The sequence below is a fragment of the Pipistrellus hanaki genome (assembly GCF_964339955.1).
Source record: "Pipistrellus hanaki genome assembly, chromosome: 5".
Classification (NCBI taxonomy): domain Eukaryota; kingdom Metazoa; phylum Chordata; class Mammalia; order Chiroptera; family Vespertilionidae; genus Pipistrellus; species Pipistrellus hanaki.
In genome coordinates, this window is record NC_140507.1 from 57,874,545 (window position 1) to 58,118,337 (window position 243,793).

The following is a 243,793-nucleotide window of genomic DNA, read 5'->3' on the forward strand; positions in this document are numbered from 1 at the left end:
TGTTTCCCAAGGGCTCTGCTCTAACCATATATGTCAGCATTTTAATTTTGAAGAAAAAAAAAATGTTTGCCATATACTCAAATCTGAATAATCATAGTTATTCTTTTAGCAAAAAAAAAAAAAAAAGTGAATATAATAGAGTCCTTTTTATTTTTTTTCTACTAAATTCCAGGAAATATAACAAAAATACTTCTTTTGTTGATTTTTCTCTCATTATAGTGATAATTATATTGTCAATAAAGCTAATGAAGTCTCACCAGTACTGGGCAGAGTTATGAATGTCCTTCAACAAATGCATGTTGGCTGATTTTGATTGTCCAATTTATCTGTGTAATTTGGGCCCTCTAGGTATTTGATAAGCTATTCATTTATGTAACCCTTTATAATATCCCAGGCATTGTTCCAGGTGCTGAGAACCGAGTGGTTATCAAGAGAGAATACACAAAGAACAGAAATGGCTCTCCACCCTGGATTCAAGAAGAATAAGAAGAGTTCGCAGAGAGTTGCCCTGAGACTGGCAATTCATTCAGGTACAATAAGGACATCTCATTTGGTTGCTCCCTAAGAAATAGATGTCTATTCCACTCAGATTTGAACACTACTCCTACTTTGGATCAATCATTTTCTTGACTTCACAGACCCCCACTTGTTCATAACTTCTGCATACTCATGACTTCTACATATTGACTTCATTGAGTACTGCTTCCACTCTTCCTTGCATTTGCACAGAAAATCCCCAGAGGATGTGATGAGTTCAATCAAGATGGTTGAACTTCTCCTAATGCCTCTAGGCTCAGTTTAGGACCCTCTTACAGATTGCTGGCAAGCCTACATTGGCAACTCTTGGGCCAGGCATCTCCTTTGATCCAGCTGTAACCAAGGCTGCTGGATAAGATCTATCATCTTAGGGCCACTCGGTAAGTTTTCCCTACAGCCTGAGAAATGAGACACTCTGCCAAAAGAAGACTGCAATTTGAAGTTACCTCGGTTTACTTGAGGGTAATCAGTAAATATCCAGCATCTAGAAAAGTGTTATTATAGTATGTGCACAATATGAACAAAATTAGCTCATTAAACTGCATCTGGAAGTATTAGACATATTTTCATCATAATGTTACACTTAACACTGTCTTGAGCCCAAATCAATTTTGTAGTTTTATTTGAAATGTTCCAACGTACATAAATTTAAACTCAAATATTCTGATATACTGTTACTTCTTTGCTATTGAATACCCTGGACTAATTTTATTTATTATCCTTCTTCTATAAAATTGGTGATTTGATTCTAAAATTCACTTCTGATATTATATTCCATGCTTAGGTGATTTCTCCTATAATGAAAATTGTTATGACCTTATTGGTTGCCCATGAAATAAAGCCTTTTCTGAGATTCTTTAACCTTGCATGCAATGTTTTGATCACCTCTATAAATTTTCCTATCATGTAGCCATGACATTGTAAAAACTAACTGGGTGATAAGTATTGATATAATTTCAAACATAGGCAGACATTTTACTGTGTTTGTCTTGTATTTGGCTAAAATGTGAATGTTGAAATAAGTGCACTAACATTATTTCTCAGTTCCATTGAATATTTGCTCTCACTGTAAACTCGGTAAATTCTCATTTACTTTGCTGTCCTTCTTAGAAGTGTCATGTCGCCTCTGTTGTACTCTGCCCTACTCATTCCATTAAATTATTGCCTTTTTCCAACCTCTCTTGTTGACATTCTTAGTGAATGTTCACAAAATCATTTGCCTCACTAATCCACAACTTGACCCTTCAGTGGCTGCACTTCCTTTATTCTTTGAATAAACTATTTTGAAAAAGTTTATTCTTATTGATTTCAGAGAGGGAGAGATAGAAACATCAATGATGAGAATCATTAATTGGCTGCCTCCTGTATGCCCCACACTGGGGATTGAGCCCATCACCTGGGCATGTGATCTGTGCAACTGGGAATTCAACTGTGACCTTCTGGCTCATAGGATGACATTCAACCATTGAGCCACACCAGCCAAGCCTGAATAAGAACAGTATCATGGACTCAAGGATTCAGAGAGCTGCCTATGTTTCTTTGGCACATATAAAAGTGTAATAATGCACTGGAAATACACTAGTACACAGACCTAACACACATTCTCAGCAGCTTGCATCATTCAAGAACATTTTGGTATTATCAGTAAACTGGAGACAAATTATATTAAAGCCCAGATGAGCATAAACTCTATGCATCTTTATAGAGGGAAAAGGATCACAGTTGAGGAAATATTTGAAGGCCTTTAAACTGTATGTATGAAAACGGACATGATTTGGTTGGCCTTCTTGATTGGGGAGGAAACCTCAGATGTTTGCCAACACTTTCTACAACATTGCGAAAATACTTGGCAAAGTTCTGCTATTAACATGACATAGATTAAACTGTCACTGCTATTGACTACATCTGATGAGCACATATTTCTTGAAATCCTGAAACAAAGACAAGTCCTTTGCTACTTAAAGGTAATCTAAAACCTCAAAGGGGAATACTAGTAATCACGCCAATTTGACATTTTCTTGTTTTCAGCACAGAATACAAAAAGTGATGGCAAAGAGGTTATTGTTCAGAACATCAGATTCTTAATATTTTTCAAAACAGACAAGAAAATTAAGCTTTTTGAACGGCAGAAACTTAAATAGTGCATTGCATTAAAGAGAGGATAAGTTCTTTTTTTGTTAGGCGTGTTCCTGGTAATGGCTTTTAAGTTAAAAAGATGATAGAGGAGAGCACACAACACATACACACACAGTAGCTTCATTTACAAAAAGGTATGTTTGAAGCCACTGGTTTTAATCCTCTAATTGTCTTGATGGCCAGATTTTCAAAATTTACTCACCAAGGCAGCTAGCACAAATGCCTTAGAAAGATTCTGAAGTTTGGCCAGTGGCCACATTAGTATCAGGAGCCAATTCCTGACCCCTTTTTAGACTTCCATCCATTTTCTCCAGTTTGGTGCCTGTACTCCTATATGTTCCACTCCGACCTCTGAGGCTTTCCAGTGAATGATCGATAGTCCTTTCATTTAGGTCTGCTCAAGGCTAAAAAATGAGTCCTTGATTTCAAAGTGTACAATATTTTATGTACCCATTAGAAGTCCTAAATCATTAGCTAAATTGAAATAAAAAACTTGATTTCAAAGTGCAACTGGGAATCCAACTGATTTCTACTGATCAATAGGTTGCTGCTTAACAAACTTTTACTTTTTAAAATACAGATGCCCTTCTGATAGACTGAAATAGTATTCATACTTACCAGCCCTAAGAACTCAGAGACAGAACACTATTTTATATACCCAATAGAAATCCTAAATCATTAGCTAAATTGTAGCATTAGTGGTCATGACCTTGAACTCCTGTTTAAGTTCTCTGAGGTCCTTCTCAGAATGTATACTGGGGAACAAAATATAAGGTTCCACAGCTATTTTTATTAGAAAAGGTTGAGAAGAGAAAAATGCTCTGTAGATATACAGTGATACCATCTGCATTTTTCACTGAATCTCAAGAAAAACTGTAAATACCAAACATGGCTTGGCCTGTGTTAACATTAACGATATTAACTTCTTTTCTAAGAGAACAGGCTATTGGATAGTTTGAGGCTACACAGGCCAGGTCTCCTTAGCTTCCCAAGGATTTGACCCTACTGTGAGACTCAAAGGCTTTCTTGCACTTTGACAATAAAAAGCATGCACGATTCATTAAGAATATAGACAAGGCTTTATGTTATATTTATTTATTTTCCAGCTTATACAAACTGGATGTAGAAGCATAAACATAGTACATTTCTACCATCTTCAACAAAAATATAACCAATATGTACAATTATTGTATTAAAAATACAAAAGGGATACAGACTCCACCAATGTCTTTCTAAAAGACATACAGGTACAAGTAGTATCAAAAGTATGAGGAAATCACCAGTTAATTGTACATTCTGCACGTGACATCACAGAGCGAACTGAGATTAGCAGTCCTATGTTCTACGCTTACTTAATGCTTAGATAACATTTGTGCAACTTGTGGTAGAGTTAGATTTCTGTCTTTCTATATGCACATGAGGTCCATAGCCTATATAATAAAACTGGCAAAGAATGCATATTACATGTAAAATTACAAATGCTTAAATTGACAATGTAATATATAAGCAAGTAGACAATTGCCATGAGACAAGAGAATTATTAAATAAAGCACTGACATTGTTTGATACAGTGAAAAAACACTGCATTTTGACTCTTTTTAAAATTTGAAGCTATTTACGTTTCTCTACTGATCAATATGATCAGCTGAATTTAATGGAAAAAAAAATCCAAGACCAGCAGTTCCTCACATTTGAGTACTACTCGGATTGGCAGCCTTCACTTTTCCGGAGTCTGTGCAAAAACAACACAAAAATAGAGTGGAGGGGGTCATTTCAGTCATTATAGGGTTAATAGCAGCTGTGAGCAGGTGGTTGCTACACTTTAGGCCTTTTCTCTCCATCCTGTGTCCATTAAGCCACTTCCAGGTTAGTCTTCGGCGGCGACTAACTAACCCCCCTGGCGAAGGCTGGCATCTCCCACCAGGATTGGGATCTTTAGATCTTTGATCACGGTCAAGGCTTGTTTAGTCCCTAATGCCAATTCGGTAAAGGGAGGCTGTCTTGAAAGAGCAGTACTAACAGCTGGCATTAGCTCCAACATCCCAAGCTGCTTTCACTGCAATGCTATCCAGTTATAAACATTTCTCTTGAAAAACAAACAAACAAACAAAAAATTCCTAAAACTAAATGAACAAAAAATCAAAGAAACATAACTTAAAAAAAAAGAAAAAGGGGGGGGGGGTTGCCATCCATGTCAGTGGAGCAGGACACACCCTCCAACGACCCTGTCCCACACTCCATAAGGCTCAGACACAGGACACAAGAGTCCTAGTTACCTCCCCTGGCCATGTGCAAACAGTGTGACAGGAGAACCCCACCCACTGGGGAAGGAGTGGAGGGGTGTCTTGGTATCTGAGGGATTGGCTAACAGTTTATACTTCTCCGGGATAGGGCCTGAAGGACAGGGGAAGACAGGGACCCACGCCAGGTCTTCCCTTCTTCTTGCTGTGGCCACACCCTGTCCGGCATATTTGGTTTTTTTTTTGTTGTTGTTTAAGAAACCCAGGCTGGCAACCCTACTCAAAGGTTCAAAATAATACTGTAATTATTAAGTGGATATAACATTGACTCTGAACATAATCTTTAAATTCATTTAAAAAAAAGAAAAGAAAAGAAAAAGGAGGACATTGTAAACAAGTGGACAAGCACTGTCCTCAAAGGATTTCATTGTTTTTCTTTGTCGTCCTTGGTGGGTGAAAGGCCCCGAGAAGTTCGATGGCTAGCTTTTCTCATTCTCCCAATGAGACCAAGTGCTAGGACTGGACTGACATCTAAAAGGAAGATTTGAACACAATCGTTCCAGGCGTTGAGAAGTGCAGCTGGGGGTGCATCCTCGGGTGGTGAAGATCTTGGAATGTGGAATGATACTGTGTGACGTGGCAGGCAGCAACAGTGGGGACTTGAAGATTGCTGCGCTGTGCATTTCAAGCAACAAAGTCTGAAAAGTGCCAGGGCGATTTCTTCACAGTATTTCACATGCAAAGGGGAAAGGAAGAAGGGGAGAAGAAGCCCCACGCTGCTTTTAAGGCAGGGAAGGAGGCAAACTGGTCCACCATCCTCAGAATGGGAGTTCCAAGGCCCGGATGCTAGGGACGTCTTCTTGTGCTCTCCTTGCGGGTGGCTCACTCTGGATCCAGAAAAGCCTGTGCCTCAAACAGCAGATACTTGCTCATCTTCTGCAAACACAACCAGGAAAGAGAGAGAGAGAGAGAGTGATGAGCAAGTTAAGTCCTCCTGGTGCTGAGAGGACACGCTTGCTGATGCGCTTAAGAAAAATACCTCAGCTCTCCTTTTCAGTATACCTCACTTAAAATCCCTGCCTTTTTCTCTAGGCGATGATTGTTAATAGTGAACACTTTAAAGTATACATGAAGCCTATTTAAATATACACACACAGTATAGACAAGGAGTCTATTTAATAATGAGTTCTTTGACACGAGTTTTAAAACAGCATGTGGCTTTTTAAACAAAACACGCTTACATAAAAGAAGTCTAGAAGGATATATAACAAAATGTTAACAGTGGTTATCTGCAAGGGACAGGATTCTAAGTAATTTCCATTGATCCTGTCTTGCTTTTTTTCTATAACGATTATTTGTACACCAAAACATGTTCAAACCAAAACTTAAAAAAAAACAAAGGAGATCGGTGGGTGATCTCCCCTCTCCTTTTCAGTATAGCTTGAGGAAGGAAGGCAAAAGAGTTATAGAGAATTATATTTCTCAGACTGTCATTTGGAACTGATTAAAAGTCCAAGTATAGTGGAGGCCAGTTTGGCTCATTAGATAGAGCATTGGCCTGCGGTCAGGGGCATGTGCCTTGGTTGTGGGCACATCCCCAGTGGGGGGTATGCGCGAAGCAACTTAACAGTGTTTCTCTCTCATCAATGTTTCTCTTTATCTCTCTCCCTTTCTCACTGTGAAAAATCAATAAAATAAAAAATAAAAATAAAAAAAGTCCAAGTATAATCTTTCCATAGAACACTGAGAATTAGGAGAAAAACTCAGCCACATAGATACTTTATTCAATTGACCACTTATGCAATCTTTGGTATTTCTTGAGCCCTTTAGAAAACAACACACACACACACACACACACACACACACACACGTCAAAAGCTTAACCCTACATTTGGAACTCTTCACTCTAAAACGTGCAGACCATGGCTGAAGACACAAGTGATCACAGTGTCAAGAAAGCACAAACGCCTTGGAGCAAGCTTACAGGCAACCCAAGCGAACACATCTGACTTTACGGTTTTAAGAATGAGTATGTACCGTCCTCCTCGGTAGAAAACCCTTGAGACTGATAGGGGGCGAGGCGCGGGTCGCACTCGTTGGGCTTATGCCACTGGGGCTTGTTCACGGGCCGGCCGGCCCCGGGGTGCGCCTGTGGCTGCGGGGCGGGGGCCGGCCCGGCGGCCTCAGAGGGGCGGGCGACCATCCGTGACCGCTGCAGAGCCACGTTGTAGTCTGGAGGTTTCCTGGTCGGATGGGAAGGCCCTTCTGGGAAGTCGGTGATGGGGATCCCGATGTAGCCTGGAGGAGTGGGCGGCGGCTCCCGGTACCTGCCCTCCTTCCGCGCTGCAGTGAAGACAAGGCACCAGCCATTAAAAAGTACTGTGGAAGAATACTTCAGGCACCCATGCCCACAAAAACCGATAAATTAATAAGAGCACACACAGCCGAAACCGGTTTGGCTCAGTGGATAGAGCGTAGGCCTGCGGACTGAAAGGTCCCAGGTAGATTCCGGTCAAGGGCATGTACTATGGTTGCGGGCACATCCCTGGTAGGGGGTGTGCAGGAGGCAGCTGGTCGATGTGTTTCTCTCATCGACGTTTCTAGCTCTCTATCCCTCTTCCTTCCTCCCTGTGAAAAATCAATAAACTATATATTTTTAAAAAAACACCCAAAAATTTAATAAAACTGTGTGATATTAGATATAGAGGTGGGGGACATGGGAGGCAGGGGAGTGGATGTTGACTAAACCAAATATGCACAATGGTTATCTCTGTGTGCCCAAATAATGGGCTAGAGAAGCTACTAGGCAGGTTCAGATTCTTTAATTTTAAATGAACTACTTCAAAACTTGTCTAAACTATAAAAGAATAATAAGGTTAACACATAACACTTTGCTTACTGTAGAGATGAAGCAAGGAGAGGACATAATAGGTATCAGTACTATGCCTGCAGCATGTTGGCACACCGTGCCTGGAGCAAGTTCCTTCCTCTCTCCCTGCCCCGGGGACAGGCAGGCAAACCCTCTCTGCCGGGCACTTTCCTCACCAGGCGGAGCATCAATTCCCCATACTTCAGGTCTCGGGCCCACTTTGAAAGACAGTGAATTTAAATACTTTTCTAACCAGAGTCCCATTATGCTTATTTTACACTAGTTCAAGAAAATAATAGTTGGTCAGCAGTGGCAGCCAGGAGCTACGGGCACTTGGAAGCATTTCTCAAAGCAAAACACAGGGGCACTGGGCAGCTACGCCATCTACCTGTTGAACCAGGGCCATTGCTCTCGACAACTGTCAGATCAGCTTCTTCGACTTAGAAATGCTAATGATCAATTAAAAAAACAAAAGTTCTTTGTTTTAAAAAAAAAATTGGGAAAGTGGTACCAAAAATGATGCAAATTTAAAAAATGCTAAAACTATGTGTAAGGTATGTATTCCTCTTAAAATCCTGTTATTAGTATTATTAATGTCCATAACTTAGAACAAGAAATCTGTAAAGGCAAGTAAAATCAAAGTTTTATTTTTCATTTAAATTTATTTTTTTATTGTTATTGATTTCAAAGAGGAACAAAAAGGGAGAGAGAGATAGAAGAATCAATGATGAGAGAGAATCATTAATCAGCTGCCTCTTGCATGCCACTCATGGGGGATCGAGCCAGCACCCTGGCCAAGTACCCTAACTAGGAATCCATAGGTCAATGCTCAGCCACTCTGCAACACCAGCCAGGCAAAGTTTTATTTTCTTGAACTTTCTAGACTCAACTGTTAGGAACTACACAGTCTCTTTCCTTTGCATCAGCAAGTCAGAGTATTAGTTTATTAAAAGAAAGTGCTTTAAAATTTGCAACCTAAGAATAGGTATTAATAGGTATCTGGAAAGCATATTAAGTTCGACATCTACTCATGACTATTTACATGATAAATAATTACAATTTCCCAACTAATAAAAATTATGTCTATAATGACTACACTCCAGAGTTTCTCAGTTTATATTCTTTTTTAAAAAAACATGTTTTTATTAATTTCAGAGAGAGGGAAGGAGCAGGAGATAGAAACATCAATGACAGAGAAACATCAATCGGCTGCCTCTGCACACCACCTCTACACAGGCGATGGAGCCCGAATCCCAGGCATGTGCCCTGACCAGGAATCGAACTGGCAACCTACTGGTGATGGGCCAATGCACAACCACTAAGAAGCAATGACAGGACTCTCATTCTATATTCTATAATGTGTTTTTACACTTCAATTACTATCTGGGAGCTGTTCTAAGTGCTTCACAGAGAATTCCTTTAATCCTCACACCAACTATGTTAGTAGAAATTACTAAACTCATTTTACAGATGAGGAAACAGACAGAGTCCAGTGCGTCGCCCAATGCCACAAAGCTAGAAAAGGAGCAAAACAGTGATTCCAACCCCAATCTGCCTGACTCTTAAGCTCTTCCTCATCACGTTCTCTTAGCACCCTTTCCTTGGTTCCATAAAGCACAGGGAGAATTTGTTTAGCACAGAAACCATCTGTCTGCATAACAAAATCAATAGAAGATTTTTAAATATGCAAAGTATAAAATTTTAATTACAATTCAAGGGAACAACATATTTAAAAACTTCAATTAAATAAAAATTCTTCCTCTACAGAGAATGGCCACCCCTCTTGATAATTTTCAGATAAAAAGATCAATATGAGACCAGAATATAACCATACGATAACCTGATAGCCAAGGACTGAATGTAGACTGTGCTAGAAAATACAGATATGTATCCGACCACAGGACCCACGCTCTTAACCACTATTCATTTCAAACCCTATACAGCGATGAGGAAAATAAGGAAAAGAACCACAAACACGATTTCACTTTTGAAATAAGTCAGATTAAAGCCACGATCCAGACCGGACAAGCTCCCCAACAAGCTTACCAATAAGTCCCTTGGCAGTAGTTGGGGTCACAGCTATGTGGGCAGGCATGGGGACAGGCTTGGTTTCCTCTGTGGTCACAGGGGGCAGGCTGCTGCTCTCCGCTTCCATGGAGACGTCTTTGCCACCCCTCCGCTTTATGGTGCCCGTGTCCCCTTCTGAGTCTTCTCCCCAGTAGCCCGTGGAAGAGGCCCAGCTCGCCCGGGACTGGGCTTGTTCAAGACTCTCTCTACTCTGATTCTGCCGGTTATACTTTGTGCTATGATCAGAAAACATCATTTGGTCCATGTGGCTGCTTGAGGCCCAGACACTGGCAGGATCCCCTGAATAATCGAAGTGAGGGTGCCCGAATGGAAGTGTTTCCCAGCTTCTCTGGTGCTGGATGGTCTGGATGTTGTCATGGGAACCACTTGAGCATGAGGTCCAGCTCCCGCGGCCACTGTCGGCAGCATCGAGCGAAGCGCGGTCCCCCTGGTCTTGGGAGAGCTCCTCGGTGCTCGGGGAAGAAATTACTGTTGCTGCAGCATATAAGCCCCGGCTCTCAGACATGGGTGCGTAGGACCTGAGTGGTCAAAAGCGAGACTGTTAACTGACACATCTATGATAAGACCAAAATACCTTTTCCTAGAAAGGGGCTTTCTTTCATCCCAGGGAGAAGACGGAAGCACCACAGAATTGCTATGCACTACAATGAGGCCCTTTCTGCCACGCCCAATTTTCTCCCCTTGTCATTACCATCCAATAAATACAGCGGGAAAGAGCAAGTGCTTGCTTACAATAAAGGAACACATTCCTTAAAAGGCCCAATATAATCTGATTATTTCAAGAGGAAAGCTCATACAAAAAGAACTGAGATACGTCGGAAAGTCACCTTCTGCCTTCAGCACAGAACCACTATGTTCCAATAAGAATAAAGCTAACTCTGAAAAGCTCAGCAAAAATAACATGGTACTTACTAATCTAGATACTGTGAAAATTAGTAACTGGGATGGAAGAAAAGTTCTTAGGCATTATGCAAAACAAAGGGAAATACACAGAAAAAGGACTTGTTGTGAAAAGATGAAAGACAGGATGTAAAAGAACACTCAAGAAAAGGCGTCTACCCTAAGCTGTATTGATCGGGCTCAAGCAGGGTCCTCCTCTCCATCCTGCCCACGCCTAGGTTTGTCTCCACGATGCTGACAGAATGCCTCTGGCGCCTCTCATCATGCAGCGAGACGGGCACCGAGTCAAAGGAAGAATTGCTGACAATACTGGATCGTGAAGAAATCTCACTGTGACCAGAATCTGAAAAGTTATCCACAGTACCACTGGGAGCCAGAGTATAGCCTGCATGGGAAATACAACCACATTAATTAGACGCTATAGGTTTACAACATAAATCTGAAGTCTTCCAAAGAGAAGCAAATACCAAGTGCAGGCCAAAGCTATCACCACTGGAGTGGGGAAAATGCATTTTACTTGGAGAACAGGTGACTAAGACAAAGTCAATTTACACTCAAATGAAGCTTGACTTGCTTACCAAAGTTTAGAGAGGAAAAAAGAAAATACTGCTATACGAGCCAGGAAGTAATGCAGAAATCATGGTGCTGGTCAACTATTCTTAGTCAATATAAAAGACCATGAAGAATAACCATGATCAGATTTTAAAGTATATTTTTTGCAAACTCCAAAGTCAGTAATCTTATTTCAAAATTTTAGAACTTTATGGCATAGAATAATTCAACAGGAAATATTTGTAATTTTAAGCTGGTAAATAAGAAAAAGCAATAAAACCTGGAAAAAAATCTTTGGGTTTCTGTCATTTTTTTTTTTTTTTTTTTAAGATTAACAATATATTGGACAAATTGCATAAAAGCCAGTAGTTTTAGAAGATGTAATGTATAAATTTCCATTTTCTCCCTAGACCATCACTGTGAAATGTCTAAAACAGATGTCTGTTTTTTGACCTGAAGAACCCTTAACTTCCCTTTGTTGCTAAAAATAATTTTGAAAGTCACAAAAAATATCTTAGTATTTTTAATAAAAAACAAACCCAAATTTTCTTTCTCAGTACTCCTTTCTTTTACAACATCACGAAGGATCTCATATTATTTATGAGATCCTTAATATTAACTTAACTTAATATTGACTTTACATGATTATATGTATGCAATGCCATTTTTCAATGCCACTTACCTGATAAAAAGGTTAAATCTAGGATACCTCAATGTTGCTCATTTATTCTCTAAATAGTACTTCCCCATCCTTTCAGTAACTTGTTAATTCCTGATTTATTTTTTAAAGGTTGCACAGGTCTTGATAACATTTAATGTGTTCATCTAGGAAATGTCTTTTTATAAACCACACTAAAGTGCTGACAGACAAGGTATAAAACCTCCCCTAAACAGTCTTCTTAAAAAGATAAATAAAATATATTTTTTTAAATCTCTAGAAAATAATCCCTCAGATGGAGGGCTTGACATTCAGAGGAATGCTCCCACTTTCATTTACTGAGATGATTCCTCTTTCCCGCCCGTCTTTGGTTCTATAAACCCCACCTATCCCATAGGTCCGTGGTGCATTGTTATTCTTGTTACTGTTCTCACTTCCAAGAGAAGAGGAGGAACTGGTTAAGTCCAACTGCCCGGAGCCAAAAGATCTCAGCTGATTGCCACTGCCACCTGACAACAGGACGAGAAAAGAATTCAGATAGATCCATTTAACAAGAACAGCAGAGGCTGATGCCCACAGAAAATGCACAGATATCTGAAATATCTATAAACTAAAGCGGAAGAGGTATTTGTCAATTCAGTGAAATCTCACCATTTATTAATCTTCTTGGTCTCCTTCTAGGGAAAACTCTCTTAGCCATTTACTACTAGTTTATACCCATTCAATGAAAGGGTAGATAGTTGCTAAAAATAAAGCCTCTTTTGCAACCCAGAACTCATTGTTCAGTATGAGTTTTGATACATATGAGAAGGGGGGGTGGGGGGAGAAAAAGGAGAGAGAAGAAACCTGGGTTTTGTGGCAGATCTATTATTCTAATATAAGAAAGCATCAACTTAAGAAGAGACTGACTGCCTAAAAGCTAATCTTTTTAAAAATAAAAAGAGGTAGCAACAAAGAAGGTAATCAAGACCCGTGTTAATACAATGAAAAAATAAATCAGGAAGGTATTAGTTTTTCTTATGTTTTTAAAGCTTTCTACTCTGTAATTGTTATATAATCATATTTAAGTTAGAACAACTTTTAGTATAAAAAGAATTATTTCCACAATCACAATCCATAACAATTTTTAATTTATTTTTTGAAGGCTTTATGTAGTTACTAGTATAAGTTTAACACTACTTACTATAAGAGTAAACATACCAAAAAGTCTTCCAAATTTATAAACTGAGAAGAAAAAACCCATTGGTTGGTATATAGTAGATCATTTTAGATGACTCTACAATGTAAAAATGACCTAATATATAACTCTGAAATCTATTAGAGCTGAAATGTATAGATTGTTATAAAGGGAAATAAGAAGGAGTTTAATCTACCTTTCCTTGGAGAACTTTGTGGAGAAGTGGGAGGAGAAGAAAGCTGTGAGGATGCATTTGATATCGTATCTTCTGCTTGTTTCTTGTGTCGTTCCAGACTTCCTTCTTCAGACAAAGAAAGAATTTTCTTTAAAGCTTGTGGAGAGTTTATGCCTTTAAGAGAAAAAAACAAACAAATATGTATTTTCAAGACTAAAAAGAAATAACATTAATAACTAAAAAACTTTTTTGTGTTAAGATTTAATATTACATTTAGATTCAAGCTATTCACAATTTCACTGGTCTTTGTACTCTTCACAATATAGACAGCAAGCTTATAGAAGGCATAAGATAGTTTGGTTTCTGATTGACATCTGCCAGAGTCTAGAGATGGACTCTTTTTGGGTCTAAATCTTAATGCAATCACCATCTTTATTCAACAATATGTTAGACAATAAAAAAATATATATATTTAATACTAAGAAGTCAGGTGGGAGTTGGAATCAGGTATTTTGATGTTATTGGTTGTGTTAAAGCTCAGGTGAAGTGGAACGATGGGAGATAAGTCAAGAGTCAAGAGCTAAAAGGAAGCAGTAAGAAAAGCAAATAAAAGAGCTCTAAGGAATTCCATTCAGTTAGTATTTGCTCAAATAAATAGATGAAAGAGAATGGAGAAGCCGACACAAGAAAGTAGGAAAAGACAACAGTGGAAGGTTGACAGACAGTCAGAAGGGAGTGATCTAGTGTCAAGTGTGAACAAGTAAAATGAGGGTTGGTGGGGGGAAAAAGGGTAATATATGCCACTATATGATTTAAAGGAAAAAAATTTAGAAATAGAGTCACATTAAAATGTTTTATGAAGTAAATATTATGAGGCATTTTCAATGACCTTACTTTGAACAACAAAACAGTATTTGGGAAAGCATTATATACTGAAACTATCTCAGTAAAATGCTAGTTTTAATGTTCTTAACAGAATTCATTAAAAAGTCATGAAATTTAACAAAGATCTAATCCTTCATTTTAACTTATGTGTTTGATATTATTTGAACACAATCTTTTCAAAAATCACTTTGAAAGCAAGATTTTTAAAAAATGTATATTTTTATTAATTTTTATTGAAGGGAGAGGGAGATAGGCATATAAATGATGCAAGAGACTCATGAATAGCAGCCTCCTGCATGCCCCACCCTGGGTATCAAGCCTGCAATCCGTGCATGTGCCCTGACCAGGAACTGAACCGTGACCTTTTGGTACCTGGGTCAATACTCAAGCGCTGAGCCATACAGGCCGGGTGCTATCCTTTTTTTGGAGGAAAAAAAAAAAAAAAAAATTCCTTTTATTAACATTGTTTTCTTCCATTCATATATTTATTCGTAAAATGATTTGGCAGTATGGAGATACTTTTGAGCTTGCTGAGTAAACACCAGGAGCAAAGGTCACACTCCTGAGTGAAGAGCACGATTAAAGGAGATACTCTGTAAAATCAGTACCTTCCACTGACTCAACGTTTAACTTACTAAACACCAATGCTATATAAGAGATAATAATCAGGGGGAGACTCAAGAGTGTTAGACAAAGTTATCCAAGACAAGCATTTCCCCCTCATCTGAAAGACAGGAGAGTGAGAGGCACCGCAAGGGGACGTGAGCGTATCACCTACCGAAGGGTGGGAGGTCCTTGACAGGCACTTTCTTTCGGGAAGGATAAAGGGACACGGCGGGGACCTGCAGTCCTTGGCTGACTTTATGCGGTGGCTGCGGCTGCTGGGGCTGCGGCTGTGCTTTCTGCTGTGACCCTGCCCGCGGAGCCACTGGGGAGGTCTCGGTTTTGACAGGCTTCTTGTCACCAGGATTCTTAGGCACTGATAATGGTTTGGTTTGAAAATAGAACAAGAAATTTAAGAAGTTAACAGCTACATACAAGATAATTTTAGAACTGCATGAGCATTTCCTGCAGGTAGAATATTAAAACGTGTATCTTTTTTTCCTGTTGCCTACACAAAGGACAGGAAGAGGGTAGGGGAAGAACCCTAGTTATAGGAAGTATTAAAGGCATGACAGGGCAAAGGTGATTATACCTTAAGAAACTAGCTATCACAAAGGTGATTATACCATTAAAGACAGGATTAAAAATAAAAATAGAAAAATATGGATAGTTTAACACATCATGTGTGTGCATATGAAATAACCTAAGTATATCATAGAAACTATGACAGGAAAATTGTTAGAAATTATTTTTATAAAATGGTGTCTGAAAGCATTTGGCATATATGAGCTTAGTTTTTACTTAATAAATGTATCTTTTTACTATCAAATTCTTTCTTCTAAGAAGTAGAGTTATGTCAACTAATAGCAGCCGATACTGCTTGAGTGTTATACTAAGTGTATAATCCCGTAGTAGATAGAAAGCAAACCAATTTATTAAGGCAATTAAATGCTGTATATATCATATGTTAATATTAAAACCAACTCAATCATATATGCATACTTCCTGCAATGTACACATAAGGGAGCTAAGGACTAAGGAGCTCAAGTAGCTTGCCTAAGGTGACCTTGCTGGGCCAAGGAACAGACAGGACATGAACTCAGACCCATCTGACCTCAAAGGACAAGCACTTCATCATGACGCACAGAGCTTCTGTAATGTTAGGGGTAAAGCTAAGAACTTGAGTTTTCTCAATATAAATACTGTATAACATTTATATTCTACAGAACATTTATATTCGTTCAAACTTGCCCATACAAGACCCAGCCATGTCCTAAATAGAAAATGCCTCTGTCTTACAGAGTCAGATGCAAATAAAGAGAAAAGTGTCCCCCGTTTCTAGCCTAGCCAGGTTTTTAACAGCTGGGACGCCTCACATTAGTCTGAGTTGCGCTTCGCTGTGCAGCACAATTAGCAGAATTATTGCTTTCCATGGTAGTAATGCCCGGTTCTGTCTGGGCTGAGGGGACAAAGGGCAGCCAGCATACCCAGTTGAGCCCTGCTGGGACTTGGTGTACCCCTCACCCCTCACAGGTTGTCCTTCACTTTGGAGGTATCTATGTGAGAATGTAAGGGATGCAAACGGGAGACACATCACACACGTGGCCCCTGCCTGCACACTGTCTGTGTTGGGATGAAACCAACACAATAGGCACCCTAACTAAGTCTCCGGTCATCCTCCCCACACTAACCCAGTTGGACACGAGGCCTAGCCTAGGGCAGTGCTGTATGGTACTCAAGAGTAGCATGTAAGGCGTCCAGGGTGCTACTTACCCCAGTGCACTAAGCCCTACTCTGTCACCACCTGTGCGATGGCCCAGGAAACACGCCTGCACACAAACACACACACACACACACACACACACACACACACACCCCAGATCCCACAGCCACCTGAAGGGAACACTCACATGTGTTGGTTGCTGGCTCACACTGCAGAGATAATGTCTGAAGACTTTCCTCATCCATTTCGAGCTCCAAATTGGACAGGTACTGCTTCACTTTCCGAGCCATCTGGGCATCTTCATAAAGCTTTTTGGCATTGAGAAAGGAACTACGACGTACCCGCTTTTTATGCCCACCTGTCTGAGCAACGTCTAGCACCGTTGCGTTTGTACTACCCTGGCTGAGGGACCTGGAAGATGAAAAGGCAGATATGCAGCTCACTCTAGCATGGGATTGCTTTATCTCTTCGAGACGTGTCAAGACTTAGAAAAATACTCTATGTTCAAAAGGTCACATGCTTTATTCTGGTAAGTAAGCTGTTATAAAGGAATATAGAATAATAGGAATTACATTTTTTTTTAAAGTTAAAAAAGAATCCCGCATATATATATATATATATATATATATATATATATATATATATATATATATATATGGTTTGGTGCCTGTTCTGTGCCAACGAGGGAATTCTACTTTTCATTCAAGGCAGTCCTCTCACAGAAGCCAGTATATATAATAATAATGTAATTATATGTAAAAGCTCATGCAAGAACACAGCTATAATTGGGATTTACATTACATTTATTTCTCCTAAAAAGGATGTTGTTTTTTTTAAAAAAAAATTAGCTAAATGTTTCCAATTATTTTCTCATTCCTTGGGTTAAATGTAGGGAGTTTCTAAAGTAATACGATCAAATTGTTAATAAAATGGTCATGCAAATGTAAACATATGTTCAGAAACTAGTACATGAATTGTTAAGAATTATTTTTCAAAAGAGTTGGCTTATAGAATGAAAACAGTAGTTAGTTGAGCTGTAAAAAATTTAGTTTTAACACGTAGGGGCAGTGTTTATATTACATATATTTACTTCTCAAATATCTGTGCAATGGAATTAAAATTGCACAATTTTCTCATCTCATATGCCCCTTCCCCCCTTCCCCACTTTAGGCTTTTCCTATTCCAAAACACAGAAATTATATTAATGTAAACTCTTTCTGAAAGCTTCCAAGTATGTCTGACCTACAGTCCCCAGAACAATCATCAATCATTTCACAGCTCTCATGGATCATGACCTCAGAAGCAAAAGCCCCAACAGATTAAACTGGAAATCAGTTTGCCAACTGAAATGCTGCTAGAGCAAGAGGGTTAAGAAAAAAATGCAAAAATGCGAAGCATCAGGAAGTACAGCAGGTAAGGAAACAATGCAATGAGCAGAATAAGAACTGGGTGTGGGTATGCCAGTCTCCACCACTTACCCCAGACTCCTCCATTTCTTCTTCCTGTAAGTGAGAGCCATGGAGATTGAAGCATGGGTGTCGAAGGAGAGACAGAAAGATCACAAGCTCAGAAAGAAAGGACTAGACTTCTGAATAAGCAGTATAAGAAGCCCACAAACATTAAACTGCATAATCACCTCACACACACAACTTGACCAGAAATATTTATGTGGCTCAAAAGAGACATGTATTTCAATTTTTTTGTTTCAAAAGGAGAATGACTCCTGTTCTCTCTTTCATGGGATTAATCATTTTATGCTATGCTGACAGCTAAATCCACCGTGCGCATATTGAAATGATGCTGTTTGGGTTATTTACATATTTTAGTTCATACCACCAGTCATGAGATTTATCTCTACAAGTGATTGTTCTGAAAAATAAGGAACAAATAATTGTGCCTCTTGTTAGATGAAAAATGTTTGAAGGACAAACTGTTTATACCGTTGATACAGAATAAGGTATTTATTCCACATCAGAGCTCAGTGGAGATTCTTTGCATGACCTAAGAGAATTTCCGCCAAGCTACAAATATAAATAATTCAAATTTCCCTCATTTATTAGCTAAACTCAACCTTCTCTAATCCCACATGTGACGCTGAAGTTGACACACTCACCGAGTCCTGAACATGAGAGCAGGGTCCATGTTAACCGAAGCCATTCGGCCAACGTGACGAATTTCTTTTGCAATCATCCTTAGTTTCTCAAAATTAACCAGTCCATCGACTTTTGAGTCATTTCCTACAATTGGCAAAGGAGAAAAAGGAAACCACTGGCATTTATTCTTTTTTAAAAAAATTCTATTTCCTAAATTTTATTTTTCAATTACAGTTGACATTCGATATTATTTTATTAATAGTTTCAGGTATACAGCATAGTGGTTAGATGATTATAGATTTATAAAGTGATCCTACCAAGAAACTTTAGTGCCCACTTGGCACCATAGACATATAGTATAATACCATTGACTACCTAGGCTGTACTTTACATCTCCTTGACTATTTTGTAGTCACCGGTTTATACTTCTTAATCCCTGATGTTTATTCTATGCTTCTGCAAGTGAAGGAAGAAATTCTCTACTTTGCATTTACCTTCATGAAGAAACGTGAGATCCTTCTTAATAACTGGGAATAGAGGGATTATGGGAGGTTGTAGGTTTTGACTATTGAGGACATTGCGATATTTGGCCATGTTTCTGGAAGGATCAAATAGGTCTTGAAGATCCTGAAATAGCTTTTCATACTTATTGGGAAGTTTTTCCCAGGTGGTTCGCAGTCTTGCTACTGGTGCCAGGTTTAGGCCACTAAGAAGGAAAAAGGAAAAGTGGAAGAAAATTAAATGACTCATCCTTATGAAGTGAAGTGAAGTGAAACAGTGCATTGTTGATTAGCGTATAGCACCTATGTGTGTATCCTAATTATACATAACAATTTACAGAAAAATTCCTAAGAAACTATTACTAACTCCAGGTGATGAGAATGGAAGATGGAAGCAGGATCAGCATTGGGATTTTGTTTCGCTCTTCTTCCCTTTGTACCCTCCTGATCCGTTTACTATGAGCAAAACCACTAAAATGCAAGTACCATGAGGACAGAATTTTGTTTCCTTGTTTATCTCTATACATAGAGCAGTGCTTGGCCAAACATCTTTTTTTTTTTTTTTTAAATATATTTTATTGATTTTACACAGAGAGGAATTGAGAGGGATAGAGAGTTAGAAATGTCGATGAGAGAGAAACATCAACCAGCTGCCTCTTGCACCCCCCCCACTGGGGATGTGCCCGCAACCAAGGTACGTGCCCTGGACCAGAATCGAACCCGGGACCTTTCGGTCCACAGGCCGACGCTCTATTCACTGAGCCAAACCGGTTTTGGCTGGCCAAACATCTTAACAGTAATAAAGTAAAACAAAAGCCATAATAATAATAATGAGAATATGGTTAAACTCCTAGACAGAGAAAATGACTAATAATCACCATCAACATCAATATAAACTGTTTCAGCTTATGGTTTCCTCCAGCCTCAACCTAAGCAATCAAAAGGGAAAAACCATGCACATTTCCCGGGCATCTTCATTGTGCTGGCTGGTGGAATTCCACACACATGACAGCATTCCACCCCTTACCCACTGCTTTGCTTTCCATGGTTTCAGTTACCTGTGGCTAACTACAGTACAAAAATACTCAATGAAACAATCCCAGAAATGAACAATACGTTTGAAGTTGCACCCTGTTCTGAGCAACATAATATCTGATGAATTCTGGCTCTGGCTCTTTGGAATGTGAGTCATCCCTTTGTCCAGCCTGCCATGCTGTATGTGCCCTTTGCCCGTTGATCACTTAGCAGCCCTCTGGGTTATCAGACCAACTGTTGCAGCATCGAATGCTTGTGTTAGGTAACCCTTATTTCACTTATTAATGTCCTCATGGCTATTCACATAAGTGTTATTACAGCGTCTATATACATAAAAGCCAAGAGACCGGAACGCCAAAACCACTGGAACGACTAGAACAACCAGTCACTATGATGTGCACTGTGGCCGGCCAACTGGCATGATCGGGTGTGTGTGTGTGTGTGTGGGGGGGGAGTGGTGGCCCTTGAAACCCCGATTGGGGGCAGGCCCTGCCCCCCGCCAGCCTTGCCCAAACAGCTCCCATCAGGGGGCAGGCCAGCCAGACCCCATGTCTGCACGATTCATGCACCAGGCCTCTAGCACTGTTATAATTGTTCTATTCTATTGTTAGTTATTGTTGTAAACCTCTTACTTTGCCAAATTTATAAATTAAACTTTATCGTCGGTATGTAGGTACAGGAAAAAACATATGTAGGGTTTAGTACTAGCTATGGTTTCAGGCATCTACAGGGGGTCTTGGAACGTATTCGCCATGGATAAGGGGGGCTACTGTATATCATTTAATCTGCTTCATAACTCTTTAGCAAACTGTTATTTTACAGAGAAATAAACTGATGTTCAGATAAGTTCAAGTAATTTTCCCAAGGTTACAAAGATTTAAAAAAAAAAAAAAAAAGTAGATATAAATATTCTGGCTCCAAATCAGCATATAGAACATTTTTAAAATTAAAGATCAGGATCTGGATTCTGAGAAAAAGAATTGTTCAGTATAATTCAATAAAAATGTCTACACTTAGACAAATTATATAGTGTTCCTGGTTTGATACATATTTCTAACCTGCAAAGTGAATTGAATCTTAAGACAAATATGTTCTCTTACCTGATGATTGCAAACATTGAGTTAAAATTCTTGCATTCCCTACAGTGCAGTGCTATCTTGATGAAATGCTTAATGATCTTCATCCTCTTCAGCTGGTTTGTCTCTCTCAGAATTTCAGACGCTACCCAAAATGTTTCCTGGTTAATGACTTCTTCAAATTTCTTCAGGTTGGCACAGCTGGTTTTTGATTTCAGTTTAAATAAATCATCTATGTATTCAGTAGGTTCAATGTTGCGGAAGAGTTCAAAATTTCGCATGGAGAGTTGTGTGGCAACTTCCACAGTACTGAGCTGCAGTAGGGAAATCTGACTCTCTCTCAACAACTCCTGAGCATCTTCATCTGAACAAAGGGTTTCTGTTTCCATGTTGTTTTTCAAGTAATATCTATAAAAAAAAACCACATAGAATTCAAAGCCTAAGCAACAGTCTCATGACATTCCTTAAAAGAACATTGCTATTTTTTATAGAACATTTGAAAGAACACCGAATCGAATGATGGAAGAATTATTTGACTATAAGAATGTAGCTGGTGCCCTGGCAGATGGCTCAGTTGGTTGGAGTGTCATCCTGTACACCAAAAGGTTGTGGGTTCGTTAGCAGCCTGGGCGCATACAGTAGGCAACCAATTGAGGTTTCTCTCACATCAATGTTTCTCTCTCTCTCTCTCTCTCTCTCTCTCTCTCTCTCTCTCTCTCTCTCTCTCTCTCTCTCTCTCTCTGAAAAATCAATAAAAACATATCCTTGGTGAGGACAAAAAAAAAGAGTATAGTTGCTGCCTCAGTCACCAGATCGTAGAACCACTTATTCAGAAGTCATTGATGAAAATTAACAAATCACATGGACTTTCATGTGCACCCGCTGTAATTCCTTTTACTCTTGTCCTTCCTTGATTTCTATATTATTTTACTTTTTTTTTTTGTTAAAAGTGACAGAAAATAATTAAACTAAAATTTTCAGTTTAAATAATGAAATAGGCTCTAAGGAAGAAGCAGGAAGATCAGACACAGGTCATGGTTCTACTTTCCCAGAGAGAATCTGTGGCTATTGATAGGTTCATAATGAATCAATCCCAGTTTATTTATTCAAATGCCAAAAAAAACCTATACGCTATTTCCCTCCTCTTTGATCCAACAAGTAGAACAAAACTAAAACAAGATTTTAACTGTTAAATATTGGATTTTCACAAAAACCCTACCAGTAAGTAGGGTAGACATTACTCCTATTTTTCATATGAGGAAACAGAGGCGACCAAAGATTAATAACTAATTAATACTGGTTGCAGAGACAGGAATTCAGAGATAGTGCTCCTTTTGCAAGTTGTAAGCAACTTGTTGAAAATAGAATCCAGATGTTTGATTTTTTTTTTTTTTTAACAGATGCTTTCCCTAAGTCAAATTTCATAAAAGAAGCAATAGAATGAGTATAGCGGGAATTCTGCCAAACTGGTGTTTTGTATATTTTGCCAACCAAACGTGGCAAAGAGCACATACCCTGAGCCACTGACATGCTGGTTTTGGCTACTGATGAAGCCATCTCTAACATGACATCTCTCCATCTCTAACTTTCCTGAATAAAATGTGAATCATGAATCTTCACCTCAATGGGGATTTGTAGCACTCCATTATGGTTACAGATATATCAATGTATCAATACATTGAAATTATAGTGAGAAAAAACTGACCTCCAAATAAAAGAAACTACCTGCTATTGGCAGGGTTGGCAATGAAAAGTGCTGAAGAGTAGAAGGTTATAGGTGTTAGCAAGAAAACGAGTTTTGAATGAATCTTATCAGTGTTTAGATGCGTGAAAAATTCAAGGTACAATGAAACACTCCATATGGTGAGTAACATGGAAAAAAATGTGATCTTTAGAACCACATGATTTTCAGTCAGGGCAGAATATAGTCATTAAGTAAGAGTCAAAACTTAACTACTTTTTCAACTTTTTACTAATCTATGCTTTGAGAATACAAATTATATTAATCTATCAATGGAAAGAAATATCATTCAAAGGACTGACAAAATCATGTACAATGTTTTCTTGCCAATTGCATGTGTTACATAAGCACTTATTCAGCAGCGGACCAAGCTTGCAGCAACTAAAGTTTGGTGCCAGAGTTAAGGAGTGTTTTTTCACAGTATAACATACAATACACAGCATAAGCCAATTACATTGTCATAGATGTCTCCGCCTCCATAAATGAAGCTCCTACAAGAGGCACATAGGCAGGAGCAAATGGCAATAGAATGTTATGAGAAAGCTTTTTTGTGAACGCACATTTCCAAGAATAAGGGAGAGCTGTGACTCTACATCAGGCTTTCTTTACCATTCTGCCAGCCCAGGGCCCTACAGAGCGAGCATGAGAAGTTATTGCTTGCACACTGGTGTGCAGCTAACAACATGCAGGACACAGTGCCCTTGCTTTGAACAAGTCCTTCAGAGAGATCCCTGTGAGGGTCAAACTCTACTGTGTGCATTTACTTTGATAAAGCAATTCCCGGGGAAGGGGGAAAACTTCTTAATCTGAAGGGATATTCACCCCCCCTTCCCTTTTATTTTTAAAGAAAGTTTTTTTTGGGGGAAAAAATTTTTTTTTATTGATTTCACAGAGAGGAAGGGAGAGGAAAGAGGAAGAGAAACATCAATGAAGAAAGAGAATCATTGACTGGCTGCGTCCTGCATGCCCCCTGACCAGAATTGAATTGTGACTGCCTTGGTTCACAGGTCAACGGTCAACACAGAGACAACTGGGAGGTACTTACTCATTTTAAAAATCCTTTGAAAGTGTACATCTCTTAGACTTTGACGTGGGTTTAAAGGTAAACAAACCCAAAAAGATAGACATTGAATACCTTCCACTCAGCTGTATTCTGTCAGCAAGTTTGGAAAGCTGATCTGGAAGCCTTCTCTGCTTGATGACGCCCTCAGGTGTGACGGAGACCTCACACAGCGAGTACTGATCAGGAGTGGCAGTCACAGCGAACTCCCTGATGGCCTGAATGACCACTTCCTTCGCCGTGGTGTCCTTACTGATCATGATGTATCGGCTTTGCTGATCAGCTTTGAAGACCCTTAACACCTGATCTGGCAAGTCTGGGGGTGGGGTGGGGGGGGGGGAAGCCATATGTAAATAGAAAGGATTTTAATACATGGTAATACAATTAAGTGAGGTAATCTGAAAATAAAATTTAAAAACCCTCTATATTAAAGAGAATGCTAAAATTTCCCCTCTCGTTTACTATAGCTCTTCTTCAAACATGCAACCAGTCCACATGCTGATAATATGCCAGGATGCATTTTCCCCTATAGAGAAACACATGATCTACAGACAAATGCAAACTCATCAGTTCATAGCAAAAACTAAAAAAATTAAATCTAAATTTCTTCTGTATTATATACTGAAAAGCTCATTATTAAGCTGACATAAAATAGGCCTTGTATTCTATTTACTTCATATGACCTAATAATGCCTGCATGGTATGTATCACCTTCATTTTAGAAAAAAAGAAAACAAATTTCAGAGAGATTAACTTGCCCACAGCAAGTTAGTCTGAAGAATAAAAAAGAGCTGGTTCCAATTGTTCGAAGGTGCACCCCGACTAAGCGTCTGATAAAGCCAGTAGCAAACCAAGAGAGATACGTACAGCGCTACCACCAATGCATTAGAAGAAAAGAGATTTGTTGCAATTAAACAAAAGCAGCATGGGTAGTGCTCACCAGGAGTAGTGCTGAAGTCTAAAATGCGGTGGTGTGACTGCAGCAAGTCAGGGTTGCTGGATGACAAGGTGCCACTGACGGGCAGTGCGGTCGGGATATGCTTTGTCTGCCTTAGTCCCACGATGCTGTCGTCTTGAGACTGACCAATCCCAATATCACTGAACAAACAGGAAAAATAGAAAACAAGCCGTCAACCAGGTAGAACATTTAACTCATCAAGATATTACAGACACAGACCATAAGTAAATCACATCTCATAGAACATGCAGTTGATGCAAAAATATAGATGACTTTGGTTGAGAAGTGCAAAAGTAACTACTGCTTGAGACTGTATCCAACTCCATTTGTTTTGCTGTTTCTTAAGTGTACAGTGTGTTTCTCCGAAACCTGTCTTTTAAATAAGACAAATCATAACAAATAGTAGTTTCTCAGTACAGAAATACCTTCAAGAAAAGAGAATCTCTGGTTTCTGATGGAAACAGACTTTTTATTATTATTATTTTAAATGTTTTTTATTGGTTTTCAAGGGAGAGGAAAGAAGAGGGTGGGAAGAGAGAAATATCTCTGTGTGAGAAAAACATTGATTGGTTACCTCCCACATGCACACTGACCTGGGATTAAACCCACAACCCAGGCTTGTGCCTTGACAGAGACCCAAACCTGTGGCAACCTTTTGGTGCAAGGGATGATGCTCAACCAACTGAGCCACACGGGTCAGGATGGAAACAGACCTTTTTCAAAACACATTAAAAAACATATAAAAAACAAACTTAGTTCTCACTCAGCTGATGGCTTCCACATCAGAATGATAAATTGTTTTAAAATCTGATCTTTAAGAACTGAAGAAACTGAGTGAAATGAATAGAGGGGGAAAAATCCAAACTGTCCCAATTTCATTCTTCAGTGTTTCAGAGAAATGAGATCACTACGGAGTCAAATGTAAATGAACCCTGACACAGACATTATTTCTTAATCACACAGAGCATAAGAAAGCACTGGTGCAGAGTGACATTTCTTGGCATCAGAGAAGAGGCAATGAAAATCCAGTGACTCACTTTTCTCTACTCAAATTTTCTAGTTACACATTTAAGTTCCCAGAGAAATACTGCTTTTGAGTAGCTTTGAATTCATTTCCATTTATAAAATACCTGCTACTGTGGACAACTTTACAAACAGAGACTTGAAACATGATTTAATAATAAAGATTATTTCTAGATCTGAAGAGTCAACTGTTTTTAAAACATCAAAATACAACAATATGCATGCACACACAAAAAACAACTAGATCACAAGCAAATGGTTAGAGCTCTATGCAGTTTCTATAAATGCCTTGAAGAAGAAAAAATAAAATTATACTAAGGTTGGAATGTCATAAATAAAATTAAGGCATTTAGCATCAGTTAGGTTTTCAGACATTAGAGCTTGACCATAATACCAACTAGCATTCTCTCTCTCTCTCTCTCTCTCTCTCTCTCTCTCTCTCCCCGCTCCCTTCCTCCCTTTTTCTCTTCCCTCCCTCCCTCTATCTCCCTTGGTAAAATAAAGATTATAAAGGTAAATAAGCAAGGGCAAGAGCTTTCTGTTGAAAAAAAATTAAAGATAATTTTAGTGTAAGTTCTTTCAAATTTATAGGCAAATCCATGCCAAAAGTTCTATTTATTAAGCACATAGAGGCATGCATATAAAGACTAAAAGTGTTAATGTTCTGTGAAACATTTGAACTTTTACATTGTTAGTCAAGTTTTAATATTCAACCACACAAACCAATTTTTACTGCCAAAAAATATTAGATGTAATACATGAGCTGAGATAACTACTATGGCTCAGGCCAAAGATATAGCTGACTGGGCCACCCCTGGCACAAATGGCTGTAAATATTAGTATACTCCAGGCACACCCAGAAGAGATGCCCTCTTGAGAAATGTTTCCTTTTGCATTTTAACACCTTATATGATCTAACTCTCTCCTCTTGCCTGTATCTTTATTATCCACAGACATGGGGATGCTCCAGGATTGAAAACTACTTTATATTCAAGACAATTCGGAAACGTCTTTGAACACATCTTCTAATTGTTCAACCATTCCAACTCTGTCACTGTTACTGATATTGGTTTTTGGCCTTAGTTGATTTTAGACTATTGACTTACTCCCTCTTTTCTCTGGGTTCATCAGTATCTCTCTACTTTCCTGACAAAGAGTTCTGAATCCTACAATCCCCTTGCCTCATCCCTTCCTTTCCCCTCTATTCACATCTCTCCCATGCCTATCCTTGGAAGTCCACCATCATTCAGCATCTTAGTTTCCATAATATTTATAATTTTTTTTTTTGGGGGGGGGAAACAAAACAAAATGGCATATCTAGATTTCTCTAATTGATTAGTTTAGTGTCATTATAAAAAACAAAAACAAAAATCTTTACAAACACATGCTGATTTCTAAGAGAGAAAAGTTTTAGTAGTAACCTGTATTAAATCAAGACTATCAGACCAATATACAGATCCTAATTTAACTGAGTCTTTTTTAAAAATATGATTATTTCTTTCTACTGCATTGCAATATAAATTATAGCAAATAATTTTTACATAATAAAATACATAAATGATTCATACTTTTTTAAAAACTGCAAACCAAGATGCTTCCTCAGTGTTCCTAAATTCAATACCTCTCATTATTGTCTTTCTTTCCCCTTCTCTAGCTTTTGAGTACCTTTCTAAGTTCACAGAGAACAAAATTATACATAGTATTTTCATACTGTGTACCTTGTTAACATTCTATACTGTGAATGGATTGCATCCCAGTTCTTACATGTCACATTTCTATTAATACTTGCCAGGGTCATGCTGACTTTTTTTTTCAGGTTCATATTTAACTCACGGTCAAAGATTACTCTGAGGCCTTTTATTATTATTGTGCTGCCAATAATTCTACTAACAATGTGAAGGTTTGAATGTTTCACAGAACATTAATACTTTTAGTCTTTATATGCATGCCTTTCTGTGCTTAATCAAGAAGGGTCACTTTCAAAATCGACTTCTGTTTTCTGTAACGCAGACCTAATCCATGGCCACTTGGAAACTTACTCAATATAAATACTCTCTCAAATCTATATATAAAACCATCTTACTCATTGCTTATCCTTAAGACTCTATTACAGAACTCTTTTGTAGCTGATACAAAAACATCAATCATCATAATTCAATGGGGACAATACAAGCTTGACACTCAACCCATCAAAAGTATATTCTGGACCATATCTTTAATCTGTGGATAAAATTTTTAAACTGAAATGGAATTTAAAAATAGAAATGCTTGATATAGTCCTAAATCTCTGTAACTACTGCTCCTCTAATTATAAGTGAAAGAAAAGAACATGTTTTTAAGTTATCTCTTACACCACTGTAGTTTGAGGAATATATAATAAATAAATTTGGTGCACCAATGTTATTTAACATTAAAAACTTTTTGACTGATGGTAACAGTTATATAAAACATCCTTAGACTGAGAAGCTAAAATGAAGATATAACCAAGCAAACAAGCAAAGCTAAAAAAAAAAAAAAAAAAAAAAAAAAGTGAAAACAATTACTTTGTCTAGTCTGAGCTCCTGGCATGAATAAACAGCCAAGAAGAGATTTGAGAAATTCAAGATATACCTGACATTCTGACTGTAGAGAACATTGGGAAGAAGAAAAGGATTCTGTGTTTGGTTGGTGATATACTGGCAATGGTTAGGTAACTGCAAACAGAAAAGAAAGGAAAGAAGAGAATGCCAAGGATGAATAGTAGCAATGGGAAGAAGCAAAGACTTGGTTGGCAAAGAGCAGATGCTGATGGTAGAGAAGACACTCAGAAACAAAGAAATGGTAGCAAAAAAACCCCAAACAACCCATTTCCCAATTATAGAGGATATGGGAGCAAATGCAACATTATATTTTTAAAGACTAAATGAGAAATAAAAAAAAAATAGTTCAAATGAGGAAGTGCTATAGCTCTCTCTAATGAAGATTGGGATGGGCAAGTAAATGGCAAAAACGTTATTAAAACAAACTTGATTGTTCAAGATTTCTTCTAAGATAGCTCAAATGTCAAAGCTTAAAGTCTTTTTTAGACTCGTGCAAATATTAATTTCATCATTATCATTGCACATTATTATAACAAAAAATAATGGACACAAAATTTACACAGACACTTACTTATATGGTTTCTGTGGCAAGATACTGATCCGAGTCTTGTCGAGTATCTTCTTTAGCTTGTTCCTTCCTCCAACAGTATTGGCTTTACTTTTCTTATTTACCTTTTCAAGTCCTATCACCTGTTCCACATCTACAGCAAGATCTGGAATGGAGTAGCGACTGGCCTTTTTGATGTCTCCAATTTTAGGAAGGTGAGGGGCACCATTTCTTTTCTCTTCTGACAATCTTGTCAGAAGTTCTTTAAATACTAAAATGGAAATAAACACCACAGAACACCCATTATAAGAAATTGGAGCAATTCAAAGGCAACTGTAGAACTTGGAAATAGATGAGTAGTATAGACTTCAGCTATCAAAACTGTAATCTTATAGGAAAACTCTTCTCCAATGAATGAATAACAACAGGAATCTGCTTTATAATGTTTCCTATCATTTCCACTCAGGATAAGTTAAGATAAAGCAGCTTTTTTATTTTATTTTTTTTAAGATTTTTAAAATTAATTTTTAGAGAGAGAGGAAGGGAGAGGGAAAGAGAGAGAAATATCTATGTGTGGGAGCAACATTGATTACTTGCCTCCTGCATGCCCCCTATCAGGGAATGAAGCCTAATGTTTAAAATATAACATATAAACTTAATTTTGTGATTAAGTTTATAAAGATCAAAAGGAGAAAAATGAAAATATGTGAAAATACTTACCAAATAAATTGGTTTTCACAGTGATAGATAAATGTGTGTTATTTCTAAGAATTTCCATGGCTTTTGACAGCTGAATATTTTCAAAGTTTTGACCATTTACTTCTAGTATCTAAACATAAAATTATAAAATTAATTATCAATATTCCAATAAACCGAAGAAAAAAAGACACCAATATTCACCCTTGAAATCTGGATTTAGAAATAGCATACCTGATCCCCTCGTTTCAAGCCAGCTTCAGTTGCTTTGCTACCCGAATCGACACTGTCCACAAAGATCCCAAATCCCTTCTCTGAGCCTCCAAGTAAGATAAAAGGCAAAGGAGCTTCTCGGGACGGTTTTGTTAATGTCATCAATCTCCTTTTTGCTTTAGCTGCACATGCAATATTTAACAGCCTTAGATGTCCACCCATTTTCTGTAAGAGTTCAGAAAGTGGTTTCAAAGACAGGCTGAATAAAATGAACTTAAAACCAGTGGTTTTAAAAATAATCACAACTATTACCTCTCTTTCCAGATTATTTTCAAATTCTTCTAGAAATCGAGTCATTGCAGGATCTCCTTCAAAGTCATTGAAGTGATTATTTACCCACAATAATACTACCCGTGTAACCTGAAAAATTAATTGTTTTCAATAGGTTTTCTAAAAATTCAGCACTAAAAATTTGCAATTAAAGTGATTTCAAATTAAACATTTAAACAACATAGTAATAACAAATAAGACAATAAACTAAGTATAAAAAGCCTCAGCAATGATTTTATTAATAAGGAAATGACCTTCTAAAATTTATACTCTGAATATTGACACTAGATTGTTCCATGAGTACAACTTTATGCTATGTTCTAAGGGCATCCTTAATAGTTATAACAATGCTTGGCATAAAGTAAATTCTCATTAACATTTTACTAAATGAAGTAAATTGCAAACTTTAAATGTAAAACCACTTGTTTTCTCTTATATGAGTTTAATTTCTAAATTTGAATAAAAGATCAAATAAATTTTCTATAGAATTGTTTTCAAATATTAACCTCTTAAAATGAAAAAATTAAGCACGCTATTCTACCAGTAAAGAAAAAGAGATGATGATATATAGCTCATTTTAACCATAGTTTAAAATATTATTTATTGTTAATATACTGTGATAAATTATAGTATAAACCTAATCACTCATGGGTCAAATCTTGATATTTACATTAATTTTATGTCATTTACCATAACTACTGCCCAATTTTTCAAATGTAGGAAACATATGATTCTTGACTTTCTAATAAAATTATAGTTTTGTAGCTGAGAAGCCAAATTGAAAGTCCACTAGCCATATTGCACATTAGAAAAACGAGATTCATAAATCATAAAGTGAAAACTACCACCAACAGCAAGCAATCTTTAGGATGTGCTGGCTCTGAGCAAGGCACTACATGAAGAACTTTATTTTCTATTATTCATTTTCACAACAGTCCCAAATGGATGTTGATTATTCATTTTACAAGTAAATAAATGAGTGTCAGGAGGGTGAGATGGCATATAAGGTAAATGACAGAGGCAATACTACTCAAATCAAGCTTTTACAACTGAAGAGCCTGGCTGAGATCTAGGCCTGTGGCTCTCAGAATATGAACTGAACAGCAGTTCTGTCCCGATGATTCCCTAAGGCCACACAGCTAGTGAGTAGCAGGACCAGCACTAGAGCTTGGGCTTTTCTCCTGTTCTGGATTTTCCCACCCTGCCTCTCCCAAGTCTGTCTCATGTAAATCAGACCGCACATGGAAAGTACAGACTATGATTAACTTTCAAACTTCATGAGAGTATGTAGTTTACCATCCAATCTAGCCTTGACACAGCTCACAAAGAGATGCTGAAGAAGGGCTGTTTAGAACTACATTACTGAGACCGACCAGCCAGCAATGGTTGTCCTACAATGCTGCTATGGTGCCAATTTAAAAACTGTAACTTTTCTTTTATCTGGTGTACACTGACCCTCTACTAGATGATACAGATTCCTATGAAACCCAGATGTTTGGGGGTTGTGCTAAAAGAACTGAAACTTAAACATTTGTCAATAATTTACTAACATTTGAATAAAACAAAAGGTAATTTCTAGGACTGAACCTAGCAACCCATAACAAGAACTAACATTTGTATCACTTTCGCATAAAAAGTACACTCTTATTCCATTAAAATGATTTGAACGTAATTGGCATGACAAATATACTAAAGTTTATATACGAATATTTCATACTTAAAAGTCAAACTAGAATATATTTTCCAACCTTATCCCTGAGGCTCGGGTCATTAAACCACTCCAATAACTTTTTGCCCACTTCCATTGGGCTAGAAAGAAAAGTCCTGTAGGTCAATAGGAAGTCTTCTATGAATGTTGGATCCACCACCGAATGCTCTTCCACCAAATGCATTGTTAATCTTTCTGAGGTGCCCTGTAACAAACAGAAGATTTAATCACTATTCTGCAGAAACAGCATCTGTACAGTACCCTGAGATACTCAAATCTTCACTATAAGGCAAACTGGGTAGTGACATATAGAATTAACAAAACTGCTGTTCATCAGGAAATATAAAGACTTTTCACAAGTGATAACTTTTAAGAAAAACTAGTATGCCTAAAAATCGGGTGGAGGAATCTAAAGTTGTCACACCTGATAACTGCCAATAAAATAGAACCATATTTGTCTTACCTTGATGACGATGTGTCCCTTTCTTGTTCCAGTTCGATCAAGTTCTCGGTGTTCTTTCACCATAACAATTTCTCCTTCTTCCTCCACTTTTTGCATGTTCTTCTCTACTTGGTTGAGAATACGGCAATAATCTTGCTGGGCTATGCAGACAAACTAGAATAAAATATAAGTCACATGTTAATGATTAAGTGCTTGCAAGAGACAGCAGTACTAATAACTCAGTGTTTTAATTATTTAACTGACATTTTTATATGTCTTTCCCATACTTTCTAATGAGTGCAGTAATGAACCTTAATCAGAATTCTCTACTTTCTAATGTAGTTCTTCCTTGCCCAAGAAAAGTTTCATTTTTTAGAATATTTATGTGCAGTTTATATTAAAAACACCAACAATTTTAAAAATCAGATGATAACATTAGGAGTCCTTTCTCATGCTTCTTCTTTGACAATTAAAAAAGCATTAGTGGAGGGGAGTGTAATCTTAAAGAGGATAGACATAAAAACATAATCACCATTTAGTGGGTTTTAAAAGTTTGAAAAAAATCTTAAAAGCAAGATTTTAAAATAAAGATGGTTTCAATAGAAAGACGTTGAAATTCCATACATGGATATGTGGAATAGATATTAAAAATTTGCTAATTATATTGATAAATCATTTTAGAAAGTCTATTTAAAAAAAAAAAAAAAAGGTCACAAAACAAGCCATATACTTGCTAAGCTCAAATCGTTATTCCTTATAACAGGCATTAAGGGTGATCCCTGCTCTTAAAGAAAAAGTTAACAATACACACCAAGCCATTACTCCTGCATCACACACACACACACACACACACACACACACACACACACAAACACACACACACACATATGTCAGGATGTCAGGGCTTAGGGCTCATACTTACTTACATTTCTTTGCGGTTTTAAGGAAAGTTAAGAACAAATTATAGAAATCACTTATAACACAAATTAACCAAGGCCAAAGTTGCACCTGAATTTTGAATGATTTATTCTTATTTAAGAAATCATGTTGGGATAAAAAAACATGAACATTTCTTTTCCTCTTTTAATGTGAAAAAATGAAAAAAAAAAAAAGGGGGGGGGGGGATGGTTGAATTATAGCATACGTAAGATAAAATATGAAAGCCATCCAAAATCCTATTTTCATAGGACATTTAGAGTTCTGGCTTTATGTTTATGATACTACATTAAATATTTTAAGGTGAAAAACCAAATATTGTAATATTTATAATGGTACCCTCCTTCTCAGCATTTTGCAGTAACCTTACAAGGCTTCTTCAATTTTCCTCCAAACCATCCCATAAAGAAGGCACTATGATTGTCCCCGTTGTACAGATGAAGACACAACTGTAGCATCGGCTACTAATTTACCCAAAGTCCCATAATTACATGCTCACCGATTTAGAAAAATTGTATATGCATATCAAAATCTTAGAAGGAAATATAACAAAATGTTAATTATTTGTAAGCAATGCAAATTATAATTGACTTTCAATTTTTAATATACTTTTCTATATTTTCTTTTTTTTTTTTTTAAAGAAGTTGGAGGAACAGTTCACATTTGAGAAATAGCATAATACAAAACTATTTCTTCTACTGAGTTAGATGATATCACTAATTTTTCTATTAAGACTTTAGAATCAAAAGTTAAAATTCAAAAGACATAGGCTCTCCTTGTAAGTAATTATACATAGCTTAATTCATTTTTTAAAATTCCTTAAAAAAAACCCATTTCCATTACACTAACCCCATATATGGTGCTTAACCTTTGGTCTCAAAAATATTTTTATTTTTTAAAACTTTTACAGGGAAGGAAAATTGTTTCCACCATCTCCAAATAACCGTGTTCTTTCTTATACTTAGTTTTAGAGAGCATAATTCTAGCATTTTCTCATTCATCTCCTAACAAAGAAATATATTCCTGAGTTAAAATGACTAAGTAGGCAGAGAAAAAAATGTATTTTGAAGAGAAATGTACTAAAATGAATCTTCATGACTAAGAATTTAAGAAAATTAAAATAAGTTTGATTTTAAATTCTCAATGTCTAGACAGACAGTTTGGGCATTTTTTCCTTTAGAGATATAAATGACATTCTCCAGTTTATTCCATATGCTTTTGTCTGCAACTATCAGAATATGTGATTCAAACTTCCACATAAGGATTCACATCTGCATTAAACCCAAAGCTAAGGGTGGGCTTAGCACTGGCTGACTCAATGAACCAAATACACGGAGTGGCCAGGTTATTATGATCTCTGAACGCATAATCATCTGGCCACTCAGTGTATATCCTATATAATAAAAGGCTAATATGCAAATTGTCCCCTCGACCAGGAGTTTGACCAGCAGCCAGGCTGGCCAACAGCCCATTGTTCCCTCCCCTGGGCCAGGCTGGCTGGACCCCATCCATGCAGGGATTCATACACTGGGCCTCTAATACACCCCCCCCCCCACACACACACACACTGAGTGTCCAGATTATTAATTGTTCAGAGATTACAATAATCTGGCCACTCAGTGTATATTATTAAGGACTCAGGCTCTTTTGGTTTCTCTATCTAAAGTTTGGACTTCAATCTAAAGCAAATTCCTCATGACTCTACGATGCATGCCAGTGACAACAGAGCTTCAAGCTTCCTCATTCACATGCAGGAAAGTGAGAGAGAATATTGCTTCTAGTTTGGGCATTTCTTCAGCAAACTAAAATGCCATAAAAAAAGAAAAATCCCAAACTGAATTTCTAATATGGCCATATAGAGCTGATATCTAAAAATAAATTTAAGATGGAAACATTTATCTACATTTTTATTAGAGTTATTTTTGCTTTAAGAAGTTTACAAATCTAGTGAGAAATTCAGGTAAAACAGAATTTTAACTGGTATAACAAATTCAATTTGTGAATTGTTTTGGTGAGGTTTATACTTTCAGACAGCTGTTGAAACATAAAAGTATGCATGATGATCTTGGCATTATGATATAAAATAAAAACCCAAACAAGATTTTGCTTCTAAAAGGCCAATGGCAGTTTATGTCACAGTATTATTTTCTCTTGGGTACATGACATCACAATTTATATTAATCAAATTAATTTTCACATTTGGTCTCAATATTTTCTCTAGTCTTTAATTAAATGTTTTTAAATAATGAATAGTAACATAGTCTCAGCATTGACAGGTTAGCTATTAAGTATTTTCCTTATGTCAGCAATTAATTTTTACTGGCAAGTCTTTTTACCAAATCTCACTAAGATTAATTTTCATGACTTCTAAAACTAATTTCGTATCTTGTTTATATTAAATAAAAACACTGTATAACTGTACCAGATCATCTTTATTAATCTACTTATACAATTTATTTTTAGAATGTGAGTTTTACTCCCATATATTTTGATGAAATGCATAGATTATCAATTATTAATGGAAAAACTTAAAATACCATCTGTACAGAACACTCTGTTTAAGAGAACATATTTCTAGAACACTTAGTTTTTTGTAGTTCAAATAACTTTAATAAGATTTATTTTTAATTTCCTGGGGCAGGATAACACTAAAAGCACTATAATTATCAGCTCTACTTTAAAATCTTACTAATAAATCTAAAAGCTGACCTATTTATTTAGGCATAAAAGTCTTACCACAACTACAGATATATGTTCTTTATTAAGCATAAAATAAACTTAAAAAAATGATATTTTATACCTGGCAGTCATCCACCTTTGTTCTCATTACTCCTTTCATATATTCTTTGTCCATGGTGGGAGAGACACCAAAACTATTTCCCATACATAGTATTTCTGCTTTGCCATCTGGGTAAGTCACTTCTACAGAACCATTGAGAATCACTGACCAGGAATCCAGCTAATTCAAAAAATAAGTACAAAACAGAAAATAACATTATGATCATGTAGTTGTAAAAGACAGAATACTCCCTACACATGATTTATCTGACTTTTCATTCTAAAGATGGAACAAATAAGTAAAGTTAACAGTTTACTAAAGTTAACAGTTTACTAAAGTTTACTAAATTCACAGAACAAGGAACAAAGCATACCATGTATGTAGTACATATTTTTTATATCTAGCAAAGGGTGTATGTCATTCTGCTCCCTCAATATAACTTTGCATATTATTCTCTAAAAAGACATAAGGGGTCCTAGCCAGTTTGGCTCAGTGGATAGAGTGTCTGAATGTGGCCTGAAAGGTCCCAGGTTCCATTCTAGTCAAAGGCACATGCCCAAGTTGCAGGCTCAATACCCAGTAGGTGTTCAGTCAATCAATGATTCTTTCTCATCACTGATGTTTATCTCTCTCTCTCTCTCTCTCTCTCTCTCTCTCTCTCTCTCTCTCTCTCTCTCTCTCTCTCTCTCTCTCCCTCCTTCCTCCCTCCCTCTCTGAAATAAATAAAAATACATTAAAAACACAAGGGGAAAATTTCTTTTGTTCCCCAAAACACATGCCGTAAATAAGAAAAAGTGATCACCACTGCTTGAATAAGAACATTAATTTCTTCTGAAAAAAAGGCATATTATAAACATTTAAGTTGCAACATCTGTAAAGTTAACACATAACAATATCTTTATCAGTATCATTTGAAATATTGTAAATAACTGAAAATAAAACAATGGATTTGGACTACTTTGACATCATAATGAGCATATCGTAACTCTTGACTTACTCAAACTTCTTTATTGGTTTTTTAAGGGGGAAAAAGTTCATTTTCTGTATTGACAGAACCTCAAACAGAAACTTTCTAAGTGGAAGAAATATTTACTAACCTCTTCACCATCATTTAACACTATGGTCCCAGCTCTTTCCACCACTGCAAATACCATCACAGCACAGAGTTCCCGTCTCACTGACATCGTCATATTGGCAAAAGCAGGCAACTGGTGCATAAATTCCAAGAGTTGTTCTGAAAAGGAAGGATACTCTGTAAAAATCACATTGTTTTTTTTAAAAGAAGCAATAAAAAAGAATGCTCTAGGGTTCTGTATTTTCAAATGCCCTAAGATTCGACCTATTGAAAAATGTAATTACCTACTTTAAGGATCTTTAGTACAAGTTGGCTTTCTTGCAGGTCTACAAAGATTTCTGTCATTATGAAAATAGTGTCATTTCCTTGTTGTGTCAGGAGCAATGGTATACACTGTAATTGAAATTCTAATGGGAATGAATAAATTAATAAACTTCAAATGGGAAATTTCTATTGAAAACGAGCTGTGATTTTATTAAGGCTTATTAAGAGGTGAAAGGATAAGCTGAAATGAAATAGAGCTCTGAGAATTCTCTGAAAGCCATTGCAGTCCACTCCAATGCCTTTTGAGCAAACAGATGCCCAAAACAGAGAACAGAAATAGCTGCCTTCAACCTAAAGATATTCCAGGATTTAGGAACCAAGGAATGGGTGTTTTCAATGGATCAGACAAATCTATGAAAACTGGTCAATTAAAACTTTATACTGTAACATGTAAGTGACAATATATGATCCTTATCCCACAGATGGACAAAAAAGAAAGACATGTTTGATCCCCTAACAGGCGATACTTTGAAGAGCACTTCTACTTTGGTCTAGCTGTTGATGAGATGAATGACTTCACAGTATTTTCAAGTCCTGTGGTCTCGATTTTTAATTTTCGGTATTATTAGGCAGCTTTACTAATTACTTACTAAATTCTTTCCTTACTCTTCAATATGGCTCTATGAGGTACATGATTGTTGCTGTTTTTGTTGCTATTTTTTAAAAAAATATGTTTTTATTGATTTCAGAGAGAGGAAGGAAGAAGGAGAGAGAGATAGAAACATCAATGGTGAGAGAAAATCCTTGATCACCTGCCTCCTGCATGCCCCACACTGGGGACCCAGCTTGCAACCAGGGCATGTGCCCTGACCAGGAATCGAACCGTGATCTCCTGGTTCACAGGACCATGCTCAAACCACTGAGCAATACCAGCCAGGCTTGTCCTTTTTAAAAATCTCACAGGGAGAAAACAGAGACTCAAAGCCATATAATGAGGTGGTGGCAGTAACACAATTCAGGACCATCTGCCTCAAGAGTTCACACTGGACATCACAGGTAGCGATGAAGAGCAGAAGGTGTGTGCCAGACATCATTTGAATGCTTACTAGTTATATTATTTTGGGCAATTTTATGTAATTTCATTAAGGCATATTTCTCTCATTTGTTAAAAAGTAATATACATGTCTTTACTGGACACTTGTGAGGATCAAATGCAAAAAAGGTTAAGTCCTTAACACAGAGTAAATCTATAATTATAAAAGGGTAATACGCTGATTACAGTAGACTGGATGTCTTCTGGATGTCATTCAGACTGACAAAGCCAGGGCAGGGGGGAAGCCAGCCCAGGGAATCCCACCCAGGCCTCAGGTGCCTGCCGGTGGCCAGAGGAGGGAAGCCCGGGTCCCGGCAGCCTGATTCCTAGGTGCTGGAGGGAAACCGTGCCTGCAGCTGGGGGATGGAAGGCCTACTCTTGCACAATTTTTCATGCATCAGGCCTCCAGTATTTAATAAATGAAATAGCTACTAATGTCTTTGTTAATATTCCTTCTACCTTATGACAAATTTTATGTTGCTGTATATATACAGTTTGTTAATTGCAAAAACAATGTAGAATAGAAAGATATATTCTACATATGAATGTATATTACACATACATATACATGTATATTACATTTCCAGGTCAGACTGGGTGATTTTCTTTAGCTCAGCTGGGTAATGTCTGCTCTGATTAGACCTTACGTCATCCCTCCTGTATAAGACTTTTCATTATATAGGGTGGCTTTGGTGATCAGGCGCATAACAATCATAGGTGGTATCCAGGGACTCTGTCCAACAGGACAGTGTTCTTCAACTTGACCCAGACTGACTGATGTGCCAAGAATTTAATTTACTGTTGTAACCAGCTGTTGTTGTTGTTGTTGTTTTTTTAATGAAGAAGAAAGAGCATTAAAGCACATCACTTACAGAAAGGATGATTTGGTGTATTTATATTATTTATTTCTGGGACAGTAATAAAGCAATTTTGAAACCACTGCAAGTGATAACCCATATTTATTATATATGCGAGGTAGGAATCATTGTTTACAAATACACTGACCTTCTGGTTTAAAACATAAAGGCAAATGAACAAGTTGTGGTCCTCTGACTGACACATCGTACAGCTCTGCTGTTTCCAGCCTCTGTTTCTTTAGCTCCCACCCTCAACCAGCTCATCATAAGGTCTGAAAGTATCACCTTTAGACCACCCATTTTTTAAAATATATATTTTTATTGATTTCAGAGAGTAAGGAAGAGAGATAGAAACATCAATGATGAGAGAGAACCATTGACTGGCTGCCTCCTGCATGCCCCCTTCTAGGCCTGAAACCTGAGCATATGCCCTTGACCAGAATTGAACCTGGGACCCTTCAGTCCACAGGCCTACGCTCTATCCACTGAGCCAAACCGGCTAGGGCCCATTTCACTCTTTCCTTTCCCTGGGTAAGAAATCAAAGATTCATGGACTTAAGAAAAATATGAGACTGGAAATCACCAGAAATATTTTCAACTTCACAGAATGTTTAGACAATAATATAAGTCAAATTACCAACACAAGTATGATGGAACAATTTGAAGTATCTGAATATGAAGTATAAAATATAATCACTAATACTTGCTATAATGATTTAATGCCTTGCACAGACATTTTTTTCTTGCTTTTTGGCAGATTTCTACTCCATTAGTAGATAATAAAATCAATCTGTGATAGAGTAGTGACTAACATTAAAAAAAATACAACATGATGTAAAATTTGTGTGCATCACATATATTAAGGATAAATAATAAAGGAGGATGAAAGTATCTAATAATAGAAAATGTCCATAATTCTTCAGGCTCAGTTGAAAAACAAAAAATAAATAAATGGTTAACCCGATGGCATCTAAGAGTTTTTAAGACTATCAAAGATTTATTAAAGGAACGGAATATTGCTTTTTGTGAAAAATATTAGCCATTTTAAAAAACTTTTTTCCTAGTAAATGTGACACAGTGGAAAATCAAATAATCAACTTACAAGATCAGAAACTGAAGCCAATTCAGAAAATTAGCTTACCTTATTTGCTTTGGCTTAATTTTATGTAAGAAACAATATTAATATGTTTTGTTTTGTTTTTTAAATCTATGGAGCCAAAACCAGTTTGGCTGCTCAGTGGATAGAGCATCGGCCTGTGGACTGAAGGGCCCCAGGTTCGATTCTGGTCAAGGGCATGTACCTTGGTTGCGGGTACATCCCCAATAGGGGGAGTGCAGGAGGCAGCTGATCAATGTTTCTCTCTCATCGGTGTTTCTAGCTCTCTTTCCCTTTCCCTTCCTCTCTGTAAAAAAAATCAATAAAATATATTTTTTAAAAATCTATGGAGTTTTTGGTGGTATATGATTAGGGAAAAAGAAATTCTTTGAAAGGGACCAAAGTCCTTTTCTCTATCTTAATGTGTTAAGGCCTCAAAACAAAAGATCCAATTAATAATCATTCAATCATTAGCTACCTACAAATTATGAGTTGGGAGACTAAAAATGAATAAAGTCCCTTCCTTCAAAGTAATGAAACAAAGGTACACCTAAAAATCTAGGGAAATCCAAAGAGAAAATTGCAATTCTTGCAGTTTTAAAAATGATAAAATATTAGCAATTTAATTTGATTCAATACTCCTCCCTTCTCTCCTCCCCCCACTCCCACCATCCCTTCTTTTCTTGTGTGGATAGGAAGAGAGGCATTTAGAGAAAATATCTAAATTATCCAGATGTTTGTAGTTCATATGAAAGATGCCTGTTTTAATTAAATAATGGAAGATGAACTAGATTTAGTAACAGTAACAGCAAATGATAAGGCTAAAGAATTCTAATGTGTGGTTTTATTTTGAGGAGATAGATACAAGATCTAAGATCTCCTGTGTACCAAACAACATACATTAGGCCTTATCTTTAATGATTTAAAAGTATATTTGATAAGGGCAAGCATCAAGATCATTGCTGCTTGCAAGAAAATTGGTATTCAAGGAAATGTTATTCACTGTAGAGATTATATCAGCAAGTACATTATTTTGTAGGAATCAGCATAGTTCTTGCTTTCCAGAAATGCTAGGAGAAAAACCTCAGATATAAAGTAAAAGCCTTACATTTTTAAGAATGACATGCTACATATATTTTGACACTAGTCATCGTTTTCTTCCATAACTATACTAAAACAGACATATTCAAAAAGAGAAGATACATTAGCTCACAAAAGGGTAACTTCCACATCAGTCTGCCCATAAGCAGTGTTCAATCTAATTTAAAACATGCTGTGAGCAAGGATTCTGGAACATAACAGCAAATAGAATACACTTTAGTCTTATTCTCTCTTTAAAACTACAATAAGGAGATTTTTAAAAAGAAGTTGGCAAAGACAAAGAGGAGAGTGAAACATAATTTTGGACACTGGAAATCAGATGAACATGTGTGGTATCAAAGAAAGCAAAGCCCTGTATTTTCAGGGGGTAAAACAAAACTACTCCAATGTATGTGCAGGGCCCTCAAAAGACTTAGAAACCACCAGCACCTTTGGAATGAGGAGCAGTGACTGTAGAGAAGGAACTAGAGGCGTGTATTTGAGAAGCAGTCAAACCCCTCACTCCAGCAAAGATATAGGCGATAATTATCCAGAAAAGGTTAATGCAGAACTCAGTTCATATCAGAGGCCACTTTCTTCAATTCTGAGCCCTTTAAAAGGAATTACTGGCTCCACCTTCCTTAAACAGGCTCCTGTTCACTATACTGCCCCACCTCCATCACCCCCCGAATTCCACTTTATTCTTCAGACTGCAACGGACCAAGGACCTCATCCGCCTTCCTACCCACTGATGCCAACACCTGGAAAAATGCTCAGTACATACATAGAAGGTGCTCAATCTAATCCAATGGTTATCACCATATGACATTCATCTAGCAAGCCCTATATGTGGCTTTATGATATTTTAATATCTAATCCCAGGTTTTGCTTTTTCATCTTTAATTTCCTAGCCTATGCATATAGCTTAAATGATAAAAAGTGTTTTTCAGACATAATGTTTGTCTCCCTCAAACACACATGCAACCAGCCACTCATAGTTATGCCTATACTGTCTTCTAAGCAATCTCAATAGATTCAGTTCCTTGACTTTCTCTTCAAATACGTACTGGCACAAAGTGAGTTGGGGGAGTGATAGGACAGATACTCTGGACTCAGGTAAGTATGGTTACAGACTCTAGACCTATGGTGGAGAGAAGACTCCAAGAGAAGTTGCTCTCACTCTCAGTAGGCTGAGGAGAAACCAGAATGCAGAAGGTACACTCAAAACACTAAACCCCTATCACACAATCCACTGTGGCCTGATGGGAAAGGTGGGGACAGGATACCTCAAGGAAAGGGAGAGTGGCTTTAAACTACTTAGCTTTTTAACCTTAGGGTGTGTTTTAAAAAAAGACAACTCCCAAAGCTCATATGCTGCAATCTGACATTCTGCTGAATTCTTCTCCTCAGTCATATGGAATCAGAGCAGAAGCAAAGTCCTCGACGGGACAATTTCCCCAAGTGCCACTTGACTAATGTTTATATAGAGAAATCATGAGCTTATGAGGAACAGTGTCCACAAGAAAACTAATAGAAGTAATGTTATTTGCAATACCTTTAATTTTTTTTTTTTTTTTTTTTTTTTTTGGTCATATAGTAAGCTAAGAAAAGGCTTAGGTGGGAAGTTTGTTTTATTTGTAGATTCTTAAAGAAATTGACTGAGCAAAATTGATTGCAAAAATACGTTTCTAAGAAATGCTACTGTTTACACAAGGAAACTGATAAAATTAATGGCTTTTCAAGCCTGCTATTCTTGGGTTTTGTTCTATTGGATACTTTTACTTCTAAAGACTTTGAATTGCTCTCAGATTCGTGTTCTCATCCAAACTTACCAATGTCATCGTCTGTCCTGTCAATGGGGTCCTTCTCCAGGCAGTCTCGCACAATGTCCCTGCTCATCAGAGGATCCGATGCCCTCTCAATGTCTTCTTCATCGTCGTCGTCCTCAGAATCCACGGCTGTTTCTGGCAACCCACTCAGGTCCATATCACCAGCCTCACTTTCTGTGGCCTTAACACAGAGCAAAAAAACACACCAATATTTAAGTAAATCTTTTGTATCCAAAAGAAACAAGAACAAATCTAGTTTAAAATATTAAAATGTTTATTATATCAATTTTTCTGTAACAAAGTCACACGTATCAACATCAAGTAGTTATATACCCAGCACTATGTAAAATAATTATTTCAACAAAATGAGTGATTTTATTCCCTATTAAATTTTTTGTTGGGATTAATAACTTTCTCTATATTTTTATTTCTTATCCAAGCTATCTTATGATAGTTAAAACATAAAGGGGGAAAAAAAAGTTCATGTTTTCACTTCATTTTTAAAAGAGAGAATGACTTAAGCTCATGTTAACATTTTCTAAAGTTTGACAAAAAGAATTTTAATCACATTTTCACTTTGTTAGGTACCATTTCCTGAACTAAAGTACATATGTACATTAAAGGAAAAACCCAGGGGGAAAATAATTGAAGACTGAGTATCTAATGAACATAGGACAATTGAAAATGTCTGTAGGACAGCTCTGCAAGCAAGGCCTTCATAAATACCACTTAACAAACATGAGCAGAGGTACTCCAGTTGGGAAAGCAATAAGGCCATGGCCGAGGCAGAGAGAACCAATTGTGGCACACTCAGAAACAAATCGCCTAATTTAAATTCAGAATCCACAGAATGGTTTCTTAATTCTAGAATGAAAATGGAGTAGAGCTTGTTGTGGTACAGTATGCCAAGGCTGCGAGCACAGAATCTAAGCCAGCATTGGTGCTATTGGCACCTTATGGATGACGTCTAAAAAGGCAACCGATGGGTGTTTCTCTATCACAACAATGTTCCTCTCTCTCCCAGCATGTATTCTGGTGAGAATTAAAGAAAAATAAAAACTACTATACAAGTTTTACATTAAGTACTTAAAAATCATTTGTGAAAAAACTTTTTGCTTATTAAATATCCCACACATGGATACCCATGTTTAAGAGGGTTGTTTAATAGAATTCTTGATTTAAATAAATTTTGTGCAGAATTTCAAACATTCATATTTAACTCAAACAGTACCTAAATTTAGGCTAGATATATATTTAAGCTTCAAAGTTAGAGTGAATGCTAGTGCTGATACTAATTTAACTGAGACCAAAGTGAGTAGAAACAGCAGACAAAACCAGTACGTACAAAGTATGAAAATACATTTCAAAATAAATATAATGCTTGCATTAATCTAGTTTGTGTATCATAATTTATACTGTTCCTAATCTATACTACCAACATTTTTATTTTAATATAGGGTTTAAAAAATGTGTATACCTAAAAGAAAATAATTCTTTAAAGCTCTTAATGTAAATTGTTAGGTTTCTTTAAAAAAATTTATGATCCTAATAGGTATAAGAATGTCTATCTGTAAATATTTATTATAAGAAAGTTGCTAATTTGATAGAAAAAAAGTTTCATATTTACAGCCTCATATACTCAATTATTAATATTTGAAGGTATAGATACTTGCATAATCTCTTCTGCAAATTACCTACACTTGCCCTTTGAATATTGTTATATTATGTGCTGAGTATTTTTCTTAATATTTTGCATAAGTAAGTTATAGTCTAACTTTACAGGTCTCACTTGATCTTATAATTATTATTTTTTTGAGCATTCATTATACCATAAGAATTTGATAATTCTTGGAATTTAATCTTAATTATGGTATAAAGTGAGATTATAAAATGACCCCTCCACCCCAAAGACCATTTATTGAAAAATCCACAACTTTTTTCATTGATTTGCGAGGTTTCCTCTAATATTACAATCCTTACACACAAGTTCTGTTTTGCTTGAACTCTCTGTTCTATTGATCTACTTCTGTACAACTATTTCCAGTCCACCTAAGTCACTGCTCTGCTAATCACACCATTTAGCCAGGACCTTATCAAGACTGAAAACTGTTTTGTCTCATATCACCAACTAAGCCATTTCTGCTTTCTATTACCAACAGCCTCCTACTTGTTTTGCTTCCATCCATCTTCTATCTGCTTCCACCTGCTTTCAAGGTCACCTTGCTTTAAAAAACTGAAGCATGATCTTCAAGACTCTATTACTTCCTATCTCTAGTTCTCACACCTTCAGTTAATATTTCCTAGTTTAATATTTCAGTCACATTCATTAAACGCATCTGCCCTGCATGGCCATGATTTTCTGGCAATATACTAGGCTCTAGAGCACATGTGTCAAACACAAGGCCCGCGGGCCAAATCCAGCCCGCCAGGCCTTGCAATGTGGCCCGCACCGCGCTGTCATCACTGCACTCCGCTGTCAGTTTATGACATTGTCAGTTTATGACTGTTCAGTAAACCATTCGGCCCGCGATTTAGGCTGGATTTTAGATTTTGGCCCCTTCTCTGATTGAGTTCGACACCCCTACCTAGAGAGAAAACAGAGACAAACAGAGAAGTCTTGACTTCTTGAGGCTGTCATTCTTGTAGGAAGACAGAAAGTAGTAATACTTTCAATTAAAAATCTAAATAAAAGAACTAGCCAGGAAGGAACCAAAATATAGGACCTGCTTTTTAAAGGGGAATTACATTTTTTTAAAACCCACTGAAAAAATAGTACTTAAAAAAGAAGACAAAAAGAAAAGGATCACGTTAGGAGAAATCATGCCAGTCAGAAGGCAAAAACAAAGCTCTGCAGCTAGGAAGAGCCTGGCATGTTGCTCCATCCGTCTTCGCATTGCACTCATCTAACAAAACGTCAGTCACGAGTGAAGCCAAATCTTTGCTTTCTTTGTGTGGAGAAAATTACTTAAAAGGGCAGAGGAAATTCGTTCTGTCTTTAACGGCACCAACTCCATTGAGCTGCAGTGCCCTGGTCAATTTGCTTGCCTACTCTCTAAAACTACTATTTCAAAACTTCTCTCCCCTTAAATCTCTCTATCAGCCAAACCTCTCACCCCAACAAATGAGCTCAATTCTCCAAGAGAATAACAAAAGCCATCAGACTGAACCTCTTTCCAAACTTCCCACTCCAAAGCCACCATGGTATGTCCCTTTTAAAACAAAGGAGGGTTTCTTTTCTTATAGCTAGTTATTCCACTGTGCTCTTGAATTCTCCTCCTCCCAACCTCTCAGAAAAATTATTCTCCACTTTCCTCTCTTGTACACAGCATTCAATTTCAGCCTCTCTGTGTCCATCTCATGAACATTCATACTCGCTTTAACGTGACAGCTTTCTCCTAAGTCAGAACTGTACAAAGATTAAATGGGCTGCCATTAGAGAAAGCTGCCCACCTCTGGAATTGTTCAAGAATCAACTGGATGCTTGATTGACAGGAAAGTAGTAGAGAATTCAAATACAAGACTGGTTACTAAGCCAGGCGCATTTGTCAGGTTTCTTCTCAGCTTTAGAATTTATAACTTAAAGATGATAGATGGGGTCTATTGGGATCTCTATTCAATGTTTACTTGTGAATAGTCAACAACTAAATCTACATCTATGGATTTATATCCTTATGAAGGATATATAATCTTACAGGCGACACATACCTGCCATCAAGTTTGAAATGAATAGCCTATAAACTCAACTGTAATGAATCAAATACATGGGGATTCTCTTTTCCATTTACACCCCAAGATAAAGTCAGACTGCAGGCTGCAAGTTCCAACCAGATTAAGGCAATCTGGAGTTCTCACCCACATTCTGGATACTGAGACATTCTGGTGGTAGCTCAGTATAGCAGAAGTGCCATCAACATTTTCCTTATGGTATTGCCCCAGCCTACTCAAGGTTAAGAGCACATAAAACAAGCATTCCCCTCCAAATGTGTCTTAATAAATTATATACACATCTTACTTCTTCTTCTTTTTGTTTTTTTAAAATAAATTTACAATCTTTTTCGTATATATGTGAAGAAAGCTGTGGTAACTTCTACAACCTCAAGATGTTACCCACTATAGGTACTTAAAATGTATAATCATCTCTAAGTTTAGAAGACAATTAATATAAAGTACAGCTTTTACTTATACTGTTTTCATTATTAAAACTTTAGTGACACTCCTGAATAACTGTTAAAATATATAAACTTCTAAAAATAGGTAATATGAGGGTAGGGGTGGGAGAGAGAGTAAATTTACCCTGATCCCCCACCTTTTCCCACTCTAACATTTGAAAATGGGATTACTTCCTAAAGATTTAAATACAAGCTAACAATTCACTAAAGTGAAAATTTGAAAAGTTACTTTGAAGAGCCAGGTTAGTTATATATTTTATTGCAAAATAAGAGAAATTTTTAATCAGTCAAGAAACTTCAAATAATTGCATTTGTAAGCTTTCTATAATACCCTAGAATTATAGAAAAGTGTGTACCTAAGGCATTATCTCCTTAAAAGAATATTAATTTTCTAAGATCTATTCAATTTAGGACTTAAAAATTTTTTGCCCTAATGGTATTCTAATTGTTGAGTTACTTTTGGTGTTTTGTTTTGTTTTTTAAATAGAGACTTAGCATTGCCTAATTACATCAATGACCCTAAAAACTATGTTTCTTTAAAAAAGTACTTTAATCAGTCTTATATCACAATTCCTAAGAAGCCAAGCACCATACTTTGTAAAGTATGTATTATTTTCTTTTTGTTTCAAACAATCCAAAATTCCATATTAGCAAGATATAAAGACCCCACCAAAAGGGCTTTTTTTGTGTGTGTATATTTCAGTCACTTTTCCTAAATTTGCATTTTCTAACTCAATTAATTAACAATTAAATAAAATTTAAATTATTTTGCTTTTAAAATATATTTTTTTAAATTACATAGTTCCAGTTCCTTTTCTATTCATTGGGATCATAAAAATTTATTTTGAACATGTAACTACATCCATAAGTAAGAAAAACAATGATCTAATCTTAATAATCTCTTCTTTTTTTTGTCATTCCCAAGACTTCAATAAGAAAAACTCACTATCAGAGCATAATTATGCAGTTATCCCTTACAATTTTAGTATAAAAAGTCACAAACCTAATACACCTATACTCAAATTAATATTTAAAGTCAAGATTCCTCTTAATAAAGTCAATATTAATACAAAGATTTCCACTGTAACAATTCCATTAAAAATTCTAATAACTGGTAATAGCAGCGACAAATACAATTAGATAGTAGTTCTACTTCTTAAAACAAACTATTGTACAACATACTATACTGTATGTCTGTGTGAAGCATAAACATTAACACTTTATGTCTGTGGATGCACACAATATGTACACATATAGTTATTTTGTAGGTTCTATCAAATAAACCATACTAGGGTAATCATAAAGCTCCTTAGAATGCATGAAAATGAAGGAAATGACAAGAAAAACACCTTCTTACCTGGTAGATATCAGAAAGACTGCTGCTTCCAGAATCACTAGTGATACTACATCCTGAGTGGCTAGAAGAAACGTGGGTCACCTGTGGGTGGAGGCTATCAGTAAGATGGAGTTTTGTGAAATCTGCAGGAAGCTATGGAAGGAGCAGAAAAAAACTAGTATTACAATTTGAATCAAGAATTCCAAAAATTCATTTAAAAGTGATATTATACTGTACATTATTTAGGAAAGATTCTTCATTTTTTAAAATTCAGAAACTACTGAAGATTGTCTTATTTACCAAAAATCATAAAAGAAAATTTGAAAGTTCATTGGCAGGCAATGAACCTCAAATAATTCCAAATTCAACGTGTGAATAGGTGGGTGTGGTGATTTTAGATGAAGTCAGGTAAGCATTTAATTCAATTAAAATAAAAATGACAAATTACACACCAAGAGCAAATTAGTCTACTACTACTACTACTACTTCTACTACTACTACAACTACTACTACTTGTTAGCCATCACAAATGCAACTTTGTGACAAGAGAAGGCTTAAATAAGAAAAAAGACTGAAGGTTTTTTTTTTTTTATAGCCCCCCAAAATATTTGAAGATTTAAAAAATGAAGCATCTTAGAATTGATGAAGTATATTATTAAAGAAGTAACTGCTAGTCTCCATGGATAAGTCAGAAAAGAATGCTCTCAAAGAACGTAGAAGTGAATAAATTATAGACAACATTTACTTATCTATACAAACACACATAAATATCAATTTTCTACTTGTTCATGTTTAAACCATAAATAAATGCTGATCAGATTCACTAAGCATCCCTCAAGTGTTTCCACCACTCTCCCATAAAACTGAGAAAACGCACTGAAAACACTCATACATTTGCCTAATGAGCAAATATTTACAGAGTCCTCTTCCTCTTATTATGTGCTAGTCAGTGAATGAGACACTAAGAAAATACTACCCTTAAGTATCTTGTGCTCTTATACATTATTACCAATTCTTTTGAATTAAAAAAAAAATGCTATCTATGATACCACACTTATAATACTACTGGCCAAGAATACATATGGCATTTCAAAATATATGCTAACTTTAACATCATGCTATCCTAATAACATTCTCTTTCCTGCCTGCATATTGGTCCTATTTAGCTGTTGAATAATAATAAATATACAAATGAATTGTCAAAATAAAATAACAACATTCCCTTTTTTCATTTGACCTCATCTCTTCTCCCCCCTCAAAAAATACAATGTCATTCCATAGTTCAGAATAAACCATACTAGGGAGGTGATTCGGGTTTACAACAATGACCAATGGGTTGGACACCTCCAAGTCCCAAACAAAGAGGCAAAATGTATTTACATCCCATAATCATTCAGACACGACCCAATAAGCAGATTAAGATAGTAACAGTTCGTATAGTCTATACAGAGTATTTCTGAACTTCATGAGAGACAAGGTATCCAAAGGAAAGATTTAAATATGAATTTATTTGGGGACATAAGATGATATGCCAAGTAAATGGATAAAAACACATTTGTTGGAGAAGCTCAGAGAAGTAAGACATTTTTTGAAAAGTGTGAAATCATTACAAACATGATGTATATCACTAAGAGTGTTTTTAAAAAAAAAAAAATTAAATAATTAAAGATGTTGTAAAATGTCAGATAAAGTTTAGGAGAATAACAATTTCCCTATAAGGAATAGGTAGGCATATATCTCTAAATTAAGAATGTATATGTTTTATTCACAATGTGGGCTAGTGAAATATTTGCAGGATTTCTACAGGAATATTCAAAAATAGAAATTTGCAGAGATGCATTAATGATTACGATTTTACATGTAGGTCAGTAATAAATATCAGATATTAAAACAATGTGTTCAAAGCCAGGACATAAAGCCTTCATCTTTCTACCTACATTTGCATTTAATCCAGCCACTCACTGCAGAAGGCCAACTGGGGAACATTACTCAATGGCTCAATGATTTTAAAAAGCATCAATCGATACATGCAATTACTGAACACCAAAATGCTTTCTACTGATTATCTTTTATAGACATGAGTCAGGTAGATATGTGCCACATGGTATGATTTTCAAAAATTAACTTAAATACATCAAATGAAAATATAACTATCTAATGAATTTTCAGTCACTAAATAAGTATTTATTCAAGTCTCATAGGACTCTTCTGTTAAGTACCCATCAGCCACTCATCTGTCCTAAGAATTCCCTCCATGAAAGGCAATAGCAGTTAGAAGAGCTCTAAATCTAATAGAGGGACATGGATCCAGCCTTTTATATAGACCACAATCTATGTCTCTATGCCTATTTCCAACCACAAATACCAGAATTATAGCTATGTTAAGCTAAGAACTGTAAAGACTGCTTAAAAGAAGAAATATTTTCACTGTTAAGATTTCAATTCTAATTTTATAAATACTTACTAAGTACCTGCTATGTCAGACACTTTGTTAAGAACAGGGAATATCAAGGTGAATAAGGCTTTCCTAATTCCAAATGTAATTTTTACTATCCAAAAAGTCATTGAAATAGGTTTTATGCACAAGAGGGGAAAAAAATCAATTTTTCAAACATGGATTTTATTTCCCCAATAACCTCCTATGTTTTTTGAAACGATACTACATTAAACTTAGAGTAAGCAGATGCTATGTTTACAAAAGCTTAAAAAATTGCCCATAAGTTGGAATAACAGTATCATTATTAAATTTTATTGACAGTACACATCGGCCAAGGTTACTGAAAGGGGGAACTTGGAAGTTGTTCCATTAGGGGAAAGAGCCTGACATGCACTGACGTGGCCCAGCCACAACACTAATGGAAAAGAGATGGCATGGAACCCGTGCCTAGGGAAATTGGGTCTAAGAGGCAAATGAGCTGCATAGGGACTGGGAGTCAGGGGCAAACGCTAGCACAAGCACCCATGTGTAAACCTGGGGGCAATACGATAACAGAACCTAGGGAGGCAGTAACTGATGGTCTGAGTAAAATTTACCAAAAAATACTACACAAAAGATGTAAGTCATATACGAACAGGCATTTGATAATCTTTGATTTATTAATGATTAGCATTTATAAAATTATTAGCTAATCAATAAACTCTATTTTGAACAGAAGTACAACGAGTGTGGATGCCTTGATGTTTCTGATACCACTCAGTAAATGTAGAGGGCCCCCTTGGGAATGCACATGGATGACCTTTAAATTAATGCCAGCTGAGTCCGTCCTCCCCCACCCCCCCAAAAGTCAGAGACCTTAATCAGTACAGATTTCTTATCTTTATCCATGTGCTTGGAATGAGGAATGAATAGGTCCTTGACTAACCCCGGTCTTGATATGCTAAATCCCAGGAATGAGGGAATGAATAGGACCTGGGCACACCCAAAACTTCTATGACCTTAACCCCCCCTCTGGAAATCAATAAATGCGCTGTGTTGTCTGTGGTGGTTCTTTGACTGTCTCTCCATCAGAGTGGCAGCCCCCAACCCGGGTCCGAGCTTGATGAATCTATTTCTGCCTCTTGATCTCTTTCTTTTTCTTCTTCTTTAATTTCTTAATCCCCAGCTCCTCCACTCAGGTACCTGTCGTTTTCCCTGCGGGTCCCGGAAAACAGAGAAACAGCCCCCTACAAGTAAATACTTTGTTGAACTGGTAGTAGAGACTAGCCTGGTTGCCCTTCTCCCCCCAAAGATTTTAAGGTCATGTTTTCAAGCTCAATGGGAAAGAGTCTGTATGTTATTGGACATGTAATAGAAATATGTTTCATGTTCCATAGTGCATTATTACCACAATGCTGAAAAATAGTTAAAAACAAAACAAAAAAATACTGCCACCATTAGTTGAAATTTATTTAACTGAAAAATTTCTCAACTAACCTTAGAATCACTTTATTTTGAGAAATAGTTACAACAAAACTCACAAGGTTTGGGAGGATTGTTGGAATCTAACCAATCATCCCTGGCAGTTAACACTGATGAACACTACCTAAGGTAAATTAAATACCACACTTGATGATTAAAAACTAAGAATTTACCCAAATGAACATTCTTTTCCCCATATCATCACATTATACTCATGTTTTCAAGCTCTGCAAGAAATTTTCTACTTTTCTTTGAGGTGTTAATGAAAATACAGTCTCCTACATTTTCCATTCACTCATCATTTATTGAAAACCTGTGTTGTGAGGATTCAATGAATGACTGAGCCTAAGCACTTGGCGGCCTGACACGCAGGAATCACCACAGAAGCATGTTAGCTATAAATTATCATTTGCTAGACTCTGTGTAAGACACTGGTCCTTTCCAGCTCCAGAATTCCTGTAGCTGGAATCTCAGACTAGATGCCAGTGGGTTATTGAGTTACTCCCAGAAAGAAGTTTAGGTCAAAGTCACCCAGCCACAGACACTATTTTCTTTCCCATTTCAGAACGCAAGTTATATTTTAAAAGTTCACATTTTCTTTCTCTCTGAGTGTACACACACACACACACACACACACACACACACCACTTTTGCCTTTACTACTGATCTTTGTAGATACTTTTAGTTCTGACATTGAGCTATTCCTACAGATAGCTTGAAAAGGCAGGACTTTTATTTAGCAGCTCATTAAAAAAAAACAAAAACATTTTATAAATAATACAAGAGATCTGGTGCACAAAATTTGTGCACTTGGTAGTGGTGGGGGGAGCCTCAGCCCAGTCTCCGTCCTCTTGTCGTCTAGGAGCCCTTGGGGGAATATCCAACTTAGTGCTGCTGTGAAGACAGGGGAGGCTCCTGCCAGGGCCCACAGCTACTGGCTGAGTGGCACTCACCCTGTGGGAGTGCAATGACCACCAGGGGGCAGCTCCTGTGTTGAGTGTCTGCCCCTGGTGGTCAGTGCACATCATAGTGACCAGTTGTTCTGCCGTTCAATTTATATGCATGTTAGCCTTTTATTACATAGGATGGTCAACCTTTATTTAAATCAAAATATTTCTTTAAGTACACCAGACAAAAAACAAAACAAAACAAAACAAAACAACCCCACCAAAACCACAAAAAAACCAAAACCACAAAAACAAAAAACACCAGACAAAGTAAGTATTTGAACTCCTGAATGCTATTCATCAGAAATAATGTATGTTTCCCTTATACCTTCTTAAGATATCCTCTAGATCAAATACTCTTCCTTGAAGACTGCATTCATCAGTGTTCCATAAAGCAGAGAGAAAGATTTTTGCACTACATACAGTTTCTTTTGTGTATAAATATATATAAAGGCAAGAAACAAAAGTTTTGCCAAAAGTGTCATGAGATAACTTAATAAACTGAGAAATCTAATAATATTTCTCATTAAAATTCACGTATACATTTAAAAATGTTGATATGACTAAGCTTTATAAAAATGGTTCTATAAAAGCTTGCTTTATATCTACTAAAGAAACCTGCCATAATTAACAATTTTTTAATTTTATTTTATTTTTTAAAATATATTTTATTGATTTTTTACAGAGAGGAAAAGAGAGGGATAGAGAGTTAGAAACATCGATGAGAGAGAATCATTAATCAGCTGCCTCCTGCACACCCGCCACTGGGGATGTGCCCACAACCAAGGTACATGCCCTTGACTGGAATCGAACCCAGGACCTTTCAGTCCGCAGGCCGACGCTCTATCCACTGAGCCAAACCGGTTTTGGCCATAATTAACAACAATTTTTTAAAGAATTTAACACTTTCCCAGCTTCCTGCCAGCCTCAAAAGACATACGCCTCATTTTGGACATATATGGAGTTATCTTCTGGCCAACTTCCTCCTAAGTCAAATTAACCATGAGCAAGTTAACTTTTTTGCACCTTAGTTTCTTCCATAAAATAAATATAACGACCAAATGATTAATCATTAAAACCTATAGAAATGACCTTATAGATGACTTTCTCTTCTTTTTCATTCCCCGTCATTTGTCCAGTCATCTTATATAAAATCTTTTTCAAATTTGATGGAAAAAAACAACAACACACCTAACTTATTTTTGTTAATTATCACCCAAGGATAGTTTTTCCATTGATTTTTAGAGAGACTAGAAGGGATGGGGAGAGACAGAGAGAAACATTGATGTGAGAGAGAGATATCAATTGGTTACTGGAATCAAACCCGCAATCCTTAGTCCGAGGGCCGACACTAATCACTGAGCCAAACCAATGAGGGCAAAAACTAATATATTTTTGACACTGTCATACCTAACACAATATTTATATCAGTTTATTTATATACATCCCTCCCACATTTTAAATAAATCATATATTTATATGGAGGAGCTCATTGTTTAGAAGAACTGTAAATTTCCAAAGTAAACAACCTCATTTTCCTGATATGCTCAGAATGCAATTTCTTTGATAAATCTGAAATTTTCATAGCTAAGACTACTCTCAAAGTGGTAACACCTTGGGGAGTTTTGCTTTTCTGTGCAGACTTATCATGTTTTACTGCAAAAGTTTCCAAAATAGTCATTTACTAGGCCCAGGCATATGCTGCCAGCTAGATGTGGTTTAACCACAGCTGTTCATTCTAGCCATCCTGGGCACACCTGCTGTTGGAGGACCGTCTGAACAGCAACATCCCTGTGCAGGTAGAAAGTGCAAGTGTGAGCATGTTTCACTTCAAAAATTCCCTGCTACTTTCGTACCTTAAAAATAATGTTTTAGCTCAGCTGGCATGGCTCAGTGGTTGAGCATCAACCTATGAACCAGGAGGTCATGGTTCGATTCCCAGTCTGGCCATATGCCCAGGTTGCAGGATCAATCCCCAATGCGGGGTGTGCAGGAGGCAGCCAATCAATGATTTTTCTCTCGATGAATAATTTTTCTCTCATCATTGATGCTTTTCTCTCTCCCTCTCCTTTCCTCTCTGAAATCAATAAAAGAATATTTTAAAAAAATTTTTAGATGGAACTGTAACAGAGATGATTTGATATTAAGATATAGGTCATCTACATGAATTTTGCACAGGACTTTCTGTCCATAGTCCTTTATGTGTCAGAAATAGCTACTAAAATGTGGTAGTGACCTAGCCTTCTCCCCAGGGCAAAAAGGTCACCCTCATAGTATTTTTTAGGGTTAGTAACAAATAAATAAATCAAACTTTATTGGCTATTAGGTGTGGTTTACAGATATGGTTAGACAAATTATAATGCATCTAAAATTTAATTCCTACATTTACGAAATGGGGATATTTGAATATACACAGAACACCCAAGCCTACAGTTGAGGAAAATACACAATCAGAACTAATAAATTGATTGAAAGGTTATCAGTTAAAAAAAATTGATGTTTTCAAGAAAGCAGTGTTAGAAGGCCTTTTCTATAAAGAAAGCACTGACTAGAAGGAAATCAACACAAATGTTACTTAAAACAGAAAAGCAGATTCATTTAGTATGATGAGAAAGTGTATGATCTTATTTAAGTACCATATATTCCAAACTGTAAAGCTATGATCGATTTTTCTCAAAGAGCAGGACATAAGATCACCTGTATACGTTAATATGCCAGGCTCTGTTCTAAGCACCTGTGGATATAATAGGTCATTTAATTCTTATAACAATCATATCAAGTAGGTACTATTATGTCCATTTTGGACAGGAGGGAACTAAGACAGAAAAGTTCAGTGATTTGCACGGAGACCATGCAGCCAAAAGGTGGCAGAGCTAGCTTCCAACCCTGGATGTCCGGCTCCAAAACACACATACATAAGCATGCAATTGTAACACATTTACTAATCTACTAGTTTACTTGAAAAGTCTCATGGGTATTGATGAAATGGTCAAAAGGCTGTTTATATCAATGTATTAATATAGCTGCTTACACGAATGTCAAGTATTAACTTAATAAAACAAGTTAATTAAAACTATAATTCGCATCACCAACATCAATGTGTTTTGACATCATGAAGCCACTTTTAGAGGCGTCCACATGTGTTCATTCTTTCTCAATTATTAGAGATACATCATTTTTTTTTAATTGATATGATACTGTGCAACATCAGTAAAGACAATTTTGCATCTGTCTTGCAGATTTTTTTACAAAACCACCTACTATTTCCTTTATGAACTAATCCTTGAGAAGTTACAGCAATATTCTGTACTGGCAATGTTGAGGTCACAAATCCAGGAAGCATCATTAAATCCGTGGAAACCATAAAACTTCTTTATACTCGTTCCATCATGTGACCCGCATTCCAAGCTAGCATTGCTTGAGGTCATTTCTGCTTTATGTTCCTTATTGCAGAGTATTTTTTAAATATAAAATAGAAAGATAAATTATGCACACACATACACGGAGCTATTGGGTCGGCAGCTAAGTAATTGCGGATTTTTTAAAGAAAATCAAAGACAATTTTTTCATGGAACTAAATAACTTTATTCTTTAATGTATTGCCCATTTTGATCAATGACCTTTTGCCATCTTTCAGGCAGCATCATAATCCCACGTTCAAAAAACTTCTGGTTTTTATTAGCAAAAAACTGAATCAGGTACGATTTGACATCATCATCATTATTGAAATTTTTACCATTCAAGGAGTTTTGTAAAGATCGAAACAAAAAGTAATCAGATGGTGCAAGGTCAGGACTATATGGTGGATGTGGCAAAACATCCCAACCAAGCTCCATTAATTTTTGCCGAGTGACCAAAGATGTGTGTGGCCTTGCATTGTCATGATGGAATACAACACCTTTTCGATTTGTCAATTCGGGCCACTTTTCTTCAACTGCATTGTTTAATTTCATTAGTTGTTCAATGTAGACATCAGAATTGATCGTTCGGTTGGGTGGTAAGAGTTCAAAGTAGACAATTCCTTTGTAATCCCACCAAACTGATAACAAAACCTTCTTTTGATGAATATCAGCTTTTGATGTTGTTTGAGTTGGTTCACCTGGCCTGCTCCACAATCTTTTCCGCTTGATATTGTTGTAAACAACTCATTTTTCATCGCCAGTTATCAGTCGTTTTAAAAATGGATCATTTTCATTACGTTTCTTTAGCAAATCGCAGCTGCTAATGCGTTGCGTTAACTGTGATTCTTTCAGTTCGTGAGGAACCCATGTATCGAGTTTTTGAACATAGCCAAGTTGTTTTAAGTGATTTTCAATGCATGTATGTGATACATGAAGCTTCTCTGCAATCTCACGTGTTGTACTGTGACAGTCTGAATTGATTATTGCTTTGATTAGGGCGTCATCAACTTCAACTGGACGACCAGAGCGTCTTTCATCTTTGAGTGAAAAATCACCAGAACGAAATTTGGCAAACCAATTTTGACACTGCCGTTCTTTTAAGGCTTCGTCACCATAAACAGCACATAACTTTTTATGAGCTTGTGATGTGTTTTTCCCTTGCGGAAATAAAAAAGCAAAATATGACGAAAATGTTCCTTTTGATTTTCCATTTTTCAACGAACGCCAAACAAAAACTACAAAACAGATCAAAAAACTTTTTTTACTGATTAACAGCTGAATAGCCAACTATCAAATACAAAATGTGTTTTACATTTGTACTACTTCTGCAAACCTAAAAATTCAACTGAAGCCATATATGTGTGAAACCCGCAATTACTTAGTTGCCGACCCAATAGTTACAATATAAACTAATCAACTAATTTTATCACCCCACGGAAAGACACCTGGCATAGTGAGAGCAGTTTTATAATTAAATATCGGAACCAGTGAAAGTTAGTCATCTGAAAAACAGTTGTGTGTTTTTTCAAAATAAAAATATTTACATGGAACCTAAAATAAAACAAACTTTATACAATTTTCCACAGAAATATTGAGGTCATTGATTAATGATCATGTACACATGGCCAAATGAAATGTCCTGTTTCCTGTTAAGAAACACAGTTTTATGATGGTTTTCAAATGACAGCTACTCCATCTCACCCCAAACACACACAGCACATAATCCCTTTTTCCTTTTCAATTTATTTGCGGCCATCAATAACCACTGATCTGAAAAGCACACAGTTCTCCAAGGGATTCCAAAAAAATTTTGAATCAGTCAGTCCAAGAAATTTTCAATAAAATACATGGCAACTGTTGGCACTGAGTCAGGTAATTTAAAAATCATCTTCTGGGTAGCATTTCATCTATTTAAATTCTAAATGCTTTTGTGCATTTTCTCTATATGTTAGTAATAATTACTGCCATTATTTGGGGGACAAGTACTATGTAACAAGCAATGTGCTGAATATTTGACATCTGTTTGTCCTACTACTTATAAAGAGCCCAAATGCTGCACCTAACTGCTGAAGAAATGGAAACTCAAACAGCTGGCTCAAACATCTACCCCCTTTTTACTTTGCACCCTGACTCTAGATATTGATTGTCTGGGGTTATATTCTAACCCGATCTGTGCACATGTCTTCTCCCTTATTTAAACAGTATGCACTGTATAGAAACATCATACTAATAATAACAGTAGCTTCATTTCCTAAAGCAAAAATGGACACCATACATATATATATTTTTAGCAAAATTTATGATACTAAAATTTGAGTTCTTAAGTCTCTTGTTTTCCAGGACCAAGCGAGATTGGTACTATGATGTAGCTGTCCCTGGGGAGGTAAGGGAGTTGCTGGCAATACCAGAAGCAGCTCTATGACCTATTGGACAACAACTTTGATGAGCTCCAAAGGGACTGTGCTTAGTTATCCCAGCTGCACAAATGCTCAGGGGAATATGGAGTTAGGGAAATAAGTGGTTAAAGTCAAAGAAAAAAAGATTCCTATGGGATCCATGGAGGATCCAAAGGTGTTTTCTTTTTGAACAAAAAAATAAACAGTTGGTTTGGGAAGAAAGCCTCACACAGAATTAAAAACATTAACACACAAGTACTTTTGAATTCTTTAAAAATTATAAAAGCTACCTTATGCCCAAAGGCAAGTACTAGTATACCCAAGTCTCTACACAATAAAATACCACAAAACAGAGGAGAGTGGCTAGCTCTTCACCAATGTCCTCCTCTCCATGGAACAGGGCTGGACTACATTTCCCAGCCTCCCTTACTGTTACATACTTCCTATATAATAAAAGCCTAATATTGATCGAATGGCAGAACAACTGGTCACTATGACATCTACTGACCACCAGGGGGCAGACGCTCAACCAACAACCAGGAGCTGCCCCCAGCCAACAGTCCCCAGGCCAGCCAAGGTGGGTGCCAGGGCCTTCCCCCTCCCCCTCCATCACGCTGCAGAGGGAGCTAACCAGCGGCAGCAGGGCCAATGAGTGGGCGGTGTCAGGGTTGCCCCATCAGTTGCTCCACAGATCAGCCCTGATTGTCCACCAGGTGTAGGGACCCTACCCTTGCACGAATTTCATGTACTGGGCCTCTAGAGTCAATATAATTAAGCTCAAGGTTTTGGAGTGTAAACACTGAAGTGACAACTGCCATTTCTACACTTCATTTATGAAAAGCTTCCAACAAGACCTGCTATGACCTATCTCCTATTATTGAGACAGTCTCTGTTGGAAGACAACAGAGATTTGCATTGAATGTTAGGCAGCTGAGCTACAAAATGGAGAGGCGTGGATCCCTGAATCATTGTCCACTAAGTGACTAAGTGCTAGTTTTGGATTTTATGCAAAAATGGTATAAACTTTTATTGTGTTTGAAGAACTATGTATTTTGTGTTTTGTTTATTTGGTACAACAGCTAGCATTATCTTAACTCATACAATCATTGTAATAACTTTTGTGACCTATTTGTGAAAAATCTTCCATAGTGAAATTCTAAATTGCTTAGGGAAAGGTAGGTAGGACTCAGATTAACATACTGATCTCATGGTACTGTGTGCAATTTGGATAAAATAAGCATTGGAGTTCCTTTACTGATTCAATCAGACATATACTAGTTTATCAATTAGAGAAACTCCCTTTCTCATGGATCTTATAACTAGTGGGTGGAGACAAATAATAAAAGGAAAATAAATGGTCAAATAGTGATATGTACTTCATTAGACAAGGATTAAAGAAGATTGTTGTGATCTAAGATTCGATACTGAGATGAGAAAATTGTTTTAATTCTCAATTATTTTCTAAAAGGATAGTTCTAATCATACCATATTTACTGGACACACACACATCATATATATGCAAATGCATATATACACATACTTTACATATAACATATATCACATTTCAGATATATTTTTAAAAAAATATATTTTATTGATTTTTTACAGAGAGGAAGGGTGAGAGATAGAGAGTTAGAAACGTCGATGAGAGAGAAACATCAACCAGCTGCCTCTTGCACACCCCCTACTGGGGATGTGCCCGCAACCAATGTACATGCCCTTGACCGGAATCGAACCTGGGACCTTTCAGTCCGCAGACCGATGCTCTATCCACTGAGCCAAACCGGTTTCGGCACATTTCAGGTATTTATAAAGCATATGTTATATTTATACATGTCTGTGTAAAATTGAGATAAGTCTAGTATATCACTAAGCCAAAGTAATATAATTACTAAATATTTTATGAACCAAAGCGTAGTATAAAATATATTCAAAGTTGTTCAGTGTCCTGTGAGTTGAAGAGCCCTAATATCCACTCAAATTTCATGATCCAAATATTCTATGATGAAAATATAAGGCTTCCAAATAATTATTTGTTCTCAAAAAGTACTGCTTAGTAGGTTAAATAGGAAACTAAGTGTAGAAGCCACCTAACTTAGTCAAATGTTTTTGAGTACCGAAACATTCATTAAACAGACTGACTGCTTGAGAAAACAAAAAACTTCTATTGAAATTTATCCTGTTGTCTTTTTTAAAATATGAGTTAATGAAACTTAATTTCCCTAGGAAGAAGCTTGAATGTATTAAAATCCTTAATTTCATAGACTTTATGTCTTAGTATTTATGTGTGACGGTACAAAGTTGGGAGGGGAGGGAAGGGGGAAGAGCATTAAACAAATAATATGTCACATAGAAATAATTAATTTGAAAATTAATATAGTAGAATATGGGATATAGAGTGGAGATAGTCTCACTGTTAAGCTAACATTTGACAAAGACTTTAATGGAGTGACTGGCTGAACCCTGCAGATACATAGCGGGGAAATAGGCATTTCATATGCAAGGTCATCAAGAGCAAAAGCCAACGATTAGGGGTGGCCTTGGCATGTTTTGGGAATAGCTAGGAGGTCAGCACAAGCTCTGAGAAGACCAGAAGGAATGAGGAGAGAGAGATATTCTACAGTGAAATCATGGAAGAAGGCTGTGGTAATGACTTTGGACTTCATTCTGAATCAGATGGGAAGCTATTTGGATGGGTTTGAGCATTAACGATGCATGCATCATGAATTTAAAACATTTTTCTAAAAATGTTTAATATGAATATATATTACTTTTTTTGATACACATTTAAGAGTAATTTCACATAACTTAAACAGAAAATGATGTTTATTACAACTTGCATCAAGACACTGTCAAGTAGATATCATAGCTTGTCTTGATGGATGTACCATAGGTAATGACTCAACTGTGAAGCTGTGTCTATTATAAGTTATCATTTATGGGTACGTTGGCTATATAGCTTTATTACTGAAAATCTCACACTAATCCTTTTCTATATCTTGCGTGAACACACACACACAGGAAACTACCCGAATTCTAAGATAGCTCAGATCTCATCTCTAATAGTTCATTTCTAGATTTTATTAAAACACTTCCACACATCTACTTTTCTCGTGATGAGTATTACATCTTAGACAATAATCTTCAAATCAAAATATATGTTATCCTTCTTAAATTACTAACAAAACTAATAGCTATTAATTCTACGTCTAGCATATCAGTTTTTTCTTTTACTTCAATGATAAAGATATTCATTTTAGCATTTATTTCCAAGGCCTATTTAGCATTTGTTTTCAAGGGCTTTCTTTGTCAACCCTGGCACACCAGATAATTTCATCACTTTAGCTTGTCCGGAGGGTACAGTGGGAGAATTTACTAAACACTTGTGGTGCATCACTCACTGCCCAGGGCCAGCAGCAAATATACTGCATAAATGGCAAGGAGTCTTACACATTTTTCTTTTTCCTTCATCTTTCCTTTTTGTTTGTTTATTTTGTTTAGAATGGTAAACCTTAGACACTGTATCATCAAATGAAAGCTTGAATTACTAAGACACAATCAAGCACAAATTACCTCATAAGAAGACTCCTTCCTAATACCCTCACTTCTGCCAATGCTCCAGTATTTGTCATGACCTTCTCAATCATCTGCAAAGATTTATTTACATAATCACTGAGCAACTCTCTTAGAAAGCATATTCTTCCTAAAGTTATACCAATATTTAGTATTCTATCACTCTATTAAGCTCAAATGCCAACTATTTTTTCTGAACTTTTCCGTTAAGTGCATATGTGTATGCATATTAATTACATAAGTTAAATCAGGGTAATAGAATAGCATTAATATACACTTAGGGAATCTTATGACTGGTTTAATATAATCTGTTGGGTCATATAATATGTGCTTGCGCAAATGTGCGCACACACACATGCACTAATAACTTGAAAATGTCTTTAGATAGAAACAGTTTAAATACCATAACCTTGAAGTTACATAGCTTCAACTCACCTTCAGCAAAAGTGAGAACTTACAACATTAAGTAAGCTCACATTACAGGTGAGAACACTCTAATATGGGATTGGCAAAGATTATTCCACTTCGTTCTGATGCTACTGCACTATCCTTGACTTGCTTCTGTAAAACTATTATATTTCCAAAATATAAAAATTCCATCTACCTAAAGTCCCACAAAGGTGATTAGTTATCTGTCACTGATTCCTACAATACTTTAATAATTAGTTTTGGCCTTCTATGAGTAATGTGTGTGCCTAACCAAATTCCCAAGGAACAGGGGGTCAAATTATACAAATACTCAAGTTATTACAGAGTGGTAATTTATTAAGTATCTTAACAAAATACTTATTTTGACCAAGTACCTAACCATAGATTAGCATTAGGAGGTCAGAGATTATAAGAAACTATATAAAGAATGCATGGCTAGTTCCAACCTGTGTGAATAATAAAAAAAAAAAAATCATTTTAACTTCTTGCAGCTCAATTTTTTCACCATTATAGAATAGACACAATAAGGTTGGTCCTACTAACCTTATCACAAGATAGTTTTAAGAATGGAGGACAAGCCCTAGCTGGTTTGGCTCAATGGATAGAGCGTCAGCCTGCAGACTGAAGGGTCCCAGGTTTGATTCTGACCAAGAGACATATGCTGGGTTGAGGGCTCGATCCCCAGTGGGGGGCGTGCAAGAGGCAGCCAATCAATGATTCTCTCTCATCAATGATGTTTCTATCTCTTTCTCCCTCTTCCTTCCTCTCTAAAACCAATAAAATATATTTGAAAAAAGAAAATGGAGGACAAATGTGAAAGAAATCTAGTAATATAAAGCATTATACAAATGCAAGTTTTTATATAGAGACCTAGAGAGATTTTTAGGAATTCAATCAGCATAATCTCCTCATTTCACAGTTTTAGGAACTTATGTCCAGAAAGGTGAACTAGCTATGGCACTGCTAAAACTAGAATCCAGAATCCTTTATGAAATAGAAAAAAAATAATAACTTGAATAGTTTCCAAACTTTCTATAGCATAAATTATAGCATTAATGTTTTAAACAACTAGTCTGAAAAAAAAAAAAAAAAACCCTAAAGAGAAACTTGGATTTCAATGTAACTTTAAATTATCACTCAGAATTCTTTAGTAATGACTTATTATGTTGTATAAACCAAAATTAACACAGGATTAATTTTAACAGCAATTTCATGATACAAGTACAGAAAGACAATGATTGCTTTTAGAAAAGCCTATCACTTTCAAAATGCTGGATGCTCAAATTCTCATGGAAGGACACACACAAGTACCTTTACCAAGTTTATGGCATTGAATTACACTGAAGGATATTAAAAAAAGATAGTTTGCTCTTCAATATAATCCATATTAATATTCTTTCTAAACAGAATGTCTTAATGTCTAAAACTTGGTATCATCCAAAATTCCAAAGCAGCTCACACCAGAAAGCTTGCTGCTTAATAACAGCCATTTCCATATTTTAAATGTTAAAGAATTCCATGACTCATTATAACAAAATTCTGATAGTTAACAATGTTAATCCTAATGTAAATATTCAGTGGTTGATGTCCAAGGCTCCTTACTGCCTTCATTCTTTATACCATATTCAGTGTCATCTAGGTTTATCTAGCCATGGGGGATAAGAGGTATCTTCCCAACGTGAAACAATTATTTACTAACTCTGAACTTAATGGCATTTGCCTATATGTGTATTTTTAAACTTTTTATTGATTTAGCTCTCCACATTCATGACTTTAACACATCCTAGATATTCCAGACAGAGTATTGAATCTAACATATGACTTCCCTACTGTTATAAGCCTTACAGTTCAATGGGGAGAGACATAATAAATAATCAGTAAAAACATGAACAACAATAACAAAAATATTATAGTAAATGCTAGGTGGAGAATTTAAATAATATGGCGCAACAGAACTCCCTGAGTGGCTACTTTGGACTGGCCAGCCAGGAGACCTTCCTATCCCTGGGATCTGAGAGTCAAGGAGCCAGCCAGACTAAGATCACAGGTCAAAAGAAACAACTACAGGAAAGACTTCAGACCTTGGTCTGTTAAATAAACTAAAGGGAGGCCAAGGCAGCAGAAGTAGAGCAGGTAAGAAAAGTTGTGCAAGGTGAGGTAAGAAGAGCAAGTCTGAGCTATTTCACGCATAGCTTTGTAGGGAATGTAGGTTTTACTCCACATCAATGGAGAGTTAACTGGAGAGTTTTAAAAGCACAGAAATGACACAGTCCAAGTCACATTTTCTAAGATAAGTCAGGCTGCTCTGTGAAAAATGGTGTGAAAGGCAAGTTTAGAAATAAGTGGAACACTGGGAGTCAATTGGGATAGTTCAAGAGAGTACATGCTGGTAGGCTGGACCGGGTGGTAATAATGGAGATGGTGAGATCATGAATTCATGATAAGGAAGGTAGAACAAATAAGATTTGCTGAAGAATATAGCGTTTGGGGCAACCTGAAGAACCAAAGATAACTCATAGGTTTGGGGTCTCAATATCTGAATAGATGATAATGTCAATTATGATAGGCAAGGAAGATTGGAGAACCATAAAAGTTTGTTGCCTGCTTGGTTGGTTGGATTTATTTCTTTGGTGGTAACTGGAAGAACACTCAGGAGCTATATTTTGGCCATGTCAAATCATAAGTGACAATATTCACATTAAGATATGTAGTGGGCAGTGAATAAACATACGGTCTTAAATTTTATTATAATCAACCAATGAATGTCTGGTTTTGGGAGCAAAATTTAGTTAACTGTTCACCTGCTCATTAAGTGTTTACATGATTATATGTACAAAAATAATAATAAATGATGATCAAGATGATTATGATGGTGAGGAAGAGGATATTTCGAACCACATTGTGATGGGATAGGAACTCTTGAGATCAATAAACAGATGGGGTAACAAGAGGTAGAAGGCCTCAATTTTTACCCCCCTTTTGAGCAAAGCCCTTAACATAAGCAAAAAGCAAGAGAAAAAAGCCCAGAGAAGTGTAAAATAAAAATGCATTCATTATACAGTAAAACTTAAAATAAAATTAGATTAAGCATCTAGATTTTGCTTATGTACTCTTTTAAACAACATGAGAAGTTGCTAGTGCCTCCTCCAAATGTATAAACTTAACAAAAGTTCAAGTGAGATATGAACTTGGCTATGTGTTTGTCCTTTGACTTAATGGCCTTCATAAATAAAGTTTATGTTCGCCAATGCTTTCAATTTTATCAACAGAATTAAGATATCTCCTGAGATAAAAATCTCAAAAATCTCCTTTTCATATCTTATTTCAAAGAACTCACTTAGAATAAACTCCTAAGAAACCATGCACTATATACATATCCCAGGAGGACACTGCTTCGTTTATCTCAATGCAAATGCCTGGCTGGCGCACGCATGCGTGAGGGTGTGTGTGTGTAAGTGTGTGTGTGTGTGTGTGTGTGTGTGTGTGTGTGTGTGTGTGTTTTGGGGCAGGAAAGCAAACATTCAGAACACCTTAAATATTTTCTCTGGGCATTCTCCAGGCTTGTTAGAATCACCTCATATCTCAGGAAAACTAGTAGCATTCAATTTCACAATAATACCTACAGACTTCCTCAGGGTTAAGTACACAAGAAGCTTGTCTGTGTCTCCCTCCAAGTCAGTGGTGAGACAAGAGAACAGCTGGCTTGCATGATAGCACGCTTACTGAAATGGTTAGAACATTACCAGCCTGGAAGAAGGTAGGTGCCTTTCTCGATTGATTTGAGGAAAACAATTCTGAAACTACAATGGCTATCTGGCGGAGGTGCTGTGAGAAGTAGGGAGCCAATAAAGCCAGATATTTGGAGCGTGTATGCCACTCTAGCCTAAAGTTGGTCACACTTCTTAAATTGAGATACAGCTGATTTCACTGAGAAACAGCCTAACATAAAATATGTTACACTTAGCATATAAGAATTTCAGCACTAACACCTCTTTTGGCACAGATTCTCAATTTTTATTGCATGCAAATTTTGCGAGGAGAGAGGATGAACTCATGACTTAAGAATCTGGCAACTGCTTGAATTTTCACTGTAAAGAAGCATCATTAAGAAGCTAAGAATCTGAGTCACTTAATATTAGGCTTCAGCTAAATTCTTAAATGGTTACATAACACACTAATTTTTAAGAACAAGAAGGTTTTGTTTGCTTTAAAGAAGTATCTTTAAAATTTCTTTTGATTTTCAAATGTCCTATCTCACCCTTTCATACATATGTATATATATTTATACATATATATACACATGTGTAAAACATATTGCTTTTTTTGCTTACAGAATGAAAGATCTTCAAAGTGATGCCCATAATTAACCTGACTCTCCGAGATCATGCCTTTCTTTAGGTTAAGTAACTTACTTCCCTACGATAATGTTTTATGTTTACAAAGATAAATTCCAATTGGTTCACATAATATCAAATAACTGAATTAAAATTAGAAACCACATGTCACCCCTACAACCGACCAATGAATGATGCACGCATCATTAATAGCACTTGACAGACCAGAAAAGAAATGGTTCCGGGCATTTGAAGTTACCTGCTTAAAGTCATGGGTGCTTCACACCATGCAGATAACACATTTGAATGAATAACCAAAGTTTTCACTCAAGCTTCTGCATTTTGAAGTAGATATAAATTTTGAATTTTGGAAAAACGAATAAAGAACATGTATTTGAAATTAATTTTTAAAATATTTTGAACTTCTATATGGTTTCCCAAAATGGGCTCTAGTAAAATCAGAAAAGCACATGTATAAGTTCTGTGTTTATTTTTAACTAAAGGCATCCTTTTGTGAGAACAAGTGTCACAAATAACTAACGTTAATTTGCTTAAGCTTTAAGAGCTTCCCCCCGCCCCAGATTTCTAAGAAGTAAACAGAACCAGATAAAAGAAAATATTATCATAACTTTACATGTAACACTGTGTTTAGAGCAACCAGAAAGCAAATAACCATGCCCCTCTTACATGCTCAGCATTAAATTACCTTTCATAAAGCAAAGGCATTTTAAGAGGTATAGAACTCCCACATCCTGGCCTTTAAATTATTCTACTTAAAAGAAAGCAGCATTTATAAACCACATGACTATTTTAAATCCCCTGAATCACACTGCAATAGAAAAACACTGTGTGGCATAATGTATAATGGCATATTTAAATATGACCCAAAATTCCATGCTTCTATAAATGTGTATTAAGATGTGAGCAAATACAGGAATTTCTACCTTGATCATTTCTCTAAGCAAAGGTTAACTGGAAAGGCCAGCCTTAGGAAGAAGCAGAATACATACCATGATATAGTCTCTTTCGTTGGAAAAGGCAAGAAGGGATTTATATTGACTTGCTGTATAAAAGCCAAAAGCATAGAATTTGTATCCACATAATGAACTGATATCTCCTCTGAAGACGTCAGATTGCTGCTGTTCAGCTAAACTATCTAAAAATACCTCCTTGCAAACACACACACACACACACACACACACACACACACACACTCACACACACGCGCACGCACGCGAAATGACTACAAAGACAGGTCTTACTAAGCAGCTCTGCTTGCACAAAATCACTTAACAAGTGGAGGAAATTTTTAAAGTACTTAGGGAAAATTTAACAGGCTTTTCATAGGAACTATGATCTTTTATGAGCTATTTTGAAAACCAGTACCAATTTGTAAAAAGTCGCTAATGAAGGACCTTAAAGCAAATCACAATTTGACCTATGATGTCCCACAGAGAATCATGTTAAAATTAGAAAAGGAAAAATATAACTCGAAATCAGTGTCAACATCCTATTTAAAAAACAAGAAAGGGGGGGAAAATTTCTAGCTGGAAAAGCAGGAATCGAACTCATGGATGCCACTGTGTGCTGGACCCTGTGCCAGACATGTAACCCTTATGAAGCACACATGGTTAACAGCACTTGACAATGGAAATAGGACACTGAAGTAGCCCGCTTAATGCCACAGGGCTACAAAAGAAGAGCTAGGATTCCAATCCACATCCGAAGACTCTAAAGCAGCGGTTGCCAATTGGTAGTCCATGGACCACTGGTGGTCCATGAAGTCTGAAAGGTTGGCACAGCGGTTGGCAAACTGCAGCTCAAGAGCCACATGCGGCTCTTAGGCCCCTTGAGTGTGGCTCTTCCACAAAATACCACGGCCTGGGCTAGTCTATTTTGAAGAAGTGATATATGAAGAAGTTTAAGTTTAAAAAATCTGGCTCTCAAAAGACATTTCAATAGTTGTACTGTTGATATTTGGCTCTGTTGACTAATGAGTTTGTCAACCACTACTCTAGAGCATATCATTTAACATCGATAACTGACATTCACCAAGGCTTTACAGTTTGCAAAAAGACTGAAACATTAACTCCTTACATTTCCTATTTAAACCTCAAGTTTTAATCTGCAAAACAGAGAATCTCACACTTCGCTTCTTGTATTGTTTTGATGATTAAAGAAAAATAATATATGTAAAGCATCTAGTAAAACTACTACTGTAATGATTAATAGTGTTCAAAACAGTATCGTGAGAAAGATCGGTATTGTATTCATGATCTGGACCCTGAAGTGAGAAAACAGAAACTTCAAGGAGTTTCATGGTAAGAGTTGCACAGCTAGTCCAAAGCAAGTTCCTTGTACATAAAGGATTGCATTGTGATACTGCGCAACAAATCTAGTTGGTATAGTCCTTTTCTATGACTATAAGGAAAGGTTCACAGAAGAAATAAAGAGGACTTTGCTTTAAATATCCCTATCAGCATGCTTGAGGATGATATGCAATGAGCGCAGTTAAGAAGCTACATCACTGGTTTGCTCTCAGGTTCAAGGTAATACTTCAAAGCCTCTCATTTACTTTAGTACAACCAATTGAAGGCAATATCCTTTTCCATAGCATCTTTGAATAACACTTAAAGTCAGGAACAAAATGGGGGGGGGGGGGGAGTAATGTATACTCCCATGGCTGACAAAGCCAGTACTTGATATAGAGCCTTCAAAGAGGTTCTCTAATCCTGCCTGAGGGAGCCTAGGGCCATTAGCACCACCAAGAAAAGACTTTTTAATGCAGGACCATGATCATTGAATGTCAGGTCTCTCTGTCCTGGCCAGGTTAAAGTGTGTTTTATAAACATAGAATTATATTCCATAGTCCTGTTACAGTGCTGAAGGTTAAAGAAACAGTGATAAAGATGGGCCTAATTATTACTCATTTTTCTGTATTTTAAATGGCTAAGACAATGTTGCTAAGTCTGTCTGTCTGACAAAACTCTTTATTTGGCTATGTCTAATATTAGCCCTTTATAAATTACTTATCTAACCGAAAAGAAATTAAGAGAGCTCTTATATCATCCAAACAATAAGTCAGAAACAGGATTTTTTTCTGTATTCAAGTCTAGAAGCAGGGCCATAAGAAAGATCTCTGGAGAACCACACAGATGGGAATTCTCCGGTAGACATGGTGCCCTCCCCATAAAAGGTTCAAATAACAAGAGAAACTTTCATGTAGTGTTGAAGAGTATTACTCAATACAAAACTATATTTTTGCAATTCTGACCAAGCTTATAAAGGGATAAAATATATTGCTTTTATTTCAAGATCAAGGTAAAGTTACCTTCCCTTTTATGATAGAAATAGCAGTTACTACATCATGCAAGCGAAATCCCTTTGAAACTTATACTAAGAAAAATCACCACTGGATGTAGGGGGCAGAATAACCTGTTCTCAATCTTTTTTCTTTTTTTAATTTATTTTTTTTTTATGAGAATTGCTAGGCGTATCGGTTAATAATGCAGATTTTTTTTCACTAGATGGAGATGCACATATGTTGATATATATGCGATGTGATATGTATGCTATTTTGTTATAATGACAGCAAGCTTCAACACTTTATATGTCAAATTTTCTGAAGGTGTTAACATCATAGATATTTTTACACTTAAAAAAAGCATTTGCGGGAAGTTTTAATTCATTACTTTATTTTGAAGAAAAGTGCTGCTGACAGTTATTGTATACTTCGGGAAGCTTATGGTGAACATGCTCAATCTCGAGATACTTGTGAATGCCGTTTAAATGCCTTTAAAGTGATAATTTTGATGTGAAAGACAAAGAATGTCCAGGTCAATTTGAACCACACTTTGATAATAGAATGACCAGAATGGGCCAGAAGACACAGCAAAGTAATTTTGCTTCATTATAACGCACCATCACACACTTCAAAACCAGCTAAAGACACATTAAAAGACCTTGCCTGGGAAGTATTAACCTACCCACTGTATTCACCAGACCTTGCTCCTTCAGATTGCCACTTGTTCTGATCGATGGCACACGCACTTTCTGAGCAGCACTTCAAAACATGAAGAAGTGGAAAATTGGATCTCTGAATGGTTTGCCTCAAAACAAGAAAAGTTCTATTGGGATGGTATTTACAAATTACCCGAAAGATGGGGAAAATGTGTATCTAGCGATGGAAATTACTTTGAATAAGGCACTTTTCATGTTTCTCTTGAAATTATCATGTTTTCTTTGATTACAATATCCTCATTATTAACCGGAACACCTTGTATAATCCATGGGACACATAGAAAACAAGAAATGGGTCCATCAGTGGAACAATGTATTAGGAGCAGTTAAGATACCTCACACAATTCCCCAAAATAGATCTGCATATGCACGTGTGTGTGTGTGTACACAAGAAAAGACTGCCAGTGGCTCCAGCATGTGTCAGTTGTGTAACTATGGGAAGCTGCTTTACCTCTCTCTGTCTTGATTGTTTTTTATTGTATAAAAAGAGGACAGCATACTTATATTGTGAGGAGTGAGGATTAAGTGTGATGATATCTGAAAGAGATTAAACATTGCCTAGATTACAGACTGGAGCATGTCCAGCCCATAAAATCATTTGGCCTGGCTCTGCCAAGGCGTTAGGGGTGAGTTAATTAAATAGTTGACCAAATATAGCAGGCCAATTTTTAGGTTGATAATTTTGTATGGCCCTCGAATGATGTTACAAATAGCCAAATGGCCCTTGGTAGAAAAAAGGTTCCCCACCCCCGGCCTAGAACATAGGAAGCCAGAATATAAACCCAAGTTCCTGCTCTGAACCGACCACTAGGCTAAGGTTCCTACTACTACCTTCTATTTAACTAACTTTCTTCAAAAAGGTTACAAGTGGTCATACAGTTTTCATTATCACATGTACAAACTATTTCCAAAGTTACGAGATTTTTACAGATAGCTACTAGCAATAGTTTCTCTTTCTAAGAAAGACTGAATCCCCACCCCATTCACCAACCCCCACTGAGTTCCTGTAGCTACCTAGGTAGTTATTTCAGTATATTGTTTTCAATTCCTTTGGGGGTAGGAAAATAAGAGCATGTAAATTAGAATAGTACAACACTGAGACCAATATAGGAGTAGGGCATCTTCAACTCTATTTCACCCTGGGTTTCTTTAAACCCAATATTCTAGCTCTTCTGGATGACTCTGGTGTGTTGCTTAAAACCTCCAAAATCCATCTGTCTGAAATTCCCTTCTTCTCTATGTGCACCCATAGCCACCTGGTGGGCCTCAGCTGCCCCTGAACATCCCTCTAGTAGACCCCATACATAACACTTCATGCACCCATCAGCAGGTCTCACTCCTGCTACTATTCTGTGAGCAACTCTAAGTTAGAGGCAGTCTTATTCACATATAACCAAGACCAAATGTAAAACACATTTTCTTTAAGTAATTTTGTGGTAAGAAAACTGGCAATACATAGCATATCTAGTTCCATAACACTACTATTACTGTCACAGACAAATGTCATTGTATTAAACACACAAATACAATATATTAATGTGGCTAACAACACATTTTTAAAAAATATATATTTTATTGATTTTTCACAGAGAGGAAGGGAGAGGGATAGAGAGCCAGAAACATCAATGAGAGAGACACATCGACCAGCTGCCTCCTGCACACCCCCTACCGGGGATGTGCCCGCAACCAATGTTGCCCTTGACCGGAATCGAATCTGGGACCTTTCAGTCCGCAGACCGTGCTCTATCCACTGAGCCAAACCGGTTTTGGCATAACAACACATTTCATTGTTTCTAAGACCCACAATTTCTGTTTTAACACCTTTGAAACTGGGATCCATCTTGCAATCAATGAAAGAAAATAATGGGTTATTTAAAGTAAGGTGACTCAATCAGTGGTCTTATATTTAGTGAAAAATGATTAATTTCATTAAAATACATAGTTAAATTTTCAAGAACAGTATCCCCAGGAACTCTTGATCCTTCTCACCTGCTCACATAATATAGTTAGAAGTGAGAAATGATTCATTCAGCTACTAGTGTATCCAGATCAAAAGAGATGGTTTGTCTTGACCAGGTGGCTCAGATGGTTAAAGCCTCACACCAAAAAAGTTATGGGTTCCATCCCTGATCAGGGTGCATATGGGAGGCAACTATCAATGTTTTCTTCCCCCATTGATGCTTCTCTCTTTTTCTCTCTCTCCCTAAATAACAATAAACATATCCTCAGGTGAGGATAAGAGAGAGAAAAAGAGAGAGAGAGAGAGAGAGAGAGAGAGAGAGAGAGAGAGAGAGAGAGATGATTTGACTGCTAGCCACCCTAAATGAAGACCTAAACCATGTTCTACTGACAGCTCCCCTAGATAAACATGTAAAGGGTTAGGGTTAATTTGCATACGCACTCTGATTGGCTGTGGGTGTACAGTCAATTTCCATGTTTATCTATTATTAGGTAAGACTAGAGGCCCGGTGCACGAAATTCGTGCACAGGGGTAGGGGTGGGGGTGTGCCTCAGCACAACCTGCACCCTCTCCAATCTGGGACCCACTGGGATCGGGCCTAAACCTGCAGTCGGACATTCCTCTCACAATTCAGGACTGCTGGCTCCTGCCTGTCTTCCTGATTGCCCCTAACCGCTTCTGCCTGCCAGCCTGATCACCTCCTAGCCACTCACCTGCCAGCCTGATTGATTCCTAACTACTCCCCTGCCAGCCTATTTGCCCTAACTGCCTTCCTTGCAGGCTTGATTGCCCTCAACTGCCCTCCCCTGCAGGCCATCTTGTGGTGGCAATCTTGTGTCCACATGGGACAGCCATCTTGTGTGTTGGAGTGATGATCAATCTGCATATTACTCTTTTATTAGATAGCATTAATAACTTTCAAATTATTACCTGAATCCACAGTACTAGGTCAAAACTCTTTAAGCTAACACTCAAAAGTTCTACTGCCAGACCCCTCTCTCTTCAGCCTGTGTTCCTCCAGCTGCCCTCCACCTCAGCCCAGCTGATCTACTCAATGTACACGAATACTTATAATTCAATGCTTTGGCTCATTCTGTCTGCCTTGCAAAAATTTCTCCCATTTCCTTTTTTCTTTACATCTTGCTGATTTGTGACACAACTCAAGCCTTACTTCCTTCTCTGTGGACTAATCAGATTACACATGACATTCCTGCCTGTGCAGTCCTATGTATTTTTTTTTTGTCCATAGTGCTTACCCAGCATGTAAATATGTGCTACTTCAACCAGATGCAAAGTTTTCAAACCTCTTTTATGGGAATCTGAATAAAACCCTCAAGAAAACAGTCATGATATATGGTTTCATTATTAATTTTCTCTTCTCAAAAGGCAAATAAGCAGAACACATAATTTCAAAACATAACTTCTCAGATGGAAAAGCACAACAGTTATATAAATAACATTGGTGTCTTTTTTTTTTTTTTTTTTTAATCCCAAGGTATGGTTTAATTTTTTCAATGGGTTGGAAATTATCCTGCAATAGTTGATGGTATTCTTATGTAAAAATGTATTTCTTTTAATCCATGTGGATGGTTTTCTTTGGTATTTTTACTGATTTCAGAGAGGAAAGGAGAAGGAGAGAAAGATAGAAACATCAATGATGAGAGAGAATAAATGATTGGCTGCCTCCTACCTGCTCCCTACTAGGGATCGAGCCCACAACTTGGGCATGTGACCTTGACCAGAATCAAACCCGGGACCCTTCAGTCTGAAGGCTGACACTCTATCCATTGAGCCAAACCAGCTAGAGGGATAATCCATGCTTTAATTTAAATATCGATTTGCCTCTTTTCTGACTAGCCAAAAATTTAATAAGTACTATTTATTTTCTCATTTTACTCAGCTAACACTGAACACACTTATATTAAATTACAACTATAACCTTTATAGTCTCCTCTTCTATTCAAAGATAGAGCTTAAGTAGTCTTGCTCTGAGGGGGGAAAAAACCCTACAGATATATTTGCATCATCCATATCTCTTTTTCTAGAGCAAAATGAACTTTTCATTAATACCACTACTGTCTATCAACTTTTTGTTGTTGTTAATCCTCACCGGAGGATATTTTTTACCACTGGTTTTTAGAGAGAAGAAGAGGGAGGGAGAGGGAGAGGGAGTGTTGCATTCTGAACACTCCCCAATTGAGCCAGAATTGAACCTGAATCCCATGTACATGCCCTTGACTGTACCCTTGGAATAGAACTCAAGACCCAACCTTTCCATGTGCGGGCCAATGCTTTAACCCCTGAGGCACACCAGCAAAGACTGTCTGTCAGCTTTTGGACATTTGTTCTTCAGCAGACATGCTTTAAATCTTATCTATTAATGGGGGAATGGGGGGGAAGGACAGGGTCCAATTATTTATTTATTTTTAAAATATATTTTATTGATTTTGTACAGAGAGGAAGGGAGAGAGAGATAGAGAGTTAGAAACATCGATGAGAGAGAGTCATCGATCAGCTGCCTCTTGCACACCCCCTACTGGGGATATGCCCGCAACCAAGGTACATGCCCTTGACCAGAATCGAACCCGGGACCCTTCAGTCCCCAAGCCGACGCTCTATCCATTGAGCCAAACCAGTCTCGGCAACAGGGTCCAATTAAAAATAGGGTAATGAAAGGTAAAAAAAAAAAATCTGGAATATGTACAAAAGATTTCAGTAATAAAAGGCACAATATGCAGTGGAAACAGAATAGAAATGTCAGAGGTGTTTATATTTTCCTTGTCTAAGCTATTTGAAAGTTCATTTCTTTTCCTTTTGACACTTTAATGTTCATTTCTTAAGTCTTAAAACTTCGCATAAACTTTCAGAAAAGTACAATGAATGGTATGGATATAGTAAACTTTACTAAATCACACTGCAGCCCTATCTGGTTTGGCTCAGTGGCTGGAGTGTAGGTCTGTGGACTGAGGAGTCCCAGGCCTCATTCTGGTAAAGGGCACATGCTCAGGCTGAAGGCTCCATCCCTAGTGGGAGATAGCTGATCAGTGATTCTCTCTCATCATTAATGCTTCTCTCTCTCTCTCCCTTACTCTCCGAAATCATTAAAAATTAAAAAAATAAAATAAAATCACATTGTATTCTTACTATCCCACATTTGGGATGGAATTCTTACACTAGCTGAAGAAGCTCTTATGTACAACTTTTCTCTCAATATTTACAATACATAAAACATGTATTGCTTTACTTTAAACTTTAAAGTATAAAGTAGAAAAATGAGCTTATGATAGAAGTGTCATAATAGTTACATTTCTCTTAAATCAGTTTTCTGTAAATATATCTTCTGCATATATTTTGGTGAATAAAATCTAGAACAATTATCATTACCAGATTTCATATGCTAAATATAAACAACATTTCTATAATGAGAGGATATGCATCAATGTTTTTATCTAGGTAGTAAAATTATGATTATTTTTCTGTCCTTGTCTTTATCTGTTTTCTATCTTTGTTCAATGAACATATAGTTATGCATTTTAAAATTATGAATCATGCACAAAACTGAAAACACAGACAAGTCATAGACCAAACTGCCACCAAATTAACCATAATACAAACCAAAACAAGCATTGATAATTAGTTTAGCTATTCAAAGGGAATATTCTAAAGAAAATAATTTTAAATTACTTATATTTAGGAATATGTTATCCCTAAAGTATAAGACAGTTTGATTTTGACATCTGATTGTTTGCACAAATGGAATTAATTTCAAAAAGTAGGAAGCCTTGTATGTTGATGTAATATAAATGTATCATAAAGCATAGTAATATTTTTCATTGCCTTTTAAAATGAAAAAGTATACTTTTAGAGGGAAATAAATAATTGTAAGATTAATTCCCCACAAAGATAAAGTTAATTTCATCCTTCACATTCTCAGTCACCGGAATCCTGCAGTGTAAATTGTACTTATCACTCAATTTCTGCTAGCTTTCCCCCACCCCCACCAACCCAACCTCTATTGGCCCAGGGTCTATAGAATCCTTCTACTCCTTACTGAAAACTCTAAGAAATCTTCTTTTTCACTAATATTAAAGGTACCATAAAATCCAGAAAAACTACATGTCAAAATACTCCCACTTAACTCCAAATTTTTCTTGATTGCTGAGAAAAATAAAAAGAGTGCTTTCACTTATTTAAAAATACTTCAAAAAGCAACAACATCTAATGGCACCCATTCTTTCTTCCTAGGAAGATGGAGGCAATCAAAAGGTTAGAATTCTACTTTTTTCACAGCCATGTTTCCTCTTTTTTATTATAAAAGGTGTGAAGTTGTTGTGCTAGGACTTAAAATTAGTGAAATGTTGATCTTTTAGAAATAACTCAAATAAGGCACCCCATCATAATTTGGATTTTAAAATCTCTAATAGAGAGCAGTAAGAAAATACCATTTATCACAAGAGATGGGGCATATGTTCTGGAAAATTAGCCTTTACTAAAGAAAAATAAGACCTTAAGGACTCATTTACAAACTTTCACTTAAGTATCTCTCTCTCTCTCTCTCTCTTATATCTCTATGGATAGCAAAAGCACTAATTTTTATTTTCTTTTTAAAATCTATTTTTAAAAAGGTTCATAAACAAACCATATCCAAATAGAATATATGGATGGTAAAATGGTCATTTGATCTAAGTAGAAAAAGTTTTCAAAAATTTACAAACAAAAACTAATTAATAATTTAAATTAAATAAAAAAAATTTTTTACATGATTATTAAACACAGAAAAATTAAGAAAACTGACCATCACACTGGAAAGATTGCTAAACAGAATACCTGAATAAAACATTTAAGAGTGTGGTCAAGCTAAAACCAAGGAAATGGACTAGAGTAATTTCAGGGATAATTACATCAATATGATCAACTTTACAGAGCATTTATTGTGGTGAAAATTAAAAGTCAGTATTTAAAACATATAAAATATTATATTTTAAATGAAAGAAAAATGATTGATGCTCTTATTATGGTTAAACAGCTAAAGGAGAAAAAACAATTGAGTTTCTATGATGCATTTTGAGCACTCTTTTTTTTTAAGTTGATCATTCTTTTCTCACTAATCTTATTGATATTATTTTTTTTAATATATATTTTATTTATTTTTTACAGAGAGGAAGGGAGAGAGATAGAGAGCTAGAAATGTCAATGAGAGAAACATCGAACAGCTGCCTCTTGCACACCCCCTACTGGGGATGTGCCTGCAACCAACGTACATGCCCCTGACCAGAATCGAACCCGGGACCTTTCAGTCCGCAGACCGACGCTCTACCACTGAGCCAAACTGGTTTCGGCTTATTGATATTATTTTTATACAGTTCTGTTTTAAACAATTACTAAACAATATTTCAAAGCAAAAAATGGGAAATACACCTCTTCTTTTAACTAAAAGTAAGATCTTTTCTTCAATATGTCCTACAATGAGATAGAGCTTTTTTCTATACATATGGGTAGTGTACACAATACACTGAAAAGTTTCTGAAATGTATTTCTTCCCTTCTAACGGGGTAAAAAGATCTATTATTTGTTGCTAGGGTTTCTTGGCCCAAATCCAAGGCAAGATGACCTTGTCCTTGAATAAAACAACAGGATATTGCTTCCTCTCCGGCCTTTCTGCTAGCTAGCACAGTGGAAAAACTTCCCCAAGAGATAAGTTTATTTCATCTCGGGAAATACAAAAGTCATTATAAACAAAATAAAGATCAGATACAAAAAAAGGTGGAGCCTTGACCAAAAGAGGAATAACCTAACATCTATAATTAATCTTGGTGCTATTTTCTACATCGCTAAGGAAAATGAATCAATCAAATTATAGTAAACATTCACTGTACCCAATGTTTACAGACAAGGTCAAATTGTCATGGTCGATAAAAGCAATGTTTTAAAAACTGAGTTTTCTTAAATCCATTCTAGCTAAAGATAGAAAGGGAAGGAAGTAAGAGGGTGGAAGAGGAGAGGAGGTCAGACACCTTTGCTGGATCCCGAAATGTGGAAATTAATTTGTCAGGTAACCTAACACCTTCCTCCCCATCACCTGGATCAACCTGCTCTCCCTAACAAATCATTCCAACAGTGATTAGCTCACTACTTTTCCCTCATAACCTTCTGATTCCTCCTGTCCTTCTACACCTTCCTGCCTTGGACCCTCACATGCTATTCTTCCATCCTAGAAACTCCTTGTCTGTACGGTATTCTTAAACAGTTGACAAAGTTTTGAATCCCAACCATATCCTAAATATATAACGTGAAGAAGAGGGAGAATTCACTCAACGTATGAGTTCTCATCTTGTCCCAAATTTAAAAAAAAAAAAAAATCATAATGGGGGGGGGAATTAATTCAGAAGGGAGGAAATGTAGATAATAAGATGGCCTTTGTGATGAACAGGAACGTTGACATATGGTTAAGCTTTGTTACGTCCTTCTTTATTAAAAGGCTTATGAAATAATGAAATTGATATTTACGGCTACTAGTAAGCCATGTACAGAATGGACTTCAGAAAGGTAATCATGAATTGGGCTCCCAGAGAGAGGCAGACTTCACTAAAGCAGAAACAGGGAAACAAAATATCAAGACTCCGTGATTCCAATGGAGTACAAGGGACCAAGGTCAGACTGTCAGAACTGACAAAGCAATGGAACAAGATGGGGCACTGAGTTTATATTTAAAGAATTAAGCAGCAAAAATGACAAGGTACATGATAGGGCCAAACACATAAAAAGGAGAAGGAGGAAGGAATTGGGCTGAATGGCATCTATTCCTGATCATGCCAATTCAAGTCTCAAGATAATATCAAAAAAGAAACAGATTGAAAGTAATATAAATAACACAGCCCAAGTAAGCAATGAAAAAAATAAAATAAAATGGCAGAGCCAACAGACATGTCTCTCCCACTTAGACAAGCTCTTCATCAGTCATATTACAGGGTAAAATCACTGAAGAGTTTTCTATCATAATGTCAATTACTAAAAAAAAATCAAAATTATTTTTAAATTTAGTTAAAATAAGGCCTCATCTCACAATCATTAATGATAAACCTTATGCAGTGTCTTTTATGACTTGAGATATTAGCTAGTAATGGGTATGAAATCTTCATACTTAGGAAGACATTAAAAGGAAAGCATACAGAACTAGAAAACAAACATCTGCAATGTTTTTTTTTTTTTTTACTAGATTTAAAGTTATGGGAAACCCAATTAGGATTTAACAAAACTTTACTAAACTTAAGCTTAATGATAAATATCTGAAAACCTCTTTTTTTTTTTTTTCTTTTTTTGTGGAGGCAAAACAATTTTTTAAAAATTGTTAATAAAGAAAAATTATGTTTCTGGGGGGGAAAAAGAATAGATGCATTATTCACTGTATGTCAATATGTAGTTTTATAAAACTATATTTATAATTTTTATAAAGTAATTTTGATCATATTATTGTTCTTTTGTATTCAATGCTTGGAATGTCACATATGCCAGGAAAAGCAGTAGCAGGAGAAAAGTATTTTTTTGCAAACCATGTTTCACTGAGAGTTACGAGAGTTAATACCAGCTTTTATAACTCTAAAGCAGGGGTGGGGAACATCAGGCCCTCGGGCCGGATAAGGCCCATGAAATCATTTGGTCTGGCCCTGCCAAGGCATTAGGGGTGAGTTAATTAAATAGTTGACCAAATATAGCAGGCTAATTTTTAAGTTGGTAATTTTGTATGGCCCTCGAACAATGCTATAAATATCCAAATGGCCCTTGGCAGGAAAAAGGTTCCCCACCCTTGCTAAATCTACACATCTAATGTAGACTAAATGTGTCTATATAAGGAGAGAGAATAGGTTCATGGTTAAAGAAAGACTGTTAAATCAGACAAACCTAGATTCCAATGATGATGACTCCACCACTTACCAGTCTTTAAATATATATACTTTTTAAATCTTGCTAAGCCTCAGTTTCATTATCTCCAAAAAGTTGATAATACACCTTTCTTTAAAAGGTTGTTGTAACTATTAAGTCAAATAATATGTAATACAGAGCCTGTCATATGATAGGTGCTCATGAAGGGATAGCTATTGCTATTAATTTCCTACATTTAAGTAAGCATTTTCTTTTTCTTTTTTTTAAATATATTTTATTGATTTTTTACAGAGAGGAAGGGAGAGAGATAGAGAGCTAGAAATGTCGATGAGAGGGAAACATCAACCAGCTGCCTCTTGCATACCCCCTACCAGGAATGTGCCCGCAACCAAGGTACATGCCCTTGACCGGAATCAAACCCAGGACCTTTCAGTCCCCAGACCGATGCTCTACCACTGAGCCAAACCGGTTTCGGCTAAGTAAGCATTTTCTTATATCAACCGCTTTTAAAGTTTACTATCTAATTATGACTAAATTTTTATTTTAATAAATATAGCATAGTACATATACCCATAATTTCTTTAAAAAAAATACAACTAGCCGAAACCAGTTTGGCTCAGTGGATAGAGCTTTGGCCTGTGGACTGAAAGGTCCCAGGTTCAATTCCGGTCAAGGGCATGTACCTTGGTTGTGGGCACATCCCCAGTAGGGGGTGTGCAAGAGTCAGCTGATCGATGTCTCTCATTGATGTTTCTAACTCTCTATCCCTCTCTCTTCCTCTCTGTAAAAAAATCAATAAAATATATTTAAAAAAATAAAAAAATACAACTAGAAAATAAATGATCAGTTTGGTAGTATTAAATTGATTTATTTTAAATGTGCTTTTTTTTTTTTTTTTAATTTACAAAGTTTCAAAGTCATCCTCTACTTTGAATTTTCAAAAGCATGCTTAAGGAATGCTATTCCCATTAGATAATCTGAGGCAGGATGAAAAGAGGAGAGGGCAGGTAAAAACCAGAATGGTTGATAAACAGAGTGATAACACCTGTAATGTTATCCCGAAGTTTTCCCCAACTTACTGAGCCTGGAAAACTTTTTTTCATGTAACATCTATTAACATTCTTCTTTTGGAAAATGCAGTACTACTTTCCCCCCCCCCCATGTTAATAATCTTTTTTTTATTTTAAAAATTCACAAAATCACAAGGTTCCCCTGTGGACTAACTGAAGGCACCACATGACTATAAGAATCAAGCCCAGTGCTGGCTGCATGGTGGGCGACACAACGTTCACCTCAGTATTATCAACTGACCAAATGGGGAGGGGGAGGAGAAATGATAAAAAAAATATTTAAATTTTACTACTTTAAAGGGTTAAATGAGACTTCATTAATCCAAAAATCCAATAAAAGAAATTCTAGATTATTTATTGTATACCTACCATGTGCTGGCAACTGAGACGTGCACTGAGCCACACAGAAAATGAATAAAGCCCAGTAACTAGGTAAAATAACTGAGTAAAATAACTGAGTTTACTACTTGTGCTCCCAATTTAATATCTTTCTTTTTTCTTTTCAATATTTCACTCCCTTCTGTAGTCAAAGAAACAAAGCCACTTAAAAAAAAAGTCACAAACATTTTGAAGAAGCAAACACGGAAGTACTTGTGAATTTGCTAAATTTCACTCATTCAAAATTAACTCTGACATTGTGTGCATAAAGCCTTATAGGTCAAAAGAGGGCATTTTCTCTCCTTTTTGCTCTACAACTGTTTTTCTGAGTCACCTACTATGTGAGAGTCAGAGTAATTATTCTCCTATTCAACTCCTTGCATATAATTAAAATCCTAAAGGTCGCACACGAAACAGCAAAGTCTAGATAACCAAAGGACTCAGCAACAAGTATATAGCAACATCTTGATATCATAAGCTGCCCACTCTGCTGCGTATGATGGTCTGAGGTGGGAAATTCTCGTACTTCAATTTGTAACAAAAGTACACGAGAAACACCACTCACGTGTTTTCCAGAAATTGCTTGATTCGCGGCTATTTCTATGGCTAGGGGCACTTTAGTCACAGCATTTCCCTAAATTTCAGTAAAATACAAACAAACATGCTTATTTAGGATTATCCGTGCCAACATATCTACCGTAGTAATACTTTTTCCTCCCCTACCACTTTTAACAACTCTTCGATCATGAAAATTATAGTATTATTAATAAGACAGTACTCCATCCCTCCATCTTGAAAAAAGGATATATGGGGAAAGGTAAACAAAACCCCTGTGATTCAAACTTGCTTCTAAGGGCCCTCAAGTAGAGTTTAAGTAATACGTTCACTTCCCCCTGAAAAAAACCATGACTGCAGAGCAGAGTCACTTCAAAGACTCTCTTAATAAAACCGAACGCTAGTGGAACTTCTCTGTAACAACCTTTCCTATTAGAGACATTAAGGAGAAGGCTGGTCTTTTTCTGCATTTGATCGGAAGAGATTTAATTAGTGAGGTACCACAGGATCTCCTTATGAGGGGGCTGGGCTCTCCGCGCAGCATCCTCACACGCTTTCAACACAACCACTGACTTAAGAACATCCTGGGGTTCATCAGGAAAGTGAGATCATGCCAATGGAGTCACCTGCAGACCTCTTGGGTTGAGGTAATCATTGCGTTCCTAATGATGGACAAGACCAAATTATACTCATGAACCTAAGCGCCTTATCCTCCAAACTCATGGCTTTCTGTCTATAAGTTTCTGAAGCCTCGGCGATTTATCTCCATTGTTGAGTTGAACATTTTATCCTTTTTGGAACACGTAAAAGATAAATCCTATACCCCAACATAATGCCACCTAGACTCTAGGTTCTAGAGTCTAGAATGTGAAGACAGAAATTTCAAAAAATGCTTAGGCTACTACTATATACCAGTATGCTGCCCACATGTATGCACCTTCAGTTTGGGAATCTAAATATATACACACACATAAAACATATGCATTAGCATGATGGCAGGAACATAAAAGTTCCTCCCACGATGGGCATCAAAGGAGCACCGTGGGAACTCACATCCCTGGAGCAGGAGGCTGAGACGTGGTGTCAGCCATAGAAAGTGCTTCTCACCAACAGCAGCAGCCGCCTGTGGGGTTCCAGCATGACAAATGCACAGGCGACTCATGGGATCAATTATACAAAAGCAGTACTTGTGGCGTTAAAAAAAAAAAAAAATCTTGTGTGCTCATCTCCTATTAACACAGGTTAAGAAGTCAAAGGAGTCCCACCAGTCATTTGATTAGCGAATCAATAAGCAAAGCTCTCCCTCCCTCATTCAAACCTCCCTGGGAATGCCTTACCATAGAGACACCGGTTCCCAATAACCTTTTTCATTAAATTCAATGGGAAAAACAAAAAAAACAAAAAAAAACCTACTCGAGTATTCAGTTCAGGAGGAAATGTCAAGCTGTAATTCTTGATCCTAAAAATCAGCTGTCCACTATTCCTCAATGTTCCTAATTTTGCTTTACACAAATAGGTTGGTCTTTAAAAAATATATATATATATATATTTTTTTTTAAATCATGACAAAAACTGGAAGAACAAGCCAGTTGTGACTTACCCTCCCGCCTCCAAGCGGACTAGCATACCCTCTAAAAAGCCCGTTTTCCCCGAGGAGAAGCAGCAATCATCCCCATGGGAAAGCGGATCTCTGTGACGTGCTCCCGGAGCACAGGCAGCGTCTGCGATACTTACGGAGCGTTTCTCCTGCTGGCCCCTAACTCCATGCTGAGCTGGGACTGCTAGTGGTTTCATGATGAAGAAACATATGCTGAACTGCATTTACACACATCATGCACCGACCTCTCAGGGGTGGCAAGTCACCCTGGACAGCATTATATTAAAAGAAAGAAAGGAGGGAAAGAAAAAGGAAAAGGAAAAGGAAAAAAATAGAGGGAGGAGGAAACCATGCGGCAGCTTAAAGTGTCACTACTGGCAAGCTTAAAAAAAAAAAAAAAAACCCTCACACTTGTAGACCAGAAAAGGAATCCGAGCCACGGTGCTCGTCTCCATTTTTATAACATCGGAACGCTGACCATCTCAGGCTCTGACAAGGCTGGGGAAACCTTAGGCAGCTCCCCGTCTTCCCAGAGAAGATCATTTCGGAGACTGAAGCACGAGAGGCAAAGGAAAAGGAGCAAAGGAAAAAAAAAAAAAAAGGCTAAAATGGCTGACTGCACACAGACTCCCCTCAGAAAGGCTTCCTACAGAACTAGAGTGGTCAGGGCGGTAGCAAAAGCGGTCTCTAGCATTCAGCCAAGCATTGTTAACACTCTTGTTTCATTTGCAATCACACAGCCGAACCCCTTCCACCCACAAAAAAAGGAGAAGAGAAAAGAGAGAGAAAGAACAACCCGGGCAGAGCGTGTGAACCGGGACCTCCTCCCTAAGCTGCTAATGATGCCGACAGAGTGGTGACCGGTGATCTCTGTCCCACTCCGCTAACCAAGTTTGCACAATTAATCTTAGCAGCATGACACTGATGGACATTTCATTTAATGATGTCTGTCTCTCACAACACAAGCATGACCGCTAGCAAGAGAGTCACGAACACACACACACAGCACATGCACACGCACACACACACAATCTCGAGAATCATGAGTCTGAATGCAACACACCAATATAATTACATTATTGTGCTTACTTTGGAGGACCATGGCTGCAGGCAGTTGGCATAGCAACGCACAAGGAAAGCCATTTCCTGGGTAGAGAGAAAGCTTCCTTCCCTAAATAAAAAGATTCCTCTTAGGAAACAAACGGCATTGCTGCTTCCTGCAGAAAGCAAGGCACTGTAGTCTGTCTCTTAACCTGCAAGGCTCACACTCAGTGCAGCTCCAGTGATGTAAGGAGATTTCTCTCTCGCCCTCCCTCTCCCTATAGACACTGAAATATTCAGCTCGAATGGAACGCACATTCCTTAAGGCTCGCCCCCTCCTCTGCTTAACCATTTCACTCATTAAGGTAGCGATGGACAATGCAGATAAAGTAACAAGCTCTTGCCTGTGTTATATCAGCGGCTGTAGGTTAAGCAAGTCTCAGAGGGATGGAATCCGTTGATTGCTGACTCCAAATAATATCACTGAAGACAGGGTGGGAAAACGGAGCAAGGACTTACTTGAGCAGCTTTGAACTAAACCATGATTTTGCACCAAGGTGAAGATGGAATGGAAGCGACCTCTTCCCCACCCTAAGGTATCACTGTGCCATAGGAAACAAGTATCTATTAAAAATTTACAAAATGCACATTCAACAAGCTTTATATAAATTTAGGAGATGTGATTTTCACAAACAACACACACACACACAGACACACACACACACACACACACACACACACACACAGCGCCTTGCAAATAATATCAAAATAAACCCACTTGGGTTTTTTTGTTTTTTTTTTAAAGAGCTTCAATTTAATTTAATTACACCATAAACTCTCTTCATTTCACCTATGTGAGTTACTTGAAAGACATCATATCATGACAAGGAATAGGACATTTTAACTCTGAAGCATGGGTCAGTTTCTTACAGTCAAACATATAAATGGTATACGTAATAGAACACAGGTATGAAAAATCCAGCAACTTTTAATAATCGACTTTGGAATTATCGGTATTTGCTAATCTGTGTTTTTTGCCTACCTACCTAACACTGCAACCTCATCTCTTTGCTTTACCCCTCATATTTAAAGGCAACATTCCCTCCACACCACTATGTTGGATCTTTCTCCCCATTCATCTCCAACGGACCCCTTTCATAGACTTCTAACATTACCCACCTTCCCTTTCTCCACATATAGTCAGTGTCTCCCCCTTAACTAGAGATGACCTGCACTGGCTTCTAAATATGTTCAGGCATCTCTCAACTCAAAAACAAAACAAAATTCAGAAACCTTCTATGAAGCCTACATGCTCCATGGCTACAGTCTAATCTCTTCCTCACTTCACAACCAAATCTCTCAAGAATCACCTACTTTGTACTTTGTCTTCCACCATTTCCTCACTCCACGCACACTGCAGATGAAGGACTATCAGGGTCCTGTTATAAAATTTATACATCTAGGCGTTATCCTCACCACCTTTCTCCATGTCCAATCCATCACAATATCCATTAACTAAATTCTCCACCTTGTCTCAAATTTAGATTTCTTTTGACCTCTGCTACCATCCTATGCCAATCATTATTTTTGCCTTGAAAATTCCAAATGCCTTCTTTATTGAACTGTCTTGATTGAATTCTAACCCCACCCACCCAACCAGCTTAACAAACTACCTCCTGGGGTCTTTTAAAAACTAAAATCTTATCATTTCGATTGAATCCATTAAGACCCTTTTTCAAATTAAAATACATGCTCTCAGTAGAGACTAAAACTCTTATTATGGTCTGCAAGATGTATGTTTTCAACACTTACACCACAATCATGGCCTCTAAGTCACCTGGGCTGCTCAGGTTTCCTTCAGTGAGCAAGAGGACCTTTTCACGTGTTGATTCCTCTCTCTACCTAAACTCTCCTTCACCCTCCCTTTCCTGACTGACTCCTACGCCACCCTCAAAAGCATACTGTGAAATGCCCTCAAAGTTATCAAGATATTGTGTATCACTTCCCTGTAGGAATTATTAGTTGTGATTTTATATTTAATCACGAAATTACTTAAGAAGTAGTGTCTGCTTCCCCTGCTACACTCTAATCTCCATGATGGTTGGTACTGTGTTTGTTAGCCAATGTAGTACCTAGCATGGTTTATATCGTAAGCTCTCACATTTTCTTGAATGAGTAAAATCTCCACTGACTGGGAATGGACATTAGCAAGATCATATGTCATCTTGTAAACTAGTTTTTTCAAAATTTCAAATACTTTTCTTTAATAGACAAATTATTTCAAAGCAAATGGCACTGATCTTTGACAATGGAGAAAAGGCAATATGATATAGTAAAGATAGTCACCTCAATAAATGGTACTGGAACAATTGAACACCAACTAGCCAAAAAGAAAAAAAAGACACAAACCTTATACCCGTCACAAAAATTAACTCAAAATGGATTACAGACCTAAATGTAAAATGTAAAACTATAAAATTCATACAATAAAGAGACAGCCGGAGAAAAAAACCCAAAAGAACTTGGGTATGGTAATGCCTTTTTAGATACAATAGCAAAGACAGTATCCATGAAAAAATCATTGATAAGCTAGACCTCATTAAAATTAAAGACATCTGGAACTATGAAAGATTACTGTAAGAAAATCAGAAGACAAGCCATAGCCTGAGAAAAAAATATATGCAAAAGACACTTTTGATAAAGGACTTATCAAAAATATAGAAAGAATACTTAAAGCTGAATAAAACAAAACAATTAAAATATGGGCCAAAGACACTAACAGATATGTCATCCAAGAAAATATATGAATGGTAATTAAGCATATGAAAAGATGCGGCATCTTTTCACAGTAATAATGAATAACACTTAATATTACTATGTGTTCATTTATATATATTTATCTGTAATATCTATAGTGTTTACTCATAGATTTCAATGTGTTCTGCAAACATGCAATTAAACATGGTTAAAACAACAATAAGATACCATAATACGCCTATTAAAATGGTCAAAATCCAAAATACTGAAACGCTAATTGATTGGAAGAGAGGGTGGTAGTTTTTTATAAAACTAAATATAGCACCATATAATCCAGCAATTATACTCATGAGTTAAAAACATCTGTCCACATAAAACCTGCATATGAATATTTATAACCATAATGTTTGTATTTATTATTTATATTCATAATTTCATAAACTTTTATTCATAATGGGCAAAACTCAGAAGCTATTGAGAGGTCTTTCGGTAGGTTAATGGATAAACTGTAGTACATCAATACAATGAAATATTATTCAGCACTAAAAATAGAGTCATCAAGCCATGAAAAGACACAGAGAAACCTTATAAATGCTTAACTTTAAGTGAAAAAAGCCAATTGATGGGAGATAAATAGATGGAGCACAGAAGATTTTTAGGGCAGAGAAAATACTCTGTATGATACTATAATGATACATTTATATGCCATACACATTTGTCCAAACTCACAGAATGTACAACACCAAGAATGAACCATAAGGTAAAGTAGGGACTTTGAGTGACTATGAAATGTCAATGTGAGTTCTTCCTTGGTTAAAAAAAAAAAAAAAAGTATCATTCTGGTGAGTGATGCTGACTGATAGTAGGGGAGGCTATGTGTGGGGAAATATGGAAAGTATCTGTATCTTACCCTCAATTTTACTGTAAATTGCTCTAAAAATAGTTTGTTTGTTTGTTTAAATAAATGGTGTCAAAGAGAAGCAACCTCATGCCCATCTATGAATGAATGTGTAAAAAAAAATGCAGTATATATATATATATATATATATATATATAGAGAGAGAGAGAGAGAGAGAGAGAGAGAGAGAGAGAATAGAATATTTTTCAGTCTTAAAAAGTTAAAAAAATTCTTACAAGCTCCATAGATCAACCTTGAAGACACTAGGCTGAGTGAAATAATCAAGTTACAAAAGGACAAATACTGTACAATTCCACTTAAATGAAGTACCTAGAGTCATCAAGTGAATAGAGAGAAACAAATGGTAATTTTGTCGGGGGCTGAAGGGTGAGGGGTAAATAATAATGAAATTTGAGAGGATGAAAAAAATTCTGGAGATGATGGTGGCAATGGTTCCATCACCATGTGAATGTACTTACTACTACTGAATTGTACACTTAAAAGGTGGTTACTTTAGCTATATTTTACTACTATATATATATATATATATGTATGTAAACGGCAACTCAAGAACTAAACAATCAGGTTCTACAACTTTCATCCATCTAGCAGCTATGACAAAAACTTCTCTCCTCCTTTACATCAAATTACCCCCATGCTGCGCATGCCAGGGAAGGCTCCCACTGCCTGCCTCTCTCTGGAGAAAACGTGCCACTTCTCTCAAGGAGGAAACTAGCCGAATGGGAACCTGGCAGATGAAGTCAGGAAATCACACTTCCGCAGGCACGGATGCTTTTCTGTGCTGAGACTAGGTGTGATTTCTCTCACAACCTGGCTTCATGCCTACAACCTACGTATCTTAAAACTCATGATTGTAACACTGACATTTTACTATCCATACTACCTTGTACACTGAAGCACAGTTATGCCAGATTATGCATAATATGCCACACACTGCTTAAGAAATGAAGTGTAAACCAAAGATTTCAGAGAACCCCTTAGTACAGATTTTACACAAACAATAAATAAATCACGCTTACCTGAAATAAGCCTTAATTTGATGAGTTATATATTTACCCCATTCGTTAACTATCTAGATTTAGCAAGTAGCATTAAACAGACCCAGCTAAAAAAAAAAAAAAAAGGGGCCTTGTAACAACTTTCTGCCCCTGTGTCATGAACAACTAATGACTTCTAATTATCCACCACAATGATCCAAAAGATGGAGATTACATACATAGTTTGGGAAACTACTTAATGCAAAACCTTTCCGTGCTAAATTTAATGCCATTCTATTCACATACTTCATCACCTAAATTATTCCCTTTTTAATTACTGTGAACTTGAAAAAAAGCGTCCACTCTTCTCAGGAATAATGAATCACACTTAATATTAATATGTGTTCATTTATTTATAATATTTATTTGTAATGTCTATAGTGTTTACCCATAGATTTTAATGTGCTCTGCAAACATGTAATTAAACATGGTCAAAACCCAAGGGAAGCAATAATGTATTCATCTTTCATAGGAAAATTAAGTATATAAGTTTACAGAGTTAGCAATTTAGAAGAATATAAAACAGAGCTCCAGGTTGCTAATATAATTTACTTCACTTATCCACTACATATTGATTTCTTCCCCCTTCCCCTTATCCCAAAGGAAAAGCTATAGAGGTTGGACAAAAATCTGTGGGAGTGGCAGAAACAATTTATTCCTTGACATCCAGAAACAAAAATTTTACAATTTTGATTCCTAATGTTTTATTGTTCACCAAAGAAATATTAAAAAATGCTATTTTCTACATAAATACACCAAACCAATTAAGCACTAAGCAAATGCAAAATCAAGTTACTGTATCAGGTTTGATCGGAAGTTTTAGTTCTCTTTTTCTAAACTAAATATCCCCCAATTAATATTATAATTTTTTTCTTAAAAAAAAAAGTTGCTTATCTGACAAATTCTTTATAGGTGTAATTCACATAATCTATTCCAACTTCGGGTGCAACTCTGACAGGTCTTTCACACACATCCATCCAAAGCAATCAGAAGAAATCTGGCTAAAGTTTAATTTTTTTCTATTTTGACCAAATAAAAGGGCAACTCAAGTACATTGTTAAAAAAATAACTTAATTACTAAACACGATGAGAGACTGGCACATAATAATTAATGAGTTAAATTAAAACATAGGCTTTAGAAATACTAGTGCAGGAAACATGTTACTTGAATTAGCACTTAGATCTAATTGAGAGTCCAAGAAAGATCACCCAGAAATACTCCAAAAATATGTTCCAAAGAAATAATGAAACTAATTTTCTTTAATGAAAGTTTCTAACAAACTGTTTATGTTGTATCCGATTCACAGTTGGAAAAATAATGCAATAACCTATTCATAATAAATATGCTCGATACAGGGACAAAAGTAGGTTTGTAGTTGCCAGAATGCAAAAAGTTTATTTTTGTGTTAGTATTTATTAATTATTGTGTTATTTTCCTCTGACCAACTGTAATCTACTTTTGTCCTACTCTGTTTCTATATATAAGAGAGAAAAATTAAACATTGTATGAGACGATGACGTGAAGAAAAACAAAATAAAGAGGCCTGTAAGTCTGTGAGAAATCCCAACATAAAGAATGGGCCTTTTAAAAATACAATTTTTAAGAACTGAGCAGGCTTGAATAGCTCATTTAACAAAGCTTACATCATTTCCTAGGACCTAGTGAAGAAAAGAGCAGACCTCATCTTGAAGTGCTCAGGGTTGCAGAGGTGGAGTGAACTGGTACAAGAGTTACAAATCATTCCACTGCTTTTTCTAGGGACAAGAGCTTCCAATGGGCTCAACACAGCAATTCTTAAGGCAACACTCTGAATGCGAACAGCAATCACTATTTTCATAACTAATTTAGCATGTAACATAACCCCTTATGATTAATATGTTTGCACAAACAATGAATTGTTAATTATGGCTCTATTTTTTATTTATTGATTGATTTGATAGGAGGGGAGGGAATGAGGGAGGAGAAACATCAATTTGTGCAACTTACTTATGCATCATTGGTTGATTCTTGTATGTATCCTGACCAGGGATCAATTCCAAAACCTTGGGAGTATCAGGACGATGCTCTAACCAACTGAGCCACCCAGCCAAGGGCAATTATTATTTTATTTTTATTGAACATAAAAGAGGAATACTGAACATTAACTGGAATATAAGTTAGCCGAAGGCAGGGACCATACAACATTTTATTTATCTAATACTGGCAATGATAAGTTATGTGTATCTCTAGTAATTAACAGACAGTAATGGTTCAAAGAATGAATGCATATAAGTGTTTGCACTTAAAACTTTTCTACACTCTCCGGGACCAGTTTGGCTCAGTGGATAGAGCGTCGGCCTGTGGAATGAAAGGTCCCGGGTTCGATTCCGGGCAAGGGCATGTACCTTGGTTGCGGGCACATCCCCAGTGGGGGGTGTGCAAGAGGCAGCTGATCGATGATTCTCTCTCATCGATGTTTCTAACTCTCTATCCCTCTCTTTTCCTCTCTGTGAAAAATCAATAAAATAAAATTAAAAAAAAAAAAACTTTTCTAAACTAACTGGTCAAGTATTATCATGCGAGACTTAGGGTGAAGATACACACATCGGATAACTGTGTTACCATAAATGATGTCCAACTGGTTTACTGACAAAATTAGGATTTTTGGATAGGAGAGGTAGTGAGTAACTGGAGGAGCAATTCATGGGGAAAGGTAGATGGGAGGAGTTACCTGTAAAACTGAACTGGCCTAAGTTCCTTATGAGCCCATGCACAATGGTTTAAAACTCTAATATCATCTCGAGTTACATTACCGTTACATTACCGGCTAAAATATCCATAGCAAGGAAGACAGGAAGTTCTACTGTAATCTGCACTGTAGGAACTTATGTAAGTTACAGCAACCAGTTCTAGACTTTATTACTCATTATCTCCCCTAGACATCAAGACTTAGGGGAGATAATGAGTAACTGTCGTATTCAAACAGCTATAAACCTAAATGATAAGATAAAGTGCTTAGGAAAGCTACAAGAAGTCAGGAAGGGCCTGGCCCACATGGCTCGAGGGTTGAGCACTGACCATAACCAGGGGGTTATGGTTCGATTCCCGGCACAAGCCTGGGTTGCGAGCTAGATCTCCAGTGTGGGAAAGGGAATGCAGGAGGCAGCCAATTGATGTTTCTCTCTGAAATCAATAAAAATACATATATTTTTTAAAAAGTCGGGAATGTACAACTCAGAGAAAAGACTAAATGGAGTAGGATCTCTTTAAATATCTGAAGCACAGTTATATGAAATGTAATATGAATATTCATTCATGTTGCTTTAGAACATATCCAGAACCATGCACTAAAATTACAGAAAGATTTCAGCTAAACATAAGGAACACTTTCTTCATGGTTAGCCTTTTTCTACAATAAATAATAATTGCTATGACTTTCTAACTCTTACTTTATACCAGGCAACACCCATGTGAGAAGGACACATTGATTGGTTGCCTACTACAGGCCCAGGACTGGAATCAAACCTGGGACCCTTCAGTCCCCAGGCTGACTCTATCCACTGAGCCAAACCGGCTAGGGGAGCCCAACTGTAATTTAAAAGCAGAGACTGAATGTTAGTGATTATAAGGAAGAAATAAATTTAATTAAATAGTTTGGCTGGGAGATCCCTAAAATCTTTTCAAGTTCTTACAGTTATCTTATCTAACACAACTGTTACCAAACATTAGCTGCTTGTAAAATGGCAGTAGAAGGAATAATATGATATAGAATTATAGTAAAAGTAAGTTCTCAAGAATGGAAATTAATTTATCTTGGGGTAAAATTTCCTGGTAGAAATTATCCTTTATGCTGAGACTTTTGTCTTCCTACTTAGGCAGTCAGAGGGTAATATTAAAATGCTCTTACTCTTGAAAAAAATTATAGAGATAATTAGACAATAGTTTATAGGTCTTTTTAACGTCCTTACTTTCCAAATTTGTCAAACTTAAGGTAAGTAAAAAATAATTTTCTTAATGTTACCAATAATTTGAATTATTAAAAGTTGTGCATAACTAGGTATTCTATTTTATAGAGAGTTTTTAAAACCTCTTGAAATTATTTAAATTATTTTTTTAATATTCTTAAATATTACCAAATCACTTCCAATATTTTCTGGTGCAGAAGCAAGCAATTTTTATGATCGTGGTTTTTCACCTCTGAAAATTATGACTGCTTTTAGATATCTGCAAGTTGTTTTGGTTCATTAAAAAGTCATAATTTAGAAAAGATCTTTCAGCAGATTTGGATTTTATTACTTATAATATTAGTGAATCGTACTTTTAAAACACACTAATTTGTTATGAAATGATACTGCTTACCAGTGAAAACCTATGTCTGTATAGGAATAAAACTAGAAAGGTTAAAATGAAACAATTTCTGGGCTTGATTAACGAGAGATACATTGTTCAAAAAGGAAAAACACTTAATTGTAACAAAAATTGATTAATCAAGCAAAACCTACCATCATTGCAAATGAACTCAGTAATTATTCTTCGTATTGGACAGTCTATGCTCTATTCTATTTTTTTTTTAATATATATTTTATTGATTTTCTTACAGAGAGGAAGAGAGAAGAATAGAGAGTTAGAAACATCAATGAGAGAGAATCATCGATCAGCTGGCTCTTGCACACCCCCCTCTGGGGATGTGCCCGCAACCAAGGTACATGCCCTTGACTAGAATCGAACCTGGGACCTTTCAGTCCACAGGCCGACGCTCTATCTACTGAGCCAAACCGGTTTCGGCATGCTCTATTCTATTTCTTTTCAAGGTTCTTAAATAGTAGGCATCTAAAATAATTTTATGTATCGGGAATGTGAAAAGACCTATGTCCATGTTTGACACTACCTGAATAACCATGATAATTGAACATGTTAGTTCATCTCTTTGACCTTAGCATTCTTACCTCCTAATAGTAAAGATACCATTACCTAGAGTTTAGAACTGCAGGGAAGTTTAATTGACAAAACATATGAGAAAACACTTAACTGACTGAATATATCATAAGCATTAATAAGGATCAATTCTATTCTTCTAAGATACTCTCTAAAAAGGCAGTTGCATTCAAGATTTGGGCAACCCACTAGTTAATGTTCTACAGATGTCTGGTATTGATATTCTTTTGCCAATATGCTTGTATAGAACTGTTAATGCAGATGGATCTATAATGCCACTCCTAAAAATATAATATAAATATAATATAATGCCAATTCTGAGAGTTTGACCCAAAGACATCAACATATAATCTAGATACTGCTGAGCATCTATTATATGCTCACAAAATGTATATGTTGGCATATAATATACTGTCAGCTTTCAAAGACTCTATTGACTCTTCAGAAATTTAATTTTTAACAAACATGTTCCATTATTAAAATCTAATACTTAAAAAAAAACAAACACCTAATGTCTCCAAATAGATATCAAAACATTAAGTTTTCATGATGGTTCAAGAATGTTCATCCTAAAAAAAAATGACAGAATTTATAAATGGAAGCAGCAATCAACGTTCGCCACCAGGAACAGAATTGTGACTCCCCCTCTGATATAATTAAATATTTTCCAGACAGGAAATGCTTCCAAGTAAATTTGCCTGGAAATAGAAGATTGTCTCAAAATAGAAAATATTTTAGACGCCACAGAAATTCTTTAAATGTCCTCTTGAAAAAGAAGTCAGCCTATCAATAGGACCACATGAGCTCAAGATGACAACCTTCAGTCTTTCTTTTAAATAAATGAATAAACAAAGCCCAACCCATATACCCATGTTGTCCCTCTCCTCAAAAACTGTAAAAAATGCAAACAGAATATTCTACCTATTTACATTTTAATTGCACTTTGAAATTTTTAATTACTACCATGCTGATATTTTAAAAGATACTACTAGAATATTTAATTATATATCCAACAATTACAATTGTTAGAATTGCTCACAAGTGGTCAGATGGGTCATATTCATGGAAGATTATATCTCCTGGTAGTGCCATAAAGTAGCAATTCACAGTATTAACAGACAACCATAAGTCTATAATGAAGCAATAAACAGAATAAGGCATTCACTCATTCATTCTACACTTGACCCCCAAGACTCAGATGGATAGTGCAGGAAACAAGGAATCAGGAATGAACTTCAGAAACCACCCTGGTGAGTTCAACAGTGTGCATGACATAAGCAAATATACTGTTCACCATGTGAAATAATTACTGAAAGATTGCCTCAGAGCAAATGTGTATCAAAACCCATTTTTCTTGATGGCTTGTATTTTGTAAAAATAAAAAATAAGTGTTATTTCAAGGACATAAAGCAAAATAATAATATGTTGGACCAAAATTTAAAAAATATAGGACAATCAATCCAAGGGACTTTTAAGATAAAAGACAAAGACCAAAACTAATAAGATATTAATATTATATGCAACCAACTAGGAAGCACAGAATTTACAATAAAGGTAAAAATATAGTAGGGGAGAAAATTAGATAATTACTTAATGCAGAAATTTCTCTTAGAAATAATGCAGGAAGCTACAGTGATCACTAACACTGAAGAATATTCATGTGGACATTTCTCTTTCATCAAGAGAAATACACCATTTCAAATTTGGGGAGCAGGGACATTTCCAGTCTGCTAGGAGCATACTTTCATACCACGCATTTGCATATATAATTTTTAAATATTTTAAAATTCTGCATAATGGCTAATTATCTTAAAAGGGAAGGGGAGATAGACTACGTTGTTTCTTTTCTCTCTCTTTTTTTTTTTTGGGGGGGGGGACAAAAAGGGACTTCAAAGAGAAAATTCCTGAAGAGAAAAATGCTCTAAATGAGAAAAATTAAATCAATTAAGTAAAAACATCTTGGAAGCTCACTACTGTAACTACAACCATGGATTGTTGGTAAGCAGCCAATACAATTAATATACTTAAAACACAATTATTTAACATAAAGCATTTTCAATTTCTTCTGGTTCCATCTAAAATTAGCTTGGGGCACTTTCCACTTTCTTCTAGAACCTAAAAAGGAATTAAGCAGCAAGAAGAAAATGGAAACAAGGAGAGAAAGAACACAGGAAAGCCAAGTCAGGGCCAGTGCCACAGGTCTGTGCTTTACGCAGCTACACAGGGCCCTGCGCTCAGAAGGACCCCTGCGCTTGTTTTTTCATGGAACACTATTTTTACTCGAAGGAACAAATAATGGACAAATGCTGTTATTCAGACTTGGGTATTTGGCAGATATTTTCTTGAAAATTAACAAGTTGAGCTTGTCACTGCAAGGAAAACAGCTGATAGTACTCTGTCAATTATAAAATTTCAGATCTCAAGTAAAAATTAGACTTTTGGAACACCACGAGCTTGACAGCTTCCCCAAAATTAAGACCTCTTTATAAGACTGGTAGTGGCTTATCAAATGTGATTTTTTTTTTTTAATGTTGTATAACATGCCAAAATTTGGAAGACTGCTTAACTCAGTGAGCAATGCATGATATTTCCAAATCATGCATGGAGTAAAGTCATTCAACATGCAAGCCCAATGATTTTTAATAAAAGAAAGTAAGAAAACTTCACTGACATAGTTATATGTTCCTCATTGCAAGCAGACCTTCAAGAAACTGTGACTTGTCAATTTTTGGACTAGTATAATTAGTAAGAATGTTTGAAAAACTGTTAAAATACTTCTCCTTTTTCCAACTACCTGTGGGTGGTCAGATTTTCTTCATATATCTTACATACGTCAACCAGAAGAGCATATCATAACAGATTGAAATAGAAGTAGATATGAGAATCCAACTGTCTTCTATTAAGCCAAATATTAAATATACTAGAAGCTTGGTGCATGAAAATTCATGCACTGGAGGGGGGGGGAGTGGTGTCTCTCAGGCCGGCCCACCCCTTCTCACATTCCGGGAGCCCTCAGGAGTGGGAGGACACCTGGCGATCAGGGGAAGGCGATGCCCCATCATACCTCTGCTGCTGCCACTGCCGGCAGTGCAAGCCTTTGCCAGGCCTGGTTACCTAAGTCACAGCCTTATTGACTGTGGGTGCTGCCATCTTTGAGAGCAGGGCAGTCAATTAGCATATTCCCTACTTATTGGCTGTGGGCACCGCCACCTTTGGGACCACGTGAGGATTAATTAGCATACTCCCTCTTTATTAGATAGGATTTGCAAAGTATAAAACAATACCAATCTTTTTATAATTTTTTGTTTTGTAAAATAGTCACTTCTATTAAAAACCCCTACATTAATGTATAATGGGTTTATTATTTTTAATTAATATGTTTTTTTTCAGTTTTAATTTCTAATATTGCAAATAATAATATAGATAACTCATATAAACAGAAGTTTGTTGGAGTCCTCAAAAAGTTTTAAGGAGTTCTGAGAGAGAAAAGAAGTTTGACTAGTGTTCTAAGAGATGAACTAGGAAAATAATCAGCCTCTTAGTTCATTTTTTTAACCCTCACCTGGAAATATGTTTGGTTTTTATTAAGTTTGAGAGATGATAGACAGATAGGTAGATAGATCAATAGAGGTAAGAGAGAAACAATGATCAGTTGTCTCCCTTAACAACCCAATTGGGATCAAACCTGCAACCTAGGTACATGTCCTGACTGGGAATTTAACCCTCACACTTTTTTGGTGTACAGAATGATGCTCCAACCAAATGAATCAACTGGCCAAAGGATCCACGGTTATATTTAGATTCCATTAAGACAAAGTCCTATATTTACATAAAATACTACTTCAGCTGAGCCCTCTAAAAACTTAATCCACTTGCAGAATGTTAAACTGTTCAAACTGTTCCAGTCTAACTAAAGCTAGTACCAAAAGTCAGGCAAACATTTGTACCAAGGAGGAAAAAAAAACAAAACTGAAGGTATCAAGTGTTCATCAATAATGCCGGCTGCCAAGGGCATTAATACCATCAAGAATATCAATGATACCCAAGCATCCCCTACATCCATTTCGCTGAGGATATATAGGCTTATTCCACAAATTAGCAAATGGCAACATGATCTTTTTCTAAAAAGTTTTCTGAGTATTCCAAAATTCTTGATGATTCAAACAACTTTTATAAGATCCATAAAAATACATATAAAAAAAATGGATGGAAAGTAAAAAGTATACTAATAATTAGTGAAAGAAAAATGTTACAATTTGTTTTGAGATTTTAACTTTATTGTCTAACACTCCCAAATGCCTTCTAGATTACTCCAAAACCATAGGTGACCAAATATTATTGCTAACTCATAGACATCAGAGTAAAAAAAATCAAATCAATGTGAATTATTTTCTTTTTCATCCTCAATTTCTTCCCTTTTGACGTACCCTGCCCCCCAAAATTTATCTTAACCAGTAATTCACATTTCAGATCATACCACATCATTTCTCCTCCAGACTAGTAATTACAAATACCACATTACATTCAACTATCCCTATGATCATTCCACTGAAAAGGGGAAAAGGAAAATTAATTTAAAAAAAAAAAAAAAAAAGCCACCTGATCCCATACTAAGTCCATAAGAACTTGTTTTAATATAAACAATTATTTGGCAAGGCTTTTTGTTTTCCAACATATTGCACAATTACCCCTCCTCCCCCCCCAAAAAAATATCTTAAGGTATTTTTCAGCCTATGTCTGACCTAAACAATCACATGGGATGCCAGGCATATCTGTGAATCACTGTATTCAAGTCAGTCAATATTGAACTGTAAACTTAGAAACAGTTAAAATGGTACATTTAATGCTATATTTTTTACCAAAAAAATAATAATTGATTATGCACTTTAAATAGCTGAACTGTAACTCAATAAAGCTTTTTTTTTTTTTTTTTTTTAAGTATGGGTTGGTTCCTAATTAGGTTTTTTTGTTTGTTTGTTTGTTTTTTTAAAGGAAAAATATTTATTATAAAATATGGGTAATGACTAATTTTTTTAGAAAATAAGGGGGAACTTTTATGTACACAAATATGTGTAACATATAGTAGGCATTTTGAAATTATTTTAATTTAAGTAATTAAAATTTCCTTTCACAAGTAATTTAAATCTAATACCTACATACTGAATAAAAGGCTAGAGCTTCTTTGAAAGGCCAACAATATCTTCTAGCTAATAGAAAAGAATTGCAAGTTAATGTTTTAACGCTGGATTCAAAATCAAAAGAGAACATTTCTAGACACTCAGTATTTCAAATAGCAAAAACAGACAACTTTACAACTGATAACTTAAATCATAAAAAGATCAATTCAGCACTGGCAGCAAGTAGGTCTCAGTATCGAAGTAGATTTTTCCAAAGAAAAGAGACATTTTTCAAATCAGCAAAGAGCACTGCAAAATCTCATGACCAAACATAAATCACATGATAAGAAATGAAACAGCTGAAGATGAAAAGGACCTTTGCTAAATTTTTAGCCAAGTATATTTAAGACATATACAGGCACTGAGAGCCACCAGTGCTCATAATCAGAGGCAGGACAAAGTGGCAGTGATCTTTTTGACAAATAAATTGCCTGAAATATTGCATGACTTGCTACACAACACCCACCCTTATTACTTTCAATTTCCAAGTGCAACCAAAAGATGGGTCCAATTATGACATCAATACAAGCTTTCTTTCAAAATGGAATGAAAGAACAGTAAATCCCAGTGGGCACGGTAGTTCTGCAGCAGAGATGATGTAATACATAAAAATAGACATCCTCTAACAGAAGCTGAAACTTGGGTAAACAGCACAGTGCATACTATTCTCAACTGCCTTGCATGAATTTGCAATGCATGTTGTTAATAGAGCGAGAGAAAACGTTTTATGTTTTAAACTGTTTCCTGATTTACATTTCAATTTCTATACATCCTCTATATTATAATTTTCCAATCTGTATAAATTAAATCAGCATAAATACCTGATTATGACTGCAAGGAAGAGAAACAGCCCCCCCTCCAAAGCCAGGAGATTGAGACCACGGCAGCAGTGTTAACACGCTGCATTTTGCCAGAAATTGCAGCACATATGGCACAGGATTGTTATGTCCACCTATTGTTCAAAGACCTTTCCACAGGGAGCTTTCTGCAGGATTTTAAAATGCAACATGATCTAAGTGAAGAGGAACCAGGAAGACTGCTAATAATGAGCATGAAAAAGCAAAGGATACTCGGGGCACTCCTCTTTTAAAAAAAAAACAAAACACACACACAAAAAAAACCTCTCTTTTATGCAAATAAAATCATCAGGCACGAATAAAATAAATAGTATCTAACAAAATTTGTGATTTTTGTGTGTATGTGTGTGTGTGTGTGTGTGTGTGTGTGTGTCACTCTTCTCTAACACTCGGCACACAACCCTTTCCATTTTTTATTCCCTGACCCAGTCTGTACATTTCTATTGGGCTTTTTAGATTAAAAATACTTTTCTTTGAGCCAAAATATTAAAGCCATTCAAGCCATGCCTGATTCCTCAAGGCACCCTGTCAATGTGCCCTTAAGTTCCCAGAGTTCCCTGTATCTTATAATGTAGCTCCCTATATTCTCCTTGTCTGTATTCCTTGTGAGATTATAAAGACACTAAGAACAAGATTCTGGGTGTCCTGTCAGCCTTTATATCCCCAGAGACCCTTTATGGCACAGACTTGAAACAAGATAGGTATTCAATAAATATTTGTTAAATGAACAACAACAAAAAAGGTAAACGTAAATAATAACTGAGCCTTCCTCTCTGTAAGAAATAGAATACACAAATTTCCCTAACTCCATCCTGTTATATTTCACAAACAGGTATCGGTGACAATATTTAAGACAAAGGTTTAGATTCAATTAAGAAAATGATGAATTTGAAGAAGAATTAAAGTACTGAAATTAATAGACTGTCTCTATATTTGAATAATTTCTGTATATGCATGTAAACAGGTTTTAAAATATCATATGAATAAATTAGGTGGGCCCTGACCGGTTTGGCTCAGTGGATATAGTGCTGGCCTGCAGACTCAAGAATCCTGGGTTCGATTCTGGTCAAGGGCATGTACCTAGTTGTGGGCAAATACCCAGTAGGGAGTGTGCAGGAGGCAGCTGATCGATGTTTCTAACTCTCTATCCTTCTCCCTTCCTCTCTGTAAAAATTAGTAAAATATATTTTTTAAAATAAATTAGGTGGATATAAACTGATTGTTATAAATTAAAATTCTATGACCTTAATATTCAAGAAATTACAAGTCATTGATATATTATGCAAAAACATTCTTTTTCTATTAAGTAGCAAATATAAGATTGAACCAAGACCTCAGTAAAAAATTAAATAAATAATAAGTGGCAAAGCAAAGTCATGACATGAGTATAGTTATTACCTATTTCTAATTCAAGAATAGCAAAAGTCAAAAAGTTTCATTTCAAGTAAAAGTGTTTAATTACACTGTAATTTTTCATGTTTCAATAACTAAAAGAATTTTTAAACTAATCAAAACTATCAAGAAATCCTTAACTCTGGATGAAACCAACTTAAATCTACCTCTAAAAAAAAAAAAAAAAAAAAAAAAAAAAGACGACTTCAAAGATCAATAAGATATAATCTAGGAATAACTATATAAAGATGATAAGAATAAGGACGTGTCTTAAATCTTAAATTATTATAAAGAATAACCTTATAAAAACTGGGACTTATTTTCATAAGCTTCATATAAGAATCAATCATATTACATAGATTGCCACATTTTATAAATATTGTATCATATTATCACTGACTATAATAAAAAATGATTCAAATAATATTGCAATATTCATTTAATTCAATTTACATTGTATTCATTTTATACAGTATTTTTGTTACTTTTGTACACCTTTACCAAGAACTTTAAGCCTAATCTACAGAAAGACTCAATACATAATTATTAAACAGTACTCTGAAGTATATATTCATATTGCAGTAAAGGACTACTAATAAAATGTGTGGGACATATCTTTTTATATGATGGCCCAAAGGGTTTTGATTATTTCAAAAATTCTGCACTGATCAAAATTTTGTTACACTGTGTTCAAATCTTCACAGTTCACATTTGTACACGGCGGACAGAGCCTTACTTTTCTGGGGGAGTAGGAGTGGGAGTGAAAAGTCAATCAGAACTTCCAAGCCCGAGCAGCATTTTAATTATGCAACCAGCTTTAGCAGGCCGGAAATGTCTGAAATGTCCACTGGCACACATAACCTCCACAGTGCAGCCAGGACAACTTTTCTCCAGCCTTCAGCCTAATATCGCTGTATCATTTTTGCCCTTTCCCAACTCAGAAGATGGAAGAGCTGTTTTTTTTTTTTTTCATTAAAATAAAGGAAAAATAAAAAAGATGGCAGAACAGACATGTACCAGCTTCTCCGGGACTCCAGTCCTTTCTTCCCCTTAAGTCCTACCACCTCTCCTGTCCATTTTTACACGGAACTCAGACTTCCCTTCCCACAGAAACTTACAGAATCCGTTGCCCATGAATGCAGAGAGGGCCTTCATCATGGGTAAAATAAAAAAAACTACCCCCAGCCCCAACCACGCACCCTGTTCTAAACCTGGAGACAAGGTAAACCCGTCCAAAGCCCTAAGTCAATCTCCAAATCTTCCAGCCTCTTCCAGGAGCCTCCCTACCACTTGCCTCTACATCTTTCCTCACCGCAAGAATGACCATTCACGCCACATCCCATTTTCTGGCTGTCTTAAACACAGCCTCAGATGCACCTTCAAAAAACAGGATCCAATATTTCCGATTATGACCACGTTGTTGCCAAAATTAGTTAAGAATATAATCAAAATGTAAGGAAATGCTAATGAAAGCCATCTCCAATCTTCTCTTCTCACTGCATTTTAAAATATTTTTTTCTTTCAGCAAACCTCACATACTTGCCTTGGAAAAAATGTCCTGATAACTCTCTACATGGACTACATGGGTATTCATGTTTCCGAATCAAATTATTATAATCTGTTTTAAACTACTGCAACAAGTCAAATTTTTTGAAGTGTAGATCAAGTATACATCAAAAGTCAGTGCACATTTTAATTCAATTACTAGTTCTAAATAGGAATTAGACTGAAAATTTTTCACATTAAAAAGTGGGTTAAGCCGAGACCGGTTTGGCTCAATGGATAGAGGACTGGGGACTGAAGGGTCCCGGGTTCGATTCCGGTCAAGGGCATGTACCTTGGTTGCGGACATATCCCCAGTAGGGGGTGTGCAAGAGGCAGCTGATCGATGACTCTCTCTCATTGATGTTTCTAACTCTCTATCTCTCTCCCTTCCTCTCTGTACAAAATCAATAAAATATAAAAAAATAATAATAAAAATTGAACAAGCCCTAAGCATTTAAAAAAAAAAAAAAGTGGGTTAATTACACACTGATAAATCTTTTAAAACGTTGTTATATATTTTTTAAAGTATACCTTTACCAGGTAAAAGCTCAAAACACTGGTGTATTTTTCTAAAAATTTTATACAAAATTTTAAAATTGTTATCAATTTTTTTTTATTTACCACATCATTTTAAATTTAGCAGTGCTTCTAAAATATTATATAATATAGCAATCATGCCTCCTGTGGCATTTTAATATGTATGTATTTTTTTGTATGCAACATAAAATAATTGCCTCATCTTAATTTTTAAAATTATATAAATATTTCATTCTATCAGGCAAGGTTATATTATATTGATGATATAATATTATGGTTATAATATTATATTGATGATATAAGGTTATATTATATTATAATATTATATTGATGATAGACTTCTAATGTGAATTCAATTATTTACAACCTTTTCCCTGTGTATTAAGAAACCTCAACCACAAAATTTTACTAGTTCCTTAAATCTATTAGTTTCCAGAGACAAATCATTTTTAATTCCTTGATTCCAAATTTCCTGATAAACCCAAACTTGACCCATAATTTCAAAAGAGTATCACTGAAAATCATAAATTAGTCATGTACTGGCATGAAAATGAGCAAAGGTATTATTATAGGCCTCTTAATTAAAATATAGAATGAAATAAAAGCATGAAATCTGGTTAAAAATAACGTGTAAGAAAACACAAGCAATTTTTAATTCTTATTTCCCTTTCGACTCAGCCTTTATTCTGTCATTTTACCAGTGGTCTCTCAAAATGCTCTCACACTGAGATTCCCAAAATTTAAAGCTTTCATTTATAACATTTAAAATAAAATTTCTAAGGAAATTTTACCTAAGCTTTCACACGAAAAGCAAATAAACGTCATTATGTCTGTCTGTCTTTCTCCATGTTTTTATTTGTGAAGAGGGTTGGTGAAGAACAGTGCTCCACTCATTCTTAAAAATAAGTAAGTTGTACTTTTATTCTTTCTTCAAAGAAAGTGGGCAATTCATCCCCAGATCTGCGCAAATAATCCAGCATGTGCCATCACCTACAGTACAGGGGTCCTCAAACTTTTTAAAGTGGGGGCCAGATCACGGTCCCTCAGAGAGCTGGAGGGCCGGACTATATGAACCACTAATTCCTACTGTAACACCTCGGCTGCGCTCACTGCCCAAAAAACCTGGCGGGCCGGATCAGACTCCTCTGCGGGCCGCATGTGGCCCGCGGGCCGTAGTTTGAAGACCCCTGAGTCCTACACCACTGACAGTTTCACATTTTTAAGAGATTTTACTAATTCAGGGGAAAATACAAATGAGACTAAGCAAAACACATCAATATTATAAACTCATTATTTACAGTGCAAATTTACAAATAAAATTGGGTTAGTGTTAGGAGACCACACACAAATTACAATACCTGAGATTTAGTGCATTCCTTTGAGCCAAAATGAAATGAGTGCCATAGAGGAGGAAAGGAAAAGATGAACATTATCAGACATGCTATAGTACATCTGCCAAAATGAAGATAATGTTAATATTAGGTTAAGAATGACCATATAGAACTGGCTGTATGTATAACATCCTCTCTGTTCTTCAGCCATGCACTTGAAATGCACTTGCAATCATTAAAAACCACCTGTGAAGTACGGTCATGCATCCTTTAAATAAACTTTGCATCCTCAGCCCTACCCTACCAGGGTTCTTTCAGATAGAAATATTTCTGTTAAGAATAAGTAAATATGACTTAGAGCTAATAAAGAATAATTATTTTTACTTTATTCTTTTTATTTTGTGGTGTCATATATACAAAACTGTTTCCCTAAGTTAAAATATATTCGGTAAAACAATGAATATTATATAAATATAATTAAAACACAATTTGCGCACGCGCGCACGCACACACACACACACACACAAACAAAAAAAAAACAAAAACAAAACAAAAAAAACAGGGTCCAATATTTTCAACTGAAGCCATGTTGTGGCCAATCTGAACTCATTTAGTAAAATTAATACCAACATTTCACATATTAGTAAACAAGTACATGATCTATTAGCAATCAAGTTAAATGTTTCATCCTAGTACGAATTTCCTCTAACAAAAGTAGCTGTTGACCAGGCACAACATTTTTTAAATCAAAATAACTTTTTAAAATTAATCTTGTAGCCAAAACCGGTTGGCTCAGTGGATAGAGCGTCGGCCTGCGGACTGAAGGGTCCCAGGTTCGATTCCGGTTAAGGGCATGTACCTGGGTTGTGGGCACATCTCCAGTAGGGAGTGTGCAAGAGGCAGCTGGTTGATGTTTATCTCTCATCAGTGTTTCTAACTCTCTATCCCCCTCTCTTCCTCTCTGTAAAAAAATCAATAAAATATATATTTTTAAAATTAATCTTGTAATAAAAATATACATACTACACATTTTTAAAAATTGGTTGAAAAAAGGGCAGTGATAAAGGGAAAGTGATTGAATCAGGCCCTGCTGGTGTGGCTCAGTGGATTGAGCATTATCCTAAGCACCAAGGGGGTAACCAGTTCGATTCTCGGTCTGGGCACATGCCTTGGTTTCTGGCTCTATTCTCAGTAAGGGGCGTGCAGGAGGCAGCTGACCGATGTTTCTTTCTCATCGATGTTTTCTCTCCCTTCATCTCTCTCTACTCCCTCTAAAATCAATAAAAACATATTTTAAAAATTTTAAACCGATCAGGTTTAACACTAAATTTTAATTAATTGATACTCCCACTAACTATCTTAGTATGGAATCTGATATGGAAAAATAATTCTAAAGCAGAAAGAATAATATTAATATTAATACATGGCTAAAATATATTATACTATTAATACTATGTACCACTATTTTTAATCTATATTTCCTTCTTCCATGATGTTTCATCAACACTAAAAATACTACCTTCTTTTATAGACAATGGAAACAAAAAACCTTTTTAATATACCAAGTCTCTTCAACAAACAAAGCTGTCTTTATGATGAGCAAAAAGCAACCCAAATGAGCTCAATGAAAGGATTCAACTCTAAAATTCATGTTAAATTAAAATAGTACATGCGCAGTGAGAGAAGTAGGAGGGTAGCTGATGATCAAAAGTGCTTAAATATTCAAATACAAAGAGCTCTCACAAACAGAAAATATAAAGTGTAGGTTTAAAATATATCACTTAAAAGTTACTAAAAATTAAATACATCATTTTGTCTATATACATCTTCCCACACCTTTTGCACTTATAGTTTTTGTAAAAAGAAAGAAAAAGGTTAGAAAAAGGTGAAATGTAATGTAGTTGTCAATTATCTATTTTTATTTTTTTTCATATTCTTATTTTAAAATTAATATAAATGACTACTCATTTAATGGTATTACATATATAGATAACACATCTTTGGCCATAATATGACATATATAAGAATTCAAACTACTTTCTTTTTGAAAATATAAATCCTTAAGTATATTTGCAAATATTTTGGATTGGCTATCAGGAGAAATATGGCACAGTACAGCCAGGCAAATAAATAAATAAATAAATAAATATTTTTAAAAGGTTCTAAAATTGCCTCTATTGGGGTCTAGTACAACTGTGTCTTGGTTTTCTCAAACAAAAAATAGCTTCCTTATCAAATACTTAAAAATAAATGATAAGCATTTAAGAGGATCTTTGAACCTATTAGAAATACTTCAGACCATCTTTATATAGATACTTTTTGAATAAAAAACAGTTATGATAGCAATCATTAAGATGTGGGATGGCTAAAATTTTAGATTGAGATAAGAACTTAAAATATCCCAGTCACAATTATACATGCTGATCACAAAACTGATCTTCAGAGAACATTTTAAGAAATAGAAAGGCTACACAATGTCTTTTGATGTCTTATTTCAATGTTCTTTAAAACTATTCACATTATGTGTATTTCCAGCAAAAACTGCAATTTAAGTATAGAATTATTCATCAAAAATAGGAAGTTTAAATAGAAAGTTAAATGTTTTGTCTTTGCACAAAACTCCAAACAAAAACGGAAGATAAATAAATACATCATACATGTGTGACTTACCGTATGATAGCCTCTAGGCAGCGGTGGTTTGCCCACGGGATAAGGATCCACAGTGTCAATAATTGTTTGTCTTTCACCTTTCTGGTTAATCTTTCTAAATCTCCTTCGAGACTGTCGATGAGAAGCTTGACGCTGAAAATATTCTTCATTTTCATCCATATAGTCCACCTGAAGAAAAAAAGAAAAAAAAATTTTCATTTCTTCAAACATGATATTCTAAATCAAGATTAAGAGTAGAATAAAACGTACAAATAGTCCACATTCATTCATTTTGCAAAGACATTTGTAGCCAAACTATCTAAACAGATTCTTAAGTGTTATGGAACTTCTCTGGAACGGACTGGTTTTGAGTAACTTTCCTTTTTACAGAGAGGCATTTTCAGTTCCACTTAGGGACGACATGGATAATTTTTGAATTTCCTGTACTTTGAAAAGGAAAGATATTTTCAGTTAGTCTTTGTACTGATCTAGTAGTGAAAGAACCACAGGATATATTACCACACATTATGAAAGCAACTGCCCCATTGTCAACTAAAGCACACACACAAAAAAAAAACGCTGATGGATATGAGTAAATCTGTTAAAAAAAAAAAAAAAACACCCAAATCCAAAATGACTGAAATAGAACTGCTGGCGGAATGGCTTTGGTAGATTCCCTAAGGGTTCCTCTTCCTACTTTCATTCTGTGTATTCAGTTTCTTTTTTTTATATATATAGTGTTGTTTTTAAGAAAACCCTCATTTCAAACATTTCAGAAACTCTGGTGAATGGACTAATAGAGAATATGCTACATTATGTTAATCCTCATCATACTGATATAATGAAACGTGATTACTAGAGGCATATTTCAATGCTAAAACGATTCTCACACTGGCAACGCGGTAGTTTGTATATTACCAGCAAGTATAAAATTCTCAAGGAAATGTTAAAGATCAAAAAGCCTTCAAAGAAACACCAAAATAGCACTGATGGCGGTCAAAACTTAGAGGAAGTATCTAAAATCTTTTAAAGATCTGTTTCAGCAAGGTCCTATTTATCTGCCTACGTGTTTTTTTTTCAATCCTAAATCTTTAGTCACCACCATGGCACTTCCTCGCGTAAGAGTAAATTTTGTGAAATTTTACCAAAAGTGTTCGCTAGCTTTGACAAGGAAGTTCTCATTTCTGATGGAATTTTCCTGCATCATAGGAAAAAACCCTATTATTATTGTCTCTAAATAGAGTGGTAATCTACCAAATACTTTATTAAATGTGAATTAAAAACTTCCAAAATAATCTATATTATCAGGTTTTCCTGGTGAAGGATGCTAGATGATGAATAACTGGATTATCATATCAACTGAATGTCTACACTGGGAATTCCTACCATCATCCTATTTTAGTTGCTGATTTTTTTTAAAAAGGGATACATAATATGCTACTTTACAATCACTTTTATATAGTAAGGAAGAATGTGACAGGTGTTTTATAAAGCATCAAAAAAAATGTTGCTATCCTGGCCAGCGCAGTTCAGGTGGTTGGGTGTTGCTAGTTCGATTCCTGGTCAAGGCATATGCCTGGGTTGCAGGCTCAATCCCAGGTAGGGTGTGTGCAAGAGGCAGCCAATCAATGTTCTGCTCTCACATTAATGTTTCTACCTCTCCCCCTCTCCCTTGCTCTAAGAAATCAATTAAAAATACTTTTTAAAAACATTCTAGTATACATGCATATAAGTACAACCAACGGACACAAAACTCTGGGGTGGGAGGGTATGTACGGGCGCGGGGGCGGGAGGATTGGTATATGTACAAAAATAATAATTTAATAAAAAAATATATTAAGGGGGGAAAAACAAAAAAAATTATAATATCTATTTAGCATTATATATATATACACACACACACATATATATATGACTTATCTAAATATAGTTTTTAAATCACACAGTTCGGCTAATGAGATATTAAGATTTTGACAGACTGTTTAACCAGCAAACTAGTACCCCATTTTTATTTCAATTAGTTTTAAAAATTGAAGTGATTTCCTTCTGGTAATTGTTGTCTGAATACATATCACTGTGATTCATTTTACTGGTAAGTATCTCACTCATTTTTGAACAATATTTGGAGAACTAAAATCCTATAATACAAAGAGATCCTCTCCAAATTTTCATTACATGGTATTACCATATATTGATTTACAAAGTTCAACCAGCAAATATTGCGCCCTTTAAATTTCCTATCTTTTTCATTTAATCGAATCCTGTAAATAATTATGATTATGAACTCAAATTTATAATAAAAGTTATACAATATGTCCACACTTATAAAATATGTAGTATACTATTATAAGTAGTTTGAGAAAATAATTTAATTGTATAACTTTTTTTAAGGGGGAAAGAATGTCTTCGGAGGAATATTCTTACCACGATCATTTCAGAAGGCTCTAAAACAATGCATTCACAGCCACGCCTAAAGCTTCCTGCAGAACGCTTGCCAAAACTGGAAAACAAAATTTAAAAAAATGATTTAAAAATATAAAATGTAAGCCAACTCTCAAGATTAATAAAAACTAAAAACAATACAAAAAATACATAGGAGAAAGATTAACTACCTTTAATCATTATTTACACAGAATGACAAGGAACAATTCAAGTCAATAAATTTCAGACATATACAGGGTGTCCAAAGAATGTATTTACACTTTAATAGGAGATAGCTCAATTTAAAAAAAAAAAAATGATACTTTAAAAAAATATTTATTGCTTTCAGAGAGAAAGGGAGACAAAGACAGAAACAGCAATGAGAGAGAATCATTGGTCAACTGCCTCCTGCACATCCCCTACTGGGGACTGAGCCGAAAACCTGAGATCAAACCGTGACCTCTTGGTTCATAGATCAGTGCTCAACCACTGAGTCACACTAGCCAGACTGACAGCTCAATTTTGAAATTGAAATGTTATTTTAATAAACACTGCCTTAGAGAGGAATCAAGATAGTGGCATAATAAACACGGCATTCGCATCCTCCCATAACCACTTCAAAATTACAATAAAAATACAGAGCAACCATTATTCAGAACTGCCTGAAATCTGGCTGAATAGAAGCCCTACAACTAGAGAATTAAATAATTAAGAGTGGTAGGAGGGGTGGAGGAGTGGAACAGATTTCTGGTCTGGCACCCACGTGTGGTGTGTTCTTAATCAGGAGGGATATCTTGGCTGAGAAGACTTCTCCTGAGGAGCAAGGAAGGTGTCTCTGCCCCATACCAGACCCCTAGCCTAGGCTTCCAGAGCCGGTAAGAGAAGTCCCCAGTAAGTTTGGGCTGGAAAATCCAGCAGAGACTGTAGTTGAGTGACACAGACGCAGCCAGAGACCCAGGCAGTTCCTCTTAAAGGGCTTGTGCACAAACTTAACTTAGATTCACTCTCTCGGAACTCCAGCACTAGATTCAGGGACATACAGGGAGGAACAAAATTATCTGACATCAGGGCAGAAACAGGGGGGCAACTTTCTTCCAGACAAAAGTGCTGGCAGAGACGTCACTGTTCCTCTACTGAGACCCTCCCCCTACTCTTAGAGCTGAGTGGCAGGCACCATATTTGAGTCTCCATCAACCTGGCCCACACATTTGCAGCCCCACCCAAGCTGTTTGCAGTGTCTTTTCCATATGAATAGCCCATCCTGGATCAGGCTTTAGACTTTCCTAAAAGCTCTCAAACAAGTAGAGGCTGAACTCAGAGTGCCAGTACCTCTAGATAAGTGGACCCAGACCTGGCATTTGCAGCAGCTTGCCAAGGTTCAAGCTTGGCCTCTCCTGGGCACTTCCAAGCCCAATACAAGTAACTGTCACCTTAAGATCACTCTGTAGCTTGTGCTGGGTGGCCCCTGGCAAGGCACAGGCAGTGGCTGACTTTGTACCTCCCAGGAGGCCGCAGAGCAAGTGAGCCTGGTGAATAGCTTCATACCATAGCAGATTACAACTCTAACGCATCTATTAGCAACACACTCAAGGGATGGAATCGGTGAGCACCAAAGCCCCACTGAAGCAAGTCCTGCTCCATGGGGTCAGCTCCTACACAGCAGCTCTTCTCCTGTAGTTACAGTTGGTCCTCAAAGCCAATTGGCCTGGGGGTCAAGTCCTCCCAGTGATGCTTACAGCAATCAAGGCTCAACTACAACAAGATAGTGCACATAGGGGCACTCCCAGAATGCCCAGCCCAGGTGACTGGAGAGGCTGAGCCACTGGACCCTACAGGACACCTACTACATAAAGCTACTCTACCAATTTCAGAAGACTTAGCAGCTTTACCTAAAACATAGCAACAAACACAGGGAAGCAGTCAAAATGTGAAGACAAAGAAATATGTCACAAATGAAAGAAGGGAAGAAATCCCCAGAAAAAGAACTAAATGGAATGGGAACAAGCAAACTACTAGATACAGAGTTCAAAACAATGATTATAAGGATGCTTAAGGAACTTAGCGAGAATTAAGGAAATTAGTGAAAACATCAACAACATAAAAGGACCAATCAGAAATGAAGGATATACTAACTGAAATGAAGAATAATTCACAGGGAACCAACAGCAGAGGACACTGAGAATCAATTCAGTGATTTAGAATTTAGGAAGCAAAAAACACCCAATCAGAAGAGCAAAAAGAAAAAGAATCTAAAAATATGAAGACAGTGTAAGGAGCCTCTGGAACAACTTCAAGCATACCAATATTCACATCATGGCAGTGCTGAAAGAAGAGAGGGAGGAAGAAATTAAAAACCTACTTGAAGAAATAATGACAGAAAACGTCCCTATATGGTGAAAGAAATAGAATCACAAGTCCAGAAAGTTCCACACAAGAGGAAAGCAAAGAGACCTACACCAAGACACATCACAATTAAAATGCCAAAGTGTAAAGACAAGAAAGAATCTTAAAAGCAGCAAGAGAAAAGCAGTTAGTTACCTACAAAGGAGTACTCATACAAATGTCAGCTGATTTCTCAACAGAAACTATGCAGTCCAGAAGGGACAAGAAATATTCAAAGTAATGAAAGCCAAGGACCTACAACCAAGAATACTCTACCCAGCAAAGCTATCATTTAGAATTGAAGGTCAGAACTTCACAGACAAGAAAAAGCTAAGGAGTTCATCACCTCCAAACCAGTATTACATGAGAGCACTGAATCCTAACCACCAGACCACCAGGGAACCTCAAATCAGTATTACATGAATTGTTGAAGGGTCTTCTTCAAGAAGAATAAGAGAGAGAAAAAAGGATAAAAAATATGAACAATAAAATGGCAATAAATACATATCTATCAACAATTAAAACCTAAAAATCAAAATAAATGAGGAATCCAATGAACAAAATAAAATGATCTGAATAAAATCAAACCAGAGGCATGGAAACACAGAACAGACTGAAGAATCTCAGAGGGAAGAGGGGGTGGGATGGGGAGAAATTAACCAGAGAACTTATATTCATATATGCATTACCCATGGATACAGACAATAGGGTGGAGAAGGGGTCTGGGGAAAGGATCCAAGTGGAGGAAGGCAATGTGGGGAGAGGGGTTATGGATATCTATAATACTCAACAATAAAGATTTTTAAAAATTAGATTGAATTAAAAAATAAACACTGCCTTTATAATTATTCAGAGTATATGTATACATTTTTTGAGATACCCTATATTTATCTGGAAAATTCCAGCACAATTAAAAATGCAAGTAAAAAAGAATCAGTCTAAATAAGTTCTAAGTTAGGCTGTTTTAAATCATTCCAAATTAGACGAAGCTTTAGAATATTATAATAGGAATGGGAATAGAATCAATGGAAAATTATGTAAAACCCAAAAAAGTATAGAATGTATGTAATTCTCTTCTATAACTTAAATGGCTTAGGTTAAAATTTCTTTCACCTAAGAAGTGTATTTACTTCTCTAAAATTTCAAATCAATTTATGCCTAAATTTTAAAGAAAATGGTATTCAACTTAAACTCTTCTTCTTTAGTATAGAAGTAATTAAGTGGATATGCCTATTAACTGCCCATTCTTCCTGAAAACATTGCACTAGTGAACTCAGACATAGCACCTTTGCACTATCAGTGAGAACTCCCATCTTAACACCAGAGCAGATTGATTCTCTCTGACCCAGCTTTATGACGACTTAAAACCTGCCAAGCTAGGTAATCATGACTTGCTCTACTACTGCACCTCCCATCCCTGCCATTCACTACTCCCAAATTCCTCCTCCCTTCCCTCCAGTCAACACTTTAGTAGCTATTTTTAATAAACTATCTTTGAGAAAAATATAAAAAAAATATGAGAAAAAACTATTCCAAAGAACTATTTGCTCAAGCAATTTTTCCAAGTTAGACATTTTGAGTGATTCCTATGGATATTCTTGTTCTGTTTGCAATCCTCTTTATAAATGGTGACACTTAATGCATCAAACTTTATGGTGAAAATGTCGGGTAAGATGAAGAGAAGTGGAGAGTCAATATTTTACTGTATCATTGTGGTCTCTAACAAGCCAACTTGACCATTCTTGTATTCTACACTTTACTCATTATTGAAATTATCAGGTTAGAGTAGGCCCTAACTTGAGCCTTCCCTGCTCCAAAATTCTGTTTTTATGAAAATAAAAAATAGAATCATACTTAGCATATCTGAAAAATTCTTTTTAAAATATCTATATACAGCTATCCACATCAAACAAACATACAAATATCTATATACATCTATATACATCTATCCATACTCAAACAAACATACAAATATTCCTTGGTACCACTGTCAGAAACAGTTAGTCCCATCAAATGTACTCCTTTCTGTTATTACGTCACATAAGAAACTACTCAAAGTGATCTAACAGATTCAATGCAATCCCTAATAAAGTTCCAAAAGCCTTTTTTGCACAATAGAAATGCTGATCTCCAGATTCATATGGAACTGCAAGAGGCCCTAATTAGCCAAAGAATTCTAAAAAAGAACAAGTCACAGGCCTCAAACTTCTTGGTTTTGAAACTTACTGCAAAGCTGCAGTAATCCAAACAGAGTGGTACTGGCACAAGGACAGAAAATATGAAATAAAATGAAAAGTCCACAAATAAACCCATATATCTAGGGCCAATGAATTTTGATAAAGGAGTGACATTCATTCAATGAGGGAAGAAAAGCTTCTTTCTTTCTTTCTTTCTTTCTTTCTTTCTTTCTTTCTTTCTTTCTCTCTCTCTTTCTCTCTCTCTCTCTCTCTCTCTCTCTCTCTCTCTCTCTCTCTCTCTCTCTCTCTTTTATTGTTGCTGTTGTTGTTAATCCTCACCTAAGGATACTTTCTCCATTGATTTCCAGAGAGAGTAGAAGGGAGGGGGGCAGACACATCAATTCGTTGAGCCCCGACCAGCCTTTGACCAGAATCGAACCCAAGACCTCTCAGTCTGAGAGGGCCAGTGCTCTAACCACTGAAACAAAACCAACTAAGGCAAAAAAAAGAAGAAAAAGAAAAACAAAAACTTCAACAATGTATGGGACAACTGTATTTGCACATAAAGTTGGACTCCTATCTCTTACCATAAACAAAAATCTAATCTTTGAAGCTTCACATATTTGAGGAGTAATTCCAGGGCCTCCTCAGGAGTATCTACAGTGACCACAATTACCCCAACAGCACCAGCCCAATGACAAGTGGGGAACAGGGCTCTGCTGGGTGGTGGATTCTCAGAGGTTGGCTAGGCTCACACACTAGCTAGTTGAGTGAGAAACAGAAATCAGCTTTTGGAATTTAGGAGGCGATCTCAAATGCAGCAAAAGTACAAATGACCACCAAGAGCCTGAGGGTTTACCCTGGACTCGTCAAAGATCTGAATGCCAAATCTACAAAAGCCTGGCCTGTTCGGCAGCTGCTGCCAGAACTTCAACCAAAGGAACATCTGCTTCTTTGAAATGCCACTCATAATACTGCATACCAAGATAAACAAAGATATTTTTAAAGTTTAAACTCCTTAATTTTTAAAGTGATATAGCTTCTTTTTTAACCTTGAATTAAAATTTTTTTCAAGTTAATCACAGTCTTCTAGTCATTTCAGTCCTTCTACATGTGTACAAGACACAAATATGAATACACATATATGAATAATTGTCTTTCAAAAACAAGCAAGATGTAGGTAACAGTTACTAATGAGACTTGGCCTGTTAGGAAAGTGGTTTGAAAGACTTAGCATAAAGGCCTATTAGCCCTTTCTATTATATTCTAGATACCAGCCTTTCATAAGAGGCCATGAAATCAGAGAGAGAGAGAGAGAGAGAGAGAGAGAGAGAGAGAGAGAGAGAGAGAGGAAGAAGAGAAGAGAAGAGAAGAGAAGAGAAGAGAAGAGAAGAGAAGAGAAGAGAAGAGAAGAGAAGAGAAGAGAGAAGTATGGTATATGCATTTAAGAATGCTGACAGTCTTCTGATTCTAGACTGCATGAACATTTAATTATTACAGACTGTCTTTAAATCCTTCTAAATTGTTCTGTGTAAATACACTGTGAAGCCTGCCTCTCAACTATTTAACCTCCATGTATTTCAGAGTGTCCTTATAGTCTTACATGAAACAACCAAAAGTGACAACTAAAAGGGATGCAAATCCACTCTGGCCTAATCTATCGGTTTTCTGAGATATTGTAAAAAAAAAAAAAAAAAAAAAAAGGCAACATAAATAAAAACAACATCACAGCAAATGATTAATGAAAAGACCTCCTTCAGGGTAACAAGCAGAGTATTCCTAAATGTTCAGAGTCCCTTAGCACAACTGAGTTAGGAACTGTTCCTCAAAAAACAGTTTAACAATCCAGATTTGCATTCCCGTTACATACATTTTGCTAAACTTCTTGTACAGTACAATTTAAGAATTATAAATTGCTCCTAAAATTGAAGTAAGTTCAATATTTTCACAGGTAGAAAAATGAATGACTTTATAATATCAAAAATGTGCAGAAGAAAAAAAAAACCGAATAGCCTGGTAAACATTCAAGTTCAAGGCACACATCCAGCAAGCACAATGTTTGCTAATGTAAAGTCTTACCGAGTCCTCATAGATGCCCATAGGCAGGGGCACACCACGCAGGGTGCCGCAGGCTCTTGCTCGGGTCAGGCCATCCTGTCCTAAGTCTCTGCTGCCACATGATCCCCACCCCAGCGGATCCAAGAGCACTTTCTACCAAGTGAGTTTCCACGAAAGGCAGCCGCTGAGCACAGAAGCCTCTTCTATCAGGGTCCCTAAACACGCCCTTTGTGTGGGCCTCCACATTCTTGCTGTGCGTCAGAACTGCCCCGTGGAATGCAATGCCTCCGTATTGGAATGTAAACTTATTTGTGCCAGGCTATATAACCTGTGGGGGAATACTGGCAGGCAATCCTAACGCACAAAAATGATTAAACATGTAGTACTCTAGATATGAATGGTCCATGCTTTCATTTCTAGGAAATGATGAGCAGTCACTAAATCTTACTTCCTTCCTTTAAAATCTGACCAAATGACTGTAACGATGCTCCTAAACCGAAATCTATGTATTTATTTTGGACTTACAAACAATATTCGAGACATTGTCTTTAGGTAGCAGAGGAGCAACTAACTTTAAGAAAAACAATCGAACAGGAAACTGCTGATGCCATTAATTCCATTTTCAAAAAATCAGTAAAACATACAGGAGTAAATGTTAACAGACGTGGAAGAGGCAAGTGGTTTGAAAGACACTGTAAAAATGCATTTAATCTTTTTGTAATATTTTGTCCTCACTCAGCAACAAAAAAGGAAATAACAGCTACTTAAAACAAAAACATATACACACCACGCACACATATAAGTTGTGTGTGTAAATGACAAAACTGTTTATAAAGCATGGTCTTGAACAGGATCCTCTTTCAGTAGTAGCTACTTAAGCATACAATTAAGCTTCCTTAAATTTGTCTCAAGGCTCATTTAGAGATATTTTAACAATCATCACCCTGCACAAATTAACGGGGGTTTGTGCCGCTGCTCAGTGAATCTCAACATTTAACCTTTGCTTACAAAAACAGAGCACAGGGGGGGAAATCACAAGCGAGGGCCTCATAGCTGTGTTTCCTCCCCTCTGTTCAAGTCTCGGTATCCTGTTGGCTATGTAACCACAGAAGTACTAAACGTTTGATATTTATGCTATTAACATTTTAATTCCTTTAAAAAAAAAAATCTAACCTGCACTGTCTTCAACAGTATCTGTGAAGCACTGGCACTGCCACCTTCCGTGAGCTCTTTTCCCTGCAGCAGTGAGCGCTCCCCATTTCCCAGTGTGTTTTCTCTCAGCAAGTCCACGCGGCGGCAGGAGCTTGAGCAGAGAGCCAACATTCCTTCTGACGGCCAATTTCCTGCTCCGATGACCCACCCGCCCCTCCTGGCTGCAGCTCTGTGTCACGCATGTTGTATGGGCACTGCTTCCGCATACCAGCCTCATGACCTCAGAGGCTGCCTGACAGACGCTCTTTATCAATCCCCATTAATTCATTATCTACTCTCTTCTAAGTCAAGGGCAAGTAGGAAAATCTGCAATGTCTACTCTCCTGTGAGTCTTCAAGGTCAAATCCTTAGATGTGCTCTGCAGTGCAGTTTTGTCTTTACAATTTACCCAAGCTGTGTTACGCACACTGCTCTCCACCAAAGGAATGCTGAATCGTATGCCTGGCCGAAGGGATGATCATGGAAAAGACAAGCATAAATTTCTATCAAAACAACACGGGGAAAGTTGCAAGAAGCTGCCTTGCCTCCAGTCTTTCCATTCAAGAGTAAAAAGGCGGGGCTTACCTCACAGCTGTGTTGGGGTGAAGAGAGCAAGCAGTTTTTCTCCCTTGCCACAATCTAAACCGGGAAAGGACAGTGGTGGACGAGGGCTACCCTTTGGTAGTGCCTATGTCCTCGTGACCACTCTGAGAGGGAACAGCTCAGCTAAATTGATCTGCTGCTATCAGTCTACACAGTGGCACAAGCAGGTCTCTGCTGATCCCAGCGCTTCGCACACAGATGGCAGCTGAACAGTTTGTATAAAAGTTATGGTCCATAACACGCCTTTATCCAAAAATGCCTTTGTTAAATGTTCACTTTGCACTGCGCACAGCGTATCGTGTATGTGTGGAAGAGGACAAAGAAGCTTAGCTCTAAAATATTATCTAAAAATGACCAAAAAGATCTATGTAACTTGTCAATGAGAAAAATGGTAGATGAATTCAAATGAATTGTTGAGGTGAGCCCTAAGTCAGAAAGAACCTGAACTGATCTCAGGAATCAAACAGGATCTCAAGAATGCCGACCAAAAGTCTGATATTCTTTATTAAAGTCATATGAATGGCACCACTACCAAGCCATCGGCCTCCCAAAAACTTGGCAGAGACCAGAAGAGAAATTGAAATAATAGACATAATTCAGTCTACTTGACTAATACTGCATTAATAAAATTTAAAAGTTAATAAAAACCACATTTTCTGTGAACCATGCATTCACACACATATATAATTTCTTACGAAGATATCGAGTAACAAATGTCAATTTATTTAAAACATCTGAATGAAACATGGGCATTACTCACAAGCCATACTTATCTTGTTTCAGTTTGTCTTATAGGGTAATTGTTTTCTAGGTAATTTTTCCTTCTAATTCTACCAATACGTAACATGGGCATATTGTTTAACTTCTGCTTCAGATCTTCTCTTATAGACTGAGGTAATAAAAACCTATTACTTATAAAAAATAAAATACTTAGGAATAAATTTGATAAAGGGTGTGCATGATTTGTACACTAACAACTATAAAGCAGTGCTAATCTTGCAAAAGGAAATTATATAAGACAAATAAATTATGAGATATACCAGGTTCATGGTTTGGAGGGCTCAATATTGTTAAAACAGTAAACCTTCCCATAATGATCTATAAATCCAGTTCAATTCTAACCAAATCCTAACAACATTTGGTAATGACGGGCTGACTTTAAAATGAAAGGCTAAAATATAGAAAAGTTAAAACAATTTTTATAAAGAACAAAGGTGGGATGTAACTATGTAATTTCAGAAATTACTATAAAGTAACACAAATGAAGACAATGTGGTATTGTATGACATGTGAAGCAATTTAGAACAGAAGAAAGATTCCAGAAATAGACCTAAACAACTATGGTGAATTGATTTTCAACAAATGGTACGCAAGCACATTAATGAATAAATATTATTTTCAATAAATGGTCCTGAAACAACTAAATATCTGTATGGAAAAACATAAACCTTAACCCTTAACTTATATTATACATGAAATTAAATCAAAACGTATCTCATACCTAAATAGAAAAGCTAAAACTATTAAATTTCTAGAAAAACATGAGAAAGCCTTTGACATAAGGTTATGAAAAAAATTTCTTAAAGAGGACACCAAAAGTACAAACTATAAAAGAAAACATTAACATAATGGACCTTCTTTAAGATGCAAAGTTTTTACTTTTGCATAATTAAGAAAAAGGCAGAGAGGGATTCAAGTTGGAGAAGTAGGTGACAGTTACACTCACCTCCTCCCAGGACCAAACTGTAATTACAACTAAAGTATAGAGCAATCAGCCTGAATAACCAACCTGATAAAGGGTGCAGAGAAATCTTATAACCAAGAATTTAGAGAAGGGGCCACATCAAGATTGGTAAGCAGGGCAATGATGAAAAGGTCTGGCCCCGCACCCACATGTGGACTCCCAAGCCCAACGCACCAGAGCTGGAAAGAGGTGTCCACATAACATCTGGCCATTAGAATCAGCGAGTAATTTGTCCATTAGGGTGAGATGGGAGTCTGGTAGAAACCCAGGCGCCCTCTGAAAGGACTCCAGCAGAAGGGGGGCCACTCAGAGCAAACTGAAGTCATGTGAGGAGAGATAATGGAGTGTGTGGCTTGGAGAGAGAACTAAAGGGACAGCCCCCAGACTCTCTACGCAGAGTCTCCCACAGTGCACACAGGAACCATGTTTCCTGGAACAAGCACTCCCCTCCATGTGGCATCAGCCTGGGGAAATGCAATGGCCCAACTCCCCCTCCCAGTTGCTTCACCCTGCTGAGCTCATGCCCTGCCGTGGAGGAGAGGTCCGAGTGACTCAGGGGGTGTCAGAAACAGAGTGGTGTTGCTCTGGGGGGAGGGCTATCCCTCCAGGCCTAGTGCCTGACCAGTGGGCCTCCCGAAGGGAAGATCCATTAGCCCCACCCACCCAATGGCCACCCTGTAAAGATTGCACCCTGCAGAACTGTCAGCAGCTATGGCCAGCTGTGGCCAGTTTGGGCCTATGGTACAAACTTTCTAGGAAGGATATTGAGGAAGTTTGGACAGAATTGGGGAGAAAATGAACTGTTTATCTCTAGAGAAGGTGCCATTTTTTCTTCATTCACCTGAATTGCACCCTGAAATCCTACCCCACCACAAAGATTTGAAGTCACTAAGTGGGTGGTGGCTGGAATTGGTGTACCCATAGCATCAGTGATGTCGAAGACAAGTTAGCAGCCGAAACCGGTTTGGCTCAATGGATAGAGCGTCTGCTTGGGGACTGAAGGGTCCCGGGTTCGATTCCGGTCAAGGGCATGTACCTTGGTTGCGGGCACATCCCCGGTAGGGGGTGTGCAAGAGGCAGCTAATCGATGACTCTCTCTCATCGATGTTTCTAACTATCTCTCTCCCTTCCTCTCTGTACAAAATCAATAAAATAAAATAAAAAATAAAAAGAGAAAAGAAAAAAAAAGAAGACAAATTAGCAGCCTGGCTGGTATGGCTCAGTGGTTGAATGTCAACCTATGAACCAGGAGGTAACGGTTCGAATTCCTGGTCAAGGCATATGCCCAGGTTGTGGGCTCAATCCCCAATGTGGGATGTGCCAGAGGCAGATGATCAATGATTCTTTCTCTTTATTGATATTTCTCTCTTTCCCCCTCTCCCTTCCTAGCTGAAATCAACAAAATGATATTTTTTTCAAAATGAAAGAAAAAATAGAGGAACATAGTTATAAAGAATAAAATGGCAATAAATACATACTTATCAATAATTACTTTCACTGTAAACAGATTAAGGGCTTCAATCAAAAGACATAGGGTAGCTGAATAAATAAGAATACAAGACCTATATGTATACTGTCAATAGGCCCATCTTAGAACAAAAGACATACAGAGACTAAAAGATGGAAACATATTTCATGTAATTAAAAAAAAAAAAAAAAACCACCACAAAAACAGCCACAGTGACTCAGTGGTTGAGTGTTAAGCTGTGAGGTCACGGTTCGATTCCCAGTCAGGCCACATGCCCGGGTTGTGGGCTCGATCCCCCAAACATGCAAGAGGCAGCCGATCAATGATTCTCTCTCATCACTGAGGTTTCCCTCTCCTTTCTTCCCCTTCTCTTCCTTCCCCTCCCTACTCTCTCCCCTTTCTTTGCCTCTCTCTCTCTCTCTTTCTCCCTGAAACCAATAAAGATGTCCTGGGAGAAGAAAAAGGAAAAAGCTGGGGTAGCAAAATGTATATCAGAAAAAATAGACTTCAAAGCAGACTTTGATAAGAGACAAAGAAGGACATTATATAATGATAAAGGAATCAAACAAGAGTATATAATCCTTATAAGCAATTATAAATCTAAATAGGAAGCACCTAAATGTATAAAGCAAATCTTGATGGACATAAAGTGAGAGATTTTAATATTCCATAGATGTTAATGAATATATCTAGGCAGAAAATCAACAAGGAAACAGCAGTCTTAACACACTAGACAAGATAGATTTCATTGAAATTTTCAGAGCATTTCACCCCAAAGTACCAGAATATATATTCTTTTCAGGTGCACATAGAACATTTTTTAGGATAGACCACATATTAAGACACAAAATAAGTCTCAATAAATTTAAAAAGACTGAAATCATATCAAGCATCTTCTCCAACCACAGTGTATGAAACTAGAAATCAATTACAAGGGAAAAAACAACTGAAAACCACACAGACACATGGAGGATAAATAACATTTTACTAAACAATGAATGTATTAACAATGAGATCAAGGGAAAAATCAAAAGACACTGTGAGACAAATGAAAATGAAAACAGAAAACACAAAATCTATGGGACACAGTGAAAGCGTTCCTAAGAGGAAAATACATAGCACTACAGGCCTACCTCAAGGAAAAACACACACACACACACACACACACACACACACACACACAAAATCTCAAAACGATCTCATCTTTCACCTAAAAGAATAAAAAAAAGAATAAAAAAGCCCAAGTGAGTAGAAGGAAGGAAATAGTAAAGATCAGAGTGAAGATAAATGAAATAGTCTAAAGAGATAACACAAAAGATCACGGAAACCAAGGACTGGTTCTTTGCAAAGACCAACAAGACTGATAAACCTTTAACCAGATTCATCAAAAAACAAAGAGAGAGGCCCCAAATAAATAAAAAAGTAACAACTGACACCAAGAAATACAAAGAATTATAAGAAAATATGGACATATATATGCCAACAAATTAGACAATCTCAAAGAAATGGAATAATTCTTAGAAATAAGCAATCTTCCAAAAATTGGATCAAGAAGAAACAGAAATTCTGAACAGACTTATTACAACTAGCAAAACTGAAGTAGTGATTTAAAAAATTCCAACAAACAAATGTCCTGGGCCAGGTGGCTTCACGGGTAAATTTAGCAAACACTCAAAGAATTAGCACCTATCCTTCTCAAACTGTTCCAAAAATTTCAAGACACTCCCAAGCTTCTTTGTTAAACATACTGTAAATACCTATACAAATCCTGGAATACACATGATTTACACTGATGAAATGAAATGCTTTCAACTTACATTTTTCCTATTTGTAAAATTGAATTAAGTATAAATACTTAATGATGGTTTTCTAAATTCACCTTAATAAACCAAAACATAAGTTTATTTATTTTTACATTTTTAGAAAATTTATTGGGTGAAATTGGTTAATAAAATTATATAGGTTTCAGGTATACAATTCTCTAATACATCATGTGTATATTATATTGTGTGTTCATCTAAAACAAAACAATTTAAAAAAAATAGAAAAGTATTTAGAAGATTTTGATCAATGCCCTAATATTTTATTTATATAATAATATTCAATTAAGTAATAATAAAGTCTTTTTATAAATTCAACTTTTTAAAAATTATACTTTACACTCAATATTATTTTTTAGTTTCAGGGGTTCAGCATAGTGGTTAGACAACTGTCATATATTTTACAAAGTGATCCCCTTAGTTTTTCAAGTAGCCACCTGGCACCATACATAGTTATTACAATAATATTGACTATATTTCCTATGCTGTACTTTTATATCAATCATCATGAGTACTCTGTAACTATCAATCTGTACTCCTCAATCCCTTCTTCACCTTTTTCACCCAGTCCTGCACGTCCCTTCCTGGAGATCGAGCTCGCAACCCCAGCATGTGCCCTGACCAGGAATCGAACCATGACCTCCTGGTTCATAGGTCAACCCTCAGCCACGCAGGCGAGAGTATGACAAAATTATCTTAATGAAACTAACACACTTAGAAGTTTATAGTTTTAAAACATAAAGTAAGCCATCGATAAAAAAATAAAATTAATTGCAAAAACACCTAACCCCTATGAAACCATAAATGTGTAGCAAAAGTCAGAAATATCTAAGGAAACCAATTAACTTTTAATATGTTAAACTTATAGTTCATATTCTAATCAGTAATAAATATCAAGCAGATAGTTTTAAAACCCACACTACCTTTAAATTTTAACACAAGAAATTAATATGCATGTGTAAGCTATTATTTCACATTATTTATTTCAACTATTTTTACTCTTCAAGTACTATTAAGTAATTTTCAGTATATCCAAAAAAATAGATAAATAATATAGAATAAATTTATTTTCTTTAACATTCAAATATATAATTTTGTTGGCTTTAACATATATTTAATTTTATATAAATATATTAATATACTTTTTATATGTGTATATATATGTATAACTTAATTCATGATAAAAATAAAAAAGGATCCCTGAACTTTGGCTAATTTGTAATTTTAGTTTTATAAAGACATCCTGATTTTACCACATATAATTTCCTTCACATATCAATCTTTCTCTTTAACAATATCTTTCCTCTTGTTATTTTGTTAGCGTTTTCAGTACTGAAAGTGTGCTCCTTTAAACAAAAACAAATTTAGTTGCTATATATGTAAGAGACTTTGAATTCATAGGGTAAGACAGTAATTCACACATCCCTCCAGCCCACCCCCACCTCCAAAATAACTGGCGCAAGCAAGGCTAGTGAATTCCTTTACAGCTAACAGCAGGTAAGCAATTCAAACATTTGACTGAGAAATACTGTATTTCACTGACACACACAGCAGACATTGAAACCTTTTTCAAATACAGAGTGGTCAAATTATTATGCGTTCAGAGATCATAATAACCTGGCCACTCAGGGTATAAAATTTACTTCTGCAAGAGAAACCCAAACATCACTGCAAATAAGGATTCTTAGGGTGAACTCACATACTCATATTCACCAAGGATCATCAATGACAAATTCCCTTACTGAAGACCCCTCAAGCATAAGATGACCTGAAATACCCATTGACCCCACACACAGAAACAGCAGAGTCCCTCTCTGTGAGGCTATGTACTTACTTTGTTGAGACACTACCAAAGCCAGTATTCCAAGGACTACGAGAGCTTGCATTTATACGTACAGCACATCTTGAAGTTGTAGTTATAGCAACCAAATTCCCAACTTGATCCAGCAATTGAACTCCCTCTCCAGAGAACCGTTTTTGCTCTGTGCATCAGGTATCACATCAGAATATGATTTAAAAGGGCAGGGGTGGTCTAAAAAAAATGCTAAAAAAAAAATCACTTTAGCTATCCAGAATGAAGGCATTTCAAACTGGAGCAGAAAGTACAACTAATCCCCAAAGGGGGAACATTTTTAGTATACTCCATTTTATCATTTACATATTTAACTCTACTCCTGTAGTTTACTAGAGACCTATCTTATCTAAAATTTAACACAGACTATATTTATGTCAAGTGGGACTAAACTCTCCCTTTAATACATCAACTCTAGTCAAACCTAGTTCACAGGTGTCATCATTTTACTTGCCTTATTTGGCACTCTTTCCCATGCATATCCTTAAAAATCTTTAATATATATCTTTACCTCATATGTGTCGTGGGAATACTTGGACCTGAGTGAACTTTAGGTAGGACAAGTAGGAATTATGGGTGATGCAAGACTTGAAGGAGTATGGCTAAGCTCATAGAGTGTGAGCCTAGGGCTAAGGAGAAGAATGATCTGGCGATTAAAAGAAAAAAATGCAATTAAACTACTAAGAGAATGTGAGGGAAAACTAATGAGCAAGTGTTAACAGAGGCTACTGGCTGTCTATTCTCCTTAGAAGGGTATTTTTATATGACTATTTTTAGTGCAGCACATTGCATCTCGGAATAAAACACTACATATCTTGGGCTCCTGGGTGGCCTGAATTGTACACTACATTCTGGACAATGAGCTATAAAAAAGGATGTTTCAAAAAATCTGATCTGGATGGAAGTTAACTTTCCCTCCTGCTTCTGGCTTCCACCGCAGACACCATAGCTGGAGGTGGGTATGAACCCACGACCTGAAGATGGAAGCTATGAGCTGGCAGAATATGGAAGGCTGTAAAACTTTTCGTACTGTGGAGCCACCAGACCATCCTGGACCATCTACCTTCTGGGTTCTTGTACACGATAGAACAATTAGCTCCTGCTGTGTCTATGCAACCAAAACTAACTGTAATTGATACAGTAAGCAAAATAACATCCAACAATATGCCAACTGCCCTTCCCCCCTCTCTGCACTCCTGCACAGATGCACTATTTCCAGCGTCTCAGGAACTTGCCCCAGACTCCTTCTTCCATTATGTTGCAGCCTCATTCTTTTCCCTGATTCTTCTTCTGTCCATTAACTTGACATCCAATAAATCATGGGCTACCACATAATTATTCCTAAAAGGGAATATGTTAGCTTAAGTCATCTGAGCTCATTATACAAGGGATCAACAAGAAAATGTCTGTGCTTTTTAACAATGACACAGTGACACTATGGAGGATTGAAGGTATATGGGGAGCTACTTAAATAAAGCAGGTGACACCTGAACAAAGGCAGGGGTGTGTGGATTCAGGCATTTGATCTGATCCATACTGTCAAGTCTAACTCTGAAGTGTTATTTACTTAAAAAAAAAAAAAAAAAAAAAAAAAAAAGTCAGGGGACAAAAGTGAGGTCAGAACTGAGACTCTCAGAAATTTCTACAGTAAGTGACAAGCAGGCTATCAAAGGCATTAGCGATAGGGAAAGCAGGTGGTCAATCAGAACTGCAGGTGTTTGTTGCGTCCCAGATATGGTCTCTAGAGCGCAAGGGACCTGGAGCAAATTCACACGGAGATACAAGTGTTCCACATACACCCTTAACTCCTACACCCGCCTCTCCTTTAGTGTATGCAACAGGCAAAGCACAAACTCCAGCAACACCCAACCACCCACCTTCTCCATGCTTGCCCTTAAACAGCTGAAAGTTGATACGAAAAAGTCAATAAATCTATGACCACACATATCAAGTGGGCACTCAGCATTACCTTTGTTTCACAACTTCTCTCTCTCACTTTTAACTCCTCAATACCCACCACTGAACTCCCAAATGTTTGGACCTCTGCCTTTTATCCCAAACCTGTGTGAAAAGGGCGGTGCTCTTCCACTCTTTCCAAAGCTAACAGCTCTCCGCCTTGTGGGTTTCATCCACACGGGCAATGACTTCCGCTCTTTCCTATCATACCTACTTACTCTTCTTAAATCTCTCCATCAACATACAAACGTGCACTAGCATCTTCTGATTGTAAAGAAACAAATTCCTCTTGATTTCACAGCTCCCAGCCACCACCACCCGTTTCCCTGCTTCTCTTCACTATAAAATTCCTCATTTTGATGAAATTTCTCTTCGGCCAGCTTCTTATTTTCCTATTGTCTCCTCAACCAAAGTGATGTCTCTATTTTCACCTTGTTGCATATCCTGCAGCGCCAGACAAATGAGCCCTCTTCCTTCTCAAAGCATCACTTTATCTCTTGGCTCTGATAACACACAAGCTGCATCATATTCTAGGCCAGCACATAAAAGGAACTTAATATTTGTAGGATAAATGAGTAAGACAAGGATCCACATATAAAGAATTGCAGGTGAGCCATTTAGAAGACAGGTCGGGATAGAAGGACTCATTAATATTAATTAGGCATCAAGCTGATGAATCTCTTGAAAAGACAACCAGTAGCCTAAGGTAATGTTTAATTCTAGAAATTAGCTCCAGTCATTGTACTCATCACTTTTGATAATCCTCTTGGTAAACAATTCTCTTAAGATATGAAGTTTTTTAGGATACTATTTCTTGTGGTGATTAGGTTTTACACATTAATGTTTTAAAAGGACAATACAATTACCATTCATTCTTGATAACTATCTCTAACTTAATATTATAGTAAATACTTAACCTATGTAGTAGAATACTCTTGATACAGATATGTCAGGTGTTTGTTTTTTTTTAAACTGCCGATGGAATAGATGTGGAGAGAAGTAACTGTAGAAGACACACACATCCATATTTTGTGTGTGTGTGTGTGTGTGTGTGTGTGTGTGTGTGTGTGTGTATTGTTCATAAGCTAGAGGCCCAGTGCACAATTAAATCGTGTATGCCCTAACCTGCCATCAGGGCCATGTCCACCGCCCCGCAAAGCCTTGCACGTTCTGTGGACGCTGCTGGCGGCCACAATGCCCCAGAAGTCCCTCCCGCCACGGGGCCCATCAATGCACCTCCTGGTGAGTCTCGTAGTTGGTAGTGATACCATGATGGTGTCTTGATCACAGGCCTTTTATGATATAGGTGTTCCTATGTATAAATCAAGTTGAACATTTTTAAGTTAACATAGAAGTAACATTTCTATTTACTGACTATTGTCAATAGCTGGCCAACTATTTACAGGCCCCCAAACAACTGCTTCTACAAAATAATGTGATAACGGGTAATATAAGACAATGCCTGAGATAATGAGTCCTTATACAGCTTGTCAGTGCTTACTAATTCTGCCATCATCCATTAACTTTAGGTCATTCCAAATATAAATTTAACAAGGTCTTATGTTTTCTCATGGAAGGGAAGGGACACGTTTTTCATTTAAAGAAATAAACAGCTTCTAACAATGCTAGCTATAAAGAAAACTTCTTAACTTATGCATCACCTCATTTAATCCTGTTTCTCCCCATGGCAGGAGAGAAAGCATATAAGACCAAAACATCATTGGTAAAACTCAATGAGGACAGTTTAAGATAATTTATCATTTTTCTTTTGTGGAGTTTTTAAATTTTATTTTTCCCATTCCTTCTTCAATAACCACTCTTTCCCTTTCGTGCTTAACCTGTGCTCCCATTGCTGTGATTTTGCCAAGACCTAAAGGACAAACTTACCTCTAATATGCCATTTTCAGAACTCCGATGTCATTTTTCTTCATACCTTTTGGATAAATGTAATGTCCAGTAAAGTTACCCACCTTTCCATCACTTAATTCACTAATGAGTTATTTTTAAAATGCCACACTCCCTTCTCCAAAAAGGTGTCACATGATATAACAAATTTATACTCTTTAAATAGTATGATTTTTCTATTCCTATATAGCTCTTCACATAAAATAAGAAATACTATCTAATGTGTCTTTAGTCTCTACTGCATATAGGATTATTGGCCCATTGTTTCTCTTTTTTTCATTACTATAAAAACACCAAGTTCTCAGCACAATCAATTAACTTACCCCATAGCACTGGCAAGCATAAAGTAGGCCTGTGCTTTTTAAACTCAAGTAGCTCATTGTTTGTCATGTGAATCATAATGAGAATAGTATTTCAGCCTCTCAGAACTGATTAGTTAAATGTCTTGTTTTCCCACTTATCTTCATGAAAGCTGCCAGCTCTAATTTAAAACATGATCTTGGAGAAGACCATAGCAAAATTTTAATTTTTAAATTGTGGATATATTTGGTCTCAATGAAAGAGAAGCACTAATGGCAAGTGGGCACTTTCAACATAGTACAAATAAATGATGTGCGCATTTCTCTCAACTTCCTGCCGTTACCTGAGACTTTATTCACCAACAGTCTGCCAAGTTATGCAGCTTTGTAAACTAGACTTCTCATTAATGCCAAAATCACTAATGCCTTCCCAGCTATTTTATGGCCTAAAATGCATTTCTATTCTAGATAATTTGATGCTATTCTTGTGCCTTCACTCCGGCTCTCAATCCTATCTCTGTACCATTACTCATTCATGCTCTTGACTACACTCAGATTTCACCTCCAACCACTGCCCAGCAATCTAAATCATAACCTCCCACCCCCCACCCCCCAAAAAAAATTCACTTCCCTAAGTTAAAGCCACCCTTAATTACCACCCACAAAACACCCCTATCTTTGAAGGGGTTTTGCATACTTAGTAGTCTTCACCATATCAATTTATACTGTATTATCTAATGAAACCTGGGCAATTTTTTTCATGTTTCGCATAAAACTGCCTCCTCTCCCCAACCAAAAATTAAGCTACATGACGGCATGGAGTAGGCCATCTTGCTTCCTTTGTATCCTCCAAAACGTACTGCAGACACCAACAGAAAGGAGCACTTAGTACAAGTTTCAATCAATATTTCAAATAACATGGAAACATGCCTCAAAATTTGAACTCTACCAAATCTAGTTTAGAATGAGACGGAAGAATCCATAAACATTAAAGGGGACCCAGGAACCAATCCTAACTTCTGGTGGCATTTCAGCAGTTTCAACGGATAGTGCTGGCCAGACAGAGACATCATTTCTCAGGACGTTTGTACCGTCTGCTCCTGACACAACCTGGCAGCCGGACCCTCACGTCATGCACTGGAGGCCCAGCCCTCTCTAGAGGTGTTTGACCCTAATCCCTCTGGCTCCTGGGCTTAATTACAACCCTTCTCTTGGTATCTTCCACTTTCCAAGACTTTTAGCCAGCCTGGGATTATCTTTCCCTTCAACCTTACTGCCCCTATCCTGGCCCCACATTGATAAGAAGTGAAGAGCTTGTTTACCAACTGCTCTATTTGTGAAACACACATAAAGTTTTTTTTTACTGTCAGAGCAATAAAAATATTGTTTATGGCCGAAACTGGTTTGGCTCAGTGGTAGAGTGTCGGTCTGTGGACTGAAAGGTCCCAGGTTCGATTCCGGTCAAGGGCATGTACAGTATATTGGTTGCGGGCACCTCCCCAGTAGGGGATGTGCAAGAGGCAGCTGGTCGATGTTTCTCTCTCATCGACGTTCCTACCTCTCTATCTCTCTCCCTTCCTCTCTGTAAAAAAAATCAATAAAATAAAATAAATAAAAATATGTTGTTTATGATTTAAATATGGTGCGTAAGGCAATTTCTATTAAAAGGCCCCTTCTGGGCAGCCTCTATGGTAAAATTGATTCAATTGAGAAAACCAGGCTCCATGTTTTAATGAGTGATTCTTTTCCAGGACCGTGACCAACATATATTCAAAGAAGTATCTGTATAACAATAATGCTTCATGTCTTTGTTGATTTTATTATTTTAATTTTAATTCTCACCCAAGGATATTTTTCCCCCATTGATTTCTAGAGAAAGAGTGGAAGGGAGGGAGGGAGGCAAGAGAAAGAGAGATCGACATGAGAGAGACACATCAATTGGTTACCTCCCACAGGCACTCCTATCAGGGCTGGAAAACCTGCACCTACGTGCCTTTGACCAGGAATCGAACCTGCGACCCTTTGGTTCGAGGGATGACACTCTAATCGCTGAGCCAAACCGGCACTTCCTGTCATCATTAATATCTAATGTTTTGTGTTTTTTGCAAATAGATGTAAAAACGATTTCTATATTAGTAGAAAAAGATCCTAACTCTATGAGTTAATATACAACCCAGGTAAACTATTCCCTTCTCTAACAAATAATCCAAACACCAAGTTGAAAGTTTAGAAACACAGTCTAAGCCTTAAACTATGTTTAATATCTAAACTAGAATTCTCAACCTTTCAAAGAAGACAGCGGCCAACAAGTAACATTTGTCCAAGTTATTATATTGTGACTTTACTATAAAATAGGCTTCAACATGTAAAGAGCCAGGCAGTTTTAGAAGTGAGAGATTTTGAAGTATATAACCATTTTTATTGAAGTGCCTTAAACACACTGATTTAGACCGCAGTAGGGCAATAAACATTATTAATATTTTCCTGCCCTTATGCAGAACCAAAAATACATTAAGGAAAACCATTTCCAAACCTGCAACTTTCTATAAGATCATTTTCATCTCCTGCTTTCCAGCTCCACTTGCTATTGCAAATGATGCCTTTGGAAAAATTACCTTTTCAAGATACGTCACTACTTTCTGCCTGTCACCGTCCTAACATATCAACCTACCATGACTATGGGTATCAATAGCATGTCCTAGAATCGTGCAGCACACAACTTGCACATCTTAGTGGTCGCACCACTTTGCCTACAGGAAGAACACAGAGTTCGCACCATTGGGATAGTCCTCTCTGGCCAATGTCCCCTCTGGCAAGTTCCTAAATGAGAATCAGAACAACCTTTGCCGCATCCCTAAATTACCTTTGCCCACTATCTTTCTGATCATACAAAGAAACTGAGTTTACTTCTAACTAAGACTTTAAGAAAATCAGAACTATAAATCATAAATTGCCACAAGGATAAAAATCATATTCCAAATAAAGAGTTTAGCTCTATCTTAGGGCGACATAACATGTAACAGCATATTATTATAGCCACTTGTACATATACCAGTGTTTCAAAACTTGATAAGTCAATTTGATTTACAAGAAAAATCACAAAAACAACATTTGTATCACTGGAATGGCTCGGCATGAGGGAGAGTGGGGAAGCTGTCCCTGGAAGTCACACAGAAAGTCAGAAGCTCCATAAATGTTATAAACCTCATCAAGGAATAATAATATTCATGTTTGAACAACCAAAGTAAAAATAATCAACCAAAACAACTTTTCTCTGTGTAAAGAGAAAATGAATAAATTTTTAAATAACAAAAATCATAGAAGGCTGACTTAAATGGCAATTGAGGAATTCAATACAGCTAATTAAGTCTGGAAGCCAACTGACAGATTTCCTGCCATGTGGAACTCCCTTCTCAAGTGATGCTATCGGTCTCAAAGCAATTTCATGAGAAATGGTCAAGAAAATATGAAACTGTTGTTCAAAGTACTTTGATTTATCGCTTACTAGTAAGGGTATGTTACCTGTTAAAATAAGTCAGAATTTTTAAGAGAATGATCAAATTGTGTATCATATAAACTGATAACCAATTTCTAGGCTAACATAAAAATCATGGTAAATGCGAAGAATCATCTGTGAATTCGTGATTTTATAAAAACACCTAAGCCATATTATACTTTAACCAAACCTCAATATTTTCTGGAGAGAGAAATATATGTGACCCACTAAAGTCAACTTGTAGCCAAGCGCAGCTTAGAGACTCTTTCACATTAAAACAGTCTCCGCACTCCTCCGAAGGCAACATCTCCAAAGGAAACAAACAACTTGGAAAGAGCAAATGTCACCAGGTGCAGCATGAGGGAATAACCTATATATAGTCCCAGCTCGTCACTCAGCCTGAAACACCATTCCTTCCCTCACCCCATTAACGTACTGACTTGCAAGCATTTGACATGAAGCCAGGGGAAGAGTGACTTATGTCATCTTTTAAAATAATTAGACAGAGAGTCCAAAACATGTGTTCATGAAATAGGTCTGAACTGCAAGTCCTCTCTCCCCTAGAACAACAGCTTTCTGAACATTAGGTTCCTGTTCCTCACGGGAACGAGCTGCTGCCTGATGAGCTGTGGATGGCTGGGAGTCCGGGAGGACCACCTCAGACTCCTCCAGGGTGCTAGTGCCGTGGGCTGCAGACGGAGTTTGTACAACAGACCTTGCCACAAGAGGATTGGAAGCCACTAGCTCTGTTCTCTGTAAGATGCATCCATTTCAAATCACATTCATTAGAGCATGACTTAACCCTTCACTAACTTGTGCAAAGTTCAAATAAGGGAACCTTAAATGGATATTAAAATGCAGGAAGAGTAAGTCTTTGCAAAGAGTTTTTAATGTTATGAAGCAATGGATATATACAAATTGGTTGAAATAAAAAAGACATGAAATTATTTATAAGGTATGTTCTTCAGCATGTGCAACATGTACATGCAAGACAAGATGGAAAAACACTGAAATATTAAAAGCTGATTATCTTGGATGAGAGATTTGAAGTGACACTTTTCCTTCTCTTTATCTGTGATAATTTATATTTATATAATTATTATTACATTTTACATTAATTTTAAAAATATGCCAATCCTTAAATATTCTTTCTTTATTTTTATATAATTATTATTACATTTTACATTAATTTTAAAAATATGCCAATCCTTAAATATTCTTTCCTACACCTTCCTCCAAGTTAGGAACCAAACAGCAGGTTCTGTGTTGAAGGAGTAGAAAAGTGTCGCTGTTCAATTCTCCATTCCTCTGGGAACGAGGATTCTAGAATTACAGGAACTGTTTCAGAGGGTCACTGCAAGCTTCCCAGGCAGAATTCTAGGAATTCCACCCTACCCGAGTTTCTTCAGTCATAAATTGCAGGTAAAAATGATACTTGCCTCAAAGGACAGTTGTGAAATTAAACGATTCAATACATATAAATGTTTCAAACATTTAAAATAGTGCCTGGCAAATAGAAAGCACTCCCAAAGACTAAGCTATTTTCATCATTTTATTACAACAACTATTGCTACTTCTAGTACTACTATTGCCACCACCGATGCAAATACTATTACGATAACTACTGCTACTATGAGAACAACAAACAGTTGACTGAGCTTCCCCCTCTCATGGGGCCATGTTCCAAAGGGAATAACGCCTGCCAATCTGATCTCCGGGAAGTGGAAGGGCGAACAGGTATCGGGATTGCACCAGAGATTGTGTTTCATGAGACAGCAATGTGTCCCTGGCACTGTCTCACCACCATGCTGGCCGCCAACCACCCATCTCAGTGCCTTCTCTTACCACTCCCAGGACCACATTACCTCTCCCCATCTCACTGATTCTTTTTATAAAAATTTGTTTACGTCTTTAAAATAAATTCTTAACATGCCCTTGACCCATTATGACCTAACATGTTTTATTATTATGTTAGGTCCGTGGTCGGCAAACTGCAGCTCACGAGCCACATGCAGCTCTTTGGCCCCTTGAATGTGGCTTTTCCACAAAATACCACAGCCTGGGCGAGTCTATTTAGAAGAAGTTTAAGTTTAAAAAAATTGGCTCTCAAAAAAAATTTCAATCATTGTACTGTTGATATTTGGCTCTGTTGACTAATGAATTTGCCGACCACTGGGTTAGATGATAGAAGGTAAGGAGGGAGAGTATTCGTCTTTAATAAATTTAGTCATTTAAATAAAGTATTTAATTAATAATTTGAAAGAAAGATAGTTAAGCAGTTAATTTTTTTTTAAATCTTGAGTCAAAATAAAAATATGTATTTCTGAAAAACACACAATTGGAAAACACAACTACTGAAACCTAGTAGCTGATACCCTCACTCAGGGAACCTAGAAACACACTGCCATTATTTATAACAGATGAGTCCTAATTCTCTTTGGCCATAGCTGATTGGATCTGGAACACATCGGCACCATGCCAAGCCAATCAGACGGTAGCCTGAACAATCCAAAGAAAAGACACAGGCTCTGCAGTCAAATGGTGTAAACAGTAGGGACATAAGGTCATAAATCAACAGTTGGCACATACAAGCCAAAGTCACAGGGAGAAAGACATTAATAGCCTTAGAGAGCGGGAAGCTAGTCCACAGACAGATGCAAAATTGAGAGACCATATGGTCCTGAGAGGCAGAAAAGTCAACCACAGTTCCTGGCTTTCCATTGCTAGTCCCATGTGGTCTCAATGAACTTTCTTTTCCTCTCTTTGGATGCTTATGAGATTGCCTGCAATAGAGGCAGATTTTATTCTCTATGAACACACATGTCCTAAATTAGCCTGACATGTTCATGTAACAAATGGACATGTCAAAAGCATGTCTTTTGTTCCTGTCCTTTGTTAAAGAAATTGGAACAGTGTTTACAACATAAAACAGTCTTTTCTTACAAGACTTATGCATTTAACACCCAAAGGCACTGATTTGCTTTGTTTCAGAAGAGGAAATAGGAAGAGAAAATAATTCTACAAAAGAACTCAATCTTGCCAGAGGATTTCAAGCTCCATGGATAACCTATTAGCGATTGTCGATACCATACCTGCTTCTTGGAAGAAACATGGATTCCTTAATGAACACGGAACCAGAGAGAAGAATATACCAGCAGGTCCCAATATCATCAGGACTGAAAAGAAAAGGGAATAGAATCAGATGATTATCCATAACAACAACAGCAACAAAAACATACACAGCACAAAGTGTAGTACCCATATTACTTTCAGAATCATAAAGGACAATGAAATAGTATAAAACTTGTCCTTAAAAATACCATTATTTGACAATTGGAATCGTTTTTTAAATTATTTTCTATCCCCCAAATAAGCTAAGGATATTTGTCAGTATATTTAAATATTTTAAATGTTCCTTGAACATTTAACATTGACCATTCCCAGTTTTATTTTTTTTTTAGTTTAATTTTTTTAAACTGAAAATACTTTCCACTGCTTCATAAAACAAAAAAATATATAAAGATGTAAACAGTAAAACTTTGTCTTCCGAACCCTTTCCCTGTCTACCAAGCTCCCCCATTTCTCCACCACACTTCTTGGATATTCTTTTAGAACTTCTTCATGCATCCTATCTAATAAAAAAATAATATGCAAATTGACTGTTGTTCCAACACACAAGATGGCTGGCCCCATGTAGACACAAGATGGCCACCACAAGACGGCCAGCAAGGGAGGGCAGTTGGGAGGGACCAGGCCTGCAAGGGAGGGCAGTTGGGGGTGATCAAGCCTGCAGGGGAAGGCAGTTGGAGATGACCAGGCTGGCAGAGGAGGAAAGTTGGGGGTGACTGGGCCTGCAGGGAAGGGCAGTTGGGGGGGACCCAGGCCTACAGGAGAGAGCAGTTGGGGGCAACTGGGCCTGCAGGGGAGGGCAGTTAGGGGTGACTAGGCCTGCAGGGGAGGGCAGTTAGGGGCAATCAGGCTAACAGGGGAGCAGTTAGGCATCAGTCAGGCTGGCAGGGGAGTGGTTAGGGGGTGATCAGGCTGACAGGCAGAAGCAATTAAGGGCAATCAGGAAGGCAGGCAGGTGAGCAGTTGGGAGCCAGCAGTCCTGGATTGTGAGAGGGATGTCCCGGATTGGAGAGAGTGCAGGCTGGGCTGAGAGATACTCCCCGCCTTCCCCCCTCCCCATGCATGAATTTTGTGCACCAGGCCTCTAGTATGCACATAAAAATGGACACCTATTCATATTCCCTCCACCATTGTTTATTTCCTTTTTACAGAAAAGACAGTATACTCTACAGTGCTCTTTCCTTTGTGCTAAACCTTAGAGATCTTGGCATCAGATTGCTGTCTTTTGAACACTCCATACTTGACACAAGTAACCCCTTACTGGGTCATTTCAGTTGTTTTTAACAGCATGCAATTATTTTCAAAAAATTACAACCACAATGAGTCATTTTGTATATATAGTAGTAACTGTAACCAGTATCTAGAAGTGCAACTGTTGGGCCAAAGAGTACATACCCTGTCATTCTGATAAATCCTGTTATAGTGTCTTCCATAAGTGATTAGGATTTATTTGCCTACTTGCTTCACCACAGCCTTACATTACAGCTTGTTACATTTCACATGATCTCACTCATTTGTGGAATATAATGAACAACATAAACTGATGAACAAAAACAGATCCAGAGACAGAAAAGCATCTATCAGACTGTCAAACCTCAGAGGAAAGGTAGGGGAGGGTGGGGGTAAGGGGAAGAGATCAACCAAAGGACTTGTATGCATGCATAAAAGCATAACCAATGGACACAGACACCAGGATGGTGAGGGTATGAAGGGACAAAAAGAGAATAAGGACACATTTGTAATACCTTAATCAATTAATTAATAAATAAAAAATTAATAAAATAAATTTTTATTGATTTCAGAGAGGAAGGGAGAGGGAGAGAGATAGAAACATCAATGATGAGAGGGAATCATTGATTAGCTGCCTCCTGCACATGCCCTATTGAGGACTGAGCCCACAATGCAGGCATGTGCCTTTGACCAGAATCAAAGCTGGGACCCTTCAATCCACAGGCCAGCGTTCTATCCACTGATCAAAACCTGCTGGAGCAGCTTGTTACATTTTTTAACAGCTTAAAACAACATACATTTATTATCTCTGGAGGATAGCTGACAACAGATGACTTTATTTTTTTTATTTTTTAAATTTTACCTTTCAATTACAGTTTACACAATATTATTTTGTATGGGTTTTAAGTACACAGCATAGTGGTTAGAAAATAATATACTTTACAAAGTGTCCCACCTGATATTTCTAGTACCCACCTGGCACCATAGTTATTATTATTATAATACTAGAGGTCCAGTGCATGAAATTCGTGCACAGGTAGGATCCGTAGGCCTGGCTGGCGATCAGGGCTAATTAGGGCCTTCCTTCCCCGGCTGCCAGCCAAGGCCTTCCTTCATTCCATGCTGCCCCCTGGTGATCAGCGTATGTCATAGTGAGCGATCACACTCCGGGTATCCCAGTCAAACTCCCAAGGGGACAATTTGCATGTTATATATAGAGATCGTGGACTATCTTCCCTATTCTGTGTTACATTTATTCAACAAATGTTTAACAATTTTATGATGAAGGCTATACAAGTTGTTTAGAATACTTCAGAGAACAACAACAAAAGTGATCCCTGTTTGCATAAAGCTTATAAAGCTGGTGGGACAATACAGGTCATCTATAATATTAAAGTGTAATATGCTAATTAGACCAGCGGTCCTTCTGGACAACCTTCCGGACGAAGCCCAGACTGTGAGGGAAGCCCGGGTCCCAGGTGCCAGAGGGAAGCTGGTGCTGGCAGCAGGAAGGGGGTGGGGGGAGAGGAAGGAAGGAAGGCCTACTCTTGCACGGATTTCGTGCATCGGGCCTCTGGTTAATAAAACTTAATAAACTGAAAACATTTTAAGTCAGTGCTCCTGAGGGAAAAAATAGCATAGGGTAAGGAAAAAGGGGTAGAGTGTTACAGTTTTAGATGGGTGATCAGGACAATCTCTCTGAGAAGAGCACTTGAGCAAAGGAGATGCATTAGCCAAGTGGAAGGATCCCTGAGGAAGCGGCATTCCAGGCCCAGGGCAGGAGGATCTCAAGTGGAAGGGCAGAGGCCACCAGCTCACACTGCCCAGCAGGGAGGCCAGTGTGGTGAGGCTGAAGCACAGCGGGTGCGGGGCAAGCCCCAGGGCTTTCTACCACAGAGGCTTTTAATTACACTTCTGGGGTTCTGCCCATCTGCTTGATGAAAATGATATTGAAACCAAGGGTCCTTATAACTTTGATTGGATTTAGCGTTAAATCCTAGCTCTAGACAACATCTCTCTCTACATACACATACAGGGTGGAGAAAGTAGGCTTATAGTTAGTTGTTCATATGGAAAGTAATACAATAACTCATAAATAATAATACAAAAATCAGCTCTGTTTTGAGTACTCACTACTGTGAACCTACTTTTGTCCCACCGTGGATAGAGCCCTGGCCTCCCTTCCTCCTGATAACCCCCGAGGCAGCGGAAGGCAGTAGCCGGACCTGACTAATGGTCTGGTCCCGGACCTCACTGTGGGCCACGCACCCTGGACCTCTAGCAGGCTAAAGATAATGTCTGCCCTAAGTTATGTCTCAGCTCCTGAGCCCTAAGGTGGAACAATCCCATGAAAACCAGACAGAGGGATCCTGGAAAGACCTCAGAGCTGTCTCAGGACCTGAAGAAATGCTTTATCCTCTGCACCTCACCTCCAACCCATCAGCTCCTGGACTGACCCCGAGCCCCACACCAACAGTGGTTGGAAACTTTGGCCTCATAATCTGTAACCTACACACCATCAGGGCCTTAGGGCTTTGAAGCATTAGCTCCCCATTCGCCTGGGTGGTGCCATTTATCATAAAACAGCCAATATTCCCCCCACTGCAATCCTCGGCGTTCAGTGTTTGGCTCTGCCAGCGCTGGGTGGACAAACTCTTTCTGTTCCGTGACAATATCTTAGTGTAATTTTACATTTCTTTTTCTTATTGTTACAAGAGCACACTTTTTTCTTACGTTGTGAGTCACATCTATGTATTTTCCTGTGAAATCAATTTATAACTTCTAGCTGATTTCCTATTAAGGTGTGTTAATTTTTTCTTATCTGGAAACATATATTAAAACTCAGTAACATCAACCTTTTGAAAGCAGGAGTACAGTTTCCCCCAAGGAGTACCGTGGCTTATGCTTCGACTGTTTGCTGTGCTTTTTGCCATGTGTTTAGTTATTTTATTTTATAGTCAGGTTTAATTACAGGCTCTGCTCCTATTAAAACAAAAAGCTAAGCATAGCAATGGCTTCACCGAGAAGGAAGTTCATTTCTCTCACACAGAACAGCCTGAGCACCACCAGTCTAAGGGAGACACGGCGGCATCCTGGTAGAGAGACCCAGGCCCTTTCTATTGTGTGGCTCCCTCATTCCCAAAGCATGGCTTCCATCCCTTATGCTGAGGTGGCAGCTCCACATCTCACCACTACATCCACATTCTAGCAGGAGGAAGGGATGGGAATGAAGGGCAAAGTTTCTTTTCTTTATTATTTTTTTTTTCTTTTTCAATTACGAACATAGATTTCTCTCAGATCCCAGCAAATCACATGGAAGTATTGCAAAGGGGTCTCGGGCAGTCTCTGCCGAGACCTTTTTTTCCTTTGTAAATAGATTTCAAAAGTTTTCCAAGGACATTCAATTCTATTTCCAATTCTAAATACCTAAATTATTTAAAACAGCAATCACTATCACCTAATCATTTTCATTTTGCTCTCTGGCTCCAAAGCAAATCAGCAGTTGATCACTGTTTCTCCCCAAGTCCACTCTTACCCAATTTCATAACTACTGATGGCCTCAAGAAAATATATTTTTTTAAATATATTTTATTGATTTTGTACAGAGAGGAAGGGAGAGAGATAAAGAGTTAGAAACATCGATGAGAGAGAGTCATTGATCAGCTGCCTCTTGCACACCCCCTACTGGGGATATGCCCGCAACCAAGGTACATGCCCTTGACTGAAATCGAACCCGGGACCCTAGCCGATGCTCTATCCATTGAGCCAAACCTGTCCCGGCAAGAAAATATTTTTAAAAATTGTCAAATAGAGTGTTGTTCCAAGGAAGTCATAAAAGTAAAGTGACTTCTCAAATGCAAATGCAAAGTACTTCAAAAACAATTATTTATACCCCTTCTCCTCAGCTTTTAATCATCAGCTTTTATAATGAACAATCATTTACCTAGTTTGAGGGGTGGAGGAAAACTGTCATTCTTAACATAAGATGACAGCATTATTACTAATACTGATTTATGTCAAGTAAAAATGTGTTTTGCCAGCTGCAAGAACAGTTTAAATTTTTTCAAATAAGTAATGACAGTGGAATAAAAAGGAAAAGGATCTATTTTATAAAGTTATTTTAATCTGCTTTTACAATGGTCATCTTATCACCAAAGGTTGGTCAACAGAAGTGAAATATAGAGAACAAGGAAGTTAAGGCAGATTACCCTTCTCTGTGGGCTTCAGCGAGTTAGGAGAGCTGCTGTAAGAATTGAATGAGCAATGCTCATTAAATGAAAATAACTATTCTATAGATTTCAATCACATTTAAAAAGTACAATACATGTCACCAAGATCTAGATTAAATGTTACATAGAGACTATAGCAAACGTTCACTAGAGTTATTACATAATTTATCCATTTTGAAGGCAAATTACTAAGGATTAAAAATATCCTTATAAATCAACTTTCCTGGCACTGATCATAAAATACCTGCCCTGCCTGGCTCAGTGGTTGACCATGGAACTATGAACCAGGAGGTCATGGTTCAATTGCTAGTTTATTCCCTATTGTGGGTCATGTAGCCAATCAATGACTCTGTCTTATCATTGATATTTCTCTCTCTCATTCTCTCCCTCTCTCTCTCCCCCCCTTGTGCTCTGAAATCAATAAAAATATATTCTAAAGATAAAAACCAATGAGGTAAAAAGCAACCAATGTTTAAAGTGGATAAAGCACTGTGACAGCAAATATTATGGTACCTGAATACTCAGTTATTACCTTGTAATTAGGGTTGACTCTTCATATTGTGGCAAGCAGTTAGACAGACATGAGCAGAGCAAGGACGATGGGCCAGGTACGAAAGGTCCCCAGGGCGGAAAGCCCTGAGTGCCAAGTAAAGGACAATTGCAGCATGGGTTCTAGTCCCCAGGCTGACCCCTCCTTCCCTAACATATCTCTCATCATTGGGTCAGAACCCCTGAGCTTTCCTTTCTCGCAATAACATCTAGGCCTCGTTTAGTTGTACTTCAGCTCCAGGCCCAGAAAAGCAGCAAAACCGGACAATCAGGGCCAGCGGCAATGAATAATGACCCCTGCCCTGGCAGTAACCAATCAATCAGTGGAGGCCTAGACCCTAAAAGGACACACCTGGAAAACTGCTGAATGTTCTATAGGTATTCCCCTGCCCTGCCCTCCCCTAAAATCTCACCCTTAGGACAGAGGACCCAGCAGGCTCTCCCTCCCGGGAGCACATCCACGTCTTTCCCTTCCTCCCCCCGCTCCCCCCACATGCCTCACCTAGACCTTCCTCACTTCTAAGCTCCAAGGGCCATCCTTTGCCTCCATAACTTGTTTCCTAAGGCCATTTCTTCTAGGAATTACTTCTTCTACCTCTGTGATTTTCTAAATAAATATTCTCTTATAGCTTGAGTCTTGGATTTGAATTCTCTCCTAGTCAGAACTCAAGTACCACCCACAGATAGGTCCAGTCTAACTCTACTGGTCTAAGTCGTGGTGTGGTTCCCACCATCCCAACAATATCAGCAAAATCTTGGGAAAGATTGAAGAAAGTCAAGATAAGAAACTTGTCCTCTCAATATCTCCCACTTACTATAATTTTATTTACCTACGGATGATCGTTCCTCTACTTTTCCCCCCAAAATTCAAACTTTAACTCATCAGAGCGATCATGGCTTGAGTAGGCATTTGCAGAGAATGACCTCTCCGTCAACAAACATTTATTAAATTCAGTGAGCATTTCCTATGCCAGATAAGATTACTGTAAATTCCTATACTACTGTCTTGTCTCTTTAAAGATTCAAGTTTTACAAAACCAGATTAGAAGACTATAAAAACACTCTTGTTTAAAGATGTCCTGGAATAGCTGTCAACTAGAAAAGTCCTCCTCTCCTCCCACTCATCCCCCACTGAACTCACGCCTGGTTTCTGTCCTGGAAAGTCCTTGCTATGACACACCACCAAGGAACTGTCTTACTTACTAGTCTTAACCATCCAGAAAATTCTCTTGGCTTTATTAGCAATCACTGTACTAAGCCCACGCACTTTTTTCCGCTTTCAATTATGCCTCGGGCAGGCAGCGTTTCAGTATGGGGTATAACCTACTTCCCTTCAAGGTCCACAAATACTCCCTCCCTGCAGTGCAGCTGTCACCTGAGGGGCTTTAGAGCAATTTTATATGTGTGAAATGATGATTATTCAGGGTGGGTGCTTTTTTTTTTTTTTTTTTTTTTTTTTAATAAAAGATGAAAAAAAAAGTTCTAAGGACAGTAGTTGGCAGCAGCACCAGCATCAAGCTTTTCTACACTCAAAGGGAAAGCAAAACGAATGAGATCCTGCTTGCAAACACTGGCAGTGAATCTAACAAAAGGTTGTGATAATAATTATTATTAGTTAATTTTATCATCATTATCTAGGACTAATACTGCTGACATTTTATTCTGTCCAGTGGCTCTCAAGCTTCAATGTGCATGTGAATTACCTGGGATGAGACTTTAGTGTATGTTCCTAGGATCTATCCATCCCTCCCAACGCCCATGCCTGCCCTCCCCCTCCCCTGTCCCCAGCTTCTGATCACTAGATGGGAGAGCCATCACAATACCTCTTAAACAAATATCTCAGCTGACTTTATGTATGGGCTTACCAAGTCTGGAAAACCTTGAGAAAAACTGTCTCAATATCCAACCTCAAATAAGAACAAATGGCAGAAAAAGAAACTACAATTCTATCACTATCTATGCAATTAGTTGCATGTGTTTAATTCACTAAGGTTACTTGGATTTTTCTCAAATACCTGCCTGATGTTTTAAAATGGTAAGCTACAGAGTCCCTTCATTGGTTGTTGAAATGGCAAAAGTTAAATCTTGGAGTAACCCTGACTGAGCATTTCCAAACAGCCTTAGTCTTATACCACCGGAATAGGTAGGAAAGAGAAACCTAAAGATTAAATAAGTACACATAGCAAATCAGCACTTTGCAAGTCTCTCTGATCAGCAAAAATGGACACTTAGAAGAGACGTACAATTTTTAGACCAAGCTAAGAATTATAATGGACAACGGATTTGATTCCAATACATCCCATGCTACAGTGACAAAACGAACATCATAAAAGCCCAGGTGTATGACAAGGCACTCAGAAAGGGTTTTTGTTTTTTGTGGGGTTTTTTTTTTAATTGTCATCAACAGGGAAGACTGTGTAAACAAACAAAACAAGCAGACAAAATATAAACAGACCATCACAAAATGCTCAATCCACCTTCCAGCCATAATCGGACAGGACTCTGAAGCGATCACAAATGAATGATCCCTGTTGTCCATCATTCCAAGTCTACATGACTTGGAATACCTGGAATAATGGGGAAGACTTGGCAAACAATGCCGCACCACTCTTTTCCCACATTACTTCCTTCTGCTCCTCAAAATTCAAACCCACCACTGCTGACCTGCCGCTCTCCTGCCTGTTCCTTCCCCAAACTGCCAATCTGCCCAAGATGTTTGCCTCTCTCCACCTCCTACATCGCATTATACCCATGGCAGTGATTTTCAAGTGGTGTGCCACAAGATTGTTTAAAACATGCAATAGCTGACTACTTAGTCAGGGGCACTGACCTCTTTTCCCTGAGAATGTCAATTCATTGGGGATCGAGCCTGCAACCCACGCATGGGCCCTTGGCTAGAATCAAATCTGAGACCCTTCAGTCTGCAGGCCAACGCTCTATCCACTGAGCCAACCAGGCTAGAGCTAGATTGTCACATTTTAAAAGAATGAGCCCAGCTAGTGTGGCTCAATAGTTGAGCAATGACCTTTGAACCAGGAGATGATGGTTTGATTCCGGGTCAGATCACATGCCCAGGTTTTGGGCTCAATCCTAGGCAGGGGGCATGTAGGGGCAGCCAATCAATGATTCTCTCCCATTATTGATGCTTCTATCTTTCTCTCCCTCCCTTTCTCTTCTTCTTTAAAATCACTAAAAATATATTATTAAAAAAAATTTTTTTAATGCCAACAGCCAACACAACAATAGCCATTTGGTGTGAACAATCAAAATTATACCTTTTTTTTTGTAAAAAAAAAAAAAAAATATATATATATATATATATATATATATATATATATATATTTACATACTATGATATATTTTTTGGTGTGCAGCAGAATTTAGTAATTAGTTTATGTGTGCCATGAGATGAAAAAAGATTGAAAATCACTACCTCATGCAATTGGCTCAAGCCCTATTCATTTAATAAAAATCTTATCAATCACCATTTTCCTAACTTCAAAATACTTATCCAATCTAATCTATTTCATTTTATAATACCGAACATCCTTTTAGATTGGAAATGTGTGCTACCCCTCACAGAAACTGGACACTGTCTCAGTTAGCATTTACTCAGGTAAGTCCGATCATGACATGCTTCTCCTATGGCCCAAGGGTCCTTAATAGGAGACAGTCCAAACTCCTTGCTTAGCATGAAAGGTAAGCAATATGTTGCCATGCAAAGAGCGAATGTTTTGGAGCATATATCCTCTCATACCAGTCATGAATCCTAGTGAAGTTAAATTCTGAGATGCTAGTTATTCAACTGTAAAATGGGGATAACAACATGTTTGTTCTTCAATATTTTGATTTGATGAAACAATATATATGGATACTTTGCATCCCCTAGACATAAAAAGTACCAGTTCTCGCCAAAACCGGTTTGGGTCAGTGGATAGAGCGTCAGCCTGCGGACTGAAGGGTCCCGGGTTCGATTCCTATCAAGGGCATGTACCTTGGTTGCGAGCACATCCCCAGTAGGGAGCGTGTAAGAGGCAGCTAATCGATGATTCTCTCTCATTGATGTTTCTAACTCTCTATCTCTCTCCCTTCCTCTCTAAAAAATCAATGAAGTATATTAAAAACAACAACAACAACAACAACAACAACAAAAGCCAGTTCTCTTCATCCCTTTTCCTCTCGTCAACATTCCCTGAAACAACAACAACAACAACAACAACAACAACAAAAACCAGTTCTCTTCATCCCTTTTCCTCTCGTCAACATTCCCTGAAAGGGCCAACCTACAACTTTACTTTCTGCTCCAAACCCCAGCATATCCTATGCCGTAAACTTCACCTCATTCAGCTATTCTACACTTTTTTCCTACCTATGCCTCCAGGCCTTTGAATAAACCCGCTGTTCCAGCTTCTAAATAGTACCCTTTGTCTAATAAACTTATTACTCATCCTTTGAATTTCGGGTTAACTAATACTTCCCCGAGAAGTGTTTCAGGATCGTCCAAGTGAAGTGAGTCACTGTCCTCGTGGGTCCCCAGCGCACTCTGTACATTCTCATGCTAAGCGGTTGCCAGTCTCCTAATGATTTATTTTGGGAGTCTTCCCCCATTAGCTTTTAAACTTCTCTAGCTCATCAATAACCCCAACACATACACTACAGGATGCCCGATTGGCATTTAGCTTTTTCTTAACGAAGGAATGAATAATCGAACAGACACCAACTCAGATACAGTGTTAAGAGGTCTGCAAGTCAAAGATGTGAGTTTCAATATGCCAGTAACTGGAGAAATGAAGCTAGGCTTAAAAAACGCCCATAGTAATATCCTACAAGTCCACAAGGTGGTGTGGTCTCCCCGTGACAGAGCTGTGTGCACTGCTCCATGTTCCCTATCTGTAAAGCAGGAAGCTAATACAAGTGATCAAGTTAACAAGTTGACAAAGCGGCTGAAAGAATTATAAGCTAATAAATCAAAAGAAAAATGATTAAATCAGCAAAGGTGCTTATTAGAGGGCAAAAAAAAAAAAAATAACCTGAAAAAGCCACTTCCTTCAGCTGTTACTACAATGAGAAAACTTGAGAGAAGCCCAATCAGCCAAAAAGGCTGCATATGGCCTTGAAGGCCAGGGGGCTAAGAAAGAAAAGGCTAACAAAATGGGAGTGCCATGTTCTTCCTGTATGGTGAGCCTCAGGTGACTTCTGAAAATTGTTTGCTACTCACTTGACCCTGAAAAAACACACAAAATCACGCAAAACAAGAGGTTCAGATCTTTGTGTTCATTTTCTTAATATATATATATATATATATATATATATATATATATATATATATATATATTGATTTCAGAGAGGAAGGGAAAGGGAGAGAGAGAAACATCAATGATGAGAGAATCATTGATCGGCTGCCTCCTGCACGCCCCGTACTGGATCGAGCTTGCAACCCAGGCATGTGCCCTTGATAGGAATCAAACCCAGATCTCTTCAGTCCACAGCCCAGACGCTCGGTCCACTGAGCCAACCAGCTAGGGCTGTGTTCATTTTGAGAACACTCATGAAACTGCTCAGGCCATCAAGGGTGTGAATACCCAAAAAGCCACCAAGAACCTGAAGGAAGTCACTTCAGGAAGCACTGCGTGCCGTTCATTGTTACAATGGTGGAGTTGGTAGGTGTGCCCAGGCCAACAACAATGGGGCAGGACACAAGATCGCTGAATTTCTGCTGCACATGCTTAAAACACAGAGAGTAATGCAGAGCTTAAGGGCTTAGATGTAGAGTCTCTGGCCACGGAGCACATCCAGGTGAGCAAAGCTCCCCAAGATGCTGTGTAGAACTTACAGAGCTCATGGGAGCATTCCCTACAGGAGCTCCCCTGCCACATGGAGATGATCCTACCGAAAAGAAGCGGATGGTTCCTAAGCCAGAAGAAAAAGATATCCCAGAAGAAACAACAACGTATGGCCGGGAGTAAATCCGGCATAAAATAAAAGGTAATGAAAGCAAAAGCAACGATTACATGCGTCGTGTCGGGAGTGGGGGAGATGGCTGTGGGCAGAAGAGACAGAGCTCGCATAATGGGCTTCCTACAAGCCACAAACCCACACATCTAAGTGTTTGGGCGTCAGGGGTGGGAAAACAAATAGAAACACAAAGAATAGTACCCAGGTACAATCCAAACAAGTTGGGACCGGAAGTTAGAGCTTTTCCGAGTTTATCCCAATAAAGTAAGGCAAGAGGAGGGCATTGGAAGGACAGGATGGGAATCCTCCTCCTTCGGCAGAGCAAGTGCAATAAATATGGCATTAGCACAGGCCAGAGCCACCCAGGAGTGAAGCAGCACCTGTACGATGTTTAACAGGGGCAACAATAACAAGACCAATAAAGCAGAGAAGCACCAAGTCCACAATCACGTGATCAATAAGAATGGATGATAAGACACCAGAGACTTGTCCAGACACAATGGTCAGGAAGACCCTTCACAGAGAGGGGGGTGATACACGGGTCACAGAGGGGATCAGGCACAACCGAGACTACATGGAACATCAACACTGATTGTGGGGGGAGATTTTAGAAAGAATGGTTGCATTCTACTACCCAGGATACTATCTCATATTCAAAGCAAAGAAAGCTGCTGGCATCAGGGAAATGGAGACAGAATTCATATCAGACAGAATTCATATCACGCTAGGGCTACCGGCCCCACATCTTGAGCTTTAAAAAAAAAAAGAGCCAGAAAGGGAAATAAGATGAAGACTATCACAATTTCCAAGAACTCAGTGGAGACAACTAGCAAGAATTCCCAGAGGGTCAGCCACAGTAACCCAAACTAGAAAAACAGCTGTTTCTTTTCCTGTATACCCTGTCCCAGCAACATCATCCAAGCAAAGGGTTAGGACCAGGAAACAGAAAGCCCTCCGGGTTTCTCCCTCTCTCCACAACCTACTATCACATTCGGTTTAATATATAGTTACGTTTAAAGTGCTAACCCCCCGCCCCCGCCCGAATGGTGTTGCACACTGGTTGAGTGTCAACCCATGAGCCAAGAGTTCTTCGGTTCTGTTCACGGTCAGGCACCTGCCTGGGTTACCGGCTTGATCTTCAGTAGGGGGCGAAGATCAAGCCTCTCTCTCATTGAAGCCCTCGCTTTGGCTCACCTCTCCTGGCACTATTCTCTTCTCTTCAGACCGGCTGAAACGTGTACTCTCCAATATATGATTATGCCAAAAACCTAAGTGAAAAGGACTTGACTCATTTACAACAAATTACCCTCTGTCCTTTCAGGAGCCCAGCACTTCAGATAGGAAGTTTCAATGCGCTCTGTGCAAGCCCCTTGAGACTTCGTGCTGTCCAGCCGTTTTTTCTACCATCAGAGAGACTATGCTGAACTGAGTAGCATTTCCTATGAACAAAGTGTTCCATCGTTTAAAAATAGAAACTTCCACTTTGCAGATGGCTTTTCGGACACTAATGATTTTAATCCTTTTCTCAAATACACTGTTTCTGATTTATCAAAAATTTAATAATGATTTGTATTTCCCCCCCCACCCACCCCCTTTGCTGGGGCAAATGCAGCTGCAGATGAACAAGACTGTGAACAGAAAGTGAAGCTGGGACAGAGTTGGTGGGAGGACAAGTGGGAGAGCATGAAGCCCACGGCGCTGCGTTGGTGGATCTGCAGAGAAAGAGATTTGGGAAAAGCTGCTGTAAAACCAGGAAACCAAGCCAACATCGAAAAGACTGCTAAAGCAATGAGAGTGCAGCTGAGGCTGGAGGGCCTAAACTGCACGTTCAGATTTAAATGAAAATGCTTTAAGACTCAATAGGCCTCAAAGCAGCTTTTTCTTTCTAATGCAGGAATAATTTCCTCTCCTGCAATAGACAGAGGTAAAGTACTTAACAAGCTGCCATGAAAACTCAAGAAAACCAAAGCATTCAGGCAGACATAGTATATATGGGAAATGGTCAGTTAGGTACAAAGTTACTCATATTTGCAGTGTGGGTATGTGTGTGTACACTTAACATTTTCTAATGGTTGAATTTCTGAGCCAAAAGGTTTTAGCTGTAGATATTTTATTATAGATATAAATGTGTTTATTGATTTTTTTAGAGGGAGAGGGAGATAGCTAAAAGGAAGGGAGAGGGAGACAGAGAGATAAAAACATCCTGCACGCCCCCTACTGAAGATCAAGCCAGTAACCCAGGCATGTGCCTGACCGTGAATAGAACCGAAGAACTCTTGGTTCATGGTTTGACATTCAACCAGTGTGCAACACCAGCTGGAGGTGTGTGTGTGTGTTGGCGGGTGTGTGTGTGTGTGTGTGTGTGTGTGTGTGTGTGTGAGGAGGGGGTAGCACTTTAAATGTAACTATATATTAAACTGAAGCAATGAAGATGATTGGCCATTAGAGAAAAAACTGGTCCTAACCAGCCGCTCAGTGGTAAGAAAGTCAGCCCATGGGCTGAAGGGTCAAGGGTACATTCCTCAATTGCAGGCTCCATCCCAGCGCTGGTTGGGGCATGTGTGAGAGGCAATCAATCAATATGTCTCTCTCACAATGATGTTTCTCTCTCTCTCTCCCTCCCTTCCACTCTATCTATAAATCAATGGAAAAATATCCTCATAGGAGGATTACCCCTCTCAAAAAAAAAGGGGGGGGAGGGGGAGAGAAACTCATTTCAGATTAAATTATTAAATAAAGATGTCTTAAAGTCCCTCAGGTTAGGAATTGACATTATCCACCACAGTACTGCCAAGCCTGCAAAACAGCTAGCATATAGTAGATAAGAGAAGAAATTACTTCATTTTCCTGTTCATTGTACAAAATTCCACTAATTTTATGTAATTTTCTAGTGCAAACAAATACAACTAGGTCCTAAATGGGCGACTCTAATTTTTTAAAAATCCAGCTTTATCGGAACCAATTTAAAGTGGCATTTTTATCATCTTGTTGATTTTTGTTAAAACAATAACACTATGGGAGTCAGAGCATCACTACCATAATTCCTTCCTAACAAAAGTTTAAAGCAGTCAAAAAAGCTGAGAGACCAAAATGTAAATTACCAGGATGACAATGATGCTGGCAGCTAATGTTTTGTGCATATTCCATTTACATACTGTTCTAAATACTTCATGCAAAGCATTTCATCTTATCCTCACATCAACTCTAAAAGTAGGCACTTTGATTATTGTTTCCATTTTATAGATGAGAAAAATGAGGCACAGAGGTAGATCAAAAAGATATATTTACCTGGTGAACTTATTAAAACCGTAGACTTAGAAGTCACCAGCACATAATAAGGAAAATGAGTAATCATCTCTTGGTCATAAAACCAAAGTCTGACATCTCTGATATTCACAATGTTCTTTAAGCTCAAGGAGAACAAGAACAGACAAGTCATTTCCCTGTGAGGTAATAACAACGGGTCCCAAAAGAGGGGTGGTATTAGTTATCACAGATTTATATGCACTGCAAATGCAAGGGTTCTTTCATTTTCAAAACTGCACCTACACAAATTGGTAAGGGCAGAAACATGTTGGTTCAAGGATCACAGAAAAAAAAAATCATACAATTACCTTTCATCACAAGATTGGCCAAATACTGGGAATCTGATTAAGTCAATCTACAATTAGTCTCTGAATTTTTGGTCTTATGAAGTCATGACCAACTGAACACCCACAGACTTTTCATTGTTTACTAACATATCACTTAATTCTAACTAGTCAAAAATGAGCAATTGTTACGATCAACTCTCGCCTCACACTCTTGCCTAAGTGCCTTCAATTCAGGATTATCTAAAACATGGCTTTGCATGATCAGCATAGCTCATATTCATTGTCTAAACTGTCTTGAAAGAAAAACACACCTAGATATATTTAAAGACACAGTAATCTACCCTTGAGTTAAATGGATAATAAAAGCTGCCAGGGAGTCTGGATAATGAAGGCAGAGCTGTTGCTGGGTTTCAGTTGCCCCTCCACAACTGGGGAAGCTAGCAGTAGGGAAAGATGATGTGCTTATCTCAACAGGTATACAAATTTGGCTTTTTTTAATTTATTATTTTCCTTTTTTTTTTTTAACTAAATTTATTGGGTTGACATCCTATCTACAATAATAAAGAGGGAATATGCTAATTGACCCTCACACCATCACAAAGATGTCAGCACCTGCAGTCAATGGGGGGGATATGTTGATTGTCTGCCCCGCCCTCAAAGATGGCGGCACCCACAGCCACAAAATGGCAGTGCCCAGTCCCTTCAGCCCCCCCCAAGGCTGGCAGGAGGTGCAGGCAAGCCTTAGATGGCAGCTGCTCAGACACCCAGGGCCACCCAAGGCTCAGGTAACCAGGGCCGGCCAAGGCTTGTACTGCCGGCAGTGGCAGCAGCAGAGGAATGAGGGGGTGTCACCTTCTACTGATCGCCAGGTCATCTCTAGCCCCTGAAGGCTCCTGGACAGAGAAGAGGCAGGCCGGGCTGAGGGAACCCCCTCCAGTGCATGAATTTTCATGCACTGGGCCTCTAGCTGTTTGTTTAATAAGAGGACACAGGTTTGGAGTATAAATGTCTATGATACATGATCTGTATACTGCACTGTGTGCCTACCACCCAAAGTCAAATCATCTTCTATCACCATATTTGACCCCCTTTTCCTTTTACTAACCCCGATCCCCCTTCCCTCTGAACCACCATACTGGTGTCTGTACCTATGAGTTTTCCTGTTTGTTCATTTGTTGCTTTCAGTTTTATATCCCATATGTGAGTGAAATCATATGGTTCTTAACATTTTCTGTCTGACTTATTTCACTTAGCATGATGTTCTCAAGATCTAACATCTTGTTTTCTGGTGCCATTTTTATGGTGACATGGAAAAGGCTAGAAAATACTGGTGAGTTGGGGTAACAGCTAAGGCTGCAGAATCACCATATCTGGGCTCAAAGCCAGGTCCGACTTAGAGCAGTGAGACTTTGGGCAAGTTCCTCATCCTCTCAAAGCCTCAGCCCCTTCATGTGTAAAATTGGGTGATGACATCCACCTCACAAGACAGCTCTAAGGAGTGGGTAAATGACTGCACCTAAAGCACTTACTAGAATACGGGAGCATAGGAAGTGCCTGTAAAATGTTTGTTATTACATCATCATCAATACTACCAAAACCATGTTTCAGAGGGAAGGACAAAATAATAGAAAGGTGATGCTTACTACCACTAGATTGTTTCAATAAATGTCAATAATACTCATCAGAAATTTCTGTACACCCCATTCCACTGATAGCTTTTACTTGCTCCTAAAGGAAGCAAATATTCTAAGTTACTTACAGCTTAATTTCTTCAACATTAAAAAGCATTTTTGCCCCTCGGTCTTAGTCCTCTCATTAATTATGTCTTGGTTATTTACTATTCTTATATATTAGGTGTCTGTTCTTTTAAGCCCTAGGAGGATATTTACGATTTCCTGCTAAAAGTCCCCTAGAATGATGGTTAAGTTTCCTAAGTTAGAACCTGTGAATCATCCCAGATGGTATCCAACTGTACATTTTTTTTTTTAATCCACCCGTTATCCCCATTGCTTCCATCTTTGAGTCAGTGCAAGCACTTGTGACCTCTGGTTACATAACTGTCTCCTTACTGACTACCCAGACCATCGCTCAATCTAATCCACCCTTCCAGTTTTCAAACAGGCACAGATAAGATTGTATCCTTGAGGGGATGAGTGGGGTTGGAAGGTGTTGGGCCACTTCATTTTGCTGCTGAAAAACTGGCCACCAAGCTACAGATTAAAAGAGACTTTAATAAAGATAAATTTTTAAAAAAATAAAATGAGGCTTTAAAAAGATCTCACAATGATTGGACCTTATTCAGGTCTTATTCAAATAAATAAACCATTGAAAAAAAATTTCTGAGACAAAGAATCTTGAATATTTTCATGACATAAAGAATTATTTTTTAAGCTTGATAACAATATTGTGGTCAAGCTTTTTAAAAGTCTTTATAAAGATACATATTCCAAAATAAATATGAACAAATTGCTATGTCTGGATTTACTTCAAAATAATCCAGTTGTGGGAGAGGAGGAGTAGAAGATGAAATATAATTGGCTATCAATTGACAACTTTGGACACTGATTACATGGGGTTCTGTCTTCAATATTGGGAACATTTGTAACTTTCCACAATAAAATGTTGTAAGAGGGGTGGGGGGGAATACTCATTTTCAGTTGCTTAAAGAATCCAGAACCCCCTCCCCCCCCCCTTTTTTTTTATTACACATTCACAAGCAGGTATGACTGGCCTGCCTCTTCTCTTGACTCAGATCCTGACCCCACCAAGTGCCAGAAATAGTAACCCTGCCACAAGATTCAAAACATCCAGCCAGGCCCTTCTCTTCTCTGTGTTACTGTATAAACTGCTTCTTCCACCAACAAAGTCTCTCTAGAGCCATGGCCACACTTTTGAGGCCAGTTCACAGGGCCGCCTCTCTGAGACGCTCCCCAATGCCCCAAGCCTTCCCTTGCATTTCCTCAGCCCTTCGTACATGCCTTTACCCTCAGCCATCTTGGTTAGTTTTTGTTGTTGTTGATTCCCTTTTATTCTATTTCTACTTCCCTCAAGAGATTATGGCTTCCTTAATGGCAGAGGCTGTGTTTTATTTACTTCAATAAATACTCCCTAAAATAGGCATGGAAAGTAATTATTTAATAACTGCCTTGGAAAACAGGAAGGAAAGTCAACAGAACAACCATCAGTCATGGCAAATATTATTAACAAAATAAGATGTCTGGTAAGTCACAGTTTACATACACTAACATAATATTTACCCACTGTATGTTTATTACGTTCTTTAAAAAATGAGTTGTGATCAGTTTCAAAAGATTTGTTACACATCTTGAAAAAGTCGGTATTATTTAACGAAGAAACTATGCCTATAAAGAGAGGTGGGCAACTTATTTTTCTGTTTCTGAAAGATTATAAGTGAAAATATGATATTTATATTACCTTTACATCTCATCTGGTGTAGTTGTGGGGATATGTATTTTGTTCTGTTAAAAAGACTACCATACTTCTTATTTCATAATAACAATGTCAAAATACTGCATAATGTGAAAGAATACTTCTGAATCACACGTGAGAGGTATAGCTACAGATGTGAAGTTATATCAGCAAAGAACTGTAAACATTTACTCTGTCAGAAATAGCTGAAATATTTCATATTTCTACACTATGAAAAATAAGTTAATATGAAAGTAAGGTAATGCTGACACAATAAGGTGGTACTACTACTTCTTTGATTCTTTAAGGAAAGCCTTTAGTTATTGTATTATACATTAAACATTATACATTATACATTATACAAGGGGAAAGGAAACACCTACTAGTATAAAACTTCATTTGCTTCGTGTCTTTCATATCTCACAGTTTCACACATTAACCTGTAAAAGAAATAAAGACATGAGCTCAACATCTGCCATGAAAAAATCACACCAATAGTTTAAAAGCACAAATGAGCCACGTAGCCTAGAAAGGTAAGATTACTTATAGCTTGTCACAGTCACTTACTGGCCTCAAGATGAGTATTTTTGGTGCTGAGATTAACAAAATAAAATCTGGTAAAGAGATGCTAGGAGGACAAAACCATTTTGTCAGATGTCAACTTTGTCACATTTATTTTACAGGTAACAAACTTGTATGTGTTTTTTATACTTTGTAAATGACATTTAGACAGATCTGCGTTCTCCAAAGTAAACCGAAAATGAGTGGGAACCTTAGAAAGGAAACCTAGTAATTTTAAAAGTGATGACATCATTCACAGCTCAACATTAATGTTATTTTAACAGTGTGGCATTTCAGACAAAAGCAGGCTTTTATTAACTCAGTATTTTTATGACTAATGACTAAATGGAGGCTTTACAACTTCTGAGGAACTGTTGTTTCAGCTGATTCATCCCTGAGGAAAAAATTATGAAAATTATGGAAAATATGAATAAATGTTTAAATGTTCAAAAGTACCTGAAGAGCAGCATCTTCAAAAATGCATATCAAAGATAATTTCATATATCTTGAATAATACATATATATGAATTGTTATGTAATAATACATATGAACAATACATGTCCCTATAATTTCCTATTATATTAAGCCCAAGTAAAATTTCCCTAAAATAGAGAAATGCAAAGGAGAATAGATTGATGTCATGTCATCTTGTGGAGGGTCTGGTACATAGAAAACAACTCTCCTGGGTACTATTTTTCCTTGTGTTTTTTTTTTTTTTTTTCTGCTACCACCACCCTATTTTAGAGATCCCTTCTTATCCTCTCAATCCCAGGCTCCAGACATTCAAGCTGAATGGCACAACTCCAAGAGGCAGCATCGAATCTTGAACACACACCATTGAACGTACGGTTTTCTTTCATGGACAGAACCACATGAGCTCCTCATAGAAAAAAATGACAGTCACTAGTGATGGATCTAAAAATAGCTGGTCTTAAATCAAGTAACTGGCTCTGCCTTGTTTCCTGTTGGAATAGTTGACATCTAGGGCCCTTGCCCCAACCTCTTCACTGGATCTCATCCCTTCTCCTACGTAAGACCCTGCCTTCCTGAAAGCTCACCTCCTTCTCCTCCATCACCATCTATTTTTCCCTTTCTCCTGAAACACCTCCTTTAACATAGAAACATATCATAGCATCATCTACTGTATATGGGAGGGGGACACCTCCCTTGACCCCGAATCCTACTCCAGCTATTATCCACATCTTGCTTTCACCATGACAGAAATCCTCCTTTTAGAGTTGTCTATACACTATCTACCACTTCTCACCCTCTTCCCACTCCTCCACCACTTGTTTCCTGAAACTCCAAAGAAAAGGCTCTAAAACGTTATCAGCATCCTCTGTGCTATCTAAATCCTTTCTGTCCTTATCTCAATTCCACTTCTCGGCAGCACCAAGGACTCCTTTTCTTTACAGCAGTATCTTCTCAGTATCTTCGCCAGGCTTCCTGTCCTCAGTCTCCAGGTTTTTCTTATGATGCATTAGTCACTTTATTCTGTCTCCTTTGGATGTGCCCCCCACTCCACCCCTCTACCCGACTTCTAAAGGTTATCTACCACCTCCAGGGCCCTACAGCCCTCCTCTCCTCTGCACCACGTAATCTCATCCAGTCTGTGATCCCAAATTTAATCTATAAACTGATGACTTTCACAGCAATGCCCCAGACCTAATCTCTCACCAAGATAGGCACTCGGCTGTGTCATGACCATTTCATGTTCAAAATGTCCAAAACAAGATGTTGAACTTCTTCCCTTAAAATCTGCTTTCTCACAATCAGTACCCAATTGTTTAGTCCCGAAACCTGAAGCCCTCATCCTTGACTCCTCTGTTTTCTTCACATCCCATCTTGATGCCAACATGTGTATCCAAAATATACCCTCCCACACTAAGTTCACCATCTCCCCTGTGAAAACCTAGGATGAGCCACAATTATCCCACTATTATCTATTCCCAGGACTACAAAGGAAGATTTTTTTTGCTTCTACTTTTGCAACCTATTGTCCATTCTCCACATAACTTCCATGCAGATCTTTGCAGGTATTACGTCAGATCTTCTCAGACCTCTGCTCTTAATTTCCACCACTTTTAGGACAAAATACAAACTCCTAAATCTTGAATACAAGGGCCTATACTTACTTGTACTATAATCTCTTAGTCTATCTTACTTTGCCACCACACCTGTCTTCTCGTACCTGAAACCTGTTCCCATGACAGAGCCTCTGAGAACCATCTACACGGCAGAGACCTTTGCCCATCTGCCCGACTCAAATGTTACCACCTCCTTTTTGACCACACAGCACCCATTCTTACCAGGCCCAGCACATCTGAACAAAGCAACAGTGATCCATTCCCTAAATCTTGTCTGCCCCACGAGGAATGTACCAGTAAGCTCTACACAAGCAGCAGCTTGGCCTACTACATGCTGTGTCTCCATGGCCTACATCAGTGTCTAACGTACAGTAGGCACACAAGGAATACCTGTTGATTGGATAAATAAATTCAACTGGTTCCATAAAAGAAAAATCATGATAAAATCTTCTATATGACAATGTTCTACTAAATGAAAGAAGTACCAAAAGTTGTTTTATCTTTAAATATTGTTAGGGAATGTTTTCTCAAAAGCATGTTGATCTTTACTACATTCCTAAAGAATATACTAACCCTAATTGAGTTGTTTGGAAAGTTCCCATAGCGTATGAATTACACTCCTCCATAACGCTGAAGAGTATCTATGTATATCAACAGCAGGCTCTTGTTTCCAACACTGACTAGCCCCAGACACTTACTCTGCTTTTTAGACATTTTGGTCTCCACTCCTAACTATAGCATCTTCTTCCCCTTTGGCCAACATGTTGCTTCTAATCCACATGGGTTGAGAGGGTAAATATTTAAGAAATAAAGTTGTGTTGAAATATATATATATATATATATATATATATATATATATATATATATTTTTTTTTTTTTAAGTGAAGATCTGAAAACCTTCACATTGCACAGTGTGTGAGCGTACAGAAACACAGTCAATCAGCTGCTCCGAATCGATTGCTGACATGTGAATGGGCCACAATGGTGCACAAAGCCGAGGCTTTCCAATAAAAGCCTGTGTCGTGTCCCCCGGCCCCCAGCTGAAGTGTAACATCGTTCTTCTGCCTGTTACTCAATAAACAGACTGAAAATCTTGATTAAGAGCTGCTTTCCTCCCGCCAAAATTGGAAAACTGTATTATGTAGAAGTCTTAACTGTTCTCTATTTAATCCTAGGAGTAAAACTTTTATTTAAAAAACTCAAAGGAACTTATCTAAATACGATGTATTTTTCCCAGATATGGTTATTATTATAAAGCAGTTTATCCCAATTACTGAGTTTATGTGAACCTCATTTTTTAAGTTTTCATTTGGGTACTCTGCTCTTGCTCTAAGAAACGGACTTAAGATAGTTTCCGCTGATGTTTTCCACAAATAAGAGAAACAAATGACTTTTTAACATAAGCAAAATAAGATAAACATCTTAAAGGCTCCTCCTCTCTGTAAATTCATGCTAACGAACAAAACTGTATAGTCTCCAAAACAGACTTTCTAAGGTATAACTAGACTAAACTATAGCCTTGAGTTCATCAGTTATTTCTAATCAAAATTTACCTTTGAAATAGCAGGAAATTGATAGTTCTAAAGCTGGTAAATAAGTAGATGGAACTTTACTGTGTTATTATGTCTACTTTTGTAATCTTGAACATGCCTGTATTAAAATTTTTCTTTTTCTATTGCATAGAATTCCTAGTATCTAAATAATTTAATAACTACATATACTGTACATACAGTATAATCATTACATCTAACTATCCATGTGTGCTTTTATTCGCACAAGAACAAATATTGACAATTCCCATATTAATTCATTCATCTGCATCTGAAGGTTAACTGCCTTTGATTGACAGTTGGTGCTAATTTTAATTCTTAGAATAGTTGGTATCAAAAAATATGTAATGAAAGGTACACACTTTAAAAATTATTCTTGCTTTAATTTGAGCCATCTTCTAAATTCCCAGTGGTTTTGCCCTTTCTAATAAAACTTGACTGAATTTTTAAACACTTAACCTGCAATCTACTTTAATTTAAATGATTTTCATTAAAATTTTAATTTTAGAAGTAGTCAATTCTCTTGACACATTTTTCAATTAACAACTAAATATGAAATGTACATGCTCACAAATTAAGTAGTGTTTAAAGATTAAAGGGGAACTATATAGAAAAAGTACTCCTTTCATAATTAAAAACTGCTGGTTTCACAACCAACTAGAGGAAACAAAACCTTCCCACTATGTCCTAGATGTGTGTGATCCATCTTCCCAGCGTCCTTTATTTTCTGTTCTGATTAAGGGGAAAGAAAAAGAACTCACTGAATTATATAAGATGTTTTAATCTTTTAATATGAAGCCAGGTAGCCATCGGTAAGGTTAATAGCTGTGCAATAGAAGTGGGCCACATAAAAATAACTATGATATAAGCTATGTTTCCCAGAAAGGGGTATGTCAATTTAATGCAATAAATATAATACAAAGACCTAAAACATTTTAAAATAACAAACCTAACCATTCTTTGAATAGTTACAAACATTCTCGTTTCTTGAGCTCTAAGGTGTAGGTTTTTATTTGCCAGGATGGCAAATAACGCTCCTTTTGGTATATTCACCAAGTAGTGTTTATTACTTCAGGTGAGAGGGTGCAGGGGGAGGGGTAGGAGGGAGAGAGGGTATCACTGTGGCACAATGTAAAAAAATTATTGTATGCATAAACCTGGATTCAATTTCTAAAATGTATAAAGCCAAGTACAGGGGCTCAAAGAGGCAGGGTTTTCATGAGTAAGTTATCTTTAATCCTACTTCTTAACTATAATAAACGACCACATAAAATCTAGCACCCTATTGTAATTAATATTAAAATGGCTTACCTAAGTTGGTGCTCCCTCAGGTTTGATAAGGCTTCCATACCATGTAAATAGGAATACACTATTTCCAGATCCTGTTTGGGAAAAAAAGAATAGAAATCATTAGACTTGCCAGGAAAAAAGGCTTCCAAACTAAGTCACTATATTTATAGACCAAGTTAAAGACAGGTGTTTTTTTGTGTTGTTGTTTTAAAAAAAAAAAAAAAAAAATACAAGTTTTCTTAGATATTAAATATAAGCACTATTGCCCTAGTCGGTCAGGCTCAGTGGATGGAACATCTGCCTGCGGACTAAAAGGTCCAGGGTTCGATTCCTGTCAGGGCACATGCCTGGGAGTGTAGGCTTGATCCCCAGTGGGAGGACGTGTAGGAGATAGCCAATCAATGATTCTCTCATCATTGATGTTTCTATCTCTCCTTCTCCCTTCCTCTCTGATTTAAAAATAAATAAATAAAATAAAAACTTGTTAAAAATAAGCATTATTAAGAGAAAAGCTGCACAAATGCTATCCATTACAAATAACTTTGGGATAAATACAAAAGCTTATATGTATATAAGTACATATACATACATATGTATGTGTGTATATTTGTGTGTGGGGTTTTTTTTTGTTTTTTTTTTTTTACTTCAGAGAGAAAGGGAAAGGGAGAGAGATAGAAACATCAATGTGAAAGAGACACATTGATTAGTTGCCTCCTCCATGCAACAAACGAGGGCCAGAGATAGAGCCTGCAACCAAGGTGCATCCCTTGACCGAGAATAGGACCTGAGACCCTATAGTACGTGGGCCAACATTCTAACCACTGAACCACATGGGCTAGGGCATTACTCTGTTATTTCTCAACATTATGGGATTTCATAGTTGTAAGGGGGTTGCCCTTCTATATAAGTTAAGTCACAGCTGTCACATGTGTCAGTATTATATGCGTGCGGTGTGTGCTTCTCCTTTTTCCGCGTCCCGCACGGAAGGGGAGAAGGACAGGTTCCTGAGTGGAGGAGCTAGGGATTAAGAAATAAAAGAAAGAGACAAGAGGCAGAAATAGATTCATCAAGCTGGGTGCCGGGTGGAGGCTGTCACTCTGATGGAGGGACAGTCAACACCCACCACAGACAACACAGCGCATTTATTGATTTCCAGAGGGGGACTTAAGGTCAAAGAAGTTTTGGGTGTGCCCAGGGCCTATTCATTCCCTCATTCCTGGGATTTAGCATATCCAGACCTGGGTAAGTCAAGGTCCTATTCATTCCTCATTCCAAGCACATGGATAAAGATAAGAAATCAGCACTGATAACAGTCTCGGACATTTTGGGAGGCTGTTTTGGGGAGACGGCCATGCCAGTCACCTCGGACTCAGCTGACATTAATTTAAAGGTCATCCATGTGCATTCCCAAGGGGTCTTCTACATATGCGTGAACTTAGTCTGAATGTATAATTTGTGTAATTATATAGATTATATCTGTGAACAGTAACGACCACCAGTATACCTTTATCTTAAAACAATGTGTATAATTGTAACTTGCAAATGCAATAAGATTGTTTTTTTGTTAATAAGAAAGTGGAGAATAATGGTGTCTTGCCACCTGTAAATAACTGACATAAGGTCAAGAAGCCTATTTTATAAAACTAAGACTGTGAAGGAAAGAGACTGCATCCTACCATTACTGCATGGCCAAGTCTGAAAAGTAGTTTTTCCATCTACGTGTCTGTAGCTGCATACATTAAAACAGTCACATCGTAATGATGTTTGGGGAGGAGGGGTGGATAGGTTTAAATACAGCCACTCAGGCAATACGCAACTAGGGAAATCTTTGCCACTGTTTCATGTGAGGATTTTAGACGTTTAACTAGACATAAACTTGCTACGTGAATTTAACAGTTATATCCAGAGTGTGCACTTAGAGAAACTTGTTTTAAGTGGCCTATGCCACAGAGAGCTTACAGACCAGAGGAGCAGTCGTTATTCTACAGGAATGTGTTGTATGGAAGGCAATGTTATCCAGCTCGAATGAGATGACTTTCCAGGCAGATTCTATCTGAACGTGAGATCTCTTTAATTGTAACTAAGAGAAGGGATGCGAGAAACTGGTATCCAGATGGCAGAGAACAGGCACGTAAATGTCACGTCTCACTGTGCAGCAGGAACGTGACCGTCACAGATTTGGGGGAAGCAGGGAAAGCAGGGGTGCCATGGAAAAGGCATTAGGAAACCTCTGCTCTCAGCCTCCGAGGAATGAAAGAAATCTGACCAGAGAGGAACAAATGAAATGCAAACCACAGGAAGGAGGACTCTGTGGCTAAGCTTTTCATCTGCACTGAAGAGCCCAGTAGCCAAGTACAAGATTTACCAAGGATTAGGGATTGTGAGTGAGGTAAACAACCATGACAGGCAAAAAGGAAGACCAGGTTGCCTCTCCTTTCCCAGGGCCAAGGTGAACTGGGCAACTCCTTAAAATAGGCGATTGCCACCTTTTGAATGTTCTGATTAGTTTGTCTGCCCTCTCCCAGGGTGCCCAGCAGCCTCTCATCACCACAAACCTCCTTCTGGGGCCTCGTGCCCTGGTCTAACAATTAAAAGAAGACAATCTGAACACCAATGTGGATGTGAGTGGTCAGTGGGGGCCATTGAATCTTCCATAGAGGAACTATCCAGCAGTGTTTGCATCTCCTTAGTCCAAATGAAGAGACAGAAAAAGAGGGCTAGGCAGCCAGCCAGGAACAGGGACCACATGGAGGCAGAGGAAGAGAAGTCAGACATGGAAGCAATCAAAAAGACCTAGAACTAACTGGGCACGGTGGGGTGGGGGAGGGGGAAGACTGATCCCTTGACCTGGCTAGGTAGAAACAGTGATGTTACATTGGACCTAAAGTGGTAGTCCTCAATCAGGTCCTCCCATAGGCGGGAACTTGAACTTTGATATAATTAGATATGAATAGTCCCTAGACTAGTGGTCGGCAAACTCATTAGTCAACAGTGCCAAATATCAACAGTACAACGATGGAAATTTCTTTTGAGAGCCAAATTTTTTAAACTTAAACTTCTTCTAATGCCACTTCTTCAACATAGACTCGCCCAGGCCGTGGTATTTTTGTGGAAGAGCCACACTCAAAGAGCCGCACGTGGCTCTCGAGCCACAGTTTGTCGACCCCAGCCCTAGACAAAGAGCTTAAGCGGGAACCCATCTGGGGCTGTATATGCCCCACCTAAGCTTTGTTTCCCCCGTCCCCCCCAATAAATTTTGCTTTCTTCCCACCATTTTTGTCTATGAATCTATTCTTTGGTCTTATAAGACAAAGAGCTCGGACCCGACCACATTTTGGGTTTCACAAACAAATCTCCAAGTGGTATGAAATCGAAGGCAGCACAACCAAGACGAGCAGTGTATGGGGGGAGGTTCGGGGGCATGAGAGCCCTGCAAGGCGGGGAACTACCACCACCCCTCCTTTCACTCAGATGTCTCAACCCTCACGCCCCCCTAACGGCTGGCCTGTACTAAGTAATCTGCACGTTGGTGCAGAATGGCCTCCACCCAGCTAAGCTAGGAAACAAACAGGCCAGAGCTCAAGGCATGGAGGAAGTCCTGCTCTTCAGAGCCACCTGAAGTGGGAACCTGCCATGAAAACTAGATCCAACAGAAGAAGAGTTCTCGCTCTTAACCGGACAAAGAAATGCATGGCCTTCAGGAAGTTACATTCTTGGATGCTGGTTTTTCCCTCTACACCGACCAGAGGCGTTCGGAGTGAAGTTATGTTTCCCCTCTCTTGGCTGCAGAGAGAGAAAAGCCCGCTGGAGAGCTGCATCACCTCCCGTGTTCCAACCTCCACCTCTGTCAGGAAACTGTGCCATGCAGACTGAGACCTCTCCCACCTCCCACCGCACCTCCCGAGACCAATGGAGCTCACGTGACCGTTACAATTTTAAATAGCCCTTAAAAAATGTGAGCTGTGTTTCCCCAAATAATTCTCTGGCCTTCGGTACAAACAGGAACACGCTGCTCTCCTCAGGAAGTGGTGCCTTTTTAGAACAATAAGCCTTTCCTTCTAGCCTAGGAAGGACATCCTTTTTTTCAAAAACAGATGCTACTTGAAAGCAGATTAAAGTGATCAAAAACAATGGAGCCCAGTAGACAAAGATATTGGCAGGCCAAATGAAATGCAGGTTTCCATTGAAAAAAAGAAAAGAAAAAGAAAAAGACCTTTTTTTGGTCCCAAAGTACCCATGTATGAAAATCCAAAAGCATCCAGCCCCTCTGTTAGTTGAGAGAGTGATTGCTCACAGCCTAATTAACCCGCCTGCCCAGGTCTGTGCACTCCGCACGCATATGCAAGTCGGAGGGAATGTTCTCTGTTTCATGAGCTCTTCCTCCCACGTCTAATGTCTCCTCGGAGACTCATTCAGAAGGTAACAGGCCTCATACCAAACTTATAATTCACTTACAACGAGCTTTTAATTTCACTTGTTCGCCAGCATCGGATACTCGCCAACCACAGCACAGTGCATTCTGATGGCTGGAGAGCAGAGAGGAGCTAAGTGTTCCCACAACTGGAGCCGGCTCACCCCCACCCTCTCTCTGCAGCCTCGGCAAACAGTGCACCGTACTCAGAGGAAAAAAAAAATACCTAGCTTTTCCTTTGAAATGAGTCTGTTTTGGAAATGAAGCTCTGTGCTTACACTATAATCAGAAGTACAGTGGACAAAAGGTACAGTGTTCCAGTTACAAGATACATTAAAAAAAAGATTCATTCATTTAAAAAAAGATTGTATTTCAATCATCAAAGAGGGTAAGGCCAAGACTGTGGTACAATTAGCATGCGGAAGGAGACTCCGGTGGGAAGTGCCTTTGGGCTTAACCATGAGGAGGAGAAAGAATTTTCTTAAGTACAGCAGTCTCGGGACCAGGAACGGTACCGATGCCAAATGATGCTCTCTTGCAAAGACAAAAATATACACTCATTTACCCCAACTATCACCAGCAAACAACAAAGAGAGCTATGTCTTGAACACTATGTTAAAGGAGGTGAAAAGCTAGACTCTAAGCCAAGATTCAAACTCCTGTCTGCAGCCAATAGGGGGAGGAGGCAGGAGTCCGCAAGTTATGTTGTATCCGCGGAGGTTACGTTTTATTTTGGAGATCCACATTTTTCTACGCGAAAGCATATAAAACAACTATCCTAAGAAGGATAACGGGAAAGACTATGAGCTTCGGCTTCAAATGGAGCACCGCTTACACCCTCATCCCCATCCCCACGGAGAGGTGTGACCTGGTTGTGTCACGGAGACTATACTTGCCAATCATGGTGTATAGCATACCCAGCTAGGCTGCGTGGCTAAAACGATACAGTTTCATAGCAACACATGGCATATACAAACCCTCGAAAAAATGGTAGCTGACCTTATTACTATCTATGAAATATCAATACGAGCACAGAGTAAAACATATATACATCAGGAATGTATTAATCTTTAAATTAATCCATCCTTTTCAGATGTAACTATCTCTATCCAAGGAGTTAAATGAATGATTTATATAAAACATATAACGGGCCCCTCGATTGTCTGCTTTAGCAATCCTGTCAGGTTTGGTGGGCAATGGGTGCCTATTGCCTCCAGAGCACATTACCTGTAGGCAACGTTTCAAGAATATCACATCCAGTTGTGGTTAGGCAGTTAGGCAGGCAAGAGCAGAGCGAGGACGCTGAGCCAGGTGCAGAAGGTCACCAGGGTGGAAGGCCCCCGTGACTTGCAATGGGAACAATTGGGCAAACAAGGACTTCGCCCCCAGGGTGACCTTTCCTCCCCTACCATCGGCTGGTCATGTGGTTTAGATCCTCTGACCTACCTCCCTTCTCACTCGGATCCTTCCCCGACCTTCCCTTCCCCCTGGCATGTTGCTCATCATGTGGTAGACAATCTTGGGGGACCGAAAAGAGGGCCGTGGAATAGCCCTTAAACATTAAGCCCTCAGGACAATAAGGTTCTGACCTGCATTAATAGCATCGAGTCCTCAGTTGTGTTTCAGCTCCAGGACCAGAGCAGCAGCAAAACCAGACAAGAGACACGGGGGGGCCAACCTCAAGACCAAGTTAACTAATGACCCTGGCAGTGACCAATCAGTGGAGACACCTGGAAAGCTGATCAAAATCAAAACCCCCACCCATAAAAGCCTTCAGGATCCCAGGAGCACAGCCCTGCCCTAGCCTTTCCCCTCCCCCTCTTCCTACCCCCCAGGGTCATTACCATTACCATGGCCTTCCTCTCTCCTAAGCTCCTTTGCCTCTGTAACTTGTTTCCTCAGCCCGTTTCTTCTACTGCTCACTTTGTCTACCTCTGGGACTTTCTAAATAAGCTTTCTCTTATTGTTTGAATCTTGGCTCTGAATTCTTTCCCAGCCAGAACTCCAGCACCGAGGTTGCTGAGCCCAGGTCCAGTCCGACCTTACGGTGTGACACCTGGTGCCATTTGCCACCGCCAGCAAAACACCTGCTTCTGAGGCTCCACAGGAATGCACTGCATGCAAAGAAAGAGAAGGGCAACATTCCCAGGGGTGGTGGCATGCACAGACTTGAAGTGAAAACTCCTGAAAATCACGGGGAGGGAAGAAGAGAGGGAAAAGGAGGAAATGTGTTTTCAATCTTGGTGTTCAGAGCTGCGAGAAGAAACTCTGTATAGGGTAAGACAATTCTGTAAATGGCCACAAGGTGGCAGACCAGGCCAACAGTCCTTTCCTGGAGCTAGCAAACTCAAGTCATTGGGTCTCATAGATACATTTTTCCATTATAAATACTTAAGATACCTGGGTCTTTAAGACGTATTCCTTAAGATCATCTCAGGGGATATGATGAGTCTTTTCTCCTCCTTCCCCTAATGAAGGGGGGCAGGAGAGAGCAGAAAAGTCCATCAGCTCCCCCATTAAAATCCTATCATTTCTACCATCCTTGTTTTAAACCAGCCTCCACCCCCCACAAGTCTCTGTAAAGCTCCAGAGCATTTAAAACCAAAATGTCAAATCACCACACTGCTGGGGTGTTCTGTGCCATCCCAGTCCCTCATGACCAGGGGGTTCTTCACATCCATCAGGAAAACTTAAGAAAAGAACCCGCCGAGGAACATATGATTTTCAGTAAAACTCTCAAATGTATGATTTCAATCCTAAATCCTACGAAGACTGTTCTTGAGCTTACTAATTTACACCAAAAGAAAAACAAGCCCCAGGGTTGTCACATTCGAAGTCACATGTCAAACCCAGGAAAGCCTGGTGATCCCATTAGTGACGCAGCCTGGACACAGTCTTCAGCCTCAGGTTCTTATACGCTGCTTCTCAGCAAGGCCCATGGATTGGGAATTCCAGAACCGAAAGGTACAGATTCCAGCTATTCTGTTTGCCTAAAACTTCCTCAAATGTTCCACTAGAAAAGGCACTCGTTATCTTTTTTTTAAAAAGGGAGTTTTGTCCTGGCTGATCTTTCTCAGTGGTTAGAGCGAAAGACCAAGCACTCCTGGGTCAAGGGCGAATACCTGTGTTGCAGGTTCAATCCCTGGCCCGGATCAGGGCCCTGTGCATGAGGCAACCAATCAATGTGTCCCTCTCCCATCGAATTTTTTCTCTCTCTCTTTTTTCCCTTCCTTCCTTTCCTCCCTTCCACTGTCTCTAAAAAAAAAAAAACAACCACAACAATGGATTTTTTAAATCCTTGGGTGAGGATATAAAAAAAAAAGGAGATGGGGAGATTTGGGACAGTCCCTAAACTTGAGACAAAGGCAATTATAAAGTGATTACCTCTTAAATTAACCATGAAAATTACAAAGTAATTTTGTCCTTTCTAGGTCAAAAGACATCTGCCTTCAACAGCATACATTGCAAATTGGTGTTGGGGCACACTGAGAGCAGTCACGTTTCGGGGGACATGGGTTGAAGAAGGTAGAAAGGACTTCATAAATTCCCAAAGACGGATGAAGTGCTGCCTGTAATCCTCATTCGCAGAGTTTAGCTCTTACTGAAGGAAAAGCTCGAGCTCAATGAAGACAGCACAAGGCAGTACTTAGGATTCCTGGGTAAGCCACGCTATGTTTAGCAACTATGTGATACACCTTACCCTCTGGGTGCCTGATCATGTCCTGAGGAAAACAATTATCTAAGCAGATACTTTTGTTGGTGAAGATTACGGTTTCTCAGAAAAACCAACCCTCACCCTGTGCACAAGTAAGACAAATATCAAGTGTCTAAATCAGCCCCTAGTTCCTGTTCGGAGAGTCAGCATAAGCATGTCCTCTTCAGAACAATTCCCAGACCCCCACCGCACCCCGAGGAAGTAAGAACAAACTTATCAAAACGTCTTTATTTTAAAATAACGAACTTATCGTCATCGCTCCGATTGGAAACTGTCACCAAATCTCCATTTCACAGGCGAGGATGAACTCACGAGGGAGCGATGTGCAGGAAATTTTACGCTAGTCTTGTTTTTCCTCTCTGTTGTCAAGTTAGCAGGCAATTCAAGGCCACGTTTTAACTTAACCTTTAAACATCTGACTCAGAACACACACACATTGCTCTCATCAAATGATTCTTGAACTTTCATTTCAATTAAAAAAAATCAACCTTCCCCTTTGGCTTGGTATTCAATACAGTCCCCACGGCCAGCCTGACTCTGGTGAGCCCTGTGGAAGTCTCCCAGGGCCCGGGTGGGCAAACGGGGCTGCCACAATGGCCCCTGCACTCCATCTCTCCACCAAGCCCCCCCCCCCCCCCCCAGGTCTACCCAAGTCACCCTCAGGATGCCCCGTGTTTCCAACGCCGGCCCGATTCCAGGGCTCAGCGAACAGTTCTTATTTTGAGCCATTCCCTGCACAAATGTCAGGCCTCCACCCCGGGCGGGTGCAGACAGTCCCAACATAACAAAGGCGACTCTGAGCAGGTCACTGAGGACACGCTCTTGACTGCCTCCGTGAAAAGGAAGTGATTCTGAATAGAAGCAGGTTTTAAATATAGAACGCTTCATCGCTGCCATTTTTCTAGGACAAAAAGACCAAAATAATATGACATCTGTTTTTCCCATCCTGAACGTTTTACCGGGGAGGCAACAGCCAATGGGGTTGCTTAGTCTCCAACGTTTCTATTTCTCTGGAGGAAGAAGCAAATGAAAATATCCTGCACGTGTAATTCAAGCCTTACAACGTTGTTGGTTGGAGGTGAACTAAATGTGAACTAAATGCTAAAGAAATTTTAGGTGCGGTTCAAAACTTCTCTCTTTCCGATATAAACGTAGGAGGGGAAGCTGAACCATCCAAACAGATACAAACTTCGGGGAGTGACAGAGCAAGAAGTGCATCCTTAGCCTTGCAGAGAAGGATCAGGGGCTACCGACACAATTACAACCAAGTGCTCCATTAGAAAGAATAGCAGGTCTGTTAGCATCCCACCTTCCCATCATGGTTTGAACTCTCCTTTGAAGCTGAAATGGAACATCTTTACTTCCTTCCTTACTGTACCTGCTTTGCCTCCTCCAACTATACAGGATGCAGCAGGCACACATGACAGCTTCAATCAGTCACCTGCATATTAGATCTATGTGCCGGGGCCCAGGACACTCAGAAATAACCAGACCTTTGCCCTTCATTCATAACAACAATCCTCTGACATCACTACCACCCGCCCCCGCCTCCCCCCAAAGCCCTCAGCATCACCGATGACCAAGATTCTCCAGAAACCGCGAGGACCCAGAGAGCCCTGTGAGATGACCACCCTGGGAAGAGGCCACCACAACCACAGAGGGAGGGAGAGGAGAAGAACCGTGGGAAGGTGCATGGATTCCTAAAATAACGTGACCATCGCTTAACGATGCTTGCTGCTTCAGAGCCAGGGTGACAGAGGGCAGCTGGGTTTGTCTCTCGGCGACCACATCCTAGAACTGGAGGAGCCGCACAGGAAGGAGGAAAGGAGGCCGTGGGACCCGCTCTCCGTGGGAAAGGACAAACTCCAAAGATGACTAGTGAGGGGTTCCACACGTCCGTCCATCCGTCCATGGGAGGCTGTCCACCAGAGTGCGGCGAAATGGGAAGCAGAGCCAGTGTGGTGAGATTCCCTGGTCAGCTCAGTGTGTGCCATGCGAAGGGTCTCCTTTACCGGGGGATTAAAACCAGCTGGGGTTTCGTTTGTTTGTTGTTGTTGTTCTTTGCTTGTACGTCATGCTTTGAAATTATATTGTTACTAGATGATAGTAAGTTCACTGTTTTATCTCGTGTCATTAGTAGATAAAAAAATCTTTTTTTAAATTGCCCAAATTACGATCATATCTTAGTTTTTGAATGGTGGCAGGGGGGGTCAGTCGTCTTACTCGATGAAATCCAAAATATCGGACACCCACTAAGGCAATCTCATTAATGCAGGAGTGTGGTGGGAGGGGCAGGGGGAGGGAGAGGATGGGGAGAAGGTGATTGCAAGTTTCCAAAATTATTCAGCTCTTTCCAAAATTATTGCAGTCCTATTCTCAAAGTTTCCCAGAGAAAAGCATTCTAGGTACTTCAACCCTTTCCAAAAGGGATTTTTTCAATAAATTTTCATTAAAGGAATCTCTAGCATTAGAAACTTCTGGTGGAATTCTGCGCCCTGGAACGGAATGTAAATTCTGCAGAAAATATGGCAAGATGTTTTGGGCTGGCTAGGTAATCAGCGCCAGCCCTGCCGGGCCCCTCCCCGGTGCAGTGTCTGCCTGGGGCAGAGAGTCTGAGGCCAGTGAACCACACTGCCCCAGCTCCAGCCCCAGCTCCAGCCCACTCTGCCATTCTCCAGGGCTGCATCCCTGTCAAGCCACTCAGCCGCCCTACAGCTGTTTGCTCATCTGCAGCAAAATCGCATTTTAGTTGTTCAGTTTTCTTACTTAGATAATTGTGGTTTTATAATCAAATACAATGCTCTAACAGTAGAGGGCCTAAGGAATAAAGAATGGCAGGATTTGAAAAGTAATGAAGAGAAAAAAATGTAATGAAGAATGTTAAACAGGCCTCCTTTCTTTTTCTGTATGTATTACTGTAATTTTTGTCTGGTTTTACTTACTTGTTTACTTGTTTAAATTTATCACTCCCCTTCTATCCCCTCTATGCTATCTATGCCTCTTATTACTTTTTTTAATTTATTGATTAAGGTATCACATATTTGTCCTCATCCACCCCATTCCCATCCCAAACCCCTCCCCACGCATGCCCCCACCCCCCTGTTGTCCGCGACCACTGGTTAGGCTCATATGCATGCATACAAGTCCTTTGGTTGATCTCTCTCCCTTATCTTCACCCTCCCCTACCTTCCCTCTGAGGTCCTATCAGGCCTCTAATTTTTTTTTTTTTAAATATGTTTTATTGATTTTGTACAGAGAGGACGGGAGAGAGATAGAAAGCTAGAAACATCGATGAGAGAGTCATCAATCAGCCACCTCTTGCACACCCCCTACTGGGGATATGCCCGAAACCAAGGTACATGCCCCTGACCGGAATCGAACCCAGGTCCCTTCAGTCCCCAAGCCGAAGCTCTATCCATTGAGCCAAACCGGTCTCGGCTCAGGCCTCTAATTTTTAATGAAGACTTCTACTTAGTCCCACATTTCAATCCGTTCAGCTGTCTTCCCCTCCCTGCACTTCCATGTCACAGCTAAAGCCAACACATTAACTACTTGCTCTGGGCCAGGGGTCCTCAAACTTTTTAAAGTGGGGGCCAGATCACGGTCCCTCAGAGAGCTGGAGGGCCGGACTATATGAACTACTAATTCCTACTGTAACACCTCGGCTGCGCTCACTGCCCAAAAAAACCTGGCAGGCCGGATCAGACTCCTCTGCGGGCCGCATGTGGCCCGCGGGCCGTAGTTTGAAGACCCCTGCTCTGGGCAGAGCCCTGGGCTAAGAGGCCCCCTGGAGACACGGGATTGATACCACACAATCCTGGTCCTCAGAGAAACCAGGGAAGATAAAACACCCTCACAAAAGGCTACAAGCAAGATAGAAATTCCATTATAAGTCTCGGGGATCAGAAGACAAAAGGCTTCTTATTCCTAAGTTTAACAGGTGCTCTCGACCACTCTGCCACCGCTACCAGTCAATATCGGAATTTCTAAATCACATCCCATGTATTCTTCTCCCCTCAGACTACAAATTAAGCAAATTGATTAAACCAGAAATCACAAATACCTATACCCTCACACCTTCATCTGACAAACCGTTCTTCAGTATCTACTCCCAATAAGGAAATGTGTTTAGATCCTATAGGTGGCACCAAGTTCTTTTAGAGAAATATCATTTCCAATGTGTATTTCTACCAAGTTATTTAACTTATGATAGCTCAATAATAAAATACACATTTGAAGTACGGTCTTCAAATGTACTTCTGATAAGAAGTACAAGTAAACCTGTGTGCCTCTAGGGTGAAAACCCACTTAGGAGAACCCCCGGCTGTACTGAGCCTGTGTGGGACCAGGCCTTCCACGGCCCTGCACCTGGTCTGCTGTCAAAGACAGAAGTTGCCCCGGCCTGCGTGGCTCAGTGACTGACCACTGACCCATAAACCAGGTCACATGACTAGGCGGGCAGGCTCGATTCCCAATAGGGGACATGCAGAAGGCAGCCAATCAATGATTCTCTTAACACTGATGTTTCTCTCTCCCTCTCCCTTCCTCTCTGAAATATATATATGTAAAAAGCTAAAAGTCAACTCTGCAATGAACTTGGGGGCGGGGAGGATAGACAAAGAAAAAAAGGGAAGGCTGAGGACATAATCTCTTCCTCTCTATTCACAGTTCATTCACTGTTATTGTCAGTAATGTTCTCCCTGCTAAATGTAACACATAAGCTGTTTGCTCTAAGACTATCTGTAAGCACATTCTTTTGAATGTTATCCTTAGTGGTAATTCTGGGAGATTCAGCTTTTGAAAACATCCAGCACTCACCCAGAACTAAGCCTAATGAAGGAGTTGGTTATCTAAGTTCAATTGGGCTCAAAAATAACAGACAATTACAGGAAGAAAAGAGGTAACTTCCTTGTGGTATTCATAACAACACCAAGATACAGTCTTAAAAATATTTTCGGTGACAGCATCGGAGTTTTTATAGAAAACTGTATTACTTGGAAACATGACAAATTTTAAGGATAACACTTAGCTCGATATCTAAGCCTTGCCTTGTTTTAAACTTGATTTCGTTATAGCTGGTCTTCATTTTAGTAGGAAAATGTTAGTAAATAAAAATGAAACAACAGATAATTATGGAACTAAACCTACATGACACTCTTTTTCCTGCGTGTTATTTAAACCCTCGAATATATGGCAGACAAATACTACCGTTACACTTCTTATCTTCTGGAACCAAAGCATTGCTTTATGCATGAAAGTCAACATCAGGTGCCATTAAAATGGTCCCACAGGCAACCTCTGCAAACCCTTGCGTCAGTCACCCAATACCCAGGGTATTGCCCAAAGAAACCAATTAACCTGCGACGAGAAGATTAAGTGCAAAAACAGACCAGTAAACTCCTCTTGGCAACCTCTCACCAAACACACACACACACCGACTCTGCCTTTAATAGCAATACCCTAAGCAAAAACTAAGTTCTTACAAATAAAAAAAAGCACAGGAAAAAAAAAAAAATAGGAGTGAGAACTTCTTTTTTTTTACCTTATCTTTTTGCACGCCTTTTCCGAAATCAGTCTCAAGCCTACAGAAATACATGAGCTAATAACACACACCCAGATTTTTAAACTACTAACACTGTGTTCTCTGTATCCTTTTCAATTCTCTTCTTAGAAATGGACAAGTCTCCCGCCTTGGAAAATCTTTACTTGGCCCTTCCTAAACTGCCGTGTTTCTTGGCCAAGGTTCTGGAATGAGAGGTTCGCCCTTTCTGTCCATTTCCCCGACCATCCAGTTACTGTACAGCCTTTTGGAATCTGATCTCTGCCCGGATGCACTGGCATACAAAGCAGACAAAAACCCCTACTCTCGCAGATATTGCAGTCCGGTGGGTATTACATCTAGAGAGGCAGAAAGATTGAATACGTATTTTTAGTACATGTGCTGCTGAAGCGAGCACTGAATACGTATTTTTAAAAGTTTGTCAATAATAAGCAGGAAGAAGGTATAATAACAAGAAGGGAATGGGAGTATGAAATGTCCAGAAAGGTGGCCAGCGCCGATCGCTCCCTCCCCCCAGGTCCTCAGGCCTCTTCCAGGGCTCAGCGGGAGGTACCAGCTAGCTCTCCAAGAGTAGCCCAGGGCTGCCTTGGGCCTCACTCTTCCTCATAAGCATCCTTTCCCTTAGAAATCACATCTACTCTCGGCCCATCTTTACCCGTGACTCCCAGGCCCTGACGTGTCTTCCAAATTCCCACAATTACCAGCATTGCTAAGGGGAACTAACATTCACGCTAAATTTCCAACCAAAAAAAACACTAGTTCTACCTCCAGGCTCCTTTCTGCGGTCAGTGGTGCTAAGGCCCCAGCGATTCCAGTGAGAGCCCAGCAGTTATCTTCAACTTGCTCTGATAGCAGCTCGTTTCCTCTTTTTACATGTGTTTAATCTCATTTTTAAATCCTGTTGAGTATCCTGTCATTTTTTTTTTTTCATTCCATTTTCAATGGCATGAACAGTTTTGGGGTCTTCTCCCATTTTATCACACCTAACATAAACAAAAGGAATCCCCAAGTGTTTAGGCTGTCCCCCTCCGTAGTGGAAAACTCCCATCCATCACCCAGTTTCCACTGCTGCAGCCTGAGGTCCCCAGCCAGCCTGCTCTGGGGGTTCCTGGGCTCCAGGCTCCACCCAAGAGGCCTCTCTGCCTCCCAGCACCTCCATCCTCACTCGCACAGCTCCATCTGATGGGCAGCTCCACTGCCATCCTCTGGAAGCCCTCAGACCACAGACACCCCCCCACCACCACCACCAGCTCGCCCCTCCTCTGGCCTCCGAGGCATTTATTAATGCATCTTTCATAAGGAACTTATTACACATTCGTTTTTACTGTTGGTATTCTTTAATATGTATGTGAAATATCTGTGGGAACAAGTCAATAAAGGCAATGCTCAATAAAGACCAGATGCTCCCAGAGAGGGACCGTATTTGTACTGACTTTAGAATAACAGTTGCATCGGAAAGAATTAAAACTGGAGACCACATGGCCCCGTGTTTAAATGTTCTGTTCGAGGCAACATTACTTTTAAACAAGACTCCTTTATAATAGGTTATCATTTAATTAATATCCAAATACCTTGAGAGCCAATAACAGTTCAACAAAACAGCTGGAAATCAAATATCAGATATAATTACACACAGCTGGCTTTATTCAACCGATGTCATATTAAATAAACTTATTCCACAGACTGTTTCCCCCCTCTCAACTCCCCAAGGAAAAAAAAAAATTCCTTCAAGAAACATAAAAGGCTCTTTGTGTTGGATCTTTTTTTAAGTTTGCAGAATATACTCCGATATTAAGAGATTTTCAGCAGGAGTACATCATACCAAAGATTTTCAGAGGAATATATTGTGTTTTCTTGTGCCATAATGTGTGTTTTTGTAATATTTCACAGCCTTGGAGCTTTGTTTTAAGACAAACACAAAAACAGCAAACTGGACCAAGTCACAAAATAAAAAGAACACCTGTATTTTTATGATCTTGTATTCAGTTCATTGTTTTGATATTAGATTATATTTATTATTTTTGTAAATATAATTCTATTATATTTTTGTAATATAAATTATCAAACAAAAATATCTATTCTTTCAAGACATTATTTAAACCATTTTACTGTATTGCATGTTATATGAAGGAGAACTTATTTTTATAATTTTATTTCAGAGAGAGAGGGAGTGAGAGAGAAAGGGAGTGATAGAAACAATGGTTTGTTGCTCCACTTATTTATGCATTCATTGGTTGCTTCTTATATGCTCATGATCAAACCACCAACCTTGGGGTATACCTGGCCAGGGTTGAAAGGGTAACTTATTTGTAAACAATAACAACTATCTATTGTATTATATGCCAGGCACTGTACTGGATGCTCTACATCTATTATCTTTAATTTCCACAGCAATCCCATATGTAATACTTTATCTACTAATAAAAGAGTAACATGCTAATTGGCCATACCTTCACAACACCCACCAGCCAATTAGGAGTGGGTATGCAAATTAACCCAACAAAGATGGTGGGTTAATTTGCATACGCAGGTGCCAAGTGGCCGGGAGTGGGGTGGGACACTTGTGTCATCATGGTGACGACACAGGTGTTCCATTGTTCCAGGCCTCTGGGCTGGGAAGGAGGGAAAACGCTCCGGACAGAGCGAAGGCAGTGCTGGCAGCCAGAGAAAGGAAGACCCATTTTTGCACAAATCTTCGTGCATTGGGCCTCTAGTATCTAATAATTATCAAAAGGAGAAAAATCACAGATAGTTTTTAAATTGCTCCTTTGACCCAAAAACAGACCAAATCAGAATTCATAATGAGCAAGATTACATATATGCTACAGTAGATCAGATAGGTATTCTCCTTTCCCCTCCCAGTCTCCCTCACCCTTTTCCTCCACTTTAACCAAGAAAAAGTCACTGGTGCTGTACATGCTATACTTGTCTAATCATCAAACTTAAGACTAAAGTCATACTTCATAAAAACTTACAACTATCTTGCAATTGTTTCATCTATGATAATCTTTCAACAATCACCTTTCCAGAAAGCTACAATTAAGTCCAATCGTAACATTTCAATCAAAAACTCATTTGTAATGTATAGGAGACTGGATGCCTTGATACAAACCAACATAAAGTTACTTAACCTGAAAATCAATTCTATTTGAAAAATGGTGAGAAAACCAATGCTCAACCCATATGGGTTGTTGTGAGGAGTACATGAGACAATGCCAGCAAAACCCACAGGTGCCGCATTGCTAGTGGGGAGACATCACGTGCAGATGTGGGTCAGTTTACAGAGGGCCTATAGTCCGGGTTCATAAATGTGCATAACAAACTGAACATTAAGTATGAAGACTTGAGCATGCTTCCCTGGAGGTGGAAAGTTATTTTCTTACAATTATGACAGTTATCACAGATGAATTTTTTCAATATATATAGGCTCCCAGATTTTTAATAAACACTGAAAAATTTGTTAGAGACAGCATTTAAATGAGCAAAATGGAGGGTCTTACATTCTGAGTGTCTTCTCCCCAGAAATTTATAATGCATGCTTTAAAAAGATTATACAAACTTAGGACATATCTGTGAGATAATCTAAATTGCCCATAGCTCTCAAAGTAAGATCTTAACTGCTTCTATTAAGCAACCATTAGATTCTGGAAAGGTGTCACCATTCTTAATTTATTCATCAAACCTGAACACACACCAGGGATGAAGGTTAATGTGTATGAAGACAAGTGATTATTTATGGCTAGAATTAACCAGCTTTCCCAATTGTCATCACAATCTGAATTGTTTCTTTAATGCAATGAACATTATTCTTTACAGAAAGAAAAACTACAGGGGAACTACAAGTTATGAATGATGCTAATTTCTCAAAACATAATTTAATTGTTTTAAAAGAAAACTATCTCCAAATACAGTTCAGATCTCTTCTAACCACCTGCTTTCTGAACCCAATACAACAGAAGAAATTCATTTTAAAATTGTTTTAAACCTGGCTGGTGTGGCTCAGTGGTAGAGCAACGACCCTCACACTAAAGAGTCTTCAAGTTCGATTCCCGATTCCCAGTTAAGGGCGTGTACCTGAAGTGCACTTCATTTCCCACCCCTGATAAGGGGGAGGCAACAATTGATGTTTCTGTCTCACATCAGTGCTTCTCTCTCTCTCTCTCTCTCTACCTCTCTCTCTTTCTCTCCCCACCTCCCTCTCTCCCTTCCACTCTCTCTAAAAATCAATGGAAAAAATATCCTCAGGTGAGGACTAACAACAAAAACTCTATTTTACTAACAGAATTTTTAAAATTCATACTGAGTAATCAATTTATAAAAACGAATTAACACATCTATCGCAAAATATTTAGAATGCTACATAGCAATCCACTTTCTTATGATTATATCTTAGATTTTTAAAACTATGTATATTAAAGAATGTCCTCATTCAAATTCCTATCCTCTTCTTTCCTCTTCTCGTGTTTTATTCCCCTCAACGCAATCACGTAACTTTGATCAAAAGCTATTATGCATTCAAAACCTAGAGCATTAAAGAACTTTAATTTCTAATTGGTTCCAAATATGTAATCACAAGGAATATGCAAAAGATGAAAAATGTAGCATAAAACAAGTGATAGAAGAAATTGTTATAGCATTTTTACCTTTGAAAGCTCAATATGGATAAGTAAACTCTATGTGAATAAAAATTACCTTGCATTCAAAAAGCATCGCTGTGAAAGAGGGCGGGGAAATGAGGATTTACTAGATTACTTGCATAGAGAGTGCATTACAAATTCACTAAAATCAAGACCACTTCCTTCTGGAGTCATTACTTTAAAGCACAAAAGTACCAGATGTTCACCCATACAGCTTGTTACATATAGAAAAAAATAAATTACATTATCATGTTAAGGATATACATCTGACTCAAGTCTAAGCTCTTTGAGCTGTAATGTAATCCACTTTGAAGTAGACTTTCTTTGCATGTGTGCTATTGAAACTGAAATGAATGAAACAAACACTTCCAAGCCCATAGTCCCAAAACTACCAAGAATATTCTTGTGTTATGCGTGGGGCTTTAAAATCAGAGAGAGATTTTGAGGCTTAGTTATACCATTTACTAGGTATGAGACCTTGGGCAAATTTCCTTACCTTTCCTCTTCTGTAAAATGAGGATAAACATATGTTCTTCATTGGGTTTGAGAGAGGATTGAACTTGCTGAATATTAGTTATTGTTAACATTTTCTTTTTTCTTTTTTTTTTCTATAGGAGAACAACTATCAGTTATTGACAGGGAAGAAGTATCAATAGGTAAGAGATCTATTTCATAAAATAAATAACATTTTTTAAAATGTGTCCATTTATAGTATATCTAACATAACAAAAGACTTTTTCAAAGCCTTTGCACAGCTAGAATAGGAATGGAATGTTGAACAAAGATAGTTTCTTGGTGAAAAAAACATCCTGTTAAACTAAAAAGAGTAAGTATCCAATTAATATGAAGCCAATGCCACATATCATACTGAGGTATGAGAGTTCAAATGAATACTCCTTCCTCTTGGATTACTAAAAGCCTGGTTAGAGGGAGATCAATAATACCTATGTCATAATTGTCTCGCATTTTCCCACAGGAGCATTCACATGATGATGGGAGAACAATACAGCAGTATGCCTTCTTCCTAAGAAAAAGGATGCAGCCGCTTCCACCTATGAATAGGATGCTGTCACACAAATTGAGAAGCTATTGTTCACACCGTCAATTAAAATTACTTCCACACTGCTGATGAAGAGTTCAAGTTGTAAAATTTTTATATTATGCTAATTTTCTTAAAAGGAGCAAAACTGTTTGAATCATAAGTACATAACAAAAGAGCAAAACAAATCACAGAAAGCAATGAATGAGTTGATAAATGGGTGGATCCACCAAGGCCTAGTCAATGCATATATCCTTTTACATAACAGACCGTTGATTTATTTATTTATTTTTTAATCCTCACCCAAAGATAGGTTTACTGATCTTAGAAAGGGAGGAAGGGAGGATCTGTTGACTCCCATTCACGCTCCAACCACCAATCAAACCCAAAACCTAAGTATATGTCCTGACTGGGAACCAAACCCACCACCTTTTGATGTATGGGACAATGCCCCAACCAACTGAGCCAGGGCAGGAAGTTGAAATTTAGAAGACAAGAACATGCAATGCCTCAAATTTAGTTTGCCATAATATATTCAGATCATTTCTCAGTGGTCAAATTCGATTCTGAACTATTTTTTATTTTTATTTTTTATTTTTATTTTTTAAAATATGTGTGTGTGTGTATTTTTATTTACAGAGAGGGAGAGAGAGAGTTAGAAACATCAATGAGGGGGAAACATCAATCAGCTGCCTCCGGCACACCCCCTGCTGGGGATGTGCCCACCACCAAGGTACATGCTCTTGACCAGAATCGAACCTGGCTGACACTCTATCCACTGAGCCAAACCGGTTTCAACCTATTTTTTAAATTGACTTCTTGGACAAGACCCCTTAATGCTCAGTTTTCTTAAAAATACCCATAGCTTGACCCCAGCATGAGAAATAGAATCAAAGAAAAGGAAATACTAATTTTGTCTACACAGACTCAGGCAATACATTTTTCTGAGAATAATAATAATAATGCCCTGGCATTTTTGCCACAGTAGGAATTTGAATTTACACATTCTTGCTTGTAAAATGGAAGGAGGATGCAAGAGATAAATCGGGGAATGATTCAGAAAGCCAAAGGTTGAAGGAGATACTGCAAATAGTCACTGCAAATGACAGAGGTGGGCCAGGATAATAATTAAGAGGAAGTATTTTGGCAGCAGAACCTAGTTGTCCATTCTGACTTTGCTATTTATTGCTGTGAGACGTGGGACAGTTAACATTTCCAAGTTTAACTAAGGATAATGCTACACTTTACAGTGCTGCTAGCAAGATCAAACTATATAAAGCTTGTACACACTAGCTATTATAGAGCTATTGCTATTGTTTCCCATTTAAGGGGGTAGGGGTGGGGGTGGGGGAGAATTAGACTCCATAATGCCAAGTAAGACTGAGACTTGAGTGAGGGATTGCAGAAAGGTGGCCGATGACAATTTCTGCTTTCTTCAGGTTCCCAGGTCCAATATAGAAAGTGCTGCTAGTAAAATGTCATCCTTTTTGATAAGATTGAATAGTACAAAATGAGCAAAAGACTCAGTTATGTGTGGTTTTCAAGATACTTTGGACGCTCTCCTGAATGACTAGTAAGCTCTACTTTCTTTTCTTTTTCGCCAACCATGAAGAATTGCTATTGGAAATTACTTTCTTCTTCCTCCCAACAAAGAAGAGAGCATATGATAACATGTTCAACAAGACATTGTAAAAAACAGGTGTCTAGCCGAAACCGGTTTGGCTCAGTGGTAGAGCGTCGGTCTGCAGACTGAAAGTTCCCGGGTTCGATTCCGATCAGGGGCATGTACGTTGGTTGCGGGCACATCCCCCGGTAGGGGGTGTGCAAGAGGCAGCTGGTTGATGTTTCTCTCTCATCGATGTTTCTAGCTCTCTCTCTCTCTCTCCCTTCCTCTCTGTAAAAAATCAATAAAATATATTTAAAACAAACAAACAAACAAAAAAAAAAAACAGGTGTCTAATACCTAAAAGCAGAGATATTTAGGTAAAAACCTGTTGAATGATTTCTGATCATCTTTTAAGTATCCTATATAATAAAGAGGTAATATGCAAATTGACTGTCACACCCTCACGCAAGATCCCAACCCCATGTGGTCACAAGATGGCTGCCACAAGATGGCTGGCAGGGGAAGGCAGTTGTGGGCTATTAGGCCAGTAGGGGATGGCAGTTAGGGGTGACCAGGCATGCAGGGGAGGGCAGTTGGGGGCAACCAGACCTGCAGGGAAGTGAAATTGGGGCAATCAGGTTGGCAAGAGAGGGCAGTTGGGGGCAACCAGGCCAGCAGGGAGGGCAGTTGGGGGCGACAGGGCCTGTAGGGGAGGGCAGTTAGGGGCAACCGGGCTGGCAGGGGAGAGCAGCTGGTGGCAACCTGGCTGGCAGGGAAGGGCAGTTGGGGGCAACTGGGCCAGCAGGGGAGGGTAGTTGGGGGGCAATCGGGCCAGCAGGGGAGCAGTTAGGGGATGATCAGGCTGGCAGGCAGAAGCAGTTAGAGGCAATCAGGCAGACAGGCAGGCAGGCAAGCAAGCAGTTGGGAGCCAGCAGTCCTGGATTGTGAGAGGGATGTCCCATATTGGAGAGGGTGCAGGCTGGGCTGAGGGACACTCCCCTCCAATACACGAATTTCATGCACCGTGCCTCTAGTCTTCATTAAAGATAGTGGAGGTACCGCCCCCACGGAAGACTGGAGAGTCAAGAAAGAGAACCAAAAGAGAGTTACATACCTTCCTTTGCTTTTTGTTCAAATATAGTTTATTTTTTTATCTATATTTACACCTAAGTAATAATGTTTTCCCAGATAAGAAAAGCAATAAAAGATCACTGAACTGCAATTCCTAGAACTGATTGTTGGGTTGGGAGAATGGGGAGAGAAGCAAAAGTGCAATGCAGCCCTAGCAGGTATGGTTCAGTGGATAGAGCATCAGCCTGTGGACTGAAGGGTCTCATGTTTTATTCCGGTTAAGGGCACATACCCAGGTTTGCAGGCTCTATCCCCAGTGGGGGGCATGCAGGAAGCAGCCGGTCAATGATTCTCTCTCATCACTAATGTTTCTATTTCTCTCTCCCTCTCCCTTCATCTCTGAAATCAATATATATATATATATATATATATATATATATATATATATATATATATATGTGTGTGTGTGTGTGTGTGTGTGTGTGTGTGTGTGTGTGTGTGTATGTTTTAAAAGTGCAATGCAGATACTCCTAAGAACAAAATTTATTAAAACCTTCCAGTTCCTACTTGCCTCCTTTAAAAAGAACATATTGTCAATTTTCAGTATTAACTCTGAAATGCTGGGTAAACAAATTGAGAGATCAACTAATTGGGGAAAATCATCATTTTGAATGGTGCAGCCACAGGGACTACTTGCTAATATTACCACAGACATTTCAGTATGCTTTGCTGGCGCTGCCACCTACCTCATTTCATACCCCAAACTCCAGTTCATTTTAATGGACAAGGAAAGCCACTGTAATACAGATATTAACATTGTCATCTCTTACTAAGTTTTCCCATCATCCTAAAGAGCATACTTAGTGAAGAATTGCTTTCCCCCAACAGGTTATAGATACCAAGAGCAACAAAACTTGTAGTCTTGTAAAACCTGTTCTTCTTTAAAAAAAAAAAAAAAAAAAAAAAAAAAAAAAAAAAAAAAGCCACTTCTTCATCTTGGATAACAGGTAGAGGCAAGTTAAGTCAAAGACATGACGTTGAAGCCTTAGAAGGCACTCTAAAGGGTCACAGGCTTATAATTCCCAAACTGGAAAGTAAAGAATACAATAAGCACATCACCCAGCAATACATTTAGAAGTAATGGCAATAACGAATGAATACAATAAACACATAAATTAGGAGTACCAGTAATAATGAATGAAAACATTAAGTCTCCTACCTCTCCCACAAGCTTTGTAATAACCCTGTTGATTTTTTTTTTTTTTTTCTTTTACTGCCACTAATCTGGTCCACCCTCTCGGCCAGCATTTTTATTGCTATCACATCACAGTTTCATTAAGGGTCACTCCACTACAACCATCTGAGTGAAAGGGATCCTTGCAACAGAGGGCAAAGCCACAGTCCCAACCGCATGGTTAATGGAGTCTGCGTGTTTACTGGCTTTTATAGATGGTGAAGTTCCTTGTGAAGGTACAATAGGGCATTATCTTTTCCTCACCTTGAATGGACAATGCAAGAATCTTGACCAGCCAAATAATGTGAACAGCCACTCAATCAAGCGACATGACAAGTGGAGAAGTGGTTCTAACTTAAGTGAGCATCAGGATCGCAGGGTGAGCTTTCTAAATAATACATATTCCTAAGCCCCTCTCTAGCTGTATTAAATCATTAACTCTGGAGACCTATGAATCTATCTATACTAATAAAAGAGCAAGATGCCAACTGACCACACTTCCATGACGCCCCCCAGCCAATAAGGAGTGAGTATGCAAATTAACCCCCAAAAAAGATGATGGGTTAATTTGCATACACAGGCACAGAGCAAAGACTGAAGACTGAAGAGGCTTGGCTTCTCCACTGCAGCTGGAGTGTCCCGCGGCCAGAGCGAAGGCCTGGGTCCTGGGTGCTGGTGCTGGAGGAAAACCGGTGCCGGCAGCCAGGGGAAGAAAGGCCTATTGTATGAATCTTCGTGCAACGAGCCTCTCGTGTGTATTATCAGCAGAATCTGTGCCTCCCAAGCCCCTAAGTAATTAATATAATCAGATGAGTTTGAGAAACATAGGAAAATAAGGGAACATTTGAAGGGATTATTGGCTTCCTGTCAATCTGCAAAAGCACTTAATTACCACTGTGCTTCCTCTTCTATGGTGTTAGATGGCATAGTGATACTAGAATTTTGATATTCCAGACAGGGTATGAAAATCATTGTTTTTATTTACAGCAAATTAGCTTTATAGCTATCATATAGTAACATAACTAACCAAAAATGCCATAAACCAGTTAAACTGAAAATGTTAACAGAAGACATCTTAATGATTGAATGATTGATTATAGCAAGCTCCTACTTAAATTTCCGTAATAAATGTATATTCCGTAATAAATGTATTTGTTAGTCCTTTTAGGAAAACAGATACTTAAGCAGTGGTGGCCAAATTTAAGAGATTTAAAAACTTGTTTTAAAGTTGTCTAAGTCTTGCCGAAACCGGTTTGGCTCAGTGGTAGAGCGTCGGTCTGCGGACTGAAAGGTCCCAGGTTCGATTCCCGTCAGGGGCATGTACGTTGGTTGCGGGCACATCCCCGGTAGGGGGTGTGCAAGAGGCAGCTGGTTGATGTTTCTCTCTCATCAACGTTTCTAGCTCTCTATCTCCCTCCCTTCCTCTCTGTAAAAAATCAATAAAATGTATATTAAAAAAATAATAACAATATAAAGTTGTCTAAGTCTCATTTATAAAAAGGGGATAATAATAATTTCATAGTCATACCATTATAATTAAATAAGAAATACTTGTACCATAAATTTTTAAACATGAATGTATTTGAGCACTACCTTATATTAGATACTATTCTAAACTATTCTAACTATTGTTGTGGGAGTTTTTGTCTTTTAAAAATGTATCTTTACTATTGAAAGTATTTCAGATGTCCCCTTTTTCTCCTCCCATTGACCCCCTTCACCCCACTTCTGCACCCCCTCCCAACTATTGTTTTTAACCCACCAATAATTTCTATCAATTTGAATTATTTTTGTTTAAAATTTCTTTTTCCCAACTCTTTCCAAGATTCTAACCTGAAATGTAGCCATTATCTACATTCGATTTTTATCAGTAGTGTCAAACTCATAAAAGCCACCTGTTTGAAAGAGATCATTTTCAATCCTCAGAAAAGTCTTATGAATCAGATTATTCAGCACTCTCTGTTTTATAGATGAGAAAGTTCAGTCAGACTATAACTTGCCCAAATTCACACAGCATGTAAAAGCAAGTGATAACCTCGCCTTCTTATCCTACTAGGATAAACTAAGTATCTCCAGAACAAAACACCCAGAATAAATTTTAGTCCTTTCCTCCAAAGCTCTGCTAATTGAGGATCCTGGCTGGTAAAAACAGGTCTTATGTTTTCAGTCAGGTGCACACATTCTCCTTCCCCAGAACATTAAAATGAATTGTCTCTTTAAATCATTTATCTGTCCCATCTGGTTGGTCAAGGATATCCTGGTGCCTTTCTGCCTGAGTTATCTATACTTTATTATTAATAATTAATTTATATTTACAATAAATACAATAAACATTTCAGCTGGACTTAGTACTCCACTAACTTTATCCATAGAGAGCAGTGATAACCGAAATAAACAAGCCTACAATTATTTTGCCTACTTTCGCATTTATATTACGTTAGAAGACAACAATTTGTAAAGGTGGTTTTTATGAGTTTGACATTATTGTTATTTTAATTCTCACCTGAGGATATGTTTATTGATTTTAGAGAGGGAGAGAGGGGCAGAGGAGGAGAAAATAACATTAATCAGTTGGCTCCTGTATGCACCCCAAACAGGGGATCAAACCCACAATCTAGTTATGTACCCTGACCAGGAATCAAACCCGAAACCTTTCTGGTGCAGGGGGATGACACTCCAACCAACTGAGCCACCCAGCCAGGACTGAGTTTCACATTATTGAATTCAATAATTGAATTTGAATGATGACTTCATTTTAGGTTAGAATTATGAGAAGAGATGAGTAGAACTGGAAAGGAGACATCATAAACCAAAAACTAATTCAACTTGATGAAATAAATGTTTGACTGCCTGATAAATCTAAATTTTTTAATTAAACTTCTTGAAGTAATAGGTAACAGTGGTTAATAACATTATACAAATTTCATCTCTATATTATAATTTGGCAACTGTTGAGCGCTCCCAACCCAAAGTCTAGTTTCCTTCCATTACCATATATTTGACCCCCTTTATCCAATTTATCTAATTCCCTTCCTCTCTGATAACCACAGTTCTATTGTCTGTACCTATGGTTTTGCTTTGTTAGTTCATTTGTTATTTTTGTTTTCTATTCCCCATTTAAGTGAAATGATATGGTTTTGTCCTTTCCCTTCTGACGTCTTTCACTTCGCATAATACTCTTAAGATCCATCCAATGTGTTGCAAAGGGCGATGAATCTTTATATGTTCATCAAAGACACTTTTCCCAAGAGTTTCAGAGCAAGTATATAAAAGGTGACCATTTTCAAAGTAATTATCTACTGTACGTTGTTTTTCAGATCAATCATGTTGCTCTCTTAAAAATGAGTTCACCTTGCCGGAACCGGTTTGGCTCAATGGATAGAGCGTCAGCTTGGGGACTGAAGGGTCCCGGGTTCGATTCCGGTCAAGGGCATATCCCCAGTAGGGGGTGTGCAAGAGGCAGCTGATCGATGACTCTCTCTCATCGATGTTTCTAACTCTCTATCTCTCCCTTCCTCTCTGTACAAAATCAATAAAATATATATTTTTTTAAAATTAAAAAAAAATGAGTTCACCTTGAAGCCTAAGGAAGTACTTACTAATTAAATGGCACAGATCTGCCAAGAGACAGGGAATGTTGTGTTATTCCTTGAGAAGGAATCAAAAGACACACACCTCAGAATTGTCCCATCTTTCGCAACATCACCCACATTAATTCCAGGAGTTCCTCCTGTTCTAAATAGAGTCAATTCAGAGAGGAAACAATGAAAAATATGCCCAGTAATAGCCCTACTAGAGAAACAGATAACATCACATACGTTTCATTACATGGAAACTCTTCTCACAAAGACGCCCATTATCTCCTTCTCAAACAGAATTATATTATTGAACATTTCCACCTTTGTTCAAGGCCACAGGGAAGAAGAAATGCCTAAACAGAAATTCGATTTTCTAATCCGCTTAGATCTTATCAAAACACAGAAGAGGAAATTAAAAAAAAATGTGTCAGAGCCTATTAAAATTAAAATTGCTCAGCTGGAATTCCATATTGGCTTTAAGTGCTAAGTTTTTCAACTTTTTTCCCCACCCATCTACACTTTTGGAAAACTTTTAAATCTCACTGCCTACCATAGTAGAGGTGGTCCTCTCTCCCCAATTTAAGAATTACTGTACCCACACCAGCTAAAGTTTCCCCATGTTAATTTCTGTGGCTTATATTATGGAAGTTATATAGACTTTTCTGAATTCCAAATATCACTACTCAATATTTCACCCCTGAAAATCATTACTTCAAATGAATATGTAAGCTACTCAAAAGCAAAAGTGCTGTATATTTCTAATAGGTTATAAAATGACTGGCTTCCTAGGCAAACAGAATTGTACCTGTGGTACATGGAGTATCCTCATAACAATTACCTGTACTGTCTCAATAGAACATCTTTCTTCGCCCACTCAGTCTGGTGTAGAATTCTTACAAAGGCATGTAGTGGCATGGAAAGGAAATGACTGAGACCTTGAGGTTCTGAGCAAGTCACTCATTCCTTCTGCATCTTTGTTTCCAAATGTGTTTTCTAAAAATGATTAAGTCAAGGGTTTCTACATTCTAGAATCTCTTTAGTCAGTCACTAACTCAGCATCCTACCTATTTCCAGAGACAGTTCATTGTAATAATCTTCAAATACATTAACCTAGCCAAAAATCTACCACCAATCGCTTGATCTTTCTTAAATGCTAAATGTAGTCACTAGTCTGTAAAGCAATCTAAATTAAAAACACAGAAAAAAAGAAAAAAGAAAAACAAAAAAGGAGAAACACAAAGGTAACATGAGTGGAATGAGAGATTACATAAGAGCATGATTGTAACCTGAGTTCAATGATACTCGGAGTATGTATCCTTCAAATTACAGAGCCTACTTTATGAGGGAAAGGATTTCAAAAGATGAAAACACACAAAAGAAAATAATAGTTGGGCAATAATATAATGTTTTCTTTTCTTCTTAGGAGTATTCAAGGAGAGAATAAACCTCTATTAGTGTCCTTTCCAAATCCTATCTACCTAGTAAATTTTCTTGCCATTTCGCTAAAGCACTGAATCTCATTTGCTTATTTAGTTCTAACTCCAGCTCAATAACCTCCTAACTAACCCGCTAAGAGCACTCTCCCCTCCGCTGAAATTTCAGGAAATAAAATCACTTATTTAAAATTACACTGTCATATTAGATCATAAAATACTAGAGCTGGCAAAGTCCTTAGGAAGCAACTGTCCCTTCATTTTATAAGCAAACTAGAGCCTAAAGAAATTAAGCAAGTTAGCTTTTTCACAACGGGTCTACCTCCAGAACACAGGCTTCATGAAAGCCACCACTAAATCAAAGCAAAAATGGGAAAGGAAAAGACTCATATCAACATCATTGTCATTGGACATGTAGATTTCAGCAAGTCTACTACTACTGACCATCTGATCTACAAAGGTGGTGGGATTCACAAAAGAACCATAAAAAAAATTGAAAAGAATGCAGAGATGGACTTCCTTCTAATGTAAGATTAACTAATTCACAGCTTTACTTTAAAAATCCATTATGCCACTACTCACAAATTTGCATAGTAGCCCTTCCTTGAGCAGCCTATAAGAATTATATAGAGCCAAAACTGGTTTGGCTCAGTGGATAGAGCATTGGCCTGTGGACTGAAAGGTCCCAGGTTCAATTCCAGTCAAGGGCATGTACCTTGGTTGCAGGTACATCCCCAGTGGGGAGTATGCAGGGGGCAGCTGATTGATGACTCTCTCTCATCGATGTTTCTAACTCTCTATCCCTCTCTCTTACTCTCTATAAAGAATCAATAAAATATATTTAATAAAAAAAGAATTATATAGAATATAATGAACAACATAAACTGATGAACAAAAATAAAGCCAGAGGGGGGGAAAAATTTTAGAATAAAATAGAATATGTTATTTTCAGATTTTTACTATCGCCTACAATTTTTGTGATTTTATAGTATGTTAGTACAGTTTTGGTAATGTTATTAAAAATATTTTTCTTGAAATATGAATGTTTATTACATGTAACATATTTAAAGTCATTTTTATTGAAATATTAACATTGATTGCATGTAAATGGCTAATTATTTTGTATCTACGATAGATTTATTTTGTATATTGTAAAAAAATAATGAATTTTGAATTAAAAAAAAGAATTAAATATATAACTTCCACAGAGTAGACATTCTCTCAAAGAATCAGCAAAGATCCAATTCAGGAAATTGTTTTTAAAATTGAAAGCTGGGGACACAAGAGAGGCAAAGAAGGGCATGCTACATACCCCGGGAAAATCCAGCCACTCCTGGGCTGATACACAAAGTCGGCACCTTAGAAAACCACTGATAGTTCAGTTGAAAGGAGAAAATAGACTTTCATCTTGAGTTACGCTTCTAAATTATTTAGACCACCAAAATGTCTTTAAGAGCCTACTACTTTGAGAGCTATGCTGAATGCACCAATTTTGTTAAGATTTTGGATCCTCAAAATAGAAAATATTTGGTAGTATGGGTCTTATTTTATGTTATCCACAGAATGAAGAACTGTAAGAGTGGTTTTTAAATTTGACTGCACTTCAGTATAAAAACTTTTTAAGACGTCCAGTACCCAGGCCACAATCCAAATCAATTAAATCAGAATCTCTGGGGTGAGACTCCAGCATGAGTAAATCTGTCCAGATGTTTCCAATGTACAATAAAAAAATAACCACTACTGAACCAGATGATCTCCAAGGTCAATCTAGTTCCAAAATTCTCATCTAAGTCAGCTCATGTCCACTGAGCCATGTAATTTTAATGCTAATAAAGGCTAGCAATGTAATTGTTAAAGGCAGATTATGGAAAGGATATAGTACTAATTCACCAATGTAAAAAGTGTGAATAATCAGTGGTATATAGCAAACACTTGAATATTCACTAACCAACTGGGTATGACAGCAAAACCCCAAATTTAAAAGCTAAAAGAAAGACAGTTTGAGCCAAGAACACATTTAAGCTATATAAAACTTATAAAATTATTTATCAACACAGGAGGCCATATGGTAATTTCTCAGTTTCCCTAACTTTCCCTTATTAATAGATCCCTTGCTATGTGTATCAGGATGCGTGTGTGTGTGTGTGTGTGTGTGTGTGTGTGTGTGTTCACAGGATGGGGCAAAAATAAGTTATCAGTTATGGGTATGCAAAACTGAGTTTAATTTTGTATTATTTATTAATTATTGTATTATTTCCCATACAAACAACTGTAAACCTCTTTTTTCCCTACCCCAAACATATATGCACTTATATTCTAGCTCTGTCCAATGAGAGAGCCCGGAAGAGGGAATAACCCTGCAGCAGTGAGCACAGCTAACTACCTAGATCTTGGTTTCTACTATCATTTTCCAATCAAACACATCAGGGGTGCATAGAGAAACGGCTAACTCTAGAACCGGAGTGAGGAAAACCCAGCGGAAGCTGAAGCATTTAGTCACATCAGAAAGTGCTTAAGGGAAAAGAGAAAGATGGGGCACATCAAGTGGCCACAAGAACAAACCTAAAAGAGCTCTAATGCCCAGAGATGGAAAAACCTGAACAATAAAATAACGTCCCATTAAACTACAACCCAAATTATAGAATTGATATGCTTGAATCCATCATGTTATAAATACTTGACTGAGTAAATGAGGGAGAACGGGTAATCTTTTTTAGAGAGGAATCCCAAATGATGTATATAGGAGGTGAGACTCAAACCTCCCCATCCCATCCCTTGAGTGTGGACTGGGTTTAAAGCTGTGCTTCCACAGACTACAGTCTGCACGAGGAGGGTGGGGGTAACATAACCTCCCGGCAGAGAAACCCGACAAACACTACCTGAGCAGTGTGACCCAGGTTACATGTGACCCTGGTATTATGTAACACTTCATGGGCTTCCTCCAGAAACTCACACCCACCGCCTCATTATGAGAAAAACATCAAACCCCCACCGAGGAACATTCTACAAGATAACTCCTCATTAGTCTGTCCCTCCCAACCATCAAAGCCATAAAAAAAAAAAAAAAAAAAAAAACAAGGGAAGATTGAGTAATACAGGTCAGAAGAGACGGAGGCGTGATGACTGCATGCAACTTGATAGCCTGGATGGGATATTCTGGAACAGAAAGACGTATTCGTGGAAAAACTAGAAGAGTACGGATAAAGTCAAGGGTTTACTGAACATTACTGTAGTATTGTTTTCTCTGTTTTTACCAATGAATCATGGTAATGTCAGATGTTAACTGTAGGAGAAACCCAGTGAGATATATACATGGACTCTCCTAGGGGTGTCGAACTCAATCAGAGAAGGGGCCAAAATCTAAAATCCAGCCTAAATCGCGGGCCGAATGGTTTACTGAACAGTCATAAACTGACAATGTCATAAACTGACAGCGGAGTGCAGTGATGACAGTGCGGTGCTGGCCACATTGCAAGGCCTGGCGGGCTGGATTTGGCCCGCGGGCCTTGTGTTTGACACATGTGCTCTAGACTCTCTTTGCAATGTATATAATCTAAAATTATTCTGAAGTAAAAATTTTATTTTTTGGAAAAAAAACGATATGCATGTGGATAGATCTAAAGAAAGAAAGAAAGAAAGAAGCATCACAGTTAAAAAATAACAATGCAAAAAATCTCCAAAGGTTCAGCAATGGCATGCTTCCTCTGAAGTTGGATTCAAGCTTGGCAATCAGTTAAACTGGAGAGAAGGAACATTCATCGTTTCAAAAGACTGAAAGCCTAAACCACCTACTTTCCCCTTTCTTCTTAACCACATCCATGATCGAGACCCTACTCATTCTTGCTCCTCAACATCGCCTTTCCGCTACCACCGTCCAGCATCTATTTTAAGGCTTTCATCCACATGCAGAGGCAGTAATTTGTCTCCCTACCATCAATCTTTTCCTGTCCTAGCAACTTCACACAACTGTTACTTCTCCGAAATGAAAACCTTAAAAATCTTTGATGGCACCATACTTTAACCACAGACCGCACGCACGCACACACGCACGCACAAACACAAACACATGCACGCATGCATGCACATACCATAAAGTAATAACTGATAATGGCTTTGACCAACCTCTTACTATCCCTTCCCCAAGCACCATATTTGCTAATCAAAATAATTTGCTCCCAAAAACCCACAATAATTTTTCTTTTTGTTTCTTTGTGTTTAATATTTTTCATCTTGTATCAGATTGTGGGCTCCCTGAAACAGGAAACAGCAGGTCTTACTTATTCAGATTCATTCTCCACTGACTAACACAGGACCTTATGCAAAACAGGTACTTAATACATGTTTTTTAATATCCTGCAAAACTTCGTTCCCATAGAAAATCAATTTGAAAATAAAAAATAGTAATTTAAAAACCTCCTTAAAAATCAGTTTAACAAGCTCTGCTCAAAACTGGTCATCTGACCGCATTTAAGTCATCTTTTCAATGTCACACCAATTCAGATGACCAGCGCCAAACAGAACTAGACTCTGAGATAAGCCATTATCTTTGACTGCAGCTGTGAGCAACTGTGAGACCACAAAGAGGAAGAAAAAAGGACCATTCAACTAGATGGCAGAACTGCAAGTACTTTTAAAAAGTACAATCTGTATGTTACAGACTTGTGTGCCTCTGTCCTGGTCTACCTTTGAAACCAGTGCTTATGATCTCCATGATAACGTCCACTATCCCCCACAGCACAGGGGCTAGGAAAAGCACAAAAGAGATCTCGGATTTATCCAACAATTTGGGGCAAAATCAGGAGCAAAATTTCTGTAGCCAAGCCCTAAGTTGCATCCACTACTCAGATTTCCTTACTTGATCACATCCTATATGTCTTGTTTACTAGGTCACCGGCAAAAAAACACATGCCTCACACCGACAGTGAATAACAAGGAAGAAAGGAAGGTGGAATAGTCAACTACACAGGAGCCCGCGTTACCTGAAGCCTTCTGGCTCAACACCTGATCCTCAAACAATCCATATTCAGTTGATCATCATTATGTGTAGATTCCATATTTGTGAATTCCCCTACTTGCTAAAATTTGTTTGTAACCCCAAAATTCAATACTCAAGGCGGTTACTTCCAAGGTCATCCAGGGACATGCACAGAGTGGTGGAAATCGTGTCATCCTATAGGCACCGTCTCACCAGCCCCGCCTTGGGGGAACTAGGGCACTGCTCAGCCTTCTTGTTTCAGCTCTTCTATGTAAACCAGTCCTTCTTGAGGTGGACTTGTGTCACGTTTTTCAAGTCTTTGTACTTTGTGTTGGTGATTTCACTGTTTACAAAGGCCCCCCAAGCATAAGTACTGGCTAATGTTCCCAAACAAGAAAGCAGTAATGCAACTGAGGGAGAAAATGCACCTGTCACTAGTAGATACTCGTCCTTCCCGTATGGGTTAGAGTGCTGTTCATGAGTTCAATGTTAATGAGGCAACAATATACAGGGTAGGCAAAAGTAGGTTTGCAGGAACCTAACCTTGAATATGCCCTAGGAGAAATGGCTCATGGTTCGCTAATTCAGTGCTCTCCATGATTTAATAGATTATAAGTACCATAAGTAACAAGATAAATTAAAATAATGTAATAACAGTAACAACATAACTAATAATAATGTAAATTAATATTACCTGATGAAGCTTCTAGAATTTGCAAATATATATATTTGTAAAAGATTACAGGAGCAATTTTCTAAGATCCAACTTTTTACCTGTGCCCAACCATTTTTTTTTTTTAAGAATAGTGTTAATGTTGCAACATTTTATAAATTCAAAATTATGTCCTAAGTCACATCTGTTTGTGATAACAACCTGTCCCCTATGAACTTCAGATTATCAGTCTAAAACAAACAAGAAGCAAACCTACCCAATTCTAAACAATTTTATGAAATGCTTATGCAAAACTGAACAGTCTAACATTTAATACTTAAAGCAATTTTTGAGCACTCAAAATTACTAATATACATATAAATTATCTATTTAGGAAAATAAAACAGGTAATTCCCTAGTTCTTTTTCATCATTTATATGAAATAGTCTAATTAAAAAAAAAAAAAAAAAAAAAAGTAGAAGGGGGTATGAATGGGAAACAGGAGGACAAAGAAGAAAAAGAAAAACTAAAACTGAAAATTTAACTAAATTTGCTATTTTAAAGTGTCCGGAGTACAGTTGAAGAGCCAATTTTACTTCTTAATCACTGGATAAGATATTTCAGGCATGATGCGGATTTAAAAATTGAGACCTCAAAAAATGCTGTAGTGTATAAATCTGTTTAACCCAAGTTTAATTTGGATCCAAACAGTAATTTCAAGATACATAGTAGTAAACATTTTTTAAAATGTCAACATTTCACAAAATATACTATAGAGAAAATGTGCATAACATAAAGCAATCTATTCTTACAAAATAGGTTTACTTTTGTTTCTTCTGGGCCTGTTTGTCAAAGTCCCACCAGAAAACAACAAATAAGCAGAAAGATGTACATTCTCCTCCTGAGAAAATGTAATATGAAATCAAGATTGCCTCCTGCACCCAGTGCCTAAGTATACAGTTAAACCTGTGAGAATGAACAGATCATCTTTTCTGTTAAAGAACAGTTTAGACAGCCGCCATTTTGGACTGCGTGACTTGGCAGCTGCCATGTTGACCACATGGCTTGCAACTCCCCTGGGGGCCACCATCTTGAAACAGCAAAGGCCAACCTCTCCCTTTCAATTAGCCAATGGTGAAAGACTGTGCTGCACTCAAGAGCAAGGGACAGGTCACGTGCGTCAGGGATTATAAAGCCAAGCAGCCCACCTTGTCGGTGTGCACGCGTTTCCAGACAATGTGTGTGCACCCTTGTACGCAGAAGTAAAGATGTTTGCCTTGCTGCCTGGCTCCTGGGTATGTTTTGTATTCTACCAGACCCCTGATTTGGGGGACTCCCCTTATTTCTAACAAACCTAAGAGTGGTTTATAAGAAAACCATAAAAAAATCACACTGAAATTACATTTTCAATGAAAAGAGTAGGCATTTCATAGGTGGTTAGTAATTATATACCACCACATGTATTATAAGTACTTCAGAGTATTTAGAGGCAAAATTAACCACCATCTTGGATAGGTTAATTTGCATGCTCATTCCTGATTGGCTTGTGGGCGTGGCAGAGGTACAGTCCATTTGCATGTTTCTCTTTTATTAGATAGGATAAAATGAACTGAGATTACTGGAAAGAATAGGAGAACAAAGTAAAGATAGCTTTTGCCAAATCATGTATTTGAGTTCCTATACTCAATGACATGGAAAGGATCGGAAGAAATGAAATTGAAGCATTACACAGAAATACGACAACTAACATACTAAATATCCATTACTAAAGGACTAGATTAACTGTGATACAATGGAATGCTATATACCAACTAAAATAAACAAACCTAATATACATCAACATGAAAAGACCTCAAAAAATATGGCTGAGAAAAAGGCAAGTTTCAGAATGACATTAGTAGCATTATAGAATTTAAATGAACTTTTAAAACACAAAACTATGGTTTATGAAGACACATAGAACAAAAGAATAAAAACAGACTGCAAGGACATCCACCAAATTTTCCACAGTGATTGGTACTGGGTAAGAGCAAAGAATATGAGACTAGAGAAGGAAAAAAGGGTCTTTCTCTATACTGTTCCGTTGTTCCTATGTCAGACACACACACACACATACACAAACACACACACAAAAGAATATGAAAAAAGGAGGTTGCAAAAAGACAAATGGGCTTCTGGCTACCGTAAAAAAATAATTTGGGTGAACAAACTGACTATTCACATTGAGGCTTCACTATGCTGTCACAGCATACACATAGACACAACCCAATGTCATACTCTTGTCTGTTACTGGAAGCTACATTTATAGAACCTAAGGTCTCCATGGCAACAGCATGGTCTGTCAGAAAAGGATGTCTTTGTTCAGAGTCAGAGAAAACACTTCCCCAAAAAGTACCCTGCCCATCTAAAAACAAACCAAAAAAAGGCCAGAAATACATACTCCATAAAACTCACCCCCCCTCAAATATCAACTTTAAAGCATGTAACATTTGATAAAAGCTCTTATCTAGAGCATTATGTGTATATCCTTGCAGGTGTAAAAAAAACTGTAAAACTTAATCCAAGTCCTCAGTCGAGATAAACTATTATCATATGGTTTTTACAAATCCTTCTTTTATTAATTAATTCGTATGGGCCCAGTAAAATATTTTGTACACAAAAATGTATTTTCTATGAGTATGGCAGAAGATTGGAGAAAATAAATATTCCAGGCATGTTATTTTTATGTCTTTCGCTTTTACAGGTTTCCCTTTATATCCCGTAACCTTTGAGACTCCAACAAGGGAAGATTAAGATATGAATCAAGAATAAGAATGTCTCCTTAATCCTTGAAAATTATTCGACAACGATTATTTTTAATGTTTTTAAATAAACAGGAAATCACATGCATTTGTCTTGATTACATCTTGCAATCTAACACAGTGCTTAAGAGTACAAGTTCCAGACCCCAAGTCCCAGAGTTCCAACACCAGCTCTACCCCTTACCATCGGCATCAGCCCTGACAAGCCACTGCACTTCAAAGCCTCTTCTGAAAAATGGGATAATATGTTCTTTACATAATGTTCTTTACATATGTTCTTTACATAAAAATGGGATATGTTCTTTACATAATGTAAAGAGAGAATCCAATACATGCTTGATGTTAGCTGTAAGTGCTTATAAGCTAGAAGACTTTAAAAATTAACCATTGCTTTCTATAGTTTAAAATGCTGAATATGAAAAGAAGGCTCTTTTTAGAACTCTATGTGTTAAGTGATCTTTTTTACTTCGTAACAATAAACTTGCTTGGTTTACCCTTTTGTGCCTACATGCAGTTCACATTATTTTCTATGTGTGTTATTTTTTTTTAAATAACATAAAATAAACTATGACGTATTCTGGCAAATCAACCCCTCCTCCATAGCAGCTGTTGTGTGAAACTGACTTATGAAATGTAGACACAGAAATGAAATATTGGATCATCTGGTGCCATCCACTTGCCAATGTACCCGTAGAATTTTTCCATCCTATAATTCATGTTCAAATACCGCAAATAAATTGTTTACTGGTTTTGTCAGAAATCAATCTGGATTTATTATATATGAGAAAAAAAATGTTTCTCATTTTGTCGAAGCTATAAATCCATTAACTTCGGATGACAACAATAAAGGGAAAAATAAAACAAAATGTTACTATGATTTTTAATGTTCTGAGTGGATTTTTTTTTTCTTCTGAGTGGATTAAAATACCTCTCTCTTTACTTTCAGAGTCAAAGAAGAAAAATAAACATGCAAATGAAGTCTCTGTTCCAAGCGTCCTAGATAACAATCTCTGCTATAAAGTTGCTATTCCTATCATCTTAGATCCACACAACATGGAAGGACATCTGGTCATATGTACTCAGAAAGCACTGGGAATTCTTCCACTCTGGACACGTGCCCCACACAACACGGATGCACCGAGATGAGCACTTACGTTACCGAGGTGCTGGGCTCTCAGAGTCCCCTCTTTGTGGAGTCTGTCGCCACTTAATATCAAGCACGTCTTGTTGCTAAGTAAGTAAAACTGGTTAAAATACCCTCCAACACTAGACAGTAAATATGAAAATATGTTCAACCTCACCCAGAATCAAAGAATTGTTATCTAAACACAATTTTTCATTTCTCAGATTGGCAAAATTGTAAACATTTAATGAAAGCTATCAGTGGCATGGATTTCTACACACTGATGGCAAAAATATAAATTGGCACAACTTTTTCAATGAGCCATTTGCCAATAGCTGTCAAACTGTTAAATTTATATATTTATATGTTTAGATATTTATATGGAGAGAGAAAGAGAGACTTGGTAATTCTACTGCCAGTAATCTAATCTGTGTATCTATTCACACACACAAAAAAATCCAAAAACACACATATACACACGTTTAATGATATTCACCACAGAACTATTTGTAAAGGGTCATGGAATCCACAACTACCATGAATGCCCACCTTTAGGGGACAACTGAGATCCATGACAATGAAGCCCAGGAATACTGTGCACCCTCTGGACAGGATGAGGCTGACCTCGGATCCCCTCACAGGAATATGTAAAAGGCAAGAACTACATGTACAAAATGACCCCACTAGCTTAAATTAATTTTTTTTTAAATCTCAATATACTGATAGGATGATAAAACTTAGTTTCCAAGGGTACAAAAATCTTATTAGAGACTTGGGATGGTGGTATACAGAAGAGAGGCTTTCCTTCACTTACATTGTTTTAGATTCAGTTCTAAAATATCTGTGTGTTTTTTTTTTAAATATGTACTAGTATTTCTGGTGAAAAATGAGGTACAAAATAGATTCAGCACCACTGCTTGTAAGATCAGACATTAAGTGGTCACTATCAGTGTTAAATCCTCTCCTCCCAGCACCCACCTGCTAAATAACATGCTAGTCTTGATTTTGTTTTCTATTACACTGCATTTTCTTGATCTTTTCAATTAGCCAAACTCAAAATATAAATTCAAGATTCTCTTGTTTTCATCATTTAAAAACACAATAGAGCTGGGGAGAGGGAGAATTCCCCCCACACCGCTCCCGCCTTTCTTTCTACAGTACTTCCCAAATCAGCAGTCGCCAACAGGTGGTCTGCGAGGTCCGAAAGGTTGGCAACTGCTGTCCCAAAAGTCCAGTGACCTAACTCGTCACAGGAAGGAGCGCTGTTAGTAGAATTATCACCGAAACCCTTTCCTCATGTCCATCCCCCATAATTAGAAAAGCCTGGATCCTCCGACATTTATAACAATTAAAGCTGTCACCACACAACTGGACACTTGGCATTCCAAAAGAAACATCCCACAGAATACTTAAAGAAATAATAATGTTATGAAATTAATATATAGCTTCCAAAAACAACTGCTCAGACCTCATGGACCACTGGTGGTCTGCGGAGGTTTATTTGCTGTTTATTTGCTTGATTTCCAGAAAGGGGTTGTGCTTTTATTTATTTATTTATTTTTTTAATTAAATTATTATCTTTGTAGTTATACCATTGCTTCCCCCCTCCCAGACATGCCCTCCCTCCCCAGAGTTTTGTGTCCATTGGTTGTACTTATATGCATGTATACAAGTCCTTCGGTTGATCTCTTATCTCCCCCAGAGGGGGTTGTGCTTTTAAATATAATACCTGTATACATATCTAGTCATTACATTGTACACCTGAAACTAACTTAACATTGTATGTCAATGGTAACTGAAAAATAAATTTTAAAAAATTTTAAAGAAATAAATATCTGGCATCTTCTCCATTTGTTGAATGCACACACATGTGATAAAAACACATGGCTATACCAAAATAGCCTAAATTATACTAAAACGATCTTTACCTAACAGGGGGGCGGAAATCCTTAGAGTATAAAGCATTGAAAACATTGAGGCTAAACACCACAATGGATTAATCTGTGAAAATACAATTAGATTTGCTTTCAAATCTTTAAGCACAACATGCAGTCCTAGTGAAGGTCATTCATCATTCACGGTGGTAATGGAAGAAAAGACCACTGGCATGCTATTAAGTCTAACACTCTTAAAAAGGTACTCTAATGGTGAAATATTCCGCTGACACTCTCAGAGCATGGGCCTCCATTTCCCTTCCAAAAGAAATATCTCAGCATGCCTGGATTTCCTTCTTCCTGTTTAATGACTCCACCCCTGGTGTGACAAAAACCTTTTAAAAAACCTGAAGGAATCTATTTTAAGAATAGATATTTACTTAGGTATTTTCTATTTAATCAGTAGGATGCAAAGTTATCCGTGCCTTACCATAAACAAAGACAAACAAAAAAACAAAAACTGCCTGCTTTGTCCACTGTTCACTTACTAATATCGAACGAAAAAAAGTCTTTTACCAAATCCTAGTTAATAAAAGATTACTTTCGAATAATGTTGAGCTTAATATCCCAAATTACCAAAATAGCCTTTAAGAAACAGATTAAAATGTTCTGTATACTTTGGGTATCTGTGACAGCACAGGAAAATGTCTCAGGATCTCCTTTCTTTGATTCTCTGCTTTAAAAGCCTGCTTTACACTGTGTAGGATGCTCTGCTCAAAGCCCTGAGAGTAATTATAACATAAAAAGAGATGAAAAAAAAGGAGAGGAGAGGCTGCTTGGGAACCAAGGATCCTTTCGATGGAAACAGCTATGGAGTCTGTCATGAGACACCTGCACCTTGCAGCTCCTGTCACTCCTTTCCACGCCACCTCATCACCCACTTCCACTCCGCTTCAGGAATGCTCCTCTGATGAGCACCGCCTCTCTGGGCTGGGAATTCCCTGCTCTGTGTCTTACTCACCTGTGCTCCCCAGAGCACCCAGCAGCACAGTGGAGTGCTCCAAACACCTCGCCTGTGCCTTCGGGACGCAGGAGTGTGCCTCCTAGAATTTCACAGTTATGGCCCAGGCTGCAATTCCCACGTTCACTCGAAATGGTACTTAGCCAGATGCACCAAACTGCCTGAGACACTGTTTCATGGAAAAGGGACTTTTCCCCTATTTCAATTCATTTCTGTCTGGAAATCCCCTTCAGGTGGCAGCTATGTCAGGTGTCCGTTCAGCGGGCATGGACTAACTCTAATCTGGGACCACAGGACTGAAGCCCCGGTCCTGTGATTTTTGGCTCAAAGGGTCTCAGAGATCAATTTTACACTCCAAACAAGGAAACAGCGTGTAGACAAAAGATATGGTATACAATTATTACACTGCATTTTCTTGATCCTTTCAATTAGCCAAACTCAAAATATAAATTCAAGATTCTCTTGTTTTCATCATTTAAAAAAAACAATAGAGCTGGGGAGGGGGAGAATTCCCCCAACACCACTCCTGCCTATAAATCTTCCTACAATACTTCCCAAATCAGCAGTCGCCAACCGGTGTTCCGTGAGGTCCGAAAGGTTGGCAACTGCTGTCCCAAAAGTCCAGTTAACTAACTTGCACAGGAAGGAGCGCTGTTAGTGGTATACTGACGTCTGTTCGTTTGAACAGTGATATTTTGACAAGGCTTACCCTACGTGCTAACGTCTGAACTGACTTTTACCCATGCCTGCCTAAATTTCAAAAGCTGAAAGGAGGTAAAATTCTATGCAATGTGGAAGTGAAAACTATAACCAAACTATCTGTATCACAGTCTTGGTTATTTTAGCTGAGTACCATGGAGACACAAAAATATGAATGCTATCCTTTTCTACTTTTTATCAAAAAGAAGGGAATTCTGTATCAACGCTTCTAGATATGTGTGTGTGTGTGTGTGTGTGTGTGTGTGTGTGTTTCCATCTATTCCCGATCACAGGACCCCTCAGGAGTGTCAGGGTCGGAGGAAGTAGACACCAATGTAACGTATCTATGGAGATGCCTCTTAGTCCAATACCTCCCTAGGGAAAGCTCATGAATGATGATATCTCAGGCCACATTATGTGGTAAAATTAAACCATATTCATTAAGGTTCCACTAATTAGTAATTCAGTCTGTGCAAAAGATGACTACACCATGAAAACGTTAAGCAAATTAATAATGCAATAAATCTATATGTGGGCACATTTACCCTACTTAAGAAAAGAATTTAAGAATGCTAGCACATTCTTTGAATGTTAATTACAAATGAACAATTTGTTCATTCGCTAAATCATTCCACCAGGATGAAGAGACATTTTTTACATGTACGATTGTTATTCTTTGTGCTTTGTAGGTAATAAGTTACATGTATTTAAATATTCTACATAAAATGTAGGCATTGCAGAAATTTAAATTACCCTTCTCGGTAAGCTTAAATCTTTGTATTATTCTTCCAATTATTTTTCACAAACTCACTTTCATTACCAAGAATGATTCCTCAGCTATAAATACCTAGAGATGTGTTCTTTCTTAAAGTCACACTCAGTAGAAATGCAAAATAATCCCAGTACTTAAAGATGCTACAATGGCCGAAACTGGTTTGGCTCAGTGGATAGAACGTCGGCCTGCAGACTGAAAGGTCCCAGGTTCGATTCCAGTCAAGGGCATGTACCTTAGTTGAGGGCACATCCCCATAGGGGATGTGCAAGAGGAAGCTGATCGATGATTCTCTCTCATGGATATTTCTAACTCTCTATCCCTCTCTCTTCCACTCTGTAAAAAATCAATAAAATATATTAAATAAATAAATAAAGATGCTACAATGGTAAATGCTACAAACAAAACTATTCCTATGCGGAAGCCGTAACCCCCACTGTGGTATGTGAAGATGAAGCCATTAGGAGGCAATCAAGGTTAGATGAGATCATGAGGGTAGGGCCTTGGTCCAATGGAACACAGTGCCCTTATAAATAAGGGCGGGACACCAGAGCTCTCTCCTGTTCTCTGCGTCTGTACAGAGGAAAGCCCTTGTGAGAACAACAGGAAGGCGGCCTTTGGCAAGCCAGGAAGTGAGCCTTCACCAGAAACTGAGTCAGTCAGAACCTTGATCTTAAACTTCTAGCCTCCAGAACTGTGAGAAAATAATTCCCCAGTGTTTAAGCCATTCAGTCTACATTACCTTGTTATGGCAGCCTGAATAGATGAATACAGCCAAGTTAGGCCAAACTGAGTTTCAAAAGCACATGCAATAATATATTTAAATGGAACTCTAAGCCCACCTAACAGAGCCAAATCCAGTTACTACCAAAACCCTTTTTCTGATTAAAAATAACCTACGGCGCATATAAATGTAACTTCTTATACAGTCTGAGCATTAGATATTAATGGCTGTTAATGGCCACTGAAAACAGCAGGTCTGATGATGGTCAGGGACGGAGGTTATGAGGGGCAGGGTCAACTGCTCCAGTTCAGCAGCATGCTCTGCTTTCTAATGTCTAAACATTTCCCGACATTGCTGCTTACAAAGGGTGATCAAACCTTCTCAGTACTACTCATAAAGTTACATTTTAAAGTTTATTTGAAAGAAAATAATACGCCCATCAAATACCAGAAACTAGTAGAGTAAAATATGTCATTAAAGAAAACAATATTGAGATTTCTACTTCAAGTTTATTCCACAAATATTTATTAAACATCTCCTGTGTGTCAAGCACTGTGCTGGGCGCTCATGTCACCAGAGGAAAGAAATACTTCTAATGATAAAGAGATGTCAGGTGTGAATGAAAAAGCCTCGTGGCCTTAAATCTCTAGCCCCATGAACTCCAAACTCCTCACTTGATGACAAACAGGCATCCCAAACTCTAATTGTTCTGAAACTGAACTTCTCCTCACTCTCACCACCAGCACCACCCAGCCATCCCTGTTTAATGGAACCCAATCTTCCCAATGTCCTCTTCTCCAAAACATATCATCCTCATCCTTCCAGAAACCTTGGAGCCATCCCCGAGTCCTCTATCTTTCATACCCATAGCTAACCTATCTTGTCTGCTCTACTTTTATGATACATCCAACAGGTGACTGTTTTCCCCTCCCACCACCACCTGCTGTCACAATGAGCTGACTACATTAGCCACCCTGATCCGTCTCCCTGCTTTCCCCTCTCCCCTCCACTGACTGTTCTCATCAGTGATCTTACCACGCCTCTACACAGATCCCTCCTGTGGTTCCCCAGCACGTTCAGAATAAATGCCAAAGTCCCTCCTTCACTGGGCCTCTCCTGCTAACCCTCTGGCATCAACACCTTCCATCTGCCACCACCTAACTGCTCCAGCCAAGCCCAGACAGTCCCACCAAGAAAGTCTGTGACATTTCTCTTCTGTTCTCCACAAAGCTGGCTCCATCGCTTCATTCAATCCCTCACGTACCACTTCATTATCCGTGAGCCCTCCAAACGGGGTCTGTCTCAACTTAATATTTTCCTATACTATTTATCAACATCGAACAAGCTATTTCTTTTCTTGTTTGTGTGCCACCCCTCGCTAGAATGTGAGCTCCGTGGACTAAGCGAGGGCTTTGCTGTTCACAGCTGTATCCTCGATGCCTAAAATAGTGAGTGGAATGCAGGAGACCCTTGTCTATGTTTGTCAAATTAATTAAATCCTATTGTAAGGACTCACAGAAGCAGTGAATGTTTACTGATAGCTGGTAAAGTACCAAAATTTCTGCAGTGAGTGAGGTTCACTGTAAAGAAAGAAAAATTAAGAAACCATCTGCTTCAATGCAAAAGATTCTTGGGCCAGCCTCCTAGACCCTCAAAGGCTTTCTATGTGGCTATATCCAATGTTTGTCAAAAAGTGACTCACATCACATAGGTAATATTTCTTCTGCCCTGGCTGGTGTGGCTGCACATCAATGATTGCCTGAGGCAGGGCTCATCAGAGGGGACAGACTACAAGAAAGGTGATGAAAATGTCTTTGTTTTGACCGGGGTGGCAGCTATGACTACACATAGAATTTTACACTTAAAATTTTACTCTGTATAAATAAATGACTTCTGAAGAAGTTGCATTCAACTTAATTGCAACTTGATTTTTTTTTTTTTTTTTAATTCCTAAGACAGTGCTGGTAGTAGTGCAAACTGCTGCTACAATAATTACTGAGTTTAGAGATTCAAGCACCCTTTGGTCTAACAGAAATTTACCAGATTACATATGTAAGGGATATTCACTATAGCACTGTGAACACTCTGTAATGGTTAAACACACACACACACACACACACACACACACACACACACACACCCCATCACCACACAAGGGAACTCTTCATGTACTGTCCCAGAAAGGTCCCCAAATTACATCTTATGTTAAACAAATAAGCAAGGGGCAGGAATATAGATATAATTTTGAAAGTGGGGGGATATATTTTTTGTGGGTCTATATATGGATGTTTTTAATCTTTGGGAGAATAAACAAGCAACTAAAATCATCCACTATCATTAGGGGGTTGGGGATTAGGCAGATGTGCACAGAGGAGGAAATAAGACTCTCTGCTCTATACTTTTTTTTTATGTGAACCATGTTAATAAAAAAAACAAAAAAAACAAAAAAAAACTAAGTAAGTATTATTTAAAACACGAACCTTGAAAATACATAGTTGAAGTAAAAATTATGAACATTTCTGGAACACTTGAATAAAATGAGCAATCCGTCGAAGCCGGTTTGGCTCAGTGGTAGAGTGTCGGTCTGTGGATTGAAAGGTCCCAGGTTCGATTCCGGTCAATGGCATGTACATTGGTTGCGGGCACATCCCCGGTGGGGGGTGTGCAGGAGGCAGCTGGTCGATGTTTCTCTCTCATCGACGTTTCTAGCTCTCTATCTCCCTTCCTATCTGTAAAAAATCAATAAAATATATTAAAAAAAAAAAAACTACCCTATCCTCTACAAAAGATATCTATTAAAAAAATAAATAAAAATAAAAGAGCAATCCACACAGGAGACTATGTACTTAACCTTTCTTTCTGACCCCAGGACGCCCAAAAATAGAAGGAAAGGATGAGTATAAGAATTAGAGAACAAAGAATGTTTAGGAATGAAAAGGCCTAATTTTTTTGAAAGGAGATGTAAATGAGAAAACTCAGACTGAAAGAGCCAAGCACATGCTACACCTTTGAAAGCCCTCCATCTTTCTATCCTGGCAGGCTGTGCTCTTCCCTCTCTCAAGTAACATGTTCTACGAGGGGCCCAGTGCACAAATTCATGCACCTTGAAAGGAACAGTGGGCTACAGGCTGTGGTGGGCGCAGGGGAGGGACTTGGCCCAATCTCTCGCTGCGGCCCCCGGTCCCGTCTGTACCCCCAGTCTCGTCTGCCAGCAGCCCTGCTCCCACTCCTGCTGCTGCCACGTGCTGACAGCACCAGCCTCGCTCACACCAGCTGACAGTGCAGAGCAATTGGGGCCAGCGCCATCAGTAGGTGGAAGCTGCAGCTGCTGCCCCAATCGCCCCTCAGAAGCAGGGGGAGGTAGAGAAGCTCTCAGGGACGATCAGGGGCCAGCAGCCGCCACTTGCACCCACTGAGGGTGCCGAGCAATGGGGACTGGGGCCAGGCGCCGGCAGTGGGTGTGAGCGCTGGGTGGTACCGTGGCGCACAGGAGCAAGGAATTTTCAGTAACCACCAGAGGCTCACCCCGATGACAGCGCCTTTGTCTGGCACCCCCACTCACCTGCCCCACCATCCTGCCACGGCTAATGCCCGCCATGTTCCGTGCTCTAACATCTACTGCCAACGCCCTCCATGTTCCACGCGTGCACCCCCTGGTCATCAGCACACGTCATAGAGACCGGTTGTTCAGTTGTTCCACCATTGGGTCTATTTGTATATTAGCCTTTTATCATATAGGAATAGAGGCCCAGTGCACAAAATTAGTGGAGGAGGGAATGTCCCTCAGCCTGGCCTGTGCACTCTTGCAATCCGGGACCCCCCGAATGATGTCCGACTTCCACTTTAGGCCCTGATCGCCCAGGGTTCAGGCCTAAACCAACAGTTGGACATCCCTCTCGCAATCTGGGACTACTGGTTCCTAACCACTTACCTGCCTGTCTGCCTCATCACCCCTAACTGCTCTACCTGCCTGCCTCACCACCCCTAACCACTTGCCTGCCTGCCTCATCACCCCTAACCAATCTACCTGCCTATCTCATCAACCCTAACCACTCGCCTGCCTGCCTGCTCAGTGTGTGTCATAGCAACCAGTCATTCCACTATTCAGTCAAGATGCATACATATTACCCTTTTATTATATAGGATGCTGTGTAAGAGCCAAAGAGAAGCAGATGAGACTTCCTGTCACAGACACAAGGTGACACAAGTCCTCTGCAACCTCACAACTCAAAGACATCATTTAAACACAGATGCACACCCAGCACAACCAAAGCATCAGGACGGGTTATTTTAGTATTTCTGAAGCACTTAAGACTCCATAAGATCTCACATTCCAAAATCTAACAGTCTGCATTTCATTCTGCAGTTGAGACTGTGAAGTACAATCATAAAATGGTGTCAGAGGTAGCTAGATAAGTTAAATAGTAGCTCTGTGCAAGACAGGAATTAACTCTTAGCATAGTTGGATAAGTGTTTTGGAAGTCTGGCCAAAGTCTAGTCCAAAGAGCCCCTTGCGGAAGAGTGTGGCCAGACAGCAAAGTTCACTGAAAACGCTGAGGCATCCTCATGGCCACAGTTACAAAAGCAAAAGTGCCAGGAATGCTTTGCCCTCCAACCAGCCAAAACGAAAACCCGTTCAAATCCGGTCCCTGTTAGTAACCTCCCAAACTTGTGCCCTGGCTTTTTCATCCAGTTCTGAAAACCAAGGTTCTCTGCAGTGTTCCTACATAGAACAGGCTAAGCACTCAAGTAACTCCATGCTGAGGTTTCATGAGCAATGGAAATAAGAGATATAACAATTCTGTGTTTCCTACAAACCAGCAGATGCCTGGCTGTGTTACTACTGAGAAAAACTGGTTACTTTCCCAAATACAGAACAGTTTGAAAGGTATCAAGTTTGTCCATTCCAAAATCCAAAATATTCTAACAGAATTCCTCTTCAACTGGCAAAAATCTTTAATACTGTAGTTATTTTTTTAAACCTACAAAAACAAAACAAAAAACTACAACTCAAAAACCAATAGCAAATAATAAGATATCCAGATAATATATTTGCATCCTTAAAACAGTGTCTAGTTACAAAATCAACAGTCCATACATATTAGATGCTATTAAAATCATCATATAAAAGTACTATTTTCAGATAAACATAAAGATTAAGACAGGCTATTGAAAAAGTACAGTTAAAATAATAATAGCTAACATTTGTTAAAAGTAATCGAGTTGCTAATAAGCACCGGGATCTAATTTAAAAGTAGACATTCCAGCCCCACTCTGCTAACTCCAATTGTTTTAAAAATAAAACTTCAATAAAATTAGACTTTAAAACTGAAGCTCATCTCGAAAGTATAAGTAACTGAGTAAGACATTTTGAATAAAGAAAAAAATCCTAAGAAAGTCAGAACTTCATTTTGTAAAAGCCCTTACTAACAACAATACAGGTAATTTATTCCAATCTTATTGTAGAAGGAGCTCAGAATAGTGTGAAATACATAGACATAAATTAGAGTGATATAATTCCTTAAGCGTATTACTTAATCTCCCCGTCACTCAGTTTCTTCACTTGTAAATTGAAGACAGCACCTCTGCTTCACTGAGTTGATTAAAAAAAACAAACTTAAATAAAAATACGAGAAAACACCTCGTTGACTTTCTGGCATATAACTGTCTTCTGAGTTATGTTCTCCAAAAATACAAAAGGAGCAACAAACAACACAAAGTGTTATGTATTATTACACTGGCAAGCAACCTAAACCAGCAAATATGGCACTTTCAAAAGGGCTGCATTATCAATGTAACTCTTACTGAGGGATGATTTGAGGCATAATATAAAGATTCATTTAATGTTGCACCTTTCAATGTGGAACATTTATTATGAAATTCAAATTCTTCACAAAAAAAACATCATGAGGTTTCTATGGCATATTCTTATTCCTATTAACACTCGAATGCAAGTTTCTGGGTATATGTCTAGGTTTACATAGCAGCCAAATTTAAATGCAAAATCATGGCAGGTTTCAATAACCAAAAAAGAAAAGAAAACTATACCCATTCATAGCATATAATTATAGAACTTTTATTCTAAAAATAAGGATTCTGATAAATACATTAAGTAGAACATATATAAGTAATACATATGGGAAGGCTTTGCCACTTTTGAGCACTTTTGAATGTGAGGAATTGGGGGTTCAGCTTTTTTATTTACAGTGACCAAAACTCTTTAAAACACATTGGTGTAGATGAGTTTTACACAATGGTACTTTGAAGACTGAAAAAGCTTTATCAAAGAAAAGGTCTTTACCAGACTCAACAAGAAGCCTATGCTTCTAAAATGATCCCAAAAAAAGTATTAATCTGGAAAACCAAATAAAGAACTAATTTGAAAACATGGCCTTACTGCCTTACACACACTACAAAGAGACCTACTTCTATATAGGCTACTAGCCAAGTATAAGTATCTTAGTCTATTTTCTTTATAAATGACTCACAATTTCTATTGGCACTAACACTTTAAATGTGTCAATGATAGTAATACCTTACACTAGAGTGTTCCATCCACAATGTACTTTCTCATACATTATGCTCATCTAAGTCTTATAACCACGCTGAAAAGCAGGTAAGGCAGACAGTGTGCCCTATTTCACAGACCAGAACAATAAGGCCCAATGACAGCGGCCAAAGTCACACAGAGAGAGAATAAGGGGTATAACACCAGTCCTCTCCTCCGGCTACTCTTCCTTATTAGAACCCAAGACCCCAAAATAAATGACATCATTAGCATGACACGGATGCAAAAGAAGTTAAGGCATTCTTGGTCTCAATTTTCTTCTTTTTTGGATCTCACAAGAGTTGAACCTTCAATTTAAAATATTGCTAACCTAACTTTAAAAAGGTTACAAGGTAGATGTAGAAAACAAAGAGGTCAAAATCCAGTGAAAGCAAATATATACATACCGAAATATAATCCAAGGCAACAAACTGAAGTCCAGAGATTAGGAATTCATAATGCTACGCCTAGGATTCAGATCTCTACTTTCTATTTGCTTCTGTGACTGACCCAAGTCATGGTGACTAAGTAAAATTTGAATCATTATCACCTAACTAGGCAATTCTAAGAATCAATTTTGGCTCAGTCTTAAAATAAACACAAGCCTAAATTATGTTACAACCAAATAATTTAACATTTTCCCCTAAGAGTTAAATTTTAAAATTGTATCAGACTGGGTTGTATCCCATCAGTATGGCTTATTGAATTACTATCATAATGTCTGACAAACATTTTATACATTAAAATATTTACAGAATGCTTACATATTATAAGACACCAAGGAAACATAAATGTTAAGGCAGTTTCATCTTCCAAGACTTCTGCACTTTAAAATAGGAGCTAAGATATGTACACCAAATAATCCTAAAATATAAAAACCCAGGGTCCATCAATCAAAACAACCAAAGGCTTGACATACCGGAAGTTGGTCTTGCAGTCTATGGCAACCCAGCACTGACTGCTGCTGCTGTGGGCACGGCTAGAAGTTGGTCTTGCAGTCTATGGCAACCCAGCACTGACTGCTGCTGCTGTGGGCACGGCTAGCCAGCACTGACCGAAGGGGGGCTGAGGATCAGGCCCAGAGAGAGGCCTGAAGAGAGAAGCACGGTCTGATCTGTAGCCTCCATGGCAGCTGTCGATCAGCCCTTGCCTCTTTCTCTCCGGGCCTGGCCAGCAGTCATGCTTCTTTCTCTCCAGCCCTCCGCAGGACCTGCTGATCAGCCCCTCCTCTCTGATCAGGCCTGGAGATAGGCCCGGAGACAATGACTGGCATAGAATTTGACCAATCAGAACCAAATCTGGGTGAACTGTGAGGAGCCAATGGCTGCCTAGGATGTTGACTGGCACAGAGACCAACCAATCAGAATCTAATATGGATGAATGCAAAGACAGAACCTAAGGTGGGATCTCAGGAAGGGTTTTAAGGGCAACAGCTGTTTAGTATAAGGTGTAAGAAAGCAGTTTAAGTTTTTAATGACCGGTTTGGCAGTATAGTACATATGACTGGCTATCAGTTCAGATATAGGGATTATGTATTTCTGTCTGTCAAGAGCATCTGCTCCTGATGAAAAAGGTTTTCCCCTCATTTAAGCAATCCTATCCTATATCATCTATCTATACTATTAAAAGGGTAATATGCTAATTAGACCGGGTCGACCAGCCATCTTCCGGACATCCAACTTCCTTCCAGACAAAGCCATGGTGGTGGGGGCCAAGGCAGAGGCCATTAGGGGCAATCAGGCCAGCAGGGGAGGGCAGTTGGGGGTGAGATCAGGCTAGCAGGGGAGGGCAGTTAGGGGTAACCAAGCCAGCAAGGGAGCAGCTGGGGCAAGATCAGACCGGCAGGGGAGGAAAATTAGGGGTGATCAGGCAGGCAGGCAGATGGGTTAGGGTCAGTCAGGCAGGCAAGCAGAGGCAGTGAGGGGTGATCAGACAGGCAGGAAGGTGAGCGGTTAGGAGCCAGCAGTCCCAGATTGAGAGAGGGATGTCCGATTGGAGAGGGTGCAGGCTGGGCTGAGGGAAACCCCTATGCACAAATTTCATGCAGCGGGCCACTAGTTATGAAATAATTACCACAAGAGAAATGATTTTCAAGAGATACACAAGCTAAAAACAGTAAAAAAAAAAAAAAAAAATACATAAAGAAAAATTCAACCTCTAGCCCAACTGACCAGAAAAGGCTTTATACGAACATTTAAATTAGTACTTAAAAAATGGCCAGGACAGGTGTGAGGGAAAACAGGCAACATTAAATGAGGAATCACCAGTAAAAAGGAAAGAAAGGAAAAGCCTCACTTATGGGACAGTGATAAAGCCCCAAGAACGATGTCAGTGAGAACAGAAAAGGAGGACTACAAAGAAAAATGAACTAATGTTTTCTTTCCCAAACTCTAGGGTTAGCTTTTTATAAAAATCAGTTCAAACACAGGACCAGTTTATCAGCAAGATGATGCAAAATGATGGTTCTTTGTGGTTACAAGTATTTTTCTTGCCAAATACTACCCACAAAAATGGGTTCTACTTGACAAAGAGAAATGAAACCTTGGGTAATTTCCTCTAAAATACCTTCCTAAATCAATAGGTCCACAACTTTCTCTGCTTGTATTTTTGACCTTATAATCAACTGGGAAAAGTAAAACCGAAGGGGAATGAAGTTAGGATCTACCCTAACAGCAGAGGAGAAAGATAAGCACGGGTTCCTGTAAACATTTTTAATGTAGCTACTCTCACTATCAGCAGGAGAGTGTTTATCCAATACATTAAGAAGGAAATTCTGAGAAAGTCTTTATAATCTTCTGAAAGCTATTATAATAGAGAGGGATGAGGCATTTTTTTTATTTTATTTTAAGCGTTGGGCAAAAGAATAAATGACATTTTACAATAAATGTAACCTATTTAACTTATATAAAAGAAAACTATAAAATTCAAAAGGCCGGGTTTTTTTAATGGTTTTTTTAATTATTATTATTATTACTATTTTAGTGAGAGAAAAAGGGATACAGAGATAGAAATAATGATCAGCTGACTCCTGCACGACCCCCACCAGGGACTGAGCCTGCAACCCGGGCATGTGCCCTGACCAGTAATCGAATCACCAACCCCTCAGTGCATGGGTCCACACTCAACCACTGAGCCCCAGTAGCAGGTTTTAAGATATGAGTGAGATGTTGTTTTTCCTAAAATTTGACCCAGTTTAGTGAAAATTATGGATTACATTCCATCAGACTTTCAGATTTATAGGAGATGCTATGTGTTTCTTTTTCCTCTTTCCTCCATGCTATTTTGTATTTTGTTTCAATCAACTTGAAGGTAAATACCGTCTTCCTGAAAATTGGTTAAATATGCTTAACATGTACTCCCTCCCTTTAAAACACACACACACACACACACACACACACACACACACACACACACAGTAGAACTGCATAAAATGTGTTTAAATATTTAAATTAATTTTTTATCATTTCCAAGAGAGTACATTAATTAACTATTTTTATAAGCAACTGAGGTGACATCTGAAAGTATAAAAACTGACTATCCTCCAATTCTTGGAGGACAATTTCCATTTGTGAGTAAGGAGTCCTGATACTATACACATTGCGATATGGTTTTTATTAGCATTTTTCTACAAAGTTTCACTTAATAGTGGCAAGACACTATTGAAAATCTGGAGTGTAATTGGTGTCTCTCGCCTAAACCATGATGAGGGCAAATACTCTCATTTAGGTCATTTCACTTCTAACCCCCAAAAAGATCACACTGGAATAGTCTCTTTTCTTTGCACACACTGATATAATCACTGACTATAGGTGCGCAAGTTCTAATATATGAACTAATTACTGAAAAGTTATCTTAGTGGTTGCCAAGAAGTAACAGCTTCTGAAGACAACCCCACAGCACACTAAAAGGAGAAAAAGATAAACTCATGCAAGTTTCTATTTGGATAGAAGATAAATAACCTTATACAAAGAAAACAGTTTTATCTCTGAATCCAACTTCAAGATTTAGATCATACACCTACAAACCATTCAAGAAAGTTAAACCAAATCTGTTCAGAACTGCATTATAAACAACTCTAAAATAATACTGCATTTACCTAATACTTATCTGAGAATACACAACACAAATTTAAGGAATACTGTTCAAAATACGCATTTTTTTACTCATGACAATGTTATACTATTAACAGACTCGGTCCCTCAAAATTATGAAATATGCTTTCATAGCAAAGTTGGGTCACTCTCCACTCTTCTGATGTGTAACTGATAATAGCACCGAATAACTGCCCCACACCCACCTTGTACGTATGCCAAGTATACAGAGGTACTTGCATTTTTACAGAGACTCAAGTCTAAGGAAAGAACAAACTTTTTCTGGGAAAAGAACTAGACAGCAACTGTTTTTGGGCTTTTCAGGCCAGGCTATCTCTGTCAACTCAATTCAGAGTCTGTCATGTGAAAACAGCCACCAACAATACATAAGGCCTAAGGCTGGCTGTGCTCCAATAAAATCGTATACACAAACGACAGGCTGTGGGCCAAGCATGCTCACCTCTGTGTAGGCAGGGGATTAAATTTTCAAGTTTGCTGGCTATGTCTCTGTGACATGAAGAAATTAACTACTTTTGGTACTTACTTCCTCTACTCAGGAGTCCAAGCTAGTTCAGGGATTTTCACCGTGTTTTAGTGGTGAGTCTCCTTTTGCTAATAAAGATAAAAGTGTGCAGGCCAGACTCGCTGTCCATGCCCCCCAAAAGGGCCCTGGGAAGCTTCTGGGGCCAGTTACAGGTCCATGAAACAATGTGAAATCCACTGGCCAGCTGACCGCCAAGGTCCATTCAATACCAAGAACCAACGTTGCCATATCTGCCTTCCTCAGCATCCTACAGGCATCATGAAAAGGCGAGGTAAGCATTCTATGGATTAAGGGCCTTGGGAGACTCCAGAAATCACACAGTCTCTTCTTCAGTAAAGAAGAGCAGTGAGAAATCAAAATTAAAAAATAAAACAGGTGAAAAGTAGAAGACATTTTAATGATGTTGGTTCTACCAATCCATGAGCATGGTATGTTATTCCATTTATTTATGTCTTCCTCTATCTCTTTTTTCAATTTCCTGTAGTTTTCCCAGAACAGGTCTCTTACCTGTTTAATTAAGTTTATTCCTAGGTATCTTAATTTTTTGGTGCAATGGTAAATGGGATTGTTTTTTTTTTTTTTTCGTTTCTCTTTCTGTGAGTTCATTATTGGTGTATAAAAAGGCCATAGATTTCTGGGTGTTAATTTTGTATCCTGCTACACATTGCCGAGTTACTCTATGTCTCTTGCTAAAAAATCTATTTTATTATGTTTTATTACAGCTTACTTTTTTCTAAAGTTTTATATATAATGATTAAATAGTACTTCAATGGAGCATATGTAAACTATTTCTGACAACAGCCTTAAAAGTTACTGTATTTGCCGTTAGTTATTATACAATTAAAAAACAAGTAAGTGGTCAAGTCCAGCCAGCATGGCTCAATGGTTTCACGTCAACCTATGAACCAGGAGGTCACAGTTCAATTCCCAGTCAGGGCACATAACCAGGTTGCTGGCTTGATTCCCTGTGTGGGGCATGCAGCCGATCAATGATAATCTCTCATCATTAGTGTTTCCCTCTCTCCTCTCTGAAATAAATGAAAATATATTTTTTAAGAAACAAGTGGTCATATCTATTAAAATGGGTCAATGCTAGGATCTCTACATAGTAAAAGTTCAGTAGTTCTAGATTCTAGCATTGAATTTAATTTTAAAATTTAGTTTAATTTAAATTACTGTCCTTGAAGATAGTCAAAATCTCAAAGTAATAAAAATCTGCAAAATAGAATAAAAATGTTATAGGAGCCTCGAGGAAGATTTTATATACTCTTAAATACCAGTGAAATACCATATACATGACAGCTCAAAATATAAGCACCCAAGTGATTAAATTTATAGGGAGACAACTGCCTGATACTAAAAATGTTTGTTCCACAAAGTTATGTTTCTATAAAGAAGGACTTATGTGCTGCTGAAACTTCTTTTCAGATTTTATTCAATTTGCTATTAATATGAAATAATATAATTACTTTTCCCCAGTATCTCAGGCTCTCGGGAAAGAAACATCAAGACATTAAAGAACATTTTTAGCTCCTATTCTGTGCTAAGGAGTGTTCTAACTTAGAATCATAACTTAAGCTACAAACTCAGGCATGTATTAAATACACCCCCAAAAACAAAGAAATTTTTTAAATGACAAATACCCTCAACTTTTTCCAATAAAAGCCAAAACTAAACACAATTGCTCCAAGGCAGAACACAGTACATACTTACAGTTTTAGTATTATAGCTAATCTTGTGTAACATTCAATATGAAAACATTTTTCTTAAAGATATAAGAATGAGTTTATGATATAAATATAAATTCAATAAATTACAGAAAACTAAAGTTATCTTTTATAAATACTTTATATACAAATGTATATTTATTTATAAAAAGTGATGATTCATCTTTGGGGAGTGATGACAAATTGAAATTTGAAAGTCCTAGAAAAATGACAAAGAATTACTACAAGCAGAAATATGAGAACACACAAATGGAACACATTTTAAAAATGAAATAAAATTTCTAGAATTTTATACACAGAATAAATCAAAACCAAATGAATTTAGAAAACGGAAGCCTACGCTATATTTTAAATCAATATTTTAATCAAGACTTACCATTTAAAAATAATTTTACTTAAAAATTAGATTCAGTGTTTCATTTACACTTATAATAATGCTCACCCACTGGTATTTTTATTTCTATTTTCGAGTAAGAAACTGCCATTCAGAAAATAACCATATACTTAATAAATGAACCAAGAAGTTGAAATTATCTATATGACTCCATAATTTAGCTACAGTAAGTAGCTCTACAACCCAGTAAGACTTTCAAAGAGGTCTCCTGAGAATCACTGCATACACTTATTACAATCATCTATTTTCTATGCAAAGTAAGTTGGACAACTATCAGGTCATATCACTCATTAACCTTAATCTCTTTCTTCTTTGCCCTTCTGTAAAATACAGGTTTACAAGCAAAGTACTCAAATTCCCAGCCTCCTTGGTAACTAGAAGTATCCATGTGATACAGTTCTGACCAGTAACAAGTACCTAACCTAAGAGGGCTTTCCCTCTCGTAATCACCATAATGTTGTCTGTGTCTATGAGGTTTTTATTTTTATTTTTTAGCTATTTTTTGTTTTTGTTTGAATTAATGCCTTCTTGTTTGAGAAAAATAAGTCCTTAGTTAAGCTTGTTATGTATGCAGTTTTGGGTAACCTGCAGACTAATGCGATCCTAATACAATGTATGCTATGAATCAAGCCTATTGATTTGAATTGTGTTATATATCACTTTGGTGAATTAGTCATAGGATACACTAATGATGAAAAATTATCTAAGGGAACAAATAACAGCAGAGAGCAAATAAATAGCAACTATTAATAGTAGTCATAGTAATAGCAATATTAATAATATATTAATTATTATTAATGGTATACATATTTATGCTAGATAAAAGATAACAGTAATAATAACAAATATTTATTAAACATTCCATACCAGAGACTGTTAAAGAACTTTAAGTACATGAATATATGTAATCTTCAAACCACAGAATGTTGGTAGGTAATATTACCATACCCACCCATGATAAAATTTTCATCAATCCTTGACAAAAACAGAATATGGTAAAACATAGCTAAATGTGTTGAGATCATGACACTATTTTTTATGATTATTAAAATGTCATGAAGTGAGAATAATGAAAAGCAAGTTTACATTCACTTTAACACGCTTAGTTGACAAAGTAAGTCTGTGACAAATCGATAGCTGAGCCCAGTGTTTTTTGAAATTATAACGGTCCATGGAATCCAGGTTACCTGCTCAGGACCAAAAAGCAGTTTGTTTGATACCAAAGTCCAGGGTCATAAACACTAGGTTACATGAAGGAAATACACTAAATAAACTCAAAAGAACTGTTCTGTGAATACCATTAAAAATATAAATGTGTAACTATAACTATAAAGGAAAACAGCCATCCCAGGATATATAAAGTGGGAACAAGGGCATGTAACGTAATTTTACCACGTTGCCTCGCACAGAGCTTCTCTGTGTGATGTAGACTTAAACCATACCAGGGGCTGGGGATCAAGACAGGAATTCCCACCATTCCAACTTGAGTCTCAGATGATGATTAGGGTTTGGAGGTTCTCATTTGGGAATAAAGAACTGCATACACTGTGTCTAAAAAAAAGTTTGTGGTATCTCAAATCCAAGGAGCAGAGCAGGCATGCAGATAACATTTGCCCATAAAGCTTGCTCCTCAATTTCTTCCAGCTCTATAAAAGTGAGGGATCAGCCCTGCCCCACTGTGGCTCAGCTGGCTGGAGTGTAGCCTCATAAACCAAAAGGTCCTGGGTTTGATTCCCAGGTCATGGCACATACCTCAATTGTGGGTTCGATTCCCAGTCAGGAGGCAACCGATCAATGGTTTTCTCTCTCTTCCCTCCTTTTCTTTACCTCCCTCTTACTCTCCCTCTTTCTCTAAAATCAATAAACATATCCTTGATGAGGATTTTTTTTACATGAATAAAGATGGGAAACAAAACTGAAATGCTGTCGAACCCGGTTTGGCTCAGTGGTAGAGGGGCGGTCTGTGGACTGAAAGGTCCCAGGTTCAATTCCGGTCAAGGGCATGTCCATTGGTTGCGGGCACATCCCCGGTGGGGGGTGTGCAAGAGGCAGCTGATCGATGTTTCTCTCTCATCGACGTTTCTAGCTCTCTATCTCTCTCCCTTCCTCTCTGTGAAAAATCAATAAAATATGTTTAAAAAAACAAAAACAAAAACTGAAATGCAGACAAATTCTTCACATTTTATGCCACTACATTTCGATTTTTTAAAATGCTGTTTGGAAGTGTATGTTTGATCAAGCAGTTTCTTAATGGCTAAAAAATGTAACTCAGCCAAATATTTCTAACAATTTGACCAAGCTTTTTCTAATGAATTCGAGCGCTTAAAAGAAAACGGGAGTTTGCAAGACTATACATAATGTAAGGCTTATGCACGGGAAGAAAGCAGAAACTCATTGCCTTGAAGGATTCAAATAGTTCCTTATATACAGAACTAGACAAATGTTAAATAGGTTTAGTCTACACCTAACCATTTTCACATTTCTTTATTTTGTAAGATTGTAGTTGCTTCAAAGCCTGGCCAGGTCTTTTCTTTTTCACTTGTTTCCTCAAACACAATTCATTACTGAAAGCATCCAACAGGAGGAGGACAAATTCTCTTAAAGAAAAGAAATGGCTGTACATCGTTATAATTGAAAACAGTAACTACCCCCTGGTTTATGGTTTATTTGTAGTCACCTCAAACATTAGGTCCCACATGCTTTAATCCATCTTCCAGCACCAATTTCAGTTATACCAAAGCAGTACACAGGCCACAAAAAACAGCATGCATTCCCCATGTTTACCACCAGAGAAGGCGGGTGGCTGGCTAACTGGAGGGGGGCTGAGGGACGGGGGAGGTGCCCCAGGATTGAAATGCTAAAGTATTTACATGGGAAGGGGATTAGGGGGGCGGGGGAGGGGGGGGGGGAGAGGCAGGTTTGTGGGAATATTTCTACCTTGAGCTGATTTTAAAAGAAATTGCTTTTTTCCCCCTTTTTGAATCCTAACAGAAAAAGACCTTAAAAGTCTAAATGAAAGCACTGAACACACTCCATTTAGACTAGTGTTGTATCATCTATAGCTACAGCTGTCTCTGACTAGACTTTTTAAATACCTTTGGCACTCCCTCCCCCCCTCCCTTCCATTCTCAAACCTACCAAAAAACAAGACAAAAAAACAAAAAACAATTTAAATAATTTTTTTTTAATTCACAAGAAAGGAAAAGGGGGGTGTGGAGGGATCCTACAACCTTAATTTCACCTGGATTGACTTCCTTAAACTGCTATCACAATTTATTTTCCACTTGGTTTAATGTATATGAGGTACATTATTTCCTACACATTTTTTTTCTTACACCAGATCTTCTAGTTTACTTAAATTTGAAGTCATGAAATATTCAAAATTAGTAAAATATACTGTATCTTGTGAATTTCTACAAAATTCAGGAGGAATAAAGATGAATAAACAGTTATTGTTTTAGCCCTCTTTTCTATTTATTGGTGTGTGTGTGTGTGTGTGTGTGTGTGTGTGTGTCAAATTTCACCACTTGTCCTAATAACTTATTTCTGTTCTCCAGCATCCCACATCGCATTTGGTTATCACGTTTCCTTAGTCTCTTCCAACCTGTAACAGTTCTTTAGTATATCCTTTCATACCCTGGACACTTTTGATACTGGACAGTTACTTTATATAATGTCCTTAAATTTGAGTTTGTCTAATGTTTTCCAACACTTAGATCAGAGGGTTTTTTTTAGGAAGAATCCGACCACAGATGAGCCCTCCTCAGTGAATCATGATGTTGTTATGTCTTCTTATGGGTGAGGTAACCACGATCACCTGGTTAATTTGGTGTCTGCCAGTTTTCTTCACTATGAAAGTATTTACTTCCTTTTATAATTAATTCATCTTGTGGCAAAATACTTTGAGATTATGCAAGTATTTCTGGTATTTGACAGCATGTTTTTCATCATACTTTCACCCACTAATTTTGGCATCCATCAAAGCCTTTGGCTTGTACCAATTATGCTATGATGCTTGCCTACTGATAATTTTCTATTTCCATCATTCCTTCCACACTTTTAAAAATTGATGAGAGAGAAAGGAAGGGAGGAGAGAAACATGGATTGGTTGCCTCCTGCACACTCCCCAATTGGGGATCGAACGAACCTGAAACCTAGGCATGTACCCTTTCTGGAACTTGGAACCTAGACCCTTCGGTGCACAGGACAATGCTCCAACCACTGAGCCACACCAGCCAGGACTCCTGCACTTTTTCTTGGAATTCTGCTATAACAAGGAACTTCTCCCCCAGTTATTTATTTATTCCCTTATTTACTTATATTAGTATGAGCTCAAGAAATATTTTTTCCCTAGAGGTTATAATCCATTATTTACCTTGTTGCTCAAATTGTCCTCAATTTGGCCACTGGAACGCATTTGTACATGCATCTATTAGATTTCCTTCTGACTTGTAAAAAAAATGTCACTTCAGTAGGGGAAGGTCAAGTAATTTCTCTGAATGAGGAATCACTGATGGCTAAGATTACTCTTATCACTTCCATTATGGAAAAAAAATGTACATATTGAAATATCCCAAACATACTGTACTATTATTGTACTTCTTGCTTAGCCAAGATTTCATGAACTTTGGTCTTCATTTTATATACATTATTACAGAATTTTCTCACCATTGTCCCTATTTAAATCCATCTCATCTTCACAAACACTCCCTAACCCACAATCCCCACATATTATTGGTATTTCAGGAACATTAACCCAAACCACTCAGTGACAAAAGCAGGAATTCATTTTAGACAAAAGGTAATGAGACTTACTTATGCTAAGTGAAAAAAAGCCAATCCTTAAAGGTCAAATACTGTAGGATTCCATTTACATAACATTCTTGAAATGATCAAATTATAGCAGTGAAGAACACATTAACCTTTGCCAGAGGCAGGGTGGGAGTAACTGTGGCTATAAAAGGGCAAGAGACATTCTTGTGGTGATGGAATTGTTGTGTATCTTTTGATTTTTCACAGAGAGGAAGAGAGAGGGATAGAGAGTTAGAAACATCGATGAGAGAGAATCATCGATCAGCTGCCTCTTGCACATCCCCCACCGGAGATGTGCCCGCAACCAAGGTACATGCCCTTGCCCAGAATCGAACCTGGGACCTTTCAGTCCACAGGCCGATGCTCTGTCCACTGAGCCAAACCGGTCCCGGCTGTTGTGTATCTTGACTATCAATGTCAATATCCTCGTTGTGACATTGTACTATATATAGTTTTGCAAGATATTAGTAATATCTGCATTCTTTCTTAACACTGCATGTGAATATACAATTATCTCAACCCCAAAAGTTTATTTTTTTAAAGGGGGTAGTGAGTTTTAACTCTGCCGTCAATACTCAGAAGTCAGATAAACAGCACAGTGCCCCAATCCCTAGATCCACCGATTGCTAGTTCAGCTTCTAGGAAAGTGAAAATCAGGCCTCAGCAGAAAAACATCTAATGGCTAATTCCTCTTGAGGGTCTTTTCCTTTCTCAGCTTTTATGTTGGGCAGGAACAAATACTACCAGCTAGAATAAAGACCAGAAAGGTGCCAAGGGCCAGATGTTATGGTATTTCAATTCATTTTGCTCAGATTAAATTTCTGAGAAATTCTAAACCTCCACAATCTGTGATTTCCACCTTGCACAAGCAATGAGAAATTACAGAGGGAGGGTTTTAGTTCCCATGGCAAAACCAAGCTTCCCCTTCAAGTCACTGACATCCATCAGACATCTTATGATTAATGAATGTGAAAACACAGAAATGATAGAGCCAAGAGAATTTAAAATGCAAAAGCTAAACTTTCTGCTCCACCAAAACTACCCCACCCACCACAGCCACACTGAAGATAAATCGATTCACTGGATAAAGAAGAAAAGGAAGTACCTGATTTCAGCAGGAAACACATGCTTCAGAAGGTTCAGTAAGAAGTGGCTAATTAGCACGTGAGAATAAAGGTGTTTTTTTTTATTTTTCCCGAAAAGTTAAAAATCCTAAACCAAAATAACGTGGCAATCAGATTATCATCCCCCCCTAACAAAGGCTGACATTTTAACCGTATATATTCAAAAGCTCTAACAAAGCTACAATTATATGTACTCAAACTGCTTTTCCTTCCTAATTTAACATTAATCTATCTAAATAAAGGACAGTGTAGGGGAAGAATAAGGACCTGTTCTCAGACTGACTACAATCATTACATCCCAAGTCAATTGCGAATTGTCATTATAAACTAGAGGCACAGTGCAGGAAATTCATGCAAGTGGGAGGGAAGGGTCCCTCAGCCCAGCCTGCTGGGATCCCTCGGGGGATGTCCAACTGTCTGTTTAGACCCGATCCCGCTCACAATCCAGGACCACTGGCTCCTAACCGCTCACCTCCTGCCTGCCTGATCACCCCTAACTGCCTTCCCCTGCCAGCCTGATTGCCCCTAACTGCTCTCCCCTGCCAACCCGAGTGCCCCTTACCTGCTCTCCCTGCTGGCCTCATTGCCCCTAACCGCCTCTGCCTCAGCCCCCACACTGTGGTTTTGTCCTGAAGGACGTCCAGAAGGATATCCAGAAGACATCCGGTCGAATTAGCATATTACCCTTTTATTAGGATAGATTCACTTTTTCCCTGCTTAAATTCAGACACTCCTGGACTCTTCCCAGGTAGAATGCTTTGGAGGCACGTTATCGTTAAGAAAAAGTAGCAATGATATGATAAATCAGACATTTCATATAAGATTCCAAACTGAACATATAGAAAATACCAAAGTTTAAGGAAAAAAATAGTGTAAGTTTAAGGAAAAAAATAGTGTAAGTTAAACACACACACACACACACACACACACACGAAAATTATATTCAACAACCTGGGGTTTTCCCCCAACAAACTAGGAAATGTCCCTCACTGTCATTTGCCATGACTGAAATGTACTGGCATAATGTGAGCGTAGTTGGGTGCAATGAGCAGCTGACATACATGTGCACACGTTCCGCCAGACTGTCCAGCAGAGTCTACTGCATATTTCTGGTCCGTCTCCACTGTGTAACTCAGGCACCCAACCATCACAAGCCTGAAGAACAGCCAGACATCTCCTGGGCTCTTCTCACTCGCCTTCAAACCACAAGCTTCTACGCTCCAGTGGAGTCACCCCCCACCCCCTCTGCTACTCACTCACTCCCTTGGCTCCAAGCACAAAGATCTGCATATATTTTCTTACAATCATGTGTGCTACTTTTATGACACGTGTCAGTCTGGACTCTTCTTGCCTCCTAGTCCACTCGTAGGTGAGTTCATACTCACCCCAAACTCAGTGCACCTATCTCACATAGGAAGACCACAGCCTCTCCCGTGTTGGCAGAGGACCGCTGCTACAGCACTAATGAATCACATCCTACTTACAGGATACAATGGATTGGTGAGTTACTTGATGGACATAAGTCTCATTTCATCTTTTGAGTTCCCAAGGCTTGGAAAATAAAAAATGTGGCCCGCACCATTTTTTTTAACCTACAAATTCAAAATGTGCTGCAATATGAAAGGACCATCATTAGTAAATGTAACTTTCTTTGACGTCATTCACTAAACAACCTAGGGAAGCTATTATCCCCATTTTACAGATGAGGAAACTGCTACCAAAATGGGGTGAGGAGTAGCCCATAAAATGCAGGTATCAAGGAGCTATCACCAGTTCCACATTTCCCTATCTCTTTAGTCTAGACCTGTGGTCAGCCAACTGCGGCTCACGAGCCATATGCGGCTCTTTGGCCCCTTGAGTGTGGCTCTTCCACAAAATACCACGGCCTGGTTGAGTCTATTTTGAAGAAGTGGCGTTAAAAGTTTAAGTTTAAAAAATTTGGCTCTCAAAAGAAATTTTAATCGTTGTACTGTTGATATTTGGCTCTGTGGATTTATGAGTTTGCCAACCAGTGGTCTAGACCAAAGTTACTTCAGGTAATTACAATTCCTTAAAATGTAAGTTTTCAAATGACTCAAGAAGCACTGTCTTTCTGTGGTTTTAAAAGTTCTTTATTTCAGAATTCATTTGTATTTGAGGCATATGCCACGATTACTTTATGTCACACTACTTTACTTGACTTGAATTTCAAATATCACCAAAAGCATATCTTATTGTAATCATGTGACTCACCCCCAAAATCCACCCAGATAAAGTTTTTTCTTCAAGACAACAGTAAGTTTAAAAAAAGAAAGAAAAAAAACAGTGCATTTTCTTATGAAGCAAAGAAAATCTGACTTCAAGAAACTGAGCTTTGAAGTTGACAGTGAGTCCTACCTTTCTTATTAAATGGCAATGATAGGAGATTATAGCTGTTTTTGTTTTATGTTTTTCTTATTTAATGTCCTTCCTTTTTTAAATTTTGATTAAGTGACTGATTGGAGAAAGAAAAGTGAAACATAGATCAATTGCCTCCCGCACACACCTCTACTGGGACTGAACCCAAAATTGGGTATGTGCCCTGACCGGGACTAGAACCTGCCACCTTTTGGTGGAATGTTCCAACCAACTGAGCCATGCGGCCAGGGCTCCCTCCTTCCTTTTAAGTGTTTTGTTTTGTGAAAGCCCGAGGTCTGGGAAGGACTGCGTTAATCCAGTCTCTCCATACAGCACTGCAGTTGGAGAGATTCCGGTTGAACCTCAGCCAAGATATGCAAAGCTAATTATGGAACTGTTAATTACTAAATGCTTAAAAGGTTATTTGAAGGAGACTAATATAGAAGGAAAAAAGTCAATAACTTTTTACCATAAATTTAAGTTCTCACTTGTTCAGTCACATGCCAATACAATTTGAAATCAGTATTTCAGTTATAAATATGTAGTTTTTTTTAACCTACAAATTCAAATATCATTGTTATGTAAACTACATACTTGTGACCAAAAAGCGTCATTTTGGGAGACATGCTTTTCAAAAATTGCTCACAGATCAGTTAAGTTGTGTTTCATGAACAAAACTGCTTAAGAAGCAAATATATATTACGAGGACCCCCAGAATGAGCAAAAATATAATGAAAGTATAAGTTGTCAAGTGAAAATATGAGACTGCTCACAAACAATGATTAGAAAGAAACTCAAATAGAAAATGTGAGTATTGCAGGCACAATTTTCCCACTAGATTTGAAAGTTAAATATTTACCATAAAAACTCTTTTGTGCAGATTCTCATAATTTAAAGTTCTCTGGGCTAAAGGTCTTTTTCAGCCCTCTCATTACAACTTAACCTGTAATCTACTGAATGACTTTGCAAGGAATTAAGTCTTCTTGGACCGTTAGAAACTCGCAGCTCACAAATTCACGCATTAGCGATTAAATCAAAAGGTGCCAATAGGCGAAACAAAAAATGTTTTTCAATAGGTAAGAACAAAGTAAAAGTAACTAGAAGGGGATTAGGTGAAGCCATTTTACACTCACCAATCTTAAAAGTAACTTTTACAGCTAGCTAAAAACACAATGAATTAGGTCTTTAAAGTAAGAGGAAACAATTACACAATAGATGTTTCACCTGAAAAACTGAAAACATTACGTGTTTAAACACTCTACAGAAGCAATTTCAAGGGATCTGAACTCAACAACTTAATAAAATGGTCTAGAAAAATCATTTTATTGTTTGAAGCCTTGAGGGATAAAGCTGTTTGTAATTTATTTACATCTTTTACCTCACTAAATTGCTTTGGTGATCACGCTTCCCATCTAAGTGATTAAAGACATAAACCCAAATAGTTTAATAAAGCAATGACTTAAGAGCCCTGTTTTTCAACAGAGGTGCACTGAAAAGCACCAGTAGAACGCTTAGGGTGTTCATCATGTACAAGCAGGTTTGTTACGCAGAACACAGCGCCCCATTGACTGGAACTTAGTGAGGTTTCCAGACACACAATATGGGACCCACTTGGATTAAAAAGTCGACTTTTTCCTCCTCTCAGAAGATCAGGTGAAACAGTGACAGCGACATTCCTGATGTCGCTGAAAGGTCAGGTGGCAATTTTTCCATTTCTCCTCGTCGCTAATGACGTGCCTAAATAAAGTGTGTTCCTATTTTCCAGGTGGCCCTGAGAAGGTCCCTGACTACCAAAGTCCCGTGTTTCCACTGGGATTCTCACCACGCACAGATTCTCTTCTACCCTGTTTCCCCGAAAATAAGACAGTGTCTTATATTAATTTTTTCTCCCAAAGTTGCGCTAGGTCTTATTTTCAGGGGATGTCTTATCTTTCCATGCGCTAGGTCTTATTTTCGGGGAAACACGGTAGCTAACTACTTAGGTGACACTAGCAACATCACCATGACTTTTAGACAACTGAGTAACCTAAATACTACAAAATTATGTATGTCTTCAACAAGTTTTGGAGAGAAACTGGATTGCTGGGAGTTTTTTGTTGTTGGTTTTTTTTTTTAAAGGAAGAAACCAAATTTAACAAAAATTGTTTCTATATCTTTCTGTATTCTTTTCTTTTGAAGCCCCTTCCTTTTTTGCCTTTACCGAGTCTATCCTGAGAAACAGAAGGAAGCATGACAGCAAAACTGTCCCAGTTCATATCCTTCTGTTTGTGATATCAAGCCTTTTAATGTGTGCTTTTCTTACATCACAACATTCTAGCTCTCAAGCATCCATGAAAAAGACAGTACAGAAAAACTCCCAGCCCTGGCATTACCAAGGCACTCCATAAAAAAGCACCTACAACTAAAACTTCCTTTTTTTTTTAACCTGAATCCGTTTCAAACGTCAAACCAGGTGAAGTTGGAAAACATTCAAACCTACTTTCTCTTTAAAACAACATAGATAAGGGTGAGGGTTTGCATTAGTAATAAGCCAATGAACATCAACGCTAATAGGGCTGACACTTAAGAATGTACAAAGCGGCCCTGGCTGGTTTGGCTCAGTGGCTGGAGGGTCGGCCTGCAAACTGAAGGGTCAAGGCACATGCAGGGCTGCAGTCTTGGTCCCCAGGAGGGGGTGTGCTGGAGGCAGCCAATCAATGATTCTCTCTCATCATTGATGTTTCTATCTCTCTCTCCCTTTCCCTTTCTCTTTGAAGTAATAAATTAATTAATTAATTAATTAATTAATTAATTTTTTTAGGAATGTACAAAACGTTTGGTAGCTTTTCCTCCATTTACTTTTTTTAAAATATATTTTATTGATTTTTCACAGAGAGGAAGGGAGAGGGATAGAGTTAGAAACATCGATGAGAGAGAGTCATCCATCAGTTGCCTCTTGCACACCCCCCACTGGGGATATGTCCACAACTAAGCTATAATACATGCCCTTGACCGGAATCGAACCTGGGGCCTTTCAGTCCGCCGGCCGATGCTCTATCCACTGAGCCAAACCGGTTTCGGCCCCTCTGTTTACTTTTGTCCATGCAGGTTGGGTGGGGGCAATGTGCGGCTTTCCGAATGTCAATGAAGCTTTCATCCTGTGGTGTCACAGTCACTGGCCCACTTCTGACGCAGGCCACGTTCTGTGCCGGGTCCGTTTTTATTCTACACAGCTGGCTCAGCAACAGGAAAGTTTAACAGCTCATTGACTTGGCACAATCCACGTGCTGTCTGTCACAGCGAAGGTTTTGTCTCCTACAGTCTTGTTTGGTGAGTTACACCCTGCTCCCCCCAAGTAGGTTTCCAATCATTGCTATTCTAATTAATCCACAAAAGGCAACACCACTTCCCCATCTCTAACTTCCACCGAAGGCCTCTGACCTCATTGTCTGACCTGGCTGGCCAGGTTCTAATGCCCCTGGCATGGAATTCTTTCATGGAAATGTGCTCTTCCTCCACACTAACTGGGAACGTGCATTTTCAGAAAACTGATACCGTGGACAATGTCAAAGCTAGTTGTGGATAAGGAAGGTGCATGACACATTTGGTAAATCGGTGCCATCCATCTAGGATTCCCCCAGATGGGATGGCTCCGTCAAGAAAAAAAAAACAAAAAAAAAACCAGTACCAGGTGCCATCGCTGGGCCCAGTCCCAAGGCAGCCAATGGAAGAAGATTCTGTTTTACTCCGTCCTCCCCCACATTAAGGAACAGAAATCAACGTCAGAGAAGAGCACTTGGACTTGAACAGATGGCATGCAACACTGAACAAGCGCAGCGACTCTTTCAACAATTAGATCCTACACGTCTGATGGTCCCAAGGATCAGAAGGGCTTATTTGTCTTAAGAGGGTTGGCAACGAGATATCCTGTAGTCACCATCCTAACGCTTAGGAATATGCGTCATTCTCTAGTCAGCAACTAAGAGCAAAAAAAAAAAAAATCAAACCACCACAATTTTATAAAATTTCCCCTCGCTAGTCCAACTTGAAACGGCCAAGTCCGATGCCAACGGCAATTCCTCCAGTTCCAGGAAGAGGAAAACAGGCCTGAAGGTAAACGAGCGCACGAAGGTGAACAAACTTATCTAATTTTGACAAGGTTGTGCAACGCCAAAGGAATCCGCACGGTGCCCTTCCCGGGGGTGCGTGTGGAATGCCAGCCCTGCACGGATGTCCGCATTTTAAACTAAAAGCACCAACTTCCCCACCAACACCACCCCCTTCCATTGGAAAGCTGCATCCCTTTTTCACAAGAGCAAAATCATAAACACCCAAACACCTTAGCGGTTTACGTTACAAGAAGGCCAACACGGATAGCCTTTCGCAGAAGAAACACACAAGTTTCCTGCAAAACCTCCTCCAACACCTCCAAACTCTGAAGGCAGACGGGGCCACATGCACGAGAAGGAAGGGGCCCGCGACCAGAGTGGCCAACCCGGGGGAGGGGACACCTCCTCTCCCCAAGGCCCCCAAGCCCCACGGGGCCGGGTGTGCGGCTGGGGAGAGGGGGAGCTAATTGGACAATTCCCTCCGCCGGGCAAACGCAGGGGGGAGTCAGGAATGGGGAGGGCAAGAAAAGGAGAAGATCCAGGAGGCGGAAAAACAAACCCAGGCTGGCCAGGGGGAGAGACTCGGAGCTGGGATGTAACTGGAAGTTGGAGGTCCGATCAGGAGGAGCGGGATGAGCGGGGCGAACCGTGTCGGGAATGGGGAGATGGGGGGGCGGGAGGGGAGAGACCGCGCGCAGCCTAAGAGGCACCAACGCGCCCAAGTCCCGCCGGGTCTCACCTGGGAGGTCCTCTCCGCGGGGTTCTTCATCACCGCCTGGCGGAAGCTGTTATCCACGTAGGAAGCCATCTCTCCCCGCGGGCCGGGCCGGGGCCGCTCCGCACCCGTGTCGGCGGCCTCCTCCCCGCCCAGCGCGGCCGCTGCTGCCTCCGCCCTGCGCGCTCCGCCCGCGGCCAACCAGCCAGACCGCGCGGCGGGGCCCGCAGGGGGCGGCTCGGCCGGGCCCGGGGGCCGGGGGCCCGGGGCGCGGGACGGGCGCGCGGGAGCGCCGGCGGGAGAGCGAGGCCCCGCGCAGCTCCGGGGTCCCGCCGCCCGGAGGGTCGCTGCGGCTCGATCAGCGGCCGGGAAGTCCCCTTCCTCCGATCCCTCGCCGCCTCTGGGCCGGGCGAAGGCTTCCTGGCGCGCCCGGCTCCCTCCGGGCCCTGGCAGGGCACGCCTCCCCGGCTCCGCCGCTGGGGGGACAGTGGCGGCTCCTCCTGGCCCCGGCGAGCCCGAGTTATTTTTAGGGAGGGAGGTGCGGGCGACGGTGAGGAGGGGTAGGGCTGCGTGCAGGCGGGGCCTCCTCTTCCCCGCCCGCGCGGAGGGGCGCCCCCTCCTCTCGGGGGTCTCCGGGAAACGCTCCGATCGCCCGCGCTGCCCCCAGTCCTCTCGGGCTCCGGGGCGCCGCGGGGAAGGAAGGCTGGCTGAGCTGGCTCAGGTCCGGGCGCCGCGAAGCCCGATCGCCTCGGCCGCTGTCCCAGCCGCTGCGGAGGATCGTCTACTGGGCTCGGCCGTGCCTCCCGATTGCTGCTGCATCCCCTCGGGCCGCCGCGCCGCCGCCGCCGCCGCCTCCGTAGCTCCGGCCGCCGCCGCGGGCTCCGCCGCCGCCGCCCCCCATCCGCGCGCCCCGAGCGCAGCTGCTTCCCCGGCGCCGGCGCCGCCGCGGCCAGAGCGCACGGCCCGGGCGGCAGCCTCCGGCCCAGGCGCTCCCCGCAACTTTGTTCCCGGTGCGGGCGGGGCTGGGGCTGGGGCTGGGGAAGGGCCCGGGTCCGAGGGCGGGCGGAGAGGCAGCCGCGGGCCGCGCACAGCCCCCCGCGGCAGAGTGTTTGGGAAGCGGCGGCGATTCCCCTCCTCTTCCTCCGCCTCTTCCTCCTCCTCCCCGCGTCTGCTCCGGCCGCCCGAGCCGCTCCTCAGGGAGGAAGCGGCCTCCCGGGCTGGCTGCTTTGTGCTGCAGCCATGGTGAGGGTGAGTGACGGCCGGGAGGCGAGTCGGCGGGCGCTGCATCATCGCGGGGCGGGGCGGCCCGTGCGCCGGGCCCGCCCCCTCCCTCGCGGCTCGGCGCCCGCCCGCCCGCCCGCCGGCCGCGCCCTCGCTCCGGAGCCTCACCTTTGGCTCTGCCAGGTGAGCCCCAAGCAGAGCGGGGAGGGGCGACGAGGGCGGGGGAGGGAGAGGGTACACGCGAAGGAGCTGGTCACAGCCCCGCAACCACCTGGCCCCAGGAGGTGGCCCTGGTCCCGGGTTCCCGGCCCCCCCGCACTGGGCCATCGTTTTTGAACCCAGGGGGTTGGCGCCTAGCCGCTTCCCAGACGATAAATCCTCTAAGGATTTATTTTGTTTTATTTGTCACTTGCTGCAGGGAAGAAAGCGTTCCATCTGGCACCATCAGAACACTGGAATGGCCACGAAATGAAGGAGATGGAAACGTGCCAGGATCAACACAACTAGACCCCCCCAACCCCACCCCAGACACGAAAGCATGCCAGATGGAAAGGTGTGAGTGAGACCTGGAAGGTCTTGTGACATGGGCCCATCGGGCTTTGCCTGAGGCAGAGCAAATGTCTTGATCCTGAGTTTCAAGTGGGGCTCACTGGGTGCAGAGGACGCTGAAACCTAGCCCTTTAAGATGTTACCACTCCTGCTGCTTCGTGTCCTCTCCCCCACCCCCTCCCTTCCTGAGCCAGGTCAAGGTGTGTGAGGTCAGCCAAGCACCAGGAACAGCTCTGCTGGTCTGGTCCTGGGGTTTTATTTTTATCTGTCTCCCCACCTCCTCCTTTCCCAACAAGTTCATGTTCTGATGTCTATGTGGAGGCTAGACTTAGAGGAGGATTGTTACTTTTGTGACCTCGAATATTGAACTGTTTTCCAATTTTCAAACATACCTTTTTAACATCTAGTTTATTTTAAACTCTTGAGCAAACATTTGAGGGTCCTTAAGTGACCTATGTGGCTGCTAATTAGAGAAAGGGTTGTGTAACCCTATGAGACTGGATAAAATTGTATCTCTAGACCCTTTTGTATTCCTCTTACTGAAACTGCTTCCCCTTGTTTCTTTCACCCCTTGGTTGAATCGTAGCATCAAATTCTCCATGGCATGGACCACCACCTTGAGAGCAAAGAACATGAATAAGTGTCATAGCACTGTACGGAGAGAAGAAGAAAATCAAATCCAATGAGGTGAAAAAATAATACCTGACACCTCCATCCGATGTCTAATGGACATCTCAGAATTAACATGTGCAGACCAGGCTCCAGATTACCTGCCCCAATGCGCCCTCCCACAGCTTCCCATTCCAGTCAATGCAATCTACACCCTTCCAATTGACCAGCTGATCACAGGGTCAGTAAACCTGTTGGCTCAACCTTCAAAGTACCATATCTGGAATCCAACCTCCACCTAGCACCTCTGCTGCCATGATCCTGGTCAGCATCAACTTGTGCCTACACTTTGCAAAAACCACCTACCGGATCTCCCTCTTTTGGTGCTTGCCTCCAGCAGTATACTTTGAGTCTTTTCAGTCCAGCTCAACTCCTCTGCTTTAAAAAAAAAAAAAAGAGAGAGAGAGAGAGAGAGTAAAAAATCCACTAGCTCCCCATCTCATTTAAGCTAAAAGCCAGAGTCCTTACTATAGCCTCAATATTCCTTCTCTCTCTGACCATCTCCTACTACTGTGTCATTGGCCTCCATGCTGTTTCTGAAACACAATGAACAAGCTCCAGTCTCATGGCCTTCCCCTTTGCTGGGCCTCTGCCACCGGAATGATCTCTGCACTCCCCACAACCCACCCAAAACAGAACAAAACCTAGGATGTTGTTTCCTTACCTCCTTCACGTCTTCATTCAAGTGTTATTTTCCCTGTAACATCCGTGCCTTAGTTCTCTTCCTCTCCTTGCCACCATCATAACATACTATATAATTCGTTTTATTTATTGTCTTCCTCCACTATAATGTATGTTGCCGAAGTCAATGATTCTTGTTCCTTTTATTCACTGCTATTTCCAAAGACACAGTGTAAATGAATGAATAACTATCGTATTACATTGTGTGTATGAGATTGTTACATATATTACCTCACTTCTGTCTCTAACAGAGGTGGGATGAAGGGGGGAGCAGGCTGGGAGAGAAACCCTCCTGAGCCTGTTTTCTGTTCTATAAAAATGCACAAGAACTGCGTACCCTGAAGATTATAATGTATGCAAAGTGTCCTGCGTAGTGCTCGAACCATTGCATGCACCCAACAAAGGATAGTTATTTTTAAGATCATTCTCATCATCCTGTTCCTTCGTGGAACAGTTATTATCTTGTTTACAGATGAGGAAACTGAGACTAAAATAGGCGGCCTGACTTGCCCTGGTTCCAGGCCTGCCTTTAACTTTGGAAGGGCCTGGGACAAGCTAACAAATGGAGAGCCACAGACCCTATCACACATACCTAAGGCTCTGCGTTAACAAGGAACATGATGCTGTAGGGAGGGCCTGAGACTCGCACCCTGTATCCTTCCCATCTCAGCTCCTTCCCATACCACAAAAATGCTCACACCCATGAGGACACCCCAGCAGGCACATTGAAACTCCATCAGACCCCTCCCAAAAGCCACCCGTGGTGAGTCCTGCAGGCTTGGAAGATCAGGCCTCCAAGTGACAGGACAGTAAGTTCCAGGGTTCCGGGAGCTACGAGAGTTGGGAATGAACTTCTTAAGGTGTGTGGAAGGGTAAAGCTAGGGAAGGGCCCTTCAAAGCGTGGGCAGCAGGCAGGAACCCCCGTTCCCACGGCCAGAAAGTTATGAATTGCAGATGCCAACCCAGCTCTTTTTTTCTGAATGCTCTGCTATGATTCTAAATTGCACCCATGACCTCAGGTAAGGGATAATAGTATCTGATCCACCAACAGAATGACTAACTGGCCTCTAAGCTATCATTTAACTTCAATCAAAGCTAATTTCCCCCCTATGTATAATCTACTTATTTGCATATGTTAATAATGCTAATCACCATGGAACATCTAGGACATCTGACCTGGGCATGCATTGCTGTTTTATTACCATCAAAGCACCAACAGGGCGCCTGGTATAACATGGACAACAGAATGAGACACAAAATGTTTGCCAATTCATCTGAGATAAACTGTCCAGCCATCATCCAGGTAAACCATCTCTTGTGCTGTATCATAAAGGCAGGTTTAAACGTGAGAATTTCTTTGTTCTGTCCCTACAACCATCATATTATCTAGAAAAATTCTTAGAGGATACATAGAACATAGGGTTTTTAAGTCCAAAAATACATTTTAAGTCCTGGCCTACATACCATTCTACTTGTCACTTTAAAAGCCTGGGTCTTTCCAAGCATAAAAATCTAATACATTCCTAAATCTATCATGTAAATTAGATGTTTAGAGTCATCTTTAAAATTCAGTTAAAATAACCGAAACCGGTTTGGCTCAATGGATAGAGCTTCGGCTTGGGGACTGAAGGGTCCCAGGTTCGATTCCGGTCAAGGGCATGTACCTTGGTTGCGGGCATATCCCCAGTAGGGGGTGTGCAAGAGGCAGCTGATCGATGACTCTCTCTCATCGATGTTTCTAACTCTCTGTCTCTCTCCCTTCCTCTCCGTTCAAAATCAATAAAATATATTTTTAAAAAAATAAATAAATAAATAAATAAATAAAATTCAGTTAAAATAATCTTCTTTTAAATTCCCATGAGTCCAGCCGAGACTGGTTTGGCTCAATGGATAGAGCGTCGGCTTGGGGACTGAAGGGTCCTGGGTTCGATTCCGGTCAAGGGCATGTACCTTGGTTGCGGGCATATCCCCAGTGGGGGGTGTGCAAGAGGCAGCTGATCGATGACTCTCTCCCATCGATGTTTCTAACTCTCTATCTCTCTCCCTTCCTCTCTGTACAAAATCAATAAAATATATTTAAAAAAAAAATAAAATAAAATAAAATAAATAAATTCCCATGAGTCCAACTATGACACAAGATTAGGATGGATGTTATATATATATATATATATATATCTGTCCATCTAACTAGAGAGAGAAGGTCATTTTGTTCACACACACACACACAAAACTCACCTTGAGTACCCACCATTCAATCAGTCAATCAATATTTATTAAGTGCTGTGTGCCAGGTACTGATCTTGATGCTTGGAATACCAATGGCAAATAAGACAAACATGGTCCCTTCCCTGGCCTTGTGGGCGCTGGTTCCACGTGCCAGCCCTTGCTTCATTTACTCACCTCCCTTAGGACAATGGTGAGGGCGAGAGAGAGCACCAGGAAGCTACCCTGCTCTGCTAAGACAAGCACTTCCTCTGGTTACAATTTTCTCAGGTCCTTCCAACCCTCTCAAGACAAGCTCTAGAGTGGGTGAGGTTGAATTCCATTAAAGACATCCCTCACCTCCTCTCCTATTCTATTAAAGTCATCCCTCATCTCCCCTCCTCACAACACATTTTTTTCCCATTGTCTTGCAGTAACCTCTACCCTTGTGGTCAGGGCAGTCAGAACCTGAGGAGAGCGGCTGTAGTTTAGACATCGTATCGTGCTCAGCGAGCACACTGCTAGGAAATAGTGTATTCGCCTGCAAACAGCCTTCATGAGAGTCCCGTGGAGAATCCAGGGACAGGTGCCCAGGGAGAGATACAGTGTGTTTGTAGGAGAGAGCTCATGGAACTACGTAGATGCAGTGCATCAGAAGCACAATTAGAATCAGACTTTCAGGTTTGATTTTACATAAGTCATAATAAATTCCGTTTTGAGGATGCTGCCACGTAAGTCAGAAAGACATGAATGTAGATGTCATGTAAATACTTAGGTGTTTTAGAACTGGCTCTAAGACCTCCCTTTTTTTCTTCTCTCATGTATCAGTATTGTTAACCTTGGTTCTGCCGTCAACATAAAATTAAATACATAAATCCAAAAATATTTAAATTATCAAGTAAAACTGTTCTATCTAGTTAAATTATTGTATCCCTTACACTGACATAACTACTTTCTTGCATTGATTTGTTCACATTTGAAATATTGGGCCAGTGGGGAGAACAACCTTCTTTATTTCCTTACTAGAGGCCTGGTGTATGAAAATTCATGCACTGGAGGGGGGCATTCCTCAGCCCGGCCTGCCTCCTCTCACAGTCCAGGAGCCCGCAGGGGTGGGAGGCGACCCAGTGATTAGGTGAAGGCAACACCCCATCACACCTCTGCTGCTGCCACTGCCGGCAGCGCAAGCCTCAGCCAGCCCTGGTTACCTGAGCCTTGGGTGGCCCTGGGTGGCTGGGCAGCTGCCATCTGAGGCTTGCCCGCACCTCAGGCTGGCCCTAGGGGACTGGGGAGTTGAGGGGACTGGGGCACTCTGCCTGGGGGTGGGCCCAGCTGTGCTGCATGCCTGCCACCTCAGCGGGGCTGATGGGACTGGACACCACCATCTTGTGGCTGTGGGCGCCACCATTGTTGAGGGTGTGGCAGTCAATTAGCCTATTCCCTCTTTATTTGATAGGATTGTCAGAAAGCAGATGCTGACATTTCTAAAAGGAAATGCACTGTTAAACTTTTGATCCACGTCAATTCCTTTTTTTTTTTTTTTTTTTTTTTTTGCCAGTGTTTGGCACTTATTATTATGAGTTGCCCTGTAAAACTATAGTCCAAAAATCAGTCTACCAATGTAAAGGGGTTTAGGGAAGATATACAGACTAATTTTTTTTTTTTTTTTTAATCTGAAAAGAGGTACAATTAAGGACTTCACTTTAAAACTTAACAATGTAAATGCCACTACTACACAATCAATGCATACATAATGCATAGATTTTTAAAGTCCATACCACAGGTCATGAATGCTCAAGTTAATCATTTAAAACAAAAACAAACAAACAAACAAAAAACGCCTTCTATTACAAACATCCAAAGTTAACCCAATGAAACAATTCTATCATAATGGAGCATTGTATCAAATTGTATATGGGGTTCTCCAGTTAGGTGAAGGCCATTACCTATACGCAACTGAAATTACATCCACAAGCAAGCTGGATGCCGAGCAGAATTTGTAAATGTGTTCCAGAAAGAAAGAGCAGCCACTGTTATTGCCAGCTCTGGTCTCCACGTGATCTTCCCAGGGAAATGCACGTATGCTATAATACAGCTGTCTGCTCCAGAAGTGTCAAAGCCAGACAAGGGCACTTGAGTGAAAAGAGCTGCATTTTTGCCAGCTGTGATTTTTTTTTTAAATGCCAAAACAAATAATCATTCTGAAGTCACGATTATTTAATATTTGTTAAATCCAAGACTAGTGCGAGGCACCAGATGTACATAAACAGAGTGCCTGTGCGTTGAGCTTACACATCTAAATTAGGCAAAGGAAGTGAAGGGCCAACAAGGGCATGGGAAACCTGCGCTTAGAAGATGAGGCTGTGTCGTCGTATTGCTATTTTAGTTTTAACCATCAGATAGCCCACACAGTGTTGTAACACAATGATTTCAAGGAGGGGACTCACAGGAGAGTAGCACTTTGCTTTTATGGAAGTTGAGGAAGGAAACCTGAAATATAAAAGTGGCAAAATGTATCCATGTAGAGGCCTAAAGGAGGAGAGCACAAAGAAATGGCATAGATTTGTAAAGCCCATACTGTGTAGATCTGGCAAGGGTGGTTCCCGGGAAAGAAAATGCAGGAGATACAGCTCAGAAGAAAATAGAACTCTCCCAGCCCTTGAGAAGTGTATCACAACGGGTCCTGCGCATCTGCAGTGTTTTTCTTACACCATCATTTTACTTACCACATAAAAATTATGCCCAGTGCTAAGTCCTGGTAAGACATTTGAAACAGTTCCTTTCCACCTTACGCTTATCTCACCTATAAGGAATGAGCCTGTGTTGCCATATTACCTGGAAGAATCCAGAGATAATTAAGTTAAAGACCCACGTAAACCTGTAGTACTCCACCCTGACCTGGCCAGGTGCCTCGCAGACACAAAAGAGACAGAGCATACACATGATTGGATTAACAACTTTATATTACCTTGCTGTGGGGTGGTGGGGTGGGGCGGGCATGTATTTTCAGTGGAGTCCATAAATGCAGCTTTATAAGAGTGTGGTGGAATGTATGATATAAGCCATGGGGTGGAAAAACCTTGGAATCCATCCTTAGACAGCCCCGAATTTGAAAGCCTATTCTGTTATACACGAGCTCTGTGCCCTTTGGGAAAGAACGTAACATCTCTGAGCTAAGACAGACTCGTTTCTAGCTTTCTAAAATGTCGTTAGCTATCTCTTCCTTGCTGGATGAATAATATGACCATGACTCAAAACAGGATTTATAAAAGGAAATACTCTTTCTCATCTCTTCCTTCTCCCTAAAAGGAATGCCTTCTGACAATATGTATAGGGCCCTTCAAGTCTCTAGGAAAGAAAGATTTTAGAATAAAAATTATAGATTTGCCTACCTAACTTTATGCAGAGAAATAGAGGCCTGGTGCACGAAATTCATGCATGGGATGGGGCGGGGGGGGTGTCGCTCAGCCAGGCCTGCACCCTCTCTAACCCGGGACCCCTCAGGGGATGTCCAACTGCCAGTTTAGGCCTAATCCCACTGCAGTTGGACATCCTTCTCGCAATCCAGGACCACTGGCTTCTAACCCCTTGCCTGTCTGCTGGCCTGATCCCCCTAACTGCTCTCCCTGCCTGCCTGATAACCCTAACTGCTCTCCCCTGCCAGCCTGATCACCCCTAACTGCCTCTGTCTTGGCCTCGCCACCATAGCTTTGTTTGGAAGGACATCTGGTCTAATTAGCAAATTACCCTTTTATTAGTATAGATTTTGAACTTTGAGAACTAAAATAAGCTACTATTGTTTTATGGTAAATAGTCGCGAGCCTCTAAGGCAAATAATTTCCACCTGGGCCAGTGGTTCCCACATGGGGGTGAGCAGCATCTTCCCGAGGGTGAGAGCCGCACTGGGTCCAGCTGGCGATCCCGGGAGGACCTCTACTTTGCCCAGGGCAGGACGGGTGCTGCTTGTCTCTGTCATGCTGGGCCTGGTGGTGGCTCCACCTTTATCAAATAAATGAAACACTAGAATTTACTCTTCCAAATATGGAGTCTATTGGCAGGTTTATATCCATTTCCAAAAGCGGGGGATCGTTGCCATATATTAATTTTTGTTCTATTGTCCACTTTTTTTAAGTGTCAGAATTGTTGTTTCCAAATATAAATATGTGTAAGTGTACACAAGATACTCAATAAACTAAATCTAATAAATGTAGCATAAACTAAATGAACCAGAGGGATCCCATGCAATTATGACATACATAGATAATATCCACAGTGGTATGTAACACTGGCAGCTTCCGGATTTTTATCAGATTTTAAAACCCCGTCAATCTGTTTCCCTCTGGCTGGCCACGGGCTGCAGTGTGATAATACAAGTAACTAACCACATAGGATCAGTGCAAAATCACCTATAGCCTTTCTTCCCCTCCTTTATCTTTATAGTGAGTCTTTAAAAAAAAAAAAAAAGGAAGAAAAAAGAAAAAACACTTTCAAGACCTGCTTTCTTCAGTGCAACACAACTTGCATCTAAAACTGCGGGAAGCTGTGAACGGAGCCTCACAGCAGACTGTCCAGAAGGAAGAGTAGCAGCAGAAAAGTTCTGACCACTTTTCTCGCCCCCCTTCAGGGAAAAAATGTGTATCCAAGGCGATATCTAGTCACTACTCTCTCTCTCTCATTTGGGAGATGTTTAAAACACATATCAAAAACTGCAAGGCAGGCCCTAACCGGTTTGGCTCAGTGGATAGAGCATTGGCCTGAAGTCACAGGGGTCCCAGGTTTGATTTCGGTCAGGGCATGTACCCAGGTTGCATACTGGAGGCAACCAATGGATGTTTCTCTCACATTGATGTTTCTCTCTCTCTCTCTCTCAAAAATAAAATAAAATCAATATAAGCATATCCTTGGGTGAGGATTAAAAAGGAAATTGTAAGCAGGAATGGTTTATGAAAGAAAATTTTCAGCAGGGAATTTCAGATGTTAAATATTCTTTCCTGCATGTAGTTTATCTTTGGAAGGGGGCACCAAGACCCAGGCATATCCTATGCAAGAAAAATGGTCACAGTCAGTGAATACTACCTTTTCTTGTGAAAACCAAGTCATTACCGAACAGTGCCAGGGCTCTTAAAGACTAAAGCGTTTCCTAAAGCAATTCCTACAACCGGCTCCTGGCAAGCTATTCATGTAACTGGTAACAGTGGCTAAAGGTATTGCGTGCTCACTATATACCAAGCACTGTTCTGTGTCTCCAGTTTCTCTGTCTTAGCCTTCTAACAGTGCTCTGAAATGCATACTATCCTATCCTATCCTACCCATATTTTACAATTAGGGGAACAGAGACTTAGGGAGGTCCCAGGGCCAGGATTTACACACATACTCCGAAGCCCAAGTACATGTGTTCAGCCCTCATTGTGGAGGTTCTCGGGTCTTCCTTGACTTACTTCTTAAACTTGGAACATCAAGTGCCCGGATTAACCATTGTTGGTAATGAAGGTGACTCTTAATCCTCAACCCTATTTTCCGTCCCTAAGAAATGTGACATTTCCTGAAAAGTGTAATTATACTTAACCTGAATTCCAGCCCAGACAACATTCCGACCTCCACACTTGCCTGCAGGTCGTCTGCACGCAGACGTACCCAGACACCTCAAAACCAACATCTCCAACAAACACAAAAGAAGTCCTTAGGGATACATCTAAGTTCAATCATCATTAAGTTATGTCAAATTGTACGTCCAATCCTTTCCACGCCCTCATTGCCATGGGCCTAGTTTAGGCACTCTTTCCCCTGATCCCTCTCCCCTGTGCATGGACATTTCGGAGTTCTATTGCATGGAAGCAGCAAAGGGAAACATTGCTTCCCAAAATATTTTTTAAAAGAACATGTTGACAGGATGACTTTTACGATTAGGATGGAAGGACTTCCTGTTGAAAGGAGATAAGTCCTGTAGAGCATGCAGGCAAAGGGTCAGGCCTCTTTCTCCTGCCAGAGGCCTCTCTCTAGTCAAAGCGCAGGCGCCACCCCTGGTGGGTGCCTGGCCCTCACCCCAGGCTGGCTCCTCTCCTCTTAGAAACCTTTGCACAGAGTGATCTTTTGAAAAAGCACAGCTATCGTTTCATTCCAAAGCCTGAAGTCCTCCCGGGGCTTCCCCACCCTCGGTAAAGTACAGGCCCCTCTGCAATACAGTGAAGAGTCCTAAGTGTTCTGGTCCAGATATGCCTACCCAGCTTTCTCTCCTTCCGCTTCCCACCCACATAGCTGCCGTGCCAATCATGGTAACCACTGGGCCTGTGAGGATTCGCAAACCTCTCTAATTCTGTCAGGCCCGGCACAGAATTCTCTTCTCCACGTGGTTTATCTGTGAAATTCCTACTCCTCCCTCAAGACCTTCCCAAGCAAAGGTCTGTGGGCAGAGGATGCTGCATAACTAGATGGAACAAGAGATACCGGAGTGGTGACCTTGATTCTATCTGGTCACACATTCCAGCTGCTTGTCCCGAGG

At 38.6% G+C, this 243,793-nt stretch overlaps 1 protein-coding gene and 2 long non-coding RNA genes across 14 annotated transcripts; 2 read left to right on the forward strand and 1 right to left on the reverse strand.

Moving 5' to 3' along the window:
- Positions 1–3,752: 3,752 nt before the first annotated feature.
- On the reverse strand, positions 3,753–233,219 carry RAPGEF2 (Rap guanine nucleotide exchange factor 2). Of its 12 annotated transcripts, none has more exons than XM_084884153.1 (31): positions 231,997–233,219; positions 162,651–162,721; positions 157,524–157,580; positions 138,119–138,202; positions 112,079–112,154; positions 109,676–109,843; positions 107,033–107,050; positions 49,080–49,211; positions 43,557–43,734; positions 37,357–37,493; positions 36,281–36,439; positions 32,566–32,718; positions 32,143–32,307; positions 30,377–30,484; positions 30,086–30,289; positions 29,876–29,984; positions 29,180–29,426; positions 24,989–25,146; positions 24,124–24,364; positions 21,272–21,655; positions 19,131–19,342; positions 18,657–18,780; positions 18,022–18,045; positions 16,731–16,954; positions 14,996–15,196; positions 13,354–13,506; positions 12,367–12,489; positions 10,930–11,155; positions 9,829–10,388; positions 6,951–7,256; positions 3,753–5,849 (listed from the first exon to the last, which is right to left on the reverse strand). In XM_084884153.1, the coding sequence occupies exons 1-31, from the start codon at positions 232,063–232,065 to the stop codon at positions 5,824–5,826; spliced, it is 5,097 nt and encodes a 1,698-aa protein (XP_084740279.1). In that variant the 5' UTR covers positions 232,066–233,219; the 3' UTR covers positions 3,753–5,823. The 12 variants fall into 12 exon arrangements, with proteins under 12 accessions (XP_084740279.1, XP_084740280.1, XP_084740275.1 ...); XM_084884154.1 differs by having other exon boundaries at positions 12,415–12,489; positions 231,997–232,688; XM_084884149.1 differs by lacking the exon at positions 107,033–107,050 and having other exon boundaries at positions 231,997–232,688.
- On the forward strand, positions 172,172–182,610 carry LOC311622797. Its single transcript, XR_014795025.1, has 3 exons — positions 172,172–172,716; positions 181,567–181,608; positions 181,929–182,610. It is a non-coding gene; the product is annotated as an uncharacterized lncRNA (long non-coding RNA).
- Positions 233,220–233,329: 110 nt separating the features above from the next.
- LOC311622798 lies at positions 233,330–235,410 on the forward strand. The gene is made up of 3 exons (XR_014795026.1): positions 233,330–233,376; positions 233,612–233,746; positions 234,329–235,410. It is a non-coding gene; the product is annotated as an uncharacterized lncRNA (long non-coding RNA).
- Positions 235,411–243,793: the final 8,383 nt, after the last annotated feature.

Excerpts from the sequence above, each read along its gene's own strand:
- RAPGEF2 (XM_084884153.1), bottom strand. The coding sequence starts at position 232,065 with ATGGCTTCCTACGTGGATAACAGCTTCCGCCAGGCGGTGATGAAGAAC. Across the intron at positions 29,427-29,875 it reads TGTGAAAACCAATTTATTTG|TATTTAAAGAACTTCTGACA; the intron begins GTAAGTATTTTC and ends TTTCCATTTTAG. Across the intron at positions 10,389-10,929 it reads CCCGATCAATACAGCTTAGG|GTCCTACGCACCCATGTCTG; the intron begins GTAGACGCCTTT and ends TTGACCACTCAG.